Genomic DNA, 251,055 nt, shown 5'->3' on the forward strand with positions numbered 1-251,055 from the left:
GATGAAATGCCGTCACATGCTTGTGGGCCTTAGAGAAACTACCACAAAGGAGATTAATGAATTTGAAAAAAACATGAGCGGTTGTCTCCACCTTTAGCAAAAAACGGCTGCAAGAAATCAACACCTGCAAGAACTTATAATTGAAACTTAATGGCGGTGCCCCCTTTATCTTCAAGCCCTTACAGAGCTTTACCCTGAGGCCCTTTTGTAATACCATCAGCCATTGAATCCTCCTTTAACACTCTAATTTCTTTTCAATTTCTCTAAGTATGGGGTAAAAAAGGGCCTGTACCCCTTTTCTTCTTCAGACCATAAGGTTGTATTTTAATCAACATCGTGTGCAAATGAAATGTCACGCCCTTTAATGTGCAAGCACTGTGGGAAATGTCGATAGAAATGTCAAGTGGTTGCAGGGAAGTGGGACCAGAGGGGTTGATGTCATCCATGGTACAGTAAACCACAGGGCCACTGGGCATTCCCAACCTCAACACTGCAGGCAGCGACGTGAAGTTTGAGCTAGATCCTCATCTGCTGCTTAATCCATCCACACTTGGGACTGAATTCATCAGTGTAACAGATGAGAAAAAACAAGTTCTATTTTCATTTGTGGTCCCAAAGCACTTATTCAACAGAAAAAAAAGAAGGTTCTCATGTTAACGTATTAAAAACTGTTTGCAGAATTCTACCTTATCACTATTTTTCCATGTCAGGTTTATCAAAATGCTTCCAAAATAACTGAAGGTAAACACCCTGCATGCTCACTTCGAAAAAGCAATCAGCTTTCTAAGCAATGTCTTTCATTAACCAATCAAAGCAGATTTAGATAAGACGCATTTCTTTTCTCTTCTTTGCCAAGCAAAGGGTTGAAATGTGCTGGTCTTAAAGTAGGGGGAGATTATTTTGCCTTGAAGATATAATGGTCCACCTGTCAGAGAGAGTTAGAGATGATGTCCTATCTCTGACAGGTATATCACCATGCCCAAAATTCAATATTCCTCGGAGGAAAATTAAACTATAGGAAAAATAAGAACATGCACCGTATACCCACTAGGAGAGGCATAGCTGCTCAGATCTTGCTGACGACATAATTCTACTGCCAGAAAGAGAAAGAAAGATGGTGTCTGGGCATGTACACTGCAGGCATACTGGTGTGTATAGTTATGGTGTGCTGTGGTGGCAGAGACTTGGGCTGAGACACAAATTAACTCTGTGGCAGACCCCACTGTCAACTGCAATTACCTGTCTTGCATTTCCTGGACCGTGTTGATAATTTATGTCTTCTCTTTTTCTGTGAGTCTTCCTCTCTTTACCCCCTCTCCTGTTTCTGCTCAATTTTACAAAATTTTACTGGCAAATTTAAAAAGAAGGTGCATGTTCTCCTCATGCATGCATGGGTTTTCTGCTCACACTCCAGAATCTTCACATAGTCCAAAAATATGTGTCTTAGATCAATTGGTGACTAAATTGCTCTTAGGGGTGACTCTGTGTGTGTGTGTGTCTGTGCATTTCTGTGTGGGCCTCCTTGTACAATTATCTGGTGACCCATCTACGGCGTACCCCGCCTTCGCCCAACAGTGGCGGGGACAGGCTCCAGCATCCCCTTGACCTTGAAGGAGATTAAGCAGATTTGAAATTGGATGGATGGAATTTCAGTAGTTATTAATAACCTCCCTTCAGCTTTGAGGGCTTAAAAATGGGAACCTTACCTAACCCATTTGAAGGATATTTTAGGGTGAGCCTCTGCTGGATTTAGCTTTTATTCCAAAAAACTTCATCCACATTGCATGAAACATTTCTAAGTATGGTTTCACCAACGAAATGAGCTTAACATAGCACACCAGCTCAAGTAGTTTTTTTTATTTTATTTAAAAAAAAAATCAATTAACTAACTGCGCTTTTTTTCTGGAAAATATAAGAGATATCTAAGATTCAGTACATTTGTATGTAGGTCTGGGCTATACTTTGTGTGACTTGTACAACAGGTACTGCACAGTAATTCTGTGAAGATACTAACCACAAAAATTGGGCTACTAATACTGTTAAAACACTGCTTCAATCATCAGTTTAACATAATCATGAGTATCTGTGTTTCCAGTACACATATGTGGAAAACCTTTTCGAAATTCTAGAAATGTAGAAAAAAAACAAAATTTTGCTATTACACTTTTTTCTTTAAAACATTTATACATTACAACAGGAATCATTCAAACATTAAAAACTCACTATTCGTTGCTAAACTACTCTGACATCACCAATTTCAACGACCGTGTTATTTTTGTCACATTTTCCATTTCAATAGATCCAGTTCCTTAGGAGGGAGTTTTTTTTTTAATTCGCATGGAAATGTATTTGGAAAAAACATATTTCTGCCACGCAAGATACTATAAAGGTGAATAATTAAGATGATTTAGGATAGTGAACAAATTCAATGAAACTAAATAAAAGAATTAAACCCTGGTATAAGCAGGTAGGGGCGTATTGGTGTTCCCACTTTAATTCCAACCCAGCGTCAGAAGGAGTGTGTCATCTTCACACTTAAAAAAGTGCTTACTCTCTCAAAAAAAATGACGATAGATGCACAAGAGATGAAGAAGATGGGCTAAAGCAAGCTGACGCAATGAAAGAGGTATAATGCTGACAGTCGAATAAAGAAAAGTGAGAACTCAATTAAATGCAGGGAGCTGACAGGGGGGTCTGGCCCTTAGGTGCACAGTGGTGGTGAAGGCGGGTCAATAGTGGGGAACATCCCTGCCTTAATAAGCTTTGCCCTAAGGCCTGCTGGCTTGAAACTAGTGACCAAATAATTGTTCCGGCTTTGACTGCCATTAAGGTCAAGAGTTGAACCAGATTTTATTATTAACTGATGAGCGGAAATTATTTAAGCATTATCTAAACATTGGGCTTTTCCAATTTTTTCCCCAAAACGTACCAAAAAGATTAGCTATTGCTTTTATTTGCCCTTCTCAATTTTTAAATATCTATTGTTATCCACCCACCACCATTCAGACCAATAGTTTTACCAGATTTGAAATGACTCAGCTGGAATTCCTACATGTATTTTCGGTTCCTTTTATCATCCTTTTAACAGTAGGAAAAAAAACAAAAAAGGACTACTAAGTAACAAATTTTGACTAAAACAGCAATGTGAAATCTCATGAACTCAAGCCTCTTGAGAAAGAAAGTGTAAGACAAACAAAAAGAAGAGAAAAGAAGGGGAGCTGCTGATGATGAGACAGTGGGAGGGGGGCTGGCCTCACATTTTGATAAAGAAATGAATCACGCATATTCACAGATGCCAATAAAAACTGCTGTTTGTTCCACCACTGTGGAACCTGCTTACTTATTGGTAGGGTATATTGCAGAGACCTGGCTCATCCTTGGCTACATGCTGAACACCAGGGAACCTCTGACTGGCATGGAGATACTAATGGAGTGGAGCAGGGGAGCTGCTGGGAATGGCAAATCTCCGGCTGCGGGGATGCAGCGGAAGTCTACGTGGGATCAAGCTCCCACCCGTCAGCCCTGAGTTTTGATCTACAGTGAGGCACAGCTTTTGATGTCTTAATCATCTCCCTCAATCGAGCTCAGGGAGGCTAGAGAAAGCAGGAGAGGAGGAGGAGAGGATAGTGGAGTGGAAGAGAGTAGAGGGAAGGGGAGAAAAAAGAGTCAAAAGGGTACGGAGGGAGGCAACAGGACAAGCCTAAGGATGTGAGCCCAGCGTGGCTGAGGGATCCTTGGGATAGCCTGATTCTTTTCTTGATAAGAACTGTAATTCTCACTCGGCAGTGCAGTATCTGCACATGTAGAAAAGGGTGTTTCTATTACCTTTACCAATGTTATATTCAGGACTGCTTAACCTACTTTCAGTTTGTGTAACTTATAATTGATAACTTTGTCTGCAGTGTGTACCTGAAAAATCTGAGGAAGCTGCACTGAAAGAAAGCAAAGTTCATACCATGTTAGAGAGTTGAACTTCACAGGAAGTCAGAGTCAAAGAGGCTTGAAGATGATCATAAGAGATGCAACAGAGAGCCAGAGTTCAGCACAATCCAATTAAATCAGCAACCACTGTCTTGAGTGAGGAGCATAGGGCAGAAAGGGAGAAGAAACAGCTTAGAGGAGGTGCAAACTATAGACAGAGAGAAAACGGATGGAATCTAGATTAAACAGTCAGATAAAAGAAGAGTGAGTCAGAAAAGTGTTCATTCATCAAAAGTTACAGACCCCCACCCACGGCTTCTCCTCAGGGCTAAGTACTCGATGGAAAAGCCTGATGAGCAGAAGGAAAGGGAAAACAGAGAGAGAGGAACAGGGAAAAGACCCCCTTTTGCTCCCCACTGAAATCCCTACCACAAATATCGGGTAAGATACCTGTCAATACGAAAGGATGCATAAAAACAAAATTGTGCACAAATTAATACTTTGTGCACAATGCTTCTCAGTGCACAATGTTTATTCAAATTCAAATTCAAATTCAACTTTATTTATATAGCGCTTTTCATGCTTCATAGCATCTCAAAGTGCTTACCAAAGGAAAAAATAAAAAAAATAAAAAATAAAACAAATAAGATAAAAATATATATATTTTAGTTAAAATAATAAACAAAGTAAAAATAATGTAATAATAATAAAAATAAAAATAAATGCAAATAATAATAAAATAAATGAATTAATAAAAACACACAAAAACCCAACACATACACATCCCTCCTTTAAAATAAAAACAAATAAAATTAGCTGTTAAAATTTTATAAAATCAAATAAAAACATGTGGACAAGTAAAAACTATGTAAAAGCTTTACTAAAAAGATGTGTCTTAAGTTTTTTCTTAAAAACCTCCACAGTGGCTGAAGCCCTCACGTCCTCAGGCAGGCTGTTCCACAGGCGAGGTCCACAGTGTTGAAAAGAGGCCTCGCCGTGGGTTTTAGTTCTGACCTTTGGGACCACTAGCAGACCTGCACCTGTGGACCTGAGGGCTCTGGGAGGGTCATAGACTAAAAGTAAATCTGATAAAAATGAGGGTCCAGTTCCATGTAAACTTTTATAAACTAATAAAAGAACCTTAAAATCGATCCTAAAGCTGACTGGGAGCCAGTGCAAAGACTTCAAAATTGGAGTAATGTGCTCCTTCTTTCTGGTCCTGGTTAAAAGGCGTGCAGCTGAGTTTTGAACAAGCTGCAGCCGGTTTACAGTATTTCTCTTAGCACCAGAAAGAAGAGCATTACAATAGTCTATCCTAGATGTTATAAAAGCATGGATTAATATTTCAGCACTGGCTTGTGAGAGAAAGGGTCTCACTCGGGCAATATTTCTAAGATGATAAAATGCAGTCTTTGTAACTTGGTTTGCGTGTGCTTCAAAGTTAAGATCTGCATCTAAAATCACACCGAGGTTTTTTACTTTATTGCACACATTCAGATTAAAAGTTGATAAATAGGATTGGACCCTTTCTCTCTCAGCTTCAGGACCAACAATTAAAATGTCAGTTTTTTCTTGATTGAGCTTTAAGAAGTTCTCTCCCATCCATGTTTCAATATCTAAAACACAACTTAAAAGGTCATCAATGGGTCCCATGTCATCAGGAGACACAGCCACATATAACTGGGTGTCATCAGCATAACTATGAAAGTTTATGCCATGTCTCCTGATGACATCACCTAGCGGTAGCATGTAGAGGTTAAAAAGTGTGGGGCCAAGGACCGAACCTTGTGGCACACCACATGTCAGTCCGTGCCTCCCAGATGATGCATCATTTACACTGATAATAAAATCTCTTCCTGTGAGGTAGGACTCAAACCAGCTGTACACAGTTCCAGTGATCCCAACCATGTCATGCAGTCTGTTTAGAAGAATGGAGTGGTCAACTGTGTCGAAGGCTGCACTCAGGTCCAGCAATACTAAAACAGATGTTTTCTTTTCATCAAAATTGGACCTGAGATCATTTATAACCTTGACCAGCGCCGTCTCTGTGGAGTGATGTGATCTAAAACCAGACTGAAATTTTCTAAAATATTATTTTTATTAATAAAATCATTTAGTTGGATAAAAACTAGTTTTTCTAAAATCTTACTTAAAAATGGCAGGTTTGACACTGGCCGGTAATTATCTAGATCTGAACATCTAAACCGCTCTTCTTCAGAGTGGGTCTCACTATAGCAGTCTTTAAGGATGTGGGAAAGATTCCAGTCTGAAGAGAGCGATTGACAATGTTCAGGAGTTCCTCCTCACAGGATGAAGACACAGACTTAAAAAGAGCGGTGGGGATGGGATCCAGAGAACAGGTTTTACTCTTAAGTTGGGAAATCACTTTACGAAGCTTTGCAGCATCAATCAAGACAAAACTCTCTAGTGTGTTCTTAAAAGGCAAACAAAATGCATCAGACTGAACTGTTAGTGGTCGTTGGGTGATATTAAATCTAATGTTATTTATCTTATCAGTGAAGTGGACTGCAAACTCCTCACATTTTAAACTGCTAAGAGTAGAATATGGGCTGGAAGATATCGGATTGATTAGTCTGTCAATGGTGGAAAAAAGAATCTTTGGATTAGAAAAATTGTCAGCTATTAATTTTGAATAGTATTCCTGCTTTGCATGTTTAATAAATTTGTTGTATTGGGTTAGTTTTTCCTTAAAGATTTGTTAATGAATTGTTAGTTTTGTTTTGCACCAATTTCGTTCAGCAACCCTACAGATTTTCTTAAGTCTCTTGGTTTCCTCTGTTCTCCAAGGAGGGGGTGCTTTGGCTTTGACCGTTTTTATTTTTAAGGGAGCGACTTTGTCCATTATTGATATGAGCTTGTTGTTGAAGTTTTGGACAGATATATCAACAGACAAACTTAGAGTGTTTGGTTGGCTGTGTTCCAGATGTGAGGTGAAGTTTGCAGCCACTTCAGGGTGTAGACAACGCGTTCTAACAGTTCTCTTTGGAAGTCTTTGGGTGACAGAGCCTTTGATAGTAAAAAACACACACGAGTGGTCTGAAATACCAACATCCACAACAGAGGTCACATTGGCAATCAGGCCACGAGTGATTAAAAGATCCAGTGTGTGACCCCTGTTGTGGGTGGGAACACTGACATGCTGAGTAAAATCCATTGTTGCTAAAGTGTTTAAAAACTCTTGGACATATGGGTCCGATGGGTTGTCCACATGCAGGTTAAAATCACCCAAAATAATTATTCTACTAAAATCTAAGTGTATAATTGAAAGCAGCTCTGCAAAGTCAGAATTAAAAGATGAGTTACACTTTGGGGGTCTATACACTATCAAAAACAACACAGTGGGGTTATTAAAAACAATGGCCTGGTATTCAAAAGATGTATATTCATGAAACAATTTGTCTGTAAAACTGATAAAAGCAGACAGGATAGCAGCAGTTCCCCCACCCCTACCCTGTTTTCTGTCTTTGCTTGTGAAGTAAAAAAGAGGTGGAGTCGCTTCAGACAGTGAACCAGTAGAACCACAATTCCAAGTCTCTGTTAAAAACAGGCCATTTAGGTTATGATCTAAAATTAAGTCGTGGATAAGAAATGATTTGTTTGATAGTGAGCGTACATTTAAAAGTGCCAGATTCAATTGAAGCATATTATTGTTTTCAGGTTCATGAAGGGTATTCAAATTTTGGATATGGATTGCTTTTAGGTTTTTATAATTCCTGTTAGAAGTTTTTAATTGAGTTGTAGATCGGTTTGTTATTATAGTTTGTATGGGAAGCGTGGCAGGTGTTATTGGGGGTTTGGATAATAACCCATGAAGGGGGCCTAGGGGAAGAACAGAGATTTGGTGTGATCCGGGTTCAGGTTCTGGAGAAGTTAAGGAAGCTGGCAGTCAATCCTCTTTAAAACAATGAACAGTATGTTGAATGTTAGCTGTTAAAATACTGCTACCAAGTAGACTAGGGTGAAGTCCATCTGGTCTGTAAAAAGAGGGGCGATTCCAGAAAAGGTTAAAATTGTCAATAAAACCAAACCTGTGCGTATGGGAGGTGGACAGCAGCCAGGAGTGGAGGGAGAGGATCCTGCTAAAACGTGTAGATCCTCTAGTAAGTGTGGGAATAGGTCCGGAAATAAAAACATATTTCCCAGTATTGGATAAAAGAGTAAAAAGTTCCCTAAATTCCCTTTTTGTGATTTCGGATTGTTGAAGTGTTGTGTCATTGGTTCCAATGTGAACTATAATCCGAATGACACTGGTTGGGAGGGAAAGCAGAACCTCAGGAAGCTCTTGAAGAAGATCCTTCACGTTGGCCCCAGGGAAGCATCTGGTAATGGCATTGATGTACCTTATATTCCTGATTATAGAGTCACCAACGATCAGGGTGGTTGGGGGGAATAGTGGTTGGGGCTGAGAGGAACGAGCCTCAGCCGGAGCAGTCACTCCCTCCTGGTCCTTTGCTTTTGCTCCTGGGGCTGGGGGCACAGTTCCGGGTTGGACCAATGGTGGCTGGTCCCGGAGGCCAACAGACCGCCTGGCCACCGCATCCAGAAGGAGCTTGATCCTCCGGTGGGCAGGGGCAGTGTCACCACTTGATGTCTGGGATGTTTTTGTGGATTGTTCCCTCATCCTGGCACTGGAAGAGGTGGATGGAGCAGCTATCTTTGCCCCCCCATTATCATTGCTCCCTGCACCATTAGGGGGGGCCGACGTCAGTACCAACGTAGTGGGAGATGGATCATGTTGCACACCAGGCCCCCCAGGAGTATAGATGGCCGCCTCGTCTTCCGCCAGCACATCAAACTGGTTGGACAGTGCAAGATGGGGAGGCGATGTCTGCCTTATCTGGGCTCTCCTTGTGCCTCTGACAACCACTTCAGTCCAGGATGGATGATTCCTTGGTGTGGAGCAGGAAAAAGGCCGAGCACATTCTGTAGAGTCCATAGGAAGAGTGTCCTGGGCAGCCGACAGTTCAAGGATCACTCTCGACTGTTTGGAAGCTACTCCAAAAGCGCTTTCAAGGAGTGTTTCCTTTACTTTTAGCTCTGCTGTTAGTTTATGTATTTGTTCCTTTAGCTTTGCAATAGTTTGGTTTGTTTGGTCACAGATGCAATTTAAGCTAGCCATCTCACCATTCACAGAAAGCTTTTCCAGCACGGTTGCTCTGCTGTGTTAAGGAAGCCCCGCCGGGCTTCAGTAAATTGCTGGTGTGATCTCAAAGGAAGGGGTATGTGGCGTGGCGAGGGACATGGAAACATCTATACTTTGTGGAAAATTAAAAAATATATATAAACAAAACATTTCATTTTACATTTGACATGTCTGTTTCAGATTTGTCCTGAATGCAAAATTCGCCCAGTTAACAAACTGTCAAAACTATGTCACAGGGTCACAGGCATATACATGGAGTCCCAAAACATAGATTCCATGTGCTTTGAGCCTCATTTATTAAACTGAAACAGAATTCAACTTTTTAGAATATTATTTATCCCCTCGAAGAGCAATTATCTTAACACCATAGCACTGTTGAATAAAAAAATTAAAAGAAACGGCTTATATATGTCCGGCCACATTTTTTTGTTCCCAGGTGAAAACAGCTGATCAAATAAACAATAAATAATGGTGGGAAAAAAACAAGTGGCAGACATCTAACTTATTAGGTGTAAAAAAGTCCATGTTTTCAAAAATGAGATGATAATAAGAGAGTGATGAAACAAAATAACAAAGACTAGAGCAGGCGGTGGAGGGATCCCCGCTTCCCTGCTGCTATTGCTCTCCCGTCTGCCCGCCAATGGTGGCAGGCAGCGGCAAGCAATGGCAGGGAAGTGAGGGAAGGATCCCCGCTTTGCCTGGCAGTTTATTCCCGGGACAGGCGCTCACTCCAGCCCCTGGTCCTGTCCAGGTGTATCCCGCTTTCGTCCAACATTAGCTGGGACAGGCTCCAGGGGCACTGTGACCCTGAAGGGATATAGTAGGTTAAGAAAAAAGGATGGAAAATAACAAGATCAGCTACGCTTACTTGGAGCTAAAGAAAGCTAACTGGACTGTAGCAATATTTAAAAAAGAAAATGTAAAAAAGGAAGAAAGTAATGTATTCTGATTCTACTGATGTACTATTTATTTCTTTATTTAGACTTTTCTACAGCAGTAACGGTCGGCTCCCAGTTAGCCTAATTAACTCCGAGTTAACTTAGCTGTTTTAGTTTTAGTATCCTCAATTTTGACAGACATTCACCTTTTTTGCACCTACTGAGTAGAGTGGCGTGTCTGCTACTCCTTTCTGGGCTGTTTTCCACCACTTCTGGGTCTGAAACTATCTGCTGGTGCATTATTTACACCATCAGCTGTCCAAGCCTGGCACCAAAAAAATGCAGGCCGGAGATCGCTGTATTATGATCTGTTTTATTCAATTCATGTTATGGTAAGTTATGGTAACAAGATAATATCCACATTACGGGATTAATAAAATTCGAAAAAAATACTATATTACTTTAGTTAAATAAAGAAACCTAAGTGCGCACACGCAATTTGAACAATCTTTGTTTCGGGACTGTATTTTTGATGGTGATTTATCAGGAAAATTTGTTTTAAAGACAAAAAAAAGTAGAACTCAAAACAGACATGTTGAACTTAAAACGAAATATTGTGTTCAAATTTTTTTTATAAGTTGTGCACAAAGTATTAATTTATTTCTAGCCGGATATTTTGATCATACAAATAATCTATTTTATCAATCTAGACTTTTAAAACTGTATGACCTTGTGGATTTTTACACTGCGCAACTTTTATACAGAGCCAGTGGGAAATCGTTACCATTCAACATCCAAAAACAGTTCTTAGAAAATGAAGGAGGCAACAAACTGAGGGGATGTAGGAACTTCAAGATCAAACTGATAAGAACCACAAAGAAAACTTTCTGTGTGTCGGTGTGTGGCACTAAACTTTGAAACGGGTTAAGTAATGAGCTCAAAAAATGTTCAAATATTCAAATATTCAAGAAAATGTATAAAGAAACTCTTATTTCAGGATATGAAGATAAGAGGATTTAAGGATCAACAGGTGTTTGAATAATTACAAATACATGAGTGAACTTGATTGTGGTGAAATAATCAAAGCTATTTTAATTACAACCAATGAGTATTACATTGTAATGTGCAATAATGATTACTGAAAGGTTTGAATTACAACCAATAAACTATTGATTTTGTTTTCTTGATCTGCAATGTGTAGCAATAATTAATTGTTTATTGGGATCATGTGTTCTAATGATAATCAATGATTATTACATATCGGTACTGTTACTGTTTACTGAAATCATGAATGAATCAATCATTACTAGGCACTGGATTTTGTTACTTGAAGAGAATCTATCTGATCAGAACCGGATTTAAAACACTGTAAAACTATCAAATAAATGAACTCAGTAGGGGTGGGATTGTATAAGCTTGCTTCTTCCCACTCCTTTTCAAGCAATAAATCAAACTCTACTTATACTTTAGTTAATGATCACTGTATTTAATTAAGCAAATGTGATTTAAGTGGCGTTTTTGTTTTGTTTTATTTTCTGTCTTTTTAAACTATGCATTTCATCATTTCTGTAATGAGTTTGATAAATATGTGTAAATTCTTTATTGCTTTGACTACAATGCTTGAAATAAATCAATAAATCAAATCAAAAACAAATCAAATCAAATTTGTGCACAACTTTGTCTTCATAAATACATTTGTCCTCTGCTAAAGATCCTTTGCAAAAATCAGGAAAGGATACCTGTGAAGAAGTGGAACCAAGTGGGAAGTTATATATATTCAGCAACATTGATATTTCTCAGTCTCTGTTTCACAAGTTCTATATTCTGCCTTGCATTTTCAAATGTACTGGATTGTGCTGCCATTGCACGGCCGTGGTCGTCAAAAGAAATACATAAGCAGGAATTTTCTTTATTTTATAAGCTAAAGACTATGAGACATGTCCTACAGGCACCCTGACCAGATGCTCAAAGTATGTGAACTGGCTACTTCACACATAAAGGAGGAGTAACTTCCCTCTACGCACTTGGATGACTGACCAAGTAACTTAGGAGCAGTTTCCCACAGGAATGGTCCACACCAAACAACAGAACAGCCAACTAGCCTTGGTCTGCCAGAAAAGCTTGCAAGTGAACCCTACTGTGGTTAAAGTACATTGTGAATACACAATAACTATTTAAAGAACCTAAAGGCGAATGCAATGTAGGCCGAGGAAGTGAGGCAAAGACACAATAAGAAAATAAATATAGTAGGTTAAATATATAAAACAGTTGTAAATATGGAGGGGACATTTTAGATACCTGTAATTCATGGCAATGACACCAATCAACATCTGCCATGTACTGTGTAGCGTTTAAGTTAATATAATTTTTACCATTTTGTTTAAGGTTTGTTTTATTTTATTTTCCTGCCAAATAATATGGATTACTGAATAAATAAACTTTTGTGTTTGCCAAACACACACACGTCTTTCCATTTCAACGTATTTTTTGTGTATTTTGACTCATGTACTCGGCACTCCAAACTACTTAACATTTTATTTAAGCTATTCTATTTTAAGCCATGTAAACTGAAGTAATTTAACGCCAAGTCAAAACTGAAACTATTTTAATCTGAAATTTTAAAATATTTTTGTTTGCTAGTTTTTAAGGTTATAGGGAACATGGTAAATTTCAGTAACTACAATAATTGTCACAAGGTTGAAGCAGAACTTGGTCCATGACTTCTAGAAGATCTTGCAAACTGGACGAAAGCTGTTGTTTGGTGGATGATAAGAAACATAATATTGAACTTAATACTCATTACTTCAAAGAAGCCCTAGGCTCCAAATGAAAGAAAAAAGAAAAAAAAAGCAACTTAACAACTTAGATCTGAGCCTGCACCAGAGCTCCATCAAGGATGGGTTAAAGTTCTAATTCTGTAACTCTACTGTCAATGAAACAAATCCTTCAGAAACATGGCACTAAAAGAAACCTGCCCTTTCTTGTATTGCCTTCTTCATTTTCTAAAATTAGGCATTCAGACATGACTGTGCAACATATTTTAAAACGTGGACAAAGAAAATGTATTAAGACTTTTTTTTTTCTTTTTAAATTATGGTGCACATTAACAACAACCCTTCAGCCACTGAATTTAATCCATCAATTACCAAGAGAGATTTTGCAAATTTCCTTCATTGGCTGCAAATTGTGGTGTTTCACTCTCTGACACAGACACATAGATGCTCTCGCACACACACACAGTCTCATGGAAGATTTGCTGCTTGCTATATTTATCTGGTTCCGATGCATATTTATTTCTAATTCTTGCATGGCTGCAGGCTGTGCCGTGATTCGCCGTCCTCTGCTGGCATTAGTGGCCCATAATAGGGCTTAGAATTACATGTGGAACCCTGTTGGAGTCTCATGGCTGGATTTAAGGTGGGATTTATGATGTTCAGAATTATTCACTGCTCAAGAGCATTTCCAGGCTCTGTGAAATGAAATGATTGGGCAATGAGACCCAAAAAGGCCAATATGGAAACAGGAAGGATTGTATGGAAATAATAGAAAAGGAAGAGGTGGAGGCATTGGAAAAAGTGTAACAGGGGGGAAGAATGGCAGAGGGAATGTGGGGGATTTTAGTAAAACTTAATTTCAGCTGAAGAGAGAGAAATATGTTGATGAGGATGAAGAGCTGTGAAAATAAGCCACAAAGATATGAGGCTCAGGGAAGCCTCAGCATAATGTCAATGGAGAATTTATTTTTTATTCACATTTTACTATCATTTCCAAAAAAACAGCTGCACTAGACCAATGGTGTTGTTGTAAAGAGTTATTTTTTATCTCGTAACCTCTCTACTGACAAATTACCATCCTAGACTCCAAAAAGGAGTGAAGTCTAACAAAGAAGCAAGGTAGTTAATAGGTATTAAAGGCTTCTGAAAAGTTTATGATTAGATGAAAATGACCAGTTTAAACTATTATAGACTAACAAAATATAAGACACTGTAAAAAATATATTTGAAAGAGTAGATTTCATTTACACAAGCTAGGTTTTATTTTTTCTCTGTGGTTTGTTGATTTCTTACCAAAATGTGTTATGTCATAAAATCATGACAAATATATAGACTGAATAAAAATGACCAAGTAGTATATAAAACCTGTTTCCACAATCCTACAATTATTGAAAATAACTTAAATTCATTGTTGTAAATACTTTGAATCTGAAATATTTGAAGCAATGCTTTTTAGTGGAGTTTTTAAAGGAAACAATCTTGACTCTTGTATTAGCCGATCATTAGCAATCATTTGTGTATTAATGCATAAACACTCTGTATCTATTTGCTGGTCAGATGATACACAGTCCTTTTTTTCTTGGTGTAACTGTCAGAGTTTTATTTCCTCAAATTTCAAATTTGGCAAAACAATACATATTTAACCTGTGTAGATTCTCTGTCATTAAGGTTTTCCTGTCACTCCTGGAACTGTTCAAACAAAATAATTTAAGAACATTAATGAAAACAATATAAATATTTGGTTAAAAACAAACAAAAAAATCATTATGGATTTCAAGAATGGTCTACTTTTTGTCCTCTTGTAAGTAAGCGTGACGGGTCTGATCTGAAGATTATTAGTCTCCTTTGCCTCTTGGGAAGTAATAATCCCAGAAGAATTTCAAGAATTGTTTGATCTTATTTTATTTTTCTTAGTTTAACGCCTTCATGCAATATATCACTATTTTGCAATGTACCTTTAAATTCAGGACTCCACTTAATTTAGCATCACCTTGAACGAAAGATTTTTTTTTTAATATATAATTGGAAACAGTCAGGCATGAAGTGGTTACCATATGATGTGGTTATTGTGCATTTAAGGCACAGTGCTATAGTTACAGCTGAAAAATAAAGAAGAAAGGGCCCAACAAATCTGCAAAAACTGCAATATTGGATTTGTATCCGTTAAACGTCAAAACTCTGTTATCGTGTGGGTTCAATTTCAGATTTAGGTCAAGCTTCAGACCACTTGCATGTGATCCAGGTGGATGAACACTGTTTGACTCTAAAAGTATACACTTAGGGACAAATACTTAACAAACTAACAATTGATGACGTACTCCAAATCATGTATTTCTTTCGCCCTTTGTTATGTTTTGTTTGTGACTCTCCTCAAGGTTAGTTAGCTCAGTTTTTACTCAGCAAAGCAATGATAACTATTTTTCCTAGATCTGCCTGCTAGAAGGCTTTGTATTTATTTGGGAGTGTACTTCATGACTGAAAACTGGAAACACTTTTTTCATGCTGTAAAAGAATAAACCAACATGAAGCTGGGAAAACAAACCAACAAACAAACTGGAAAAATGTCCAATAGATTGAAAGGGAACTCATGCCACTGTATAAACCTGGAACAACAATACATTGAATTGCAGAAGAACACATTTTAACAGTGACTATAAGAAAACAACAACAAAAAGCAAGGAGCAACTTGACCTTTGCCACTGTTGGCAGCAAACCAATCACTAGCACCCATACTTGAACATTTGCCTCAGGCCAAACTCTCTCCTCACACAGAGAAGGCAGGAGGAGCAGAGGAGAGATGGGATTTGGTTCAGCCACATGTTGGTTCTGAAATTCTGCCTCCTCCCTCCCCACCTTTCAGAGCTTGCTTACCTTTCCCAGCCACAGGGCATTTCCTGATACCTCCACACGCATTCCAACTTATCTATTGGTATCTTTCTTCATAATTGTGATAGCAAAAAGAAAAAAAAAATCAAAACAAAAAGAATACACACACATTTCTTTTGCTCTTAAAAGTCTAAGAACGTAGTTTTCTCCCATATGTGATTTGGCAAGTCTGTTTTCCAATTCAACTTCACACATTCACCAAAAATTATTATATATGTGTCTCATATGTCAATGCCATGTATTGGATGTATAATGTGGATAGTTGGTGCCTGGGATCATGCAGTTGTCACAAAACTCTGACACGGTCAGAATCATAAAACTACATTGAGTGCATTCAAACATAACCCTAAATTTTTCCCGAAACAAATCTACTCCATGTGCCCGTAGATACCCTAGAACAGACACACATAAACATAAGGCATGCTTGTACACAGACACAGACATCTGTATGCTGAATCTCAAACAAACACCAAATGAACCGATAAAAATATTGTAACGTGGCCACCTCACATGCCTGGCTTGACATGTTTCTGGATCTCTTGCACATTTTTGTATAACATCTGTGTCTGACATGCTATCTTGTGGAGGGAAAAGACATGTATCATTGAAGAAGAGACATCATCAGTTTCTTTAGAGTCAGCTTGAATGGTCTTTGACAACATTTAGGCATCTCAGTGTTTGTATGATCCACAGAGCCAGGTTGGTGTTTATTTACACTGGGCTTGCTACAGATGGCACGTTCACTTTAAAGAACCAAAAAGGACTTGTTTCCTGGTGGAAACATTGTTGTAACTTCCATGTGAGGAAAAGGTAGCTGCAAAGGGAATGCGCACAAAAGTGAGTCTGACTTAATACAGCATTCACTTGGCACACTCAGTGTTTGACTGGTTGCAGGATTCAAGCGTCATCTATGGTTTTTTTTATAATTCATAGAGAAAGAGATAGATAATACATCTCCCTCTGATTCTCTCTTACCCCTGTCATGGATGTAATCAGTTTAGCTGTGACATTCTGTTTTTCTGTGGTTTCGCTGAATTCCTTGTCAATATTTAATTAATTTGCTCAACACACAGGGTAAAGATTAAAGAACTGTATATTGGATTATCAAAGGCGTTGAGGCACACAGACGAGGGGTTGACTCATTGCAAAAAAAGCCAACCAATTACACTGGATTACTAGACTTGTTTGGCTTGGACTGTGATGTTACATTGCATGCAATTATAACATATATTACAGCCTGATGCCTCTAAAAACACTTAGGGAGAATGCTATTATTTCAGCTGGCATTGCCATATCTGGAAAGTGTTTAATAGACTATGAGATGCTAATCCAACAAAATCCACTAAAATGTTGAACAAAACAATTCACAGAAAAACCACGGAGAAAAAAAAAATGCATAAAAGTACAGAGAAACAGTGCAGCAACAGTGAAACATTTTGATCCTGACTGAATATATATGTCGAACTCTGTTCCATATATTATAGGAAGGACTAAGCTTTTGCAGTTTAAACTAGCTTTGAAGATTTGTATAGATTACAACTTTTCCCACAGCCTCAAACTTTAACTGTGCTTTTTCACCTCCCTGTGTGTGCTTTTCTCAGAATCTTAGTTGCCCCGCAGTATGTGGCATGTGTAAATGATATACTCTTGGCCCTAACACAACTCAAAGGTGGCTGAGTGGTCTAACAAAGTAGGAGAGTGTAATGACAGGATTTGGGCCAAAAATAAAGTAAGATGTGGTGGGTCAGACTCAATTCATCAGGCACCCTTGACTCCACTTCTATCTGTTCCAATTTACCAAATCCTCCAGACAAACTATTGATGTGTACACCACCCATGTGAAAACTTCTTTAACCCTCATTAAATGCAACCAAGGTCATAGCAAGTGTATGCTTATGCTGGCGTGGGATCAAACTGACCCTATTAAATGTGATTTTTCGGCACAAGGGAGCTGAGGCGGTGAGTGTGGCTGGTATGGTAAGGTTTTGTGTAAACAGCCTACATAAGGGCATTATTTTCTAAATCCCTCTGGCTTAAACTAAACAGTCAACAGCATTATAGAAATACATTGCTGTTAATATAAGGAGGAGTTCGAAAGTTCACAGTAATGTCCTTTGGGCCAAAAGTGTGCTCTAGAACAGTGTTTTTCAACCAGTGTCCCACGGCACACTAGTGTGATCAGGTGTGCCGTGGGAAATTACCCATTTTCACTGATATAAAAAAATTATATGTGATACAGTCAGCACCATAAATATTTGGACACATTTTTTTAAATTAGTTTCTGTACATTACCACAGTGAATTTTAAATAAAACAACTCAGATGCCATTGAAGTGCAGACTTTCAGCTTTTATTCCAAGGGTTGAACAAAAAGGTTGCATAAAAATGTGAAAAACTAAAGCATTTTTTAAACACAATCCCTTCATTTCATGGGCTGGTAAGTAATTGGACAACTGACTTCCATGCTAATTCATGTGCAGGTGTGGGCAATTCCCTTGTTATGTCATTATGAGAGAAGCAGATAAAAGGCCTGGAGTTGATTAGGGGACTCGTGCTTGCATTTGGAAGATTTTGCTGTGAACGGACAACATGCGGTCAAAGGTATGGTGGCCGAGAGGTGCAAGACACGCCTACATTCAAGATACAGCAACAGCAAATCCCAGTACAAATGAACAAATACTGAAACACAACAGCAGATCATGAAACACAACAGCAAATCATGAAACACAACAGCAAATCATGAAACACAACAGCAAATCAAAAAAAACAACAGCAAATCACGAAACACAACAGCAAATCATGAAACACAACAGCAAATCACGAAACACAACAGCAAATCACGAAACACAACAGCAAATCACGAAACACAACAGCAAATCACGAAACACAACAGCAAATCAAGAAACACAACAGCAAATCACTAAACACAACAACAAATCATGAAACACAACAGCAAATCACGAAACACAACAGCAAATCATGAAAATTACAGAGTCCTGAAACCGAATTACAAAAATTAACTCCGTTACAAATGACCAAAACCAGAAACACAACAATGAAATCGGAGACACGGCTTCTAACAGAAATGGACGTAATATAAAACTTATTGTATATGATTTTTTTAATGTTATTAATTACTGTTTTCTTTATGTCAGTCAATACACTGTCTCATGTATTAAAAATGTCCACATAGAAAAGACAGTAATAAGGAAATGTAAAAAATAGTACACAAATTTTTATATTACATAATTTCTGTTAGACGCCGTTTCTCCGCTTTCCTTGTTGTTTTTCAGTATTTGTTTATTTGTTCCAAGATTGTTATTAGTGCTTCATGATTTATTAGTTTGGGATTTATTGTTGGTTGTATCCTAAATATAAACGTGTCTTGCACCTCCCGGCCACTGTAATTTCATGATTTGCTGTTGTGTTTCGTGATTTGCTGTTGTGTTTCGTGATTTGTTGTTGTGTTTTGTGATTTGCTGTTGTGTTTTGTGATTTGCTGTTGTGTTTCGTGATTTGCTGTTGTGTTTCATGATTTGCTGTTGTGTTTCGTGATTTGCTGTTGTGTTTCGTGATTTGCTGTTGTGTTTTGTGATTTGCTGTTGTGTTTCAGTATTTGTTCATTTGTACTGGTATTTGTTGATGTTGTATCTTAAATGTGGGCGTGTCTTGCACCTCTCGGCCACCGTACAAAGGAGCTCTCCATGCAGGTGAAAGGAGCCATCGTTAAGCTGAGAAAACAGAAAAAAAACATGCCAGAATTTGCTACAGTATTAGGAGTGGCAAAATCAACAGTGTGGTACATGCTGAGAAAGAAAGAAAGCACTGGTGAACTCAGCAACGCAAAAAGACCTGGACGTCCACGGAAGACAAAAGTGGTGGATGATGGCAGAATCATTTCCATGGTGAAGAGGAACCCGTTCACAACAGCCAACCAACTGAACAACACTCTCCAGGAGGTTGGCGTATCAATATCCAAGTCTACCATAAAAAGAAGACTGCATGAAAGTAGATACAGAGGGTACACTGCAAGATGCAAGCCACTCATAAGCCTCAAGAAGGAGAAGGCTAGATTGGACATTGCTAAAAAGCATCTAAAAAAGCCAGCAAAGTTCTGGAAAAAACATTCTTTGGACAGATGAAACTAAAATCAACCTTTACCAGAATGATGGCAAGAGAAAAGTCTGGAGAAGGCGTGGAGAAGCTCATGATCCAAAGCACACTGCATCATCAGTAAAACACTGTGGAGGCAGTGTGATGGTCTGGGCGTGCATGGCTGCTAGTGGCACTGGGACACTAGTGTTTATTCATGACGTGACACAGGACAGAAGCAGCCGAATATATTCTGAGGTGTTCAGAGACGTAGTGTCTGCGCAGATCCAGGTGAATGCAGCCAAACTGATTGGGCGGCGTTTCATAATACAGATGGACAACGACCCAAAACATACAGCCAAAGCAACTCAGGAGTTTTTTAAAGCAAAGAAGTAGAATATTTGTAATATTTGTTTTTTTTGTGAGGTTGCATAAAATCACATGTTAATTAACTGGAGGAAAAAAGCAACTAACAGGGTAAAATTTAAAATAATATAGTTGAAAATTATTACTGAAAACTAACTTAACTTTTAATACAACTTTTAGAAAAAACAGCTGCAACTTTCAGCTTGTTCGGCAACAATTATCAGAAAAATGCATGTGAGATTGCGGATGGACTGTACATCAATACAATCTTTTTGGATGTTTTTAGTCAATTTTTGGATGCTGGTGTGCTGCAGGATTTCTGTCAAGGATAAAGTGTGCCTTGGCTCAAAAAAGGTGGAAAAACACTGCTCTAGACGAATGAAAGTCCTTTAATATGTCGAGGAAAACCATAACTTTCCTATGCAGTCCTGGACAGGGGACAGAGATTAGGCAGGTAAGCCTGTCTTGTGACCTACAGTCACTGAGCATGTAAGGTTTGTCTAAAGGATTCTGTGCTTCTCTGAGAATTAGGTTATGTGTAATGCCAAGAGAAACGCAATTTTAAATATACTAACATCCTTCAAATTGGCTCAGCTTTTGTTTTATTAACAGTGTCACATGTTATGTGTGATTGTTTACTTAAAATCTCCTTGATCAATTCTAAAGCATTATAAATTAAAGATAAAGCAGATTCGGGGGCCCTTTTCTTGTTGCTGCTGTTCTTAAAGTTACGTTTAGAACCCTTTCAAATCCAAGCTTTTCTGACACTGATTAGCCTATGTAAATATGATTCCTCTCTTCAGACCTTTATTTTGTTCAAGCATCTTCTCTACTATACTATTTCATGAGGAAATACATTACATCTACTACATTTGAAAGGTGTCCATCAAGCTCCATTATGTCTGTATTTATGTTTATCCAAGGAGACAAAACATTAAAAACGTTCCTGAGGAATCAACAACTTGTGTGACTGCAGCAGCTTGGGGATTAAAACGAGCACCAGGAAAATATTTTGTGAAGGAGGCAGATTTTCATCCATCCATCCATGTTCTAAACTTGCTTAACCTCTTTCAGGGTCATGGGGTTGCTGGAGCCCATCCCAGCCACTGTTGGGTGAAGGCGGGGTACACCCTGGATGGTTTGCCAGTCCATTGCACAGCCACACAACCACATACACTCACACCTAGGGAATATTTAGATTCACCAATTGACCTCAGAAGCATAATTTTGGGCTGTGGGCAGAAACTGGAGTGGCCGGAGAAAATCCACACATGTATGAGGAGAACATACAAACTGCACACAGAAAGCACCAAGCCAGACTCAAACCAAGGCCTTGCTGTGAGGCAAATTGGTAACTAGTACTCCACTGTGCATCCCGAGAGGTGGATTTATAAAAGCAAAATTTAAACGACTCGCTGCATGTTCACATCTTATAATTCTGCCTATTGCATTTTTATTAACATGATTGTTCATTGTTTGTCATCTGTGAGAATTTCCAAGGCAAAAATGAAAAAAAATAAACAAATCATAAATCTTTCTTTATCCACTATAACCTCAACAGCAAAAGAGGTGAATTGTGGTTTGATATTGTTACTAATCATTTATTTGGTACAGTTATCTGCTTGGATGACTGAGCATTCAGAATGCCTGTAGTGGTTTTACTTTTACATTTTAAAATGTAAGGCTTAAATGAGAGAACTAATGGTACATTGTACCTTCAATCTTTTATTTTGCCACAGTTAAACCCCCTGGGTCTTGTTTTATTAGCCGTAAAAATAGAGGATAGTAGAACCAATGGAAAATGTCACTTCCCGCATTTAAAAAGCTTGTTAGAAATTATTTGATATTGACAGAAATTCTGAACAGTAATAATCAAGCTGTCACATAGCTGTAATGTCAAGAGAAATTTTCACAGTTAAAAATTTGTCAGGGTCAGAATAACTTTTGACATTTTGCATAGAATTGTAGAAAAAAAAACATGGAACAAGTAAACTCATCAAAGTATGGCCCGTCCAAATAGTTCTAGGTGTACACATTTACCTTGATAGATCTTGACGACCCCTTCATTACATCTTTATCACAAAATTTAAATGATAAGTTTTGCATTTTCAATTACTCCCCCATTATGTTGTCAAACTGCCAAATGCAACATTTTGTGCTTTTCACAAGACCGTGTGACTACTATAAGAGCACACAGTCAGGTGGAAAAATATTTACATCAATGACACATGCCTCTTTGTTTGAATTTTGCAGGCTAACAGGTGAAATCTGCATTCCTGTCTTTTTGCTGCTGTTGCAAGTGCAAGTAGGATATGCTCTTTTCTGTATGCCATCACTTTCCATATTTGTCACACCACTCAAACTTGGTGAAAGAATCCAAAATTGTATGCTAACACGGGCATATCCTAGCTAAGGTGCTCAAATATAGAGCAATACAAAACTGATACACCTCAAATCGATTTCACTCGCTCCTGTCATGCCTGTCCTCGGGATTGTCCTCCTTCTTTTGTGTGAAGAACCAATCATGTATATTGTTGCTGCCTTTGGCTTGTGGTAAGGTAGTGGATGAAGGGATGTAAGTGAGTTAGAAAGACAGAGAGGAGCAGGGGTTGAGAGAGCTGTCAGAACTAAAAAATCTCAGCACACACAGTCCTATCCTATCATTACTTCAGTGGATCAGGTTAGGCTTTAGACTTCTGCCAAAACATAGACATATCATTGGAAATGTGTATGACAATGTGTGCAAACACTGGTGACTTTTTTGTCCGTCGTTTTAACATTTTGCCTTCATTATTTCAACACACAGCAAAATAAAAAAATCTTTTCACTTATTTTCTAAAGAGCATCTTTTTTTTCTAAACATAGAATACATAGAAGAGGAATAACTTCTGCAAGATCCAAACTAAAACAGAGTGGGCATGATGGGAGAGTTGCTCACCCATCACACGGAAAGCTCTGGTTCAAGACTGTCAATCAAAAATGCCCTCCCACTACCACTCCCAGACACTCATATGAACCCACTCCTGTTCCTTTCTATCAAGATGCACCTGGAGGAATCCAAGCAACCCCAAAAATCCCAGAATTCCAAATACAGCGTGGGTGTGTGCATGCGTGTGTGTGTAGCAGACAGAGAGAAATCCCAGATGTTTCTTTGCCCTTGCCTCCCTTTCTCTCACTACTTGCCTAGCGGGGTGTCTTATGGCCGCGGATATGTGCACTCTGTTGTGACTAGTACCAGATGTGCTCCACTGACCCAAATCACCTAGGCAGAAGACATGTCATATAGTCTTGAATCCTCAAGACCTACCACACAATCACACAGACACCTGTTTCCATTCATGATCCTTGGCAAGAGAAGTGCATCTTGGGAAACGCTGTCAGTTTATTTTCATCTGTTGCTTTTGTTTTACTCACTTCTTGTATTCATTGTTTCTGTTCCATGAGAAATGATTTTGGCATCAAAGGAAAATATTTTGTGAAAACACACGTAGTGTCAAGGTAGATAGATATTAATTAGATTTACAGACACACATAAGTTAGTTCATGGTAACCAGATATTCCAGGAGGAGGTCTGTTTGATTTGAGGTTTTTTTCTTATGTTACTGATTCAGAATTAACTTAAGAAAATACACCTGCATGACCTCAGAGCACTCCAAAGGTCAAAGTCATTCAAACATTTAAAGAATGGTAATTAAATTACCCTTGGTGCTGAATAACTTTAATTTGGTGGCTACACAAATTGCTTCCAGCTTTTGTCTTCTACAAAACTTCCCCTTCAGTTGTGCCTTAACATTTTATCAAGCAGGACTTCTGACAACAAACAATCACTTATTGTCTAAATCTGGAGCAATCAAAGCTAATTCTGACTATTTAAAGGAGCCCCTTCTGTTGTTTTTGCTGTATTTGAAGAACACGCTGAGAGTCGGAGCTTTACGACACAGAGCTTTACGACACAGACTAAAGCTAACATAAGCTCTTCAATGCCAAATGAACTTCCTCATCTTGAGATCCTGATTTATGAAGTGAAATAAAAATGGGTCCCTACGTAGTATTAGAAGGCTTTTCAGAGGGGGCAAAGTGGGACCTAGGGCCCATATTTCAGCTGCCTTGTGGGAAGGTTTTGCCCCAGTAGGGGCCCCTTAATACGGTTCAACTGAGGTCCAAGTGAAGGCAGACGGTGTGCTCTACAATAACTCTTCATTTTGATCCTGGCCTATTGCCAGCATATCTACTACCTGAGTCTCTTTGAAGAGCGACACATTGGCCTGGGTATTTAACCATGCTGTTTGAGGTCCTGGCGCTGGGAGCAAAGAGGAGAGAGATGGAAAGAGAGACAGACAGAAAGACATACAGAGATAGATGTAAAAAGAAGGGGAAGAGAGCAAAAAAGACTGCAGTGGCAGAGGCAATAGAGGCTTGAACTCTGATGAAATAATCCAGTTTGTTGAGCTGACAGTACAAACAGACAGAGAGATGAGCAGCCGCTACAAAAAAAGCAGCCCCATGGTGACCTGAAGTTGTTTCGTAACCAAACCCATCCTTCCAACACTTGTAGTAACAGGGTGAATCTCTCTGTGGGTGAATCTATCTGTTCGCTCCATTTCTTTGCTGTCATCAATGGTGCAAAGACATGTATTAATGAAACATGGTTGTGGCTAAAGCCTTAAAAATAACCTCTGCCATGCAGTTTCATTTCATCAATGTGAAAGCCATCAGGGCTGTGTAATGATTTTGCTTTATCTCCATAAAGACAGAGATATTATAAAAAAGAAAAACATACACACACGCAGTTATCAGTGTCGATCCTAAAGAATCCCAGCTATTTTGATAGAATCAGACAATGTTGTCAAGTTCCATGTCAGCAGCTTCAGTGTGTTTATGCCAGCCAGCAAGCTACAGACGAGTACAGAAAGAGCTCTGCTGGATGGAACTCTTGGCTTTGATATAGTTTCTGGGCTGGAACTTTGGCAGTGTGTTAAATATTAATAGCGATTAACCCAGTTCAAGCTCTGCAGCAGAGAGTACAGACAAAGTTCAAAGAGACTTCTGCTCTTTGCGGGCACTCTCTGCTCTCCAGCAGTTTAGCCCTGCTATCAGGAGGCTGCTTCACTGCACCACAGACCAGACTGGCCTTTTAAACTCAGGTGCAAGGAGACACGTGACACAACACATGCAACATACATGGAAAACATGAGTGAAGTTTACAATTAGTCACAAATTAAAAAAATAAATAAAGTAGCCTATCCAACATCATAGTTCCTTTTTCTTATCCCGCTGGCTCTTTTTCTTTCTTTTTCTCCTTTTCCTTCAATACACCCCTCCTCTTCTTTGGCCCTCTCTGAACTCCTGATAAACTCGGGCCTTCACATCTACAGCATTCCTCTGACTGGCACATTCACCCCCACTGAATAGGCTTGGACACCTCAGAGATCAAACACAATCTCCATTGTGCTGCAATTACCCAGAGCTCTGTCAGCTCTCTTGCCCTTCATCCCCACCTAAACACTTTCTTTCTCTCTGTTCGTGTAGCTCTCTCCACCCACCCCTACGTTGCTCCTTCATATCCCGCTTGCCCTATGGAGATGATGGTTCTGACGCACAAGGCCTCAACAAAAGCAGGCTTTATTTACAGAGGGAGTCTTTGGAGAGGAGTCCAGGGCAACAGAGTGCTGTCAGAGGGGAAGTGTTGGCTGGATGCTTTGCAGAGCTCTGAGAACCAAGCCTGTGTACATTCGTTAACACATGATCCTGTGACCTTTTGTACTCAATTGCATCAATTTAGAACATGTTAACTCTTTGTAGGGTAGGTCAGAGTGTCACAGTTGGTGAAAGCTCACTCATCTAATGTATTCATGGAGAATGTGTGGTCAACATTTTGAGGTTCAAGGGGATTGCTTTGTTATTTATATTTGCCAAATCAATGCAGAATTCTGAACGCTAGTCCTTAAAGTGGTGTTTTTTTTTCTGTTCCCCTGATGTTTTCCTAATATACTGACCCATGATATTGCTTTTTTGTTTTTCAGGCGTATAAATCTTCTTTGGTTAGACCCAAGCGTCCTGCAGAGCCTTGGGCTCTGACTATCAGATACACAAATGCCATTTATTTGAAAAAAAAAAAAAAACTATATGAAAGCAGATCCTTCAGGCTCTGTAATTCACAGATCATAAAATATCTTTTTCAGAATAGATTAATAATAAATAATGATCTTGTAGTGGATTATGAACATCAGCTTGGATAGTCTGTTAATTTTATGATAAGTGTTTGTTATACCTTAAACCTAAAAAAGTTGTTTTCTGTAAGACCTGTAATGTATTACTTTCATTTTGATCCTCCTTGGATCTCTTGCAAATAGGGGACGAGATTTCAGTTGGATGGTCTGGAGAGCAGCAGTGGGAATGTAAGGTCACGCTGTCTGCGTTTCTTCCCCAGTGATGCATCTGCCAACGAGTGCAGCTCCACTGTTAGCCATTATGTACCTATTAGACTTGATTATCTTCTGATAGCTCAGCGGCAGTTGGTTTCACTCAGCCTGACAGTCACAGCACTTTGTTTAACCTTTTGACTGCTGCAACATCCACCCTTTAGTGCTTTCCAGCTGAAGAAAAAGGGGATGAAGGGGGAGGTGGCGTGTGTCTGCAAATGAGAAAACAGAGACAACATGGAAATGTTTAAGGTCCCCATCGGTATGATTAGGACTAACATTCTCTGAACGAATCCACTATGTGTTGTTCCTCACTTTTGGAAAGATGTTGCGTTTCTCTTAAAATCCAAAAGTCATTTTTAATTTAAAAAAAATAATAAAATAATAATAAAAAGACTTACTACAAAGAAACCATCCCCATAATTTTCTACATTCCTTTATTCATGTTGTATAAGTGCTACTATGTGGACAATTATGCTTTGCTTTCTACTGCTAACATCCCCCATGAGTCTTCACAGATCTGCCTGCCAGACATATTCAATTTACAGCTCTTCCTGGTCCCCAGCCTGCAGACGTGAGAAGCTATCTGAGACAGAATGAGGAGTGAGAGTAGAGACAGAGTGCGGCTGGGATAACATGGAGCCACATGGAACTCAGATTCTCCTGTCCCTGCCCTGTGCTAATCTCTCAGGAGAGACAAAGGTGGCCATGTTGGGTCAAAGCCTCTACATCAAGAGCTGCAAGCCTGGACAGCTGACCTTGGTCTGGGAGATGGGAGGTGACAAGAGAGGTGGGAGTTGAGAGTGTGTATGTTGGGTTACAGAGGGCAAGCGAAAGGGGAAATGTGTGTGTGTGTGTGAGGGTTTAAGTTGCAGAAAGATAGGGAAAGCATGTTTGTCAGTGCAAGTGCTCCAGTGTTTGTGCAATATCTCTTTGTGATTTCATATGATGACAAACTGGACCCCGGGTGGCAAGGTCTGTGCTATAGCACTAAAGGGTTATGCTAGAAAGTGTCAAGCGTGTGGTCTGCATGAGTAAGTGTTTGTCCATATATTAAGCTTTGACCTGTGATGAGCAAAGTTAGGAGGGTGACCACCCCCCTAAACAGTGACATCCAGAGAGGCCAGACAGAGGGGCCACTTTAATATCCTTTAATGGGCCCAGAGGAGATGAAAGGCAACGGAAAAAGTGCAGAAGCTTCACATTCCTGAACTGTTTTCTTACACTTTAAATTTGGTTTCTATGCTGCATTCATCTAATTATCTAATGAAGTAAAAGACCTGAGAGTCTGCAGTTTCAACCAATACAAAGTCAATTTGGGAAGAAAAATGTAAAAAAACAAGAAAATATTGAAGAACTTTTAGATTTGTTTACACACCTCCCTACTGAGGTGTACAACGTGACAACAGGGCTGTGTTTGGACCCAGTGAGCTGCATCACTCTCCTGAATTGGGTTCTTCATGGGCATTCTACTCAAACTATATGAGTTTGACAGGTGACCCCTTTGTTTAAAACCTATGCAAGATACAAAAAATGTCTATTCAAAATATAAAATATGGGGTTAAAAATAAATTCTGTTTAAAGGAGTTTTTATGCTCTTAAAAAACAAGTAAAATATTAGATATGTTTTAATAACAAATAAAATAAGTCATTTTTTAAATAACAGCAGTATAATCATCTTTTAAGTCCCACTCCGATCATCTTTTGAGCTATTTTAAAAGTGTTCCAAGTGGTCTTTTGATTATGATTGTTGTTTTTAGACAGAAAAAAAAGTGACGTTTTCAAAAACATCGTCTCTGCAAAGCGGCAGTAGTTTATTAGAAATTAATCTCTGATAAACATCCAGTAGCTTGTTGCTTTATGCTGCTTCATGGTTTTATCCTCCCCCCCTCCTTTGATCACCCTCCTATCCCCCCCCTAACATCCCTCTCTCTTCTTCCCTCCTTTCCTTTTCCGTCCGGTCCAACAGAAAAGATTTTCAAATATGATTAAAACGAAAAAAGTTTGGCGTCGATTACAAAAGGGGTTTATTCAGACATACCTCTGGTTTGTCAGAAGATTCATAACCCCTGTTGTTAAAGTAAAATATGTCCAACACAAGAGGCCTTCAGCTTTCATCTGTCTGCCCAGCTGTTGAACAGGACAAGTAAAAAAATTAAAAAAATTAAATGAAATTAATCTAGTAGTGGATGGAACTGTTCATATGGAGCAACCCCGCCCCCTTACCCTCTCTGTTGCTGAGAGCTCCCTATTTATGTGCTCTCGCACTAGCTTACAGCCCCTCACACCCCCAGCCAAACATTACCAGTGCAACAAAACTGGTGAGCAATATTGGAGCCATCCCGCTGCACAGTTTTTAGCCAGATGCCAGCTTTGATGAAGAAAAGGAAGATGTACATATAATATACATACATATACATGTAACGGTCATCTGGACCCCACAAGACAGTGCGTTGAACCTTTTTCTTCAATGATTTGTGATCTTCACTGGTGTCCATGGATTACATGAAATACTCTTCACCTTTATCCACCTTTGTAATGGTAGGGAGAACACATCAATGGTCATCTTGACCCCATAGGGTTAAATAAAGAAATAACCAGAAATGCAATTTTGAATTAAATTTCTAAATAAACGTCGATCATCACAAAAATGTCAAAAGAACATGTTGAAAACACCAACAAAATTTTTATCAAAGTGGGTCCATAAAGAAAAAGAGGACAGGGAAACTAAAATAGCTTCAATAGTGTCATAACATTTTTTTTGGACTTGGTACAATTTTCAGTTATTAAATTTTTCATGAGAGGTTATTCAGTTTAACAATTTTAATTTGATGAAACATTAAAATTCAATTCATACAATCAAAAAAAGACGAACCGAAACAGTATATTGCACCATTTTTGAGCTGGTTACCCATCAGCCTCCATTGTATCCCCATCCACCCCATTAGCAGCTGTACCAGTCCAGAAGGTGAGCATCTATTTTGGAAAGTGTTGTGCGACTAAGAGTCACTATTAATAATACTCCAACTAGATAGTGGGGACATCTGAAAGGCCATTCAGCATGCTGCATATTTTACCTGATTCCTTTCTGGCCTCTTTTCCTCTTCATGGCTTATAAAACTGAAAATGTGTGTCTGAGTGTGCTCACAGGAATTTTTGGCTTTTACACACATATATTTTAGACAACAAAGACATAAAGAACACCCACACCCACCTGGCGGCATCTGCAGCCTTTAATCCTTCTCGTTTAGTCAGTGGGAGATTGTGTGCGAACTCCCTGCTCTTTGTATTGATCACGTTGAACATGAGAAGCACCACCATGCAAAGGCCTGTCCACTGAGAGGACAGATGTGTGAGCAGAATGAAAGGTCAGTGGGAGTGGAAAACAGTCTGACAGAGGACACACCGGACACAGGGATGTGACGACTGAGTGTGTTGCAAAACACCTGAGCAGAAAAAGAGAGGGGCACCAGTCAAAGCAATTCAACTTTATTATGTATAAATGAAACACACATTGAGGAGGTCAGAGAAGTCCCACCTCTGCAGCGACCTCACAGCTCTCTTGAATCAAATGAAATGGAAAGACAGTATATGTGAGACATCATCATTAATCTCATAATCTTTGATTACAATGTGGCACAGGTGACAAGTGCTGTGACATGGCCTGTGAACTCATCAAGCATCACACTCACCTTATTACCCTGTGTCAGATGCATTAAGAAGTATACCGCAGAAAAAGAACCCAAAGCACACTCGATACGTTTTCCTTTCTTGTCCCTATCTTTCATGGCACAGACTCTTACATGGTTTTGTAGAACTGAATCCATTACCATGAAAAACTAGACTTTTGTTAACCGGGGTTATGTCTCTCAAACTCCTTTACACTTCATGTTTACTGTTCTATGAGACTTCCCAATCAAAGCAAGAAACAAAATGAGCCTGTCTTTTATCATGGGAATTCAGCAGATCCACCTTAAGCAGCCTTGTTTGACATTCTGTTAAGCTGTGTTCACACAGGAAACAACCACTTTCAATAACCCTTGTGCTATCCTAGGCACTTTAACCCTTGTGCTATCCTAGGCACTTTAACATTGGGAGTTGGGTCATCTAGACCCATTAGACAGTGCTCTGAACCTTTTTTCTTCAATGATTTGTGATCTTCACTGGTGTCCATGGATTACATGAAATCTTTCCACCTTTATCCACCTTTGTCATGGTAGGGAGAACACGTCAATGCAAGGGTGAGGTCTTCTAAGGGTTAAAAGTCTATGTAAATGGATGTTTCAGGCTTTCGCATTCAAAACTCTCATGTTCGTGTGTCACTACCCACGTTTTTAAGACCGTTTTCGGGGTTTACATAAAAAACACGTCTATTGAACGCATATTTAAAGTTAAACCAATTTCATTTTGACTAATCTGGAACTTGGATTTGACAGGGACACATGGATGACATCCAATTTTATTCGCAGGTTTGCCTCCATTTGAACATTAAAGGAGAAATTAGGAATTGGGGTTTGTCCGGGTGGAATTATATCAGATCAAGTCTCTCACATATCGGAATAGAGCTGTGAAATTAAAATCAGCAACAAGTTTTGCATAAATTGCACTGCTTTGACATTTTACTCAGTCTCATTCAACTGTATGTGCTGGTATTGGGTAGCGGCAGTCAAGTCAACCCCATATGATATAAGTGTGTTCAAGAACCTGTGGTTAGCATGTTCTTATGAGACACGCTCGGCGTGAACGTAGCATCTTAGTAACTTTGATGTAGTTTATATAATTTTTTTTCTCCATGTCTTCCTTTAGATGGTCATTCATAAACCTTATACTGACATCCAATTTTTCAGCAGGAAAGATCTGTCTAAAACATCTCACTGTATGTTCACTGTAACAGAATATGCTTCTTAGCATCACGTTAAGCACTTTTGACAAAACAGTGTCTCTAAATTGATAGTATTTTAAACCAGATTAAACCCTTATCAGTGAAATTGGAGTGGGAGACAAGTGTACACATACCATTTCTTCTTCTCCTCTGACATCTAATTCTTATATTTTTTTTTCTCACCTTCATCAGCAAGTTCGTCATTGTTCTTTAACAATAAATCAAAAGATACATGCATAAGCTGTGTTCTCATGTGTTTTTCACCTTTTGCATTCATTTTTGTTATGTAAAACAAAGAAAAACAAATGAATGCTGGGTGTGTTCATGTTTATCAGAGTCACATTATGTATAATTTACTAATTGTGCTTGCTCTTTTCAATGTTTTGTCAAAATACAATTTTAATAAAAAATGATATCCTATTTAAATCCCATATCTCTTCATTGATGACTACATGCAGGAAACATGGCATCACATTAGTGTCATTTAATCCATCAAATCCGAGAGAGTAAAAATTTGACTTTGAAAAAATAAAAAGCTTAAAATATTTGGCCATGCCATTAGAATGCAATGTTCCTAGCAGCAGCTTTGTTTTTTTCCCTGGCTGTACGCTGTGTCCTGTCAGAAAAAAAGAAACAAACTAGTCATGGCCAGTTGTTTTGCCTTTACTGGGGGAAGTCATCTCATTGCGTCAAGCCATGAGAGCTCTTGGAGGATGCTGTTCCCATATCTAAACCACATGCTCCCAGTGCTGTGACAGTCCTCTATACAACAGAGCAGTAAAACCCTGGGGGTGAATTCTTAAGACTGCTGGACCATCTGTGGAGGTGGACTCTGAGCTGTAGACTGACAGAGTTTAGCCACTGGGGTTGTCACTGACAGCCATATTAGCTCAGTTCCGCTTTTCTGTGTATCACTTGCTTTGTGTGGGCTGAAAATAGGTTAAGTCTAGTACAAGACTGAGCCAGTTCAGGCCAGAGTGGGCCAGATCTGACAGAAAGCTCCACAATTTCCTGAGAATATAAATAACACTCCTGTGTGTTTGTATAACCTTCACAGACTAGTCATACACATCATACCCTGAAAAACATATATTCCAATAGCAGCTGAGCAGGCACTGACGCACACATACACAAGAAAACACTCTTCACTGTCTTCAGTCCATTCCTCATTCAGTGCATTAGCCTTGCTGCCTGTTATTCTGACCCCTGGAGAGAACTGGTTGGATTTGCCATCAGAGAAGGTGTTTCTGATAAACTGAGTGTCTGGCTTGTGCAGACACTATGAGTGATGTTCACATGCTGGCCCCAAGAACGACGAGGTTGAAGAAATTAGGGGAAGGTGATGTCAGAAGGAAAATCCCTGTGAAGTTTCTCACCCTCAGCTTCAGAGATGATATGTTTTCTGTCTGTTTTGAACTTTTGAAAATTGATGATACTTAATGTCTGTCAGTATTTTCCCTCCCTGGTCAGAGTTAAACATGGGTTCTTAAGCAAATTGAAGCAGATGCTACAGATTTAAGTTAGATAAGTTAAACTGGGATCAATTCACAGCATCTTAAAAACACTTCTGACTGAACTCTATGTTAACAAATGCAATCTATAATATCACTGAAAAAATTAAAATAAAGTGCTATGAGTCATGCATCAACTTGCTTGAAGTCTTTCAAAACCACTTGTGGCTCACTTGTAATCCCACTTGTAACCTCTCTCAGAAATGTTTTAGTGTGAACTCTGTTGAAGTGACAACTTTTTCCTGCAAGGTTGCACAGGGTTGTTGCTCTTTATGCCCCGGTTTGAGCCCAACAAAAGCGATGGCTATGTGAGGAGGGTTTGACAACTCTTTAGAGGGATCCATGAAGCTCATTAAAAGGATAGATAGCCAGCTCGGTAGCTGAGACAGGAGAGACAAATGAATGGCAAGAAAGATAGGATGATAACAGAGATAAAAGAGAATGCGATGAGGTAGACAGAAAGAAATAAGCATGCATTTGGAGGTGTTGGTAATGGATTTAGTAAATGAAACTTTGTAAAGTTGGAAATATTTGCCCATTTCTTTGAGTGTTAGCACGTGCATGTGCTGAATAGAAGCACGTTTTGCAACAGAAAACATTAGCAATCAATGAATGCAGTCCATGCAGCCTTCATACAAGCATAAACCTTTCAATAAAGACTACCTCCCCCTCCTAAAACACACACACACCCATCACTGACTTGTAATTGACCATTTGAACTCTAGTCTTAAGGTCAGGCAGGGTTCCTCTCTTCAGGGTCAGAAAGTGGTCACTTTGCCACCCCAAACACTTTAGTATCAAAGCCAATCTTCTTTACTGGTTTGATTTATGAAATGAAAAGGTTGAGGAAAAGCTGAGGTTTAACAAGATCTTTTTTTTTTTTGCACTGTGCCTTAGAAAACAACTGCTGTATGCCACAGGAAATATATTCTGAATGTCCAGTGGGGTTCTAGTATTCATGTTTCCCCCATGGTTCCAAAGCAGTAATTCAGCAGATCACACAAGCATTTTCTCAGCTAGTCACACAACACTGTTACCATAACATAAAAAGCCAGCTGATTCATTGTGGAGTCTCCAGTATTCGCTGGTAATGAATTATTTTAATGATTGGACACTCTTAAAGAAAACAGTGCTCTTAAATCACAAAGCTATTCAATACATTGTGGGGACTAAACTTTATTCTCTGCATGAGCTCAATATTTACGTGTATTAAAAAAGAAAAAAGAAAAAAAAAACATTAAAATGCAACAGCAAAATTTGCAGGTGGAAAAGAATAATGCAGCATTATAACGTATGCATACATGTATGTTATAATTTGTGTATATATATATATATATATATATATATATATATATATATATATATATATATATAATCAAAAAAAAGTTTTGATTGAATGGAACTAACTTGGAAACATGGCCTTTTTCTTTTGGCTTAAATGAGATGAATGGCTGTTCAATGGCTGTAAATGCTCTGATACACACCTGAAAGCCTTGCTCAAGTGCTAGATAGATTAGCACAAATGTATTTAGTCTCGTCATTTATTTCGAATTGAAATCTTTTAAATGGAAAACAATCAAAGAAGTAATGCCCTTTTACATTTTCTTTATTTTTCACACCATTATATGCAATTAAACTGTGCACAACTAAAAAAAAAAACCCTCTGGAATATCGTTTAAGTCATATCCAGCTCTATAGAAGTATAAGTCAATTATTGCAATAAAAATAATAATAATGGATTGGATTTATCTGCGCTTTTCAAGACACCCAAAGCGCTTACATTGTGTCCATTATTCATTCACTCCTCATTCATACTTGGTGACGGTAAGCTATGGTTGTAGCCACAGCTGCCCTGGGGCAGACTGACAGAGGCGTGGCTGCCATTTCGCGCCTACGGCCCCTCTGACCATCACCGGGACCATTCATGCACATTCACACACCAGTGGAGCCACACTGGAGGCAAGGAGGGTGAAGTGTCTTGCCCAAGGACACAACGACATTTTTGGCTGGTGGGAGCGGGGATCGAACCACCAACCCTTCGGTAATTGGACGACCCGCTCAACCACCTGAGCCACTGTTGCAAGTTTTATGCTGTCTCTCAATGTCAAGAAACATTAGAGAAAACACAAAAATAGATTTAAAAAACAATAAATTGAACTATATCATGACATTTTATAATGTCAAACTGCATTTGAGGAAGGATTTTTAAAAAACTGAAAGGCAACAGAAATTTTCTTTTGTTTTTTATTATAAACAATGTAACAATTTTAAGATTGGTTGAACAAGTAAAATTTCCCTAAAACTATTTTCTGATACATTAAAAAAAATGAGTTGAAACTTGGTCATGTAATAAAGGACAAGTGTTCTTTTGTAACCTGATGTGCTGAAGCACGGAATCACAAGAATTTGAGAGTGCATGTATTTTTAACACAAGTGGGCACATAGAGACAATGTTCAATGGCGTAACAAACCGAAAATCATCCCTCCATGCTTGAACTCATTCTGGCCAAAGCAAGTCACGATAGCATCTTCATGCCTGCTGAGGAGAACCCATACTTATTACCTTGGATATAATCATCTCCTGTCTCCCCCTCGCCTCAGCTTCTGGCTATACACAGAAGCAGCTGTCAATCAAGACAGGACACTAATGTGGTCCATATGAGAGCCAACTAGTACGGAATTCTGGAAATCCCATATTCTGCTCTTTTATTTACCTTCCTGTTAGACAGACAAATTTCTTTATTGACCCGAGTAATGAGTTGTTGGGAGCTAGAGGAAGTAGATTCTTAGTTCCTTTACTAACAGCCTAAATATTGCTTATTTAAAGTAGTGGTGATGGAGCAATAGATAGGAAAGCATGATGTTACAAATCTGTAGATAGATCTGTGGGGCCCGCTCCGGAGTTCTTGTTTTGAAATAATTAAATGTGATCCCTTGGGCCCTTGATCCTGGGGGGTAAAGGAACACAAGCAGGTGAAATGAACCACATAATTGAAAGATCCAGGGTGCAATCCAAAACTAAGTGGCCTACTGAAACCGTACCATGGTGGGCACAACAAATTTAATAAATAACTGCTCGGCACTCCAGGGGGGCGAGGGGGCTTCTGCTGTGCCATCAAAGGGGCCCAATGTTTCCAGGACTTGGGGAACTTCTGCCGAGAGAGGAGGTGACACCAAGTGTGTTGTCAAGCGTAAATCCCGATGCAGAAGGCCCTCGCGAGATGGGTGTCCATATATCAAAGGTCTCACTGACATGAGCTGCCATTTGATCTCCGCTCAGGAAATTCAAAATTCCAGGCAGATGAGGGGTGAAACTGAGAGGCCCTTAAGCCCAGCTTGTGCTGGTGATTAGAGGCAGCTGTTTCGATTCACATTTCGAAGGACTTGAACTCTGCAACCTGCCACTTTTTTTAAGTGTTGGGACAGGGCTTGGCTTAGAAAAGTGGGCAGTGGCAATGGCCGTGGTAATGAGAGTCTAAAGAAATCATTATTTTTATTTTGTAAAACTATTGGTATTGTTATCTTACACTTTTTTTCTCAAAATTACAGAAAAATTTACTTTTAATAATTCATGACAAAACAATTAGATGACAGCAAACAAATCATTACCTCTCCGATGTTTTACATAACCCTGATGCTATCCTATGACCCCACCCGTACATTGACGTGTTATCCCTACCATGACACAGGTGGATAAAGATGAAGAGGATTTCATGTAATCCATGGACACCAGTGAAGATCACAAATCATTGAAGAAAAAAGGTTCAGCGCACTGTCTTGTGGGGTCTAGATGACCCAACTCCCAATGTTAAAGTGCCTAGAATAGCACAAGGGTTAAAACTATGCCTATATTTCAGGACAAACTGAACTATAATGAATAATATTAAGAAACAGATTTAACTTTGAGAAATAATAATTAAGCTTATTTTTCAGAATAAATGGTAACAGCATAAAATATAGGTTTTTCTTGAACAAATATTTACAATATTAACATGTATCTAATATTAACAAAGTTAAATCATACATGCAGGTTCTTGGTCTTTGGTAATTGCTTTCAAATAAATGAAGAGCCAAACATACAAAGGAGCATTAATCAGAAGCTAGAAAACTGTAGATTAAAAAAAAAAAAAAGCAAGACATTGAGTTAAAGAGTTTGACATGCCCAGAGAAAATGAGGCAACGAGTATTGAGTGGTACAAGCACATAAACGATTAGTCCCAAACATGAGCTGACAGCTGGATGCTTGACCTTGGCCACATTTTAGCACAACAACCCCCAGCGTTCATTTACATCCTTTCTGTGCCAAGTAATGTAGACATAATTATTATTCCAGTGAAAAAGAGGAGGAAAAGGTGGGGACTGCAGGTCAAGACCTTCTAAGAGACCTCCGCTCCTCAGCCAAGTTTAGGATGAGATGCCAATGCCATTATAGACAACCTTCACAACCCTAATTACCCTTCTGGCCAAACTGACACACTCACATCCAGAGTCATATTACAAAGTGCCAATAAAGAGATGTGAGGAAAGAAAAGGGGAGAAAAGCTTGTTGGCTGTGTATTTAAGGGTCATGCATTACATCATGAAGGATATTCTCTTGCCCACATCTAAGACAAAAAAAAAGAACACCTTGGTTTTTAATCTAAGGGGAGAAATTGTCATGTACACATAGATATAACTTTTTACTGAAGGCTTGCAAAACACCAGACGAAAACTAAAAAGACATCCACAATAAAAAAAAAGGTATATTCTTTGTGACCTTTTTCTCCTCTTTAACCTTTTAACCTCTCAATTCTTCACTTACCTGTAGATAATCCCAAACTAATGAATCTCTTATCAGGCAGCAACAAGAGAGAGGGGTGACCCCTTGACCTGCTATATCTTTCTAGTAAGTGATTGTTTAGGGACACTTTGAGATCAGATTCAAGGATCTAAGGCTCATCGCTCACATGATTTTGACACAGAACCAGACGCAGACGAGACCAGACGAGTTGGTAAAAAGCAAAGTGACGTCCAAATGTGCAAAATCTTTGTGAAATTGCGATTCACGTAGAAACAACTACTCACAATTTGAGCATAAAGCTTCTCCCAGAGGGTAAAAAAATGAGATCAGTGATCCAGACCTGCTGAACCTTGTTTTGCCATGCTGTCAACTGAAATGAACTCTACCAGGCCTTTGTGCCACCCTTATGTGGTGTGGGCTACACCCTAGATTTATGGTACATTTCACACTCAGCCACCACGCAGAAAGCCAGTGATCCCAGTCTAGCACTGGGGCGTTAATTGGTCAACCTATGCCAATAAGCAAGACAAATCACACATGACTTGCCAGGCTTTTCTGAAGGTAGAGTGGATGACATGCCAAATTTTGTAGGGCTGTGTTTGCATGGGTGCGTGCATGTTGATCAGTCAATGTGTTTCTGCTCTTGTCTGTTTCACACTCAAGTGAACATGTGTGGGATGTGGTTGTGTTCAGAGAAGCCTCAGGGGGGAAAAATCAGTGGTGTTTAAAGCTTAGCACTGACATGATGAGTTTGACAAGTGATAGTAATGATACTGCGCACACAGTACACTGTGTTACTGTCTTGCCTGAGTGGTGGACTTACTGTGGTTTGTACAAGCACAAGGGAGATTTTCAGAGACAAACAATGACTTGAGTCCACATGTTGTCTTTCAGCTTTGTCGGCTTTCCTGTGTCCAAGTTTACAGCATTGAAGGATCACTTATGTCACTCTAAAAGATGGAACATGTGATCTCTCAACACTTTTGAGATAAGTCCCACAATCTGTGTGTCTTTGAGAAGTCACTGCTAATTTTAAGTAAAATACAGCAGTCACTGTAACTGCAGCACACTGAAACTGTCACACTGTCAGTTATCTTTGTGCTTAAGAACATTTTTGAACACGGTCAACCAAAGCTTGTAGCACTTAATGCAGAACAGCACAGCTAGTATTAATGCAGCAGCTCAGTCCAGTCTCGCTGCTCTCACATTCCTCTTACTTTATTGTATTAAGGCTAATTATTTTTAATGTGCTGTGCTGTAAACTATTACTTTAGGCCTACTCTGCTCTAATCACCCTTGGCCTTGTTTATATAAACCGGTAAATTGGTTAACGATGGTAAGTCTCCTGAACTCTTATTCATTTTGTCTGGGCTTTGTCAAAGAATGTTTGTGCAGTCGCAGATGGGCAGTAAATCAAACTCACTGTAGCATTAAAGTGCAGCCAAGTCTCTAGATTTTGGTTCCAACTGAGACTTTGGATGTGTTTGACCCTGAACGAATGAACAACGCTTCACTTCAAAAGAGAATGCCACACAGACTGAATTTTACAACCACAAAACGTGAGAGTGTGGATACATGGGTATACTAAAGTTGAACTGGTGACATTGCAGTTGAACTTAAACAAGCAATGGAATTATTATTTTTTTAGGTCTGTTCCAACGTGTGTAGGCTCCAAGTGATAAACTCCAATCAAATCAGAAATATTTGGAAGTTTTTCTTTTTCTTGCTTTTTGTAAATACTGATACAAAAGTGATAAAAAGAGCTCTAGAATCTGAAAATCTGAAATCATGACAGGAATTAAAGGGGCTAATTCTGCCCTGTGCTGTATTAGGCATCCAAAGCTTCCTTCAATTGCCAGCTCTTCAGTTCAGTGGTGGGGGGTGGGGGTGGGGGGCTGGAACAAGGAGACATTGAAACGACAAGGCCTCCTTGAAGGGGAAAAGCTAACAGAATCTAGCTGGCAGGCAGAGTAGAGCACCCACCCTCAGCCCCGAGCCTGTAAACTCAGATTAGGGGGTGGATCAAAGCCTGGATTTAATCTGGGCCACTGGGCAAGGGTGGAGATTATGGCACCATGGCACTGTTTGGCACAGAGGTTCAACCTCGTCATACACTTGGATAAGTGAATAAATGTGGACACATTGAGCCTATGGATGTGAAATGCAGAAATGCATGTGTGCACTTAAGCACATCAAGATACACAATATTCATCTTTGATTTGAAGAAACAAGGAGGTGATCTAAGTTTTAGCCTTGATCCAGCTCTCCAAAATGGCTGCAGGCAAGGCACAACATGACTATGACATTGAAGGGAGAGGAAGTGTGAGAGACAAAGCGGGGCTTAGAAATGAATTTTAAGGGTTGACAAAAGGCAAAAAGCTCCATAACCTCCACTCTCCACCCACAATGCCATTTGATCCAAAGTAAAAAAAATAAATAAAATGCTTGAGTGGAAAAAACATATACCCTTTCTGAAAGTATCTTTATAAAAAGCAATTCATAGTTTTTAATTAAGTAACATTCAGTCTCTTTCCATAAACACAACCATCGGGTAGATTGAGGATGTATTTGAACTTCTCAATCACTATTTCATCCATTTAAACTACTGTGTTAAAGACCCACTCCGATCATTTTTTGATCTACTTTAAAAACATTTTCAGCGTTTTCTTATTAATGATTATACAGTTTTCAGCCAAAAAAAAAAAAAAGAGAGAAAAAAAACCTGTCATTTTCTAGAACATAGTTCCTGCAGAGCAGCAGAAGTTTATTAGAAATTCACCTCTAACTTGTGGGTGGAGCTGTTGGCGTGGAGTAAGCCCACCCTCATTTCCTATCCTCCATCTGTTTACAGTCTCTCCCGCTAATTTACAGCCCCATCACATCCCCAACCTAACATTACTGGTAAAACAAAAATAGCTAGTAATATTGGAGCTATCCAGGCTTACAGTCTTGAGCCAGATACCAGCTCAGAAAACAAAGGTGTTCATGGATCTAGTCGCCTACAAGTGGATGCATCAGAATGGAGCGGAGCAGGTAGCTGATGACCCGCCGATTGTAGCATTTACATCACTACTACAAGCTTTTTCCAATGGTATTTTTGTGTAGGCTTCTGATTCAAAATGCTTTGAATAAGTAAATACTCAGAGAAACAATTTTAAGCTTAATTTTCTCTTTATTTGTCATCCATCATGAGAAAAATACCACAAGAACATGGTTAAAAACCCAATTTTAATCAGTGGGTCTTTAAGAAGTTTCACTCCCACAGAAATGAACCTATTTAAAACAGAAACACTAAGCTCAAGCTGAGATTAGTCTTCTCCGAAAACACCCCGGCTGAGAGGAATAGATGCTCACTTGTTTATTTTTTTCACAAGACATTTTTTGTCACCACGGCTTTTCCTTGTTAGAGGTGAACTTGAAAAGACGTTTTGATCGCTGAGTCAGTTTGTAACGTGTCTTCAGGGTGTATCTTAATTCTGCCTTCTCCAAATCTACCCACTTACCCTGAAGGCAAAGCTCTGAACGTCTTTAAAGGGGTAATGGGGCGACGTGCCAGACTAAAGCAGTGTACTGACTTTTCCTCTTCTTCTCCCCCCGTCTGTCTTTTCTGTCTCTCCTCACACAAACGCAGCTCCCGGAATACATTCGTGCACACACACTGTCTCCTTCTCACACACTCACACACACACACACACACACACACAGTGATTGACTCTTAGACTTAAAAGCAGACCCTCGCTTTGCTGGTTTTACTTGATTAAAGTCAGAGCAATGGGGTCTTGGCTTAGCTAAGTCTGGGACAAAGAGGAATATTTGTGGGGTCCAGTCTCTTTCAAAGACCCTCTTGTCAGAGGAGGCCCAGAGTGAGCTCTGGGGGAGCAGAGACCAGCTAAAGGCCAGGCCATTTATCATAGTCCACCAAATGAAAGAACCCAAATGTCTCTTTCTTCCACCCATCTCTTTCCCTTTTCCCATCTCTCCCTTTTGGCCTCTCTCTTTTTTTCATCTCTCCTTCCCCTCATGGTGTTTCCTCCCCTTTGTGCAAATCCAGTGGGAGTGGAGCAAAAGCAGCTCACTGCCGTTGCTTGTAACTGAGCTGGGATTGGCGGAGCTGCTTGGAACTTGCCCCACTCATGCTGGGGCCCGAGTGCTTTTTTGTGTGTGTGTCATGGGGTGATTTGTCAGGCAGCAGTGGCAGAAGTCGAGCCCCTGAGATTGAAAGGCTATGACCCCAGGAGTGGAGACCCGACCTGGGCTGAGGCCATAATAGATCTGAACCCAAAACGATGGGGATTCAAAGGAGTAAGGGAGACCTGAAATCTGGATCTGCTTACTTCAGGTGCAAACACTGTGATAGGAACTGACAAGGGCATGACAGACTCGGCTGTGGTGTGGAGTAAAAACACTCTGCAAGGGAGTCTGTAAAGACTGTTTGCGTAAAGATGCAGCATCCGATGGGAACGTGTACCGCTAACCTCGGTTCTTCTTCTAGCTGACTGAGAAAAATCAATACCAACAGATCTCTCCCAACATAATAAGATACAAAATAGTAAACAATGGCTTTGTTTACCCATCTGTGTGTATACCCCCTCTGTGCCTTTGTGTAGGCTGAAGGCCTGCATACAAACAGGGCAGGGGCACACCCACACACATAAAGGTTGACAGCTGACACACCCGTTCCATGGTTTCCTCATCCCCTGCTTCTTTCTTAGACTCTTTCCATTTGTCATTAAAGGAGGAAAACGTTTCTTACTTGGTTTGTTTACTGGTTCCCACCTCTCTTTGGGGAGTTGGGAACTGAAACAGAATTTGTTCTCAGCTGGCCGCCTGCCTTATCCCCTAAACACACCCCACTTCTCCGTTTCCTCCAGTCCTCCCTCTCTGAGCATCTTCTCAGCATGGATGAGTAGGTTACATATGCTTCCTTTCTGAATGAGTTCACTCGTTTTTAATTGAGTGAGTTATTTTGTACTTGCGTGACTCAAGAATCTTTTTTTCCACTGGAGCGTCACAGTTGTGGTTTGTTTTTTTCTCACAGGGGAAGCTAGAATAGGGCTAGACAACTGTAAGATTTTAGGATGAAACCAAAGAAGGACTCAGGAATCCTTTTCTCATTTCAGAATAGGTGTCTAGTAACATTAGTTAATCTTTCTTTCCTGTCAGTAAGAAACCTATTTGGAAATATATATCAGTTGGCACCACGACAGGATAACAAATCAAACAAGTGGTACATGAAAACAGTAATGACACAGAGAGACAACAAGAGTTAAGAAAAAAAGGCATCTAAAAGGAGGTCGACATCTTTTCCCTATAGTACAGGAATGTAAATCATTCAAAGACTGAGTGACAGCAACCCATTGACTTTCTGGTTGAAGGTCACAGCCTGCAGTGTGTCCCCAAGTTTGAGACAAGGTCCATATTTACCCAAAGAATAGGAGGCAGCCAAGTCTCAAATCAATGCAATTATCTAATCATGGAATAAACTTCAATAAAACATGCTATAGTATTGTTAGGGGAGGAGCTAGAAGGCTGTACAATGATTCAAAAACTCAATTCTTGTCTCAATTTACAAAGCAGGAGAATTTTATAAAGTATGTGTGAGAGGTGGCGGGTATTAAAGCAGAGGAAGGCGTTAAGGTGATTTTTGGAAAATGGATTGATAAAATCCTAAAATCAAGAAGTGGTTTTGGGTGGGTGGGGGTTGGTTGGCTTATAACAAGATGAATGGCCTCCAAGACAAATGCATGTGGGCCACAGTGAACGACCCCCACGTTATACCGCCCCACTACCATGACATCAAAACAGAAGGGGAAAACATCCCCTCTTTGTGGAGAGCGTGATTTAATTTGTACCTTCCAATGAGGGGTAAATATGTTTGAACTATCTGGATGAGCCTGCGGTGGCTCGCTCAGGTTCTCACGGGAAACTGTTCTGAGAAGGATATCAAGTCTGCTGTGTTAAAACTTCACATTTTCAACTAATCTAATTTCTGGGCTCTTCTTTTCTTTCACTCCCCCCACCCTTTGCTCCATCTGTTCGTATGTTCTCCTCTCGCGAGGCTGTCGCTCCCTGCTGTCCGTGCTCCATGTCATTCTGGCTCCCGGCGTTCCCAAGGGACGATCCCTGCGACCTTCTCCCTGTCTTACTGGAATGTGACGTCAAAGGTCTTGTTGCTAAAAATGAAGTTTTGTATAGTAACAAATATGAACCTTCGACTTTACAAATCCTCCTACACTCTAACTATCAGCCCTCTTACCCTTGGTGTTAAAGTGAATGACTTGGTTTTTCACTCATTTTTTTACTCCTTTTGTTTTTTTCTCAAATCTTTCCTTTTTTAACCTTTGCTTACCTTGCTTCAATGGATCTCCTTTTTTTTGGCTTCTGCCCCCCTGGTCCTGCCTCTCGTTTCTCCCTGGCTCTCTCATGTATTATTTTAGTCTACAGGGGCTCAGGGTAGAAATGAAATATGGCGGCCAAGCCTCAACGGGCATGCTCATATTCTGTGTAATTACCTTTGGCTGAGGACTGGGGCAAGACTCAGTATCTATAAATCTGTGCTCCTCACTGGCCCAGCCTGGCTTTTGAAACCCTACCCGGCAGACGCATCGTGGTGAGACTCTGACCCATGACCTTTCACACCGCTAAGGCTGCTGGGAGTGACCTATGACCTTGCATTGGGCTCTCTCAGAGTCTGCTCAGTCTGACCCCTCTGAGCGTCATGACCTCCCAAGTCACAGCTGTGCCTGATCAGTCCTTAGGGGCCGCAAAAGAACATGTCAAGTAGAGATTTCTTTTTTCTTTTTTGGCACAAGTGTGTGCAGGCTTGCTAGTGTTTGCTGAACTACATGAATGGGAATGAGCAGAAAGATCTGTGTGAGGTTCCATTTCCCCTGCAGAGACCCTCACAGGAGAGTCTACACCTACAAAAAGGTGGGTTAAGAAAACAACTTGTATTTTATGGCCACGACTTGCTCACAGGGCGAGACAATCTGTCAATCAATCATAAAAAGGTCACAGATACTCAATGGTGGTGCGTCTATTTCTAATGCTAATATCATATTTTAAAAAAAAAAACATAGAAAATGACTGACTGCTATAAAATTTTTCATGTGATACATAAAACTGTAGGTCATATAAAAAAAATGATTTTCGTTGTAGTATATTTAACATTTTGTATTGGACTACATGTAATATTTGGTGTAGGACTTTGTATCTTTGTGTTTTTGGTTTCTATCTATAATTCTGCTTTGTTTCTAGCTTTTCCTAGAATCTAAGCCTCTACGTTTTTACTTCAATCACTTCCTGTCTGTTCAATCAATGTTAGAAATAAACATCTAAAATTAAAAAGTAACTAATCTGTCAATTCACTTTTTATTTTGACTTTTAGATATAATCATCTTTATATACATATTTGTCTTTAGAACCATCCTTCATATCATTGCTCTCTTTAGTCTAACTTTAAGTATATATTTGACCACAGATGTCTACTTGTCTCTTGTCATGCAGGTGGGCATTTTTGTTTTCCAATTTTTAATCAGAGGGGAGCTCTCTCTATGCTGTACTTTCATTTTTCCTCTTTGTATGCCCCCCCCCCCCCCCCCCACTGGCCCGCGGTACCCTTTTTCCGGCGAGAGCAAGGCCTCTGTGACCTGCAGCTGTGTTTATTGTCAACACAGGCCAGTGTTAGGACAGCTGGGAGAACAAGAAATAGCCAGACAAGACCATTTGAGCAGCACAAGCTGTCCAACAAAAATGTACATGCATTTAATCAAAAAAGAAAAAAGAATATTAACAGCACATTATGCGATGAGCACATTCAGATTTATTCAGAATCAGTTTACTGAAAAGTTTTGAACAACATTATTCAAAATGCTGATTTTTTTAGCATGCATTGTCCTTTTTCTTATTTTTTTCTGTACTGTTTTTGTTCTGTTCATAGTTGGAGTTTGACAGAATTATGCATGTAGAGACATATTTCAAAACCACATGCTCTAGTGAGATGTGGAACAGATAGTAAAATGAGTATAAAATAATACCTTACTTCATTAATGTGCTTTGTATGTGCTCACACAAACACTAATGACAAAGCACAATCAAAAATCCTCTCTACTCTTTTTTTTTCTATATACAGCCGGTTTAGCTCGTGCTGGTTTGCGGCGCCTTCCGTCCGTGAAACCCGGGTTCGACTCCAGGCTGTTCCCTGTTCCCTTCTCTACCTCTGTGCCGGTCCCAAGCCCGGTTTGAGAAGGTTGCGTCAGGAAGGGCATCCGGCGTAAAACATTGCCAAGTTTACCATGCGACTTGTTCACTGTGGCGACCCCTGATGGGAAAAGCCGAAAGAGAAACAACACTCTTTTTTTTTCTATAAGGAAGCTGATTCAGTGGGACCAATGTTGGTTCACACACCCTCCATCCTGTCTTCTACTGACACACTATAATAAATATGCACACACACACTTCATACCAGTGTTTTACATTTTTTTCTGTGGGATTCAAGCTTTCATGGGAGCCTGCAAACCAAAGCAAAGTTGTGGTAAAAGTCTCCCCACAGGAAGACCCATCATCAGGAAATCCCCCCCCCCCTTTCTACAACCACGATTGTCTCATCTTAAAAAAATTAAAACCAACAAAGGAAATAATTCACTGTCTAAATATTGGAAGCAAAGTACACTGGGAAATCTGCATCTTAAAATTTAAAGTTTATTGGATAATATCATGTTTCGGTTCACTGGGATTTTAGATTAATTTCACACACTTAAAAAAAAGATATACCTCCATGGCAGTGTTTTTAGGAAAGATCATTTAACATTTCAGTTAAGCTGAAACAACAGCTCTGCCGTCTATATTAGATCAAGATTTTTGAAGGAAGCATATAGATATAAGCACAGTTTTACAAATCAGACTAAGCTGTGATCTTTGTCTGGGCTTTCTATTGAAGGGAGTTTGACCTCCTTAAAAGGTATTGACACTTACTCACTTCCATTGACAAAACTTATTAGGTGTCAAGGACCATTCTGAAAGCGATATTGACATCCGTCTCTTAGTGTCATGAATGTGTTGCAGCCTGTGTTGATGGAACCACAACCCAATTCCTTCCTGCTCATCACAGCCCAACGTTAAACATGTGTCGCATTGGCATTTGTCAATATTAGGACATGGATTGAATGGACTTTCAGGCTCTTTCAGTAAGTTAAACATTTTTTAAACCTCCCCTTGCCTTTAATCTGTATTCCCTCCATCTTTTATCACTATGGTATGGTTTCCATAGAAACAGTGGTAGTGGTAAAAAAAATACTGTATCAAGATTGAGTGAGCAATTTTTTTCATCCAATTTTTCTCTCTCTTTTGGTTTCACTTTCTTTCTGTCACCCCCCGCCCTCTCCCATCCCCATCTATACACAGACACACACCTCTATTCACTGAAAGTCAAGCAGTGTGTTGAGCAATCAATATCATTAATCAACACAACTCAACAGCACTCAGCTCAGCGGGGAGAGATGAAGAGGCACGGGGGAATGTCAACATGCCGGCCTGGAGTAGTCTTAACCAATGATACATATCACACATCACATGGATGAGAGCCGGGGCAAGAAACGAGAGACAAACTGGGGAGAAAGAGGGAGGGAGAGAGATAACTCCAAAATAGAAGTATGCTTTCTAGGTAAAAGGCAAGTGAGCAAAGGAGATTGAGGTAGAGAGATAGAGGAGTTATTACTCGGTTGTCACCCAGAGTCTAAGATCCCATATGACATCAGCAGTGAAGTAGTGACGGAGGTGGAATGTTCATTTATCTGACTCTCTCTGAACCCTGAGTACAGTCAATAAGTATAGTCACTATCACACCATTTACTGAAACTGCTACTAGCAACAAATAGTTGTCTATCAAAGTCCAGCTTTGTTGTGAAAAACACAGAAATGTATGGGGTGTTCAGAGTTGCTATTAATTTCAGTCAAACCCTTTAGATAATAACTTGTTTGGAAAATTTCAATTTTACCTTAAAGTTGCCTAACTGGTCACAAGAGTAAAGTCTCATTCCAATCATTTTTTAATTTATTGTTAAAGTGTTCCCAGATTTTATTTTAATTATAATTATGTCGTTTTAGCCAGAATCCAAAAACCTGTGTTATTTTCTGGGACATATTTTATGCAGAACGGCTACAGTTAATTAGAAAGAAATACTAAGAAATGCAATAATATGTTATGCTTTCTGTGTCTTCCATCATGAGGAAAAAGGCCACAAAAACATGTCAAAAACATGCACCAAAAACATAATTTTATCAGAGTGGGTCCTTAAAAGTCTTTTTTAAGTGACAACATTTTTTGTTTTATCTGATACCTCTAGTGTCCCCACTGGCTTAGTAATGTTTGAGACACAAACTTTATTTTGAAATAACATTTAGACAAGGAACACATTTCACTGTTTCTTCTTTAAGAAAGGAAAATAAAAAAGACATGCTGGACTGTCATTTGTAGCTTAGTTCTTTTTTCTTTTTTGCCCAGGTAAGATGTTTCTGATGTTTTTTCTGGTTCACAAGTGTCTCCGCATGAGCTCTTGATCTACTGACTCCAGCCTCAGTCGACTGTGTGATCCTCCTCCAAATTCTTGAATGGATTTCTCTTGACAGACCTCTCAAGTGCTGAAGTTAACTCTGTTACTGTGGAACGTTGTCCTATGGCAATTTCTCCTTTTACTCAATTGTCTGTTGATTGTGTACAGTATTCTGTAAACAACTAGCTTGTTCAGCCGTGGCCTTTTGTGGCCTGCTCTCATTGTGAAGGGTGTTAATGACCGCCTTCTGGACAACTAGTCAACAGTCATCTATGTTGATTGCATATCCCAGACAGGGAGACCAGTTAAAGGCTCACAAAACGTTAGCAGTTGTATTGAGTTAGTTATCTGATTATAGTGTGATACCACCATTTTCCAAAATTTCATTTTTCCATAACTTTTTTATTTTGTGAGAAATTATCGAAGTAACATAAAATAAAGGCTTTAAAAAATCTTCCACGTTTTCAGAATATTCTGACTTTTTTTAGATGTGCCTACAAACCTATAAAATAATTTTTACAGAAGTACTTCCCTTTTCCTTTTAAGGCATTTCACAGTTGGTTTTGAGCTATGTTCAATAAGAGGAGATAAGCTAATGAACTCCAATTATTTTAAACGGTAATAGAATTCACCATGATTTCTAACCTTAAATCTTTCAATTTATTAATATTTGGAAGTGGGGGACTGGAGTTTCTTGTTGACATCTTTAAGCTGGCCTCACTGTAAAATCTATTGGTTATTGTGTAGCAGGCTGATGACTTTGCATAATAGCACCTATCATAAGTAGACATTATGGACAACATGTAGGCACATCAACATTTCAGTGCAAACCTACTGAATTTAAGCTCCAATCAGACATCAGTGCTCTTGTTTTTTAGTAACTTGGCTTGAGTCACACCATCTCCTGTTGACGAGCACTGAAATCTCTCTTCCTTCAATCGGAATGTACAGAGACTAGAATAATATCCTGCAGTCACATAAAGACACATGTGTGGCACTCATAATTTTGTCAGCAATAAAGCCCATCCTTTTTTATCTACTAGTGTGTCACAACTCTGACAAATTGAATGGGGGGGGAAAGATGCTTCAAAATCATTCCGCTTGTTCTCCAATTAGCTCCCAACCTACATCCTTAATTTCACATCAGCACATCTGGATTGCTGTCTGTATTTTGGCACCTAATGAGTTTTAAAGCTGCTAGTTTCTCCTACATGTAAAAAAAGCTTTTCCTATCACCATAGTTACTTTTCAAACAGCTGTTTGCAATTGTTGAAATAAGGAGAAAAAGTCTTGAAGTAGAAGGTAAAAATAGATAAATTCTCAAATATGATGCATTTTCTTTCATAATAAATATCCTTTAAATAGGTGTGAAAGTAAGACTGCTACACTTGCATTAGGTGGTGGGTGTCACCCAGCTTTCTATTGAGAACCAAAAATATAAACGCAACACTTTTGTTATTGCTCCCATTTTTTATGGTATGAACTTAAAGATGTGAAACATTTTCCACATACACAAAATAACCAGTTCTCTGAAATATTGTTCATAAATCTGTCTAAATCTGTGATAGTGAGCACTTCTCCTTTGCCAAGACAATCCATTCCACCTCACAGCTGTGCCATATCAAGATGCTGATTAGACAGCATGATTATTGCACAGGTGTGCCTTAGACTGGCCACAAGAAAGGCCACTCTGAAATCTTCAGTTTTGTTTTATTGAGGGGGTCTGGGGACTCAGACAACCAGTCAGTATCTGGAGTGACCACCATTTGCCTCATAAAGTGCGACACATTTCCTTCGCATTGAGTTGATCAGGTTGTCTATTGTGGCTTGTGGAATCTTGGTCCACTCTTCTTCAATGGCTGTGGGAAGTTGCTGGATATTGGCAGGAACTGGAACACGCTGTCGTATACGCCGATCCAGAGCATCCCAAACATGCTCAATGGGTGACATGTCCGGTGAGAATGCTGGCCATGCAAGAACTGGGATGTTTTCAGCTTCCAAGAATTGTGTACAGATCCTTACAACATGGGGCCCTGCATTATCATGCTGCAACATGAGGTGATGTTGTTGGATGTACGGCACAACAATGGGCCCCAGGATCTCGTCACGGTATCTCTGTGCATTCTAAATGCCATCAATGAAATGCACCTGTGTTCGTCGCCCATAACATGTGCCTGCCCATACCATAACCCCACCACCACCACGAGCTACTCGATCCACAACATTGACATCAGAAAACCGCTCACCCACACAACGCCACACACGCTGTCTGCCATCTGCCCTGAACAATGTAAACCGGGTTTCCTCCGTGAAAAGAACACCTCTCCAACGTGCCAGACGCCATCGCATGTGAGCATTTGTCCACTCAAGTCGGTTAAGGAGTGAGGTTGAGACCTCGATGAGGACGACGAGCATGCAGATGAGCTTCCCTGAGATGGTTTCTGACAGTTTGTGCAAAAATTCTGTGGTTATGCAAACCGATTGTTTCAGAAGCTGTCCGAGTGGCTGGTCTCAGACGATCTTGGAGATGGACATGCTGGATGTGGAGGTCTTGGGCTGGTGTGGTTACACGTGGTCTGCGGTTGTGAGGCCGGTTGGATGTGCTGCCAAATTCTCGGAAACGCCTTTGGAGACGGCTTATGGTGGAGAAATGGACATTCAATTCCCTAGCAACAGCTCTGGTGGACATTCCTGCTATCAGCATGCCAATTGCACGCTCCCTCAAAACTTGCGACATCTGTGGCATTGTGCTGTGTGATACAACTGAAGATTTCAGAGTGGCCTTTTCTTGTGGCCAGTCTAAGGCACACCTGTGCAATAATCATGCTGTCTAATCAGCATCTTGATATGGCACACCTGCAAGGTGGGATGGATTGTCTTGGCAAAGGAGAAGTGCTCACTATCACAGATTTAGACAGATTTGTGAACAATATTTCAGAGATCTGGTTATTTTGTGTATGTGGAAAATGTTTCACATCTTTGAGTTCATACCATAAAAAATGGTATGAACTCAAAAGTGTTGAGTTTATATTTTTGGTCAGTGTATTTAAGAGATTTTTCTTGTACCCTTTCCTTTGAAGTCTCCAGTGTTTCTGAAAAGTCTGTAAAAATATCTTACAGAAAGCATAACACCTGCATACTGACACACCCCGGTGTAGGTTTTGTGTCATAGAGTTAAAACACAGACAAATATGAGGTATTTGGTCAAGCATAAAGCAGTATTTGCATAGTGGCAAGTTTTGTGACATTTTTTTATTTAACAAATATGAAAATGTAGACATCCGATTGAAGCCTCAAAGTCAACTCAGAATTAAGTTCTGTTGGGATACAAAGGGCCATTTCAAATATGTTTCATTCTTGCATCTCTTTCAAATCACTTTCTTCCACAGGTTTTAATTGACAAATTAAAACAACACGTGCAAACTTAATATATGTACAAACAAACAAAATAAAAAGAATTAATGAAAAATCCAATCACATTTTAGTTTCATACAGTTTAGTCCATTGTTGTTTTTCCACATCAAAATAATCTAAACAGAACATTACTAGAACATTCTAGCACATTGTATGCTAAATTTTCTTTGATAAATTCAAAGTGTTTCCACACATTGGACTGTAATGATGGATTGATCATTTTTTGCTGTTCTCACATGTGTGTTGTCCGGTGTGATGGTACTGCTTCTTTTCACGTTATAGTAAAATAAACCGGCAACGCGTCAATCAGTAGTCTTTTCCAAGATTGATATAAATAATTTATCTCATTTAGAAACAATTTTATATGGGTATAGGCCGGTTGGATTTGGGGGAGCCGGTTTAGCTCGTGCTGGTTTGCGGCGCCTTCCGTCCGTGAAACCGGGGTTCGACTCCGTGCTGCTCCCTGTTCCCTTCTCTAATTCTGTGCCGGTCCAAAGTCCAGTTGCTTTGAGAGGGTTGCGTCAGGAAGGGCATCCGGCGTAAAACATTGCCAAGTTTACCATGCGACTCATTCGCTGTGGCGACCCCTGATGGGAAAAGCCAAAAGAAAAACAACAACATAGGCCAGTTGGATTTGAAGAACAACTTCCCTTAGACAGATCAATCTGGTTGAATCGTAGCTATATATTCAATACGCTGATTAATAGATTAAGTCACTTAATTGTTACACCCCTATGAATTAACCATTACTTTTTTCTGCCCCTAAAATTACTCTTTTGCTTATTTCATTAGTATAAGTGTAGGAAAGGCTCCAAATCTGACAGTGGTGGTCCTGGGAATGGGTGGAAGGTGAGTGGCCAGCCAGTTCTATCATGTCATTCACGCTATAGGCAGCAAGACTTAGAAACTCTTTTAAAAGTTGATTTTGAGTTGGGGAAGCCAATTTGATTTTTCTCTTTACTGTAAGAACAATCATGATGCACTTGTTCACTTGTCACTGTTATTGGAACATGACTTCATGACTTCAGCGTAAGTAGCAGCCTAAATAATCCAGGATTTGAAGGAACACTTGACGGGCTTTATGTGAGATGCACAACCTTTCAAAACATTACTTGTCAGCTGTGAATCATAGGAAATATAGCCAAAAGCTCTTTACCAAGATCTTCCTGAGGTGCATTTGCTCACAGCAAAATACTATTTTTTTGGTAAGTGCTTACTTGCATTAATATTCAAAATCACCCTGTACACAACAAGTGTGGCGTGAGGGCTGGAATGGAAGAGGGAGAGACGTAAGCATGGAGGCGGATCTGGTGCTGGAAGGAGGCAGATTATTTAAAGACTGATTGAGATGCCAACGTCAGACGGATTGGGAGCGTGAAGGCAATCAGTGAACAGATAAGGAGCTGTTACCTGAAGATGCAGCTCTGTGCTTGCTGGTTGGTTAGTCCTCCCTGTGCTGTCTGATAACAGCCTACTTTTAATGACCAGTGAAAGCGGGAGACGGACACTAAACAGATCAACCTCTCCTCCCCTCCGGCTGCGCCTGGCTCAACTCGCTAGATATGTTTGCCACCCCCCTCTCTCACTCCATCCAATCATTTTCCATGTAGTCTATCTCTCCATCCTGTCATTCCACCGTCCACCTATCCCTCAAGCAATGCTCCAAGCAACGCTGCCAACATGCACCACAGCCAAGGGCCATAATGTATGTAAGCACAAGTGCATATTGATGTGCAGATATCCCAAAAAGAGGATGAATCAATTCTTCTCTGTTTGTCAAATGTGGGAGTTTTTGAGCTGATTCTTTTCATTTGTGTCAGGATTTTTCTGAACAAGGAGCTCATGCTTGCACTCAATACATTTAGTAAATGACACAAAAGCATTCTCCTAAACCTCTTCACTTGAAAAGTAGGCACGTCTTGCGCCCGCTCTGTCCTGGTGGATTACAATTAGCTGGGGATTCTCCTGCAGGGCATAAATGTGTTGCTTTCAGATACAGGGATCTATTTAACTCTAATGTAATTATTGTATGGAGGCTCCTGGTGCCCGCCTCATCCACAGATTAAGGGTTCTCTCGCCCACGACTTGCTCTCACCTTTGGCTCCTCAGCTGAAAGAGTGCTGAGCACTCATAGTCACTCTTGCTCTGTCTCCAGCCTCTCTTCCAATAGCATAACCCTCAACGGCACCTCTGCCTTTGTCTATTTGCTCTCAGCCTCCAGGCCAAGTAAACTGATAGGCTGTCAGGGGTCAGCTGGCTGTGAGTGATTGGCTTAATGGACAAGGCCGGAGCCTCTGCCTGGCAGCCAGTGAGGAGCAGCAGCGTGGCCCATGCACCCCTCTTCCCGTTGACCTTTGCTAGCCCACAGCAACAATGACACGCCTCTCCAAACACAGCCTGAGGAGGAAGCATGAGAAGCTGCCAGGAGGGACACCACCCCACACACACATACACTCACATACAGTTGCATTCAAAATCATACACACAACAGCTCAAGACCATGCACACACTATGAGATTATACATTAAGCTGCCAACAGAAGATCCCTCACACCTTTCCTGTTTTTTTTCTCTCTGTGTCCTTATCCCACTCTCTCTTTCACTTCCTGCTTCTTATTCTTTATATCCCCATCACCCCCCCACCCCCCCATTGTATCTCCATCTTTGTGAAATACAGTTCTGACATCAAAGGGCCAGAAAATATTAATCCTAACAGAACTATCCGCTACCAGTGTAAGGATCAAGAACCAGGTTGAGGATAGGTGGAGGAGAGAGGCAGAAGTGTGGAGCTTTAACAGGCGGAAAGACAGGGAGATGAAAATGGATGGGAGCTGTAAAGAAGCACAATTTAAAGCTTGAGTAGGAAGCCCCAACACTACAATTATGGCTCACTAATCTTTAAGTATAATACAGGTCTCACACACTGTGGCTTCCTGCCTTTTAATTAGCATAATCCCATAACATAATACCATACAAATGTGATGATCATACGAATTCTGGAACAATGGATTGATCCACACTGACATGCAGACATTAAAAGAAACAAAAAATGAACAATCACCAATTCATTTTTTTTTTTTTTTTTTACATATTTAAGTGTAAAAAATATAACTTAACATGCATATGCAAAGAAAACCCACAGAAGATTTATAACAAAGAATCGTAAATAAGAAACATGGACAACTATGAAGGCCACACAATTATCTTTCTGCTTGATTTTGAGACAAACTATGAGAAAAACCGGCACAAAAAGTGATGAAGGCGACACGTAATGTGTGCAGCTAAGATGCACATTACTGCGTTTTTCTGCTTGTATTTTAACTGCGTCCAAGGCTGAATTTTGTTGCACATTTTTAAAATTAAACTTAAAGTTAAAGTGCCATTATCTGTCACACACTTAGGTGTGGGAAGTGTGTTCTCCGCATTTGATCCCCTGGAGGAGCTGTGTGCCGAAGAAACAGTCACGCTCATGAACTATTTAATGGTTTAACCTTAACCCCAACCAAAATCCTAACCTTAACCCTTCCTCTGGATCTGTGCGGCCAAGAAAAAAGTTCAGGGCTGGCCGCACGTATTTTGAAAATTACATGCAATTAGATGCTTTCTATTTAAAAAGTAAGCGTAATGATCCCCCCCATGTCAGATACAAAAAAGAAAAATATATACAGTATATTTTACAAGCAGCAAAAAAGAAAGATCTGACTCCAACCTGACTTCCCATCCATCTGTAATTTGAATGAACTGTCAGCTTGCACTGACGTTCATTACACCAAACGTCAAGTATAACCACACTGCACCCCAGGGGAAACACATGTCTGGCCAGTGTGTACAGAAAGGCATTACAAAGAGTGTCACAACAATATCTGTGCCTCCCACTTTCTCCCATCAAGACTGACCTTGTGTAAACACTGGAGGAATGGGTAATGCTCTTCAGATGTGGTCTAATTGCTGCGCATGTGGTCCAATGTGTGTGTGTTCACTGTAAAAAACAAAACAAAAAAAAAAATACAACAAGAAAGTGTTTTGTTCACTAAAATTACCTAAATGTGTGCAAACAGACCTGATAAGGGTGCAGAAGTGCAGAAATACAGTTGTTAGACATGTGGACTTAGAAAAGAGGCCAAAAATGAACGCTGTTTAAGTCCAAGTCAGCATACGTATAAAACATGTGTTTATCATTTGATTGATGATGTGCAATATGAATTAATATCCATATACATGCTTTAACATTTAAATACAAATAAAAAAGAATGGAAATTGTAAGCCAACCAGTTGAAAACTAAAAGGACAAATCAGCAAACTCATTAATTCTATGTTAGACATGATACATCACATGATCCAAAAAAACAAAAATTTGGAAATTTGAATGGAATTTATATTTGGCACAGATTGACCCGTTATGTCTAAATGATTTTACCCGATTGCAGATTAGGTAACAACCATAGACCCAGCATTTTCTACACTGAGACACTGCTGCTTCAGGGCCAAAAAATATTCCTGCTGAGTTTTTTTTTTCTTTTTTATAATTTTGAAGACTGCCAGTCCCCTTTCTAATAGTTATTGCATTTATCAATAAAACCAGTCACTGCGTACTAACATGAACTTAGCCATTACTATTCTGATTTAGTTGTTAATTATTTAGTACTTTGGTTGGTATTAACTTTTCCCCAGGTTGTTGAATCTGGTGAACCGATCTAACCATTCCATTTACAGGCAAAATCAGTCAAAGTTGTAACTCAGGTATTTCTAATTTCTAATTTGCTTCTATCAATACTTTTGGACAAACTTGTAAAAATGACAGTAACTTTCAGCTTAACAGATATGCGACAGGCTAGTGCATCTTTGTGTCTAAACTCAGATGTTCTTGGTCTCATAGATGAGTGTTGTAGATTGACAGTTAACTATTAGAAAATTACATATTAGACTTTTAAAATAGAAAGCTTACCTGATGAATAAATATGCCTTATTTTCCGAAAGATTGCATTATTTTCCTTCCTGCATTATCCAAAAAAGGAGGGTGTTAAGTCCATATAAGTCTAATAATCAGAAGAAATTACATTAAATAAAATTACTAATAGCCTAGAAACAGCTGTTGACTGGAATTGCTGCATCAGATTAGCGTGTGATGCATTATCAATGTCAGTATCAGTGGCAACACTATTAACTGTGTTGCCACTGACACTGCAATACGTTTAAAACCTAAACACAAAACCAAAAGAGCAAAAAAAAATTTGTTATAAAGAAACAATAGCATTTAATAGAATGAACAAACAAGATAAACAACAAAAATATTTCAATAATAAACTTTTTCCTAGTACAGATCTAAAATGCTACTATTTACCTAAGTATTTCGTTTGTTTGCTCTTTCGGTTAAAAAGACTTTTACATTAATTATTAGCAAGTGTGAATCATGCTGTGTGTGACAAAAATATGAGTAACACAAAATGAATGATGGAAAATCAATAAGTTGCAGATTGGTAATTTAACAAACAGGTGTGAAATTTAAATGGTCCAAAGGTACCGGTATTTGGGCTAAGAGAACCATCAAAGATCGCTGGATCAATAGAAAAAGAATTTTACTGTAAAATTCATAAACATCTTTACTCTGTCTGGCTGTTTTTATTGTCAAACTGAATAATGATTGCTGGATGTGGTGGGAGTGTGGCCAAGGCCAAGATGTGGGATGCTCCTTATGAGGCTCAGCAGGAACTCCAACAAAAGACTGTAAACACAATACACTGTGCACACTTTTTTATTCACAGTTTATTTAGACTTTAATCTTTCATTCATCCATCATTCATTCATTCATTCATTCATTCATTCATTCATTCATTCATTCATTCATTCATTCATTCATTCATTCATTCATTCATTCATTCATTCATTCATCTTCTATTCCGTTTTATCCCTTTCAGGGTGACGGGGCTGCCGGAGCCTATCCCGGCCACTCTACCAAAATAAACACAAACACTAAAACACTTTTACCCATTTCGGGTGCTAAGTTAGAAACGGCAAAAACAGTGGAAGCATGACTATTACAGATTTGTGTTCAAGTTTACTGGATCAACAACGGGGAATACTTTGTAATTCCTGAGTATCTAATAATGTAGCTCTGAGTTATAAATTTCAGCCAAAGGAAAGTATTGCACTGGGAAAATTTAAAAGGTTAAATGAGGCCATATCAAATACATAAAAATACGGTTTCTACCGAGATATCAAACACAACAGCAAATGACTTAACAGATTTTTCCTTTGGGCCAAAGGGGCCAATAACTGTCACTTTGGTTTAGGCCCACAGATTCTAAACTTCTTGTGTCTGATCAGTAATTTGCAGAGGGAGGGCTCTGTATTAACATACTACTCTGTAATATGGACATAAATCTTCCAGACCTGGCTTTGTGCTCTGACTGTGAACAGCTCCCCTTTCAGTCCTTTCTTCTCTGACAGGCACCTGTGTGAATGTTAGGAGGTAGGAGGCATGTGTCTCCAGGTTCAGAGTTATAACTGCTGCTCTGAGGTTGTTGTGTATTCAAAAAAGTTTAAAACCTCTTTAATGGTTTTGGCATTTATATGCTGTTATGCTGGACACTTTATATTTATTGAAATTTGTGCTTTAAAAAGTAGTTGCTTTGAAAAATGAAATTTTCTAATAATGTACTTAACTGTCATTTAGTAACGTAAAGTCATTTTTGAAAACAAGTACAGGAAAAAAAACATTTAAAAAGTTTTGTGGGGGGGAAAAAAAGAAATAACAAAACAGTAAATCACATATTATGCAGAAGCCATCTTGTGTGTTTCATTTTTATCGTTTGCTTGGTATTTTTTTATTTCTCACTTCTGGTAAATTTAAACATCTTAAAGTCGCTTTCATTTTTGTTTTGTCATTTTCATTCAAGTCACGTGTAAACGTGTGAAAAGAAATGATATGGAAAAGCAAAGCGGAAGAAAAACAAACAGCATGGACGAGAAGCAGACGGAAGCCTGTAAAGCCTGGTGACCCAGGTCATCTCTCTCAGATACACATCACTAAGAGGGGCTATAAAAGTTCAAGAGGAGGTGTCTCTGTCGATCCAAAGAAAATAAACCTAAGCCTGACTATACAAGGACATCAGGATGGAACACATGGAGGCCCAGGCTGAATAACAACAACAAGCAAGAGGGACAAAATCTACATCCATCATTCAGGGGTAGATACAGTGCATCGTACATGGTGAAACATAATTTGTCTATAAAAGTTTATTTTTATTTTTCAACTCATTTTAAAACAAACACACTCTCACACCTTTGGAAAAGGACCATTATTTCAGGGCATGAGGTCTTTCAACCCTACTGCACGTTCTGGAGAAGCTACACACTACACAGTTATGGGAGAAGCTTAAAATATATTTAAATTAGCCTGCAGAGGACACTTCAGTTTATTTCATGCCATTTCTACCAATGCCAAATACCATGACCACAACCAGAATGTATGTTTGAAAATCCCACTTGACCACGAATAAATGAATAAAAACATACAGCATCTCCTCTGGGCAGCCGGCATAAATAACCAACAACTGAGGCTGTTCATCATCACTTATTATTGTATGTACATTCTGTGGGTTTCCCGGAACATGATTGGTCGGTGCATTCATCAATCTGATAGTGATCAGTCCCATATAGGGGAGATTAATCATTAGCTCTGCAGGGGCAAATGCATGGCACAGCAGATAGTGATTATTGATGGGTTAATCCTAGGTCCATGTCTTTGCATTCAGGCAACAGCCTTGGGGTCTATCATGCAAAATGTTTTTATCGCTTCCCTTATTAATGCATTATAATTTGGTGTTTATGTGCAGAGTAGTAACACTGCAGAGTAAAATTATGGTCTGTTACAGCTAATACACCAAATTTATATCAATGTACTTGCATGGAGAATATGCCTGCAATTTTTACCAAACCATGAGAACACGTAAAACAAATTTCAAAGAACTAAACTAGTGTAACCAATAGAAAAATAGGATCCAATCACAAAACTCTTTTATTAGATCCTTTCACTCTCCGCCTTCCTTTCCCTTCTCTCTCCTTTCTATAAGTGATGTCTTGCAGAAGTGCTTTTAAAGGCCCCAGAGGGTAAATAATGTTCAAAAAGTAAACAGAAATGAGCCGACCTTGCAAGAGTTTTTGCTCTTGACAGCTGCGCCGCTTTAAGACTTGAAGCAGCAAGGGGCACAACTATAAACAAATCCGTTTCAATGACAGCAACACATACATATACACAGAGAGAAAGCAAACATCTTTCTGGTAAAGAGGGCAATTAATAAAAAAAAAGTCCAGATAGAAGACGTGGAGTCAAAGAAAAAAGTCAGAAAAAGAGGGGGAAGAACATGCAAGAGGGGATGGTCTTGCCATTGGAAAGGAATATTATTAACTGAGAAATGTTGTAGAAGGATATGAAGCAATGGCACAGAAGACAGGGTGAAAAATTCCTCATCAATGTATTTAAAGCTGATGTGAGTTATCTCACCTGGCATCTGTTTTGTTTTGACCCCAATGTCAAAGGTCATGGCTCTTTGGTCTTTTGCTACATCCAGTATAACCTTTAGCATCAGCCTATGAATAAACTTCTACTCTGTCCTACTCTGATCATCTTTTGACCTATTGTAAACACATTTCAAGTTGTCTTTTAATGATAATTATACCTTTTTAGCCACAATCCAAAAACTTGTGTTGTTTTCTAGGACATAGTTTCTGTGGAGCAGCAGTAGTAACTCAAAAAGAGTTGTGGGCGGGACTGTTGGCACAGAGTGAGCCTCCCTGACTTCCCATCATCCCTTTGTTTACACACTCTCCTGCTAGTTTACTGCCCCTCACAACACCAAGCTAACATTAGTGGTGCAACAAAAATGTCAAGCAATATTGAAGCTGTCCAGCTCCAATATATTGGAGCCAGATGTCAGCTCGGATGAGGAAAATGGAGACAAGCATGGATCTATTTGTTTTGCAAGTAGATACATCAGAATGGAGGAGACCAGGGAGCTTGTGGCCTGTCAAATGTAGTTTCTATGTAACAACTACAAGCTTTTTCAAACTGAATTTTTTTGTCTGCTTCTGATTCACCATAATTTGAAAAAAAGAAATACTCATAAACGCAGTGTATATGTCCTCCATCATGAGAAAAAGCTGCTACAAGAACTTGTAAAAAAACACCTAAACACCCCAATTTTTATTGGAGTGAGTTTTTAGCAACAGTTTAAAACAATGGGATTTAATACAACAATAAGCTGAATTTCTTTTATGAATACAGAGAGAAAGTGGTGCCATGCAGTCCTCCAGCAGTGACACATAAAATCAGACATGACAATGCTGAAATAAATTGCAATGATACCGCAAATGTAAAAGATTAGTCCTTTTCCCATGTAAAATGCCAGTTCCTATCTGTGACCAATTGACAAGGTGTTTGAGTTTTACTGAAGTAGAGCACCTAGCAAAGCAACTACCTAACTACCTTAGACTTGACAGTGACAACTGATCTGATGAAAACTTTGAGGTTACATTAAACTACAACCCATTCTGTTGAACCCTAAAATGTCATGCCCTCAAAACATTTATGAGTCTATGCAAGAATCACCACACCAGAATACAGAAAACATGGGGGGTCCTACTTTGTTGTCGGACACTTTGGAGCTGCTCTGCAATCCGTGGAGTACTCTCCACTCCCAGAGCCTGGTGCCCTGGATTTGGGCAAACTGCAGTGTGGTGTGCATCTCCTCAGGGCAGTGTTTGTCATGTTGGAGAATCTTGTTATATACTCCACGTTCCTCAGTCCTGTGATAAGTCATCGTTAAAGCTAGCCAACCTGGCAACCCGGTGATAAGGGAGCCATGTTCAATCATTACACCAGCCAATATTTCAAGTTCTAAATTGTTTGCTTGTGATAGAAGCGGGCTCCCTCCAGTCTACATCCACACACCACATCCACAAAGGGCCACTTTTTCTGTGTCTGTCTCCTTCTGTCTATGCTGCTCTTTCCATTCCAACAGGGAGTGTGAGGATGAGTGTTGTCTGTAACTCTGTTTGAAAGTTAGAGGCAGCGATAACACAGAGCAGTACCAGTCGTGCCAGCAAGGCATAAAATCCTTTTTCTAAGAAGGAGGACACCAGATTGTTTACAAGAAAGAGAAACATGACTCAAGCTGGACTTCACCAACTCGGAAGAAAACAATTTTTATTTTTAAATGCATTTAGCCCATAAACTGCTACAAAAAACAGATTCTAATCAGTGCAGTTATTTACAAAAAAGTTGTAAAAGGTTGTAGCCTTGTTTTAGAAGTATAACCCATTTACATGTGCTAAAATTCAGATAGTAAACTTCTCATAAAAGTAATCTTGCACTAAAAAAATCTACACACAGTTTCTCATCTTACCCAAGAACCACAAACATCAGGTGGGTTCCAACCACATATGACATGCAAGAAAGAAGGTCCCACTGTGCTGCCATAAGCATCATCCCATCAACAGGATGTCCTCTAAACTTCTTGTGTGCTCTCTCCTCCTGCCTTAACTCTTGTGTGAAAAAGAAAAATAAGCTCATGTGTTCAGCTTAGGAAGGCAATGCTCCTGCGGCTGTGTTTATACAGCTTTAAGAGAAGGCAGTTTAGCAGGTGCATAGCGCTGTAAGTACAACCGCAATCCACCACTAAGAGGATTAAAAGCTGGGATGATATCTTTCTAGTAAATAACATTTCTCTGTAAAGAAAATACAGCAATAATGGAGCTCTGCTCATTCTGCTGGCTTCATCCTCTTTGCATTGGAAGACAAAAGTAAGAGAGAGGGAGAGAGAATTAGTTTATTTGGGTTAAAAAAAAAAAAATCAGGTGTTAAGCCTCTCCAAACTGGCCTGTGTAAAATGGTTCTCTTTGGAGGGTGTGGAACCAGCGGATAAACAGCATGCTTGTTGATATATTTGCCTTCCTTTACTTTATAATCCCAAAAGCGATCCCCAACAAGTATGTATTATAAGCATCACACGCATTTCAAACATATACCAACTTCTCTCAGAGAACCCTATTTATGGCCGAGCTAAGCTGTAGTGCTATATCCCTTTCCAAACTGGCAGGCATAGGATGCTCATGGTTAAGTAAATGGAGATGAATCATTGAGAATGAATTTCCATCATCAGAATGGGCAGTGAAGGGCTTACTGAGCTTTCCCATAGGCAGAGAATCAGACAATGCCATGATTTATCCCCATTTAAGCTGTTGCTGCAACCTTCGGTTGTGTTGCAGCCACCCAGCCATTGCAGAGTGATATCACACCCAGTGGTCAAGAGAAAGGTTATCTTCCACTCACAGCAGGGTTGAGGCAGGCCAAATCATAACAGCAGAACACCTGGTCGGCCTAACATGTGAGCAGTTTGGACCTTGATTCTTCTAAAACCTCTTTTTCTATTTTCCTGAGGAGTTGCATTTTTTAACAGTCTGAAGGTGCTTTTGCATGCTCATAAAGCAAACATTATTGAATGTTTACACTTGCCATCCTTTCCTCAAAGCTCAGGGGTGGAGAACATGAACTGCCCACTCTCTCCTCCCAGGTCCACCCTCTCCCATAGAAAACAACCAGCCTGTTACGATGGCGTGAATGGCTACCCCAGCAGGAGTTTCCTTTGGTTATTGAATGTAAATGCGACGCAACTGCAGACTTGCAAGTGTGTGCATGTGCATGGCCAGTGTTGTGATGAGCACCGTTCAAAACACACTACAAGACCAAAGTGGATGGGTGGAGCAGTGAACTCTTTTCCACCTCCTGTGACACAATGCAGCCAATTCTGTTGCCCTCTGGAGTGGAGAGAGAAGGAGGGTAAAGTTTAGTGTTGAGTGGATATGAAGCCCTAGATCAGTGACCTAAGAGGACAAAGGGGCCTCTTGTGAACAAACCCTCCACTTACCCTCCAACATGACCAAGTTAATCCCTTTAGCCAGCTATTTAGCAGTACTAGTGAAGCACAGCTGAAGTATAACTGCCTGAATTAAACAAAAAAGTAAATAGAAGTCGACTGAAAAGTAGAAAAACGTTTGTGGGATTGTTGTGATAAAAAACCATAACGAAATTAATTACAGATATTTCTTCTGCAGTTACACAATGTCACAGTCGTTTTGAAAGCTACACTGTGATACATGTGGTGTGCATAAAACCAAGCACAAATGTGATTTTATAGCTGTAACCAAACATAAACCATAAAAGTGTTCAAAAGCCTTTTTTTTACATTTGTACTTTTTGTAAAAAGTGTAGTATTGACAAAAAAATATGTTTAAAGTAGACTCACACTAGATACACCTGAAAATGGTTATATGTTTCTTTCAAATGCAGCCTTGCAGTACTTTATCATGAATAAAGACATGGAATCTGAAAAAAAAATAAGTAGGAGGAAAAGAATAGCACTTAGAAAAGCAATAATCATCAAATCCATGGAGAGCCATTATAAAACTTCAGAACCTTTGCCAGCAGGGATACAGAGCGTACCAAGAGATCAGAATTTTTCTGCTTTAGCTGAGGGGAAAAAATTCAAAACAGTGCTACTAGGCTTTTTCTTTTTTTTTTTTACAGTTTAAAGAAACCTAAAATAACTGAAGAAACATCAGAAGACCCGAAAAATATCGTAACTTTTCCTGCAAGAAAATTATTCAAATAAAGCATTCAGGTTTCTCTGCGAGTGACCTGTTGTTTCCATAAATCAACTGTTCTCCATTCCCAAGGGCACTTCAACCTGAAAGAGTTAACACTTAGGTGGTGATAACATGAAAATAAAGACTAAAAAAGGGTGTTGAAATGGTTCAAAACTAAGAGATCCACTTTCATGACATTTGCTGCCTAATTAGTTTTAATAAAGGTTGATTCCAATCTTTAAGAAATAAAAGTGAAATGGCTTTTATTTGGAAAAGTGGTTTTCATTGTATGAATTATTTTAGGTAAGTCTTGTAAAGGCATAAAACAAGGTGCACCCTTTTTCTTCTCCTCCCTGCACACTCTTAGCCCATCCTTTAACTCATTTACCTTCCAGACTGATAAAGTACTTTTTTTTTCATTCCAAACCTTTGAAAGGTTTTGTTCTTCCTGAATACAAAATAGTGCTGCCTCTTGAACTTTTGATGGTGGCTGAAAAGCAAAAGAAAGTCAGGAACACCTCTCTATAAAGACTTCACAAGCAGAGTTCAGGTGTAGTTCACCTGAGCTCCATCCATATTCAAAGGATTTCACTCCTCTTTCTCCCTCCAGCTAACTTTTCCTGTCTAGCCTTTGCTGCCAAGGATAGAAATTCCTATTTAGTGCTGCTAATAAAGACGCAGCAGAGCTGTTTATGATTTCAACAAGGTGGTAGTGCAGAAGGCTTACAATGAGAAGGCCTGCCACAGGCCCATGGACCTCAGTGAAATGTTATTACAGCCTTCTCATACCACCCCAATCGGTCATGGGATGCCAAAAGCGCCACAGGGAGTTAATTGCAAGCCATTCTTGGCTCAGCTCATAAACTCTTTTTCACCATCAGTCTCCAGGCATGGCTAACATGTATGCTAAAACAGTACGGGGCACCATTTTCTCTTTCCATTGGCCATGAGATGAGTCATAGCTCGCACCTGTAAGAACACTATCCCCTTTTCAAGTCCAGGGGCAGGTGCTGTGGCTCAAACTGTGTGAGGCAGGCCAATGGCCAATACCCAGAGATAACACCAAAGGAATTAAAGCTACCAAAAGAACCCGACTTGGGTTAGATGGACTCAGGCACAGCCCAACTAGTGTGCTGAGAGCAAGCCCTAACAGACTGTTTGAAAACAAATTCATTGAAGAGGACAGGAAAGAAAATATTCATGGAAAGGTTTCATGTGTGACGTCTTTTTTGTTTTTCAAAGCTGAAAGGACAAGAATACTTAGAAAAGATAGTGTTCTACAGTCTTGGAATAAGACATTGATTACTGCTTCCCACATATTTTAATCAGACTGTACTGACACTTTACCACTGCCAGACAGGGACACCCTATTGTCTCAAAGATAGAAAACACATAGTTTAGGGGGTCCATATGCCACACTAATTGTTTATTGACTGCTCACAGCAAGGAGGGAGATAATTAAGTTCATTAACTAGTTTAAATAAGCAGACACAAGTTGTCAATTCCAGATCCCACCAGCCTCGTTTGGTCTATTGTTACAAGCTGAGCGGATAACCGGTGCCTTTCCATGGGAAAACAGCTGGAAAAAGCATGGAAACACTTCTTTGCTGTTTTCATTATTCCACTGCCTCCTCTCTTCTTCCTCCTCCTCATTCCGTTTTTGTTTATTTTTCCTCCTACAAAGGTTATATACTCATCGGTCATCATGCACTCCCTTTGCCTCTGGTGTATTTTAGATGTTGACTTGAAGACAAAAATACTTTCAGTTTTATGTAAAAAGGCATCTGAACTGTGTTAGAGCTTTAGTTCAAAGAAGCTTCAAAAATATAAACACCACAGAAGACCTAAATACTGATATGAAGAAAGGGTACACTATCAGACGATTTGACTACATCATTTCAGAAGGTTTTATGATAGCAAATGAATCCTCAATAGAGGAAGTTCCAGTGAAAACTCTTTACCATCCCTTTTACTTTAGATAAACACATTTTCATCTTAGTTTTATAGTGTTTTGGAATGCCAGAACAGACTGCTCTGATGCCTTGATAACTCTGAGAGGGAAGGTCAAGGCAGTCACCAAGTATTCCAAGAGCAATAGTTGCTAGCTGCAATGTTTTATCTCACTTTCCAACCCTGTACTCCAGTTAATTATCAAAGAAAGAACACCAACATTCAAACTTTAAATCAAGTTTCAAGTCAAATTTGAATGATTTAAAAGCTGAACTTGAGGAGGAATGATGGAAATTGTTACATTAGCAGCATGTAAAATGACCTTTTGGATTTTACTTTTTCACCTTGCTATGTCCATTGACAAGGACTTTCACTTCAAAGATAATGAGAAATAGTCCTACAGGCACACTTTTTAATAAAACACAGAGCATGTTAGGCTTTTCTCTGGTGGAATTTGTTTTAAGCGGGTGTCGAGGAGGTGTTGAAAGGGTCCAAGGGAAACTTGGTTTTGCAAGGTCCTGAGGCTCTGAAGCATGTGGGCAAAACCATCAGTTACTCCCAGATGCTATCAGGTCACTACAGCAGCTATGTCTGAACTCCCCAAGGACATACAAACTCACAGCTGGGGAAGGCATTAGGACACAGAATTTGAACCACAACCAGAGGGAGTAGCGTACGGGGGATTTTCTGTTGCATGTCAAATGTGTTCTTGAGACTATGTGGGTGAGTGATAGAACAAGGGAAGTAAATAATGTGTCCAAATGCTAATGTGTGTGTAGTTTTCTATAACAATGTGCCTAATAAATCTATTTTCTAGATGCATTTCCCTACACACTTTTATCCTTGGGAAAGCATATAAAAGAAATATTAAGAAAAAAAAAGACAGGATTCTAAAATACACTTCTTGCATTTTCAATGGCATGACTTTTCCAGAGATGGTTAAAGTCTTAATAATTGGTGAAAAAAAAAAAGGTGACCAAATATTGTTGCTTACTGTAGTACTCCAGTCTCTCCTTTTAATATATTGGAAAGCAGGGAGGATCTTGGATTTGCATAAGAGCAAAATCAATCAACAGAAAACGGACTTTTGTTTGAAACCGTCAACAGAGGCACGGGGCCGTAAGGCTGGAGTCCCCATGTCAAAAGGGCTTATTTGGGGGTGTTACTTAGACATGACAGGGCCTCAAGGAGAGAGACCAGAGGTTAACCTGCTACAACATTAAATGTCACCACCGTCCTGGCTTTCTATGACAGACATGCAAAGTGGCTTTCACACATCAGATCCACTTTAGTTCCATAGAATGAATTTTCATAATCATGCTACACCAAAAAAAATCAGCATCTGCTGTAAAAAAATAATGATAATAAATTCTGTTGCAAAATTAACCCCTTAGTGTTGATATTTTGTGAAAAATGAGTGTTGAAATTATATCACAGTGAGATTATTATTTTTAAAATGGTACAATTAAAAAAGTTTTTTAATGTGAAACTTTTTTAGAGCCTCATTTTGAGCAATGAGTCAGGGCAACTGACAAAATGATTGTAAAGTTATTTCTCCTCTGTGTTTCTTTCATTTCCTAATTTCTTAAATAATGCTACTCATTCATAGAGGGCCTTTTCATCCATTATGGATCAATACCATATTTGATTTTGTTTGTTCCCTGCCAAGTGTCAGTGTGCACAAGTCAAAGGGAAGCAGCCCTTTGTTTCATCCTATTAATAAACACTAAAGCATTTAATATTTCATTTCCTCTACCAAAGGGCCTCTGAGACGTCACTGTGTTTAACACCGGGTGTCTGCAGAAGCTCTTCGCAATTTCTGCCTCTCCTGCTCCCCTTTCTGTCTTTTGGGTTTGTTTGCAACCAAGGCGTCTGCACAGGACTGTGTACTGGAACTAATTTAGCAAGGATTCATTCTTTTGAAAGCAGTTCTACCCGCAGGAGCGACTGCGGCTTTGACTCGACTTTGTGTACGTCTATTAATAAATTAGCTATTCTGTCACAATCTGAAGGAACAATTCAATTATTCACAAATTGCAATGCATAATTCCATCAACCGCGTTATAAACAGGGCCATGAATATTTTTTCTTTGCCATCTTACTTTGGGTAATTAAGGCAGTAAATTTTTTTGTGAGGCATGAGACATTGACTTTGTAATGCATGTTACAACAAAAAAAAAGGAAAACAATACACATTCTCTGTTATGGTGAAGCCGGCATTAATCAACAGCTCCAGGTATGAATATGCAAGCAGCGGTTTAGTTAACATCTCTTATCGGAATATAAATCACTCATTTATTGGCAATCTTTCAGTTGCAGGAGACAGGAACAGGCAAGCGGGAGCAAGAGGGTGAAGGAAAGAAGGAGAAAGAAAGCACACTGTTTTGTGAGAGAGTTCGAAAGACAAAGGGGTTTGCAGTTTTTGTGTTTGTGTGCGTACATGCCTGATAGAGATACAGATAGGGTGATTGGTTTACCACAGTAAGTGTGTCCTCCGGCTCTTTTACACACGATTTGGGGATACCGCATTCATTTGCAGAAAAAAAACTTGTACAGTATTTCACCCTCCCCAGCGCTCTGTCTCACACCTTCCTCATTTGCTCCCTCCAGATGAAGACAGTGCACCCACAGCTCTTCTGCCATATGTCTCAGCTGAGACAAAAGTGCCTCTTAGGGCTTTTTCTCACAGTATTTTTCTGTAGTCTCACGGTTTGCCCCTGGTTGCAGCACTAACCCAATTAACAGGAAAGCCATAGCTCCCCCAGGTCAGATAAAGCCACCCCCCCCCCCCCCACTCCAAACAGACACACACATATGCACTAGCTCTTCTTTTCTTGCACACAAACCCTGCTTCTGTGCTCTCTGCTGCCCCTTCTGACCTTTCTGAACTCTGCCAGGATAACAGCTGTCCACATCGCACTGATATGTACAATGGCAACAATAGTACAGCAATAACGCCATATTAAGTTGCACCAGTGCAGTACATTGAGCCTGAAAAACATTTCAAAACTACGTACCAAAAAGTTTTGCTTATTTTTTTTCCACAAGCCAATGCACAATAAGGAATTTCATAACAATTTTATGGATTTTTTTGAGAGATTTGAAAAAAAAATGTAATCAGAAAGTAAAAAATGAAAGCATGCAGAGAATTCTCTCCGCTAAAAACCTGTGCATGACGTTGAACATTTTAAAGACCACAAACACATCAATCTTCTGCCCTTCCTCCCTCCTTCTTGCACCCTCTCTAGTCCTTCCTTTCTGTCTATTCCTCTCACTCACTCACACCCATAGTTCTACCCTGGCTGTCTCAATTAACCCATGGTTAATCTTGGACCTCCCGTAGCAACTTCTAAAAGGGATTGGGGTAGAACGGGAGATGGTATCTGCCAGGAAGATTACAGTGCGACAGGCAGATCAAAGAGGGCCAGACTTTGGGCCCAGCGATTAGCAGTAATTAAATAAAGTATGTCTGTTTAAACTTCATTAGCAGCTGGGCGTTTGCTTCACCAGAGTGGGCACAACTCAACCATCCTTAATTAAAAGATAATCCACAGGATCACCCCCTAATCTCCTTCCAAAATATGCCCTCTGCTCAACCCATGCAGGAGTAGATGGAGGTTTTCGGGCCCGCCACTGTTGCTGAACAGTCCAGTGGGTGGAGGTGAGTGTGGAAGCTGCCAACAGTCTGAACAGCAGCCAGAAGAGTGGGTTGCTCCCAGCTCCCTTCTTCCAACCCTCCCGACCTGGAGAGAAGTAAAGACAAAAAACCTGCCCCCGATAACATCAATTTAGCATGCTATTATCTCCAATGGTGGAAAACTACTCTCTGGCAAAGTCTGACATAAATCTTGGAGAGCTGGGGGGACATTGAATATGCATGAGCTGAAACAGATATGACACTGCTGGCACATTAATATTCTTGTCACTGGAGGTTTTCAAACTTTCAAGTCGATGACTTGAGCGAAACCAGTCTGGAGTTTCTATAAAACAGGGCAAAAGAATATTATACATAATTAAAGACCTACAAGCTTCTGAACTCTGAGGGCAAAAAAAAAAAAAAAGAAAGAGAAAAATGTGTTGCAGAAGATTCCATAGAATTTAGATGAATCCACAGTTTGAATAAGGGTGAAGCCATGCAGCTGTGTGGATCAAATGCATTCCTTATCATTTCCTGTTTTTTAATATTCAGGGTCAAAGACCATATGTTTGACACTTATTTAATTAACCTAAGGTGCGCTTGGAAAGCTCAAAATGTTAACCGAGAATAGATACATAACATTTAAACATTGCATGTATATGATGAGGCAATTAGATATTTACATAATTAGATATTATTCTGCTAATAAAATTGCTAATCCCTAAATTGTGTTTGTTTTTGGCCATGTGTGCCTAAAAATCCCCAAAGCAGAACTCATCATTCAAAACATGTGAACAGTTAGACCCTCCATGGCTGAGTTTCCATCTCCTCTTTTGGTCTTTTACTCATAGACTGTATCTGTCCAAATAACCGTCCTTCTGTAATCGACAGCCATTTTTGGAATCCCTTCACTTTTTAATCTTGTATTTGTTGGGATTAGTTGTTCTTGTTCCCTGTTTATTTTCATGTCTCTGAATTGTTGAGCCAGCTGATCTCCCAGTATTTTCCCTGGATTGCTCTTTTGCAAACATTTTTTTTTTTTACTCTCAACCTCTACCCCTGCCCTGTAATGCACACCACACCACTTTTAAAGACCCAAAACAACACAAAAGCCTAAAACAGTACCCAAACTAGCCATCCCTGAGGCTTAAATGTCCTCACTTTGATTCTCTTGCAGAATGACCTACAGTGTGACCAATCTCCACCTTATTGAACAAAGATGTGACACCAGATTCCAAAACAGCAGGCTCGCATCCTTGTTTGCTCTGGTTTGACCACGGGGTTAAAGACAGCATCCAAAAAGACCAGTATGGAATCCTCAGACAGATCAGAAATGCTTTGGGGTTAGACCCAAACTGTGTGAACTTACTAGCAGATCCTGGGTATTTAGATGGTAACACTGATTCCACTGGCCAAGGAAATGGATGTAAGGTCTGGTTTCACTACGGTGATCCAAGCCACAGTCTCTCCCATCTGCCAAGCTGTCAAAGTAAGATGAGACAAAGTAACAAGTGTAAGTACCACAAACACTATCTATGGAAAGAATTTAGTATAGAGCATCAAGCAGGCCTATATTCTACAACATCATGGGCCATATTTAAACAGGACCATGTATTTAAGTATGACTTAAATGCTGCTTTGGGGCAGATTTAACATTATACATATTGACAGTGTAACAGGGTGGTGCGGTTATGTGGGTCATGGTGCAGGGTTATCTAAGGATCTGACAAAGGCAGGAGGCAAAGAGGAATATATTCAGTTTAATGTTATAATGAAGAGAAAAAAATATGAATTTTAATTTATTTTAAATTAGTAAATTATTTGTGCAAACCCTGTACAAGCAGTGAGAATGCATCTCATGATTGTGTCTAACGGGGATTTAGTCAACAAAATTTGCTAAAATATTCAAACTACCCATTTTAGGAGTCAATATTAGCAAAGTTGAAAAAAGAATTACATGGGATTTCTCCTATGTGGGCACACAACAATAAAAGTACAAACTGGACAGTCTAGATAAATACATAAAAAATAACTTTAGCCTTCTCAAAAGTGAACTTAAAAATCCTCAAGTACTGAGGACAAAGCTGAGAATGTTTTTAGTTTTCTTCTACAAGGATACAATATACTGACCGCTTATTCTTTAGCACAGTTGTTTAAGCAGTGATGACCTGGGTCTTCGGAGCAACAAAGACAGGAAGACAAACAATAAAAAAGAAAAATCAGCGTAAAAGAGAACTTGTGACAAAGAGAAAGATTGCATCTGCTGCATTGTTGACATATTTCATAAATTGATCCAGCTCGCATAACAAAGCTACAGAGCAGACACATGGCCTGACCTTCACTATCTCTTTAAGCATACTAACAATAAATACACAAAACCTTGCTTGTTTGACAGCTGCTATCCATACGCTTGTGCCAGCAGCCCAGCACTTTAGTACTCTTCCATTACTTCCACCCCTCACCCCGTTTCTCCTTGCATTGTGTGAAACATCTTTAAACCTTCCGGTTATTCAGCATCCACCATAATATATCCTTTCTCTGCTTTCTTTCTCTCTCCTTTTCAACCTTTCTTTCTCCAAAAAATTCATTTTGCCCTTGACAGAACCCAACCTGTGTTTTGACACTGGACACCCTATGTGGAGCTGCTATTGTGACACTGGGTGACAGGCATTTAAAGTATGCCCGTTCCCACCTCGACAGAGCTTAAGATAGAAGATCCAGTGTGGTGCAGAATAGAGGAGTAAGGATAGTAGAGAAGGCAGGAGGAGAGTCAAGAGTTGTGCAAGGACAGCACAGCCTTGTCACACTATTACGACTGGTTGTTGTTATATCACCATCTCCCTCCTGAAGGTGTTTTTCAGCTGTAGCTGATAAAAAGCCCACGGGCAAGGTGCTTAGGTTAGGTCTTCAAACAAAAGGGGTAATCCATCCAGCCTCACAAGCTCTTCCAGGCCGATGCGACTGCTCTCATTTCCCCACTCGTTGCCTTAATTTAGCAGCAAGGCCAGATCCTGTTGGTGTCAGCGAGCTTAGTGAATGAGCAAATGTCACAGACTTGTAATGGCACAGGGAATTGTCAAGCACCTTGTATCGTATATGGCAGCTGCACAGGAAGATAATAGATTAATTTCATGAGTGTCTGAGCCCTAGAGGACAATTGCTTTTTCTTTCACCAATCCCATTGTTGCAGGATTGCTGTCTCAAACTAACACACACGCTTACTGGACATTCTGCTTGCACTTTTTTTTAATTTTCTTAAAATGTGCACACAGAGTATTTCATTCTTACCTGCTCTTGATGAATTTATCTGGTAGCATAATTTTTAATTGAATAGATTTGAGGCATTAGACTATGCAAAATAAGATCAAGGAACTGGTTAGGGTATTTTTTTTATATGAATTCTTTTCCAATTGGGTTAAAGGTGGTTTTAAGGTAAATATGACACAAGTTTGTATTGCTATCCTTCAGCTCCATAAAAAAATTTACTCAACATAACAGTCCAAGACTGATACATTTATAATGTTTCAAAAGATTACAATGTGGTATAGAGTGACAAAATTAAGAACAAGAAATTTTTCTCTGCATAGATGTAAAGAAATGCTTTTTAATGCCCAACGAGACAATTGACATGACAGGTTTATTGGAAGATTGATGTAGTTTATATGTAAATATGCTTCAAAAATGAGATATAAAGCAGAGTCTATCTTCTCTTCTGTGTGCTCGTGTACAATGCAGACGGCAATTAGGCAGACTGACAGACCTACCCCCTTACAAAGCAAGCATTTACAAAGTCGTGAGGGAAAATGAGAATGCATACTTGTTAAATTTCATGTAAATGTGATCCTGTCTGTAGATACATGAATGTGCAATTTAAATAAATTCCCATCTTCTTTTGAGGAAGAGAGAATAGCACAGCAGCTACTGCCTGGACAGAACAGCCCCATTTGACCTCCGTATGGTTGAAAGCAGCCCATCGTGTGTCTGTTTGTGGAAGTGCATGTCAAAGGCTTCCACTAGAGTCATCGTTTTGCATCTCTCTCTGTTGCTATGATGCTGCCCAGCCTCAATAGAGAATACAGTTTGGTGCTGGAATGATCCGAGTGAGCCAGGATATTTTCGCGGGCATTGAGCTTTTTGGCCTCGTTCCACAACCCACCGAGGAACACTCTCAATCTGCACTTCAATGAAATCTTTTCATGCTATTAGAAAAGAAATGATTTTTTTCCCTGACTGCATCACAAAAGAAGCCAGGAACAATGGAACCATTGGGTTGTTGCAGCCCTCGATTGAGACGTACTGGTGAAATGCACAGCATTATTACGAGGGTATCGCCCTGCAGTCCAATCGTCTTATAATGATCCGCATAGTTAGCATGACAGTTACTTCCCAATGGGAGTAAATATCTAGAATTCTTGTCTGCCTACCTAGGGATGCCACACTGGCAGAAATTGCTATCTATGATGTCAGCATGCTCCACAAAAGGGAGGAAGAGACAGTGGACTGGAGAGGCCCTCAATGCAATAATGACAGTAACTCTGCCCCCTGTTTAAATTAGAAGCATTTTGAAGTATTTTGATAACCCACAGAGATAGCTCTGCATTACCAGAATATCATTTTTTTCATTGTTTTCTTCATAAATATGTTGAAGGAATGAATCTCTGAGATTTAATGAGAGGTTTGACCCTATACCCATCAACAAAGCAAAGTCAAGCCAAATTCAAGAGTAAAGAGTAAAATGTAGTCCTCACTCATTGCAACTTTGAATGCTAACAAATAACAAGACATCCTGGCAGCATCAGTCATACATCCCATCAGTAGAGGCACCCAACAAGTGACATAGTCAGAACCAGAAAGAATGAGCAAGACAAAAGTCTATTCAGGTCTGGGCCAGTGCATAGACTCTCCCACCCCCTCTTAAAATTCAAAAAGGAGAGCAAAACAGGGTAAAGAGTTGAGTGAGTGGTTAAATGAATAGGTGAAATGAAAAAGAGAAGATATGAAAGTTAGCATTATATATATATATGGTAAATGACAGCTGGCTGACACAAGATATGTTCTTCCCTGTTTGTTTTCAGGCTGTTTTTAACTTTCTTTCTGTACTGCTTGGATCGCTTGGCATTTGTTGCTAAGCTACTATCTAAGATATTTAGCAACAACAAAAAATCAAACATCCAACATGGTTAAACAACTTTTGACTGTAGTGGCTGAGGTCCAATCAGTCCAAATTTATGATGTCTCATGTTCATGGTATTTATGAATGGTACGCAAGATGGGGAATGTGAGTAAATCTCAGTTGAGAGGTGACTCTTGTAATTTTGTTTAAAACCCTGGAGCTTCAAAGTTACCAAAAGATAGAGCAACAGTGGTTACCTTCCCTGAAAGTTTTTGACAGTTATTGCTCCTCAGCAACCCATAAATCCACAGCCCTGGGATGTTTGCTAAAAGCACGATTTGGGTCAGAGGTCAGCAAGCCCAGTGCTTTGGCCCCCACACGCCAGATGGCACCTTAAGATTTCTCAGGCTGTCAGATCTTTCTCTCCCTCTTTTGATTTTTTTTTTCGTTTCGCACTTTCTCCCCCCAAAACTCTGCACGTATTGTCACTCTATGTTTCCCAGAATCCCACTCTTCTTAACAAACGCACCCTTTTCTCCTCTCACCCTTAGGCCCCAGGCCCACAGGAATTTACCCCTCCTCATCATTCTCTTTCTGCAGAGATTGTTCTGCTTTCGTTTCTTGCAGTCAGAGAATGCAGTGCAGCGTAAGCAGCCAGGGAGACCTGAGCAGACAGTGAAAAATGGATGTAAAATCCTATCTAATACCTAGAGTCAGTGTTGGGGAGGAACTGTGCTAACATTGGCATTACCATCAACTAATTGCAGTGTTTTGAAGGATTTCCCGTGTTTTCCTTTTTTAACCTCTACTTCATTTCCCTTTTCTCCCCTCCGTTTTGTTTAGTAAATAGCTTTTTATAATCCTTATTGAACCAGTTCTCTGTGTCAAAATGTATAAATTAGCTTGTTTTATTTTGGAATAATCCATTAATATAGGAATGACTGGTAATTAATTTCTTGTAATTGCTCATCTGGGATTGGTGTCAGTTACACCCACTCCATGCAAATGCTGTATATTAGCTCAAATATGCCAGCTATTGTGATTTGATGTGATCTGGAAGGATGCAGTTTGAAATATTAGGAGGCAGTTGCTGTCAGGTGGGATTTAGTTAGTACTTCAAAAAGAGAATATAAATGCAGTGAGTCAAATAACATGCAAATTCAATAAAACCATTCATTTTATTATATTTTTTTAATTCAAGCACTCTTGTGATGAATTTATTTGGAAAAAAAGCATAATCAAAGAAACTAATCAACACTGATGTGAGGTTTTGCTTCCTAAATTAACAAAATACACACATCAACAATCCCTGTTCATTCTCTTCCTCTGCCACAAGTGACTGCCAGTGAACTTCAGCAGCTCCACACTCAACAGCCTATTTGGCCCTAGAAGAACTCCACAAGTCAGGAACCAGGAGGTCAAACTCTGGGTAATGCAAAGGATAAAGAAATACCAAAAAAAAAGCAAATTTTCATGCTATTAATATTAATGTAAAAAATAAACTTTTAAAACAAATAGGGCATTCATAGATGTTGGCAGAAAATAACAAAATGTGAAATGTGGGAGAGTGAGCAGAACTCAGCTATTATTGTGTGGCGGTGGACACTACCATTACAACCGTTATCGTCAGTTCCTCTTGAGCAAATAAGATGCATTAAATGCTTGAACTTAAACCTAAGCCTTAGCTTATAGCATGGCTGATTACAGTAATAACTCTCTGTACATAGCTTTCCCCTCAAAAATGCCTCTTTAGTTGTAATACCCGCAGTGGGGTGTTTAACATCTCTAATTTATCACTTCCAGGGGACGGCTTGGAGAGCAGACTGAATTGCCTTCTCTTGGCTAAGCTCCTTATGTTCACTTGTACATATTCGAGGATTTGTGCGAGTGAACGCAGTGGGTCCAGGTAAAGTAGTTCCACTCCACTGACTGTGTAAACAAAGGATATGAGGGAGGTGCTGCTTCATAGTCTATCCCAGCGAGAGTCCATGGCTCTGACTTTTGGGCTTTAAGACATTGAGACGGAACATTAACATCCGTCTCCTCAGCAGCCTGATTTAGGAGTTTTCTTTGACAAGTTGCTGCTGTACCGAGTGCCCCCTCCCCCCTCGCCAATCAGAGGAACTGCAAACCTCTCCTGCAGTGTCAGAACAAGATGGTAGACTGTGAGCTAGTAAGTGTGTCACCCTGGCTGAGGCTGGGGCAAAGTGGCACAACGAGTGTTTCTGTTCTCCTGCTCCGTCTTTCTCTTTTACTTCCTCCCTCTCCCTCTCCAGCACAACAGCAGACATGAAACCAGGGCATGCCCCCAGTGAACATCTGAACAGAGAGCTGCCACCAGTGGGCCTGGAAGGGCCTGACTTAAAAAGAAATGCGGGGGAATAGCTGTAACCCAAAAAACAGCCTCAATGACTCGAGTGTCCCTGATTCACAATTTGAGATGAAGCAATGATAACTGCAGTAGTGTGTGTGCGGCTGTGGTTATAGATGCAGACAAAAGACAGACAGATCTTTCAGGAATCTTGGGAAAATGACAGGATACAGAGGCTACTTAAGGGTCCTTTGTGAGCCTTGTTTGATGTCAAAAACACACATTTTCATCCATATGTTCTGCATTTGTGCACATTCTTAGCATGCACTGTCTGTTCACACATGTACAAACATTTATTAAGAGAATGGACTTTCCAGATATCTTGCTGATATACTGATATACAGCTCACTTGGCTACCATAAAAAAGTATATACTACATATATATATATTTATTTTTTAATGTAATAGAACATTTTGGTTGACTTTGGCACAAATCAGAAAAATTACCAAAATTGGAATTTACTATTGATTACCAGTATCATCTCACGTTCCAAATTAGAAGTACCCACTGGTCCTAGAAAATCAAAATTCAATAGACTTCTATTGAGAAATAAACAGATTTTACTGTCATTGTAACTCTACTACCTTTTATAATGTGTTCTTGTCTATCCTAATTTCTTTAATGATATTTTTTAGGTGAACAAGTTATTTAAGGCATTGACTTTCCAACTAGATACCTCAAAACAAGTATGTAATCTTAGGTCAAACATTTGAAACATTTGACAGGTTCTACCGAGTTTATTACACCCCTAAAGAGGTAGGACTGATTGCCAAGAGTAGTTCCCATAGACACGATAATTCAGGCTGACTCCAACCAATCACTGTTTACTGACATTGTCTGACTCCACCATGGCGGCACCTATATTGAGAAAAAAACGGGGACTGAATCTACTTCATTCTGTTGGAGCCAAATAAGCCATTTGATGTCACACCCAATCGATGCAGTTCTCTAATATGGGTAATGAAATTTATGCAGCACAATTTTTTACAAGTTGAGACAGAATGGAAAAAAGGCAAATATGTATTTTAAACAATGGAAATGGAAAATTAGACTATTTAAAATGATCTAATTTATCCAATTTTCTTTTGTTTTGTACAATTCACAGCTTTTAATTATATTTTATATACTAAAATGTTGAGTAAAATTAGGTTTGTCACATCACAACAAGATATATGGTTGACTGAGTAGCCTTTATAGAAATTAACCATTAAAAAAGGTGGAAAGTTTGGAAATTACACAGATATAGATCTATCTAACATAGATATAGCAGGAAATATTTAGTGGAAAATGCTGCGCGCCTATTCTTCCTAAATATGTACTTCTCAGACACAGATTGATGAGGAGATAATCCCTGTAAAATGTGTCTTGCTGCAAGCCTACCTTAAAACATTTAAAGAGAGACACTCCATCAGGAGTTGAAGTTGACAAATATGGTGAGGTCTTAAGTGGATCGATACCTTGGGTGAGGAGTGGTGGCCATCTGCCAAAGCGACTGGCACAACCAATATGTCTTCTTCTGGACATAAGGCTGATTAATGAATCCCCTCTAAAACACATAATTCCTCAAACAATATAGCGTTTATAAGTCACAGGATCTTGATTTTTTCCCCAACATATTAAATAAATACATTTTCACATTGGTTCTTTTTTGTACATCCAAATAGGAAACATAAATAAAAATAAAAAAAACATGGACATCTGACTTATCAGTGAGACCCGAACAAATGAAATTAAGCAGCAGTAAAGTAGAACTGGCCTCATTTATATCGGTTTGTATGACCTCAGAACAATCTTGGGAAATTTGATGCAAGTCTGAGAAAAATAAATCCAGGATAGTGCAAATTGAGATAAGAAAACAGAGAGCGATAGCTGGAAGAGCAGTGTGAGATTTCTAGTTCACGTTAAAGCGATGGGGTAGGGCACTGTCATGGCAATTTGTCTGTGAGGGCTTCAGCCTTTGGCTCTTTGTGCATTTCAACACACCATAAATTACTCTACCAGCTCAGCCCTGTATTATGTGAATGATATATTTTATTTACACTATAGAAGAAAACACATGTGGCCCTTATTAATCATCTCCCACCTTTAATAATGAGTCAACTTCCACTCATTCATCACTTCTTCCAAAGCCATGCCTGCAGAGTTACATGGTAGGGAAGAAGAAGAAGGAAAAACAAACACAGCTTCCTAACAAGATGGTTTAGCATGCAATTGTCACATTCTTATTGCATTAGAAGCCAATAATGTAATGTGGTAGATTTTAGCCTAGGAGATTTTTGCTATTTAGTATGTCACTCTTTGAGTGTAAAATACCTAGATGACATGAAACCGTTTCTGCTTCCTGACATGTTTATACAAGCCTGCTTCAGCTCCATTACTCATTCTCACTTGTCTCTCTTAGAAGTCTCCTCTAATGATCGAGCAGAAGCATAACCACAGCCCTATGACATGGGTGTCATAGAAATCTGCCACATTTGCCAGTGTGGCTGCATTACTGTCAAAGCTCATCAAAATGAGCCATTTAGAATTTCAACCTTTCTCCGCCCCCTCACCCCCTGGGAAAGATGAGTGCTAAACGATACTTGAGCTTATTTCCTATTTTTTGTGCTTAAAAAAAGACTTTGTTCTAGTGTTCGAAGTCAAACACAGTCAAATATTTTTGAGAGATCTTATGTGTTTAGAAAGATTCAGAAGGCAATCAATCTTAACAAGAAAGTTATGCTTTAGTATGCTAAAGATTTTGGGATTCCAAGCTACACATAAGAGAGCAAGAAAACTGCAGTAAAGCTTTCTTCCCCACTGTGGGAAATGTAATACGGCAATGAGATAGTAACTGACACAAGACAACTGTAACTAAGTTCCTATGTGAGAAGGAAATAAAGGATTTGCCATGTGAGTGATAGGAAAAAAAATCACAGACAACAAATACCAGTTGTAGCTCCTGCAGGAGTGTTTTGATGGTGTCTGATGACTGCTGGTGTCATGCATGTGTGACATCAAGGGAGATTGCATCAAACAAAAAAGAATAGTTAAAATTTGGCAATACACACATGCAGAGAAAGTAACTTGTTCACACCTGAGGATGGATTCTGCAATTACAAACAATAAAAAGGTAATGTGTGTTTTGCTACAAATGTATTGCGTTTATGTGTGAACAACTGGTTGCAACTAAAATGAAAGTTTTTCTAATTTGATTTTGCTCTTTTGTTAAAATAACCTTCTTTCTTTTACCCTTTAACACAGGAGATGTCAATGGCAACACACCCTCTTTGACCTATCATAACTATTTGACCCTTTACGTCAGGGGTGACTAACTAGCGGACCGCGGTCTGGATGCGGACACAGATGCAGGGTCATGCGGACCGAGACCCGGACCTGGATCCGAACTTGACGCAATGATGGTGCAGCTCTTGTTGCATCACTCCCATCTTGTCAAATATGGATGTATTTTCGGGGTCCCTTCCGTGTCACTTTTTGACGTTTTGGGTGTCCCCAACTCATCGTTTTTAGAAGTGCTCCCTGTTCCCTTTATATCAGGAATCCTCAACCCCTGGGCTGCGAACCAGTACTGCTACGCGGTCAGAGGGTAGCTTGGTACAGGGCTGCAGACAGAAAGAAATGCATATAACTAGCTTTATTTTCTGATTGGGAAGGAGATTTTATTTTAGAAAACTACCGGATTCTGTTATCAACACCTGCCTTTCTTCCTGTGTCGCATGACATAAGGAAGAAGTGTTCCTTGCTGTTGTTTTTACCAACCAAGCCGCTCTGCATAATATGTGGTGACTGACTCTCAAACGTTTCACATAATCTCACAATAGTAAAGATGTAGACATGATGGATTGACATTTATATCATATTTAGAAAATACCAGTTTTACAATGGTCGATTCATTTTGCTTTATTTAACCATCACAAATTAAAAGTTGGACATGGTGAAAGTTAGCCGTTGTTAGCATCAACTCTAACGTTAAAGGGAAAATCTTACTCACAAAGTCTTAGTTTAAACCAGCCACAAATATTTTATATAGAATTAAGATTCAATCAAATAAAGTTGCCGAACAGTTGAAGAGATTTCTAAACTGACGAAACTTGTAAAAAGTACATGACATTAAATACCGTCAAAAAGTTTGAAATTGTACTGAATTAATTAGAATTACATGCAGATGTGCCACCAATCCTCATCCACTTAAAAAAAATTACACTGAATATTTAGACATAATTGTTTGTTTTTTCCTGGACTAAAAATTAAAGATTTTTTTTCTGACTGGACCTCTTGGAATTGTAGCTGATTCTGACAAGGGGAAAAGTGGCTTTTTACTGGCTTTCTTTGGCTTTGCACCGCTGTGCAAAACATTACTAACATAAAGTGTTGCATATCAGCGCAAAGCTGCTTTTCTCTGCTTCGGAATTACGTTTATTGCATAACCGGCTGAAGAGTTACAGTAGTTGGGTAGCCGAAACACTTGAGCTATTGTAAAACGGTGAAATTATCAAAAGCTGTGTAAATCTTAATAGAGGGGTGAGGAAACAAAGCTAGTTGCATTTACTTTGTTTTAGAGCCTCTCTGTTAGATTTGGCATAAAACATTGAGCTAATCTTTATGCCTTGTGAGCTTATAAAAAGGGAACTATTGCTGTCATGTCTCCAATGTCTAAACAAAATGAAATTGATTTGAAAGGATATATGGTTTCACTAATGTGCTTCACAAATGTTGCATTCATCAACCTACTTCCACCTAAAAGTGGAATAGAATTTATACCTATATACTTTAAAGCAATTTTAGATTCTAAATGTGTTATAATAAATTGAAGGTCACCAAATTAAATTAATTGATTTGTTTGTAAAATTTTGGAAAAAATGTTGTTCCTTGGTTGATTTGTGGTGCAAAACTATAAAATTAGGGAAAAGAAAATCTTTTCTAAAAACAAAATATCAATTTTTGTCTTTTGATCTTTAAAACATTTTTATTTAAATCTAGTCCGCTTCATTCTTTCATCAAGGAAATTTTCTTTTTGTCAAAACTGCATTCTCAACTTTCAAAAATAATGATTGAATAAATTACTGCATTTCATTTCTTGTACTCCCCCCTCTTTTTGCTTTTAAAGATTCTCTGACTTTTTCACTCCCTTTTTGAGCCTATGAAATATCTATAAAAATCTGTGATCCCATAATCCCATTAATAAAGCTCTCTTGTCCGTGATACTTTTATTTTCCCCTTAATCTGCCTCTCGTCCACTTCGTCTGATCTCTTTGTGAATTTTTCCTCTCTCACACTTTGAATCTCTGTATGCCCCTTGGATGACCTGACCGTACATTTTCCCCTTTGCAAGAATGAGAGAAATTCAAATAGATGCCAAAAATAATGCCCTCTGTGAGTTTTGCATCTGACAAAGTGGCTGATTGAACAATCAAAGGTGGCTAAAGTTGACAGAACTGGCCAGCTACTTGGTATGAGATAAATCCTCTTATTATGCTGCTAACTAAAAGTCCATCAGTCAGTGTAAATTCAAGGCACACAGAGGCAATTTGGGAATCAATATGATGCATAGAGACTTAAAATGCTTTAATTCCCACTCCAATAATCTTGAGATATACTGTAAAAGTGTCTTTTTATGATGAATTTGCAGTTTTTAGGCAAAATTTAACAACAAACTTGGACATGGTTTAAGCAGAGCAGCAATAGTTCAATAGAAATTCACCTCTGTTATGGGCGGAACTGCTGGTGCCGAGTAAGCCTCCCCTCATTTCCCATTTTCCCTTTGTTTACATTCTCTCACGTTAGTTTACAGACCCTCACACCCCCAACATAACATTACCAGTGCAACAAAAATGGTGAGTAATTTTGGTACTATCTATCTTTACAGCTGAGATTCCAGCTCAGATGAGAAAAAAATCAAAGATGAACATGGATCTATTTGTCTGCGAGTGGATGCATCAGAATGGAGCAGAGCAGGGAGCTTCGGGCCTGCATACTGTTGCACCTACATCACAGATACAAGATTTTTCCAGTGGTATTTTTTTCATCTGCTCCTGATTCACAATAATTTGAATACAGAAATACTCAGAAATGCAATTTCAAGATTAACTTTCTTAGTTTATCAACCATCAACCATCAACAGAAAAATGAAAAAAAAAAAGGTTAAAAACACCAAAAGACAATTTTCATTGGGGTTTTAAACAAGTGACTCTTTAATTCTATTGCTTATTGTTTTTGATGAAAAAATACACACAATCAATATTTTAAGACGTTTTTTTTTCAAAGTGTGTCATGCCATTTGGTTCGGGGTAAATGGTGAGCAAATGTAAAAATAAATAAAAAATAAATCATTAACTGTGACTAAAATATACATTTGGCTTTATGTCTTCACTCTATTCCAGAATGAAGTAGTTAACACAAACTCATTAAAATCTCTGAACTTTTGAAAGTAGGTTAGCTGAAAATAGAAGTGATTATTCAAAGTTTGATAACGGGGGTATTTTAAAATGTGCCCAAATTGTGACATCTTAAAACAAATATACTCAGTTACTAAGATTTTATTTATATTTACAAATTTTGTATGACTTTTGTCCAAAGTCGATTTTAGTTTTGTAAATCTCTGTTTAAATGCCAATTTTACTTTTAAATGTCAGAGCAAGCTATGCTTACAAAGACATGAATCATCAAATTGTTAGAACAGGGTTCCGACTACATATGTCATACAGACCTAAGTCTGTTTAGTTTAATAAAATACAAAAGAAAAGTAACTAAATAAAGCAGGTATTTGTTTTTCCTCATCAGATGAAATGAGGGCTTGCAGTCCCAGAGGCTCATAAAAGATGTATATACGTGCTCCAACTGCGAGAAATGCACCAAGATTTATTTTCATATTTCAAAACCCCTAAGAATTTCAATAATGAGAGGAAACATTTGGAGTTGTTAAAACCCGCCAGCAGACCCAGAGCTGTTGGTTTGTCAGCTGAGGTGCAAGACAATACAAGTAAAACAGTGATGAGGTGAGAGGAAAGTTTAATGTTGTGCTCACCCGGCTGCATAATGTGTCGTGACCGATGAAACATTTCTCAGTGCTTTTCATGGCTTTCTGTCAGCACTGATGTCAAAGCCCTGAAGGCAGGGACCTGGGTCGGGTGGTTAAACCAGCAGTCCACTTTTTCACTTTGGCCTTTGCAAAGCAGAGAGAACAACAAATATATAAATGTAATTCAACAGTTTTGAGTTATTTTAAAAATACTTTTAATTGTATTCTCCTTAAACACAAAGGAATAAGGTGATCTTATCATATTAACATGTTTGTATCCAAAAAATGGTCATTGTTATGATGAGCCAGTTTAATGGTGTGGTTTGATTCTTATTCAAGGACTCCAGCTTCAGCACAGTGTAGGAAAACAAACATTTTAGTAAAACTGGTGAAGAATAATTGTGCAATGCACTGAGTCAGAAATAGGTGTATCAAAACACATATTAAAAAAAAATATGCGACGAAATAAAATTTTAAAACATTACATTAAAAACAATGCAAAGATAGTTTTTTTAAACATAGAAATGAATGAAACATTCACTGTGTTTAGGAGAATTACAATTTTCCCATTTTTACCATAACTGAGCTTATCCTTTATTTAAGACATCATCATATGAATTTGCCTATTTATAAAAATGGTCATAATAAGGACATTATGAATAAGGCGTTTTCATGTTAACATAGGAGAGAGACCAATTTTATTCAGAACATTCTAGCATGTGAACACAACAATCTTCAGAAAAGGCAGGAGGGTATTACCGTAAATATTTTAAAATACTTTTATGACAATTCATCAGCTAATGGTTTGCTAAATGAAATGTTGTAATTTTTTTCCAAACTCTTTTGGGTAATTTGCTGTAGTATTTTTAGTTGTGTAGAATGTGGTAGAGTCCACAATAAAACATGATAGTGGACATTTTATATTTCATAGTGTCTTTATTTGCTGGCGTGAGAGTTGTTGACAGAAAACATGCTGCTAAATAATCTTTTTTGCTGCTAATTGTTAACTGTTGAGAATGTGCTTGTAAAAAAAACAAAAAAAACAAGTGTTTCTGTTTCAGCAAATCTTTGTTAAGAAATGCAGTCTTTTACAGAATGTACTTTAAGTTTGGAGCTTAGCTTTAAATTTATGATATAATACTGTGTTTCCGTCAATTTTATGTAATTTTTCAGGTAAATAAAGAAAACCTTTATTGCTTGAATTAGCTTGAAATAATCCTCTTTAACCTTTATATAATTGACTTTTGAGCTGAGTCCCCCATTTTTATATATGAGCCCCGTTGATGTTTAACGTATCAATTAGTTGGAATAGATCGCATGAGTATAAGTTCATTTCACATGAATGCATATTTAATACATACTAGTTAAGCTTTCGTAAAATGCAATTGTCACTGTCCAGCGACAGCCACATAAAGGAAGATTGCAGTACTTTACATGAAAATCTAGAGGGTAATTTACATTTAAATTTATATTGGCCCCATTGCAGGTGGATTTAAAAGAGCAAAGTTTTGCTCCTAATGCCTTCTTGCCGCTTCTGTACAACTTCATCTCCTCCCTTTTAGTGTCACCATTATTAACAAAGGATGTCTCCTAGAAGGACCTTTATTAACACTGGGCATGTCATAGGTTCTGTGGTGATCACACAGAGCCAGGCAGACCCCCAAACAAAGGCCAGGTCATTAAAATAACTCCAGCAGGAAATGCAAGGGTTCAAACACCTACTTCAGGCCCTCATAACACACAGAGATCAAAAGTTAGACTCACAGTGGATAGTCTCAAATGCCTCCTTCTTAAAAGCTGAGGATTCCAACAAGGAGACTGTAAAAGGCTCAAGTGTTCTATAGGCTTAAAGACGGCATGAGCAATGGTAACACCAATGAAGATGTTGGGTATAGTGACTAGATGAGCGTCTATTAGAACTATGAGTGGGTGGCTAGATATAGTCTTTGATAGCAGTCTGTGTCACTGTCCTATTAATCAAGTTAAAAACATAAATGCTAACACTAGCAGCTCACCTCAGTCTGGAGCTTTTTAAATGAACACTGGGGTTTTGTTAAAAAAAAACGGTTGCAGAGAGTGTGAAGTTATGACACTATGCTTGTTCAGATGTTAAACTTTAAAAATCCAAGTAAAAAAGGCCAAAGTGGATCTTATATAGCTTTAGTTATAATATTTAACTCTGTCACCTTGCAGTGTAAAACTGAAGCCTTTCTGTGTGGAGTAATATGTTAAATCAATTCATATTTCTAAATAGGGAGTAAGCACACGAATACTTGGCTTACCCCCACCCCCTAACAGCCTCAAATAAAAATGAAACAGATCATGAATAGTTATTGTAATTTTAGTTCTATTTTATATAATCCATCCATTTTCCAAACCCACTTATTCCCATTCAGAGTCACAAGGATGATCCTGGAGCCCGCCTGGCCATTGAAGGCCAAAGGCATGGTACACCGTGTACAGTACATCAGTATATTTCATGTATTACAGAATATTACAAACAACCGATACCCCAATTCATCACATATCAGTTTATTTAACAAATTAATTTTAAAACCAAGTTAAGAACCAAATACTTTTCCTAAAGAATTCATATGATTAAGGATTAGCTCCTCATCTTAATGGTGCTACAATAGTCCTGTGGATGAATTTATCCCTAGGTGCACTATGAAAGGTGACTGACAGTAGAGAGTGGAAAGCTGTCTCCATAAAAATCGAACTTTACTGCAAATAGAATTATACACCTTATGTGCATCATAAATGGTGGGTAATTCATATATAAAAGCAGTAAACCATTGAAAATTGATGACATATATTCCCTGTAACAATATTCTTTTGCAGGGAGGAAATAAATATGGTAGTGTGATTTACAAAGTACACCCATAAATTATAAGAATAATTTAAGGGGTGCATTGTGTGACTGGACGTGTGGTGCGCAGTCATAGAGGAGAAGTGACTCTAGATTGGCTTTGTTTAAGGCCTCGTGGACATGCTCCCACACAAGGAGATACTGTGCTCAGTACTGTCACCATTCTTAATCAAGCACGATGGTGCTTTGGAGCATAAGAAAAGTTATGGAAAATATCTCTCACCCAAGGACATGAAGCCAGATGTGCTAAGACTTATGGGAACAATCATAGGTGGCCAAGGCTCTGGTGAGGGCCTTATTACGTTAGGCTGCAACCCAGCACCTTCAACTTATTAAGCTGTCAAGAGTTGCAATGATTAAAACCAAAGAAAGGTCAGTTGTAGACCTTCAGCATTGTGCAGACCCTGATATGTCCTTTTAGGCCCCAGACCTAATGAAGACATTTTACTTGATACATACTGGGGAGAGTAAAAGACATAGTTCTTTGGTGCACACCCCCTTTTCTTTTCTTTTCTTTTTTTGGCCTTTTTTTGGGATCAATTTATTCATCCTGGATGGCTTGTAAAAACGTCTGATACTAGTATTTCCTTTTTGCCCACTAGTCTATCCCTCTTTTCTTTAGGCCTTTTCTACCTTGACAGACTTCTTTGAAATTAATTTAATCCATGACAAAGCGGCAGATAATTAGGGTGAGATAGAGAGCAGAAGAAGTGGAGAGTTAGAGAAGAAATCAGAAACCATGGGTGGCTGCTTGCTGTTTTGCACTATCCTAGTCTCTCTATTCAGCAGTTTTGCATAATATCAGCATATGTGGGGATCAAAGGGAGTAGGTTAATGGGAAAAAGGCTAAGGGATAATTACAGGGAGGGGACAGGTCGGGGAGTGGTGGGTCCAGGTGGGGCTCACCCTGCTAATATTCTACCATTATGCTGACAGCAGGACTCCAGCGTCTGCACTCGGAGATTAAAAAAAAATAATAGAGAACAGAATAAGAAAGAAAAAAACAATCTCTTTGAGTTCATTGAGAACTATCATAGACGTCTGCCAGATACAAGGTAAATATGAACATTCATGTTTTTATTCTTTTGTAATGCCATCGAGACAGCTGGGAACTGGCAGCATCAAAACTGCTGGAGGAATTGGAAGAGAGAGGAAAGAGGCGAGATGCTGTCCAGCAGAGGGTTAAGGTTCAGGGATTATAGCCCCTGGGCAGAGAATCAATCACAGCAGACCAAGGTAGGGTGATGTGGGGTGAAGTGTGCAGTGTAGACTTGGATACACGAATCACGCCGTCTTAAAGGAGTGCCACTCAGCGTGTGCCATTTCAATTTTGATCCTCATGGAGAGATTCATTGTGTCAGTGGTGCCATTCTCATCTTGTCTAAGTCTGGACATCTCCCTGTCTCTTTCGATACATTGGTGCAATAGCTGTAAACACCTGCCTGGATAGATATACTGTAATTTTGACCATGCCGCTGGACAAACTATTAGTGTAGAGACCTAATTCTGACACTTCTTTGACATGCTGTTGTATGTGTATCATTAGCCATACAGCCATGAGACTATAAAGAAGGTGACTGGGCAGCAGGGGAGATTTATTGGAAAAAAGGAGAACTATACAGCAAAAAAGCTTTTTTTAATTCAAAGCATGGCCTTCACTTCAGAAGAATGACAGTGAACGTCAGTATGATCTGTGTGTATGGAAAATTTTGCATTAATCAAATGGACTAGGGTCAAATGGAGTGAAGTTAGATAGGCAACTGAATTTTAAAGGGTAACAGAAGCTGTCCATGGCAATACCATAGATGTAGTAGGCATTTGTTTTTTGTAAAATTAGTGGCTACAAAAAGCCTTTGTCATTGAAACTGTTATACCTGGACCTTGACATACAGCTTTAAGATAAATCTCCTTTCAAGGGTGTTGGATAACTTATGTTGGTGTATGTTATTCTAATCAAATTCTCTCATTTTAGCTGCCAGTCTCCTCTAAAACTGTTTCTCAAAAACTTCAAGAACATTTTCGCAACATTTATAAAAGAGCCACAGGTCTGAGATCAGACTTTCCTACAGATACCACAACCATGGCCGTAATTACCACAATGACAGACCTAGCCTCAGATCGACTCCTGGGACTAACATCCTGATCTATTCCTACTATGGCTCCTGGCAAAGTCTTCTATAAACTTGCCCTCTTGTCCGAGCTGCAGCTCACCCTCCGCTTCCCACTAGTTGAAGTTACGTCAGTCAGTCTGAACTCATTAACATATGTCCTCTAAACCTGAGACATCATTGCGTGATGACTGTCTCAGTCGACCATAACACTGGAGGCTAAATGAGAGCTGTCTGCATGAGAAAAACCTGTTCCAACCTCTCGTCTCCCTGATGCCCTCAATGGAATCCATGCCCTAAATAGTGATGTTTTACCTGAGGCCACCTCTTTCCTCTTTTCCATCATGCTGGTATCCCAACAGACAACAGAAAAGTTTTTAATACCTGTTAGAGGGGGTAGTTGTGTTGAATTTTCAGAAGAAATTTGAATCACAGAAAATGATCATACACTTAGCAATAAACCTTTGTCAAGAGTTTTTAAGTTATCTCAAGAACTGGATGTTTAGCTGCTTGTAGTTTGCTGACTCTGCACTGGTTCTTTTGAAAGATTTCTGGCAAGAGCGCCAAAAAAAAAAAAAAGATTCACCCTGCAGCTGTCCCAACAGGAACAGCTAGTGAATAACAATGTGTTACCAAGAGACCTTTCCGCCTTGCATACGACGTTGGCTTCCATTCTCTCCAATCTCCTGCTTATTAATACACTTTTCCTTCAGAAAACAATCGCATCTGTCTATCTTTGTGATCAGTTACATGCTCATTAAGTTGGATCCATCAACATTTAGAAAAGCTTGAACACACTCTTTTTTCCCCTCTAATAGTTCCCAAGATACACTAAACTGCCGCTGAAAGCTCCAGCTACCTGAAACAAATTGCCTCAAGAAATCTGAACCTCGACTAGTCTGCAAACGCAAAGAGACAGACATGGAAGGGCTTCAAAGCATTAAAGCGCACAATACTGTAGTGTTTTCAGTTGTTTTTTTTTCCCCTAAAATGTCCGCTTCAAAAAAAGATATAAATAAAGAATAAATGAAAGCTTGTAGAGTATGTGTGCAATCACGTCGAGTTTGTGCTTTGGGCAAAACGTGTCCCCCCCTCCGTTTTTTTTTTCTTCTTTTCTTTCCCCACATTCTCGCAATATAAAAAGAGTTTTGACACAGCGGTAAGATAGAGTTTCACAGTGTGTTTGAGTGAATGAAATATGTTAAGATGTTACCAACATGGTTTCCATTACAGTGGAATAACAAATTCACATTTTGTAGAGATAAGCACTGAGGGGGTGTTCGGAGCATAGCCTGCTGTGACATACTGGGTATTTATGTCGACTGATGATGGGGGACAAAGAAAAAAAATCAACAAGGATAGGGAAGACCCAGTGTATGATGTATGAGGAAGCCTGAATTAAAGTACTGACAAGAGAAAGAAGAGCCCTTTAGTGCATATTAAGATAAAAGAAGGGGCCCTGAATGGATTAAGTCTCATTTTAAATTCCTGAGGCAACAACAAAAAAACAAAGACACAAACAGACCACCCAGTAATGTCATACTAAATAGGATACTTCTATTTTTACCTTTACTATTTTGTCATTTTATTTCTCTTTCTGTGATTTTGTCTCTTTGTGGGACTCTGTCCTGTGCCACCTGAAGCCCAATTAAAAGTAACAAAGATCAGATTGGGTTTGGATGCAAAATGCTTCCTCTACTAGGAAAAAGAAGGAGGAATATGCCAATTTTTACATCCTGTCGTAGAGCCTGTCAATTAAGAAAGGAACCATCAAAGACTCATGCAACTACTTTGGGAACATTTTCTTGAAAAATAATCAAATTGTGTGAATATGTTCCTACGGAGCCTGTGTCCTGACATTAAAAAACTAAAATTTATCTCGTTCCCACAAATTAATATCTTGTTCCCACAAATTAATATTTTGTTCCCACAAGATAATATTCTGTTCCCTCGAAATATTATTTCGTTCGCTCGAAATAATGAATTAGTGCAAATGGAATAAGTATTCACGTCAAGTCATTCATAAACACCAATATGCTCTCCGTCCGGCCGCAAAAGCTGCTTTCAGTGGTAACTTCTGTGTCTCTGTGACCCACATTCATTCAAGAAAGGAAAAAGAAAAACAAGAATGATCAATTTATTATTGTCTCACTGAATATAAGAAAAATATCATAGGATTTATGAAACCTAGGCTTGCTGCTTTGCCATACGATTCACTGGACATAGCTCCGCCGCGGAGCTCTTTTGCTTGTCATGCCGGCATTCGGGCAGATGGCTGGCCGGTAGACAGACAGCCAGCTGATATTGTAGTTTAGGGTCGAATAGTAATAATAATTTTCAGGACTTGTCTTTTGTAACATACTCTTTAGCAGTCGCTTTACATTCGAAGGCTAGTAGGCTACATGCTAACTAGCCGATCATTTATCCTGTTATCCACGTCATAGATTTACAGCAGATACCTTCACATTTCTGTCTGTGTGTGTCTCATTACATTGCATTGAAGACACGGAGGATGTTTAGAGAACAGATTTATTTATTTAAAAAAGCACTAAAGCATTGGTAATCATCACGTTCATTCACATCCAGGTATGCTCTTCGTCAATCAGCAGCTACTTCCGTGTCTCTGTGAGCATTCAATAGGGGTAAAAATAAAAGCAAGAATGATCCATCTATTATTGTCTCGATGGAAATCAGAAAAATATCATAAGATTAGGCTGGCTGCTTCGCCTACAGGACTTAGCTCTTAGCTAAGTGTGTGCAAGATGTGAGCAATGTCCCGTCATGCATCGCGCATACCCAAGATGCATTTCGACCAGCCAATCATTGGTCTTGTTGTTACACTTCAGTTACAGGGACTCGTGATTGGTCGAAATGCATCTTTGGTATGCGTGATGCATGACGGGATATTGCTCACATCCATGTTTGTTATGCTAGGAGCTAATTGAGACAATAATAAATTGATCATTCTTGTTTTTCTTTTTCCTTTCTTGAATGAATGTGGGTCACAGAGAAACAGAAGTTACCGCTTAAAGCGGCTTTTGCCGGACGCAGAGCATATCTGTGTTTATGAATGACTAATGACGTGAATAATTATTTCGTTCGCACGAATTAATCATTTCGAGGGAACAAAATTGTTTTTCGAGGGAATTATACAGTGTTGCCTGAATGCAACGCTGTATAATCGTATGTTGTCAATACAGACAATGAAAATCTTAATATGTGTTACAATAACAGTCACATGTTTTGGAATCATTCTCTCTGATGTTTATTTTTCGTATGCTTGCAACAAGAAAGGAGTAGAAGTGAGTGCATTTTACTCTGAGGAGATGTCACAGGCTGCTACAGCAGCTCTAGTCGTTAACATCTCTGTGTTAACGAGTTAATAAAGATTCAGTAAGCGGCGCAGTATCCTCTCACCTTGGAGAGTAAACTGCCATCAAACAAAACAGAATAAGAAAAAAAACATTTGTAGTCCAGTTGTAGTCTTTTACAGGATCATGTGGTCCTGACAATTAATATTTCTTTTTTTTATTTTCGTTTTGTTTGTCATCAATAAAATAAATGGAACAAAATAATTGTTCCCTCTGTAGAGGGAATGGAAGTGTGTTGCTGTGTAGTTGTTATTATCATATCTGGTACAATCACCACGCCTCCGGCAGCCCATAACTACAAAATTACATTTGATCATTCCTAATGTAAAGGAATCCAGTTTTTTCCCTCTTGGTTAGACTGCAGGCCAAGGTGTTAAAGGGTTAGGTTAAGGTTATGATAAGGTATCAACTGGTGATGGTTAAAGTGAAGGTGGGGGAGGTTGTACATTTAAAAAGAAAATCAATGAAAGTCATTAACATTACCTGATAAAACTAGAGGATTATTATTAGGATGTTGCTGTGTAAGGCAGGAAAGAAAAAGTACCAGCTGTGATATAAATTTTGAAACATTTTCCAATATTTCCACCTGCTGGTATAGTTTCTGTACACTGAAAAAACGGGAAAAGTGGGGTTGTTCAATTTACAAATAGTAAACATGTTTGTTTAATATGAACAAATTATGTTTACCTTCGAAACATAATATAATCTTGAAAATCACACATAATTTCTTGCTGTGTTACTTTTATATATTTAAATCATGTTGACAAAACATGAAATAGTTATGCTTGATCCTTTGCCCCTTAATTTTGGATAAGTAAACCCCATCGGTGAAGAAGAATTCCAGGAGGAGAAACTTTGCAGTCAGCCATTTTAGAGAAGCTACAAGCACCTGCTCTGGCTGGAGGAACTTAAAAAAGGTAAGTTAATTTACTCTAACAAATTAATTTAAGAAAGTGGAAGGCGTAAATGTATCATTAGTGTTATTTTTTTCCACGGGGAAGAGCTTTGTAATCCACTTTTGTCGTAGTTATCAAAGTTAAGGCTCTGCGCGCCACTTTTGTCCCTGCCGGCCGCAGCCCTCGGACGGCAGGTAGGGGGAGGTGTGTGTGCGCGGTAAATTGTACTTTCACGTCGCAGGCAAATTCAGCTGTAAACGCGGTGATTTCAAATGATGTACGGGGAAGAGTGGTGAGTAGTTATGCCGTAGGAATTCGCTTTTGACAGAGGGCAGTGGGCGCTTGTGGGCACAACGTTTTCTTTTTCCACAGGCAGAAACTCTGCCAGGGGAATTTTCATCGTCACTAAGTGGATTTCTTTTTGCTATATTCTGCGATGTGGAGACCGAAATTGAAGGAAAATGTGAGAAGCTATCATTACTATTGTCATTATTTAGTTTTTCCATACCGTTCCACCATGAGCTAGTTTAAGGACAGCATTATTTGACCAGCAAACAGCACCGCACTTCTGTCTCAGTCAGCTGTCAATCATTCTCCGTGCGCGTCTCGTGCACAGAATGCGTTTGGTGTGTCCAGTTTACATAAATCTTTGGTTTCAATCAGAGCTTTGTTTTCATTCTATGATGCTGAACATATTTTTATTTTAGCTTTGAGAGTTTAATGGAGTGAAAATATTCATGTCCTTTTGGAACAAGTGTATAATGTGTAGTAAAAAGTTTACAGCCTTATAATAATGTCTGTAATCCTACTTTACATATTCCTCCCATTTGTGATAAATTCATATGGGAATCCTGTATGGGTGGGGGGATTATCTACTCCCGATCTGCTAGTTTAGTTTTGCAGTTTGTTTCCATTTCAAAATTCGCGGGTTCTCATAAGCCTGGTTTGAATCCTGTGGGGGGAGGAGGTGTCTAATGTTCTTTCTGGTCTAATTTCTTCAGAATATTTTTGCAGCTATTGATTTCAAACCAATGCATGTTTAGTTATTAAAATGATACAACAAAGCTGTGGAAGTGTCACTCTATATATATTTGAAATGTAACTAATAAACCTCTGTCCTGATTACAGAGCTCATCACACAACACTTCCAACTGCTCCTCCCTGATCATGCTGGGCTCCATGCTCCAGTCTTCACTGAGTTAGGTGGGTCACCATGCATTTACTATATATTATTGGAATTATTGTCTCCTGGATTGTCATCGAATCGGGAGGTAATCAAGATTGCCAGCCCTACTCTTTACACGCACCTTTTATGCAGAGAGATGCATACATAATAAATAATCAAATTGATGGTTGATCAGTTATCCCACTACCTCTGTTAACATGACACTAAGGATATAATGATTTTGTTAACACAGTAACTATAACATTTATTGATGAGCCAAAGGTAAGAATTGTATTTTTCCAAAGTTTTCATGTGAATTTAAAATTTTTTGACTCTTTGTATTTCAGACTGCTGAACTTCTCGCCAATATAAGCAAGTTCAGGGGTTTGTTCAAAGTACAGTTGTGTAATCTAGACGCTTTAACTAAACTTCAAATGTGAACTGTGCACACAAATATCTTCTGTGTTCTTCAGAATGAAGACCATGCAGCAATCCAGGAGGCAATCGAGGACACCACGGTGGGAACTTCCCTCCTAATGGAAACTGGCAGTGGTGAGGAAGAGGACATTCTCGTGGTCCACATCTCCCAGGCTGTGGTGGTCGACCCACCAAGTGTCTGAGTGGCAGTTGCCAAGGCTTTTTTGGCCTTATTTACAGCACAAATCTGATAACCATCCTCATCTCAGAAACACCTTGTCATGGGGCCCGTGACTTTGCTCCTGCTATGATCTCCTGGAGGCCCTTCCCTTCTTGAGCTCTCCCGCTGGTCACAGGTGCTCTGTATTATGTTGATTGGTTTGTCTATTTATGCAGTGTCTGATCTTGTTTCTGTGTCGGAGCGTCTTCGTTCTACGCTCTGGTGTTATGGTTCTCTGGCATTAAAGCCCCTTCGAGTGAACTATTGGATTTGGGTCGTTCTTCCTGCTCTTGGGTTCTCTCCCTTGGACATTCCGTCACACACCTTTGAGGTAATCCAAAAAAAACTGTATTAGAGTTGTAAGGCAAAGTGGTGTCTAAGGTTTCAGGCTTAAAGATCCGACTCTTTGAATAAAATGACCTTTGAATAGTTTAACTTTTTCCTAAGAAGGGATTCCAGCTGTTTGCTTTGGTTCTGTTATCTTCTGTTTAATAAAATAAGGGAGCCAGTTTAGCTCGTGCTGGTTTGCGGCGCCTTCCGTCCGTGAAACCCGGGTTCGACTCCGGGCTGCTCCCTGTTCCCTTCTCTACCTCTGCCGGTTCCAAGCCCGGTTTGAGAAGGTTGCGTCAGGAAGGGCATCCGGCGTAAAACATTGCCAAATTTACCATGCGACTCGTTTGCTGTGGCGACCCCTGATGGGAGAAGCCGAAAGTGGAAGAAGATCTTCTGTTTAATAAAATGGCAAGCCCAATTTATTTTGATTTGTCATTTTTTGCTACACTGTAAACATATTTTTCAAGTTTAGATAATAAAAAAGTTAAATCTGAAATTTGTGTTCAGTGTCATATGTTCATTGGATTTTCATAATGCACAAGAAAGTATTTGCTTTAAATAATAATCTGCAATTGCAATTTTATTTTTCAATTTAAATTTTATTAAAATAATTTATAAATTAAATGAACTATGTAGGTAATTTCAAACAAATAATAGTGTTTTTAATGTTTGAAAAAATTATGGTAAATGACAATAAAATCTTGTTTGTTAATGTAAAATTATTAGGTGCAGAAACAAAGAAGCATTCATTACAGTAGAACATGATTTTATTATGTGCAATAATTATATTGGTTCAACATGATTTTTTTGCGCGCAACCGATGTCCATGATTTTTTTATGTCAATCCAACAGGTCTTTTTTTTCAGTGTACACACAGATGGTGACGTGAATGATGTTGCACAAGCCCATATGAGCTACTGGCAAATATACAGAGGTGAGAAAGACAGAACGAGGTCAAATACAGAGGCAATGAAAGCTCCGCTGTCCAACGGTTGATCTCATCCTGGGTTCATCACTTTAAACAGGCTAAAGCAGCAGGAGAGCGATCTGCTGCAGTGCAGAGACCTCCCCAATTAGGATGACTCATGCACAGTGAAAAGACTTTACACAAACACACACACAAATACCTTGTTCCTCACATTGGGAGTCGGCCTGTCTTATCAGAGAGAACACAAGTTTGAATGCGATGATAGGGGATACTTGCAATGGGAGTTGATAACAAAAAGAAAATGTGTGATGGTGATGCTACTCTTTTTCACCTTTTTCAGCAGCATACATCCTCTCCCTGTGGGATTGTTGAACTGAACACCAGCCTCACCGTCTATGTCTGTTGTGTCACTAAGTAGGCTTACCGCTAAACATGAATCTTCTCACTGCCTCTGTCTGTGCCCCCAGCACCTTACCACCAGCATCAGCTCAGCATCTAAAACCCCCCAGAGCAGCAGTCAAGCCTGTTCTGGTTCCACTATCATCACTCCCATTTCCTTATACCTCCATAGTATCGGATGACAGCTGTAAAACAGAGGTAGTGCGTTAAACTGTTCAAGAACAGAGAAGTATCACTAAAATCCAAAATGTTATTTTTCGTCTTCAGTTAAATAAAAACAATATAAAAAATCCTTTAGTTATAAATCATGTAATAACTAATAAAAAATCACAGTAAACATACAAGCAAACAATATTGTACATTTCTTTCTGTAGCTTCATTTCAGCTGTCCAATTGTTAATGCCCTTTGTCACATTGGCCTCTGATTGTCTGAATCTTGTTTGAGCCTCGTGTCAGACTAGGTCTCCTGTTGAATACATATATTCTGAGTGGCATATTGTTGGGCCTGGGGGGCTTAGAACGAAGGAAGTTTCTTTCCGTATTAAATGACTATTTTCACAGCAAATGCTCGACCTGCCACCTCGTCCTGTGGCCTTCTCAACTCAGGACATACACACACATTGGCATTCACGTACTTGCATGTTCAAACTTTTATACACCTAAGCATGCACATACACCTGATTCTGACAATCAGTATGCCACTACTGATCTGCAGTCAGTTGAGGTCATGGCAAAATGACAGCTGTCACAGACTGCCTGTTCCCCCCACACTGCAGGGAATTAAAGACAAACAAACCTACAGCGATTGGATGAGGAACTGAAATTGTGTGTGAATGTGAACACTCCTGTGACCATGTAGAGTCAAAGTGGGGTAATGCCATTATTCTCCAGTTTGAAGGGAAAACGAAGATTACTTTGCTGATATTTTTACTTTAATGTCATCAATTTTTATTTTTATACAAAAGAAAAAAATGAAAGTAAATTGGTGCTGATCAAATGTCTTTTTATGATAACAAGAATTACAAATGGATATCCATAAAAAGCAAACATTTAAAAAACTTTATGCTGAGCAAAAAGCATAGAAACACTTTGAGCTTTTCAAAATGTTCACAAAAATAATAATGTAGGGTGGTGTAATAAATTTAAAAAAGAAAAAAAACTTTAAACAAACCATAGTAGGTGCAAAGAGTTAGATCAGAGATGCTATAGTGGATAATGGGGGGAGGGGCCTAATGGGTGAAATGGATCTTTCAAATACAATGATACTTCTGTGGGATTTGGTAATGTATTAGTTTAAGCAACTTGGCTGCTCTGTGACTCAAAAATGACAGCACAGCAGATCCATCTTTTCATGCTCAGCCCAGACATAGTCCCACCAATGGTTCTAACCTCAGCTGGTGGTAGATTTGGTTCAGAGATCCCTCAAGGGAGACGGCTGCTCTAATGGTAATTTAAGTGTAAAATCTGGTCTTTGGGAAAAAAAAGGTCATCGAATCTGCATAAGCCCCTTGAGCCAGGCTTAGGACCAATGGCCTTCAAGAGGCAGAGAAAGACTTGTTCTCACCAGCTTTCTTTCTATCTTTCCTCCACTAACATCCCCCTCCTCACCATTTTGCTTCACAGCCTTCCTCATATGGTCCCTTGGCTCAGGAGTTCCACTTGGTGCTTGATCTGTGTCTGTGAACAATTGTTAGGGATGTGATGGAAGTGGGGCCAGGGAGAGTCAGGATGAGAGCATTGGTTGTTCTTCCTCAGCTGGCCTCTGCATCCTAAAAGGGGTCTCAGCACTAGGAAGATCAATACTTTATTCATGCTCACTTCCCAAAAGAATTTCACAGCCACATCCATGTTCATCACACACGTGTGCAGCAACTACATAGAGGCTCTGTTATTGGATTCTGGTCTAACAAATCCAACCTGTTTACTGGCAGATGGGAAAAGTGCAGCTGAAACAAAAGAGTGCCAGTCATCTGTGGCATTGCATATCAGAGAAACTTCTGCTCAAGTGATAAGGCAATAAACATGTGTCGTTTTTGTCTTTTAAAAAAGGGGTTAGCCGTCTTTTATTGTGCCGCTCGACTTCATCTGCAGTGAAACTCTGTGGGGAGTTTTTCTGTCAACAGATGGCAAAACTAGCTCAGGGCATTTAGCACTGTGTTTCTTATTTACAAGTAAACAAAAAAGCTAAAAGAATAAAATGCAGAATAGGCAAATTAAACTTCATGTTTTGAAACACTGTCTGAAGAGACCTACATATGTAGATAGAATTACCGACATGTGGCAGTAAAAAAAATCTAAGGAACATTTAATAAAACCATAATTATTCAATACAAGTTCAAAAACATTTTACCTTTATGTTTTTGCAAATTAAAACCAGTTGGCCACTCCTGACAGCAATAGAGTCAAATAAATGAAAAAAGAAAGAAATTATGAATCTTGTAAAATAAATAATGGGAAAAACAGAGTTAGTAATATGAGCTTAAACCTTATTCAAACCTTGACCAGCTATGATCATTATTTGGCAAATTAAAATACTGTCAGGCTTCATTTCCTTTTAAACTGACAATTAACAAAGAGGTGTTTTGAAACCATCTTGGAGGAGGTCATTGGAGTTCATCACTTGCTTGGCTTTTAGTCCAATTTGAAAACATGTTGGAATGTTTTGTCTTTGATATATTGAGATGCCTTTTATTTGGAATGAGAGCAAAACTAATATGGATAAAAGCCATTTCAGCAATTCATCCTTTCGTTTTTTTTTAACATGAACTTACAAAGTACTTGGTACATCTGAGCAGCTCTGCAAGCCACTCTTTAAAGTTATTTAAAGTAATTAGGGTACCGTGCACCCAAACTCGAGTTATGCATTAGACAAAGTTTTTGATTCAAGATATATTTGTTTTATTTTGTCCTCATTTTCTAATTATATTTGGATTTTAATCTATAAATGCAATCTGCTCAGCCTTGGTTAAGCAGAAATGTGCAATTACGATCAGAACACCAGAGTTGTGTAACTACAAACACATTTTCTCAAAACAACAAATATAACAAATACAGTACAAGAGAAAATATTACAAAATATTCAGTCTTCCTGTCTGTTTTTACTTTCTCTCTATCTTTGTCCTCACTGTGTTGTTGTTGGCTTGACCTCTGATCTCAACCTCTGACCCTTGACCCTGAGACATCTGATCAGTCACCACTCTGGGGGGACCAAATTAATAGAAGAGTTGCTTGTTAATTGCATAGGGGACTAGCTAAGAGATTCATCACCTCAGTCATTGCCATTGCTTTACTTAGATACCCCCCACACCCTTCTTCTGTAGTTTCCCAGAGGGTGTTAGGGGGCAAACCCAGCTGTGTTTTTCCTATAACCCTGTATGTGTTTGCTGCATAATTATTCAGCATCAACCCTTATTAATCAAGTCGATGCCCTTACGTTTTAAATGGAAATTGCTGGGATTAATACAAGCGTTCATTTTGTCCTGGAAATCTTGATGGCTTTAGTGCACTAATCGAATTGGAATAAAGAGGCCACGGTGATGGGAGGAACTTGATTGAATTAAGGGAGAAAAGAAAAGCAGACATTATACTGTATCTGCCAGCAGGGTCCTAAGTGCAAACATGCACATGCAAACAAAAAAGGTCACAGAGAATTGTCTGCAATGGCACTTTAATGACTCAGAAGTGCATTGTGAACAATAACAATATTTAGCCTCAACTGGGCAGATGAAACAAAATTACAAGTTTTGTTCGTCAATTGCAAAATCCAAGTGGGCAGCTTTTATTTCTCCAGCACTTTTTGCCATTTTTTTATTTTTAAATTTTTTGTTACAATTATTAATTCATTTTTACAGCCAGAGAAAGTTGAGATATTCATAGTATTTTATTTAGTTTACATGGATTACCATTGAAACACTGACACGTTTTCACAGCTCATTCACCAACATTTACTGTAATACAATTGCACTTCATTCATTACTTCAAAGACTCATAAATGAACAACCCTCCTCTTTCTGCACTTTTAATGAATGCAATCTTTTTAGGGAGATTGGCTTCTCTTTTTATTCTTATATCTCAGAATTGTTTTTGCTTAAGGTCACCTCAGGCTGCCAATGCTAAAGATTACTCTGAAATCTACCAGAAATACACAGGGGCCACACACATCTATCCCTCTACCACTGTAAAATATCATTTTTTAAGTGTTTTTTTTAACAAACAGATATTTGATAAAAATTAAGTGACGCACAAAATTGACATGAGCATGCCCTATTTGTATTTTTAGAAATAATTCCTCCATTGTAAAAAAAAATAAAAAATCTGCCCTTCCCTTCATCTTCAACCATTTCACCTGTTTGTCATGATTGCTTTAACCAAGTCCTCAGCCCCTGCAACCCAGACTGACAGACAGATTAGACTGGACCAACTTGATGGTGGTGGAAGCAATCAGATTTGATGTTTGGCGATCAGATTTGGTGTTTGTTTAAAATGACGGATCGGCCCAGCTCTTTTCATAAGAGATGCCATTGGCACAATTTCACTGGGCGATTACTATCAGGCCTGGTGGAGGTGTTCCAAAACATCATTTGTCTGTCATTTGTTTGTCAGCTAACGACAGCTCAGTGTCTCTCCTGTGTATCTGAGTAGGTGTGTGTCTACACCAGTGAAAATGCACATTGTTGTGTTTTTTTTTTCCCTTTCTCATGCTTCCTCCCTCCAGCACCTCTCCTTCAGGTATCGCCTCGTCTATTTGATATGGCAGTGACATTTTTCGACAGCTTGTAGATAGATAAGATTTGTTGCAGCTATGAGCCATCAAGGGATTAGAAATGCACACTCCTTTTGGCAGACAATGTCTCTCTCTTAGTTTTGCACTAACTCTGTCAGATTAAAAAAAAAAAATGCACTAAACTCAGTGATGTGCTTTAAAAGAGGGGCCATGAATTTTCAAATCATGTGACCATTTTTTTTTTTTTTACAAATAAAAAAACAAATCATCTTTGACAAATCCATCATACCAGGTTTGTTTAGATCCTGGCCCAATGAGGGTTTGTGTGTTTATGCCACAATCCTATCGCAGCAAAGGATGTACAATATGGACATATCCACTGTGAGGACTTTATCTTTAAATAGTAAATGGTAAATACTTATATAGTGCTTTTCTACCTTCTTTGAAGGCCCAAAGCAATTTTACAGTCACAGACCTGTTTACCCATTCATGCCCACATTCACACACTGGTGGCAGCTCCAGTGCCAAACACTCGTGCCAATCTTCCACCAGAGGCAAGGTGGGGTTCAGCGTTTTGCCCAAGGACAATTTTGACACATGGGCAGGCAAGGCAGGAATTGAACCTGCAGTATTCTGAACGGAGGTCAACCACCCTACCACTGCACCACGGCCGCCCAACTTTAATGCTGTTAAAGTGCAAATGTGTGCATGGATAAAAATGACATTGTATCCGTTTTTTCTTTTTTTTTGAGAAAGAAAAAGATGAGCTTCTGTTTTTATTATTCTGTTAATGTACAAAACATTCTGTAGAAAATATGACTTTAAAACTTGTGTCTCTAACATATTATTTCATGCACATTAACAACGGTCTCTGCTTTGGTTTTCTTGGCACTGTAGCTCAGCTTCAGATCTTGTTTTTCTCTCAAGGGGCTAGTTAACCCCCACATAATCTAGAATTCCAACAGACCACTCATTCTCCTCCTCCATGACCGCCATCTCTGCAACAGTCCTGAAACATTACCAAAATCTCCACCGTAACTTGGCCTGATTAATGGTGTCATTAATGTCAGACTATCAGTGGACATGAGCACATGAGACAACAGACGATCCGCCCCCCAAAAACAAATAGTTTTGATTAAAGTCAAGGACATTCCGTACAGTTTTTCCATTGAAAGGCATTCATCACATTTGATGTTGAGCCTCCCTCCCTGCTTTCCTCTTTCCCTCCGTCTGCCTGCCTGTCTGTTTGGTGTTGGAGGTGATAGTAAAGGCTGAAAAAAACCCATGAGCTGAGCTAACATAGATATTCATAAGACAGAGGTTAGACAAAACAGTGGAAGCAAGTAGAATAATCTAATGGTAAAGAAAAAAAAACATCAGAAAGCAAATGTAATAGCAAATATTGAAGAGGCATCTCTGGAAAAGCATTAGTCAAATGTCTTCCTTTTACCTTTTACTCTTCTTTTCAAGACTTTGATGACAAAACTGCTCCTTCATTTCCCCCTGAGATCAATACGTCTAGATTTTTCCACGCATCACAATATTTAGCATTTAACGGAATCAAAGTCCATGTCAGGTCCTAAACATTACGTCTAGAGAGTTAAAAGGAACATAACGTTAACAGAAATGGCAATGGAGAGAGCGTTTACAGTACTGCAAACCAAACATCTGTTAAAATGACAGAAAAAGGGTCAATGTAAGGAGGATTCCAGAGACGATGGGAAAAGCACTTCACTGCTGTTGCAAACTTTTATCTCCCACCAAAAAGTTTCCAGTTTGTATAAACAGATCCCAAAGACTCTACAGAGCCTTTTCCTGCCTCTCCAGCCTGACCACCCAGCCTGTGTTCCAGCCCACAGGACTTGACAGTAACTCACAAGGTCAAGCTTTAAGAGGGAAGTTTAAGATGAAATCATGAGAACTGAGAAGGTCCACAAACAAATTAAGTAAATAGGGAATTCAAAGTTAGTAGTTACTGTTACTAATGTGTAATAATCAGGAAAACAAACTTCACAGCTTTGTTAAGCCTGAACAAACTTGCATTTGTGTGTACTCTCATCTGATAAAAAAAGATACTTAGATTGTGTTATTCTAATATGCTAGTGTGTTATTTCTAGGTCAAGCTGTTTTTACGTGTCCTTTATGGCTCAGGAAAAGTGTCATCACTGTTTTTTTTCAGTGTTTTCCTGGGGTCCAGATGTTCCTGCTCTACTCCTTTTTTTCTCTTGCCCAGCCTCATTTCTTTGCCTTTAGACACAGATAGAGGGTTTTTGTGCACACTTCAATGTCTCCCTTAAACGTCTCCCCCAACATTTTGAGAGTCTCCTGAGAAAAGACATGCATCAGGTGCAATTTTAAAAATCAAACGAAGGTTGATAGGTGAATGTGAAAATTTCCCTTTGCGTATGCATGCAGGAAAAAAAATGCTCCTGGCTTTGTTTGATTCCCTGATCATATTTGCAAAATTGTTGGTTCATGACATCCTACTTTACAGCACAACAACTGGCAATTTATTTCATATTAAAATGACTTGAAAACTGATTGGAGGTACTATGTGACATCCATAGCCACCCCCCTTGTGTGCCTTCATGTGGACTTTTAGATCTGACCCAATTTAACCAAGCCCACATGTGACACTCAAAGAAGGTCTGATTTCCTCACCCCTGCTGAGACCCAGACACCCTGGTTCTCATTGACTTTGGTTTCATGCTCACAGGGAAAACACAAAATGGCAACAAGAAAAGAAGAAAACAAATATAAAACAGAGTATAATTCTAAAAAATCTAAGCCATGTGCTCCTTTTGCCAGTAAACAACATGTGGCCCTGGACTGGAAAAACAAGCATCCCAGGGTTTTTATGCTGCAAATGATGTGTGTCTGTACTGTAAATTTGTGTGACTTTGTGAAGAAATGAAGACTAGTGCATATAGAGGAAGTTATGCTGACTGCAAAAGAAAATAATAGGCCCCAGTGGTCCAACACAGATTGGTAATTCTAAAAACAAATGTGGCAAAGCCTAGTTTTCTAATAAAGACAGGCCTGAAAATTTCACCAAATACAAACAGTTTTATATAAAGTATCTTTTGATAAACTCAAATAAAGCCAAAAAAAGATGGAAGTTCTTTGTATATAGTCTATATCTCTAGGAAACAGCTGCAAGTATGTGTGAAAGCCTAAGCTGTAATTCTGTCAGAAATGTATACCATCCTCTAAAGCAGTGGTATAAATCCTTAGATCAACCAGTATTGATAGAGCCTTGGCTACCGATTTGGTAACACGTGTGCATATCCATTTCCCTGACAGAGACTGATAGCACATGGCTGCGGAGGTAATAGAATTGTCTTTAAGAGGCCGGACATCATTTATTACAAGCAGAAGGTAGGTTACACCTGTGGTGCATTCCATTACTCTATATAGCATTCCTTTTGTCAATTACAGCCTTCTTTTTAACATGATGAGGCAGTAATGCAGAAGAGTTCACAAACTGTCGTATATATTATTGTAACTAGTGCGCCATGTTTTGTAAGACCAAAAGAGAAAACAAAAACTATTTGATAGGAAAAAATGCTGTACAAATCTGTTAACAGATAGAAAATTTAATTTGAATTAGGGTTTCTTTAAATGGCGTTGACATTGATACAGTATAATCATTAATTCTGTTTAAGGTTTTTCTCAGTCGCTCAGTCGCTTACTATGGATTTCTTGCAAAAGCCTGTAACTTCCTCAAAATCTTTAGTTCATCTCTCAAAACTAAGTCTTTATGTCATTGAACATGTCAGTGCCATCAGAATGTCAAGTCCTTGTGTCATTGTCTACAAACAAGACAGTCAAATTACTTAGTCATGTTATCAATAATAACTGTGTACTTTAGAGGGAGGTTCTGATGTAAACTATGGCTAAAGTTTTGATGACAATTATTGTAAAATGGAAGTTACACCTTTTTTGTTTGATTGCAAGAGACTGGACAAGATTCACATTTAAACTTTTATTGTTTATATTGTAATTTGTTGACAGACCATGTCATACCAACATAGAAAAAACCCACTGCAAACAGTAACACAAAGGGAAAAAAAGATAGGACAATATTCTGTACAACAGTACAGGCAGTGCAGTAGGAATTGGTGTGGTCTTCCTACACCTCTTGTTGTTCCTGTATGTTAGGCCACAAGTTCTCATCCACATCACAGCGAATATCCTCTCTTGCAATGCAGAGAAATATGTTTGTCATATTATGACAACTTGGTCAACCATTTTGCAGTTAATTACTTATACAATGAACTAAAGACTAGGTGTTTTGAGGAATAAGACTATTGCACAGTGAACTATATAATACATTTTGATCAACATGACATAAACAATTGAAAAGGCAGTAAGGAAGGACTGAGCCAGTGTCCCAGGAACCACAGCACAACGGCAACACCAACTACCTCAACCACCACCACCGGTAAAAGGCTTGGATCCGGCAGCACCAGCACCAGCACCACCTCCATCTAAGGACTCAGCTGCACAAGCATCACAACAATCACCGCCAGCTAAGGACCCAACCGCAGAACCACAACAACAACCACCAGATTTGGCCCCAGAAATACCACCGTCTGACCAGCTGTGGGCGCCCCCTGCTACATCTACTCCCAGTGAAGACTCACTTTCCTTTTCGTCCCCCCCACTTTCACCCATGGCCCTGCCTAGCCATTTTGATAGCCTCATTAAGTCAGGAATTAAGATGGCTCCCCTAACACCTGTGAGCCTCACACCACACAGGAGCTCTCCTACCCCTCCAGCGCCCCCTCCTTATCCTTCATCCAAAGCCCCTCCAACACGCCCCCTCCGTCGTTCACCCAAATCCCGTCCAGCTCCCGCTCCTCCTGGTCCATCACCCAAACTACCCTCAACTCGACCTCCCCTGCGCGCCTCTAGACATGTTATCCCCCAGAGCTAGGATGAAACGGGCCCCCAGTGTCCTAGGAAAGGTTATGTCAAACTGGGGCCCTGTGATGAACAGCTTCCTTCTGGAGCTATACCTGTAGTTGCACCACGTAGAATGCAAAAAAGGGCAGTTAGACTGTCCAATCAAAGAAATCTAGTTGATATCCCTTGCAAGAAGGTTTTGACCAGTCCCAAGGAAACTAATCTCAAACTTGCTGCACTCAATGTCAGATCTTTATGCAACAAATCATTTTTAATCAATAATCTTATCTCTTCTTTTAATCTTGATTTTATGTTTTTAACTGAAACATGGCTTGACAAAAACACAGGAAACATAGTTCTAGTCGAATCAACTCCCCCCAACTACAAACATGTATCGGAAATATGAGAAAATAAAAAGGGTGGAGGCGTTTCTGCACTGTTTAGAGATAATATTGCAACCCGCAGACTATCATTTGGTGTGTTTTCATCATTTGAGTATGTGTCCTTTAAGATTGAGTTAAAACAAACTCCTCCCTTACTCTGCATAGTCATGTACAAACCTCCTCAGCACAGCCAAAGTTTCATTGATGATTTCACTGAAATGCTCTCAGTTGTGTGCACAGACTTTGATGGTTTAGTCATTACAGGTGATTTTAATGTTCATGTTGATAATGTCAATGACAGAAATGCAAAAGAGCTCAATGCTGTCCTTGAAACCTTTGATCTAATTCAGCATGTGAGTTGCCCCACCCACAGCAGAGGGCACACTCTGGACCTGCTGATCACAAAGGGGGTTAATATTTACAATGTCAGTGTGGTCGATGTCGCCCTCTCTGATCATTTCTGTGTATTCTTTGACCTGTCTGTTGCTCCCAAACCACCGCCTGGCCCTGCAGTTGTCCAAAGGAGACAAATAAATGAGAGCACTAGGGCACAGTTTGTAGAAATGATAAACCCTGAAAACGCCTCTGGTGCCAATGTTGATGAAATGCTGAATTCTGTTACTTCTAGCATCTTGAATGTTCTGGATGCCATTGCCCCTATGAAGGTTAAATTGAGAAAACATAGACAGAAAGCTCCCTGGAGGAACGATGATCTAGTCAGGGCACAGAAAAAACAGTGCCGCAGAGCCGAGCGAAAGTGGCGCAAGTCAAAACTCCAGGTTCATTATGAAATGTATAAGGGGGAGTTGTACACTTACAACCAGATCTTATGCAGAACAAGGGAAAGGTACTTCTCTGAAATCATTGGAAGTTGCAGCAGCAACTCTCGTGTCCTGTTCACAACAGTAAACAGATTAACTAACCCTCCAACCCAGCCACCAATAGAACTGGTTTGCACACCTAAATGTAATGCGTTTGCTGTATTTTTTAATGACAAGGTTCAGGGCATTAAAAAAGCCATCAACTCCACAACACATATAACTAGCAAACGGCCACCTACTCACTCTAAGCTGACTCACTTTGTACCTGTCACTGACCAAACTGTCCAAGAGACCATCACCCGTCTGAGCTCGTCTACATGCTGCCTTGATGTGTTACCCACTAGATTTCTAAAGTCTGTCCTGAACAGTGTGTTGCCATCAATTAGTCAAATAGTTAACATGTCTCTTCAATCTGGAATATTTCCAGAGGCCTTAAAAACTGCAGTCATTAAACCTCTCCTGAGACCTCAAGCGGTCTTGATCCCACTGTACTGAATAATTACAGACCTATCTCTAATCTGCCTTTTTTAGGCAAAGTCCTTGAAAAAGTTGTCTACCAACAGCTCACTGATTTTCTCTTATTAAACAATTCATTTGATGTTTTCCAGTCAGGTTTTAGACCCCATCATAGCACAGAAACTGCTCTTATCAAGGTAACCAACGACATCCGCCTGAACACTGATGATGGCAAAGTCACTGTCTTAATCCTGCTAGACCTGAGTGCTGCCTTTGATACTGTTGATCATGGGATCCTTTTGCACAGACTCCAAGACTGGGTTGGCATCTCTGGATCTGCCCTAAGTTGGCTCAAGTCTTATCTGGAAGACAGGAAATATTTTGTTGAAATTGGGAGTTGTGTCTCAGACTACATGGCCTTGACTTGTGGTGTGCCCCAGGGATCGATCCTGGGACCCCTTCTGTTCAACCTCTACATGCTGCCACTAGGGCAGTTAATATGCAGTAATAACATATCTTATCACAACTATGCAGATAATACTCAGATCTATGTGTCACTGGCAACAGGTGAATATGGGCCGGTGGATTCACTCAGCCACTGCCTCCTACAGATCAGTGCGTGGATGCAGAACAACTTTCTCCAGCTAAACTCAAACAAGACCGAAGTTATTATTTTTGGCCCACAGAAACAAAGAGAAAGTGTCAGCAGCTACCTTCATTCTCTGTCTCTTAAACCCTCAAATCAAGTCCGAAATCTAGGGGTAATCATGGACTCTGACCTGAACTTTAACAGCCATATCAAGTCAGTAACATCAGCGGCATTTTACCATCTGAAAAACATTGCACAAATGTATGTCACTGCCTCAACTCATAGATAGATAGAGAGAGAGATAGAGAGATAGAGAGATAGAGAGATAGAGAGATAGAGAGATAGATAGATAGATAGATAGATAGATAGATAGATAGATAGATAGATAGATAGATAGATAGATAGATAGATAGATAGATAGATAGATAGATAGATAGATAGATAGATAGATAGATTCCAGGTTTCAAAGTATCTGCACTGAGATACACCAAATACCTTATATTTAATGACCAATTACTGAATAAACGCTCCCTTTGTGCAAAACTCTTTATCCTTTGAGTTCTCATCTTTAACACTGACATGCAGTGTGTACCAATCCCCCTCATCATCCTGTTTTATTGTCTGCTCTATACTCTCCTTTCCTTATTCTCTAATTTCTTACTGGGAAGAAAAAATCAGTAACGGCATCATGGCATGTGCCCTGGGGGAATTTTTTATGCTGAGACATCCAATGTAGAAATATTTTCTTACATACTGGCTACTCTTTGTGCCATCTACCACTGATATTGGAGCCAGGTGTCAATTCTAAGAATCTTTGCTGCACTGCATAGAGTGTAAAATTCATGTTGTGGTTGAATAAATATAAAATGGCAAGTGTATATAGCAGAAACAATATATATGAGCAGTAGTAGACAAATACATTAATTAATTTGTAAAAATTCCAGAGTAATGTACAGTTTATAGTATTTTGACATGTAATGAATTATAGATAACATAAAGATTTTCCCATTGTATTGTCAAAATAATAAATGGGAACAAAGGTAAAATGAAAATATAAGTTACAGAATAATTCATGGGGCTTTTAGACCTGTTAGTGCACTATTTACATACTCTGCAGGCTATATGAGCCAATGAAATACCCCCAGTGCTTGCTTAGTTAAATTATCAGTGATAAAAATGCAAATTCAGGTATCTTGTCCTCTTTTTTCCTTTTCTGTGTGATACATACCATTATCACATGCACAGCTTCATAGTTTTCGCAGTTCAAACTGTACCACCAATAACCGTTACACTTCAAGTTATCTGACCAGGAAAAGTTTGCTAAAATCAAAATAATATGTAATTGACATATATACACACACACCCCCACACCCACATATATATATATATATATATATATATATATATATATATATATATATATATATATATATATATATATATATATATATATATATATATATATATATATATACACATACATACATACATACATACATACATACATACATACATACATACATACATACATACATACATACATACATATAAATATATTATATATATATATATATATACATATATATATATATATATATATATATATATATATATATATATATATATATATATATATATATACATATATATATATATATATATATATATATATACACATATAGTCACACATTTTATTAGGCACACTTTGCCAGTACTTGGTTGGACCCCCTTTCTGGTGACTGTGGAGACCATTTGGGTACAGTGAACAAATTGTCATGTTCAAGAAACCAGTCTGAGATGATTCCGGCTTCATGGCATGGCGCGTTATCCTCCTGGAAGTAGCTATCAGAAGATGGGTACACTGTGGTAATAAAGGGATTTGCGTGGTCAGCAACAGTATTCTGGTAGGCTGTGGCATTGTAATGATTCTGAAATGGTACTAAAGGGTCCAAAGCATGCCAAGAATATATTTACCACACTATTACACCGCCAGCAGCCTGAACCATTGACACAAGACAGGGTGGAACCATGCTTTCATGTTTTTGACGCCAAATTCTGACCCTACCATCCCAAAGTCGAAGCAGGAATGGAGACTCAACGATGGAGACGTTTTCCCAATCTTCTACTGTCCAATTTTGGTGAGCCTATATAATAATAAGAATAATAATACATTTAATAATATATTTTATTTAAAATATTTATTTACAGTATAAATTGTAGCCTCCGTTTCCAGATGACAGGAGTGGCACCTCGAGTGGTGTTTTGCTTCTGTAGCATACCTGCCTCAGGATCCTTGGCATTCAGAGATGCTCTTCTGTAGACTTCTTCTGTAACCAGTAGTTATTTGAGTTACTCTTAACTTTCTATCAACTGAAACCAGTTTCCCATTCTCCTCTGACCTATGGCATCAACAAGGAATTTCCACCCACAGAACTGCTGCTCTCTCAATATTTTCTCTTTTTCGGATCATTCTCTGTAAACCCTATGGTTGTGGGTGAAAATTCAAAATCCAACAGTTTCTGACATACTCAGATCAGCCTTTCTGACACCAATGACCCCATTCTGATGCTCGGTTTGAACTGCAGCAGAATGTCTGGACCACGTTGACATGCCTAAATGCACTGAGTTGCTGCCATGTGATTGGCTGATTAGAGATTTAGCTTAACTAGCAATTGGACAGGTGTTTCTAATAAAGTGCCCAGTGAGTGTATGTTTGCAACTCTATCAAAACATACGATTACATTTGATATTTACTGCTGTAGCTTTTTTTTCATTGTCTCAAATGTTGATTTATGTCAGAAATCTTTTTTTTCTAGGATTTAATAGTACAGCAATAATTTTACAATGCAGACTTATTACTATTTTTGTGGATTCAGATATGTTGCGTCAATTTCCTTCTTAAGTAAACCAGAATGTACACAATAGGGAAATGATGTAAAAGCTTAACAGGAACTCTCCTGCTTTTGCTTTACCTTTTGGCTTCATCATTGTTACAGTGATAAACAAATGTTACTATCTTCATCTGAAGGCAACTTGACTATGTTGTTCTGCACACACTGAATAATACATAAAACCTTCTTGGAACAAACAGCAGCTTTATGAGATGGAGTCAGTGCTTTATTAGTCACCTAAAAACGTGAATTCCGCACACAAATGCACACAGAGTGCCTCTGCTACTGCTCTCAGGTCATCCCCTTCTTAATGACACTTTGTGTCTTTCTGGAGGCTTGGAGGAAAGAAGGTCATTAAGACCACACTGAGACAAGGTCGGCCTTCTCATCAGAGGTGTGTGAGGAAGTCTGGAGCCAATGTCAGTTCAAATCATATCTTCCAGACACATATATGAAAGAAACAATAGCAATGTCTGTGGTCTGAACTGCACAGTGTCATAACATGTAAAACAAGCATTTCTGCAAATCTTCTCTTTGAGTCAGTTTTACTTTTACTTGCCGTTCCAATTTCTTGACAGTAACTAGTTAAATCTTCAATCTAACAGCTCATTAAAACCAATACACAGATAACCAAACGGGAGTCTAATCACTTACAAGTTACTGCAGATGCATGTATCCTTTGCCTACATTGGAGACAAGAAATTGGTGGCAGCTTTAGAAGTCAAACATTAGCCTAAACTTGAATGTATTATTATAGATGTACTATTAGCTTCATTTTATTATTGTTCTGGTTTGTAAATTCTACATGTCATCTATTTAGATTGGCTTTACTTCTTGTGTTCACTTCACTGCCTCACCTGTTACTAAATGTTAATCACTTCCTGCAGTCACACCTGTTTTATCATGTTTTTTTATTTTTTATTCTTAACCTCTGCTTTACTTTTTAGTTTTTGTTCTTTGTTTATTTACATTTACAACAATGCTCTGACCTGCAGTTCCTTATGTGGTTTGGGTCACCATGTCCCTCCATGGTGACAATTTACCTGCCAGGAACAAGCATAAATCTCTATTTTGGAAGTGTCATCTAACAAGGGTAGCAAGGGGAGAGAGTCTCATAGAAGTTCCCTAATGCTGCACTAACCATTCAGTTTTCTTGCTTCAATAATTGTGATTTATACTCTCACCTTCTGAAGCATGCTCTCGAGCTGTTGCAACACATCGAGTGACATATTTCATGTCCTGGAAACTTGATGCATCTACGCCACAATGAAAGACTAGTCCTACATCATTCTTTTGCAGCAGCATTACGTACTGTACACTTAAAATCAACACTCAACCTTTGCTAAAGTGATGTCAAACACGGTTACGGTGCCCATGAAGTGAAAATCCCTCTATGCAAAAATTTATTAAATATTACGACTTTTAAAAAAACAAAACAAACACTTAAAAAACAACAATTAAAATATGAACAAAATTGGAGAAACCACAATACATTTCCAAAAAAATAAAGATGAGACATTCTGAAAAACAAAAGTAATTTAAAGAAATCAAAAGGAAATGTTGAAGAATGCAACAAAAAAGAAACCTGAATAGGTAGTATTATGGGACATTACTGATTAGATGAGTACCATTGACTGTATAATATAACCAGATAGCATGTTGCGCCACCCATAGAAAATGCCTTGCTTCTGGGTCCAACCAAATGAAGTCAATTTAGTCGTAATTTTTCCACGATATGGCCGTCGCCATGTTGGATAACCACTCTCTTCAATCAGGAGTGAGCATGTAAAAAGGCCACACCCCTTCCACTAAAAGCGGGCTTGGGAGAAATGTTGTGAACATCAAACGTTGTGAACATTTGACACAAGGCCACATACTTTCATTGAGGCATCTGATTGGTCGTTTTATAAATTGAATAACTTTTGCTACTGCAAAAATATAATGACAAAAAAAAAGGATTACCCAGAACATGTTAATAGGTAGTGGAACAAGAATGGTTATTCTATCGAATTGACTGAGTAATGGCACTGTGGAGCAGTGGGTTGCGCTCACAGCAAGAAGGCCCCTGTTCAAGCTCTGCCTGGGGGACCTAAAACTGAATCATCACCAATAGGGGATCTTTTTTGTGTGGAGTTTGCATGTTCTCCCCATGTATGCTTGGGTTTTCTACAGTGACTCCAGCTTCCTTCCACCATCCAAAAACATTCTTTGTAGGTTAATTGGTTACTCTAAGTGTGAATGTGAGTGTGTATGGGTGTGTGATTGTCGCCCTGTGTCAGACTGGTGATCTGTCCAGGGTGTCCCCTTCCTTCGCACACGAGTGGCGGGATTGGTTCTGGCAGCTTAGTGACCCGGAAAGGGACAAAAACAGGTTTACAAGATGAATGAATAAATATTGACTGAGTAATGGCTGTTTATTTCTCTATAGAAGTCTATAGGATTTCCTATTTGGAACGCGAGGGGGGAGGGGTTCCTCAGTCCAGTTCTCGTTTGCTGTCAATGATCAGGACGTTTGTCCATCATATCAACCAAAAGTTATTTGGCATGAAGCAATTCTGGACGTGCTCCGTAATAAACCAAGCTTTATTAGTATGTGGATATTAAAGATACATTTAAAAAACCTCGAATTTCAAAAATTGAACGTCATCAACAAATCAGCAATGTCCCATATGACCTACCTTTTCTGGTTTCTTATTGTGTTTAATTTTTTAGCAATTCATTTTGATTCCTCAAAAATTCCCTACTTTGTTTCATTTTTTTGGAATAGTATTTTGGTTTCTGAATTCTTGTCTAGATTTCTAAAATGTAATGTTTATTATAATTATTATTATTATTATTATTATTGCTTTTTTAATTATCGTTGTAATCTTTAAAATGTTTTTGTGGTGAATAATTTGTTGATGTGATTTGCACCTCAGGGCTACTGTAGTTCAAAAATACATATGGAACCCTAATGTAAAAAATGTTTGACCAAAACCCTTTCCTATTAATTATATATCATCATCACACTTATTTTTCCTCTGTTTTTCCGTGTTCCTGGATGCCTCGGGTCAAAGATTTTTATGTTAACAGAAGACATATGGCCCATTTGAACTTGTGTCGGCCCTGAAAGACAGAATGAGTCACATGACCTGGAGTTGCAAATCAATTGTGATACAGTCCATAAAGAAATACAACCAAGCACACATGTTGATATGTTGGAGTGATCCTAACCTTTTGAATAAAATACTAAGAAAAATTATAGGATTCAAATTTTATGCAAAGACAATATTTTTGTAGGGATAGTAGGCTATAAACACATTTGACAAAGTTGGAACTTCAGGAGAACTATCCTATTTACTCATGTAACAGCTTGACAAAACCTGTCTGAATCAAATAAGAGGGATTATGGATTTTATCTACCTGCTGCCCATAAAATGACAGGCAGAAAAACAGATGACGTATATGACAGCTGAGAAGCATAATGCTGATTGATCTCCTCATTTCTAAACCGACTAGCAAAATCAAAAATGTTCAACCTCGTACAAATCTCCATCTTCTCACTTTGCATAAACAGCTTTAGAAGTACAGAAAAGCCCCCCCAAAAAAGGCATCTCGGTTGTGGCCAAATTAGCAGCACACAGTGATGTTCACACATAACAGCTACATCTTGTAAGCATACACAGTTTAGATCCGACTCATCATACAGACTAACTAGACTTTTTATATCACACAATGTAATGCTAGGGGGGTGGGGAAATACCAGAAAGCTAAATACTGTCTCTGTCCAAGGTCAGAGTGTAGCTGTCTGAACAAATGTCTGGGATCTCCCAACAAATATCTATCAAGTTTGGGAGAAGGCGCCCTTGTCCCGACCCCTGCAGAGTAACTGGAAAGATGGCTTCCTGTTAAAAGTTTATCTGAGAGGATGGAAGATTAACGAGGGTGTTTTTATTGGCTGCTTGCTGGTTGTCTCGCAGTACTTAAAGGTGATAAGATCAGAATGTTTATCTAGCTTCTTCTTCAGGTCATTTGCTATGTTAATTTTCAGAGTTTGATGCCTTTGTTTCATTTTCATGAGTTATTCTTCTTGAACCCTTGAGCGAAGGGGGTGTGTGTGTGTGGGGGGGTGGGGGGGGGGGGGGGGGCTGGGGCACTTAGCAAACAGAATTTTTAAATAAAAAAAAATAAAAAAAGATGTATGCATAATCATTAACACTGTTCAAGGTCGGGGAAGTGAAATTCTTTGCTCGTTTACTTCATGAAAAATTTAATGTATTATTTTTCAATTAAGTCAGGGCTTTATTTTCATGCCTTAATTCTGGAATAATTCATCATCATGACATAAAGGTACATAGACGTCATGATTTCTCAAAAGTTCCAGTTGTGCCAAAGACTAATCTACATCTGGATTCAAACTTTATGTTACAATTACGTATGTATCCATTGTGGGTATTTGCTCCTATTCACGTTCCTTTCCAACAACTCTTCAGATGATATTTGGCTTGGTAAGACTCTAAATGAATAAAAATACCCTAATACACTTATGGAAAACCTTTTTAAAACTGTTTCTATCACCGTCAAGTTCATTAAGTGAATGTGCGGAAGCCTATCAAGCTTTGGCAGACTCGTAGAGTCATAAATCAAACAGGGAGGGTCAGAACATCACGATGGGCTTAGCAACACATGCCAAAGCTTTGCAAGCATGGCCTCATCTCTGTTCACCATGAAATATCCTTAAAAAGCAACCATTTAGTCATAGATAAGATGATATGATGATGTGAACTTAGCTGTATGTTGACGACTATAACAATGATGGAGCTGTCTGACTTGGAGAGAATCCCTTGCCATGACATCTGTGGGTTATTCATGTGAAATGACATAAATCTTTCCATTTTAAATCACCCTCCTCAATGTCCTCTCTATCTGCAAGCACTCACCATTAATGCCTCTATCAACCGCAGGAGCCAATTGTTAAAGAAGGGTTCTAAGTGCACAGCCCGATCGATATTGATAATGTTGAAAATGTGGTATGAGAATGAGAGTGGTAGAGACAGAGGAGAAAATAGTGAGGGGCACATAAATCTGCAGCGGGTGAATACCGGAGAGCAGCTGCAGTGGCCTCAGAATGGTCCCCTACACCTCTTTGAAAACATCATCAGCACTAATCAGACCTCGGGTGAAGAAAATGGTCCCACTTCATTTAAAGCTATCTGTTGTTAAACTGAGAGAGGCAGAAGAAAAGCAGAATAAGAAGCTTGAAAGCTGAAAAGGCATGAGTTGGTGAGCGATAATGAGAGCAGACACAAGTATGGAAAGCTAAATTCTTTCAAGGTCAATCCCAGGTGAAGCAAAAGGTTGTCTGCAGGTCATCTAGCAGGGGGGTCATGTAGGTCTCAATGAGAGTCAATAACACCTCCCAGTCTGTTGCAGACGTGTGGGGGTCGCCCCTGCTCTCACATCAATCCGCAAAGCATGGACCAAGGCAATAAAAGAGATGGAGAGAGACTTAGCAAGAGAAAAAGGCTGAGAAAAAAAAAAGAAAAAAAGAAAATGTACAGGCAGATTGTGAAACAGCTCGCCTTTCAACTACTAACTGCTTTTCATGTAAATGTCTGGGACTGACACTTCTTACACATCCCAGCCTATACCCTCCACCCCCCCCCCCCCCCCCCCCACCTCCCACACGCACACACACACTCCCTCTCTTCATCTCCTTTACTTCAGTACACTCCCTGTCAGCAGACGGAAAAAAAAGGCGAGGGAATGGGCAGGAGGAGACAGTGAGAAGGGAGTGAATGAGGAGGGAGAGTTTAAAAAAAAGAAAGAAACAGATTCTTGCCGGGGTTGGCGAAAGGTCAGTTCTGACAGGCTTGGAGGTTAAACTGCAGAGTTAAAATACTGTTCATTATCCTCTGTAGCCTCTTCCCAAATTCTCCTCTTTTGTGTCACAGTCAGTCCCCAGCATCAATGTTCCCCCACCCCAGGATTTATTAGACATTGTTGAGTAGCGAGAAAGGAGACCTTTTCTGTACAATAGTGGCAGTGATCCTATGGCAAGGACAATACAGCTGCCAGCACAATTACAGCGCCCTGCTTGAGTTATAAGGGCAGCGAGACTGACAATGTACCGTGTTCTTGTGTGTAGAAACTGCATGACGATAAATGCTACCAGCGTCTGATACAGAACGACAAATGTTTAAGTTAACGCTACACATGAAGCATTGAAGAATCTAACCGAGAGAACTGAGTTTAATGTGTACACATGGGGAAAACAAAAACGGCAAGAATATTCATAACATGAATTAGGCTGAAGGACATCTTTAATTACTCACCAGAGACCAATGAGATGTGGAGCCTGGTCTCAGAGCCCTGCCGAACTGGACAAATTAAAAACACCAGTAGTTAGGCCTTTACAAAACATGTTTTGGCTTCATTACTTGATTTATGTGGCTTTGTGTTTATAAGGGCGACATGAGCTGGCGATGTGTCTTCTTACGTGTCTGGTTAATACTCACATACAGGCTTGAATAATTTATGGAATTAATAAACAAATAAATCACCTTATACCTAATTTTCCAAATGACATTAGACAAGATTAAGTGCACAAATTGTAAACAATATGAGTTGTGATTAACCTAAAGACGTCTATCCATTTTAATTTGGGAGAAACAATAACATGATTAAAGCATATTTATTGTGAAAAATTTATTTATTTATTTATATTTTGCACAAGACAGTGTATGACTGTATTATTAAGATGAAATCAAAGGCCACCCACGGCACTTCTGGTTTGTCCGTGGCCAAAATGCATCTTTTAATGAGCTATTTTGATTTACAGGGTGACATCAGGTCCAATATTCAGATATATCGAGGATGTCAATTATGTATTAAAGCCAATTTGAACCACATGTTGGCTAAAATTAAATATGTCCACACCAAAACAATGAAACATTTTTTTCTCTTTTCTTTAACAGTCATCCTACCAGGACTTTACATATTTATTTCTAGGGATGTATTATGTTATTTCTTCTTACCGCTCGTTTATATTGAGAAAAAACGGATATTATTAAAAAGTAGAGTTTATAAACACAAGGCTTCCATTAGTTCTCATGCATGTGCGGACATTAGCTATGTCTGTGAGTGAGCGTCTGACACCTTCTATAATGCGTTAGCTCTATGTGAGCATAAAAGCATAAATATTTCAAAATTTATTCCTGGTGAGGGAGACTATAGGACTCATAAATTATCTGTGTAGACCCTAATGCAGTCCCCAGAATCAGAACACATACGTTTGCAATAAAGCACTACACCCTGTGAAGGGATGTCTTAAAATTTGGTTATTAATATTTATATTTTTAACAAATAGAGATGGCTGTTTACGTTAGCTGTTGAATGTGTGACAGGAACATGTGTTGTACTGTGCAAACGGTGCGACGGAGTGTGTCTGAAGTACAGTAAATATGATTTGTAAGTGACAAGAGTAAACCGTCATACACTTTACATCATTGCACCGCTCACAAGTGCAGACTGATGGAGCCATCGTCTTATGTAAATCACGTGGAGAGTTCAGCTGTAAATCTGCTGGAGAGAAAGAAAAAAAAATGTAAGTGTGAAAACAAAAGGGGAAGCTAGACACCTGTGGAGATGTTTTGTTGACATGCAAGAGTTCCAGAAAAAGGTTTGCCCCATCAGAGCTGAGCTGCCCAGGGTGTGGGTGATAAATGGCAGGTCTGCAACAGTTAATCAGCCTCAGCCAGGGTGGAAATATTAATGCCTGGTAATTGAGGGCATGAAAGCGAGCACTATCATACATGGAAGAAACATTTAGAGGCCTGATGAGTTGGACATTACGATATGAAAAGAGGTGTTTTACAACTATGATATAAACTGAGAGTGTAGATGTCTGTACAGCCATAATTGTTGGTTACAAAATGACATGTATAAAGACAAGAAAATGAATTACATTATGTATATTTTAAAACTGAAAGGGTGGAAAGGAATCACTAGTAAAGCGGAAAATGCTGGGCTAAAGCATATCAAAGCAGTGTTAGATGTGTCTACTCTCTTGTAGAAACAAGATGTGAAAACACAAACTGATCCTCAGTAAAAAGGACTAGTGTAACGGGTAAAAGAGGTGAAAAATATCCGCTTTAGAAAGTGGTTGGCAATATACATATCAAAGGAAAGACATGGAGATTTCCTTTGCCTGCATCCTATCCCTGTACCCACCCCTCCACCCCTTTTTTACCGACTCTGCGAGCGAGCTGAAGGTCTGTTGCAAAATCTCAGGTAAGAGAGCCAGAAACCTACTTATGATGCTCTGCTGTTCATAATCCATAGGTTCTATCAGCAGATTACCAGAAATAAAGTGTTGGGAAAGACATAAAGCAGGACTCAGAATGCCAAATGAGACAATGATGGTTTCAGTTTCACAGAGATGCACATAATTAACAGCTTGGATTCAGTAAAGACAAAAAATGTGAAAAGGAAACAGTTTAAATCATAAATATGGTAATTTATGTTACTATATCTTATAAAATCCCTGGCATAAAGTATGAAACACACAACTGTTGTAAATGTTCACATTAGTTCATGTTTTACCACAAAAAAACAAAAACATAAAAATATCACAGTATTAAATTGTGCAATCATTTTAAGCCTTGTACTGTATGTCTTCAGTTTTTTTCCTCCGTTTTGTGACTTTCCACCCTCCTTAACTCCACCGACTATGTCTAGGGCATTTCATTCGTCACACGGCTTTAGCCATTAAAAACCAGTCTGCTAAATGCTTTACCTTTTGATTTTGAGGAGGAGTACAGGATTTGTCAGGGGAAAAAGGGGAAGGTGCTTTATTGCTTTAAATTTCATCACAATAAAGGCTTATAGGGAAGGTGGAATTATCATTGCCCTATAAATGTCTCTATGTAGATTACATGCCTTTTTTCCCGACTAATCCTAATAATTGATGAACTTTTATGCCGCTGATTTTTTAAGCATTATTTTTATTATTTTGTAATTTGTTTATTAATTAAGATAACACTTATTTTGGAAGCTTAACCAACTAAACACGATTATATGCTCTGCGGGGTGAGTGTTCAGTGAGCTAACGCTCCCAGAGCAGCAAGCTGGCTGACTGGCTGGCAGACTGTTGCTGCCAGAGAATGTCTAATAGTCTTCCACCGAGAAGTTGAATTCATTTGCCATAAAGCTAAAAATAAAGAGTCACACTTAATTGGGTTCTGAATGTGAGCATTATTGAGTTGTTGGAATAAATAAAGCAAGAAATTATAGCAAAGACCTCAGCAGTTTAAGAGCTGAAGTGCCATGTGGAGTTAATGGATTTCACTTTAGAATGTATTCTACAGACAAAATAGAAAACCCCAGAAATTGTATTCATTATTTTTTTTTATTAATATTTGTGGAATAGAGGCCACCAATTATGAATAATAAAAATAATAAGTTCATGTTTATAGATGAAAAAAATGAGTACAAACGTGGCACAGCATTTATGTCCAAAGAACTCTCATGAAAAAGTGATTTCTAAAACACTTTCCAAGATTTTCTCTCTGAAAGAATATTATCATGTGCTACAGATGATGAAAAATGTGTCTGGTTTAGAATGTAGAGTGGCTTTTAGGAAAAATGGTAATAGAGAAAGAGAAAATGTGGAAGATTTTCATAAACAAAAGTAGAATAAATAAGTCTGAGATACAAAAATCAAATACAAATCAGATACAAAAAGATTTAAATACATTATCCAACTCTATCTCTTTAGGATATGTTACAATTTGTGAGGGGTAGCAAAGAGATATACCAAATATGACCTGTGATCTGCAATGTTAGCCAAAGAGAAAGCATGCTTGAAGGAAACCCCAAGAATGAGAATTTGAGCAAAAAAATAAATACATAGTGGAATAAAGAATAAAGACAATGAAAAATGCCTACAAACTGCCTGATCCTCAGCTGTATTTGAAGATCAGTGCAAACTCATGGAGGTAAGCACAGGATGTGAATGAAAAGATGTATTTATTTGAACAGGGAACTTTCTCAGTCAGTCAAAATGCAGAAAATATGTTTTGAAGGAATGCGTGTCAAGAAATGCTCTTTTAGCCTTCCGCCTTCTGTTTTATTGTAAGTGAAAATCTAAATCACAGTCATGCTGGAGGAAAGCAGATGTAAACAGTGAACAAACATGCTCAATTTGGACTTGACGCGTAATCAAAGCTATAAAAGGACAATTAAGATGTACTGAGTCGTTTGCCAGCTAGATAAGCACGGTCTGGTGGTCCTCAGTTTGTGTTACAGTAAATAAACACACAAATATGTGCAATAGTGTTTGTAGTTGTTTTGCTTTTTTGACACCATAAAGTTGCTGGGATGCTTGTAAAGGAAACTATTGACACATTTAATAAAGTTCCACTTCGTATCACCAATAATGAAAAAAAAACAGATGTTTTACTGTTTGTTACACACACTTTAGAATAAAAAAGATAAATAATGACACTTTTACCTCTTTTTTTCTTTAGGAGGTTCAAACTTTTAACTGCAGAAAAATGTATTGGGATGAAATAAAACAATTGGATTTTAAATAAATAAATATAACTTCTCAGAGTAAGTCCCAGATTGCAGTCGTGCTAATGGCCTTGCTTTTTTTTGACACATTCTTGGCATCACATGAAAAATGCTATTTTTTTGCCATTTAAAAAAATGTATTTAACATTTATAAAAATCAAAGTTAGTCTTATTTTAAAACACTTTCTACGACTTACAAACTTTGAAAAGGCCTACATGTGACGCACAGCTGTTATGTCACATACAGGCTGTTTCATCTTGTCACACCAAACCCCCAAGCTTCTGTCACTAACAAATATTTTAGCATAAAGAACAAGTGACTACTATGACATGCATTAATCTATATGTGTTTGAGGATTGGGTGGCTGATTCAAAAATGTATTGAATGTGTCTCAGACCTCTTTGATATGAGAATTTAAACACAGGACCCGAACATTCAGCCCATTTGAAACCCCTATCACAGGGCAGCTGGGACTCACAAAAATGAATACAAATAGAAAATACAATTTCTCCAAATTCAGTCGGGATTTGCCATCAGGGAAATCAAATGATTTTTTTTTCGGAATTTCAAATGCACAAAGGAGTTTGTGTTTTGGTATCCCTTTGCTGTGAGGGGTTTCAACCCAAACCCACAGCCAGTGTCATCACTGCATATTGGCAGCATACAGCACTGAAGTTCTGAAAGCTACACATTCAACACATATATTCATACACGCCTCCGCAGACCGCTAAAGACCTCTTTTCAGCTCGCATCAAGGGAAGTGGGCTGGGGAGGCACTTTTGATGTGGGAACACCGAGGTCAAAGAGAACAGTCTGTGCAGCACTAAATTCCATCCCCCACATTTGTTTCTCTTCCATCTCTGTTGCCGCTGCTGGCTTTAAAGCAAGTTATAGTGAGCAAAATTTGAACGAATTTTAGAATGTTTTAATAAGACATATGTTCAAGGCTGGAACATATTTTTTTGAAGTCCATTTAGTGTTTGGTGCATTTTTAGATTCTTACCCTTTTACATTTAATGTTGATTTTTTAGCACTTTAAAGAAAGGCAGACCAGGACATAAACTCATCTCAAATGCCATGTCCTATTAGGTGCAAATGGATGAAAGCGTCTGACACAGTCAGCCTTTGAGGCAATGAATTTGTCAAAATTTTATGATAATTCATTCAATTACTCTTTAGACATTTAAATGATGCGGGGAGTAGGAGAGAAGGTGATGAGGGTCAGTTCAAGAGAGAGGAGAAGGAGGGGGAAGGAAAGGAGGGACTGGGGAATAATCCTGCTCTTGATGTTACACTCCCTCCAGAGGCCTTTTAAGGGCTCCCGTCTCAGTGTGAGGCCTGCACACCCACACACACACCCCCTTACCAAGTCAGCAGCAAGCCCTGCTCCTCCCTCTGTATGGCTCTGTAAAAACACAACTACTGCTGTATCCAAATACAAGGTAACCAATGGCAGATAGTCTGTGTTTATGATAGATATTTTTGAAGATATTTTTAAACATTGCATGTAAACATAAAATCATACAATTTTGACATCATCTTTTCGTTGATCAATCACCGTGATCAGAGTGCAAATCCACACACATAAAAAAAATCGCCAGCAAACACAAACGCACGCAAACTCTGACGCTTTCATTCTTGGGAGAAAGACAATAAAAAGGCCAATCACTCCTCTCAACCCTTGACCTCTGACCCGCAGTGGTCTACCACCGCCTGTGTAAGAGGAGGGAGAGATGGAGCGGTGATAAAGGGTGTGGAGGGGGCCCTGAGAACAGCTCCCAGTGTGAGACCAGCTCGGGGCAGCATCATGGATAAGCTCCCCCTCTAGTGTTCATTCGCCTCTCAAGTGCCCTACACTCCTGCTGCACATGCAGGTTTCAGGTTGATGTGCTTCATCTTCATCAGCAAGCAAGGGTGTCCACTGTAAATGTAATAAGGATGTGCAAAGGATCGGTTTCAATCCAAATATCACGGGCTGCGGGAGCCTAAATGGCATGACCGTCACTATTGCCAGTGTGAGGGTAACACAGAGGTTAGGATTTCTTTTGGTCATGACCGGGGCCCCCAGTCAAAAACAAATGGTCATTACTGTTTCAAGATCCAACATGGCCTTTCCTATTTACAACCAAACTATACTTGTTTCTCCAATTGTAACAAGGCCACACCTGAAGCAATGCAGATAACTTTCTCTCTTGCACTCAATTGCCAAATTTTCAATGAGGTTTGAGGCATCGTCAGAATGCAAAAGAGGTAAGGGTATATGCAAAACAATCAAAAAAAAAAAAAACAAGCCAGAAATATTGAACACTGCTTCCTAAACGGGAGCCACTTTGTCCCAAACGTAGACAAGTCATTTTGTACAAGCCGTTAAAGCACACTGGGCCAAGCAAGCATGCAGAGTAGTGTTGCCTGTTTCATAGATCTTTTGCAATCAGTTACACAATGGACACCCTCATTTTATGCTGCTACATCATAAAAGTGCTCCTTTTGTTACATTTCCATCCTTAAAAGGGTCTTAATCCCCATCCTTTCAGGCTAGTCTATGGTAAATTCCTCAGGGACATCCCATTCCCTGCAAGGGTTGGAGTGACCCACTCAGAAACCAGCATGCAGGGCTTTGAGCTTTTCTTCTGCTGCCACTCTCCAGAGAACATTAAATCGTACTTTTCATCCCCCTCACCATAGGGGGAAGCCCCTTAATAATGACAGAGAAAGAGAAATTCCTCCACTCAGTCCTATGACACCATTCTGCTGTCAAGCAGGCGTCTCGGCGGACAGAGAATCAAACATGGCTTCCTGCAGGTGGAACGTCAGTGAAGGTCACAGCACAGTCCAAAGAGGAGAGAAAGGGGGAAGAGGGGAAGTTGGGAGGGGAAGAAAAGAAAGGTCACACTTCAAAGGAAGACAAGCTTTGCAAATTAAGTCATCTGGCTAAAAAGGTAGAAAAAAATTGCACCTCCGTCATACCTTGTGTTTAATCCAACCATTTGATTTTCTCACAGGGGTTCAAGGTATAACCCTGAATTTTATGTTTTGGACCTTCTTTCTGTTTTTATTTGACTTTTACTAAGTCCCATATTAAAGTTTGTATATGCCTCCCTTTTCTGAAATAATGTTAAGGGGAAACCGCCTTTAATTAGGCAAAAACATCTCAGATTACTAACTGCAGACTAAAAACAGAATCAAATTTATTTAAATTGAAAATGCCTTAATAATATTGACATCTTCCATGTTGAAAACTAGTAGTTCACACAGGAACATTTATTGTCGTTAACACTAAAGTATTCTGTACAGATTTTCCTATTAAAATTACCAAAAAAAATGGAAGAGTAACATAAAATTGCACTGTGAGCATAAATTGGTACTTTGGCATATGTGTTGTTTGGTTGTCAGCCTAATTGCTATCATATTTGGTCTTTTTCTGTCTTAAGTCTGCTCTAAAACCCTGGGCCATGGACCGATACATGTCTGTGGGTCACTTAGTACCGGGTCGCAGACAAAAAAATGAGAAAATATTGTACCTTCCTTTTTATCCTATTCTTTTTATTTTGTTTATTTTCTGATTCTGAGGGACTTTTTATTTTGGAGAACTAACAGATTCTGTTCACCACATCCTGTGTTCTCATCTAAAATACATATCCTGTCTTTTTAAAATGGCTGCTTTGACTGCTAAATCAGAACCCCAAAGCAAACAAAATTAATAATGAAAAAAACATCTTTGGAAAGTTTCTTTGGGGAGAAAGGAGGCATTGAGAAAGAGTCTTTGACTTCAAAGAAAATGAAAGCTGCTTGTTACAGACGAAACCAGGATTCTTCCTCAATATATAGATTGATTGCAAAAGTTGTTTCCACGCATAAGGCCCACTTTGTATTATAGATTGCTAAATATGCCTTTATTGTAACTGTCCACATGTACAATAAGTGCATAATACAAATAATATAAAAAAATATAAAATAAACATATCAGTTATGTGCAAATTATGTGGAATGTATAAACATGTCTGTTATATGCAAAATAAAAAAGGAGTAATAATATGTGGCGAATCACTTATTTTACGTTATGGTGATAATAAAGTTGAAGACATTGCATATGTATATTTAATATTACATTTAAAAAATACCTGTTTTATGATACTTGAATCTTTTTATTTTGTTTAGTTCATGTATCATACAGTAAACGTTAGCCAAGGCTGAAGTTAGCGCCCTGTTGTTAGCCTCGCTGTGACGTTTAAGACTAAATCTACATCCTGTTTTAATTGATCCTGCATAATGTCTCAGCTTAAACCAGCTACAAAAAATTTCCAGTCAGTCAAGATTCATTAAAACAAAGTTGTTGATTTGTAAACATTCGTGGAAGACACGTTTACAAATTTCTTAAAGCAAAAAGCAGCTATCTGTTAAGATACTTTTCAAAAGAAAATACCCACCTGTGTTAAAGAAAAATGCACCATAAGTAAAGATTGTTTTGGAAAAAAAAAAAAAAATCTCTTTCCCTGAAATATAATTGTCCCTGATCTGAGTTCTCAGTGTTATGATGGCATTCAATGAAAAAATACCCTGCAAGGTTGTTTTTCTTTATCTTTTTACAAATTAAAAACAACTTGCATAGTGGTGCAGTGGTTAGCGCTCTTGCCTCACAGCAAGAAGGCCCCCAGTTTAAGGCTTGGCGCAGGGACCTGAACCACATCCATGGGGGACCTTTCTGTGTGGAGTTTGCATGTTTCTCCTGGGACTCCAGGTCCCTAGGTGTGAGAGTGCGTGGGTGTGTGGACACTCTACCCTGCGACAGACTGGCGACCTGTCCAGGGTGCCCCCTGCCTTCACCCACAAGTGGCCGGGATAGGCTCCAGCAGCCCAGTGACCCAGAAAGGGAATAAACAGAAGAAAATGAATTTATATGAGAAACTACTTCTACAAATAAACTTTTTTCATTGAATTTTCAGCATTTTTAAAACATCTATCGACAGTTAAATTATCTTTCCGAACTCAAATATATTAAAATATTATAATAGCATTTTAATTTGAGAACATTTTTTAGAAACCAGAAGCCTAAAAAAATAAAACACCAAATTCAACCCCTTTCCAACAGGTCAGTGAAAATATTGTCTGACATTAAACTGGTTCATCGCCTAAAAAAGGGTGGGGACCACTGCTCTAAAATAAAAATAAATTATGCTGTGAGTCCTAGGCATTCTTGCTCTAGCTGCATACAACAATGAGTCAATTAAAATGTGTGTGTCAAATATTAGACTAGATGTAACCTGTGAAAGAAACCAAGTAAATTATTATAAAGTTTTAGCGTCACAACAAAACATCCCTTTTTTGTGTTGAAACCTGTCGTAGCTCCACGACAGGTGTATCATACATAAACAAGTCTCTAATCAAGGATGGACATTTTTGTTTGATATTTTATCCTATTATTATAGACAGATTAAAGACAGGTTTATGTTCAAGGCTCCCATATGCTGATTCATGTCAAATAGCAAATGTGCCCAAAACTGTTTGTCCATCAGTGGAGCTCCTGCACAAAGGCTTTCTTTTTGTTCTGAATTGACACTTTTACGTTCCAAAACCAAATAATTTACTTTGAAAAAATGTGTTCATTCATTTTTAATTGTCATCGTATTCATGTATGTCAGAGCATAAGCAAAGGAAGCCTTTTACCGCTGGCAGACTAATGCTGGGGGATTGGAACAGGTGAGGATATCAGCGATGGCTTCCACCATGACATGAATATAGATTTCAAAAGTCCATAATTCCCCAGCAACAACCCTTACTCCACTGGAATGGCTTTTTAGTGACTGTGTGGCCTTGGCCTACACAAAAGTCATACAAAGACATATTTAACATTCACCACAATACTATGACTCCACCCCCTCATACAACAAAACCACAATATATTTTGTTTTTACATTTCAAATGTTGATTTTGGTGAATATTATTTAAAGTGCATGGCAATAAAAAGTTAATTGGGTTTGAAAAAAAGAAGAATACAGGAGATCATGAGCAATACTTATACGCAGAGTCAGGGAGGGGCAAGAAGGAGCCAATAATCACAAGCAGCTTTTACACTAGAATCTGATTAAACTGCTAATGACCTGCCACTCAAAAGCGAGGCAGATGTTTATAGATGCCCAGTACCAACTGCACAGCTCATCAGTCAGAGTCAGAACCTTGGCAGCCATAGCACCTACCACACCCACTCACTTAGCATTGCTACCACACAACATTAGAAAAACAACTCTCAGGTTACCAAGGGTGGATGTTGAGCTGTCGCCATGTCCTTTCACACAATCAGAGGAGAGGGCAGAAGGCTGTTTATTTATTTATTAGTTTTTCATTCTCACTGTCTTGCCTGTGTGGCCACATTGGAACACCTCAGCCACCTTTCCGGAGCCGTTGCCCCTTCTCTTTCCCCATTTGTGATGTGGAAGCAGCCATTTTCTTGTGGTGACTCTCTCAGCTTTCACCCTGACGCGTGACACTCATGACAAATTGGGTGTGGAAGTGAAGGTGATGGGCTGTGAAAGCAATGCCCCTGCCCCCACAATACACACCGCGTGCACACACACACACACACACGATCAGGAACAGACACACAAATGCAGAAATATCACGTGTGTGTAGACAACCTCACACACGATAATTCTGGGCACTCAGCCCTTTCTTTGAGACAAAGAACATGGGTTCTGTTACAAACAGGGTGATGACCTGGATGTATATCACAGAAAGAAAAGAAAGCAGGAAATGGAAATTTTGACTTCCTTTAAATCAAGCTCAGACTTGAACATGTGTTTTACCGAAGACTCATCTATTCGAACAGGACCAAACAGTCAGAACAGAAAACCTTGTTTTAGCTTTTTGAGGTGTGTCCTTTTCTTCCCACATTCACATTAAAAGAAACAGATTCAAGTACTGGAGTACAACAACAACCTCACTAAAACTGTTTAATATTATCTTTAAATCATTCATAAACTCATTAAAAACTCACATTACCCACATTTATTGTGAAAAATGTAGTAATTCCACCTAGGGTAAAAATTATTACACAGAATTGTATGGCAATTATCATAACATTACACTAATTCCCATAGAAGTGTTTAAATTATATGGTTGGTTGATTGCATGATGAATTAAAGAGACATTTTTTCTTACTAAAAAGCTCATCCAAAAGTAATCAAAATGGGAATTCTAAGGCACATTCAAGAACAGACAGGCTGGAACCAGACTAACCTAATACAGGAGTCATATTATTAACATCAGCTCCTCCAGGGATTCAATCTAACCTGTAGCTTCACCCCATCCACAAGTGCTTATCTGACAAATTATTACATTACCACCATAACAATGAAGTGGGATGTCTCAACTTGTACAAATATTATTTTTCACAATTAGCTGAACGTTTTTTTTTATTTTAGTCTGATAAAGCTGTATTTGTTTCAGGAGTAGGTTGGTATAAACCATTTCGGAATTAGCACTGCCGCTATATTCCTCATTGGAGGGATAGAGAAAATGAGCTAATGAATCCTGTATTTACTTTAAAAACAGACAGTAAAAAATGAACCAGACTTGAGTTAAGTGAGTAAAATGACCAAATCCATAAATGATCATATTCCTTTATTTTTTATTTTTTTGTAGTATCACCAAAACTTTTGCTCCATTGAGTAGTAACTTCATTCAGCAGAGCCAGTACAGTTACAGCTGACCAGTTTTCCTCTAGAACTTTTGCTGTTTCTCTAATTAGTTAAGTGAAAGCCCATGACACAATACTCAGAAGAACCCCCGGAAAACTATCTTTGCCTGATTTTAAAGGGCATTGAACAAATATTAAACATTTAATCTTTTTATCCACAAGGTTAATAATCTGATAAATTGCAATAAGAAGGCAATACAACAAATACAAAAACGATCCTTTCTGGAAAAAAGAAAAGAGAAAAAAAGTAAAAAGTATAACAGATGATGGAACATTTTGAAGGACCAGCACATCAAAAGTATTTTATTCACTCTGATATTTACAAAAGAAATTAGTTTACGTAAGATATAGATATCTAAGTCTGTCCTTTAGAAAAAAAAAAAAAAAGATTTTTACTGAGTGCCAAAGCCATTTCTTCAAATAAAAGAAGCATCAATGTAAGTAAACATTACAAGACTTCACCGATATGCAGAAAATAGGGAAGAAAAAGTCTAATTCACATTGAAACATGTTACCCATGAAACTTGTTTGTGTGTTTTGAACAAATATGTATATGGAGATTTTTAATGATCTAAAATATTTTTATTTTCTGTCACTTTTTAACGTCAATAAAATACTGTCATATGTAAACTACTCAATGCTACAAAAGGGTTAATCTGAAAACACATGATAGCATTAATTTCTTGTTTGTTTGTTTTTTTCTTTTTTCTCTTTAACTTGTTCTGTCCAACAGCTGAACAAACAGATTAGAGCTGAAGGCTTTTTGTGTTGGACAGGTTTTACTATCACAAAAAGAGGTTATATAGCTTCAAGAAACTAGAGTGTAGATTTGTATAAACCCCTTTTTGTCATATTATTTTTTATTTATTTGTTACATTTAGTGTGTGTGGGGAGGGAGAGGGGAAGAATGTGAGGGGAGGGTGGAAGAGAGTAAAAGGAAGAAAGGTGAAAAGGTGGGGGATACAAGCACTGATTTGAATAAGTTATTATTTTAAGCTGTAACAATTATACCAGATCTGCTGGAAAGACGAATGTTACATAAAAGGTGAAAATCTGACACTAAGATGAGCGAAAAAAATCTGTCCATCAATACACTGTAGGTAAGGAGGAGGGATGAAGCAGACAGGGAGCAGTGTGGCAGTGTGCACGTGCACGTGGGGGTGGAGATACATGCATGCTGCCGACGTGAACCATGTGTTCATAAAGGGAGCCAGATCCTACCCAGCCAGACCAGCCAGACCAGGAGAGGGGAGGAGAGCCCCCCAGGCCAGAAGCCCCCCCAGCATCCGGACCCAGGCAGCCCGGGAGGGGAGGAGGAGGGGACCGCCCACCCCACCAGCCAGGCACAGAGAGGGCCAGAGGCACAAGCGACGCAGTGTCCGGCCCACAGGCCACAAGACAGGAGCGCTTAGCCGTACCAGGCGGCAGCCATGGGGGCCACCGGGCGCCGGAGACCGAGACAAAGGCCAGGGACGAAGCCAGGGCCCCCGGAACCCATGAGCCGGCCACCACCCGACCGGCGCCCCGTCTCCGCAAGCCAGCCCAGGCACGCGACCTTAGCAACCCAGGGATCGCCACGCACCCACAGCCACCCCCCATAACCCTAAAACCCTACGCACTACAACCCCCCCCGCCATAATATCTGAGCCCCCAACCCCCCCCCCCCCCCCAACCCTCTCAGTGCCCTCCCCTCTCTGTGATGGGGAGGGAAAGCCCCAGAGGGTTCCAGCGAGCCAGCCCCCAGGTCCGTCCTACCCATGCACTCACACACACATACTCACAATCATCTGGTTACCCTCCCTACCCCCGCCGCCACGCAGTAACCCCCCCCCCAGCCGACCGACCCCCAGCGCCGTATGCACGACCCTTCCCGCAGCCGACAGGATACCCATAATTTCTTGTTTTAAAAAACCCTAAAGGTGTGAGACAAAAATGGAGATGAGATTTAGGGTAAAATAAAGGTTATCAGACATGTCATTTGCATGATATTTGTGTGAACGTCAGACTTTTTTTATGTCTCAGATCAGTTACAATTTTGCGTAAGTTTGGAATTGTGAAGAATTAATGAACTTGTGACAAAAACTGTGTTTGAGAACAAATTAGCTAACGTCCTCATCTAAAAAGACAAAATCTTGACCAAACCATGTTTTCACATGTCACAATGACACGATGATAATCATTGGCCCTCCAGTTTTGACTGGCCAGTCATTTTTATGGCATAAAGTGATGAGCAACTTTTTCCCCTTCTGAAAGAAAAGATTTTGTAGACGCTCCACTGTGCTGAATTTTGACACTCTCACCTGCGATCATCTAATTTGTCAGTTTTAAAATCTTCCTGTATTTGTAAAACCACATTTTTGTATTTTTTAACTTTTGAAATTTGCACAAAAGAAGAAAAAGACAAAGCAAGTGTTGAAATAAGCAAAAGAAATCATGAAGTAAGCACACCAAATAATTGAAATGCTTACAACTTGGTTTAGTGATACAAATTATTAACAACTTTGGCAAAAAATTGATGAATTTGTGATTGAAACATTGCTAAGGTGAATAAAAATAGGTTTCTGATTATATGTAGAGTAAAATTATTGCAATTTCCCAGCACAATTTTTTTCCTGTATGATCAAAAAATTACATTGCAAAGGCTTCAATAAATATTAATGAGAGAAAGTGAGTTAATATTGAATTGCAAACGTGAGTGTGATCAGCAGTAACAATACCATTGGTTTTTAAAAACCTGATTGTACAGAGAATAAAGCTGGAGGCTTGCATTATCAAATTCGTATCAAGCAACTGACAAGGCTTAAATAATTAGGCATTCAATTCTTTGAGAGATGGAGGAGAAATGCCATCCACACAATGCACAGCAGGTTATATATTCACTTACAGCCCCTACAGGCAGCATAGAGCAGCCGTGTTGCCTTTGATCCTTCCATCCAAATGTTTATACAAGTTGGTAGATGTCCTCAAAGCCTTTAGTATTCAATAAAACCTGCTTTGAAGAACTGAGTGACAGCTGTGTGAGATGTAATGTATAGAAATAAGGTTTGTTGCAAGCAGGACAGTGGCAGAGACTAAAAATGGACTGTAAAACATTTTTTTTCTGTTGCATGTATCTATCCACACCTTTAGTACCAAAACAAACTGTTTAGAGCCTCTTAGCTTTTATCTATTCAAACTGTAAAAATCAAACCAAGTCGGTAGAATTAAAATTTTTCATTTAATGAAGAGGCAAATAAGAAGATCAATGTTGGTATTAATGAGTTTCTGGGGTGTAAAACTGCAAATTACATGTGTAATTTTATGTTGGCTAATGCATTTAAGCTATAGGTCTTCGTTGAAGATGACGGCCATTGTGTTTGTGAGATTTGAGACCATTGTGATCACTGACACGCTAAATGCGAGGGTGTATTTCTCAGCATTACCATGTGTGAAAGACACCTGCTGGGTAGGGCTATTTCAGCCTACTCTGGTTGAACATAAAAATATGTACAGCTTAGAACTTCTTTGTTAGACAGGAGATAACGGTCTTGTCACCATAATCTTTTTGTTTTTTCTTCTCTTCTTTTTTAAATTCACAAATATATTTGAGAATGGATGACTGTAATTATTAAATGAGTGTTAATGAAAGTAGTTTTTATTCTATAAAAGTATAAAGCACTTTCCTGCTAATACCAGACATTATTCGTGTGTGTGTGTGGTTATGTACATATGTGTGTCAATTCTGCTTGCTTCTGTATTGTCAAAATGCAGTGACAAAAGAATTTGCTGAGATAATTTCTGGGGTTGTTGGAGTACAAATATGGAGGTTGCTTCAAAATGCACACATCGATTGACATCTGCTCAACTGTTCACTAACAAAAGGAAGAATGCTAAGAAAAAGAATATGAAGAAGACAGACAGAGGAGTTCTAAGAGGAGGGGGAAAAAAATCCATAATTGCTCTCATCGCCATATGATTTTCTGCAGGCAATTTCCACAGAGCGTACCCTGACCTTTGCCTACTTAATTCCTGTGCAGTAAAGAAACAGAGAGATGATCACTGAGGCACATAATTACACCCTCATCAATACACTGATCTATGGGATGGACAATGAGTACAACACTGGGATAAAAAGGCAAAGCACACACAAACACACTATGCATCTAAAAAAACAAAACAAATGCTCATACATAATTTGTCTACCTAGATGCAAAGCCAATGTGAAATGCATGGCAGGTAATGATGATGTGAAGCTCGGACGCTTTGAGCCGGATGGAGGAACCCATATGGGTCTCTCCGTCCGTGTCATTACCTTGTTACGCTTGTGACTTCCATTCAGAGGGAGAGGCACAGAGAGAGAAAGACTGAGAGCAAGGATCACCCAAGTCCACACTACAAGTGAAATTGTCTGGGGTCAACAGTGCCATAATTACTTTAAAATGTCAGCCTGCAATAAAATACAACAGTTCATCTGGCAGAAAGCAAATTAGCTTTGACCATGCCGTAATTACCCTTTCCTGCAGAACCATTAGAAGAGATCAAATCTTCACATTCTCTGTTTGAAAAAAGGCCATCAGAGTACACTCCACCTGACAAGAATGCACATTTGCCATTTTGCCCGGGTAATTAATTGTCCTTATAATAGAAATTTTATATTGGACTTTGAAATGGAAAAAAAGTGTAATAACCTGTCAGTTTTATCTTAAGTATTTGACGACATTCCTTGCCTCCTGCTTTTTCGCCCTTTCTTCTACTCTCAAAAGCCATGACAGAGGGGCTTTAGTTCATCCCCTTTACAATCAATTATACAGTACAATGCAAGTTATTTTTTAACAAGAACGGAGCTCAAAAATAAAAATTCTGTCTGAAATACCTAAGGATTTTCCACTGGAAACTTTAGTTTAAACATATCAACCACTACCTCCAGTTTTGTGTTTCGAAATTTGACGGAAGTTACTTTCTGCGGAGTATTATCAAAGTTCTCCATGAAATGAGTTCATATTAAGCTCAAAAAATAGCTGATGTTTTTTTTTTCAAATTGGTGTTCCTTTTTTGTATTAAACTAAATATAGCTAAAATATATATCATGCCTCTGGTACTTATGGTGGCCCTGAAGTGCAAAGCATTCAACAAATCACTCGATACAAAAACATTTTTAAGATCACAACAACAATTTAAAAAAAAAAAAAATTTAAAAAGCAGCATTACATTTTAGAAAACAAAACAAAATTTCAGAAACCAAAACTTGAAAAACAAAAATGACAAAAAAAAACATTTCAGAAAACAAAATTAATTTCCAGGAAAAAAAAGAAATATTAAAAAATGAAAACATTTCAGAAAAAAAAAAATCCAGAAAAAAAATGAAATATTAAAAAATGAAAAACATTTCAGAAAAAAAAAATATTCCAGAAAAAAAATGAAATAATAAAAAATGAAAAACATTTCAGAAAAAAAATGAAATATTAAAAAATGAAAAACATTTCAGAACACAGAATGAATTTCCAGAAAACAAAACGAAATCTTCAAAAATGAAAAACATTTCCAAACCGGAAGAGGCAGGTACTATGGGACAACGCTGATTGAATGATGATTTTTGTCAATCATTTGAACTGAAAAGTATTTTAAATGAAGCGACGACGGGTTTTATCGTCCAAACAACAATGTACTATAATAATCCACGTATTTCCCATTTATATATCAAATAAAAAATGCAGCAAACTGTTAATGAACTTTAAAATTATTTTTTTAACATTTCGCCTGACACACGGTCACCCGGAAGTAGTTTGTGAGCACTTTTACTTTGAACGCTGTGCGCTAATGTCTACGGCTGCGAGGTTCACGCTGTCAATCATCTTTAGGTAAGAATCAATTCTGTGATCTTTTCTTTTGTCAGTCACATGTCTCTAAGGATGTTAATTTTAGGATGTTAAAGTGCTGCTTTGAAAAGATAATTTCTTTTTATCTTGCGCATGCGCAAAAAGAACCCGATGGAGACGAACCGTCTTCACATGATAGCCGTTCCCGTTTTCGGTGACAACATGAGAGAAAAAGCTCCGAGCCAGCTTGATTCTGTGATTTATACAGTAATTACAGTAATTATATGGCATCAGTGTTGCTAAAAATCGATTTTAAGACTGAAATCAGTAAACAAGTTCTTATGGGAAATAATATTTAAGTGCATTGTATATTTTAGAACCATGCATATACACATATACTGAAACTTAAAAATGAACTTTAAAGTTTATAAAATACTTAATTGAATTAACATGTGATATTTCTGCAGGTGAAGTTTCTCAAAGCGAAGTTCCAGAAAGGTTTGTGCTGCAGAAGAACAGATGGCAGCTCTACATGGGAATACAAGAAGACTAAAGTCATTCATATCACTGTGCAGTGTACAGGCAAGTCACCATGATTTATGTGAAATGTAATCAATAAATATTATTTAACCTTAATATCTAATTTTTTTTTAAAATTGCAGGTCCTTTAAAAAAACGTCTTTAACCTGCTGCATAAGCCTGATTAGTTGTAAATGATGCAGTGGGGAGTGAAAAACGAAGCACAATTCCTGGCTTTAGTGTCGGGCTGATGATCTGGAAATCACATCTGAGGAATCGCATCAAACACTTGTACAACTCCAAACAACTTAATGTTCCTTTAAGCAAAACTCCAGTTTAAAATGTTCATATTAGGCTTGCTTCATTTAGGAGTTTTTCCATGTTTACCATTTTAGGTTTTAAAGCTTTATTAACAAAGATGATGTTTGATTTTCAAAGCTGTTGTTTAGAAATGTTTCTTTGTCAATGAAAAAACTGAATGCTGATGTGAGGATTGTAATAATGGATATGAAAATAAACAAATTTGTTTCATAGCAATGCAGTATATTTATTGAAAACTTAACATGAATACGTTATTCAGTAACAGAAACAAAGAAACGGTTGTGGATTTTCCTTTATGGGCTTCTTCATGCAGTCAATCAAATGTTGCGCTTACAATCAGCATTTACTCAGCGTACCTGTCAGTCACATTTATTAGAGGAAAAAATGCATCTGGGAAAAGTCTGTTTGTGCTTAACAACTATATCAAAAAGAGTCATGTCAGGGAAGTTTTGTCCACATTGCTGCTCAGCATCACATCCAGAGGAAGATGCACAGGTAAGGGGACCCCAGTTCCTGCTCGTACATGCTTGCAGCTTCCTCTGCACTGGACTCCAGCTCCATTGAAATCCCTGACAGAAATAAATTAATAAATTAAAAATCCCTGACAGAAAAACATCGGCTACCGTTCATCTTTCATTCAGGAAAAAGTTGAGTTCATCAAAATGAGGAGAAAATGGGTTAAACCAGAAATTCATTAGGGAGGGGTCAAAACACCAAACTCAGAATAAAATACATTATTTCAGTCTTATAAAAAATACATTCTAAAACAATTTGGTATTCCTCCTCTGCCTGAAAGACTAAAACGTTTTTTTTAAAGATTTATTTTACACTACAGACTTTGCCACCGTTAGTTACACACCTTTACATGTCTGATGATGTGCACATCCAGTCATTTACTGTCATGTTTCTGTGCACTGACACACTGTAAAGTCACAGATCTTAATAGTGTGAATAAGAAGCATTCATAAATGTTATTCTGAGACACAAACTGCTGCAGTTTACCTGACAGCTTTGCTGATTTATGCTGCTGGTACACCTGTCTGAGAATCCTGCCCACGTGACCCCCCCTCTCCAGCTGATGAGGTAACCTGTCATTAACGTATGACTGAAGGATCTTGGATTTGTCTGTAAACACCCACCTAGAAATCACGTTTAACGCTACATTTATTAGATCAAACAAATGTGCTTCCATACCTTATCAGTGGATGGCGGGACTGCATTTCCTGATGTGCGCCGTCTTTAACACCCGTTTCTTCACAGCTGCTGCTTTAGACAGAATCCTCTCACGACATTTTGAAACATTTGTAAACCTGGTTGGTGTTGATATTTCTGCGTGCGTTCTGTCATCACATCCGCTAAATATTCAAAGATTAAAGTTTATGTTAACGTTTTACCATCCCTTTCTTTGTTTACCTGCAGAACGGACGTCATCCACACAAACTACTTCCGGGTGACCGTTCTGCTTCAGACGAAATATTCAAAAAATAATTTAAACCTTCATTATCTGTTTGCTGCATTTTTGATTTAATATGTAAATGGGAAATACAGGAATTATCATGGTACATTGTTGTTTGGACGATAAAATCCGTCGTCGCTTCATTTAAAATACTTTTCAGTTCAAATGATTGACAAAAATCATCATCCAATCAGCGTTGTCCCATAGTACCTGCTTCTTCCGGTTTGGAAATGTTTTTCATTTTTGAAGATTTCGTTTTGTTTTCTGGAAATTCATTCTGTGTTCTGAAATGTTTTTCATTTTTTAATATTTCATTTTGTTTTTCTGAAATGTTTTTCATTTTTTAATATTTCATTTTGTTTTTCTGAAATGTTTTCATTTTTTTTATTTCATTTTGTTTTCTGGAAATTAATTTTTTTTCTGAAATGTTTTCATTTTGTAAAATTTCTTTTTTTTCCTGGAAATTAATTTTGTTTTCTGAAATCTTTTTTTCTTTTTTTTCTTTTTTAAGTTTTGGTTTCTGAAATTTTGTTTTGTTTTCTAAAATGTAATACGCTTTTTAAATTGTTGCTGTGATCTTAAAAATGTTTTTGTATCGAGTGATTTGTTGAATGGTTTGCACTTCAGGGCCACCGTAGGTACTTCTTATAAAAGGTAATAAATAATCCTTTTAAAGGATATACAATTCTTTAGCATAGGAAAACTTAATGGCAAATACACGCCCACCAGGAAAAAAAAAATCACTGTTGCTTTAAAAAAATTGACATCAAAGCATGACTCATCCTTCTGTTTAAGACTAAACCAAACCAAACGAGAAAAAAAAAAAAAACGTTATGCATTATATTGAAATGAAATCCAACCACTAAGGAAGGTGTTTATCAGAGAAAATAAATGCTAACAGAATAGCATTTATTGGGGAGATTCCAGTTGGCTCATCCATGCTTCTGTACCTGACCGTGTACCTCGTCTCTGGCTCGCCTCTACTACTGTTCCTACACCTGGCTGTGGATCTTGACCCGCGCCCCCGACTGTCCCCCCAACTCCATCTGGATGAAGCTCGTCTGCTGGACTTTAAATACGTAGTTGTAGGGTAAGATAAGTTAATTCTTCTCTATGAGTTCTGGTAAATCGCCTGTCCGTCCTGGGGGAGGATCCCTCCTTCATGTGGGCACCCCTGAGGTTTCTTCTTTTTTTCCGGAATCTGTTTTTTTTTAGGAGTTTTTCCTAACCGCGAAGGGGGGCCTAAGGGCAGGGATGCCAGAATAGCTTAGTCAGTTTGTTAGTTCTATTTAGTATTTTTTATTTATTTATTTATTTATTTATTTATTTTTTACCTTGTCCTGTCCAACAGCTAGGCAGGCAGATGAGAGCTGAGGGCCTTTTGTGTTGGACATATTTTACTTTAACAATAGGGGTTATTAATCTTCAGACAAACCAAAGGTATGACTGAATAAACCCCTTTTGTAATTGAGACCAAGCTTTATTCATTTCAACCATGTTTGAAAATCTTTGGTGTTGGACCGGACGGAAAAGGAAAGAAGGGAAGAAGAGAAAGGGATGTTAGAGAGAGAGGGGGGGGGGGGGGGGGTGATAGTGAGAGGGGGGGGGGGGGGGGTAAGACCATGAAGCAGCATAGAGCAGACAGGTTTACTGGTTGTTTATCATTACGGTACGGTTCAAATGTAGTACAAAAAGGGCGGGGCCTGTTCGCACACACTCAAATGTTATCAACACACCTGCTAGCTGCAAAAAATGTTCACATGTCAACATGTACACAAAACAGATAGTGTTCACGAACGTATACCTATGCCTTTAAACCAACTAGTGTGAAATCTTTCATTCATTCAATCATGCAAACTATTAGTGCAAAGGTGAGCTAACACCTGTGCTCAGGTGAGTGTTTATGTTCTTCTAAAATGGATGGTGGAACGTGAAAAGAAGGAGGAGGAGCGCCCAGCCACCCCCACACCCAGACCCCCGCCGCAGCAGCAGCTGGAATTCCCCCAACGCCACATGGGAACAGGCAGGGAACAACCGCCCCCCCGGGCGACCAAGACCGCCACCCAGGCCAGGGCCAGCAGGACCGCCGCGAGGCCCACAGAGCCAGAGAGCAGGGAGGCGCGGAGGGAAAGAGAGCGCCGCCCCAGCCCAGCCAGGAAAGCAGCCCCCCCGCCGCGCCGGAAGAGCCCAACGCAGGGCCCCACCGGAGAAGGACGCCCACAGCCCCAGACGAGCACCCCACCACCACCCAGGAGTTCCGGGCATCCCCCCGCCCCAACCCCAGGTACGAGCCAGGACCCCCCAAGGGAGACCCGCTCCGCACTCCAGGCAGCCACCCACCCGGCCCACGGTTGGTCCAGGGAGGAACAAGGCAGGGGCCCGCCGCTCCCGCCCAGGAGGGGGGAACCCTGGGGGAAAAAGGGTGTTCCACAAGGGGTGTTATAAATATGGCCCGACCAGGCTCGACCACTGTTGGAAGTTTGGCGGGGCCCAGCGCTCAAGGGCAAGGACCAGGACCCACCCCCCAGGGACACGAACACCCCCGGCTCAGGTGTAATATGAACCCCCCCACCGTGCGGAGAGAGCACCGCCGGCCCAGGGAGCCGGCACCCAGGGGACACGGCCGCCATCGCCAAGGGGCCCGCACCCCCCACCAGGGAAGGGGTAGGGGACAGATGGACCCAGGTCCCACCTTCCTTGCAAAATGTGTGTGCGTGTATGTGTGTTTGAGAGGGTGTGTGTGTGCATGTGTGTGTGTTTATGTTGGAATGTATATTTTGAAGGGGGAGGGGTGTGTGTACTAATTGGCGAGTAGGGCACTAAGGGGACATCTCCTGATTACTCACAGTGATGTCCCCTCACCCTCCCCACCAAGGGGCCCTAAATGTCTTAGGTGCGGTTAAAATTGGCGGGTAGGGTGCCAGGAGGACATCTGCTGCTTGCTTGCAGTGATGTCCAAGCACCCCCCCTACCAAGGACCCTACATGTCTAAGGTGCAAATAAAACCGAAAGAGGGGGGGCCCACTCCATACGGCAACCATAGGAGGGGGGGCACTGCCAAGTAGCCCCCCCCAGGCGCATCGCAGGCTAGACCCCCCACCCCCTCACCCTAATATGAGGTTATATGAGGAAGGGGGTAAGTTGGGGACAGCTGGTAGACTGTCCCCCGGTGGTCAAACAGCTCTATTTAGTATTTTCCTATTGAATTCTATGTATTCATGATCCTTTTGATTTTATGTTTTACTTTTTCAATTACCTATCCAAAGCCAATTGAGACGACTGTTGTTGGTAATTTGGACTATAGAAATAAAATTGAATTGAATTGAATCAAACAAATGTAAAAAAAAATTATGCGTGCCAAAAATTCACAAAAAGTTTTTGGAGTTTTCAAAGTTTTGGTGTGAACTTGTTCAACACATAATGAGGAGAGATACAGATAAAAACCAACATCAAATCATACTTTTTTGTTTAAATTTAACACTGCTAATATATTTGAAGTCCTAAAATATAGAAACATTGTGTTTCAAATAACTTTTACACATATTTACAGCACCTCCCAAGAATTTATGTTGAATTATATTAAAATAAAGAGCAAGAGTTGATAAACTCAAATACTGTGTTCACACCGGACAAGCAGGGAGTGGCAGGTAAGGGCTTCTTCTTCTTTTGTTTTTCCACTGTTTACTAGCTTATGTCCGCCACCTACAGTTGGAAGAGGCTTGGTGGGAAATGTCGAAGTGGTGCAAATCTTGTTCCAGGCTTTTTCTTTCACAGCTTTATTCCGATATATGAAAGACTTGGTGTCATATCATTCCGTCCAGGCACAAACCTCAATTATTAAGCTTTTCTTTATGATCACTTTTCAATCAGTTGGAACTTCCGCATTTTGAAAAGGACTCTAGTCATATGTCCCTACCAAATGTGACACACTGATTGGTCAATTTGGTGTTTAAGAAGACAAAAATTCAACTCGTTGAACTTTCAACAGTGTTCAATGAATAACTGGTTTGGATGTAAAGCCTGAAAACGAATTTAAATATTGCTTTGTTGCTTGTTTTGAACACTGAAGTCCGAAACGCAGGTTTACTGCAATTTACATAAGCATTCACATTCACTTAACGCCAGTTACTGAGGCCATTATGTACCTAGCATTAGACTGGTGGTAGATTTGAGGGGCCCAATATAATGTTACCTTTTATGGCTTTCTTAGTTATTGCAAAACTTCTACATCTTTGTTGCTTTAATAAATTGTGTATGAGAGTGAGCCAAGATCACCATGTTGGGTCAATGTGGGAATAGTTTTGGACAAAATCTGTCAAAAGAAATCAAGTGGTCTCTTAAAAATCTGTGTTACCATGCTACCACTGGTGATGCCATTGCTGCTGCTCAGTCTGATTCTCAGCTCAAGTGCATTGTAACCTTATCAAATTAGCTGTGGGCCCAGTCTGTCAGCCACTGCTGCTGGGCTGACAGCCACCACCATGATTAGTCATATTGAATTATACATTTGGGGCATGTGCAATACCTTCTACATTAACACAATTCAGACATTCACACACACATACACAGAGAGAGAGAGAGAGAGACATGTTGGAGATGCAAACACAAAAGTAGACAATATTCAATGGACACACACATTTATTGATGCACATTAACACACAAATACACACACACATAACAAAAAATAAGGATTTTCTGTTTTAGAAAAGGGTGATACAGATGTGCATAAACAGGATTAGGGGAGACGGTTCCACTGTCACACAGACCCCCAGATTGTAATTCTAATGCCGCTGTGACAGCTTGGCACAGCACTAAGTCGCCTAATGTGTGCTTTGACATGATATCCAGACCTGGGCGCAGATCAGGTTAGCAGCAGTGGGAGGAAACGGTTCTCTTACAAATAGGAGAACTGAAGGGGACAGTACTACTTGTCAGTTTTTGCGTGGCCACGGGGAAGGATGGCCCACAGGACGTAAAAACATGAAACCCAAGTCGGGGTAGTGGAGCTACTGGTACCTGAAGCTTGGAGTCTCATAGACATAAGAAACCTGTCAAGAAGCAGCTGAAAGATTACAATCCTGTTCATTAAATTTATCTCCTGCGACATAAACTTTTAACGTGCACACTGGCTGTGTGTATGGGAGTTCCACGGCAGCTTAAATGACTGCAACCTGTAATTACTGTTCCAGCACTTGATTAGAATAATCTGATTGCAATTATTCAGTGACTTTAAAATACAAGCCTCGAGCTACAGAACAATAATTCAAGGGCAGTGATTGGGAACGTGTTTCGTTTTTGGCTGTAAAATGACGTTTTAATAGACACAGAGCGAAAAAGGTTCCCTGCTAAGGAGCCAGCTCCTTCAATTAAAGCCCATTTATGCAGCGAGGGGGAAAGACGTTGTGCTGCGACGCAGAGTTAATCACCAGGCAGACACTTACAGAGTTCTCACGGATCAGGGAACTAACTCCTCCTAAACACAAAAAATGAAGCGTGGTGGGAAGGCCACCAAGGACACGCAAACATACACAGCAAGACCATTCTGTCAGTTTCCAGATTGTGCTTTTTTGATACTCAATTAAATGTGTGAAATAAATATTTGAAGGCCTAATTCTAAAAAAGCTTACCCCTTAACGAGAATATTTTGTTGCAAACACTTAATTAAAAGACACAAACTTGTATTAAAGTTCTGTAAAGAAAACACTTGTCAGCTATTTTTCTGTATACCGTGGCAGCAAGGCCAGAATGTTGATAGCATTTTACAGACAACTCCTATGAATCTCATCACTCCGAGGAGTCAGTGGCTGATTAATTAGGAAAGTAATACACATTGAGAGAGACATATTGCCCAGCTGGCAGAGCTTTCATGGTCAAAGTGAAGGACAAACATGGCCACTATAATCTTTTTCTAGACCTTTAATTTGCATGACTTTATTTCCTTGCTGGGATTTACCTGATGGAAGGCGATTTTTGTCCCTGCCTTGGAGGCTGACCCACCCTGGATGATTAACAGAGCTGATTAGTATTTCAATGCAGACACACACACACACCTACACACACACACAAGTATAATTGTACTTGTCCTTCAACAGTTGTCCAAAGTACAAATCTTGGATCCACCATTTCTATGTGTGCTTGCATTTTTTGTGTGTGTTGTAAATATAAAACCTGCAAGTGCTTAAAATTCCTTCATTTTCTATTTTTTTTTCCCTTTCGGGGTAACAGGACTGCTGAAGCCTATCCTGGCCACTTGTGGGCGAAGGCAGGGAGCACCCTGGACAGGTCGCCAGTCTGTCGCAGGGTAGAATGTCCACAATCACACACCCACGCACTCTCACACTCACACCGATGGACAATTCAGAGCTGCCAATTGACCTATCAAGCATGTTTTTGGACGGTGGGATGAACCCGGAGATCCCGGAGAGCAAGTACTTAAAATTTTAAACAAAATTCATATTTAAATGTTCAAGTGTTGCTATCTTCAAATATCCAGTTTTATAATTGGCTTTACATTATTAACAAAACATGCCACCATTGAGGCATTCATTAGTATTACTCTACCTTAACCTCAGTGACAGGCCCAATAGGAGACATGCCCTTTTTAATCAGCCTCATGTTGTTTTATCACCTCAGCTCTAACTATATCAGAGAGTTCAAAGACCTCACGCAACATGTTATTGCTGAAACCGTCTTTAATCAGTAGCATTGGTCTTTGTTAGATCGTACAGGTCTATGGTGTAATGAAAACGGCAGCTAGCTCTGATAGCAGCCTAATTGGGAGATAATGAGCCAATAAAATCAATAGCTAATGACACACCAAGTGTAAGTCGCACCCCCCTCAGGCCACACTGAGGCTCATTCAGTGCTGATGGAGTGCCTAGCTGAACAAACAGAGCTTGGTCTTGATGAATTTATTGCCTAAATGAAAGGTAGTGTTTGATGATTGAAGATAGTAGATGAGCTTCAAAAACAGCAACGCTCGTGATGTGATTTGTCTTTTGACAGTATTTAAAAAATGACACGATATTTTAAAATGTATATTAGATTTAAGATTTTCAGTCATTACGTATCTCTACACATTTCTTTCAAAACACAATATTTAAAGAGACAGAAAACTAACTTCAAGGCCATGTTCCACTTTCCAGATGTGAACATTAATAGTAGTTTGTTTGTCTGTGGATGGGGGGTGTTGACAGCTTAGGGACTGCTTGAGTGTGTGGGCGTGGGCACTGGAAATTGGGTTGAAGGGGGCTGAACTTTTGTCAGGTTTTAACAATGAAGTAGCTACAGCACTAACAGTAAACAAGCTTGATGATGCATAATCACATTAAGAAATGCACCAAGCATGGAGGAGCGACCCTGCTAATCCAGACTGTGCTAACTCTGTAGCCTGCACATAATCCTGGAGAGAGTGTAGAACGTTGTGAGGAGGAGACGGGAGAAAAATGGAGGAGCGAGAGAAAAAGGAAGCTTTGGAATTGAATTACTGTAAGCGCTTAACACAAACTAATGAGGTGTTCCAAACATCTAAACTATTACAGCTTGTTTCATAAAAAATAAAATTGTCATTTAATGGCATTCTTATCCTGTTCCATATCCCAATAGGATAATCTGACAATGTGGGAGTTTGGTTGTCGTTTGTTGTGTAATGCAAGTTTGTCCCTAAAGGGTTTGGTACAATGTTGAGACATTTTGCTTGGTCTGTTTGTACAGTCTTATTTAGAACCATATAACTGCTTTTTTAGGGCAAGGCAAAACAAAAAAAGAAAAAGAAAAAAAAGGGGGAAGCAAAACCTCAAGGTGACATCCTGCACACGTATCCCCCAAATTTATTTGGCCTATAATCAGGGGTGTAACGATTCATTTTTATCATTCGATTAATTTCATAATTTATGTTTGCTGATACAATTCAAAGTTGATATTGGTTCATTTTGAATGTTCCAATTTAATCCGATTCATTGACCTGCAATCGATCCAGGATATCTTTAGTCAAAAATTCAACTGGTGTGAATCAGAGATAAATAACTGTGTACTGAACAGTGCAGGTGAAGTTTTCAAGATTTCTTATATTTCTTGCAAGATAATCAAGTGTAAATTAAATATGTGTACAAACAAGTACACAAGAACAATGGCAAATCCATTCACATTTTAGTTACAGAAAGTTCAGCTCACTGCTGTTTTTCCACATAAAAATGATTTTGGGAATATAAATCGATTGATCGATTACGTTGATTAATCATTACACCTTTCTTTTAATAGAAAGGTATAAAAAAGAAATAATATAATTTCGAATAAAGGCAGTTTGTCTCTTTAAATACAATCCACACAAATAGACTTGCTTAAGTATAGGACAGTCCCCCATTGGTCCAAAAGTAAATATGACAAAATTCCAACTAACGAAGTGATTAGGCCTAACAATGAAAACTGCAATGTAAAATCATTTATACGTTTGTTTAAATAAACAAATGCCAACCTTCCACCAGAGGCAAGGTGGGGTTCAGCGTCTTGCCCAAGGACACTTCGACACAGGGCGGGAATCGAACCTGCGATCTTCCGATCAGCGGTCGACTACCCTACCTGCGCTAAACCCCGGCCGCCCAGATATTGACACTAGGCATTACATAAGTTTACTTTTGGAGTAAAGATGGCCTTCTAAACTCAAGTCAACGTAAAATTGCTCCCTTTTAAAGCCAGTCATTTGGGGAACCTCAACATTTGGGATTTCCAGATTAGCTTTAAATTCAAAAACAAGACTGTAGGGGCTTGAATTTGACCGAGTTTGACAAGAGCCAATTAGTCACCTAAACTATAATCCTAAGGGGTTTTGCAGTGTGGAATGCTCAGTATTTAACAGGAATTATCCAAGAAAGGTTTTGTTTGTTGAACAGGTGACAAACATTAAAAATTGTCAAGTTACTGATACAGATGGGACTAAATGGCACTTCAAATGAGGCACTTGTAGATTAATTTCTTAAACACTTTTAACACTGGTTCGGAAAATTGACGATGAAGCCATAGACAAGTCAACATGAAAACATCAGCAATAGCATATAAATGGACATCCACACCCCACCAACTAAAAATGTCCGGCATGTTACAGCCCAATGTCAGTGATGCTGAATAGTGGTAGAATCCATGTTTCTATACTTTTGGCAAGAAAAAGCACTTCTAAAAAGTTGTCATACAGATGGTCGTAATGCTAAACCTGATCAGTGTTGTTTTGTGTAACTATAAATTCTGCTTAACAACACCTTGCTCCCAAGTTTTGACAGAAGTGAAATTTGCAAGAACTTTTAAAGCTGAGGACCCTTTTAAGTTACTGCACAGCAGGAGGAAAAGCAGAGAAAGATATTTAACTGAGATCAAACAGAAAGGAGCACCATGCTGTAGAGATCAGATAAACAAGCCAACAATTCAGTAAAACTTATTTTTGACAACAAAGTACATTCTCCTCTGACATCAAAGGTGCAAGTTTTGGATGAAATCATTGTTTTCAGATGTATTATTCAGTTTTGCATCCTCACAAGCACCTAAAACATTAGGAACAAGACTATATATATGTAATTTAAGAAAAATGTTATAGTGTCAGAAAAAGATTGAACTGATAAAACATTATAGCTTTTTTCTTTTCCTTTTTGCATGATATATTTTTTAACTTTCCAAACTGTCTTCTTTGATGATTTGTTCTGTTATCTGAGAACACTTTAACAGATGACTGGAACAGCCTGGAATCAAACAATCAATCCTAAACAAATGATTGCATAATCTTAAGAACTATTGTTGGTTTTTAAAGTTTTTACTGTATTTGATCATTTTCTGTCTTCATGCATGGAACTTAATTGAGTTAGATCTTTAAACATTAAGCTAGAATTCTATAAATCAAATTGACAGTTTCCCTTTTTGCTTTAGAGATCACACCTTTTTTTCCCCCTACAGCTTTTACTATCCCTCGTTCAAATTAAAGAGGTTTTGGATGATATTGTGGTGTGTTTGTTCACTTGGACTGAACATCCCAGAAACCTTGCAGAGATTTATGGCAGCCTGCGCACAGCCTCCCTTATACTGAACTTGGCCAAGTATGAACTTGGTAACACTGTAAACACCTATTTAGGCAAACAGGTAGACGAAAGTCAGGTTTTCCTATTGCCAAAGTTCACTCAATTATGTCCCAGCTTCATAAATGGTCCCCAAGAAGGATGTTGGGGTAAGAGGGGTTACATATATTTTTATTACTTGTATCATAGAACATGAAAAAAAGTTTTTTTTTTTTTTTTTGTCTGTTGTTGGCAGAAAAATAGTTAAAATTTGCTTAATAAGCTGCTTTTGGATTCTGAAAGAAAGTGGAATCTATAATTAAAACATTTGAAAGGATGTTACAGCGGGTGCCATGTGAATAGTTTATTAAATCCAACATTTTTTTTAAGGACCTATATATTTTTTTTTAAAGAACTGCATTGCCCAGAATTAGCAACATCCAACTAGTGAACCAAATCTTTTATGTTCTGCTCTGTAAATTTGTACTTCATAGTTTTTTCTATAGGTTAAAGGCAATATGATTCCCACAAAATCAGGCAAAGTAGGAGTTTCCCTGGCTTATCTCAAACAGGACAGTAATGAAAAGAAATTAGTTTCCCAAAAAGTATATTTTGCAAAAGTCATGCAAAAGATGTTACATGGGAAAAATGGCTTTGTCTTGTGAAGTATCCTGTTGAACCTGCATTAACATCATAAAGCTGCGCTCACTTCACTTTACTTTCAAAAGTTTACTGAGTAAACTTTTCTGCCAACTCCTGTGCAGCTGAGGAAAAATTCATCATTATCAGCTAGTGGATCAAAAATAAGGAGGGGTGAAAAATGACAGATACAGCAAAAGTTAAGAAAGGAAAGGTTGGTGGGGATGATGTGGGGAAGGAGAATACAGAAAGATTGGAGCCAGACACTGAGAAATGTTGGAGAGTGTTACCATGTGTGGGTGGGTGAAGGAAGATTGTGTGTGTGAGTGTGAGTGTTTTACAAGGAGAGAAAACAGAGACAAGTCCTTGAAATAGACCCTGAGAGTCAAGAACCAGCTGGACTCAGAGTACTTCCTGCTGTTTCTTTCTGCATCCTGATGCCTTCGTTTCTAACCTCCTTTCTGCAAACTTCTTTCATCCTGACACTTGCCTTTTACTTTATGTATTTTTCCATATTTTCTTTTATGTACTGTTTCTCACACAGAGTTAGCACTTAAGACAGACTGCCCAGGTACATTACCAACTACCCACATACATCTGGCGACCCACACAAATAATCTATCTCTCTCTTTTAAAAGATCATCTTCTTTTATTGTACCACATAAATCCAACAGATTTTTAACACACACAGAGGCTCCATTATTACACTGGTAATTATTTTATTTCAGCTGTACTTGGGAAAAAAAAAGTCCTGCTGTTCTATCTGGAGGTTTTTCAGCAGCAATTTGGGCTTTCAAAAACTGATCTTTTCAAACACCACACACGTTAAAGCCAGCCTTTCACACAGTAAACAAAGCAGATGATGAACTGGAGCTGATGCAGCTCACCTCTTATTGTAATTTATCATTTCTGAAACTACAAGTTGCATAGTCTGTGCATTACGAGTCCTATTTCAAGTCCTGATTGGGTCCTTCCTCTATATCTTCCCTTTGAAAATGTAGCATTGATGGCCTATAATGAGCAAACTTTTCAAATTGCATGTTATTAACACGATTTGAAATTTGTCTAAAGATTGTACCTAGAAAAAAGATTGTATAGAAAATAATGTAAAGTACATAAACAATTGCAGGATGACCTTATTGCCCTCGGAAATGACTGGTCTGTTTTTTTAAATATTCATGCAAAGGCAAAGTCCTTGAAAACGTTTTCACATTCTTGCACCAAAAAGGGATTTGCTCAAAAAGATAAATCTTAACCCGCCTCACACCGTCCCACTTAAATTTTACTTTCAATTCACTAAATGTGTTTTTTGAACTGGCAAAGAAGCGGCATCGCTAAACTTGCCGCCGCTCCTCACAAGAGCCTTTGCCTTGGATGGTGACCTTAAGCACAGCAGGTGGTTTTACTCCACAGTGAAAAAAGAAAGAGGGGAGTTTCAGAGATTTCCTTTTTATTTACGTTTTAGAGAATAAAGCAAAGCACAATCTTTAAAGGCCAAAAATCCTCCTCCGGTTTTTCACATCATCCTTGTGAGCACATACATCAATAAGGAGAAATGGCACAAAAATAAATAAACAAAATAAAGATTATTCAAACGGTAGAGTGAGAAGATGGGGTTGTTATACTTTTACTGTGGTGTAGTGGCGATGAGGGTCCTCACACGAGCACCGTTTGTAATTCTGAAATCCAAAGGGTAACTAGTAAAATAAAAATAATAAAAATATATATATTTGGGGTAGAGAGAAAACCCCTCCTTAACCCCTACGCCTTGCGCTGAAGGAGCTTTCTTTTCTTGTTCTTTCTATTCAACTTGTTTTTGTTTATGTTAATCTCAAAAGTGTTTTTACATGAATATAGAAAACTATGAAAGTCTCTTGTTTATCAACTAAAACTAAAGTTATTATTTTCTTTTTCAAAGACAAGCAAATTGTATTTATAGACAGAACAACTTAAATTAGTCTATAAGTAAAGCCTAAATAAGTTGGAGACTGTTGATCCTGTATTTCCCTAATTTGCAAACACCTACCTGAACAGAAAAAAAAACCTTTACATTATTAAAATGCACAACTTTCCATTTTAGTTCAGTAAAAACTTAATAAACTCTATTTACCGTCAGTTAGCATTTTATCATAGATTTCCACTAAAGAATGTGATCTTCTATTTCATTAACAGCACAGTTCAGTGTGAGGTCAGCAGACCCATGAGCCTTGGAATGAAACTTAATGTTGTATGTTGATGGGTCCACTTGTGCTATGTTTGCCAAAAATGTGTGCCATTATATGAAAAGCCAAGACAAAAGGGAGGACAACTCGAGACAACTTAGAAAAGAAGCCAACCATAGCTGCCAACATGATTAACCTGCAGGGAGGAGGCCTGGACACCCAGATCCATGAAATCCATCCTCAAAAACAAGTCTTACCCTTGTAAACCCCTTTAGGAATTTGATAGATTGGCTACAGGACACCACATTTCCCTGTGGGCCACATAAGGGGAAATAAAAAAGAAAACATGGAGGGAGACATATATGTTGTGAGGAGGACAGGAACAGAGTGAGAAGAATTAGTCTGGAGATGGAGTTTAAGGTTGAATTTAAAAAATGGTAACTGGCAGCATGCGTGGTGTAAAGACCGACATACCTGGTGCTCTAGCAACCATCTTGGCACAAACTTCTTCTGGTGTGAAGAGCAGGCCAGGCTGCCTCACAAGGTACACGGGTCTGCTGGGACCCAATCATTTCCTCTTTCCCACGTTAACTGTAGGGGAATATCTATTTTTCTTTCTGAAAGTTTATCTTTGATCAGAAATATATAACTCAGTTGACATGAAATGTCAACATACACATAATTTGGAGCAGAAATCATTACTTCCTGTATTTAAATTTACTGTGTGGTTGAGGAGATTCATGGCTGGACTAGTAACTAAATAGTCTGACAGTTCAAGCTGAAATTTTGATCGCTTCCTTCCTGTTGAACATTTCAACCTTGACATTTCAACCTTGGATAAACCATTTTCAACAATGTCAGTGTTTCTCCCCCTTTCTTTCTATCTATTTTTAATAGCTCTCTCACACATGCAGCACAAATACCGTGGCCTCCGACATGAGAAATTTAGTTTTTATTCAGAGGACAATGTGAATATATATACCAAATATATATCTTCTGAACACCCCATCTGATCAGTCCATCAGTCGATAGGGTCAGTGAAGGGAAAACTCTAACAGCATTGTTCTAATTATTTTCAGGCCAAAAACAGAATATTAAACTAAAGCAAATATCTGAATCTGGGTAAAACGGACGCAAGGGAAAGAGTCTAAATGTTTTATGCCAAATTAAACTATCTCCACAAAGACAGAGGAATGACCTTAACCGTCTTCGAGCCGCAAAACCCGGTTAGATGTGATAAATTAAGAAAACCCATGGCTGATCAGAGGAAACAACTGAGACAGAAAGTTAAGCCCATGCAGAATGGCTTTCTCTCTCCTCTAAACAAATTTGAACCCAATAGCGGTATCAGATCTGAATACTGTGCGGGAATATTAGCTGAATATTCATTTTGGTGCCAGCGGAAGACAATCTCGTCCTTAATGACATCTCTAGGGAGGAAGTTCATTACAAGAGGTTCTTACGCAACAAAACTCTGTCACTTTGAGAGGTCAGAGGAGGTTCACACCACTAACATTACTGCAACTGGGTTAGTGACACTTCCTGACTTAAAAAACATGTTGAGAGACACATGGAGGATCATTTTCCCAGCAGGACATGAAACTTGACTGTTCTGACCTATTTGCATAAAAGAGCAAAACACACAACATAGTGATACTTTATGTGACATGTAAATCTGTTTGTTATTCAAAAAAAAAAGCTCTTCAGTATTTGATTAGGTTGACACAGACAGTCTACATTAAGAGTTATCAGCAATGGAAATCTTTTTTATCAAAGCCTTTCGTATTTAGACAGTATTGGATGGAGATTAGAAAAAGTATGTTTGTGAGACATTGTTTGGACATTTATACTGATCCTGTGCTAAAGTCAAATTCATCCTGGTCCTTCCATTATTGTCCCTGTATGCATTATCAAAGGAGACATGGCTGGAGTTTCTTCCCGTTTTCCTTGTGAGGTGCAAAAGATGAAAACAATGACAGATGCACCATAAGTAGAATGCTTTTTTTTTTTTTGTTAGCAACAAACTTTTCACTTAGGTTTTGCAAATAGTGGCAAAACAAAATTTAACATCCGGATGCAAAAAAAAGGGGGGTATGCATTTTCATGTTAACTGGGCAAAGGCAGTGATGTGTTTCGCATCACTCACCAGAACAACACAGTGTAGACATGCAGAAGCTCCAGCACACATTTCTACTCTTTGAAAACCCACAAAGTTACTGAAAAAATACTGTAAAGTTACTTTGCTATTATTATGTATAAACAAGAACTTTATTTCATACAGATATTTCAATAAAGAGTTTTGGTTGAATGACTTTACTGCTCATTTAAATCTGTGTTTTTGGATGCCACTAGATTTTAAAGTAAAATCCACTGAACTGAGCTGTGGGAGTCTGTAAGGAGTAATATGAGTGGGAAATTGAAGAGAGAATTTTAGCACCCGTCAAACCATCTCACACAGTAACAGGCAGATGTACAGTATGTATGTGTTCCTGTTGGATATGTGTCTGGGAAAAAGTCTGCAGATGCAGTTACACACTGTTCTGTACACTGATTGATGGCTCCTGTCCATGCTGGCCCACAGTTTGAGGGATTTGGAGTCACAGCAAAAACACAAGATGGAAGACTCTGGAACTCTCCACAACAAAGACTTGCAAGACTCACGGTGCTACATACACACACTGCAGAAACACCAAGTCACACACCACACCCACAGACACACTTCCCCACTTCCATTGCTTGACGATCTACCTGCCAGCTGCTGCCAGTCTCAAGAAAAGATGGGCTTTGTTGGTTTTGTGAAGCCCACAGACAAGACCCCCCTGGAGACTTCGGGTCTCCAACAGCACAAGCCTCAGCCTTATTCACTCTGCCGCACAGGCAATCTGTTTTCTATATTACCAGCCTGTATCACTGTACTATGCACTATAGAACAGCAATTGAGCAGGAAATTAAGTTAGGGGATCGGTATTTGGCGGAGGAGAACGAGCTGGTGTGGTCTTCTACCTCCACATACAAGGATCATTAAATATCACATGAGTGTTTTAATAAATGTCCTCTTTTCTTCTATCTGTTGTTCCCATCGACTCACTCCTCTTTGTTTTTCCCGGTCTGTGTCTTTTTTTTAACCTCTTCTATTTCCGTATCATCATCTGACCCATTCAGTCTCCTCTGCTGTTTTTGCAGAGTGAATAAGCAAAACATCCTAATGGATGTTTGAACAGCTCGGACTGTGTTGAGTTGAGAACTGACTTCCTGAGACAGAGTGGCAGGGAACTATTTTGAGTTCATTCTCTTAATTTGCTAGCTTCCTTCAAATTTGTTTTATGCTTTAACAAAAATTAATTTTGAGATTAGAAATAGGAAATAAGCTCACTGACTGTCCTAAATTGCTTGCTTTGTCCTTTACTTTTACCTCCTAAATTTTTCTTACAGAATCCTCGACTAAAAATAATTACTGTTCCCAAATCAGTTCATCAATCCTGTTGTAATTCCTTGATATTTTGGGGCAATTCTGACAATTTGTTTAAAAAATTAATTAATAACTTGTTAATCATAAACCTCATTATCAAACTAATAATTAACTTGCAATACAGTTTATTTTTAAGTTAATTTTGGATATTCAAATGACCCAGATCTCAAAATATTAATGAAACGGAAATTCATAGAAAGCACTGATAACATTACCAGCACAGTTTTCAAAGGTTTGTGAGGAGTTTTCAGCAGATCCTCGATAACTTAATTGTAGAATGTTGTTTTTCCTTTTTTTTTCTTGGGTTTCATTTAAATTTTATTTTTTATCAAGGGGATGACTGTAGCTTTTCAAGTCTTGTTATTCTGGTAAAAACAGAAAGATTTAAAAGAAAGAAAATACAAATCCACTTGCGATGACAAAATATATTGTTGCAATTTGAGGTGTTGACAGCTAAATATGTGGCAGTCACTATTACCTTTGGTTCCTAATTGTATAACAGCAGAGTTACCAATATTCTGTCCATGCAATATCAAAAACGTCAATATCTATAAATAAATTAAAGAAAAAAATGCCTGTGGGTGTAGGGGTTTGACGCTTTCTGGTCACACAAGTGAAACACGAAGTCTGTTTGCTGGTCAGGTTAGAGGGAGGTAGTCAGAGAGATAAGGCACCAAACAAGGTTCAAATCCCCCCTGAAGCTGAGCTGATGGACAGACAGGCCACCATTAACAATGCTGTGGCTTGTAAGAGCAGCAGATGATGGAAAGATACCCTGGCATTTGCTGTGTTAAGAAGTGGCTCTTAAAGATTTCACACTTCCAATTTCTTTGAATTATCTGCCATCTCCAGCATGTCACTCAGCCTGACAATCTCAGATTCTTGCTCACTGAGGCACCAGGCTGCTTATTGACAAAGCAATCTGCAGTGATATAGCAAAACCTGAGAAAACATTAGTCAAGCAACACTAGCATATCCATTATCACTACCCAAAACGCCCAACAAGCCATTGATTGCAACTGTCAAATAGGAAGAATATCACATCAAAGAAAAGATTCAGAAATTAAACATATCTTATTAGATTTATTCATCTACAGGCACTTTTTTGCAAATCAGGATCTCTGCATCAATAATGAGATCACCTAAAGCTGTGAACATTATCAGATCATCAACTGCAGGCCTGGGGGAAACTCAGAGTGAATGGATGCTCTAACTGTTGATTTGCTGCTCATTTAGTGAGTCAATAAATAGAAACGATTGCTAAACATCATTCTAGGTACACTTGTTTCTCTGTGTTTGCATAATGTTGTACACTGTACATCTGTGATGCAAAACGAGTCCCTCCTTGTGAAACTCTTCTAGAAATGTAGTTGTGGCTTAAAGAACAGAATTGATTTAAGTCTATTTATGTGGCAGTGATGATAGCAAAAAGCTCTTTCGAGAAAGAACAGACTCCCTATCAGATCTGATTCTCTCTCTGCTCCAGACAGGCCATGATAGAAATATAACATCCCCATTACCCTCTGCATTCATTGCACAGTGCACAGCGTGTGCCTTCTATGAATTATTAAAAGCAGACAGATTACACTCCAAGGCCGCGAGGCTTCTGGTCTAACTGCACACTACAGATGCTGAAGAGCTAAACAGTTCTCCAAATGTGTTTTTTTTCCCCTTTCTGAAAAATAACTTTGAGAGTAACTTTAAAGCAGTCATGTGAGTCAGTTTAGGGGAATAAAATTGAGTCCAATTTTGACACAAACGTCTGAATGCATCTGCCGATTTTTATGTGGCAAAGGAGGGAGGGGTGAAGGGCATGGTGTCAGGGCTTGTCTGACATGTGGCATGGTGGGCGGGCTCAATGGTTAGTTTGCTGCATGGATGGCTGATTGGGCACAGCCCAGCTTAACCCTGGCAGCTCTCTTTCCCCGTGTCTATTTTCCTCCCTGGAGTGACGGGCTGAGACATTAAGACAGGCGTTTTAATTAACTGTGCCACTCTTCCACCTGCTGCCCTCAATATGCTCCGGCCTTGGCAAGCTGTCTCTCAGATCACCGACTCTCGTGCACTTTTTTTGTTCCATATTCCCATCATCTGTGTAGGTTTTTCATTTTTTATCATCTTTCTTTTACTTTCTTTCCAATTTGCTAATCAGAAACTTTGTCACTTCGAATTTCCTGTCCTAATCTCTCTTGTCCACGTATCCCTCCACAGTCTGACCTTAATAAATGAAAACTCGGTGCACAAGATGTGATGAATCCATAAGGATCAAATGACAAAATTAGCAAATCTCTTTTCTGAACGCAGGGAGAATTAATTCCTACATGCGTTCTGTTCCACTGGCCCTTTTACTAGCCCACACTAATATCACAGAGGCTTATTTAGACACATTCTCACATACTCTCACATTCCTGAATTCTATCTGGTAATTCGGTCCTGACCAACACTCATCAGACTGTTCATTAAATCCTGATTGAAGATGGATAGTTCTGGTCCCTCAGGACAGAATTGAGGTAGGGATCGAACTAGGGACATTTCCAAATTTAGAGGAGCAACTTTGGCACAAGGCAGTGCTTATGTCTGCACTCAGAGACATTTGTCTAAATTTGTGGCCATAAATGTTTATATAAATGTGCATAAATATATCATAGGCAGTTTTAAGATCTCATTTACAAGTTTAGTTTAATCATTCAGATCATAAACTAAGTATTAATTTAAACAGAAGGAAGCAACGAAGTACTCTGCTGTGTTTGTTTTACTTTTTAATGGGGTTAATAATAGACAGCATTAGAAACACAGAAAAATGAGACACCAGAAAGTGTTAAAATGATTTATCTTTACATCTGGAATTAAAGAAAGATGTTGGACCTCTAACGAAAAACAACAAAGGGCCCAGATATCTCAAAGACAGACAGTAAGGATGTTTTCCACAAAGAGGTGAAAGAGTAGCCGTGCCTTTGACCTCTATGTTTATGTACCCTTACTTACCCTGGGGGAGCCCCTAATGAATGATGTGGACGGATGAACACATAAGATAAAGGCGCACACTAAACATCTGTCTGCAAAAAAATCCACTGAGGATTTACATACGTTTTAAGTTAAGGCCAGGAAAGGTGAATGTGTAACTTATGTGGGCACATACTATACCGTTTATATGAACTCATGGTTTTGGGTAAATACGAGATTTAATAAGAAGTTGAAATGACAAAGCAATCTCTGCAAGAAAATTACATTCTCTGTGTATGTTTTTTACTTATTCAAAATACTTACATTACTTTCTAATAATGCCTCTTGTGAGCTATGCTCTTGTGATGGGAACTGCTCTTGATTGGTTCAGGTCATAAACAGGAGACAGTTCTCTGGATTTACATCTGCCACTGCTCCTCTGTCTTGAGGAGTCCATCAGGGCTCAATTTTAGGATCTCTACACTTTTCATTCTACCTCCTTCCGCTGGGCTCCATCATCAGAAAACATGGAGTTTCCTTACATTGTTTTTTTTTTTTACAATAGTCAGATATATGTATCCAATGATAAGAATGGTTCCTCTACTTCTGTCTTGTTTTCATTACATCAAAGATTGGGTGGCCCTCAGCTTTTTGAGTTTTAATAATAAGAAAACAGAAGCGATGTTGAGTGGTCCAAGCAGGTCCTGTGAGCCCTCTGAAATAGATTTGGGTCCATGTTAAACAGTCTGTTTTCAACTTTGGATTTAAAATAGTGAAAACCAGCTCCGGTTAACCAGGGTGAAACTTTTTTATTTTATTTTACCCCAACCACATTTTGAGACAGCAATCTGTGCCTTCATCACGTCCCAGCTGGAAAACTGTAACTTGGTTTACCTTGGAGTCAGCCAGACGTCCCTCTAGCATCTACAGTTGGTCCTTAATACTGCTGCTCGTGTCCTGGTCAGAAGCCGTAAGAGGGACCACATTACACTAGTTCTGGCTTCCCTCCACTAGATGTCTGTTCATTCAGTTCCCTGTAAGATTATGGGCTTCTCACTCCCTACACCCCAACACGGTCTCTCAGATCAACTTCTCCTAGAGGTACCAAGATATGAAAGGAAGTGCAGGAGGGAACAGACCTTTTCTGTCTGTGTTCTAAAGCTTTGGAATGTTTTGCCTCTAAACATCAGACAAGCGTCTTCACAATTTTTTAAATTCAACCCAAAACCCATTTTTATAGTCAAGCATTTGGTCCAGATGAATATTTTGCTTTGCTTTTACCCTCAAGTTTTTTTTTAAATATTTTTATTCATATTTGTTATTAATAGTTTTTAACAGTTTTGACCATTTTAAGTTTATAATGTAAGGCACTTTGCTCATTTTTTATTTTGTGTTAAACCCCTTTATAAATTAAGATAATGATAATGATAAACCATTTTATTGTCTTTTTAGTTGACAGTGCTTTGTATCACTTTTTGTTTTTTCTCTCTTTTTTTATTTGTTTATTTTTTTACTTTATTTTTGTTTGAGTTTATTTATCAATGTTTTTCAGGTCCTGCCGTCAAGCCTGGTGTCCTGTACTTAAATCTTTCACCACAGGTCCCCAGAGAATAAAGAAGCAAGAACTAACCTGCTAGAAGCAATAAGGTCATTGTGAGCTTGAACTCTCAACAACTACTTAGGTATATATATATATATATATATATATATATATATATATATATATACCTAAGTAGTAGGTATATATATATATATGCATGTATATGTATATGTATACATATATATATATATATATATATATATATATATATATATATATATATATATATATATATATATATATATATATATATATATATATATATATATATATATATATATATATATATATATATATATATATATATAGTAACCCTCCCGCTGGAGGAGTGGCTACAACAGATACCTGGAAAGACCTCAGACCTTTTAGTCCAGAAAAGCGCAGAAAAGCGCAGTGGTAGGAACAGCTAACATACTGTGCAGGACCCTCAAGCTCCCAGGACCCTGGTAGTGGACCTGAGCTTGTGTGACAAACCACCCGCGGAAGGGTGAGAGGGGCGCGTGTGTGTATGTGTGTATATATATATATATATATATATATATATATATATATATATATATATATATATATATATATATATATATATATACACATATATATGTGTGTGTGTGTGTTTGTGTTTAGTCATTCTTGTCTGTATGTCATCAATTATTAAAGTTCTATGCAAGGATTTCCCATTAGAAAATAATGAAAATGAAAATGTGTTTGATGGTGTTTAGATGAAATGCAGATCCCCAACAGTTGGAGAGAACCCTGCAGGCCTCCGACTGCCCTGCAGCTGATTTTGCATCTTTCACCAGCACACATCCACGAGCATGTTGCCCTTGTTGTGTGCTGCTGCACGAGGGCCTCTGGAGATGAATTATGAATGCAACGCATAAGCTGTAAAATTTGTTGTATCTTCTATTATCTTCATGTTAAAGGCCACAAAAGCTCTTCAGTGAAGTCAGCCATTAAGAAATGACAGGTGTTGCTATCAGGCTTCTTTATAGGCTATTACCTGCAATGACAGCAGCTGCTGCTGCACCACTGTACGGCCTATCACATTATTTGCAGCTAAAGTCAGCTACTGTGTCATTTTGCCTCATTTTCTTGACAGTGCTATCATAAATCCATTGGGCTGCAGGGGAAACTGTCGACTACCTCGATTATCTTCATAGCCTGAATGAATTCTGAAATGTATGTAACAGGCAATGACTGTTATGGATCAGGAGGCAGGGCCGTATTCTCTCTCTTCCTTCCTTGTATCTCTCTTAGGTGATGTACTGATCGGGGGCTTAAGGGCTCTGATATGCGCATAAAAATGAGTTAAAAAGATGAAGTTTGAAGCACACAGTGGCATCTCGCCATAACTGACGTCAGCTTCAAGCTGGGGCGTTTTTCAAAGAAAAAAAAAGTCTCCCATGATAATATCTTCTTTTTGTGAGCAGTTATATTAGTAAAAAAGTTATTAAACTATTTTGAAAGTCCCACTTTATTTTTTATCGATTTTAAGAGTGTTTCCAGTGGTCTATTAATTAGGTTTATTACATTTTTTGGCAAAATCATAAAACTTGAATCATTTTTTTATGACATAGCTTCTGCAGAGCAGCAGTAATTCATTAGAAATGTGCCTTTGAGTTGTAGGTTTACATGCTTTTCGGCTAGCTTACAGCCTCTCACCGCCCCAACCTAACATTTCCAGTGCAACAACAATGGAGCTGGAGCTGGAGCTATCCAGCCTTACAGTTTTGAGCCAAATGCCAACTCGGACAAGAAAAAACGAAGACTTATATGGATCTAGTCTAAAAGTGGATGCATCAGAATGGAACGGAGCGAAGCAGAGAGCTTGTGACCTGCCGATGAAAGCACCTAGGTCACAAACTTTTTCCAACCCATTTTTTTGTCATTTGCTTCTGTTTGACAACAACTTTAAGAAACACTCAGAAAAATAATTTTTAGCCAAGTTTTCTTTAAACATGTCATCCATAATAAGAAAAAATCCCGTAAAATGATGTAAAAAACACAGAAAACAAGATTTGCCTTGGAGTGGGCCTTTCAAGTAAAAATAAATTACATATTATTAAAGAAAATACTAAAAAATATATACCTTTTGAGAATGTGATCCACATCACCTCCTTCATGCTCCTTGTTGGATCTACCCTGTTCATACTTGTCCTGTAAGAGAAGAATGTAAACAAAAAATAATGACAGCAAGTTTATTATTTGGCAGGTATTGTAGTAATATTCTCATCCCACTTTGAACTGAACACAGTCTCAGAGCATGAAAACATGCAGTGTCTTTCCATCTCTATATGACAAAATAAATTATTCAAGATGTAAAACTATTGCAGTGAGCAGGTTCCACATGGGAGTGAGACATATGTGGTTCATCCCGTTTCTCTGAATCCTCTTCATGATAATAACCAGACACAGTCCTATCAGAATTGACACACCTCACTAACTAATTAGAGTCTCTGGCTGCAGTCTGGCAAAATAAAAGAGAAAAGTGCTTAAAGGGAGACTTGCTCTCCCACAATTTGCATCTGCCACTTTTTACTGCATCTGTTCCAAGTGCCATTCAAAGCTCTCTTTTTGCTTTTGTTGGGAAGTGTTGAGGCCCAACTATTTAAGCTCACCTCCTACCTACCCAGAGCTTTGTTCCTGCTCCTCTGCAGACCAGTAATGAGCAAACCTCCACAAAACTGCTAGGAAATTAATGACTCATTACGGATGGGGCCCAGGCCGCTCCACAGACTCTCCTCCTCCCACATGCCCGTGTGCAATCCTCACTCTCGCCTCTTTCTCTCTTTTTCCCTCATCCCGTCAGCCCATACAGAAAGACCCCAACACCTCCCTATCAATTAGAGCCTATTACAGGGCGCCTATGCTCGCTGTGTAAAGAAAGAGGGCCTTCACAGCTCAAGAGTGTGTGCAGGAGAGATTGCGAGAGCTGAATGAGGAGCCTTAAGGTGCTCCTTTCACACCCTTGCCCTTATCCATTATGCCAACGTGCAAAGCCCCATAGGAGAAACGTGGAGCCCTAGGATGAAAATAAGTCAAGGGAGGGATTCTTTTTCACACCTTTTCCTTTTTTGCTTCTACTTCAGTGTCAAATTATATCACAACTAGTCCTTAAGCAAAGCAACATGGTCACTGTGCTCCTCTTTCAGGTTAGGAGAGGGAAAAAGATGTAAGGTTTGGAGTGGCGTGTTTTAATCATAGTGTATGTGGCTGGATGATGCAGTATATACATTAACATGCTGGACGAAAAGAGGGGAACATGCATTTAAAATGTCTTATGATCAACGTTAGCTTTAAGTTTTCTCCTTTTACCCTCTGTTGTATTCCCATAGGCAAAACTCAGCTGCAAGAATGCTGGCTTTGTTCAGAAGAAAAAAAAAGAAAACTGAACTACACATTCCAAATTTTGAATATAGAATATGGGATATGTACCGTTTGTCACTCATACAAGCATGCTCATTGGCTTTTAAAGCTGTTGTGCATTTTATGAGAATCCCTCTGAGAATGAATGGGTGAGATCACATGGGTTTGAGCTGGTTTAGAATGACAAATCCTGCTTAAAGTGTCATTTCCAGTTGGAGACATCAATTTGGTGGGTGAAACAAGGACCAAGGAGAGCCCAATAGCCTCAGAGAATCCTTATAAGAGCAAAGGGTCTAGAGATCAGCTCATTTTCACCTGGATAAGACAGGAATTTCACAAAGCGTTTCCAACACGAGAAGCAAAGTGTGAGAGGAGAGAAAGAGAGAGACAGAGAGGAATCATGTAGACAGCTTTAGATAAACCACATTTTGAATGGAATAAAAAAAGAAGCCTGATGCATAAACTTAAATATAATATTAGGACTACATTAAGGAAAATTACCAAAGAAAACGTTTATATTAAGTAAAAAAAATGATTAGCTATTTTGGAATTACAAACTTAGATTTCTTAAAGCCAATTAAGCAAAAAAGTAACTACTCTTTTGCATCTGTTTTGACTCCAACACTTTTTTTAAATTAATATTAGCAAGTAAAATAAAAGAAAAATAAATGCCCATAACACTTGATCAATGCCCCCCATCTGTGGACTGTTCATAAATATGGTTAATAGGTGGGCATTAAAAACCTGGCATAAACAAATCTAAAATCGTAATTATTTTTAGCAATTTTACCACCAAAACAATTTTGGCAGTTGTGAAACAAAAGACGCCAAGCTACGTATAATATAAAGCCTCAATAAGTTTAGGGAAGTGTAAAATTTCGGATAACTACAACAGTGGTTATCAAAAATAGTTAGATCTATTTTTTTTAACTTAGAGACCACTTAAATCAACCAGAGCAAAAATGTGCACAGATGTGCACACATGTACAGATGTTTGGAGTTTATGCCCACCATAACGGGGCAGATAATATACAGGTTTGGGTGCTACCCTTTTAGAGGGCACACCTAAAAGCTTCACACCAGCTTTAACAGAGTCTAGGAAGTGTGTAAACTGATAAATGAACAGCATGATAAATAAAACTGCACCCTGCGATTAAAGCCAGTGCATGAAAAACAAAACAGTGCAGATCCATATCTAGTTTTGCATGTTTTTTCAATGATAATAAAAAAAAATCTTAACAGACAGGATGCTGTTTCTCTTTAGTATATAAACTATGACATAATGAAAGCACAAGACGACAATCATTTGATGCACCTGCAATAGATCTTAGCCAATAATAACACCGGCTCCTAAAAAATTAAAACCTTGAGGCCGACCATGAAAGTTTAAACTTCAATGCGGTGAAATACAATGTGCTGTAAAATATTAATGTCTGTGGTAAAATTATGCTGGTGCTAATATTTTAGATTGCTGTCTGTGAAAGAGACATATCTGCGTTTATTTACAAGCATGGGGTATTGGATTGGGGGCTTTGTTTAAAGCCATGTTTATGAATATCGACTCTGGCTCCAAGGTAAGTGACTATAAATCTCCAAAAGGATCTTTGCAAAGTTCCCTTAGAGGACATAACTTTAGATCTAACTGTCTCCTTCCTTCACTTGACTTTTAAACATTTAGCCATTGCCTTGCCAACTACATTTAGAGCGGTCTCTAAATTATGAAAGCCTCCATTTGATAGTCCAAGTGTTAACGTATCACAGTTGATAAATTGCTGCAATATATTTGTCTGGGATAAAAACTTAGGTGTGCTTGGCCCTTGATCTAGAGTGTTTATGGGAATAACAAACTAAATATCCGCACAAATTGCTATGTTCCAGATGTTGATCTGAATGAGAAAGATGCCCTTTGACCCTGACGATGTGCACCGTCTACCCACACTCCTTCAAATATAGCTGTCTTCGGTTCCGATCATTATTTTTTCCAGGGATGCGCACAGCTTTTCAACTTCTCCATGCTTGACTTTACAATAAAATGCTAAAATTATTGTAACAACCCAAAGTGGATAGCATGACCTGTGCTGATGAGAGACGCCTTATTTGTATGATCAAAAAGATCTGATACAGAGTGTTGCTCATATCACAGTTGGAAAAAAAGCCCAGCTGGTAAACATCCCCACTGGAAAAAATCGTTTTGCATATGTTTCATTAACATCTTTATTTTATGCAACAAATCATTGTTGTGTTTATGGTTGTTGTTTTTTTTGGCTCAAGGTTTTTAAACTCAAAAAGCAGAGGTGATTGTATTACTAATAGTGCTGCAGTTGACTGATCTGGAGACGACGGACGCAGAGGTCCATGTCCTCCGGCGATGATGATTAAATAGGAGGGAGGATTCAGAGAACTAATTTTTTTAAATTTTTTTCTGGTTCAGTTCAAAGGGCTCAATCAAAGTGTTTCACAGCTGAACTCCTGCCCCTCACTTACAATGCATAATTAACTGACAAGTGGTGATAAGGTTTAACCCTGTGAAAATACTGTTTTGGTTTGTTCAACTTGGGACTGAACGCAGCAACAGTTGATGCTACTACGCTCCATTAACTTGTGGAAATTTCTCATTTATTCAATCATTAAATAACAGAAAATAGCTTGGTTCTGAGCTAAACTGGAAAAAATAAAGAAAACTACCCATTAAAATTGTTTGCGTCTCCTTTTTCTGTACTTCCGTCAGTTTTTCCATTTCTCTTTCCCCACTGTGGTGCCTACTTTGGCTCACCCTCAAGGATTTGTTTATGTACAATGTCGGCTACTTCTCTCTTGCTATTGTGTTAACCCTGACTTAAGATGACACTAGGTATCAGTTCACACCCTGGACACACAAAGGGAGGTGCTAAATAAGGACTTCAGGACATGTCACAGCACACTTACAGGGCGCAAGAGTAGCGGAGAAAGAGATCGGACATGGCATAGAGTGTAGAGCACAGACGTTTAAGCCACAGTACTCTGTTGGGTCTAGTTTTTCCAAATATGAAGTTCTGACACATTGAATGAGCTGAACTTAGAATATTTGTTCCAAATTACAAGCCACGGTTCTGCTAAATGACAGACTTCTGATTTCATGAAACTTCAATAAATTCTGAAATCTGCAGCACATATAATCATAAATCATGTTTGCTGCTAAAAAAGGAAATACTTTTCCTCTGAAATGGGAAACTGCAAACACACTCGAGACACTAAATCTGTTTACAGCTATACTTGTTAAAGGATGTTTCTGAGATCTAATGCAATTAAGTGATGTTCAGTGCTTAATCAGTCTTGATTACCTGTTGGACGTTACAAACAGCCTTGTTGTTCCTAGTGACAGGAGGGCTCAGATGAGGTAATTAAAAGTGATACAAAAATACGAGCATAAGAAAACTAGAAAAAGAGGATTTTAATATGGAGAATATCTGTTTTTTTTGTCTCCAATGATAGGTACATGATCATGTAGCTGGAAGCTATACTTCCTAGGTTAAGATTCTAAAAAATGTTATTATGTAAGGTGTGGAAAATCTATAAATCCATGCAAAGAATTTTCCCTTTTTTTTAAAACCCACATGTCCTTGCTGCCGTGGCTCTAAACACTCAAAGTCCCACATGAAGATCCTCAGGTTGAAATTCAGGATAAAAGGTTTTTGGGACATTTTTGGCTTACAAGTTGACACTCGCATCTAGGACACCTATTGAAAAGAATCTAGATATATTGACGTGTTTTCCTTTTCTTTATTTTTTTTTCACTTTTCCACTAAAATATATAGGTTTTCTCCTCCTCTCACTTCCTATTTTGTTACTCAAAATAAAGTGGAGCCCACACAACTTTAAGCTAGTATTTACAGTTACGATCTGGCTGTTGTTTTTCAATAAGTCGAGCTGTGCTTTCCTCTTTTTTATTTTATTTTTTTTATTCATTTAGCTGTAAGGCAGAGAGTGATAAGACAGAACGAAGACTTCCCTCATAACGAGGCACATGCCAAGTCTGACATAATCCAATCTGGTCCATTTTCATCAGCTTTTGTGTCGTGTTTTTCCCTTCTTTGGACTTTCCTTTGGTTCCAGCGATGGCTCAGAAACCTGAAATGACACAATTCGGTCGCACTTGTATGGTGGTAAGGCTGCATTCCAAATGGCTTTTCTGCACAAAAATCCTTGAAGACCCACACACATTTAAATCTTGCCCCGGGGGCAACAGGCTCTAAACCACAGAGATAAAAAAGCATCCAGGCCAAGAGCAAAAAAATATATTTTAAGGAAGGGCTTACCATGGCAACAAAAAGGCATGTCAAACTTGTGGAAAGAAAGCATTCTGACGGAGCAGTAAACACAGACCAGTATGCCCGTAGGAAAGCCTAGGAAAAGCTCTCCGCATATTAAAGGGCCCAGCCTCACACGTACACTACAGAAAGAGAGACAATGGCTGTAATAACAGGCGAGGCGTCAGGGTGCGGAAAGACGGTTAAACGGTCATTTGTGAGAAGAAACGTAACAAGGCTTAATAGATGCTGCACCATAGGCAAGGCCTTGCAAAAGACGCAATCAGTGAGGCTAAATGTAATTTTTTTATAGAAAGAAGACATTGCACTCACTTTGCTGGGCAAAAAAACGGTCAACATATTACCCTTTTATGATTTATCTTCCAAATTTTCCAATAACGCCAACTTACAATTCTGGTAAAATGCCACTGAACATAAAAGCTGACAAATTTAGGATTTGAATTGATGTTTGAGATTTATTTTCTTTAGTTTGTATGTCATAAAGAAAAAAAAAGCTTTATTCATCTCAGACTATTCTGCCTGTAACTGAGAACAGAAGAAAATCTCTGTAGCCTGCTGCTCTGTGCCACACTGTGCCACCTTCGGAGCGAGCCTTTCTTACCCCATGAGGTTTTTCTTTCCATCTCCTGTGACATCTGACAAAAGCAAAGCGCATTCAGCAGAGGTAAAAGACAAGAGGATGATTCTCAAAAAAAAAAAAAAAAACTACTATGTTCTCTTATTCAATTTGCACTCATGCTGTGAATGCCTATATTGCAAGTGTAAACACCATCAAAGCTATGCAGAAATGATGAAAAGCTGCTGCTCTTATTATAGGAGAAAATAACAAGCTCTTATGAAGGGATTGATTATTTTCAAATTGTACATCTTTGTAAGAGGAGTGTAAAGTAGAGCTAAGTCTCCATTATAGGATGTTGCTCCTACATTGCTTTTGATTTTCTGTCAACATCCCTCTTACCAACCAGCCACCGTATATACTAAATGCACTACAGCCAAGAAATGGATTGAAAATCCCGTTCATCTCCTGCAATTCAGATCATGTCAACCAGTTGGAGGTAGTGCAGGTTCTGTATTCTATGTGCCGCACTCTGCCAATATTACAGAGATTGTAGGACTCTCCTGAATGGCTGACTGCACAGTATGAGTGTAGTTACTGTAACAAAACTGAACATAAATTAACCGTGAACCGTGCAGCTCACTCCTGCAAAGCTCTGCTTCTCTTATGCAGGGATTATACGCAGAGAGGAAGTCTCGAACTGAGTTAAGGCTGTTCCACAGACAGCTCCTTACGCAAATCTGTACATGTTCAATAAACAGGCTCCTTTTTTATTCTTCTTTCCCTAAATTTACCCAAACAGTTTTATGATGGAAATGATCATTGGCATATCTGTGCCATTACATGTGTGCAAGAAACATACATCTTAATATAGTTTTTTAAAGAAAAAGTTAGTCTTTTAATCAGGAATTATGCAGTAACATCTCCTTTATTATTTTTAGGGAGATATGAGACAGTAAAATCAAACACAAACTCATGTACATCCTTGTGCAGCATCTTTACTCAACAACCAGAAACGTTCTGCAGTTGCTCTTTTGCCCAACCACACTGTCTATTATAAGTCAGTCTTATGCACTCCTCACCCTTCCCCTCTTTCTCGGAGTCATGGCCCTTCTGTCCCCGCTAAGCACCCCAATAAATTTAAATGTAATACTCCTAAATGAGATCACTTACATGTGCCATTCCTCTTAGACCATATTTATCATCTGACACCTTGGCCTTCATTAACAAATAACACTCAAAGGGGTGGCAGTGGTGAGTGATTCCCAATCGCTGCTGCTGCTAAAGAGCTAGGAAGAGAAGGACACCAACCATGTCGAAGCTTCATTGATGAGGGGGATTGGGAAGTGAACGCAGTTTAATAGCTGGCTGGAAGTGGACAGCAACTCAAACAACAAAAAAGAACATATTTGCTATGACTTTTTATGTGCTACCTTTAAATTTTTAATATGATGTGAACCCAAAGGCAGAGTTCCCAAGGATGCTGGACTTCAAGAACAGCTTATCTCTCCTCACCAAGAAGGTTTAGATTGAAAACATTAAAACACTTTTACACAAAAAATATACAAATTTATGCAACCATGCATTCTATGTTCCATTCTATGTTCAAAAAGCTTTACAAAATATTTGTATCCCAAAAAATTGTAATTGAATAAATTAAGCTTTTTGTAAAAGGGCATCAGTGAGGTGCTACATTTGCATAACAAATCACTAAAGGTATAGCCTGAAATGATCGTCCACACATCCTTGCTCTGCCACTGTCTCCCCATCATCAGTGTTAAAGGAAATCTTCAGTCCAGCCGTTAATTATCTTGACACCAAAAGGCAGCACAAAGCAAGGGTAACCCCTTTTTATTTCCTTTAATAAACATTTTAAAACAGCTTCATTATAATAATGTATTTTGATTAATGATGTTTACCACGGTGTTGGTAGTGAAAATTGCTTTCCCATAAATTAAACCAATAAAAGTTTGTTAATAAATTATTGCCTAAACATAGAGTGTTGTAGTCTGATTCATTCACCACAACTACACTTCAGGAACTATATCATTTACATATTCAAAGAATAATCAGCATAATTGATTACAATTACATTAACTACTAAAATGTATACACAAGTATCTGTTTCATAATAAACTACTAAAAAAAAAAAGTCTACAAAAAATATTTATAAATATTATAGATGTATTATTATATCCATAATATAAATAATATATGAGGTAAAATCATTGTCAATGATCGAAGTTTCTAATTTTCTTCATATTTTATTCTATTTTTTTTTTATGGTCCAACTGTACGTCAGTGTGCTTGCAGAAAAAAAAAAACTGCTGATGTATTGAAACAAAAAAGTGTATTGCTGAACAGGTATATTTTAAAAGAAACAATACTATTTTACCTTCCATTTCTAAGGAGAAAAAGAGGGAGCAAAAGAAAGAGAGATGGGCAGATGGATGGATGGAGGGATGGATGGAGTAAAATAATGTACTGTGATGTTTCAACTAAATCATCTGCAGCAAAACAGCCTTTAGCATGAATCTCAGAGTTAACGGTGACATCTGGCATCATGAGCTCACAACCCCTTGACAACAGTCAGCACAATGACACCAAAGCACTATACTGCAGTGGAAGAAAAAAACGGGGGAAAGAGAATGTTTCTTTATGGGGTTAAACAAAAAGGAATAAAATGATCAGAAACATATATGAAAAAAACATTTTTAATGTATTTTTTTGATCAACTAAATGTCAGTTTATGCTTTGTTAGCAAAATCTGACACTCAGGAAATGGTTGATAAATGAGGTCGAAATCACTTGTTTACTGCTGATAAGGAAGGATAAACACTTTCACAGTGAAAGAATTTTCTTTTCTAAAATGAAAGATTCAGAGGAGATGGTATATGACCCCCCTCTCTGGATGTCTTGGGACTATTGCCTAAGTGGACATGTTAAATGTGGACTGCAGGGTGAATATCTAAATATCTGAACATCCTTTCTGTCTAATTTGGAATTTAACTCTCATCACAATGAATATCTTGAAATAAAGTGCTGATGAAAAGCTGGCATGTAACAGAAGGGTAGAAAGAGAGAGATGGGAAACAAAGTGACAGGTAGTACTCCAGACCCACCGCTTATTTTTGCTAATTGGAAGAAATTGTAATTTTAATAGATACTCAATTAGATTAACAAAATGTCAGTTTTATCCTAAACTAGTCTCACTAAACTAGTCAGGTTGTATGTCTATAACTATTTTTTGTCAAGAGAGAAAAGATGAATTAACAATACAAAAGACACATGAATGTAGATTATTTTTTTATGTTGCTGACAGCTTAGTTAAACTTAAAGTGACCTGTGTAAAGTATCAGTAATTTGAAAATGGAAGACAGATAGATAAATGGACACTTTTAAAGTTTCAGGATGGATTGTCCAGGGGCGCCCTCTTATGGAGAGATGGGAATCTGCAGTCAGTGTTTGGCTCTGCTCTCTTCTCTGCTTCCTGGTGCTCATCTTCCCTCCAGCCCTCTTCCTGTCAGCGATGCACAGCCACTTCCTCTGTTCTCTCACATTGTGTCTCTGTAAGAGTTTGGCACTCGGGCTTGGCGGGATCTCTTTGACCTCTTAGTCAAATATTTAGATGGTCGATTTCAACCCCTTTAAGGAACTGCCTTACAACCTCTTATAAAGAAATCGATGGGATGAGTTCAAATGCCAGTGAAAATGTTCAAACATAAACAGGTTCATTGGGAGGCTATGCATGGGATGGGGGGGGGGGGGGGGTACACATTGGCAATGGTAGAAGTGTTGGTTAGAAGAGGGTGGGTGGCAGCAAAGGGGTGGGAGTGTGATGCTAATGTATGCACAGCCATAGAGCACCCATGCATATGCATATAGAGCAGGATTACACTTAGGGATGAGCAAAGATACAGAGAAGGTTTAAAAAGAGGGAGAACACTCGGGACACAATAAGGCAGCCAATTTATGTTTACCAAGAGAATAGAGGAACGGAAAGGGAAAAAGAGGAGAGGAGATGAGAGGATTTGGTACATAACGGCAAAAATGGGCTTTGTCTTGTGCTAAACAGAGTGACCTCTAGTCGGGGCCTTTGGGGAAGAGGGTGTGGAGGAGGCAGAGTAGTTAGAGCAGCCGACTCTCACAGTTCCCTTCAGGGAGCAACACTGCACCAAAAAGCATGGACAAACCAGGGCATTAATATCCTCGCACTAACCCCTTGACAATACCCCATTATGTATGTACGCCTCTGTGCATTACACACCTTGAACTAGAAACAATTGAGCCCTTTTTCTTTCGTTCCCTTCAGCACTTGAACCGCAGCCAAGAGAGGCAATGAGCGCGTTTTATTATATATTTATTCTGCAAAAAAACAGATGCAGAAATGCATGCACACAAACAACACCTTCGCTGTGTTTTTTACATAATCAGCTACCTTGTGACACCTACCTGTATTGCAAATTATTGTTCGCCTTTTATTCTGCTCTGTTTTCTCTATCTTCCCCTTTCAGCCATGAACATCATCTCTAATTACCATTTGCACTGATTCCAGACCAGAAAATCAGGCTAAAACCCTGCCTACAGTAGGAAATGTAAATGCAAAAGGAGCACACTGCAACAAAGTTGATGGGTTACAGAAAAAAAAGTCTGAAAAAACAAGCATTGGGAGAAAGGTAGCAGTGTAAGAACAGTATTATGATGTTTCTAAACGGAGAGAATGACTCGTGACACGGGTCCTATCCAGGTATTGATTTCTCCTGTGGCTGCAACACTAACAGCCGCGAAGAGCTGTTGAACTTTAAAGCAAATAGTCCTTCTTCCCCACTCAGCATCCTCTCACAACCAATCAACACAGGTCAGCCCAACATGGCTCACACCCCTATCTGGAATAAAAAATAATAGCCTTCTTTTAAAAGTTCTTGCCCAACCGGAGATCCAGACAGAATAAAGCAAGCAGGAAAAAGGTGGGCTCAAAAGAGTATTTATATTCATGATTCATACAAATAAATATATGGAAAAATGTGGCTACAATAAGAATATTTAGTACTTGGGTTGAAAAGGAGAAACTGAAACCTTTGCAAAACAGAAGTTTTAATAAATCATTAGTCTGTTTTTTTCTTATTATTCCCTTGTCAGATTGAATTCTAAAGATGCTGTTGAACACTTGTATGAACACATTGCACTATAACTTTCCCCTATCTCACAAGCAGCTGTGATAGCAGTAAAACTGCCGCTGCTCAGACTCTCTCTGACGATCGTCCTTTAACAGCATTCCATTTATTTGAGGACTCAATAGGTGGAGGTGGGCTGGGTGTCTGATCACCATTAGCTTCGCATTAGCCACTGTAACCCTAATGTTTCCCACTCCATTACTCTGCTGCTGGGGATGGAGATGGAGACGATGACCCTGAGAAGACGGGGAGGCTGGAGGGGTTCAGCATGGTTGGGCAGAGATCAAGAGTGAACAGCGAGAAACGCCCATTGCCCATTCTTGTTCACCTTGCAACCTCCTGAGACTTGGCAGACATACATCCTATATTCACTTTGACTTGTTAAATGTAATGCTCATTATTTAAGAATCGCTTAAAGTTAATAGTCTACACACAAAAAATGATAGGGGTGAAAAAAGAAAAGCAATATTTAAAAGTTTTAAGAGATAGCGGCCTTCCATTTACTATATATATTTATTTATTTTTAATTTGCTTTTATAGTTGGGTGCTAATTAAAAAACACTGTAGTGATATTTGATTTGCTGCTGAACCAGATGGGGTTTCTGCATAGATTCTTTTTTTTTCCTCCATCGTGGTCTTTTTGTTAAAGGGTAATACTGTAAAACACACAACTGGATAAACGCAGGGTTCAAAGCAATATGCTAAAAAGAATGCAGTTTTTCCAGCTGAAATCATCTGATCCCCTCCATGCCTGAATCAGCTTCAGCTGTAAGCCATTGCTGACTGGGAACACAAAGGAGAGAAGCAAATGAAACTGAGAAAGAAGACAGACAGGAAAAAGTAATTTGAGAAAAGGCAGCATAAGGCAAAGTGTTTAAAGATGGCAGATGTCAGAAGTCAGATGGTTCTTGGCATCAAAAGTTAAAGATGTGGCAAATCATGTGGCCCAAGAAGAAGCCATTTGAATGTGCAATGCTACCAGAGCCTCAAATATAGTGGTAATGTAGCTCAGAACCTCTGGGCTTGTGGATTTCTGCAGCTACAAGCCTCTGTGCTGACTGAAGGATGAGAGAAAGATCTACCATGACAAAAACTTCCTCATTAAAGACTCAGTCAGCCTGTGACCAAGATTACAGCAAACATGTTTGTTAGTGACTGTGTATGTTTTTCCCTGTGTATGCAAGAGAAATCCCTTTCCATTTTTGCAAAGCTTGCACAGCATTGCTGTGTTAACAGAATAAAACACTGCTTTCAAATATTCAGTCCCTACAAAAACTAACTCTGTTCCAATCTAATCTATAAATGCAAGTTTAACAAGTTCCTGCAAATTTTGCACAGCCGTGAGCCACCACCAAACACACCTAACCTTGTATGTGATACACTGCCACCTACTATAAGGTTTAGCTGGCCACAGTGCTGGAATTTCATGCTCACAAAATATCAGAGATGTAAGGAATCAGAGGGATTTAGGCTGGAAATGTAGAGCCAGCCCCGTGCTATTACTGTGATGAAAGGAAAGGTGGATTTACTCTTTCCACCTCCATCCATTACAGAAAGAGGCAGAAAAAAGGAGAACGACATACTGGTGACCATTACAGAGGCTGCTGCATCCAGACTTGCTGTTGTTTTATGTGTAATGTGTTAAAAGTGCTTAAATGAACAAGCTGAGTTAGATTGTAATACTGTTAAAAGTAACTAAGAGTAATCCACCAATGAACAGGTGGTGATAATGTACCTTTGTGTTTCTCATATGGTGCTTGTGTTTTAAACTTGCATACGTACATGCATGTTCTTTAAGAGCTTTGTTCTATGTGTCAAAGGTGGATGCTCGTAAATGTCATCATCTAGACGTACACACCAAAGAGCAAACACCTCACACTTGGTTTTGATTGGCAAAAAAGAGGTGATTTATTTTTATTTTTTTAAGGAACTTAGTGAGATCCTGCAATCTAATTAAAAGAATGATTAGTTAATTAAAATGATTCTTCTGTATTTGGAAGAAAAAACACCATCAATTGTAAAAAAAAAAAGTTTTTTCAGAACATGTAGAAAAAGAAACTTTTAAAAATTAAAAGAAATGCGTACAAGAAAAAAAATGTCTCAAAACCCAAAAATACCCAATGAGCCACAACAATTAAAAAAATAAAAACAAAAAAAGAGTCCTGGAAAAGGACAGACACGCATTTGAACTTTCAATGTAAAAGCCCAAAAGGTCACTTTTGCATTTCTGAATTGTGGCTTAACAGCTGTAGTCAATTATAATCTTAAGAGCCACGCCTGTTTATTATTTGAACTCTATCAGCTCAGTGTTAACCATAGTTGTCCTCACTTTATTACCCTGTTGCTGGGAGAGACTAGATGATGGCCATGGGAAGAGAAGAAGGCTGTTCAGCATGGCTGGGCAGAGCTCAAGTGTGAACACAGGAAACGCCCATTTAGCCATTCTACAAGTCCTGAATTCCCACTGAGACTTGGACACAAGTACCAGCCTGCATTCGACACTCCCCTGTCTAGCATGGTTGCGTCCCAGAAAAAGGATCAGTTCTTATGAATAAATCTTTTCCAGGTGACCACTCCCCTCTCAAGGAAAAACAGGAAAAAAATGTAACGTACACAGTGCTTGAGCGGTAGTGATCTTTTAATATTCATAATATGTTTCATTGAGTTTTCAAATGATATTTGCTAAACTATTCCAGCATGGGCTTGGTATGCAACAGTTTTCCTTGCTGACCCTTCTCCTCCCATTTTTGTGGTTATTCCAACATTATTAAGCCCAATTGCACTAATTGCTGCAAGGAGTAACAGGCAACATTTGACAGCAGTACGTTACGTGTGTGTTAAGAAATCAGAAAAAGTGGTACTGTCCTAGAGCTGAACCCAAGGACTGTTCACACAAACGTCTCACCTTTCGTCTCTTGACCCTTTTATTTCTCCTCCCAAAGAAAGCTCATTGAATAGAACGCGTCTGATTGCCCAGCCCTCCAATCTCTCTTCCCCTCTCATAATATTATTTTAAGAAATGTGGAAACAATTGAAGCGCCATTTGATTTTTGGCGCTCAAAATGACTACCACATTGGTGTCCTCCAACAACGCATGTGCACAAATTGTGTGCACACTCAAGACTTCCCCAGAGGGATTTCAGTGAGGGATTCCAGGGGCTGTGAGATCCAGTTCCTCTCATCATGGCAAATTGACCGTATGCACTTGACGGCCAACTGAGTAATTTCACGACCTGTCAGATTTAACACACCACTCTGCAATCACACAAAGAAAAATAACTTTTGAGGAAAACAGTCATAAATAACTGGGCAAAAAAGGCACTCTTAGTTTCTACTTGCCCTTTGAACCTGGTTGAGAAAACAGTCAATAATAGAGGATCCATGTGATTTCCACAGGAGATTTGTGGTTCCTGTAGTTAGAAGAGCGATTACACAAGTATAACAGGCTGAAAAAAGTCACTAAAAAGGTAATTAAAAGGACTTTGGGGAGTATTTTTTTAAGCAATAGATACAAAAATGGGGTAAATAAAATAAAAGAACATCGAGGCTTTTTACAATGCAGGAGACGGAAACAAAAGCGTGTTATTTCCAAGCAGTGCAAAATGAGAGTGGTTTGCAGGCTCCTGACCATGTATTTTAAAGGGGGAGATTTCACTTGTTTTTTGAGTTTCAGCACACTTTTTTATCATCAACTCTAGACCTTCAAAGAAGGTATTCCATTTCATCGCATGTATATGTGAAGGGTGCAAGAGGTGCAAAAAATATGTGTTTGGAGTTAACCTAATAGAGACATGTCTGGCAGAGAACACACCTGGATGTTTAACAGAAGATGGGAGGTAGTAAGGGGGAGAGAATACAAGGGAGGAAGAGCAGTTGGAGGGCTTGAGGGAAAAATGTGGTCATCAATTGCTGGCAACAGATCGAGGCAGAAGATTGGACGGTTACCTAGCGGCAGATGTTTGATGAGTGTCTATTAACCTGCTTCTTACATTTCGTAGCTCATGTCTGATAAAATTCAGACCAGGAGGTCTTGTTTTGCCCGATATAAGGTCTGTAATTCCTCTTAAGGACATAGCAACCAGAGACATCAGGGATTGATTGGCTGTATATGCATTTCTCTGGCACTGTTAACAGCAAATGAATTCTGTTGGGGAGATGTGAGTCATCTATGCTGCCTCCTGTACATTTTTCCTCCATCATTACATCACTTCACTCAATTGAAAGCTTTATCCTGTCTTGTCCTTCAGCTACGCTCCTTTTTGATGATTCTTTACCTCTGTCCACCAACGATACATGAACAGAGTGACCGTAAAAACGATGTCTTGTCCTACAGAGACAAATTGAGGGGCAATCAGTTCAGTGACAGCAAGTAGACTACAACAACCCTTTGACAAGCCAGAGCACACATGATTTTGACCTTAGCTTACCTGATCCTCATACATGCAGCCTGGTTTTGTGTTGGTTTCCCTTTACCGGGATAAGAGGCAGCTCTTTACACATGATAACACTGAGTGAGGTCCAAACCAATTACTGGATGAACAGAGGAGAGCACTGCCCACCTGCTCCCAACCAGACACTAACACAGATGTGTCCTTAACCGAGAAAGGCTGTGATTACTAATACAGGCTTCGCCGTGATCATTGTTCAAAATATATCTAAGCAGACTTCACACTTTGAGCAAGTACTTACTTATTTTGGCTACAGTAGCCATCTGTAAGAGTAACTGTGCCCTGGAGTGCCTTGTTGCTGGACTTCAGCAATAAATCCTATCACTAGTGGGTTCTGGAGTGTGGTCTGTGTGGACTGGACTTGAATTTCCCTGATGTCATCAGGTCTGATTAGATTAGTGGCCTGTAGATTTACAGTTCAAGGAAACATTGCAAACTCTTTGATCTTAAACAGATATTTAGAACCCAGTGTTGGTGTTTTTTTGTCTTAAATACTCTCAAGAGCCATGCTTAGTATTCTTGTAAGTTCATGCAAGTCTTTATCAAACCACTGCCTTGTAATGACTCGATGATGCTAATAATCAAAGTTTCGATGCTTCAACTCACAAGTGATGCTAAACTTGTTTACTGATCAGCTATTTCTTCATTCTAATCAATTTTCTGCAGAACTCCCTTTACTTTGATCTGTAAAACGGAAATAATTCTGGAGGGAAATCATTTGAAATTAAAGTAATCTCCAGCAAACCATCTCAGTATGCCTGTTAATTCCTGTTATAGCTGTGAAAGTAGAGGCCCGCTGAGCAAGGTCCAGGGCAGCCAGGCTGGCTTGAGGCAGAGTGGAGGGCAGAGAAGAGAAGGGGGAGGTGGGATGTGAGAGCACACGGTCTGTGGTGCACATCTGTTCCTATATTGAAAGCATATGGGGCAGGCCAAGACAAGCACTCCATAAGCATGCAGAGACTCCCGTCCTGAGTCCAATCAGTCTTGATGGGGTGATGTAATGGACCTACCCTGGCCTCCCTTGTCCTTTCAAGCACTGCAACCCTGCTCATGGGCCTGATCACATGCCAACTTCCTGTCATCCCCTGCTCCAGAAAGAACTAGTGGGATAAAAAGATATGGAGAGGGGCATGAGATGGGGATGGACTGAGATAGAAGAAAGACAAGACACTATAGACAAAAGCATTTAACTGAGAAAGTTGGTAGCGTGAAGGAATGATGATATTTTCATTTGTTTTACTTTAAGAGAAATGAGAAAATGTCTTTACTTTATTAGGCTACTTGAAAAAGAAGAGCCTTTTAGTAAGAAATATGTGTCCATATAGTATAGATGATGTGGAGAAACATGCAAGTCGGTCTTCTTTCCCTGTCTAATTAAAAAAGAAGTTTGGGAAGCAACATGCCCCATCCATACTTATCAGCTCCCCCAACATGCCTGAACCCATACAAATGCGTTTTTCTCTGTTCCTACAAACGACCATTCATTTTGAGTGTGGTGTAATGGAGAAGGCAACAGGATCAAGGGATCCTACGCTTTGGTAGACAGGTATGGTGGTGAGGAGAGGGTGGCCTGGCTACATGCCTGTCCCTGAATAACTGGGAGTCATCTTAAGGTGAGGGGGGCTTGGCTTCTCAAACGAGTTGTAGTCACTCTGTAGTGACCCAGGAGCTTGTCACAGGGGATGTAATGAGGTCAGATTACAGGCTAGCCCATAGACTGACAGCAAAAGGTTGGCCCGTAATCCCAGATTCATTAAAGGAATGCTTTGTTAAAAGCAGATGGAAGAGAGAAGAAAAAGATGGAGAAAATGAAGAAGGGGGGAATATAAGAGGTGTGTGGGGGAACTCAATAACACTTGATTCGATATGAAAAGCCTCTTTTTGCCACCCAGGAGAAACCCGGCTGGAAAGGACATAAGGGAAGCCAGCCGAGAGACTCCTACAACCAGGAACAAGACATGCCTTGTTCCGGGTTTAAGGAGCAAACAGATTAAGATGAATTGATGCAAGCTTAGTGACTTTGGAGAATGGAAGAAAAAAACGCCCACAGATCAATAAGGCTTAGAAAGCAAGAAAGCAAAGCCAGAATCTCCCCTAACATTCAGGGGATAACACTCCATAAAGGAAACAGTGTCAGATCTCTTATGTATTCCCTTTTTGCGTGGTTTAGATACAAAAAAGTGAAAAAAAAAGGGATATGGAAAAATATCAAATTACCAAATACAATGATGGCATTTAAAATAAAGTTAATTGCTTATTTATCTGCTGAGATTACATGTATTTTAATACATGTTCAGCAAAATCAATGAAACTCATGCAGAGGTTTATTCAGCCCTTTCGTATTTGCAATTCTATTTTGTCCTATTTTAGCAAATTTGCACTTCTTTGCTCTCAAAATGTAAGTGGCTGGTGCAGACTGTGTGCACAAGAGCACACGAGGGGTTTAAGATAAAGCATGAGCAGATCATACTGAAGTCCTATTGCAGAAAGCTAACATACATCCAGTGTCCTACCGTGCAGTGTGACAGATCAGTGCCTAAGCCGGCATGGCGGGGCCTGCACCCTTGTGTTTGCAGAGATCAGAGAGAATCTTCTGGGTTAACATGGTAATTATATGGCAAAGCCTCGCTATCTCAAGCTGCATCTGATACTGTTTTTCTCTCTACTCCCAAATCTCAGGCCTCCTGAGTGCTGGAGCAACAACCCTCTTTTAGAGTTGTTGCTTCAAGAAAGACTCCACCACATTGGCTCAAATGGGAATGAATCTGATGTTGGAAAATACATTTTAGGGCACAAAACAAGAACATTTAACCACTTACAGCATGACAAATTCAATATAATCAAAATAGAAAGTCATAATATCTCTCAGTTTCCTTATTATTAAATCCAACACAATGGCAACTTTACAGTCTCACCCCAATCAATTTTTGATCTATTGTAAAAGCATTTCCAGTGGTCTGTTTTTACCCAACATTTTAAAAAACCTTTGTCGCAGCTGGAGTTCATCAGATATTTACCTCTGAATCCTGGGCGGAACTGCTAGCACGAAGTAAGCCTTCTCCCATTTCCCATTATCCAGTTTACACTCTTCCCTGCTTGCTTACGGCCCCTCTTAAGCCAAAGGTAACATTACCAGTGCAACAAAAATAGCAAGCAACATTGGAGCTATTTAGCTGTACAGTTTTGAGCCAAATGCCAAAAAAAAATAAAAACAAAAACACGTACATGGATCTAGTTATCTGCAAGTTTGTTAGAACAGCATGTTTCGCCTGCTCCTGAGTCACAACAATTCTTTTATTTGTGTTTGTTTTTGTGTATTTTATTATGAGTGGCTTATTTTTTTTTATTTTATTGCATGTGTGGGAATTGGTGTTTTTTCGTTCTTGTTTGTTTTTATGTACAGCACCTTCAGTTGTTCCTTTTTTTCATTAAGGGTGCTTTAGAAATAACATCAATTTGAATTTGAATTTGAATAAAGACTTAGGAATGCAATTTTAAGTTAAATTTTCTTTATATATATATATATATATATATATCCTCCATCATCAGAAAAATGCCACAAGAACATGTTAAAAAAGGCAAAAACACAATTTTCATCGGAGTGGGTCTTTAAAAAAATATGTATCTTTATCTTTATATATTCATACAGAAAGACACACTAAGCTACTGACCCAAGTTGAACCAAAGTTTTATTTGACTGATAAGATTATTTTGGCTTCTGATTCATTTTTTACATGAAACCCAGCAGATCTGCAGCACAGTATATTCTCTGTCTCTTGTGTGGTGTGAAAACATAACCTTCTTATGACCTTTCATTAGTTGTACTGTAAAAAAAATGATAATTGCTTTACCTTTAATAGAAAGAACGATAAAATTGAACAATATTATCTCAGTATTAGCCACAGCTACAGAGATTCAAAAAAACCATTGGTGGTAGGAGGTGTGCCCCGATGACTGTTATTTCCCAGTTTGTTTGTTTATGTTTTTCCTGTATTTATTGTAATGTGTATTGGCTCTGTGACCGCAGGTGTGCCCTTTCACCCCAAAGTCATTAGCCTGAGCAGAATAGGTCTCCAAACTGCACTGCGCTGCTGCAAAACACGTGCAGACAAAAAGAGAGGCAGAGAGAGCGGGAACGGCTCCAGGGCCAATTACAGCCCCAAGAAAACAAAGGGCTATATTTCAATGATTCCTCCAGCTGTGCTGTTTATGAGCTGTGTGCTTAGTCTTTGTGACCTTCACCCCCACACTTGCCCTCTCTAAGGAAAAACAAACTAGAATTGCCTGATGCTCAATCTTTCATTTCCCCTTGTTTTTCCTGTATTTCCACATTTTTTCTTCAGTACATTGCTAAAAACATAATGTTTGTTTGATTCGGAGTTGTGTAATATAAGTAATTTATTTATTTTTATAAGGAAGCACTTTTAGTGCCACCTCAACAGTGTGACATGTTTGAAATAGCCTTAGATGTTAAAGTAAGAAAATATATGGGCTAATCTAGAGCCTAATGGCAAAGTGTGTGTCATATGTAACCTTTACAACTTTGCTTGTCAGTCAGCTCTCCACCACACATGTGCACACCCATTACAGACCTCATAAGCAGGGTCTGGATATCAGTCACTGTGGCCCAGTGACAGGTCTAACCTTCCCAAGCGGCAGGATACACCATCTTCACTGCACTGCCATTGACCAAAGCAATAAGCCATTCTATATGGTGTATTAAAGTAATTTTCCACATGCTACCTCAGCATGAGCCATTGTTCATGCAAGCTCTTGCTGACCATGAAGAAAGGTGGAGGGGGTGAAAAAACTTGCCATTGCCTGTGGGTAAAACTGCAATACTTTACATACTTGAAGGAATAAATACTTTGCCATGAAAAGGGTTTTCTTTTTCCACTATTTAATACACTATTTGGAAGGTGCAACTTCTATCACAGTCGATCCGTATGCTATTTTGAACTATTAAAGAAAAGACTGACATCCTTGCAGCACCCCAAGAACTGAAACAAATTTTCTTTGCAAACCGAAAAGCCCTGTTCACTTCTGACTTCAATGGTGAATCATTTTGAATTTCCAGCAAAAAAAATGGAAATCGGGGAATTCAGGAGGGGCTGTTGGCAAGCATTGGCTATGTATTATGCTGAAGCCATCTGCGTAGTCCGGTGGCTGCCCTCCACTGCTCCTTGTGTCAGAGGCGGTGTTAGAACTGCTGTGCACCTCACCCTGGCCTCTTCTGAAATCAGCTCCAGTACAGGACCATGTGACAAATGATTCCAATCTAGGCTGAGCGCCCTTGACTTGACCCTGACCATTGTAGACAATAAGGGCAAGCTCAGTCACTGGAAAAGATGTTCTGCGCTAATAAACCGAGTGAGGACCAGGGTTAGCAGCGAGCAGTGGCACAGCTTGGCGGGGGGATTTCCTAGGGGTTCAGAGAGACACAGAGGAGGGGGAGTTCAGGTTCTGACCTCTCAGGTGCATGTTGGTAATGAGTCTCCCTGTTTGCTCTGTAAAAATGACCTCAAAGAGATGAAAGGAGCCAGAGAACAACAAAGAGCCCCTTTCTGTGCTCCTCTGAAATGGGACCATTCTTGAAGATTGGCTTATGAATGCACTTTTTTATTCCATTGCTTTTAAAGGGCACTTAAGCCAAAATCCAAACATGTAAAAGTAGCTGAGCTAGATGCCCCCACACAGCCACTAAGGCCATGCATCACATGCCTTTTCTCAGACCCCACACATGCAAACAAAACAACCAAACACAGATAAAAGTAGACACATATTTGCACATATTCAAGCTCAAAGCTATGCACAATATTATTATACTGCATGTGCCTTCCCATGTTTCCTTAATAAACCTGGTTAAATGAGTGTGCTCATGCCAAGTGTGGAGCCATAAACATGCCACACCAGAAAAGGTTTTGGGCGTCCTGCTAGTTATGCTAATGAAACCCCCTCCTTCTTCTGTTTTCCGCTTTCTCTTATCCTGCTGGCACAGTCTTTACTTTTCTACAGAACACCACTCGATTGTAGGTTCCTGCCCCTGTTCTGCTGGCATCAGACAAGATGATACACAACAAAACGAAGATCCAAAAACCCTTGTAAAAGCGAATACAAGAAAACCGGGGCAAGATGAGGATCCAAAGTATTTCTTTGAACTCGAAAACAGGCCATTGTGTTGTCTTTAGGTTTTTGTGTTCCAATTTGTAGAAAAACACATAATAAACTGTAATTATAATGATAAGGCATATATGCAGGATGCACACGATAGTTATACAATATTTTCCAAGCAAGCAAAAGGTGAATGTTAACAAAACAGGCATTTTATGTGTCCAAGCTTTGAAAAGACCTTGGAGGTTGCAAGCAGAAAGCAGAAGCAGGCTTTAAGTGGCCCTGATGGCAGCACGGAGGACTGTATCAGCAGGTTCTTTGTCACAGAGCTCTTAAAGAACTTAAAGAACTTAGGGGTGGAAGTGCTGGACATGGCAAGAACCACTGAAGTCTGCTGAACTCTGCTGAGAGTGAACCTGGAAATGAAGATTATACCCTCTATCCCTTGGCTCTGAAACACTAAATCCATCTGCCACTTCAGCCCAAAGTTTGGTTTGTATGAATCCAAATGTGAGTAGGTGTGTGAGAATGCACACTTGTGCTTCTCTCCAAAAGTGTGTGAGCATGCCTCATGCAACTTCAAGAACGTGTGTGCGCACGTGGCTTGCTCTGAGTTGTTCGGTAAGCCAGGCCTATGACAAGTGGCTTTGTTGCTTGACTGCAGAGGAGTTTATCACAGATAATTACATAAGAATGTGCTGGAAAACGAAGAAACCCCAAACAGTCTGCAATGGCAGATGCTGGGCTTCGGCCTACACAGTGCCCTGTGCACCTTGTGCTCTAGACTTCCACCTTCCACCCCGTGTCTCTAAGTGTGAAATGGCAGAGAAAACTGAAACACTGGAGAGGCCAAAAGACTCTTCCCCCTTCCCTTTACCTTCCTTAGCTTTCTCATACTTGTCAGACTTGTCACAAATTTACTATATTTAACTGAAAACACGAGAACAAAATGTTATTTAAAACAAAGACAAATTCAATAGATGATGGAAAAATGGAAATCACAATTTCAAGGTTTTTTTCCATGTTTTAAGAAAATTGTCTAATAGTTTTCTACAATTTATTTCTTACATGAGAAGACAGTGAGCAAAAGAAAAGACACTCTTTTCCAGAATTCCCACTTTTAAAGAATAATAATAAAGGAAAAATTACTGATCACCTTGAAAGAGCTCACAATTAAATGACCCCTAAAAAATATGGCGCTGTGTAGTCCCACTATAAGCTATTCATCCAGGGACACTAACACTTATCCTGTAATTACAATAAACTGGACAATTATAATTTAAGTAAGTTTCGAAAATGAATAACAGAACAAATGAACTGTGAGATTTCCCGTCCTATGTTTACATTTTTCCAAAGTGTAAAACTTCTTTTTTTTGTTACCTACGTTGCAGATGTAGTATCCTTACATGTTTGCTGGTGTGTGAAGGGACAACGCATATCTCCCTGGTTTCTGTGTGGTGCAGTGAATTAGAAATTGAGGTCTACAAAGCCACTGGCAGAAAGCTCTCCTCTGCCCTCTCAAGATAATGAAAACACTGAAGTGGAAACTAAAGTCTGACCACTGCAAAACTCCAACACTTTTGAGGTAGGATGATGAATAACCTTGCGCAGCAGTCAGCTGAATTCTGGGTATCAATGCCTTTTCAGTCCGCATACTTTCTGTAATCATCAAGGTCAAAAGGCAATTTTTGCAAGCACAGAAATAAATAAAACAGGTTGACAGCAAATTAGGGCAAAAGGGGAACAAAGGCATGCCTCCAGCTAGTACATAAAAAACAGGGGTGGAAAATCTCACATGAAAGCTTATTTTAGATAACATCAAGCTTTGCTGTTAAGCTAATTGGAATACACTTTAGTCCTCATACATAAATGCCTGTAGCACTTGAAACATTTTGTGTGAAAGATTTTTGTAATGCAAACCATTATTTTCCCATCCATGACTGTATCCGAAAGCTGTTAATACTGAATATGTTAGGTTAATCCAATTGTTTGTAATTACAGCATTACTTTAAAAGAATGCTGATAGGAACAGTTTTCTTCTCTTCTTTCACTAATAGAAGCCCAAATTCACCCACATAGTTCATTACAAAATATTTCCCCCTTTTTGAGCATCTATTTGTTGACTATATTAATCAATGCTTCATCCTCTGTAGTGTTGAGGTACCCAAGCTATCACAACTGCCACTATAGGCTGGGTACTCACTCTCTGGTCCATCACTAAACATAATAAATGGTCACTTTAAAATCACTAATTAACTTGTATGTTTTTTGTCTTTGAAATAAAGCAAAAGAGCATGCAACTTTTAGAAACGAAAAAACAATTCAGCTAAAACTAAAAAAAGACTGGAACTATAATGCAGCGGTGTCTGGATTTGGTGAGGTGAACATTTGTGAGGGCCAACTATTCGGCCTGCATTCTATGAACCCCTATTAATAACATTTAATGCAAAGGAACTATTTAATAAAATATTGCAATTAAATACTTTTCATTTCTTCACACAGAGCACAGTCATATCGAAATACATTGTTATTCAAATTACTGTAAATTTCACATTAGAAGACTAGAAATAAAATAAAGAAAAAGTTTGTCTGTGAAAAAAAAAAGAAACTTTAATTCACATCAAATCTTAGTTCCTGTGAAATGTTCCACTATTTATTATTAAATGCTTCCTATAAACTTCTAAATTTAATGTGAACAGGAAACTAACACAAATAGTTATCTTAATCAAAAGTACAAAGCACTGTGGTTCTGAGGCACTGAAGGTCAAGTAGCCTCAGGTTGTTGCCACAGGTTTGCAACAGCTTATAACATAATTCACCCGATTACAATCAGGAAATTGTATTTTTTAGAAAGCTCTGGGGGCTCCGCATTATTGATTTCATGACTGGAGCCTGTGTGCCCGTAGAAATTTGGGTCGTGTTTGGCCCACAGGGCAGACTTTGGACATGCCTGTTTTAAGAGGACAGTGCCCACCATCACACAGGTCAACAGAGATTTCTTTCTTCTTGTAGAAAAACTATGTGAGCATCACCTGGTGGATATGTGGCTACCATTTAAATCACATGTGCACAAGATTTCAGTTGAATGAGAAACAGAGCTGAAAAAAACAAAGGGAGCTGTTTACAACTATGGGTGCAGTGCTGAAATATTCACACACCGGACACATTTTGACTCACTTAAACCAGCAGCTGAAAATGTGTTCTTGATTGGAAACAACACAGGTGTTTCCTAGAAAGTAATACAATGATTAAAAAATAGATATATGATCAGCTGTTATTTATATTTGAACCACAAGTGACAGTCAAAATTTCCCAAAGGCATAAATAATTTCAGTTGGCACTGTCCAATACCATCAGCGTCAAGTATGTAATTTAAGCTGACATATCTGTTTGGTTAGCTGTAGCATTGGCATGGACAAACACAAATAAGACATGTTTGTGTTTGTTCAAATTCTGATGAATCAGCCTGGAAACGTTCTCCTTTTCAGTTAAACAGTTAAACGCTAAACTTGAAAATGTTACAACATTTTAAGAATGGGAAAAAAAATACAGTTTTAAAAATGTATTGACTTGAATATCCAACCTTTGTTGTAGCACACTGACATTGAGCAATTTTTAATTAATGTAATCTTTCTAATGAAATCATGAACTGAAACTTTACAAATCAAAGCAAGTCCTCATTTATTAAAAATAGCATATTTTGCTAAATTATAATGAAAAATAATACATATTTTTTGAGGTCTTTGAGATGCTTATTGTGCTTATATTTATTACAGGTACATTGAAGAAAGAAATATTTTGTCTTTTTTATATTGTCCAGACATTTTGTCAACAGAAAACATTCCTCATTTAATGATTATTCAACTAAATAATAAATGTAAATTTGGTAATGTTTATTTAAACAACTGTTTTACCTGATTGTTTTTCTTTCATCAAAAGAACTTTGTAGAAATTTGTTGGCTTTATGACATTTTTTATTTAAAATCAAAGCTTTTACTATTCCAGTATGGCATTTGCATTGTTCTTGTTTTGTCACAACCTTACATAGTGGTGCAAAGAACTAAACAACTTAGTATAAGTACAAGTATTACGGTACATTGCGTTGCATTGGAGCAAATCACACTAGAGAGCACAAAAATAGTTACTAAGGTCCAAGATGATGGGGTATATAGAATGTTTTAATGTGAGCAGAAGTTGAGCAGAAGAAGCGTTGGATATTATATTCTTTTTACAGCAGTACTGTATGAATAGAACGTAAATAATTGTAATAATTGTAGGACAACAGCCCCTGTTCCTGCACCCATATGCTACTGCATAAGTTTGGCACCTCCAGCCACTGGGAGTTTTGCCCATTCTTGAAGGCAAAACTGTCTATTCAGGCTGTATGGGCTCTGCTGGTGTTAAGCAATCTTTAAATCATAAAACAGACTGCTGGTTAGACTCAGGTCCAAGCTTTACACCAATTCAAGATATTTAAATGTTTCCCATGAAACCCCAAGATTACTGATGTCTGCTTTGGGTCATTGTTATCCTGAATGGTCTCACTTAGTCCCAGTTTCAAATTTCTGGAATGCTTACTTAAGTATTTCTCAAGCATCTGTCTTTGTGCAACATCATATTTCCCTCCTTCTGTTTGGGTTCATTATAATGGCTTAGTTGTTTAAAAAATTAGAGCTGTTATATTTAAATGTTGAGTTATGGGCAGATAATTCAATCTCAACCATGGAGCGTTGCCTCAAGAGTTCTCTTCCGTCTCTGGTGGTCAGATAGATATAAACTTTATTATTCTCCCAAGGGAGATTAATAAAGTTAATGTGCCCCCCTAAGCACCTTTTTTGTTTGGTTTACAATTCCAATTACTCTTACACCAGTAGAATAGATAGTATTTTGTGCGGATTCCATTCCTTGCCCAATGTAGAGAGCTCCTGGTTCATGTTTTTGCTTGAATGCTGCCTTAAAAGTGTATAAGCACATTCCCAATAGAGACTGAAACTGTGTGTACGCGAGTATGTGATTTTGAGATGTCTTTTTAACAAATAAGAACTCATGGTGAAATCTCTGTAACAGAATAAAAAAAAAACATCAGAAATTTGTTCTGTGGTGTATCCCACATAATTTTCCTTTGTTCTGGGTTTTAAGGGGTTAACTATAAGTTTAGGAAAGCTTCCATTTAAATTAGAACAATCAAACTGCAAAAATGCTTCTTAGAAAGTCTGAAATACAGATGATGCTGCGAGTTGAAATCTGTCTTTGCAGGAGACGATGCCATAAAACATCTCATCCTAGGTTTCTCTTTCGGCTTTTCCCATCTGGGGTCGCCACAGCGAACGAGTCACATGGTAAACTTGGCAAAGTGTTTTACGCCGGATGCCCTTCCTGACGCAACCTTCTCAAAGCAACTGGGCTTGGGACCGGCACAGAAGTGGAGAAGGGAACAGGGAGCAGCCCGGATTCGAACCCTGGTTTCACGGACGGAAGGCGCCGCAAACCAGCACGAGCTAAACCGGCTCAAAACATCTCATCCTAGGGATAGATAAAAAACATATTTCTGTATTAAAATCAATGCCACCTTCTAAAAAAATGTCCAAAGTTTTATGAAAAAAAGAAAAACATGTCAACTGAAATCTAAGCAACAGCAAGCTGCAAGTCAGCTCACCTGGAAATCCTTTGGATAATTTATTGAGGCATTTGATGAAAAATCATTCCTAAAATTCCGAACAAATACTGCAGAAACATATGCTGTGCTGTCATCTGTGGAATATTTCAGGTGTGCAAGCAAATGGATTTAGTTTTCTTCTTATGATGATCTTTTTAAATGTTATCATTCGTATAGTGTGTATAGGTTCATGTTACTAATTAAACATGTCTTGTGTTATTTATTCCACAAATTTAGATTTATTTTTTTTATAATAAAAACATGAAACAATTTTTTTTAAAGTAAATAGTTTTCTTTAAATGTTGTCTACTGTATAGTCTTTTTTTTACTGCCATGGAAAGTTAACTTGCTAAAAGAACATTTTCTATTTATGCTAGTTTGGGAATAAACCACTGCTGAAAGTTGGTTTTGTGTAACAAGTAAGTCATAAATAAGCATGAAGACAGTAGGACAGAATACTGTATACTGCCAACAGTGGAATCATGCCAAAAGGGATTTGACTTGAGATGTAACTCCATCACTAGACTTTTCTAAAGAGAAAATCTAGAAGTTGATGGGATTTTATTTATTTTTCTTAAGGCTACAATAAGCCCAGGCACTCAGTCTTCTTCTCCATGTCCAAAGGTTCCTCACTTATTGGTCTCTTTTGTCTGAGACACACAAACTTTTATTAAGCATTGGTATCAGAAAATACAGCCTCCACATACATTCAGGGTTAAAGGTATGTTTTGACAAAAATGACATTAGAATGTATCTTTTATTCAAAACCTTGAAACATTTCTGAAAAAAAAACACACACACACACAAATACTTTGCTTAAAGTCCAGAAAGTCTCTTTGAGAGCATATGCAGCTCCACACAAGCAAGAGTGATGATGTGTTTTAGGACAATAAACTACACAGTGTTGTGTTTTAGTAAGAGCACCTGCATGAGATGTGTGAAACAATAGCTGTCATAACTGTCCTGTGCAGTCTATTAATCTTTCCTCGCCCTGTTATCAGTCTCTTGCTCGGGTTCCGTTCACGGGTTATTTTCCTGTGCTAAACGAAAGATCGGAGGACGTCCAGACAGTGACGTCCTTTTTCCAGCCAGAAGAACAAATGCGTTTGGATGTTTTTATATTGCGACAACAAGGTTAGGTGAGAAAACTATTGCTGAGAGCTACAAGATATCCAGAAATCAGCTTTTTCCTACCATGTTTGACCCAGATGCTCATGACTCATGGATGTGCTCAATTTTAACCAGCATTTTATTTATTTATTTTTTTTCTAGAGCAATAAACCAACAACAAACCAGAGCTTAATTCCGTCAGAGTCCGATCCTAATCCTGTTCAGACTTGTTAGTGATGTGGAGCCAGGTAACACAATTAACACTGCATTTATAAAAAATAAAAAATAAAAATTGGCACTCTGCTAAGTGAATTTAGCGGTCACAAAATTTGCATGCCTCTTCAATCAAATTCATGTACATTTGCTGCTTTGATTTGAATTCCCAAGACAACAGGATTTTTAAATGAGACTTTAGCATCAATGCTGCATTTTGTACAGCCATGATTTAAAAAAAAAAAGACTGATTACTTAAGAGAAAGGTGGTACATGCAGAGGCTGCTTGTAGCTTTTCCTTTTATCAGAATCAACACAACATGGATGTAGTTCAATGATTCTTTCAGCTGGTGGGAGTCAAAACTAAATACACTTTTAAGGTTATGTTGTCATTAACAAGGAAAATGCATCCATTACAAAATTCAAGTTGTTTATTTTTGGGTTGAAGAAACAATATTGATGTATATTTATGTCATCGAGTCATCCCTCAAGTCTCCTCTTCTGCCCTCCCCCTTCTCTCTCCAGACAGTTACCAGCTGTGGTGAGTGGTTCCACACACTGCTGGCTCTCACAGCATTCAAACAAATGTGTCCTGGAAGTTTCATGGAACACAGAGAAGGGGGTTTCCTCCCTATTAGCGCTCGGTGGGCACGCCGCCCGTCCTCTCGAAACAGTTTTAACAGGGCTTTCGCAGCAAAACAGTGGAAAATCCATTCCATCGTGTTTTCTCATCAGCAGCGTCTTCCCTCTGACCTCTGTCTCAGTTCTAGTGACCCATATGGAAGATGAATGCGAGCCATCTTCTGAAGTTATGTCAAATTCAACAGAAGACAGACTTTTCAACCATGAAATCGTCTTTACAGATAGAGAACAGACAAATTTGGACAGGTTGGAAATGCTTTCATCTTGATGAAATTGCCCAACCTTAGGCTTTATATTCTTAGCCATAAAAATCAGGTCAGCTGCTATAATAAATAAAAACTTATAATTATTCACCATTTCTATTTTTATTGCCATTCATCTTTTACTTAAGATAACTGACCCTTTTTAAAAGGAAAGATTGTACGTCCTGTTTTGCTTATTTGTCATCTGAATAGCTGGCTGAGCACAGTTAGGCACAAAAATACACACAAATATGTAGGTAAACACGTGCAGACACAGCTGTTTCACCTCTGAGGATGACTGAGAGCAGAGAATACCAATTAAGGAAAGGTTGCACATGAAGCTGTGGAAAAACCTTGATGTATCTTGCAGGAAGCAGCTGATTAGTCCTTGTTATTAGTTTTTGTGGAGTGTCTGTGTGAATTTTGTGCAAAAGTAAGCAAGTGTTGCATTTCTGACCAAACGTGACATCAAAACATTCCTATAAAGTCAGCAAAACCAAAGTAAAAAGTATTTGTTTTTACATCTAAAATTGCTATATTTACATTAAATACTTTCATATATCTATCATGTATTTTATTTTATTTTTAATGTGTAACTAAAATACAGACAAGAAAACATGTTTTTGATTACTTTTAAATTGTTTTCTAGAACAAAAATCCTTCTCTCTACCCGTGATTGATCAAAAGTAACATAGACCAACATTTTTGGGGATTTTTTTCTTGCAATGTCAGATTTTATTTCATTGTCACGGGTGTGTGGTGCAGCAGCTCAATTTTATTTAAAAAAAAGCAACACTGGAGAGAATATTAGTCAAGACAAGCCTGAAGGCGACCCTCTGAGAAATATGCGTCCTCCTCCGACTCTGTGATGATCTGTAGTGGTTATCTGATGGTTTCAGAGTCATGGCCTTTACTGTCTCTCTGTTATTTACCCACTAGACATACACAGCTTGATAAATGTTTTGCCTGACCTTCTAAAGTTGTTTTCCTGCCTCTTAACAGTGATTTTATTTCCCTTGGACAAGCCAGACACTGTTCTGTGTGTGCCTGCGTGCATGTGTATGTGCAGGTTGTCTGGACATGTCTGCCTATTTATCTGTTGGCAAAAAAAAGAGAAAAAAAAGTTCAATAAACAAGGAGATAAAGTCTGTCTTCCTATTACTGCCCATTACTAATAGCATTTGTTCACTTTATTTAAAAAAAAAAAAAACACTGAGCAAGCAAAGGAATTGAAACAACTACTAACAGTGTTCTAACAGCCACAGACGATCCGTCTAGTTCAATCTGGAATCGGTTAAAGTCGCCACAGGCCAGAGCAGAGTCAACAACAGCCACGGCTTGGCCGGCCTCCCCAGCCAGATCGATATCTGCAAATAATAAATTAGCTTCCCAGAGGGGTCGCGCTAAACCTTCAGCAATGCTGCCCTGGAAAAGTCCACAGTTGGTGTGTGTGAGACTCAATAAGCCAGGTGAATGACTGTGCAGGGGCACATCCTAGCACTCCATAATAGAAAATTAATGGTGCTCAAATCAGTGCTGAGGGCACCCTGTGGGTTACCTAATAGGTCTAGTTAAAACTGTCATCTCTCCTGGAGTTGCCTAAAACATCACAAACATTGAAGCCCAAAGGGAAGAATGGGTGAATATTTGTGAAGGAAAAGTAAAAAATCTTCTGGTTCAGGGAAAAATGGTTAAGAAAAAGTGCTTCTTTACTTACTTAAATATTAGAAGTGTTTTGCGCATTTTATGAAAGTGAAAAAAATATTTGGTAAAGAAATACGACAAAAAATATAATTCTAGAATTTAGAAAACATTTTCTTAAAAATAAAGCCCAATATTTTCCAGAAATGTAAAACACAGAAAGTGGCTCTTTAATTGATCATTAAATGTAATTATGCAGTTGTCTTTTTTTTTTTTTTTTATGCGGTTACATTATTTGTATTTTTTACTTTAGCTTATAAATGTTTTAAGCTTACCTCTAAGGCATTATTGTTAACTAATGGACAAAATTTAATTACTTAGAAAACTGAAAACCAAACAATTTAATAATACTGACAAACACGGTTTGTTTTGCCCTATACGTCTTTAAATAATGTAAATTCAAATATTCGCTCAACTATCGTTCAACGTAAAACAACTCAACAAAGTAGTACACAACTTATTTAGCCACATTATAATGGAGAGAAAAGATAAATTGTCTAAAGCATTAAAGCAGTATCTGAGAGAGCCGATTTCATAAGCAAAACTTTTCAGAAACACAGCGCTGAGAGTCATGTAATGTCAAGGAGCACAATCCAGCCTTCTCCTGAAGTTTTTATGGCCAAACATTCAGGCTGAATCTGGACGAGTAAAAGATTTCTGCAGGTGTTTAACAGTCAACATGATTTTGGCAAATGTGTAAAAACAAGAAAACATGAATTATGGCTGAAATAAATAGATCTATGTTAAGTTTTTTTTTTTTTTTCAATAACTTATTTCCACAAGTCTCATTCATTTTTATTTAGCTCAGCCATGGAGTCCATACAGCAATAGCACCCCCCCCCCCACACACACACACACACATACACACACACATATACATACAATATATACATATATATATATATTTTTTTCAAAAGCATTTATCTGGTTCTCCTCTTTTAATTAACCTCTGATTAAAACTACTTTTTTTATCGTTCTAAGAAAGTACCAAGGCATACCTGCTAAATACATGGCTTCTATTACCTTTAAAAACTTTGTTCTAAGAGTTTTAAAAAACAAGATGCTGATTAAATCTAATTTTCAATAGCCTTTTTATTTGGTTTTAATCACAATCTAAAAATGAGATCTAAATATCTTTAAATAAAATAGCTATACATCTGAAAAGTCTATGTTTATGGTCCATGCAGTGCTTAAGCATAAATCTACAGATTAATATACCCAACAAGCTCATAATGAGCCTTAAAAGCACATCTGATTGCTTATCCCTGCTGGTTTATTTTCCATTTTCACAGGAACAACAACTAGATTCAATAAACACAGCTCGTATTGATCCTAAAACTGCACAGCAGCACATGCACAGCTTGTACCAGCGCCCAAGAAGATTTATTACAACTTTGAATGCCGAGCAGAAAAAAAAACGGAAAAAAAAACTGCATGCAATAATAAGTCTCTGCACGTTCAAGCTAACACACACAGACACATCATAGGTTATGTTTAATCTGTGAATTTTAATCCATGTTTCCAAAAAGAGATATAATCTTTCACCATTTGCTTACATGTAAGCTCGGCAAGGCCAGACTTTGAAGGGAGGAGTTTTCTCTCCTCCTATTCACTTCAGTTCAACACTTTGAAAAAAACGCCGCTGACATGAACTTACCCACGTGTCATTACATCGCTGTCCTCCAGCACAGTGGACGTGCTTCTCCCTGGGCCACTTAAGATATCTTTAGAAATACTGGTAAGGAAACAGATGGAGTTCCAGCTGGAAAAAGAAAATGCATGAAGTCTCCAGCGAGATGAAGAAAACACATCTAAAAGTTTCTATGTAGTACGATGGGGGTATCCTCTATCAGTTTGGCAAACCTTCCCAAGACTCGCACTGCCATAGTATCCGATCTGTGTTGAGGAAGACTGAACAACACAGGAAACAAAACACAAACAGCACAGTCCTTTATGGCAGGGAGCTGTGTAGATCTGATGTTTTAAGGTCCCTGTGTGGATGTCTGTCTGTCTATGCAGCAAAGAAAAAATGAAACAGCCTGTGAGAAGAAAGGAAAGCTTGGTTCCTCATCATGGGCTTGTTAGCTTGTCCAATCTATGGCAATCAGTGCAGTCCCAGGGGTTGAAAGACACAAGAAGCTGGGGAAAGGGAAGCAGAGGCTGAGGGAAAGATCAATACTGCACTGTGAAACAAGAAGTGTGGGCTATTTACTCCCCATTGATCTGATGATGCTGGAGAAACACCTCAGTCGGCTATTAAACGGAGGGTGTAAGTCTTGTGTGAAGGTCTCTTATTCTTTTGCACTCTCTGTGTCATTTTAGTTTTTTGTAACCTTGAGGTTAAAGAGGAGCTAAAAACAACTACAAAGGATTAAAAAAATGGATTGCATGGGCAAGAAAAAGTGATTCATCTACATTAAAATGCCAAATTATAAGACACTTTTAGGTTTCCCACAGAGGGACAGAAGCTTACAGCTGCACTGCAGGAGCTTCTACTTACACACTGAAAAGCAAAACAAGGGCCCCCGTGATTTTCTCAGGGACTACTTCAAGGCTTGAACTGCAGATTGCATGTCCAACCAAGAGCTTTCTGCCTTTTTTTGTGGCCAGATATATATATATATATATATATATATATATATATATATATATATATATATATATATATATATATATATATATATATATATATATATATATATATAAATAAATACCCTTTTTTGCCTAATAGGCTTCTTCGTCTGAGTTGGCATTTGACTCAAAACTGTATGTCTGGATAGCTCCAATTTTGCACCGGTAATGTTAGGTTGGGGTTGTGATGGGCTGTAAGCTAGCAGGATGGAGAGTAAATAAAGGGATGATGGGAAATAACCACAAGCACACACTTCTTACTACAACTCAGAGGCACACTTCCTATGATCTCCTATCACTCTGCAGAAACTATGTCTTAGAAAACAACACAAGTTTTTTTTTTTTTTTTTATTCAGGCTAAAAACTATGATTATAATTAAAAGACCACTAGGAGTAGTAGATTAAAAGATGATCCAAATAATCAACAACCAACAAGTCTCCTATGGCACAACCTAGACTTTTTCTTTTTGCTAAGTTAAAGAGCTGCAAACAAAACATGTAACATATATATAAAAATATTGAAATTAAATGTTAAAACAATAATGATCGCTTTTTTATTTATTTATTGACACTATTGAAATTTTGAGGTTGACCATTAGTGACCATTAGTTTTAATGAAGACAATTTAAAAAAAAATTACAAAAAGTCACAAAGTTTCAATAGATTTAGACAAAACCAGTAAAATCTTCTAAGGTTTACCAACATGAACCTGATAAGTATCAAGTTGCACACACTTGGTGTGAAACTCCCTCCATGTCTTTCTTTGCTTTTCTTCTTCTCCTCAGAGAAGAACCCTTATTGACTGTGTGGCTGTGTTACAACAAGCAGTCTCTAATGACTCCCTGAAGACCTCTCCATCCCAACTGCCCACCCTGTCTCTCCCTTTTTCTTTCTGCCTCTCACACTCGGTGCGTCTCTCCTTCCCTGCCTGCTCTTCAGGCTCCAGTTCAGCAGCTAATTAACCCTCTCTAATAGCGTAGATTACATTAGCTTTGAGCCGCTCGCACCCTCCACCGGACTCGCGGTGCCACACAATGAACCTAGCCTTGCTTTACAAATCTCCCCCTTCACAAGAGCACAATTATGAATTCAAACTACTCCTTATCCACACTCACTCATCCAGGAACAGAAGCCCTCCTCTGAAACCGCCCTGTCCCTCCCCTGCCACCCATCTCCCAGGCCTTCGCAGGGTAATGAGAGAACTGTAGAGGGGACCACACAACAAGATGGCCATGAAGGGGAGAGGGATATTGAGGTTGTATGAGAGAGGGGGGACCCGATTGGGTAAATCAGAGGTCACTACAGGTGTTTCAGTGGGTGAACCAAGTGATAACCCTTCATTTTAACATTCCTGCTCTGGCTAAAAGGAATTTTAATTATCATGAAGAGCAGGACTATGAATGTCTGGACCAAATGGAGCGTTGTGCTTTGAGTGGTCAAAGAGATGCCAAGAATGAATGATTTAAGACCGGAGAAGTTGTTTTCCACACAGATTAAATGATCAGATAGTTAGAAAGCTTAACTAAGACTTAAAGACAACACCACAATGTCTAATCAACTCTAACTAGAAGGGCATTTTTGCCAGTAGGTCAGGCAAGAAAGTATGATGCACTTATGACAGAATGGTAAGCTTTGTTACAATAAGCTACAGTTTATTTCTAAACTATTGGAGTTAAACTGCAATAACAGAGTAAAACCAATAAAAAAACTGTCACAACAGCAGTCTGAGTAAACATTATACAAACTGTTGGGATAAGATTAATTTTTTATCTCTTCCTTAAATCACTTAGGCCTCAAAAATGAATATAACAGCAATGGATGCAATCTACAGCATCCAAATTTAAGTTGGTACATTTGTAGCAAAGAGATATTCTCATGTTTTTTTTTTGTCTGAACGAGTAATTTTCCCTCCGTTTCTCTTTTCCAAGGCTTGCTTTAGCAGCATTTTCTACAACATAGAGCACTTTCCTTTCTATTTCAATAGGACAGCTCATTTGCTAGACTCCAAGCCCAAACTGCTGACTGGGTTTTTCAAGGCCGTGTACTTTGTTACGTACGCTTGTGTGCAAGTGTGTGTGTGTGTGCGCTCAGGTTTGTGCTGAAAGAGAAAGAAAAACAGAGTGAGCTCTATAAAAGAAGGGTAGCAAAATGGATGGAAAGAGTGGGAGAAAGAACACACTGAATCATTAAGGTACTCAGAGATCATTAGATATATAAGGGTTCTGCTATGCAAGGTCAGGGCTGCTGTGTTTTTCTAGGTCGGCAGAGGAGCATTAAAACCAGTCTAATCAGCCACTTTTTATTCCCCTCCTCTTCACTTGCATCACTAGTTTCTGCTCCAGGGGGGAAAGTACAGTTGTGTGGATTACAGCCCAGTTTATCCATGATCTTGTATCTATTTACTAACATTTTCAAGGCTAATGAGCCAAGGACAAGGTAAACCACACAAAAGGCACGGACAGGCTTTGAGGTAGAAACTCGCCTTATTATGGGGTGGTGCTGTTGCCTCAATGTTTCATGCCATAGATGCACAAGGATACCTCTTTGTCAGGAACTGGTGGTGTAAGACCCAAAATGCAGGGGAGTGGGGTTGGTGGCAGCAACTTAAACACTTGAGAAATGAAATGAAACGTACAAAAACCTAGGGTGCAACAAAAGTGCGTCAAAGCAGCATGGCAATAAAAAATGGAAAACCAGACACTTAAATACACTGAAGGTAATTAAATGGAAAAGGAAGACAGCTGTGGAAGATCATTAATCTGAACCTGGTGTGACTGACAGAGCAACAACTCAAAACAGAATAAAAAACATAACTGGAAACATAACTTTGTGCAACACACTATCAGACAATCCAAAGCTTTTCTTTAAAGTTCTGCTCCAGTCATCTTTTGAGCAATTTTAAAAGTGATCCCAGTGGTCTTTTAAGTTGGATTATACTGTTTTTAGTCCAAAACCTAAAAAAACCTGTGTTGTTTTCTAGGACATAGTTTCCGCAGAGCGGCAGTAGTTCATTGGAAATATACCTCCGAGTTGTGGGCAGGACTGCTGGCGTTACACGCTCTCCCACTATCTTTCAGCCCCTCACCCCAACCTAACATTATCGGTGCAAGAAAAGTGGTGGGCAATATTGGAGCTATCCAGTCGTACAGTTTTGAGCCAGATACCAGCTCAGACAAGAAAAACAAAGACGTACATGGATTTAGTTATCTGTAAGTGGATGCAACAAAATAGTGTGAAACCGGAAGCTTGTGGCTTGTTGGAGTAGCTTCTATGTCATTCCTACAAGCTTTTTTCAAGGGAATTTTTTTCATCTGCTCCTGATTCCCCACAATTTGTATAAAGAAATACTAAGACATGTAATGTCAGTTTAATTATCTTTATATATGTCGTCCATCATAAGAAAAATGCCACAAGAACATTTTAAAAACACCAAAAGTAAGAAAAAAATGAAAACAAAAAAATGAACAGGAAAAAAAATAAAAAACACATCAAAAGTACAATTTTCATTGGACTGAATTTTTAATGCTTAAAACGGGCTGGAGAAAGCTGTTAGTTTCTTTTTTTTATATGATTATTATGATTTTAATGAAAAATATCTTTTGAATATGTCAACTAGACCTATTTTCATTTCTTGTTTTTTTTTGTTTTGTTTTTTTAAGTTAAGGGAAGTCAATTGAAAATAAATTCATATTTATTCATTCACACATTGGAATTAGGTTTGGCTAATGCTTAACACTGAATAACTTACTGCACACCACAACTTTTAAAGAAACATTCACACTTTCACGAAACCAAATTAAGGTGTAAAATTTGTTTGCATTTTCTTAATATTTGAAAGTCTCTTTATCATTTGTAATACAAAAACAACCTCAGTGATTTTGCTATTTAGCTGTTCACCACCTTATGCAGTTGTGTTAAAATGTTTAATAACTAGGACCCATATTAATGTGATATTTAATTTTTTTTATGTTTTTAAGGTCATGCCACTTTCATATGCTTACAGTCTCTAAAACACAGACTCAGCAGACAAAGTTTTAAAAGTGTTCATTGCATGCATCAAATTTTCCTGATTATCGCAGAAAAATAACTAAAGCTGAGGCAGTACACAAGACAGTAAAAACTGTGTTGCCTAAAATTATTCAAACCCTTGGCAAACTTTGGACATTTTCCAGGGGTAGAAATGTATTTGAAGGCTGTTTTTTTGTTCTTTTTCTTTTACAATGGCGCCTATTGTACATCATTTTGTTACCTTCTGGCCGGCGCCTGTGTCTCTTCCTCTTAAGAAGAAACTTGTTGGTTGAAAAGAAGTAACTTTGAGTCAAAATTTGCCAGAGGTATGAATAATTTCAGGCAGCACTGTAGCTGTTATATGCTTTTTCAGAATAAGTGCAAAAGTGACCAGCCGATGAAGTGAGTTGAGAATCTTTCTACTTAAAAGTGAGATTTCTCACTTAAATTTGTTTCATATTCATCTATTGAATCCAGTGTTGCATTCAAAAGTCTCCATGAATGCTAACCCCTAATCTTAAAGTGAGGCTTATATTAAATTTTATACATTTTAAAAAGCAGAAGAAAAAAACAATTTTAATAATTTTGTAATTTAATCATAGACATTTTTGAATGTTTCAGCACCCAGAGATAAACTCTTCAAGTCACTGAGGCTCTTCTAAGCACATTAAAAGACACAGTGCCTTTATTCCTGATGGTAGGGAAGCAATGTTGTAAGTAACGTGGCCTGTTCATCAAGATAATGATGGATGGCTTTAAAAAAGATTGTTGTCTTTATATAGATGAATGTCCTGCTTGGCCTTTTCCTCAGCACTTTGGCCTTTCCTTCATGCTCGAGCACACAAACACCCTTATCCCGACTCAGATGGAAATTGGCAAAGCCTATGTGGAAAACAGTGCCAGCTCGAGATTATCAATAAAGATGGAGGAAAGCACACCTACCAAAGGTGCAGTATTTAATGCCAAAGAATTTCTTAAAAATGGAGTTATGATAGTCGGCATATGGGATGAGACCAGAAGAGAAAATTTGTTTAAAAGAATGTCTCTTGGTCTTGACGGTCTCATTAAGGTAATGTTTTTTTTTTTATTAGGGAGCTTCAAATGCCAAGGTATGGGTGGATTTAGTGTAAACCTAAATTCCATTACCTGGCAAGCATTAATTGTTGACTGAGCCCAAAGATCTTTCCCCTGGGGCCTGTATGTTTCCCCTCTGTCATTTGGCTAACTATTCTGTCTAGACTAACTGGGAGCACCATAATCCACCATGGGGATCAATAAATTGCACATAATTCAGCTCCAATAATGAGCTTTTACTTCAGCACAAGTGCCAGCCCCCTTCCCAAGGAACCGACTGGGGTGTAAAATGATAATGTAATTATTAAAAGGACAGACAAAATGAGTAAGCACTTTCACACAGGCAGGAAAGGGTGAGCCCAGCCGCAATTAGACACACTTAAAGGTATCATTGTTATTGGAGACAAAGCTAATCAAGAAGAAGACACAGGGGCATCCATTTCAGCAGGTAATGGAATGACGCTGGCTGACTCCCATTTCCCAAGTTCATGATGTTTTAAAGGGTGGCCTGTGGTCACGCGTGAACGGGCACTCTTTAATGGAGTGCAGTGGAGGTGGTTTCTAATCAAGGATAGAGAGGTGGAGACTTAGGAGGATAAGTAGAAGATTTTCATCTTAAGAACACATAAAACCTTATGTGTAAAGCTATCGTTTCACACCTGTCTTCTATAATAGCCATTGAGACGCAGCAAAAATGCATCTATTGTGCGTATTGAAGTGGCTTTTAAGAAGCATGGAAGATTCAAATCTCTGTAATGTCACTGGATATTATTTCTGAAAAGTCATTTTAAATGCATGCAAAGATCAAACTAGAAGCTGCCAGCATGAGAGATCTGCTGCCTGGAAAAAAAAAAGAGGTTTAACCTGGGGCGTTATCTGTTAACTACTGTTTCTCCAATTATATGCATCCTTGAACTCCAGTGAAATTAAGAGAGGCTAGTTTGTTTTTTACACCCAACTGCTTCCAATTCATCTAGAGGCTACAGGAGGTCCAGGGTGAATAAATCAGGCTTTTACGGAAGAGTTGCTCCTACTGTTTATCTGCTGGTGACATTTGCTGCATGGCCCCAACTGCACCGTAATTACCCCACTTATTCACTAAACAGGAATCATGCCTAGCAGGAACCCCCTGCCACAAAGGTTGCAGGACTTTGGGCTACATTCAGCCTCCAGAGTTCAATGGCCGTGGCTTTATGAAAGGACTCCATTCATTTGGATATCAGCATGGGTTCACTTCAGCGTGCTCTAAAAGAAGATAGAGGCTAAAATGTCTCGCCTCGGTTGCCTGGACAAAGAGCATCATGGCTGATGTGGATGATGAATTTACATCAGACTGCACATGCTTTCCTAACACTCAGCAAACCTTGGCAAAACCTAAATATCATGATTCTGACAGTGAAAAGGCATTCTTGAGCAAATTCTCCCACCATTACTTCCAGTGTTAGTGATCTGCATGTCCCAATGAGGTAGACTATTGAAGATTGGGTAAGAATGTGTTCTTATGAAGAAATTATTTTGAGATTTTTTTTTTTGACCATGCTCAGTTCAATTAGAGATAAACAATTTAAAGTTAATAATTGTGATTTTTTTTTTCGTACTCATTATGCACCTCTCCAAGCTGCCAAGAGTTCTATATGGTCTTATTTGTGAAACACAGTAAGAACAGATGGATGACAAGTGACAAAGGGATATTTTGTTGAGGTTGTGCAGTAATGAGTGTCACGTGAGCGCCACGTTCAAATTTCAGACAGCCTCTCCCGATCCTGAAGCTGCAATCAACACTGGACCATCTGCAAAACAGCAAATTAGCATAATTGGTGTACATTACATGCTTATACGGAGCACGTTTTTAGCCACAGTGTTTGCCTTTAACAAGATAAGCTGTGGAGATACAGACAGAGCAACACTGTTGATTACACACACAGTGGGAGTAGCCAGCCAGACTTGTCTTGGGGAAAATGGATGAACTGACAATCAGGGTTTGGTGAATGGCCAGCTGTTAAGGCCAGAGAGCAGGCAGGCCAGTGTGCCTCTGACACAAGCACTTTCGCTACACCTGGAAGCGGAGCTGAAGAGATCGACAGTCTGGCCGTCTCATCAGACAGCTAGCAGACAGTATGCAGTCAACACTTAGGCATCTTCCAGCTGCTCCTCTAGAATAAATTGAACTTGATTAGAATTAATCTCACCCAACTTTGTGCAATTTGCAAATATTGGGAAAAAAATGTTTGAAAAAATCTTTTAATGAAAATTGTAAAAGGGGAACAAACAAACAAAATAAACGTGACTTTACTAACATGTGACTGGGCCTGATAATATTTTCTTTAATCAAAATTAAGAGTAAATATTTTTTTTTACGTTTATTTTAGTCACAAATCATCATGGTAGCTTTCAGACAGCAAATTTCCCTTATTATGAATAATTGAGAGCTGAAAAGTTAGAAAAACCTCTCAGAGTAACTTCATGAGCAAATGGCTTCAAAATAAAAAAAGTAAGAAACATTTGTAATAAGTTAGACCTCTCCTTTTCCTTTTCTGTGTACACAACAAAAAGATGAAGAATGCAAACTGCCCGATTTTAAACTTGTATCTAATTGTCTCGCGTCATGGGTCTAGGCCAGGGCATTGTTGCTTGAAGAATAAATTGGGTAATTCAATTAAAGTGCTTTCCAAAGACACATCGTAAGTGATGGAGAATGACTCTAACCCAGGTCTGAACTCTGTGCCCCCCCAATCGCTCCGCTTGCCTGACAAATGGCTGGCAGTGTATAATTGAAACACATTGCTGCCAGCGTAGGTCAATAACATCGCTCTCTCTGCTCAACAGCACCAGATTAACAGACTCTATTTTATCTTCCCTCAGCCTGTCCCAGCTTGACAGAGCAGGAGCGTCAGCTGCTTATCCATAAAGAGGTGCCTTATCTTGAAAATAAACAAATACATAAGTTGCCTGCTCTCTATCCAAACAGTTAAGGACCACTTATTGAAAGCAAACATGTGGCACATTGCTTGACGCGTCATAATGTGGGACGACTGGCACTTTGGAAAACTTGTGAGCATTCTACTTATGACCCATGATGGTTTTATTTAATATATTTATAGATATATTAAATAAAACCATCAGATGTTAAACATGCTCATAATCACAAATTACTTTAAATTATTCACATTTGTCTGAAACAAAGCTGAGATTATTATTTGTAAATTTAATAACAAAGTTGAGATAACAAAGAAAAGAGCATTACTTTGGGAGATATTTAATGCAAAGCAATCACTGTTTATGCATGATAAACAGTGAGGATTAATTAGCCTAAGCTCAAGTGTAATGCGAAGCTAAAATGGGTGATCATATGTGTTTAAGCCCTAGCATAACAAATCTTTAAGCTTCTATTAGTTTGATAAACAAATGGAGAAAGTTGGGTTAAGGTTCAAGGGCAACAAGAAATATTTTTGACTCCTCACTCACTGCTTTTAATCAATTATGTTAGATTATGCAGAGTTAATTGAATCTGACCTGATAAAGTTGTTTACAGCTTATTCATTAGCACTGAAAGCAATAATTCCTAACTTGCAACTCCAAAAAAAAAAAAAAAAAAATATATATATATATATATATAGACTGAGATTACAGTTGGTAGTGTAAGTGTGAATAAAGGTTTCTGCATTTCCTGTGAACCTTAAGCTTTTGTTTACACACGTGCCCACGTGGAACATACACACATTAGCCATGGACAGATATTCAATTAAGTCCTTTTGTCAGGGGTCTGTGTAGGGGCGGGACAGGATGAACGGTACAGTAATCCGTGATGCACAACAAAGTGGCAGCTCCATTGTCTCTCTGACAGACAGAAATTATTTGCAGCCTTACTCGACCAGCAGATTAGACCACTGTTGGAGAGCGAGATAAGATGGAAGCTGGCAGTACGGAAGGTACCTCCTCTTCCAGCTTAAACAATGCTCTTAATCCATTCCCTTCTCATAATCAGGTTGTTTGACATTACTTCTTGGTATCCCACACACTCATGCCTTCCCTTTTCCTGCTTTCATCAAGCGGAAGGCTTATAAGGAGTCTTCATCATTTTAATTAATTTGTGTATTGTATAAAAAAAACCCAAAGCCAAAGTCAAAAAGACTTTCACTAGAGCATTATCACACAAAGCAAACCATTACCTTTTTTTTATTCTTTGGGTCCTCTTTGGTGTCTGTCTTTTTACCAGATAAGTTATGTCAAAACAGTTTCGTATTAAATTCAATGCCTGCTTGTCTGTCAACCACAGGAGCCCATCCGTCCTGGGAGCACTGGGCCTTCTTTTTATTTATTTATTTTTTTACAGTATTTATCGCTGAAACATAACCTTGGTGAGGATGCTTTCAGCTGAATGAAAACAGGACACCATAGATTTATACCCAAGACACACAACCTTTAAAGCTGGATGTGGAATCTTCAGCAATTATGTTAAAAAACAATGAGATCAATGTCCTTGACATAACTGTAAAATTTTAATTAATAAACAAGTGTTTGTCTTACATTAACACGTGGAACTTAGACCAACATACTTTTTTTCTGGTATCATTTTCTTCCATTTAAGCAATGGTTTCTATTCCAATAAGAAACATTTATTGTTTTTAACAAAATAAATAACTTTGTTAAATGGCGTTAAGGTGCAATATATTCCAAGCTGCATAACAGGACTCGTTTCAGTGCCTTGTTGGTAGAATGAGACTTTAAAAAACAACAACAAAAAGTTAATTCCATTAGTTAATATAGTAAGGCACTACCTTTAAGCGGTGCTCATCCACATCCTCAACTAGCCATGCTTTTTAGTCTGATGACTTTACCAACAGCTGCCTGTTCCAGGGGCAACTGCTGATTTTATCTTTGCTTAAGTGAAAATGATGATCGTCAATTAGATGCCCATTAATTGCGAAAGCATAGGACGCTGCCAGCTGTTTACATAGAGGAGAAAAATGGCCCCTCTTAAGCACATTTTCCTGCGTGAAGAACGGGATTCTTATTAAACTACTGTAGATTAATGCATAGAGTAAGTTCAAGAGAAAGTCACAGCAAAGATATTCAAAAACAGTCATATTGAAATGGTTTTCCTTTTGTCAAAATACTGAAATAAATAAAAGCCTCTGTTAGGTTGGTGCTGTGCTGTGACTGATTATTTCAATTTTTAACCCAAAAGAACACAATGTGACATCAGTGTAACAGAAGAACATCAAAAATGTGTTCCGTGATCCATTCTGTGATTCTGTAAATTGGTGAATATTTCACATAATTTTCCTTTAAGAAAAAATGGGTCCGGGTTCTTGTGATTTCATTAAAAAAAAGTTTTGTTTTTCTTCTCCCAAGCCACATTAAAATTAGAACACAGAAACTTCTAAAAAAAAAATGTATCAAAGTTATATATATTTAAAGGCTTTAACTCTACTAAGCAGAACTTTAGAGCTGTGCAATGCTGAATTTGTGATGAATCGTTGTAAGCTGCTCAGGCAATCTGGACGGCCATAACCTGACCCTGCAACAATAGTCCAGGACCCTCGGCTTGTGCCCCGAACTAAAAGAAAGAGCTGAATTTAGTCTTTCCAGTGTTAGCAGCTGACCTGGTCTCAGCCACCTGAGTCCCAGAGCAGCACACTGTTATTCCCACAAGCCGAACCTTTGCTCAGCTTTGGCAATGGCATTGAGGAAGAAGCATCTGTTGCAGCTGTCATTAGTTTACCTTTGACCCTGTTCTGAGCATACCCTATTAGAGGAATAGACTGGATGTAACCTGCCTAACCTTCAAACATGGGTACTGGGCTAACTCATGCCGCAATTGTGAGCAGACTAAAGGGATAAATACTATTCAAGTTGCCATGCCAAGCTCTGAAAATAGGGACTGCAAAATAGATAAATGCCTGTTTGTGATCAAGAAAAAACATTTCAAACATTTGAAGACCCGACTATCACATCTTGTTATTCTACTTGTCTTTTACCACTTAAACTGCAAAACCATACAGAGTGGTGTGACCATTTCTCTCTCCGATTTGTTGCCTCACTTCCACAAAATAACACATCATTGGACAGATAGTATCAATCCTGCCCACAGTAATCCAAGCACCTCTGGTTATATCACTCATTCAATTTCAGCCACCAGCTACAGCAAACATTACACACTGCAGTGACATCGCTGGAGAGAGGCGATGGTGGAGAGAAAAGGGGGGGGGGGGGGGGGGACCCATCATGTCATGATGCCTGTGCTATTGTGACAGGTTCAATTCAGTAAGTCTGTGCAAGAGAGCCTTTATTTATAGTAAAAAATGCATTAAAAATTATTAATATAAAATAATCAAATTCATAATTCAAAAGTATTTTCTTTTTATAATTTAGGAAATGAATTATTTAAAAAAAAAATTTATGTAAGAATTACAGATTTAAAAAATGTTAGTTTTACTATATATCGTTAATTTTCACTACCAATTTTGTATAACCAAATAACATTGTTTTAAATGGAAATTTAGAAAATAAATGGATATTCAATCCAATCAAATGGTAAATGGAATAATAAACTTTAAGTTTCTTAGCAGTGAACCTCAGCTTTTGTTAAAGTGTTTAGATCATCTTTACACACAAATCACAGCCCCAAAGCCCAGAATATAAGGCTATACTAGCATTAAATACATTTAAAAAAATATCTGGGAAAGCATGATCGTGCATATATTGCCATTGTTTTGTAAGTTGCTTTACCTGTGGGCGTTAAATTCCTGAGCTAGACTGGAGGGGGGGGGTGCAACGGTTTGCACTTCTGGCCTCTGAGAGCAGAAGGAAGAGGCAGTGTCAGGATGCCTTCTAATGATGAGGAGTGTAGTTTGTTCCACTGACTCAATCATCTCCCCCGTGATGCTGGGTCCACTCCACATAACTGGCCATAATTCAAGTCATTTGGCAGTTTTTGGTCTCCAAGGTCTAGGGATAAAACGTATGAGGGGTTGTAATGGCAGAGCAAAGGACCAGCTGAGGGCAGTTCTTACAAGATCTCCACAGGAGAACATTTCTGGAGCAGACCCTGGAAACCAAAAAAATCCATTAGCCACCGAGCAGAGGGATGGAAGAGATCAGTGGTGGGAGAGAACAGGATGTGAGAGGGTGTATTGCATTGATAGAAGGAATAGTGAAATTATGGAACCATCCAATGTCTGCTTTGGTTACAGAAGTCAGCATAAACTTGTCAATTAATTTTTTTTAGAGTCTAGAATAAAAACTTTTACCATAAAGAATATAAATTGATTTGCATCTTGCACAGAAAACTAAGCAAACACACTTCTAAGTGATGCAGGCCCTCAATCACAAAGACAGAAACAAAATGTGCATATGAAAAACCAGCCAATTTTGTGTGCTGGCATTAAGTAAGACAGTATTTAGTGATATATTAGGGGTGTGTTCTAAAATCAAAGCATCTGTGGTGCGCACTTTCACGGAGGATCTAGCACCACAGTGCGTCTGTGTGGCTCTGTGGGATACTGCGACTCCAAAAGAGAGGTATTAATTGAGATGTTGATGGAATAAGTGTAATAGGAGTGCGATGGAGCACAGTGTGTGCTTGATAAGAGAGATGACATTTTGGAAAATTCCAGTCTGGACTTGTTTTTTGGGGGGGGGGGCTTTGAGAGACTCTGAGGGTGAAAAGAGTTTTTTTCACGTGTGTGTAAATGAGAGAGCTTGCCTTAATGACCTCAAAGTTTGTTCCTGCTATGCAATTAAATGGTGTTAAAGCAAAAGAAAAAAAAATATGAGGCTCTTTTTTTTTTTTAAATAGTAAAATCTAGAGATTAAAATGCCCAAGATGGAGGAATACATTTTCTTAATTCACAAAATCCAGCAACAATATTTATGCTACTAATTTTAAAATATGGAAAAGTGAGTAAATGACTAAGCAAATGAAATGCCATGTTTCACACTGCTCAGTCATGCAGACACTATCCCCCCTTTTCTTTCTTTCGTTTTTTCCAAAAAGCCACGAGTGAAATAAATGCTTCATATTGACAAAGGAAGAAGTTTCCTGTCAAAGTGGGTGTAATTTTGGGATTAGGATTTGCTGTGTGCTGGTTCTGGGGACATGTATATGATGTGAAGGTTAATCACAGCTTGTAGTTTTGTAATGTTAGTCATCACTGCTCAGCAGTGCAATCAGCTCTGCGAGAAAATAAGTGGGTCACAATGCGAGATCTTGATTAAAATCGCAGTGATTACAGCAAGGCTTCGGCTCTGGTTCTGTGGGTTTCCCCAACATCTGGCTTGCAGGGGAAAAACCTGTGCACAGACAAATAGATGATAGAGAGGCATACCACACCTGCAGACACACTCTATGGACAACCACGTGTGTGCACTCACTTCATAGGACTTATACAAAAAATGATCCCCAAAATTATTTTTTTTAGGAATAATTAGGTTTATCTACTGATATGTAGTTTATCTATTATATAGATAAACATATATATATATATATGTGTATAATAGATAAGGATCATCAGGACTGTCATGCAGGAATCCAGGGTTCGATTCGGAATGAACAATTAATGGCAATGGAAATGGGGCAATTACCATAACAATTGTTAGCAAGACCCTTAACGCTACTGCCTACCTCACCACATGAGAAACAATGGGCCACATCTCATGCCGGTTTAGACCTCGCCCAGCCAAACAAGGTCTGTATCAGGTGCTGGGGGGACCAGAGTACCCTGATGGAAAGTGGGCTACTGGAACAAAATGGAAATGGACTAGATGTTAGAACAATGTTCTGTTAGACTGCTACTACTCAAGTACTCCCACCCAGAGGGGTTACTTGCAGAGAATGTGGAATGAATGGATGCTTTCAAACCCAAAATTAAGGCTAACTGCCAAACAACTGGTAGCCTACTTCCACAAACATCCACAACTCCTATCACAACTTGAGACTGAAGCAGTACAAAACGATTGCAATACCAGGTCAGAGAGGTGGCTATACCACACTCCCACCCTGAGCTTGGGTACACAGCCCCAACAACCACAGATACGCTGAGCGAGGCAGCAACTGACCTGAAAGACAAGATCATGTCTAGAATGAACACTAGGCAACCCCAACACCAGCTAAAATGGTTAAGTGATACACCGCCTGAAAGTCTTCTGGAAACTGTGAATTAAGCATTGACGACAATTCCTACCACAACAATCACAGAAACAGATGAACTGGTTTACACTTCAGCAGCAGTGATCCTTGAGATGCTTGGCTATAAGAGCAACCATGGGAGAAAACAATACCCACCATTAAAGCAACATTTAGAGGCCAAAATCAAGGCAACTCGAAAGGATGTGACAGAGGCTCAAAGAGGTGCAATGAGAAAGCAAGTACTTAAGAGATACAGCCATATGCTCATACCCGAAGCAATAGAAACTCCCAAACAAAGGCTCCTAGCCTTGAGCAACCGCTTAAAGAGGTACACAAGAGACAATGAAGCCAGACGGATAAACTTCTGTTCGCAACTCAACCTGCAAAAGTGTTCGCTCAGTGGCCGAGTCAAAACAGCAGAGCAGACCCACCAAGGCTAGAAACTGAACAGTACTGGGAAAGTATATGGGAGAAAGAGACAGCACATAACAACAATGACCAGTGGCTGGTCTTTCTGAGAAAAGTACATAAAAAAGTACATGTTCTCTCTGAACAGAATCCAGTAACCAACACAGTGGCAGACATCCAAGAAAGAGTCTCAGGTATGAAGAACTGGACAGCACTGGCCCCTGACTTGATACATCCCTACTGGCTAAAGAAACTCACCGCACTCCACGAGCACCTGGCAGCACAAATGAACCAGCTGCTAAGAGATGGGACTCACCCCGAATGGCTAACGGAAGGGCGAACGATCCTGATCCAGAAGGATCCCTCAAAGGGTGCAGTCCCATCCAACTACCGGCCAATAACCTGTCCCTCCACAACATGGAAGCTCATGTCAGGTATCATTGCAACCAAGATAAATAGGCGCATGGATCAATACATGAGCAACACACAGAAGTGCATTGGTAGCGACTCCAGAGGAGCCAAACACCAACTCCTGGTTGACAGAACAGACGCTCAAGACTGCAGGTCACGACACACCCACCTGTGCACAGACTGGATTGATTACAAGAAAGCCTATGACTTAATGCCATACACGTGGATCACTGAATGCATGGAGCTTTACAACATCAACAGGACTCTAAGAGCCTTCATAGGAATCTCAAAGAAGCTGTGGAAAACCACCCTTGAAGCCAATGGAAAGCCACTTGCACAAGTGTCCATCAAATGTGGAATATACCAAGGTGATGCTCTGTCCCCACTGCTGTTCTGCATAGGTCTGAACCCTCTCAGCCAAATAATCAACAAGACTGGCTATGGATACTGACTCGGAAATGGGGCCAACATTAGTCACCTCCTCTACATGGATGACATCAAGCTATATGCTAAGAGCGAGCGTGACATTGACTCCCTGATCCACACTACCAGGATCAACAGTGCTGACATTGGGATGTCATTCGGGCTCGAAAAATGCAGCCGGATGGTGACAAAGAGAGGCAAGGTAGTCCACACAGGAGGGGTCTCACTCCCAGAAGGAACAACAGCAGACATTGAGGACAGTTCCAAGTACCTTGAAATTCCGCAGGCAAATGGCAACGAGCAGGCAAAAAGGAAAGCTGCAACAGCTAAATACCTCCAACGAGTAAGGCAAGTCCTGAGAAGCCAGCTCAATGGCAAAAATAAGACCCGGGCAATAATTAGTTACGCACTGCCAGTCATCAGATACCCTGCAGGAATAATAAGATGGCCAAAGGAAGAGATACAGACCATGATTGTTAAAACACGAAAGCTCCTCACCATGCATTGAGGGTTCCATCCAAAATCCAGCACCCTGAGACTGTATGCTAGCCGCAAGAAAGGAGGCCGAGGACTAGTGAGCGTAGAAGCCACTATCCAGGATGAAACATCCAAGATGCATGAGTACATCAAGCTCAAGGCCCCAACTGACAGTGCGCTCAGTGAATGTCTCAGGGAATGGAGAGCAGAGGATACTGTGCTGGAGGACAGATCCTCATGGGAGGACAAACCCCTGTCCCTCAATGGCTAGAAAGGGCTGGCCTACAGGACAGCACTGAAGCACTCATCGTGGCAGCTCAGGAACAAGCCCTGAGCACCAGCGCGATAGAGGCTCAGATATACCACACCAGACAAGACCTAAGGTGTAGGCTGTGCAAAGAGGCACCTGAAACAATCCAGCACATAACTGCAGGGTGTAAGATGCTGGCAGGTAAAGCATACATGGAGCGCCACAATCAAGTGGCTGGAATAATATACAGGAACATGTGTGCAGAATATGGGCTGGAAACCCCAAGGTCAAAATGGGAAACACCTCCGAAGGTGGTAGAGAATGAGAGGGCAAAGATCCTGTGGGACTTCCAGATCCAGACTGATAGAATGGTAATGGCAAACCAACCAGACATTGTAGTGGTGGATAAAGAACAGAGGAAAGCCGTTGTGGTGGATGTGGCAGTGCCAAGCGATGGGAACATCAGGAAGAAGGAACATGAGAAACTGAAGAAATACCAGGGACTCAGAGAAGAACAGGAGAAACCCTGGAAAGTGAAGGTGACAGTGGTGCCTGTGGTAATTGGAGCACTCGTGGCAGTAACCCCCAAGCTGGAGGAGTGGCTACAACAGATACCTGGTAAGACCTCAGACGTCTCAGTCCAGAAAAGCGCAGTGCTAGGAACAGCTAAGATAGTGCGCAAGACCCTCAAGCTCCTAGGCCTCTGGTAGAGGACCCAAGCTTGGAGGAGAAACCACCCGCGGAAGGGTGAGAGTGGCGTTTTTGTTTTTTTTTTATATATTTTTTATATAGACCTTTTGATTCAAATTCTGCAAGGTGTAAAACATTTTTAAAAGAAATCTAAAATTGACTTATTTTTGCATTTAGTGATTCGCCACTAGTGCAAACAAAGACTACGCGCATTTACTTTCTTTGTTTTGTCATCTCCAGTGCTAACCCCATTCCGTCTAACTTCAAGTGCATAGACTTAGTATGGCCGGAGGAAACAATGCCTGTGCCATTTACCAGCAATGTAAAAATCAATATGTGCTCCGAAAGGGCCCCAAAAAACATCATGGCAAAATAGTTATTGACTTGTTAAGGTAATTTACACTTACTGGTACAAGACAGATCATGGCAATATTTATTTAGTTGGCAAGCTGGTAGTGGGAAAACGATACAGCAGCTGCAGCTTTCACCAGATGCTGGTGTTACGATGTCCGTCCATCAAAACCTCCCCCCACCTTTTTTTTTCCTCTTGCCACCCTCCTCTTTCACTTTCCCAAATGACTGGCTGCCTTTTTGCTGCATGCCAGACAGTCTTACAACAACTGTATAATTAGAGCTGCATCTGTCACACAGGTTTATCCTGGCTTTGAGTTCAGGATTATCGTGTTGTAGGAAATGCACCTCAGTAAAGCGAGGTGTCGGCAGTGCATGGCATTAAATGCTGCAAATGAGAACAAATGCCGAAAGCAAGCATTTCCGTATTCGTTTAAAATCTTTTGTATTTTATTATGAAACTGTAGACAGAAATTGCCAGCACAGAGGAAACATGTAGGATACAGTGAGCTGTACAGTTACCCCTGTAGTATAATGCATTGTATTAAGCCCTTCACACAACTAAGGGAAGAATAAAGGGTTGTAAAAAGAGGAAATGTGCAGCTGTAAAGCGAGCCATCCCACTATCAGCTGCAGCAATTAGGGAACACAATGTAAAATGTCACAGTGGATCTGTATCATCGGCAGCCCTGTCACTGCAAAAGGCCAGGAGGAGTTGAGAAGCACAAAGTATGGCAAATCCTGTTGGCCCAGCCTGTTTTAGTAATTTGAGAGTGAAGATCATGTAACATCATGGCAGGACAACTCTGGACTCAAGTTTAAAGGCTGTTATGACAGTTTATTCCTATTAGGAGCTAAAAATATATAGTTAACCGGACATGCATGTACAAGTGCACAAACTCTGACCAGTATATTATACTCTATTGGATACAGAGACAGAAACACTTTGTAGTTATAGTAAAATATTGCATATAGAATCTAATATAAAATATTAAGATCTGATATAGCTAAAAATTCACTAGTGAATATTTTTTTTAACAATTTCTTCAGTTGTCCTGATCAAACAGCTTCCATTCTGTTGCTTTTATTTGTATAATGATGACCAAAAAAATGCATTTTAATTTACAGCTCAGCATCCTTTTAACATCTCAGTAGGATATAAGATATAATTTGCAGATTCGTTCGAATTTTTGATTGAGTTGCGATGAGCAGCCTTGTGCTGAGACATATTATGTTTGGGAGAGAGATTGAAAGCAGGCCCATACATGTCCCCAGTCATTGTCATTGTGCCCTCTGCACAAGCTTTTGAACAATAGAATTAACACCTCTGCATGGGCACACATCGGCCTTACACCACCACAACTCTGTTCGAGAAGCAATTCTTCATTTTGTTGTGAAATAAAATTCTCCTCGCCATGATTTAATCTATTCTTTTTTTTAAAGTATTTTATGGTATTTTTGTCAAAATTATAAAACTTGATTAACATTTTGGCCTCTCAGCACAAAAGTGTTCGTTTTTGAAAGATTTTACCCATGTAGGAGACCCTGTGTGCAGAAACATTTTTTTTTCTAGGTTGGAACCATATGATAAGCTCCCTCTAGTGGTTTTAGAATTACTTGCAATGTAAGTCATGGTGCAGTAAAGTTCACAAAGGAGTCCAACACAAGCTTAAAATCTCTTATCTACATTTCGGCTCAAGACTGAAAAAATGTTGGCTGTCTATTTCAGCCTAACATGTAGATGTCTGCCCAGAAAAAAAGAGAAGAAGAGACATTTGGTAAATGCTATTTGCCTGATGTGGAGCTGCCTGCTGAAGTCTGTTGAGGTTCATTTGTAGTACCACAGTAACCCCGCAGCTGGGTTTGCCACTAAGGAGCGGAGATGCCCTGGGAGAAGCACAAAGATAGAGAGATGCGGGGAGCATGTGAAAGAGGGAGCAAAAGAAACAGAAGTATACAAGAAAGAGGGAAAGTGGGGGTGAGGGGGTGTAGTCATATTTTTGCCTATTTTGCCACAAGCTCTTCAAAGGCTACGTCTTGCCTACAACACATCTGGGAACAAGAGTGAAAGTTGAACAGTTCATCCTGCTCTTTCCTATCAAGCCCCCAAAGCAACTTTGCTGATTTTTACTTTTTTTTAATTTCTTGCATTCCTTGCAGCACTACCCCCCCCCTTGTCTCCCCCTCTCCAACTCTGTACTCCCTTCACCCATCACCTTCTTCCACAGTTTTTTTTTTTGTCCAGTAGACCTCTCCTCCTTAAATGTTGTTCTTTAAATTTGGGCTTTGGAAAACCAAAAACATGTTCCTACCATTTCTATTCATTTTTGTATTTTATTATTTCACCAGTTTACCAGAATCTAATCTAATCAAGTCAAATTGTAACGTTTTAAATCAAAAGCACCTGCTCTTCTACTCTACTTTTTTTCATGACTGCAGCAAATTCTTTAAAGCAACTACTGATCCAGGAGCACTTTGATTCCACTGCAGAGGCGTCGACAGTTTAAGAGGAATCTTTGCTTTATATGTTTCCACCATTTTTTAGACGCAGCTCTGTCTTCTTTTTAGTTTTAGATTTTTTTTTTTCATTCCATCTTTCTTTCTTAACCAGGTTTATCCCCGAGGTGTCCTCTGGGGCTACCTACTGGATAAACCATTTCAAATGTATTTTCTAAAGAAAGCGTCATTCCAGTTTTGAATGTCTGCTGTCGCTCTAAACGCGCTCAAAAGAAGAAAAAAAGGTGTGTGACAAAAACAGTAGCAAATACTGTAATGTGTGTGGTTTACACACAAAAAGAAGTCGTGTTTTTCCAGCAGTAGAGTAAGACACACTTCTGAGATTGTGATCTTAGATGGTGCATGTGGAGAGGTGCGACTGTGTTTGTACGGTGGTGTTCAACAGGCATTGACAGGACAGAATAGGATGTTTCCTCCGTACCCACACTTTCGTGAGGGTTTTCTCAGTTCATGATGGTGTAAATCTGACATTTTTTGCCAAAGCTGAACCTTGCCTATGTACTTAGTTAGCATTTTATCAGATAACACCTTGAACAGTTTTTTTAAGTATCTAAAAGGCCAATCTTATAGACCAAAAAGCGTGAACAGTTGTTTCCCTTAAAGTGCATCACCATTCCACATCATGGACTGCAGTCGTTGCTGTCAACCAATTATGCCAATTACAGCCAGAAATCCCTGTGGTGTTTTGATAAGACCTTCCACAATTTCTTCCAATGAAGCAATTAGTTCCAGCATTTGTTTACAGAAAGTGGATGTGACTTGAAGCAAAAATAATATTTCTTATCTCCATTTGCTATCAGAGCAGAGCAAATCCACCACCGGCTAATCTTAACCTGGCTTTTTTCATGAGGTTTAATCTTGTCATGGCAACTTAGCATCTAGAATAACGGGATGTATGGCAGTGTCTTGTGTGTGTGTGTGTGTGCCCTCTGCGTGTGCACATGAATGCACTTGAGGAGGATGTGGAGGAAAGATTCTGTAGACAAGTCAGTCGTTCTCCTCATGCCTCCTCCCTCTCCCCATCCATGTCAGGAACCAATCACGTGTGAAAACTTGCCTTAACTTCTCTTGCCTGTGTGACTACAGCGTCACAGAGTTTGACAGATCTGTGCGCCACGGAGGCGTCTCCCAGCCATTTGGCATGCCATGCGCGTCTGGTGCGCTGGAGACTGCCTGTCAAACGCCTATGAGTCGGTGGTGCAGCCAGGGACCCTACGGAGCGCCAGATGGGCCATTAAGGTAGTATTAATGTAGATGCCATCGCTTTTCTCCTCTGACTGGGACATGCTCTCTCGAACTGCGAGCAGCTGCTGCCATTTACTAGGACAGCTTCCTGCTAACTTTGGCCAACTGGCATCACCGCTGACTCGCTTTCAATATAATGATACACTTTTTCATCTTACTTATACCTGTGACTTTTTTCATCCCTACCTGCCCTTTCCTTCCAGATGTTTTACCAGGCCAGAACTGAAAACTTTTAGGCCCTTTTTTCTTTTTCTTTTTTTGCTGTAGAAGTGCTAAAAAAAGTGTAACAGTGCTTCCTTCACCCTCTCTTATGGGCATAAAAACACGAACACTCTAATAGGAGTAAAGAAACCAAATTCATCTGCATTCCCACTCTTAAGCTCTTAATCAAAGCGTGATATTCAGTAGTGTACGGTTATTTCTGTTTATGCCCTACTGAGGGCTAATATCATGCTTTAATTGAGAGAAAATTGGCTGCTGGCAAGAAAGAGAAAAGAAGGTTACCAAAACCCCTACCATGGATAAGTGTTGCAATCAGTAATATTCTATTTAGTTAAGTAGCCTAAAATGGGATGTTTTGAGATCATTATTCAAATCACATTGACAAAATCCTATTATGAGAATTAGTTTTCCAGAAGGAAATGTACAGAATTATTGATGTGTAATAAATGTGCCTCAGCTTTACATACACCAGGGGCATATTAGGAAACAGTGGAGCATATGATTCCAACTGAAACAAGGTCACAAACATCATATTCTATTAGTTGCACTAAAAAAATAAATGCCTATTTAAAGTGCAAACTTTCAATAATGAAAATAGAAAGGTTAGATTGCAGCAGAAATTAACCATTTCCACAACAGTGTGAATAAACTGGGAGGAAGTGAACAGTCTCACATTTTTTTCTTTTACTTTTAAGCTGCCTTCTTACACCTCCTTTCTCTGTCTTGACTCTCTGTACTGCAGAGCCCAGGGCCTATGTGAAGGAAAAGAAGTGTCCTTTGAGGACCCCCAGTGGGATACGAGTACAGTAGTTAAGGTCGCTATTCACCCACACCGAGTTCTCACGTACCGCACTGTAACAACAGACAGCCGGGAAATAAAAACTGCACAACGACTCTATTGTCTGGCACTGCCTCACTTTCCTGCTCCCTCAGCAGCATCAGTCAGAGAGAGGTGGGTGGGGTGACGGGGACTGCTGTCTGTGCCTGCGTCTCCAGAGGCAGCTCAGATGAGGACTACGTGGCTGACATGAGCGCTGGTCAGTGTTGAAATCAAACGCACCATCGCCGAAGCGCAGCGAACGCTTCTGCTCCCGCACAGCCGTTAGTGTACCCGTTGATATTAGCCTGACACTTTCTCCCTTGGCTGTTCCTGACAAGGTATTTCCTCATCTAAAAATTTGCTGTACCTTGCAGAGAGCACGACAGCAATTTGTATGCAGTACTCCTGCAAGGATTTAATTCTGAGTGGATGAGGCAAATGTTTATCATCGAGAATAATAGGCAGGCGGAGGGTACAAAAGCGCAGCACACAAAGTGTACAAGCAATGATTAAAATATTAATGGTAAAAATAACAACATTCCTACGTCCTGACCTCCCACTCTACACTGAATGTTCAGCCAGCTGTCTGCCAATTCACTTATTTAAAAGTAATTTCATGAGTGTTTTTTTAAAAAGTACAAATCTCCTCTAACAATACAAATCAATTTCTTCATTGCTGATTGAGGACAAAAACTGCTGTTTTGGTACTTGGACTCTGTGAATAGTGCCTGCATTCTATCCAAATATCTAGATACTGGGACAGAAAAGACAGACTGCCACAAATCAGTTGTCTGCTAAGTATCCAGTGAAGAAGAGGGGATAGTGTACACGTTTGTGTGTTTGCTCAACATACACAACTGCTTTTAAACCAAGGCAAACTTGAGAAAGAGGATGCAGGGCCTGTAAATCGATGTGTGGTGGCAAAGGGATCCACTTTTCCCACAGCTTTATCCAAGAAATCCAACCTGCAATAAACAGGATCAGTTCCTTTATGTGAAAGGAGCATGTTATTGCTTTGCCATGCAAATGCTTTCAAAAGCACAGTAAAGCCATCCGGCTATTGTGAGGGAATGATCGCTGCACCAGGACAAGCAAGTCAGGCTTTGATAGGTGCAGAATAACAGTGTTACGGAGCTAAGCAGTGTGTGTGTGGGAGTGCTCCAAATAGGTTATTTTGGATCTTTTTTTTTCCTTTTAGAAGAAAAGGCGCATTACAGGGACCTATTGGTGCAGTAAAGTATACTTCCAACCAATGCGATTAGCATGAAGAAAAATGTTATTTTCCACTAAAGTAAAGACAGACACAGAGAAAAGCCTGTAATCACGTTATTATTTGTGTCGGAGATCAAGATAAATCAGGGTTAAAGCATGTCACAATGTTCTAAATTGACAATGGGATGGCTGTGTGTAGGAGATAAATACGTAACACCATTGAGTATAAAAAACAGGTTAAACAAAACGATGGGAGCTCAGAGGAGTTCCAACTTTTTCATTTCCTACTTGCATCAAGTTTTTATATGAAACATTTATTTATACTGATATTACTAATCCGACATGGTCATGCACAGGGGAAAGGGTAGTCATTTTGGTATTAGTAAGGACAGGAAAAGAAGACATGCAAAAAAGGAAGAAGGGGACAACAAAGGAAGAAACTGGCTTCCACTTCTGCTTAGAGCTGAAGCTTCTCCCTGCAAAATTCTAACACAGATCCATAACAGTTACAAAAGGAAGCATCAGCAGCACTATCATCTTTTTCAGTGAATGATGAGAACGCTTCAAAAACACACGAGTGGCAGAGAAGGCCCACAATACAAATCGCACACAGGAGTCAAATAGGCAACCCCAATATACTGGCTTTAACAATCAATCCAGCAAACAGGTGCAGAGATGGTGACTTCTAAGACTCTGTCACTAAATTTATCGAGCTGTCGTGCAAGTGAGCGTTGAGAGGGGGATGCAAAAACAGAAACTTAATGAGAGCTTTGGCAGCTTGTGTGGAAAAGGCAGGGAGGCGGGCAGTGATTAACGGAACACTTCAGAGTACAAGGCACAGCGGTGCTCAAAGAAAACAGTGATGATCTCCACTTAATCGTAGAGAAGCCCGGAGCATCTGCCACCAGAGCAGGGCAGCGGCACCAGTGAGCTCCCGCTCCGCTAGGCTGTCATCTCCAGAGAGCTGTGGCCATATGCTCGACTCTGCCGCAAACTCACAGGAAGTTAATTTTCTGACAAAACACTGGGATAAATATGACATTCAAACAAGTTGTGTGCAGCCAGGCTGAACACGGATGCCTTGCCAAAGCTCAAGCTGCACACTTGTCCCACGATCAGGGTTTTTGTCTCGCTGTCATGGTCACTTTTGCCTAATTTTGTGTGTATAAAATGTAATTGGAAGCAGTTATGATGGTATTCATAATAGGGTTTAAACCATGACAGTGATAAAATAAAAAAAAGTCTAAATGTGAAATTTTTGAATTAAAGTTTATTTCAACTCATAAAAAGTTGTATTGACTCCTCATTAAAAGGAAAATATAAGATAATAACAAACCTAAAGCTCTGCCAAACCTTAATTTTTGTAGAAGAAACACAAAAGCAGCACAAAAGAATGGGCTTATAGCCTTAGTGTAAGCAGAGTTTGACACATTACCACCTGAGAAAGAGTAGAATAAATTATTGTATTTATGTTTTTGCTATAATTACAGTCTTGTATAAAATAGAGACTAACGCATGGAAGCGGATCAGATTCTCTGCAGAAAAATGTACACCAAAAGGTAAGTAGAATTACAGATCTGGGAAAATGGTGTAGGCCAAGGTTAGGGTCTCTGTCTGGGTCAATCAAATCAGAGGTCACTGATGTACTGCTAGAAAGGAAGCAGTGACTCTTCCTTCCTCATCCTCTCACCTTTACCCCCTTCAGTTTCTTTGGCTTCAGCAGAAAAACGTGAAAGCCGAGGTCGGTCATGCTGATCTTTTATCAGTGAGGAGATATCAGAGCTTTGGCTTTTGGATCTTGATACAGTTCCAGGTGAATGAGTGCCTTCTGCCCTCGAATTTGAGACAAATCTTGTACAACTTAATACTCCTTGTTTTAGGGCCAAAAGGTCATAAATGTAATCTTTAAATGAGATTTAAAAAACAGAAACTTTTAGAATTAAACTTAAAATCAAATAGTCAAATGACTATACAAATAGACTTATAATCTATAAATCTTCTTTTAGGATTGAAAAATGTTGGGAAGATTGAAAAAATAATAATAATAAAAGATCCACAATAAAAAACTAAAAAAGCCAGCACCTTTAACATTAATAATGTCTCAAACTAACAGTCTTCTGTGAGAAATCTAAATAAATATATTAAATGGCATTTAAAAAATGTAAACTGTTGGAAATACACATACTATATATCCAAGCATCCAAAAATCTGTGGATTAAATAAGTGACATCAAGACCTTGCCGTAATGCAGTAACATGGTCTTTTTTTGCCCGGGAAGAAAGAGGGAGCAATGAGCTGGAGAGAGTAAACGAGAGACTGGGGAACTGAATCCAATGATATGAGTGGGCAAAATTAAGCTCCAATGCAAGTGGAACACCTCAAGAGATTTCTGTTCCACCCCACTTCATTTAGGATTGGTACTTTTCAGTTGCAGGTTACTGTGCCCTGATGCTTATGAGGACAGAGAAGGGGAGCAAAGCAACCAACAAAATACCATCTATACCCCTGAGGTATGTTTTATATAAGCTATCCTCTGCAAGTATAAAGAGAATGTTTTTTTTCAAGAGAAGGGTTTTGCTCTATGCAGAAACACCTTTTTCTTGGTTATTAAGTCATGAAATGCCTCATAGTTGTTGCCAGCCGCGTTCAAACAGTCTTATTTCAATTGGGTCAGTAAATGTGCTCAAGAAAAAGACATAATAAATAGACCCAACTCAATTTAAGGCAGTACAAATGACTTTACGAAGGCCTAAGTTGAGAGGTGAAGGTTCGTCTCCGCATCCCCAGAGTGAGTGAACAAAGCAGATCTGAGAGCCTGTTTCAAGATGAGCTGGTCAAGTGCAGCACCGGCACCTCTGTGACCTATGAGCTCCCAACAGCTTCAAACAGAGTGCTGCTGCTTGTTTCTTGATAAAATGCCCCTCTTTGTATTTGTTTCCCTGAGCCAGCATCATAACCCGCAATACCCCTGCCATATCTGCTGGTTTGCAGCATGTCTGGGAAAAAAAAAAAAAAAAAAAAAAACAACAAACAGTCTTCTCCATTATTTTCACAAACGGGGAACGAAAGGTCCTTGCCCGCCATGCCCATGAGAGCCTGTATTGATTACAACGATGCTTCAGCTCAAGACAAGACCACTCTGGGGTCACAGCTATTTCCATCAGAAAGTTTGCCAGTTTAAATTTACTCAGCTCTCTTGCACTCTTTTCCTCTCGCCTCCAGTGAGGCACACAGGAAAGAGGAGAATTTTCCAGATATCAGAGTGCCCGTTGTGTAACAGAGATGCTCACCCTTTGCTCTGCTAGTGGGTGTTGTTGTTGAGCTCCAACTATAGGATCCTCCAACTTTAAGCTCCCCACTCAAGAGCCCTGACCTGCTTAGATAGGTCAGGCCATTCTGAAGAGTGGAGAAGAGAGAATGAGACACACAGATAAGTGGAGACTGAGGGAACGAGACAAAGGGATGACGGGAAAATGATGAGAGCGTTAGAAGTGATGGGTTTTATTTCATTTATGTATTTCTCAAAGGTCTGAAATGCAGCTATCTGAGTACTTGAGGGCCACCAAGTCACGGCAGCCCAGAGGCCCTTGGATGTCATTACAAGCAAACTTGCTCCAGTTGGAGAAGTTTTAACAAGGAAACTCATCAAGACAAACTTTTGTTTGTATATAAGTATGTCTGCTTTTGCTTGTTTGTTGCTTTCCAGAGTTTAATACAAAGTTAGACACTTGAATAACCTACGTACGAGTATGTCTGGGAGTAAAGGATGGCTTTAAGGGCACCTAGAGTGTCTCAATAAGTGGTGCCAATGTCGCACAGACTCAGAAGAGAGGTTGCAGGTAATGTTTATGTTGCCCTGAACAGAATTTCTACTTTAATGACAAAGAGGACAGGAAAGTGTTGGAAAGAAAACACAAGTTAGCGCGAATGTGGGAAGAAAATGCAAATATGTGCTGTGAAAACAATCAAAAGTTAAATTTGTCCTTTCATCAGAGCGGTTTTGGGTTGTGTGTTTTTCTCTTTTGTCCTGAAGTACAGAGGCAGGAATGCCAGCTAGTGGATTCTTTTTTAACCATGTGAGGTTTGATTAATACAGGCTCGACAGAGAGTTCAGAGACCGGGGCCGCCTCTCACACACCCCGCTGTAAAATAATGAGCCTTCAGTGGAAAAGGCATAATATACATGGGAGGGGACAGAAGCTGACTTATTCCAAGTTGAATATATTCAAATGAAATGAGGAAAGGAGGCAATCCTAACTGATTAGACTTGTCTCAAAGACAGGGAGAAGCCTATATATTTCACCCTCTCTGTATATGCATTTAACTGTCACCTCTCTGCACTAACAATCCAATGTGGCACTCAACCATTTGCATATATATTCTATAAATACCTGGACCTTTATGTGATCCTGCACTGATTCTAGTCATGTTACAACACAGACAAGCCTTATTGGTCTTGTGGGAACTCAAACACCACAGAGGTAACAACCAATAGCAACAGACTTTGCTCATCAAGCCAGGCGAGCTCTCATACATTACAGAGCAGCCTATATGATTTACCTAAGCTTGTCAAAAGAGAAAAATTATCAAGCAAATGTGGGGTAATAAATTGTAATCCGGGCTGCATATGTTTGACTCAAGACCCTTGGCATTTTGAGGATTGGGTAGCATGAAAGCGTCACAGCAAAATGCCTGCAAGAAAATAACACCAAAAGTGAAATACCAGCAAGAGAAACTTTGAGAGAAAAGTGCGGTAAAGTTTTAAGTTTTTTTATAAAAAGTACTGCGTGTTACAAGGGGCGAAGATATGTTTGTATTGATAAGAGTACAAGAGACCATCACAATGGCTAAATATAGTTTAAGTAGTAAAGAGAAATCCAGTATTTGGGAAAAAATCAGAAAGTGTGCAAATCACTTTTGTATTTGAAAACACATTGTAAAGCTCAGACCTTTAAATCTGCATGAACGGTCTTATCAAAGTCTTTCATTTTTATAATACTCCCTATAATGAAGTATTTAGTTTCCCGATTTAGGAATTTGGAATGCTTACTTTTAAATCATTGGACTATTCTACTGGTATAACTTTACATATCAATCATAAGTTCTACTGTCACATTCGTAGTTGAGGCAAAATCCATGAAAACAGATGTTACACAAAAAGAAATCTGCCAAAACCTAATTGTTAAATAATTGCATTAACATTTGGAGCCCTGCTTTGCATTTGTTGTTATTTTTGTTCTTTTCTGGGATTGGGACAAAAAAAGTATTAGTATATGTAGAACCTGCAAGGATGAAAAATTAATCAAATTGTATGTGAAAAGCAATGCAACATAATGATTATCATTTAAAAAGTCCTTCTTTATTTTCTTATATAGTTGTGATCCTCATGAGAGATCGATCTATCTGTCTGTCTGTCTGTCTGTCTGTCTGTCTGTCTGTCTGTCTGTCTGTCTGTCTGTCTGTCTGTCTGTCTGTCTGTCTGTCTGTCTGTCTGTCTGCCTGCCTGCCTGCCTGCCTGCCTGCCTGCCTGCCTGCCTGCCTGCCTGCCTGCCTGCCTGCCTGCCTGCCTGTCTGTCTGTATCTATAACCAAATTATTTGCACATTTCCATCAACACAAAGTCTGAAAGACATTTGCTAACTATATAATAGTAGATTATAACAGTGCATGTGCCACTGCATCTTTAAATTGAGTTTTTTTGAGACACTACTAAACTTGGGTGCACAGGGGGCTAGTGGTTAGCACTCTTGCCTCACAGTGATAAAGCCCTAGTTCAAATCCCAGCTGGGTCATTTCTGTGTGGAATATGCATGTTTTCCTCATGCATGCAGTTTTCTCCAGGCACTCCAGTTTCCTCCCACAATCCAAAAACATGTATTGTCGTTTAATGGGTAATTTTAAATAGTCGCTATAATTGTTAATGTGGGTGTGTAATTGTGTGGCCCTGCAATAGACTGGCGACCTGTTTAGGGTGTACTCCGCCTTAGCCAACTTAGCTACCCAAAGTTGGCACCCGCAACTCTTTGACCCAGATAGTGACTCAGTGGGTTCTGAAAATGGATGAATTGACTAAAAAATAAAAGTGCATAGATGAGGTATAGGTTGAGTGCAACACCAGTTTACTGCAGGAAAAAAAAAAACCTTAAGCAATAAACACTGCTGCCTTTGCTTCAGCTGCAGAGAGAAACTGCCCTCCTATGAAGAAATGCTATGCATATAAGGACACTCAACTTCAACCAATTGACTTTGTTGCAGTTGACTCGAGTTTTGTGCCTAGGCTTTTTTTTTTTTCATCAAAAATCTTGAAAACACTAAAAGTCCTTTTAGTACATATGAAGCTGCTCAGCTTGGTGCATAAAGCAATACTGGTGTGCTTGTATGCAGATTCATGATGCAGAATGCTGTCTTTCAGTTTCTAGAGGGTTCTAGAGTGTAGCCACCACATCTTGTATCTAACAATTCTCAGGAGCTGAAGAAGCAAAACAAACAAAAATAAAATACACCAAAATGCACTGAATTGAAAAAAAAGGAAACTTTGGAACAGCCACATTCTTTATTGCTATTTCATTTTTGCTCATCTTTTTTTCATTATAACAGTATGACTGATGTGCTTGTAAAAGTAAACTTTAGTCTTGGCCCCCGTGCTTTTTGCAATCTATTTTTTATCCATAGCAGCTAACAGCGTTAGAGCAGCCAAGTCCCTGCAGTCACACACAGGGCTAAGATGATTTGAACAACAATGCATTGTGCTTTGTTTCTGTATATCTTTTGTAAACTTTTAAACTTCAATTATAATATTATTTTTATTTATTAATTTATTATTGCTTTTGTGAAAAATGAATTAGTTTATTCTTTAAACTGTATTGTGTTGTTATTTAAAATGAAAACAGTTAGATTTAAACACAGGTATCATTTCGTGTGAAACGTTGCATAGTGTATTTCCCCTGAAACTCTTCTCAGTAAGGTTGTGACACACAAAACTAATTTTAGCAATTAATCAAATGTAAACATTATCATTGCATTTGTCTATAATTTTTCATCGTCCTTTTTTATTTGACTGTTATTTTCCAGTGTTGTCCTGCTCCCATTTAGTATCTTTAAGCCTGCTGTTGTACTCTGTGACAGATGTTTTTATCCCTCCGTCCACTCAACTCCTCCTGCAAGGAAAGTGGCTGGCACGGGAGCAAGGAGGCCGACAGCGGTGACAAACTGAACTGATGTGCAGGGTTTGAAGGCAGGCAATCTGGCAGGTTGAGGATTCACCCTCCTTTGCCCCCTACTAGTCCCCTTCTCGTCCCTGCTGCTCTGCACCATACCCTAGCACCACCATCCCAGTGGCTGGTGGCCCATTGCTTTGCTCCCCCATAAAAATAGCCCATCCCATTATTCATGTGCCTCCCTGGGGGCCACAAGGTCTCCAGCATCATTACCAGGACTAAGGATCTTACTCTGCTGCCACCACTTGGCACTCCTCCTCCCTTTCCCCTCACTCCACTTCTCTAATTATAGGTCAAGCACTCTTTTTGTAAATTATAAAACCTTTGTTCTTATCAAAACAAGCAAACAAAAATGAAAGACGCCATAGAAGTACGCGGAGCAAGGAAGATGAGAAAGACAAGGACCTTTCTGAAATGCATGGGATGGAAATTGTGTAAAAATAAGAAAGGGGGGAATTTTTTCAATTACAAAACCAAGCTAATTTGGTATGACCAGCGACTGTCATGCATGGTGACGGAGCTCCATTATGCAGTCATTTGAGCTCTTTCAAATTAGTTATGTTAATGTCCTGCGTGTGAATGTAACACTTGGATGGGACAAGATTTCAGCAATTAATTTCTACAGTCAGCGGAGAGACAAGCAAATTTATTTTCCCCCTCTCAGGGAATTGGTGGTGGAGGGAGCGAGGAGGGGAGAGAGCATTTTGGAGCAGGGAACAAGCTAAACATAAGACCTAAATAAAGCCTGAACAATGGGAGCCAATGCCTCCTCATTCATTCAATTGACAATGTTTTGCAGCTTAAACCTGTTTTATTAATTATGTTTGACATTTCCTTAATTAGTTTCATTTACACCAAATCAATCCCTGCTGCTGTACAGCGTCATTTATCATTTTAAAAAATTTGCATAGCCAGTGCTGACTTTTTCTACTTAATTATACATTAAAAGTGTCAGCCGCGCTTGCTGCCTGGCATTATCTGAGGCAGAAAGGTTTGTGGCTGGACGGGGGTGGCATTAATCATCAGGGTGGGAGCAGGCACGGGGTGCTCCCCGTCGCCAGCGGGGGAGCCGAGCAGGGCTTCTCATTTTCTAAGCATGATGCTTCCAGGGCCACGGTGACCTCCATGACCAGCGGGGGGAGGCAGACAAATCAATGACCTCCAGCCCAAAAACTTCTACATCTTGTTTACAAATAACAATGATGGGAAAAGGGAAGGCAGAAGAACACACAGATGAGAAAAGGAAAAATCATCTGCTGGTGTGAAAAATTCAAAATGCGTCTTTTTTTTTACTTTTAGAAAATCAAGGAAAATGCACCAAAGAACACAATTTTAGGAGTTTTTTTTTTTTTTTTTATTCTAATGCAAAAATTCCTGGGTAACGGGAACATCCCACCATCACTCCAGCGGCAGCTTAGCTGGCTCAGTTAACTGGCTGAGTACGACGATTACTTTCCCCTTCAGCTAGTTTGTGAACACAGAGCAAACTGACAGCTCAAATACCTGGCAAGCTCACTCCTAAGTAAATCTTTAGAGTGTTGAGGTGAACATGGCTTTACAAATCACCCATTCAGGAACTGAGACAAAAATTGGCAGGTAGGCAGAGCCATGGTGTCAGGAGTGAAAATTACTTTGAAATGCGAGGCACGGCGAGAGGCACAGTGAGTGAGTCTGAACGCTTTGCGTGTCGCTGTGTACCACCTTCACATGGGAAATCAAACTAGTGGGGTTTTTTGGAGGAAAGTCAACACTTTTGTCATTTCCAAAATGAAAATATTTGATTTCAATTTAAATACGGAATGGCCCGGGGTATTGCCAAATAAAGACGGGAAAGGCTTGTACTGTGTGTCACGATACGGACCATGTGCCCACTTGAACTTTGAGGCAGTTTTTGTGTAAATTTTATTCAGGTCAAATTGAGCTGTGTGATTAAAAATGAGAAACCTGTTCAGAGTCCAGCCTGGATAAAGTTCCATACTAGGGTATAAACTCCTTCACTAAACTGGAGAATTGGTTTTTATCCTAAAGGTCCTCAGGCAAGAAAAGCAGAATCCAAACAGAAAATAAAGAGGCTAATGCAATAACAGATCCCTGTAGAAAAAAAAAAAGAAGGACCAGACCAACATTTGCAGGCCACACTGTCTCATCTGCCACAAGCTGAAGTACCAGTCATTCTCCCTAATTCATTAGACTAAGACACGCAATAAACAGGTTTAATACCAGTGCATTTAACGGGCCAGATTAAAATAGAAGTAGATGCAAAACAAAATCTGATTTTAAAAAAGTAAATCTTTCAAGCAGATGTGCACGCCTAAAAATTATTCACAAAATGACAGATAGAGGCAGACTATCAAACATCATTGTTTAAGACTACTCATAATAAGCATAATAGCTGCTGCAAAAGTTTCTATTACTTTCCAGCAAAGTATGGCAAACACCCCCCATCCCCCCCACCACGACTCAATTCACTTATGAAAAAAATTATAATTTATATACAGTAAGTGATCACTCCAAAAACTAGAACTTTCCCATCTCCACAGCTCCCTCAAACATCAATTCCCCATCCAAATGTACCCCTTTAAATGCAAAACATTTCTACTATCAAGGATTAGGCTTCCTTTCAGGATATCTGAAAACCCCTTTGAGAAAATGTGATGATGAATTCATGGGCCTAAAACTCTTGGGTAGTTTTTACATTGACAAAAAAAAAAGCAAAGGAGGGGAGGAGAAAAATCACCTATTTGGATGGCATACATTACCATTAGTCTTGTATTGTGTCTCCACTTTTCATACTGACAGGGATAAGTGTCCTGCTCTGAATGCGTATCTGCTGACAATAGCTGCAGACATTACTTGGTTAAAAGCTCAGGGTCCTGTGGGTAAAGAGGCCCAGAGAATAAAGAATATCCGTCATGGCTAACGAGCTATAAGGATAGCACATTGCCTTTATAAATCACTGGATCTTGGTGTTTATTTAAATTCATTGGTGCCTCATTATAACTGAGCTATGCACCTTTAGGTCCGAGTTGATTAGGAGTGCCATAGCTCAAAATGGCTTTTAATTCAGTGAAACGTTGCTCTGACCTTGGTGCCGTAACCCTGACTTAAACACGCAGCAACTCGCACATTAATAATGATGCTACCTTTACTGGGCCACAGAGCTGTGCCGTTGCTGCTTAAAATATGTATTATTAGTTACCAACGACGGCACATTTATCACACCAAATTACCTTTCGGTGTAAAACTGCTTAATTCTGGGTCCCCGTACCCCTCTGCACTATTACCTGCTCTTTAGAAAGGCCTGGAATTAAATGTGGGGATGAAATGTCAGGGTAATGGGGGAGAGGATGCGGGTCGATGGGATGCACACTTGATCATTCCCTCGTGGCCTTCTCTACATTCAAACACTGAATGTGTCTCCCTTTTATATATATAAATAAAAAAAAGTTGTGCCTTGCTTTGCAGGATCCTTTGAGGATGCAAATGAAGAGTTTTGCTTTAAAATACACTCTAGAGCGGTCATTAAAATTAGATGCAAAACATTATCTTCTCTGTGTGAGGCTGAATGAGAACTTTATTTTCTTGGTATTGAAATTTCTTGAAAAAGCTATAGACAAAAAAAGTTTGCAAGTTAAGAAAAAAAACACAATTTTCCGACATACTAGCCATTCTCAACCATAGCATCTTACAATAGATATTGGAAAAGCAGCCTGCAGCCACTAAACATTTGTCATTGTTCATCGCATGTGTGTCCCACCAGAGACTGATTACTTTGACCAATCGGCTAAATGATTAGATCAATTAGGTGTTTTCGAGTGGGCATCAACACCGGCCTGCCACTGCTTCAGACCTGTGGGACTCAGTCCATCAGCCTTGCATCATTAGCTCTCTGGACTGTACCCAAAACTACCACACAAAGACAAAACTAGGAGGCAGGCAGAGTAAAAAAGGAGGAAAGAAAACTTTACTAAATTAATTACAACCATTCTTTCATTAAAGAACCAGTGGGACTAATTGTGTTTTTTTCTGCAACATCTCAATAACATGTTAAAGCTACACAAAGTGATCTACCATAAACACAAATGTGAGTGTTTTGACTGTTGGCCACGTAGTCCATTGTTTTGAGACCAATGGAAACGTACTTGGATGCACAATTTCTTATCTCTGAGGACGGCATCAAAGAGTCCAGTAATAATTTAGATTACCAGGGACAACACTACATGGGGTTTTACAAAAGAACACAGTCAGTGTTGGCATAAACACAGCTCTCATATCAATCGCACCCACAAAGTACATAAATATACTGTATGCACAGTACATTAATAGTTTCTGCTGGTAAGGCTGGAGCGGCCGGGGAAAAGAGATGTTGCACACATTCTATCTGATGTCGAATCAATTAGTCACGACCGTCTTCCAAAGTCAGAAATAACCACTCGTTGTTCTGTCTCTAGGGAGCCAGGAAAAGGCCCAGGCAAGGGAGGATAGATGGGAATAGATCCAGAGTCCTAAAGGAGAGGAGGCAAAAGGAGGAGAGTGAGGAAGAGAGAGAAAAGGGGATAAATAATGCTGTATGTTTTATGATGCTAAGAGTAAAGCTTCTACTTTCTCCGGATTTCCATGCAAACACACACTTCTTCCCCACAGAGGAAGCACTTTGCATATCAGAGGACACTGGGTTTTGCACGCCGGAAACGCTACGGTCATTAACATGTGATGACATTATCTTCCTAATGGTACAACAGTAGGACTCCTTTCATAATGCATACAACACAAGTGTAACACGAACTCGAATCCTTTTGACGACACCATGATGTTCAATAGCAGACTGTTTGTGTTTATTCTTCCTCACCACAAAGCCTTTAATCTTTTAATCTGAAGCATACAGCAAATGTATACAGCACACTTTGCTAAAAGGTAGACACATGATTGGTGTGCATAAAGGGGAAACACAAAGGACAGCCTTCCCCTGTAGGCTAAAAATAGTTTAATCCGTCATGTAGACACACAAATAGATCCCATACACCTGAAAAGCAGCTGGTATTACTGGACTTGAGAAGTCAATGGCAAATAAATCTGTTTCTTCCTCATTGGGTTAGAGAGGAGAAGCCTTTGTTATGGTTTTTTTTTACAAAGGAAGAAGGCAATCTCAGCAGAGCAACAGATTTGAGCAGACTCAAAGACTTACTGTAAATTCTGTTGGAAAAATTGTATGTTTTCAGGATAACTGCAGATTTCCTCTTCTGAAATGATTCCAGTATGGTTAAATCTTTTAACTTCTAGGTTAACAATAGCTGTCAAACATCACATCTGTGTCCGACAAGTGCTCCACAAACTCTTCTAAAGGACAACGTAGCACAAAGACTTGCTGATTTGCCATAAACTAAAATGGTATCTGTGTTGCTGCCTAATCAGTCTGTTGCTTTAGTGTTTTATTTTTGGTCGTGAACTTTAAAACGGGGAGGAGATGGCGAGAATCTGAAGCCGCACACACTCTTTGATAAAGTTTCACTATCAAATCTGTATAATAAGACAGAGGCTCCCACTAAACCTGGTGCTTGCCAACCCGTTGGGTGTTGCTAGTTAGAATTTCAACCCCATGAGGTTGTGAGAAAAAAAAAATCAGAGGGGAAAACTCGGAGGAGCAAGACAGACGACTTTGTTGAGCCCTAAACCACTACAGAGGAGGTCACAGACATCCCACAATCCCCTCTGATTCTATTATTTTTCTTAGATTGCGGCAAACACTTCTTGTTGGTAGAGGTTGGCAGCGGAATATCAGCAAGAGACGTAAGAAAGCTGTGGTCCCCACTCTGAATCCGCCACATTAGATGGCGTGTTTGTGCCCTAGGGATCGCAGCGCCTCAGCCTGTGTTTGGAGTACTTTGTCAGATGACTCACTGTGTGTGATTTATGAGCTCTGGAAAGGTTGCATTTCCAGCACGCATGGACGTCCGCATGGTAAATGGAGAAATTCTGAATTTATTAACATACAAAGAATGATGATTAATGTTTTGGTACAGATCATGCTCTCTTTTTACATGTCTCAGTGTGGGGGTGATAGATGCAGTAATAAAATGATATGTATGTACTCAAAAGCACATTGTAGGACCGTTGAGTCAATGACTTTTGTACGCATCTACTGACGACCCGCGCAGGAGTGAGCTGTCCGAAACTTCACTGTCTGATATTCATGAGTTTTTGAAAACGCACGTCTCGTGCGCGTGCTATCCTTTATCTTCTTCTCAAAGGCAAAATCACCTTGCATAGTCAATGAGAAAATGTGAAAATTAAAAACACACACACAAAGAAAAAAAAGTTGAGAGCAAAAAAGAATGCAATTTAGACCCGTATCAGGGTACATTTAAAGAACCATCCATCAAAATCCCCTCCATTATTAACTTTTGTATTCTACAACACATCCTGTGTCTCCCTCATCAGCTTTTTCAATATCTTCTCAAATACATTACTGCCAGTGTCGAGTGGGTACGTTCACCCTAGGCCAATTACTGCAGTGAACCATAAAGGTAAGCAGCGCTGAGAAAGCTTTGTCATATATTTGCCTTTGTGTCCCGGCCAGGCCCCCACAGTGGTAGTTGGGGGGGAAATACAGGGAATGTCAGACATCTTTTTAATCACAATGACAACAGAGGAATCAATATGCAGAGGCATGTCTCTGGCAGGTTTTGGGGAATACGTCTATATAGGTGAATGTGACTCTTTCCACATGTTTGCATCTCAAAATAGTGAATCAAGGTTGACTTTTACTTATGCAATGACCCTATCATTTCACCCCTGGAATGAGGTTGGATATTTTCCTTTGTTTGCATGTGCGGGAGAAAAAAGTAATAGGTACCTTGGTGATCTTTTCATTCTGTTTAAAAAAAGAATAGTGTTCATGCATATATCGATCTGTCTGCAAATATAGGAGTTTCTAGACAAGGTGCGGCACGCACGCATGCATGTTTGCTGTGAACTATAAACCCAGTCCATAACTGCTAGTAGGAGCGCATGCTTGTGGGCTACCTTCATATATGCATGTGTCTGCTGTCAGAAGACACTCACTTGTGATGAGGAATGGAGAGAATCAGAAACACATTGGGTTGGGAATGGGGTGGAAGCCGCAGGGTCGCCCTGGCACCAAACACAACTGCCTTTCACATCATTACCCTCATTCCCCTAATGCGCACAACACTTAGAGCTACAAACGGGCTTGACTCCAGAACACACATGTGAGCACACGAATCGACTGAGCCGTGCGCTCACACAGGAACTCCCTCGTGGAAGAATAAACACTCTACTGCCCACACATTCACACACCCAAAGCAACAAAACTTTCTGCGGAGTGTCTAAAAACTTTTTCTTAAATGTAAAAGTTACAGGAACTCTTCCGAAATATTGTTAAACTGGACAAAATATTCTCAGAAACCTGCAGGTAAGCTCCACCTGTACTTAAGAGAAACCATTTTAAGAAATGATAGCCATTTTTGACATGACTGAGCTCCAAGGGGGAAATATATTTAACTAAAGGACAAAAAAATGGTACTTTTACAGTGTAACGGATGCCTTCCCCCCATCTTGCTGCATGAGGGGTTTTTAGAATGGTGAGATTAAGGAGAAGTTGTCCAGAGGAAGAGCGGAGAGCAGAATGCGCGATGCAGAAGAGTGAAGGAGAGAGGTAAGCCAAGCATAAAATAACTTCAATCTAACATCCTCTCAGTGGGACCGTAGGAGGCAAATAGCAATCCGGCCAATGCCTCGTACTCCAGGGGTCCCCACCCACCCACCTCTCACTGACCCATAGAGAACAGGATCATGGGAGAAAAGGGATGAGACAAACCCACTTCAATTAAGGCACGGCGACGTCTCTTCAGCACAGCAGATGAAGTGTCAGAGAGTTCATCTGTGGATAGATCACAAGGAGAAAAGAAAAAAATCACTTCCTGGCTCAGCACAGTCACACTCCTGAACCTTTTTTCTTCCATTATCCCATTGTCTTCTTTGCCCTGTCTTTGATTTTTTTAATATCCAAATGTGTTTCGCTTTTCTGCAGTGTCAGTACAGCATGGATTCAAGCACTTAAACATCTTCACAGGGGCCGTTGAGCTAAAAAAAAAAAAAAAAAAAAAATGGTCAAAGTTGTTGCTTTAGCTGCATGATAATTCTACTCCCCAGTACGTAACATCTAAAAGTAAAAACAGAAACTGCAAAACAGATGACTGTGATAGTAGCGAGTAAACATACTAACTCTAGGAAATCCTCTCCCCTTTCAATTATTAAAAAAGGTTAATTTTAGATTGGGATCCTGGAAGGAGAAGGAGCCACCATGGGAGGCCCTGATAGAGTTGGAAGACAGCCTTTTTGCCAAGGATCCTCTATGAGTCTGTCTTTTTGTGCTTAACCTCACATTTTCATAATGTCGGCTTTGTCACCTCTCAGGCCTCGTTCAGAAAAAAGCCCAGTCCTTACTTTTTCATCCCCGGAGGGATTCGAGCCGACGTGCAAGCATCATAAGGTGCAGAAGCTGCTTTTTGCTCTCTTCACATAGCAACCCCCTCCTATAGCCCTGCTTGGGAGATGCAAGATGGATTTGGCTCACATCCTTGCCTCTCTCTCCCAACACCGCATGGCTGCTGAGTGTCAGAGCGCCAACTCTTCCAACCCAGCTGCACTGATTAGCACAGGACGATTATTAGACCGGCATCTCCGGGAAACACTGCAGCTCTTTTCCTTTAAGCTTTTTGTTTCCCTTTAAACTCTGAGTTGCAGGCATTTTCTATTACATTGAAATATACAAAAGACAAAAGTGAAGCCCAATTTAAATAAAACAATTGCACACAAGCAGAGTAGACAACAAGGTGACACTAATTTGTTTTAGTGCATAAAGGCAAAAAGTGATTCATCAGCACTGTGAGAAAGAGCTTCCTCATCCTTCATTCCTTGTCTATCCTTTTATCCCTCTTTCTCAACTCCCCACACACTCAGACTTCACCAACCCCCCATTTCTAGCACCTGTCCTTTTGCCAAGACCCCCCCCCCGTCCAAGTCCAAGGACGTGGACAACCCAGACATCCCGTCCTCAAACTTGTGCGTTGCCTTATCTGTGCCCCACACACAAACATCCAGCATCTGAGGCATCCTCCTCTCACTGTGCCAGAAACATGCCGGCATCTCACTCCCTCGCTCCCTTTCACCCAATTCTCCATCATGTTCTTTTCTCTTTCCCTCTTCCCCTCCCTGTAGAGCTTTGCATTTGAAATTGAACAGACACACAGCCAATTTATCATAGGCTGACACGTGTCATGTCCAAGGCCTAACCGCAGGGACTTACAGTAGGCATTGCATTTATCCCCTTTGTTGTCAGCAAGGACCAAGACAATACCAGGAGCTATTAAAAAAAGGGGGTAGAAAAAAGAAGGAAGGGGAATGGAAGTGATTGGAATACCTGTAAACATCAACTAACATTCCAAAAGGTTACAGAGCAGGGTTGAAGCCCGGACATCCGCATGTAATTTGGATTTGAGGCCTACGCAGACAGACTTAAGTGTAGTTAGCACAATATACCACCAGACCTTTACATTTAAATATCATCTCATGCAGGCAATAGACCCAGAGAAATAGAGGGATGAGGAAAAGTTCAATTCAAAGATAGGAAAGACGACAGAAAAACACACCGGGAAAACCTTTAAGACAAATCATAAATGCAGAGAGGAGCCTAGAAGGTCCACTCCTTAATGCTGGCTGCCATTCACATGCTTTCATAAGCTGCAATAAAGAGCAGAAGATATACTTAACAGTAATCATTCCTGAGACATTAAAGGTGACAAAAGTGTTACTGTGCATCATATAATAGTCTTTCTGTTCAATGACTTCCTCTGTATGTGATCTTCTCCCTCTTTTAACAGGTTTTCTAAAATAACACCTCTATCATTTATTAAAAAGAAAAGAAAGATGACTTCCTGATAATCACTACAAAGACTGCACATGTTTTTCTGATGTACACTAGTTGACAAAGATATAAAGGAAAGGTAAAGAGGCCAATGAGGTGAATAGGGACTAAACATACACAGATTATTAATTAGTAATCCTTAACTCCCTTTGAAACAAGCTACAGTCAGGAATTGGATTTCTGTGCTACTAATTGATGGAAAGTCCCCAAAAACCCTAAAATTTGTGTCTAAACAAATTTCCTCATAGCTCATACATTCTCTGCCAGAACAAGTCCACATAGAAGTAGACCAGCACACTTGAAAGCTGCTGAGATCGTTCATTACCCAGAAGTAAGTGACCTTTATCAAACTTGCTTTGGAAGCCAATTTGGCTTTTTCAGTAATTAACAAGTGGTTATGCATGCGAGACAATTAATGGAAGGTCAAGTGTTTGCTAGGTACCCTTTCTAGACGTCATTGGACCCGAGAAGCAGATTTTGAACTTCAGAGCACAATGGCACCAGAGACTTAACCAGGAGGAAAAGTCACCTCCGTCGTCCTTAGTGTAAGGTAGCCTTTGGTTTCTGGCTAGATCAAGAGAGCATGACATAGCTCTGAGGCTATACGTATTGCAGGAATATGACAAAAGATGTGCCGCAAAAAACCCACAGCCTCAGCATTTAATAATGAATGACTTTGCGATGTGAAAACGAAGGGTTTCATATTTATGCACAGGTTGAATCATAGCTCAAATAACATCTTTTTCATGATGAGCTAAGTCATATTGGCTTGAAAAAGAAAGAGATGTTTGACATCACAGCTTGACGTCTGCACAACTGAATTATTTTCCCATCGTAGGCTGGTATATTTGCCCTATTTTTTACTTTCATAGCATAAAGTCTGATGTTGACTGCTCTTAAATTTCCCCCGAGAGTGCACTCTTTCACTCACATGCTCCTATCCAATGAGTCAACAAAGCATATCAGGGTGTCATGTCTGTGAAACACTGCGTCACCTTTGTTCACTCCTCATCAACCCTCCACCCCCATGCTATTACCTCAGGACTATTCCCTATTCCCTGCTTAACCCTTGTCTACAGGACTAGTGTCACACGGAGCACCACTCTACTGCTCTCCATATTCCACAGTCTCTCACCTCTGCTGACATCTAACGCTCGCTTGTCGCCTCTGACATGCGCACATGCATACAAACACGCTCCCAAGCACCACTGCACATACACAAAAAGACAAATGCGAGCAATTGCAAGTGAGGGCTGCCGACGCACACACAGCAAATTAGCGGCACACAGCCACAAATCCACGTGCGGATGATGAGCCTGTGGAGGGTTTGATGTCTCCAGATCTTTGCCCTTCGTAATAACGGCAGCACTTGTCATTCCCCCTGAACTCTGACCCCTGCTCTCCTCCCAAAACATACACTCACACATAGACTCACACAATTATTGGCGGAGTGGAGTGAAAGCTAACGCCAAAGGTGGCATGAAAAAGGGCACAGAGAAAGTGTGTGCCAGTTGCTTGCTGACAGCACCTTTGGGATTGGTAAAGTTTGATTTGATAGCTTTCCTTGTTAATTAGGGTTTGGAGGTGACTCCTGAAATGAAAATGGGCAAAATGATCAAAAAAAGATGTGCCAATTCCCACATCCCTTCCAACTCCACCTTCCCAAACATGTGACCCATATAACATGTACCAAATGAAGAAAGTAGAACAATCAAGTCATTTGAAGTTATAGGCCATTCTGCATCTGTGTGCTTTTGCCAACAGAGGCAGGGCGCTTGAGTCAAACCAACAACGTAAAAATGGAATAAAACTTGCATGTGAACAAAGTCAGGAACAAATACGAGAACAAAGATAGGAATGTCTCCCTTTTAATTAATCATGTATACGTGTTTGTTAGATTTTATCAGTTCATAAATCGAGTAACACTGTCCCCTGCTGGTCTGCAGAAATGCCGCATGTAAAATAAAAGTACACATTTCTGATCATTTGAAGCATGATGAGAAGAAGAAATGAGGGAAAAAGAGAAGACCCTTCAACAAACATTACTAAGCAGACGGAGGAAACAAACTTCCAAACAATAAACACTTTGTATACAACTTGTCAACTCTGATATTTGATCACAGTTAAGCTAAGCCACAGCAAAGGTCTCTTCGAAAGTTTATCCTGCCTCAGGCCCGTGTTGCAAGGCCCTTTTACTGCAGTGCAGGACCCTTAACACACATTCAGCGCACAGTAGCCCTGCTATTTCTGATTTACTATCTGCATGCTGTCCTCCATTTTATTGTACAGCGGCTGGTATGTTGCTAGAGGAGTGCACCACAAAAAGCACCAAGGTCAGGCCTGACAGTCATTGAAATGAGACACGTACTCACAATAAAGCACACATGTTCTGTCTTTTTTTGTACCAATCCCGCATCAATCCTTGTTTTACTCTGCCCTATTGCTTCCTCCCTATATTATTCTACCTTTTCAACTGCATCACAGTCTATTATTCCATTTTCTACTCATACTGATACCTCAAATTCTTAGTTTATTGGAGCTTCGCCTACATGTCCCTAAATGTGCAAAACATTAAAGATAAATCTGTCATGGTACTGTTTAGTATTTTAGTACACCCCTTAAGTATCCACATGTGGATGTCTCTGTCTGTAACGTACCTTCATGAGAATTTCTAAAGGGAAGACCCAATCCACTTTAATTGAAATGCAACACATACGTTGAGATGCTAAAGGGGAAAAAAAAAAAAAACTTCTTGCTATGTGTATATTTATGTACAGTAAATAAAAATACTTTAGGCAAAAAATGTCACGAGTGGAAAAGATTTAAAAAAAAATACATGAGGCAAGTAAGTGATAAGGGAGGCAAGTATGGGGGGCGCGGGGGGTGGGTTGTGGATACTGAAGCTGAGGGTAGACTAACATTGTCCTGACAGCATGTAGAGCGGTCACCAGATATCTTTAATCAGTGAAATGTATTTTTCTCCTGCTCTGCCTGGGAATTGTTCAGCGGTCAGACCTGCTGGGGCGACACAAATGAATCTTGGCCGAGGTGGGGACAAAGGCGGCCGTAAGGTTATGGCATGTAGATGATTGGAACTGTGCCGCTTTTCTAAGGGAGCTGCCATGTCCCACAGAGCAGGTGTCACGACCAGATGATAGGGACAGAGTTCCCACTAGCCCAGCAGTGGTATGGGTGCAACTAGGGCATTAGGGGAATATAAACACACATGGATGTTGACACATTTTCATACTTTTTTTTGATACTCGTGCATAAAAAAAATAATAAAACAGTTAAAGTGGGGAAAAAATGTTAAAATAAAAAAAGAATTTACAGCACTACATTTTGTCAGATTGTTACAGATAATTAATTTCATACACATGAAAAGAAAATCTTTTTACATTTTAATTTATTAAAATGAACTGATATGTATGTCACTTTGTTTATAAAATTCTCAAACCAATGACATTAGAATAAATGTTCTGTAAAATTTAAATTAATAAAATAAAGAGAATTTATTAATGATAATCTCTAAATAATCTCTGTTATTCTTTAGAAGAATTGAATCGGTTTTCAGTTAAATTTCCTGATGACCCAAGGAGCAAATTTACTGCTCCTCTGTCCCCATCTCCTGACATTAATGCAAAACTGTGTGAATATTAAAAACTTATTTTGGCAAGTGTTGAAGAGAAAATATGTAAAATTTGTGGACAAAGGTTGCTTTTGAGAAAAAAGAAACAAAATTCACAAAAAAAAAAAATAATAATAATAATTATTATTATTATTATTATTATCATTATTATTACCATTATTATTATTATTATTATTATTATTATTATTATAACTAAACAGAGGGAAAAGAGCAGTGTAAAGATCATAGATGGAAAAAAGGACAGCACAGCAGAGCAGACTGGCTGAGGAGTGGAGGATGGGTGAATGGAGATGAAGACAAGGTACGCTTGTGACTTAGATACAGAAGGAGGGGGACATACTGGGTGATTGTGTGCTATGCCAAAGATGCTCTTAATGGGATACAGGTGACAACATGCTGACCAAACCCACTGAACAATGATTACTCAGGGTGCTGGTGGTCGGTGTGTGTGTGCGTGTGTGTGTGCGTGTGTGTACGCGTGTTTATTGGTGTTTACCAGACAGTGAGGGAGAGACACAGTGAACCTTGTACCAGTTCAAGGTCAAAACTTGAGTGTATAGTTTTCTGTATTGTAGTAGAGATTAGTGCCAAATTAACAAAATAGTAAGAAAATGCTTTTTTTTTTCTTTTTTTAATGAGACTAGCTTCAACAACTACTTTCTTTTTTTTTTCTTTTTTTTTTATTCGCTTGTTCTGTCCAACAACTGAGCAAAACAGATGAGCGCTGAAGGCTTTTTGTGGTCAATAACTACTACTTTCATAAAAACAATGACACAGACTAGTTATAACTTGAAGACAGCAGTATGCTGCCACACTGAGTCCTGTTAAAAAAAAGAAATTACGCTAACCAAATGTTTTTGTTTTTATTCATTACTCAACCCAAACAGGAATAGAGCCAGTCCAGGTCTTATACTTTCCTTTCTGTTTGATTTAAGAATACTTTTAATTCTCCTGATTTTGGACAAAAGGCCTTCCTGACTACACTGTATTTTATCTTTCAAAAGTCCTTTAAGGACTTTTACATTATTTTATTGGCTTTGCTAAATACAATAAAAAAAAATAAAGTAAAAAGGGAAATGATGCTTGTCGGAAGATTTACAGCAAATAAACAATTTTAAGGCTATATTATAATTGTAAATAATGAATGTAGTGCTTTTGGACTGGATTGATTTTAGAATCAAAGCAAGGCGTGAACTTAAAAACACTTTTAACAAATTAAATCTACAGTTCAAGGTAATGGGAATTTTCACTTTTAATATTTTGTTAATATAGAGAATCAAACAAAAGAAAAAAGTTAGTGTTGCCACTTTGGTAGAAAGTAGGATTTACACTTTTTAACTGCTAAGAAAGACAGACCAAATTTTCACCCCCAATAGAAAATTAAACATCTTTTCATACGTTTAATTTTACATTACAAATATTTTTTTTGTACATGTGTTTTTGTATTTTCGTATTTTATTAACTAATAATCAATTTGATTCTTTTTTCTGATTTATTAATTGCTCTCTCATCTTCATGACTATAACTTTTAATTTTACATGATTGTTTTCAAATCATACTTTCATAGTTTTTACTTTGACTTCAGTCGTTTCTTCTCAAATGAAGATATTTCAGCTGATTTGACAAATCAAATACTTCTCCTGTGTCACAATGCTTTCAAATTACTCCTATAGGCTCATCAGAAAAAAGTGAAATATCTATTAATTGACTTTTTATCCCTCTCGCTGGTAAACACATTTTGTAATATTAAATGCTCTTTCTTACTCAAAGGACAATTTCCTTACCTGATGTATTCACTATGGAAATGCAACATTCTGTAGTACACTGGTGCCTCCTAGTGTCAATATGATGCAATTTAGGTTGAAAAGACACTAGAGAATAAGGTCTATTCAATTTCAGCTGTTAGGAACTAAAATCAGTTTCAGATATTTTAGAACTATTTTTACTTTCTTAAAAAATTAAATGCCACTATTTATAAATTGCTTAAATATTTTCTGCTTGACCGAAGTGAAGAAAGAAAATGTGCGTCTCTTAAATCACTAAAAATGTAGTTTCTGAGATTCTTTATTATTTTATTTTATTTTATCAACATAGTTTTTCATTTGTTATATCCTTATTAAAAATCTGGCCAATTAAATTGGCTTTTTTTATGCTGTTTTAGCATAATAGTGTATTTGTGTTTGCGTGTCTCTGTGTGTGTGTTGCTGATAAGGCTTTCTTAAATTCAGATTTTCCAATAGGTGTGAACTTGTTGCTGTCACACTTGCTTTACAATTCCATGGCAACGAGTTTTAATATTACATTTTATGGATAATCTTTCTCTGCAGTCATCGTTAGGATGATGTTAAAAAAAAATAAAAAAAATAACAACGAATGCATATGACTTTTTTTGTTTAAAAACAAAACATTCTGTAATTTTTTGGCACTTTTTATGTCATCTTGAAAATCACATTAATTTTATAGAGCTTAAAAAAATAGGCATAATGTGTGGTCTCAGCAAATAGCTGCAGGCTTTTGATGCGCATAACTGTGACCGTTTTTCATATGCTCAGACACTGCAGCTTTTTTTTTTTTTTCCCCGTCACCACTGCCTGAGAGGGCCTTTATGTTGAACTTCTACCCCTTAACTGTTCTCTCATCTTTGAGCTTTGTAAATTAAGTTATTCTCATCTGGCAACACTCCTTCTCCTCAATCCCCTTGATCACAAAGAAGCCGTCAAGCTAAAGATATGAAAGCACCCCACAACAACCCCAAACCCCCTCCACCGAGCATGCCATGTTTCTTATGCAAATGCCAAAGTGAAGCACTTACAAGAGGACTTTAAAAAGTATGGAGACCTCGTCAATGCAACTGGGTATTATAACGCTTACTAGCTAATTTCCAAGGGTCAGCTGTAGAGGAATAGACCTGTCAATCATTTTCACATGTAGAAAAATGTGACCATCTACACTACTTTGCTGTTGCTATGGAGACTAATCCGAGTCCACATCTTTTTGCTTGCTTTCTCTGTCTACATTCTGTAAGTTGACATCATTGGGCAGTTCTTAAAGTCCATAACCACACATTTATAGAAGCAGGTGGAGACAGGAAGAAGGCTTGAAATGAAGTTGAAAGTACACCAGCTTGTAAAGATGTTTCCTTGGTTAAAAACGTTTAAAAGATTTTTCCTTGACATTTTTTTTCATGATAATGTTCGGCTCTGCCTATACTCTCTGCTTGTAACTTTAGGCTGCTCTCCAAGAGAAACATATTGGCAAAAAAAAATTATTAAAACAAACTTCCAGTTGGATTATTCACACGCTCTAAAACCCCCTAAACAGCAGCAGTACTGTTCATGAGGTTTAGAAATTCAACAATGCACCTCTCCATTTAAAGCAGAAGGAAAAGACAATTAAAATAAAATAATTTTGCATGAAATGAAACGTGTGGATGTATACATATATTTAAGGAATATGTCAGGCTGTCTGTTTAAAATGCTGTGCATAGATCCTATACCCTCTCCTTGCAAATCAAATATTCATGCTCTACCTTGTTGTCTCTACTCCTGAGGGTAGAGATGGAATTACACATGCCTCACACGCATCTTCATGAATCATATATCATTGTATACCTACACACACTCAACGTGCCCATTATGGAATCCAAAAGCACACATATCCACAGCAAGATTAAGATATGTAAGCATGTCGACGTAGACGTCATGACAACTGTATCTCTTTTTTTGTGTATTTTGAGCAGTTGGGACTTGGTGTTAAGTGGACGGAACTGCAGCCATGCATTACTTTAGGATGAATCAGAGAAAGAGTTAGGGTAGGGAAATGGGAAGGGCAGTAACTTGAGGGTTTGTTTAAGAGTTTGGAGCGCCGCTTTCCCTCTTTCAGAACAGTGGCCTTTCTCAGTGCCAGGACAGGCATCGACGCACCTCTCTGCAGCCCCCTTCAGTTTAGCAGGAAAATTGATGTGTATCATTAATTACGTCTGTGATATCATAAATCATCACTGGGTGCAGTAATTAATTATTTTCCATGTGTGTTGAAGAACATGACAGAGTAGAGATAAATAAGGCAGGGGAAAGCTAAAGTAAAATTGCGGGGGGAGGCAGAGGAGTGCAAAAAAAAAGGAGGATGGAGGAGCAAAGGGGAGGGATGGTTGGCTATTCGTCCGTCGGTAACTGGGGGTACTCTCACACGCTCTATTTACCGGACCATTGGGATGTGACGGGAACGTGACAGCCCCCCTCTTGCTCTCACTTTCCAGCCTTCTCATAGAGGAACGACAATTAGGCCTGAACGAGACGGGCACTTCCTGGAACAGATGCTGGCATTCCATGTGAAAAGCGACCCTGTCCAGCCTCTGAGGTTAAGGTGTGCATAGCAGAGTTACCATTGCCTCTAAACGAACTAACCGCCCTGTGATGGACCATTTATTATCAAAGGGCAGCCATAGAAAGAGTACGCCTGTAAGGCCAGTGAAGCTTGTCTGAGAAGCTGAATGCTTTTTATTGTTCAAGTCCTGCCCACCATTATGGGGAACGTTTTTGTGGCTTGTGTGTGATAGATCTGAGGCTCTCTTCTTACTACCCCACACAGAGGTTTACATAGTTTGTTCTGCGGTTAGCAGGTGTCCAACACAAAAAAAAGGGGGGGGATCATAAATGTTCTGGTTTTATTTGCTCAAATGAAACTGTAAAATAAAACAGTTTAAAAAATATACACTAATCCTCTAAAAATAGTTTTAATTTTAGTCAATATTTCTTAAATATTTGAGCATGAATTGTAAACGTGTACTTTACTGAGGACATCAGAATGCACCTTTTTTACTAATTACCTTTTTTAGATGTTTGTTCATTCTTTGATGAAAATTTTTATCAAACATTTGAACGTATTTGTTTCTTATAACTGGATGCTTTGATTAACCTTCTGCGCCACTGCTTGAAAGTTTCCACACTAACATTTAATGCACGTCCTGGATACATTGAGCTTGTAAAGTGTAGAAAAAGGTTGTTAGAGGAGCAGCCACAGCCTGGGAGATTTCAAACTCCATTGCCTTTAGCTCAGTAAGTGTTGACTGACTCACACACTTGTATGCCTCCTTCCAGGCGTTTGTGGATGCAGAGTATCGATCCAGAGGATGGGGAGGAGATGAAGGGAGGAGAACCTGTGCTGAGAAAAAGTAAACACCGCACTAGATGACAAAACACTGATCACCCCAGAGACCCAGACCTTCCGTGATCTCTCTTTCTCTATCATTTCTTGTGACCTTTGCCATCCAAAGCTGAAGCCTCACATTTTTTACATCTAAAGGTTATATGTGTGCGTCTTCATGCATTTATAAGCAGCAGTTTATGGCACATAAGCTCTGCATGTGGTGAAAGATGCATCTTGAAATTGTTTTTTTCACAGAAGTGAAGTTACGCAAATGCAATGATTGTTAAGGAAAGGTTTTAAGGAAGTGTTTAATGTAAAGTGTGAGCAAGGACGGTTTAATCAGAACCCAGTCTTTTGTGCTTTCAGGGTGCTGAGGAAAGCAGCCGCAGCCTTTTACTCTAGAAAGGTTAATGCGGAGGGTCAAGTGATTTCACACCTACACCGGCATCCTCCATGTCACCACAGCTTCCGCACCTTCGGCCGCCCTGACCCAAGCATTCTGATTTATCGATTGTGGGAGTGCAATGGAAATGGAGGTGAGGGAGGGGCATCGTGTTGTCGTATAAATATGCTTTTTCATATTAATACCTTTTTTTCATTAATCCATGCCAGCGGTATTGAAGTACAACTGATCATCTTTCGACTTTTTTGTAAAAGTGTTCCCAGTGGTCTTTTAATTATGATCATGCAGATTATGATTGCGCCTTTTTTAGGCAAATTTTTAAAAAAATGTAGTCATTTTCTAGGATATAGTAGATAAAAATTCAACTCTGAGTTGTGGGTGGGACTGTTGGAGCAGTATAAGACTTTCTTTATGCTTTCTCCCACTAGCTTACAGCCCATCACAACCCCAGCCTTACATTAAGAGTTCAACAAAAATGGCGATCAAAATTGGACCACCCAACAGTACAGTTTTGAGCCAGATGCCAGCTTAGATTAGGAAAATGAATACATCCATAATTCTAAGCGGGTTCATCAGAATGGAGCAGAGAAGGGAGCTTGTGGCTTGCCGTTGTATTTTCTGTCACTGTTAAATGTCATTTTTTTTATCTGCTCCTGATTCACAGTGATGTTCATAAAGAAATACAGAAAAATGTTAACTTTAGGCCTAATTTTCTTTCTATATGTCCTCCATCATGGGAAAATTAGTACAAAAACATGTTAGACACCCAACACATGATTTTCATCAGAGTGAGTCTCTGAAGAAAATTGTAAAAAATAAAAACTGCTAATATTTGATCATAAACACAGTGAACTTACAAAAATCTAAAACTCAAGCCTTGAGTATCAATTTTAAAGTCTTAATCTGCAGGACACAAATCTATGAGAGTGAAGTGGTTTAGGACATGCCAGAGAAAAAAGAGGCAGAAGAGGAATTAGTATGAGGACTTATCTCACACAGGTCATTATTTAAACCCTCACTTTCCTAAACACACCACTCCTCCAATGAGAAGGACAATAAATAATCCTTGCGAATAAAATCTGCTCCCTGCAAATTCTCCAGGATACAGCCCATCATTATCAGTGGGAGGGGACAGACAGCAATTAATAACAGAGCCAACCGTCTCTCAGAGAGCATCCATCTTATTTTCATTAGGTCTATTGGTGTGTGCATGTGTGTGCTCGTCTGTGTGAGTACTACACCTTTAAGCGTATGTAATGTAGCATTTGTAACTGCATGTTTATTTATGTGAGTTGAATCACTCCATGCAGCCAAACTGTCACCTGCACTTATATTTTAGGTTTGTGTAGACCTGAAGGTATGCCAATTTTGATTTTTTTATTCTTTTGTCAATTTCTTTCTAATAAATGTTGTACTTGAAGCAGCTTTGATTTTAATTCCCTGCATTTTTTCCCCTCTTGTCTACATCCAAAAGGCTAAATGCATTAGCATTAGCGTCCTGTTGGTCTCTCAGGGTGACAATAGCTATTAGCTTCAATGATGGGGCGATATGAGGGACTGCTGATTGACAGCTGCCCCCAGGAGAAGAGGCTGACTAAAGAGACAGATGGGCTTTCCACTCTCCCTGGCTGCCCTAGGCTCTGGCCTTGTTTCATCCCGCCATGCACCAGCCAAACTTTTCCTCAGCATAAAGTCACATGTCTGGTTACATCCTGTTCTGTGACCAATCCTTTCCCCATCACTCAAGTCTACTTCTTGTTATATCCTGTGTCATTAAAACCCTTTCACCTCGGACCAGGCCTGTTTCTTGTTATTTTTAAGCAGCACAATGTGACTCTCCACACTGACCGTTCCTTCTCCCTTTCCAATATTCTACTTCACACATGTTCATATCCCAACTTTCTGTATCTGTGCAGTGGAGAATGTGTCTACATTTCTCAGACAGTACAGCCTGACGCTTTGTTTCGTTGCTATGTCAAAGCAACAACTGCAGCAGCCCTGACACATCAGTGAGCGTTTCTTCAGTAGAAGCCCGAGGAAATGAAGCACTCCCCGTCTATTGATCCCCCTACACTCCACTGTGCATCAGGGAGACTTTGTTTTCACTGCCTAACAGAAACATAGCTCCATCAATACTGAACAGTACTCCTCGACACCAGCTTCTCTCCTCACATAGAAGCGTCCCAGGAGGCCTGTGATAGACTCCACTAACTGTACACAAACTGTACACAGAGAGAATACAATATGTTTGTGTGTGTTGAGATGTGATGCATTTGTCAAAGCGCAGAGGGGGCCCCGTGAAGGCAACAGCAATTTAAGGAGTATAAAAGACATATTGGCAACAATGGTTTGTGAATGATGTATTATGTAATCTGCCCCAGGAGTATATCTCTTAGGCTCCATCTCCCTTACTTTTTCTTCCCTTCCATCTAGCAAGCTGTTTTTCCCATCTTTATCTTCCTCACTGTGTGTGTGTCTGTATGAGCCTTTTAAAGCTCTCTTCCACATGCATCAAAATAAGTGCCAATAAACAAATCACTGCACTAAATGGCATCAAGGTCACATCAATCTCACAACAACAATGCTGACTGCTTTCACTACAGTCTATTACTTGAAGGGGAAACAAGCAGGCACCGAGCCAGCCGCCTTGCTTGTGCGGGCATACGGGGAAAGATACCTCTGTCAGCACCGATATGGCTCTGCTGTCCTCATTTGTGATGAAGTGTACTCCACCTTCAGCTTACTAAAGGAACAATGGTCTGGTTGTGGGATGGTCTACGCAAAATGTTTCAAATATCTGTGCACTTGAATAAAGATTTTGTAATGCCAAATAGCTGTCCTTAAAAAAAACTGAGCAAACTAACTTAAAATAAAAAATATATGTCTTTTTTTTGTTTGAATTTCAGCAAACATGTTTTTACCTTTGATATTGCATGTATTCTAAACTCTATAAAAAGTAAAACTAATTCATTTCCCCCTGATGTTTTTGAACATCAAGATTTATAGTCCTTTTCTGTAAAATGGTTATTTAAAGTTTAAAAACTGTACTTTGTACAAAACTTCAGATATGTCTAGTTGAAGACCTGCATGTTTGACTAGACAAATTAAATAAGTTTGAATCGTAGTGAAAGCAGGTTTCTTCCCTCAAGGTGAAACTAAAAAAGCCACATGCTTTAATTTTACATAATGTCATGTAAAATGTAACATTCCTGGAAATGTAGTTCAATCAAACCAAAAAGTGCTTTTATTTTTACTTTTACAACATACAGGAATAGTGCAAGGTCCCACATTTATACATTGCCATTTAAACAGTGGATCCATCACAATTTATTGATTGATGGAATAAACAGCAAATGGCCCTTGTGTGCTCTCTGCCCAATCCGGAGGGAGCTCTCAAACTCACTGACATATACAAAACCACACTTTTCACTTAACCAGACATACCTTAAATGGCAGTAAGGCCACCACTTTGTGAATCAATTCCCTCTGTTTATGTAAAGTGAAATAAAGTAGAGGAGAGCTTGGAAGACACAGACACAGATGAGGGGAGGGGGGGTAAGACTGGAGGGAGTTATGTATGAGAAGATGGGGAGTGTTTTTTCTGTGTGTGGGAGAGGTGTGAGTGGGAAAAAAGCACCTTATTAAATGACAAGCTTTCCCTGGTTTGCTCTAATTAATTGTGCGGCGCCTCTGACTGCTAATTTGCTGGGAAAAATGCACCCCAAAAGCAAAGAGGGCTCCTGCTTGAACTTTGCCTCAGAAGCACCTAATTCATCGGTGACTGCAGCTGTGTCCCTCTCCTGGACGGCAACACTATTAAATTAGCGCGCCTGGACCATCAATTTAGTAAGCACTGGAGCAGATCATTTGAATAAGGACAGTATTAGTATTCTGGCTGAGCACAACTAAGAGCAGCTGACCTTTTTCACCGCAGAGAAGATCCTTGAACACATCCAGCTGAATCAGAGAACACAGTAATAAGCCCGTCAATGCTTAACATTGTCAAAAGAAGGGATGTTTTTGCTCCCCCGTCTTTGGCCAATCACTGTTATCCCCATGGTGGAGCCAGTTACTGCAGACTATCAAGCGAGCCAGGATCTCGGTAATTTTACACAGAGGGATAAACAAGAGGAAAAACGCAATAAGGGAAGACGAAGCGATAAGAACATGCTCACACAATACCAAAGGAGATTTATGATTAATTGCGCTGTAGTCTGCTTGAATCCGACCGTGCACGTGCGAGTGCACACCCACACAGTCTCATCCAGCGTGTGCACGTATACGCGTACCCTCTCCCTGGATGCACATTGATTTATGTGCATGCTGAGGGTGTGGAATTGATCAGTTCACATCAGAATTCCCCATGAACTCCCTCATAACAAATCAGATCCCGACCTTTGGCCTCAACATCTTTAGCTGCTGATGCACACCTGGGGGAAAGCCTATTATGTGGAGTTTTGACACATAGTGCTGCTTTTTTTTAACAGTACCAGGGTGAATTGGCAGCATTGCGAAACAGCAGCAGTGTTAATGCATTGGGCTGTGAAATAGATCCACTGCAGTGACAGTTATGGCCACTGTCAGCCCAGAGAAAGAGATTTAACTAGCCTTTTGTCTGCATGAAATAAACATTGCAGTGGGGGGGTTAAATGCTCCATCATATGACTGCTTGCTGATGATTCAAGCAGTTTCCAAGAACGCACAGCAGTAACGAGCATTTATTAAATAATGCTGAAAACTGTGCAAAGCTAAGCAATAGGTTGGCATTATTATTTTCTAAATAACCCTTCAGATAAATGAACTGATATATAGAATTCTTTGTTTTTCTTTAATAATTTTTTTTTACCCTTTAATTTTTCACACAGGGCTGAAGGGCTTTTTTCCCCAATCACATGGAACCTTAATTATTTGAGTGAAGTACATAGAACACACATGTTCAAGTGAAAATAAAAAAAAAAACACATTCACTACTTGGGTTTTAGCCAATAAAAATATAAATAAATAAAAAATTTCCTTTACTCACAATTATGCACTTAAATGCTGAGGACAGGAAACAATAGTAGAGTTAGCTGGTAGATACAGGCTGGGAAACTGTCGACTATGTTTTATGAGGCCAGTTGCAATGATGATGAATATTTGCTGGTTTGGAATCATAGCTTGATGTCAGGGTACAATTTGTTGCAATTAGTTGGATGATTTATAGGAATAGTAAAGCCAATTGCATGGTAACAATTAAGCAGTGTTTTTTTTCCAAAGCCTTTTATTAATGGGAGTGTCGCACCAGAGGGTTTCACCAAAAAGCCTGTACATCTGCAGTTTGTGTCGTAGCGTCCAGCCGTCGTGATAAAGAACAAAGCAACTAAATTCTCTAAGTACCAAATAGACTGCATTACTTGTGGGTTTTTTATTATCTTGTATCTTGTTGATTTATTAGACCTACTTGTGCAAGTTTGTCAACAGGTCCATTTATCTATATTCCTTTGGCTTTCCATTGCAGAATATTCTGTATTTTAAGCGTTATTGACGACATGCAACATTTCTGTGCCTTGTTCTCAAAAAAGAGAGAGGAAAAACCTTCAACGACACAAAAGGAACCAAACAGCTGTTCTATCTGGTAATAACAAGGTTCAAGTGGACCGATGTGCCCCTAAATGGCTAATAAACGGCACAAAATGAGCCTGCAATTAAATTTATACACTTGATTGCACTGCTGTCATGTCCACTACGGGCTTATCGAACACCTGGGATCTATTTCCGCGTAGAACCTTGGGGAGAGCGGGAAGGAGAAAAAGAAGGGGGGAAATACATGAACAAAGCAATCTTTTCTGCATTCTCAGTCATTCTCAGAAGATCCTGAGGTTTGAAAGGGGAAAACCAAAGGAGGTGCTTTTAATTTAAAAGTGTGGTATGGATCTGGCTAATGAGACTTTTATGCACTTTAATTGCTGTATTGATTTATAGTCATTAGTAAGCAGTTTTATGACACACTTTAATGAATGCTATGTGTGTATAGATTTCATAAAGGTGAGCATTAAACGGGATAATCTTTAAAAGTGTTTGGCATCTTCTAATTCTGTCTGACCTTTCTGAAATTTCAAACGGGGATCTCGAAAGAAAAGCGACAAGCAGCAAAAACATCCATGTGTTATTTGGGAACTGTCTCATCAAAAATATGCATCAATGCACAGTAATAAACAAACAAGGCAAGATTATTGAATAAGATTCTGACTTCATTTTTATTGACAACCACACACTGTAATGAATA

The 251,055-nt window shown here is 39.1% G+C and overlaps 1 protein-coding gene and 3 long non-coding RNA genes across 15 annotated transcripts; 2 read left to right on the forward strand and 2 right to left on the reverse strand.

Annotated features, from left to right (window-relative positions):
• Positions 1 to 51,462: 51,462 nt before the first annotated feature.
• Positions 51,463 to 195,146, reverse strand: LOC110015624 (uncharacterized). Of its 12 annotated transcripts, XR_013657963.1 has the most exons (9): positions 166,695 to 169,013; positions 162,715 to 166,506; positions 161,123 to 161,190; positions 119,324 to 119,410; positions 118,162 to 118,206; positions 84,377 to 84,514; positions 71,998 to 72,041; positions 71,237 to 71,348; positions 51,463 to 52,226 (listed from the first exon to the last, which is right to left on the reverse strand). XR_013657963.1 is itself a non-coding variant. In XM_078952210.1 (8 exons), exons 1-5 carry the CDS (start codon positions 194,225 to 194,227, stop codon positions 84,414 to 84,416), a joined length of 309 nt encoding a protein of 102 aa, XP_078808336.1. In that variant the 5' UTR covers positions 194,228 to 195,146; the 3' UTR covers positions 51,463 to 52,226; positions 71,237 to 71,348; positions 71,998 to 72,041; positions 84,377 to 84,413. The 12 variants fall into 12 exon arrangements, 4 of the variants coding, with proteins under 4 accessions (XP_078808336.1, XP_078808334.1, XP_078808337.1 ...); XR_013657960.1 differs by having other exon boundaries at positions 119,324 to 119,407; positions 162,715 to 169,013; XR_013657959.1 differs by having other exon boundaries at positions 162,715 to 169,013.
• On the forward strand, positions 93,322 to 95,677 carry LOC111947902 (uncharacterized). The gene is made up of 3 exons (XR_002873859.2): positions 93,322 to 93,635; positions 94,743 to 94,817; positions 95,127 to 95,677. It is a non-coding gene; the product is annotated as an uncharacterized LOC111947902 (long non-coding RNA).
• Positions 135,709 to 136,942, forward strand: LOC144994424 (uncharacterized). Its single transcript, XR_013657957.1, has 3 exons — positions 135,709 to 135,932; positions 136,358 to 136,472; positions 136,553 to 136,942. It is a non-coding gene; the product is annotated as an uncharacterized LOC144994424 (long non-coding RNA).
• On the reverse strand, positions 136,932 to 138,493 carry LOC144994425 (uncharacterized). Its single transcript, XR_013657958.1, has 2 exons — positions 137,925 to 138,493; positions 136,932 to 137,299 (listed from the first exon to the last, which is right to left on the reverse strand). It is a non-coding gene; the product is annotated as an uncharacterized LOC144994425 (long non-coding RNA).
• Positions 195,147 to 251,055: the final 55,909 nt, after the last annotated feature.

The sequence above is a fragment of the Oryzias latipes genome, chromosome 9 (genome assembly GCF_053564925.1).
Source record: "Oryzias latipes strain Hd-rR chromosome 9, Olatipes_Hd-rR_3.1".
NCBI classification, from domain to species: domain Eukaryota; kingdom Metazoa; phylum Chordata; class Actinopteri; order Beloniformes; family Adrianichthyidae; genus Oryzias; species Oryzias latipes.

What these genes read in the sequence shown, in the direction of transcription:
- LOC110015624 (XM_078952208.1), bottom strand. An exon ending in GCGGTGCAATGATGTAAAGT is followed by an intron (nt 118,207 to 119,323) that starts GTATGACGGTTT and finishes TAATTTGTCCAG; the next exon opens with TTCGGCAGGGCTCTGAGACC. An exon ending in CCACATCTCATTGGTCTCTG is followed by an intron (nt 84,515 to 118,161) that starts GTGAGTAATTAA and finishes TGCTTTGCAAAG; the next exon opens with GCCAAAGTGAAAAAGTGGAC.